Source organism: Aethalodelphis obliquidens, unplaced genomic scaffold, assembly GCF_003676395.1.
Source record: "Aethalodelphis obliquidens isolate GAN/ISIS:26980383/991018 unplaced genomic scaffold, ASM367639v1 scaffold15, whole genome shotgun sequence".
Lineage (NCBI taxonomy): Eukaryota > Metazoa > Chordata > Mammalia > Artiodactyla > Delphinidae > Aethalodelphis > Aethalodelphis obliquidens.
Window position 1 is genome coordinate 14,511,817 of NW_020837959.1, and position 288,358 is coordinate 14,800,174.

A 288,358-nucleotide genomic window follows, 5' to 3' on the forward strand; every position below is an offset into this window, starting at 1 on the left:
CCATCCTTTTGGGATTTTTAGTTAGGCTTCATTACTTAGGTGCAGTTGATTAAGCCATTGGGCGTTGGTGATTGAACTGTTTCCAGCCCTTCTCCCCTCCCTGGAGGTCGGGGGTGGGACTGAAAGTTCCAACCCTTGAATCTGCTGTTTGGCTTCCCTGAGAAACAGATTCATTCACTCAAACTCAGGTGTGGTTGAAAGGGGCTTGTTTTAAATGAGAAAAGAAACCTTATCTCTCTTGTCTTAGACCTCCTAAAGGTTTGAGGAGCTCTGAGCCAGGAACAGGGTGAAGATCGAATGTATATTTCTAATTATAAATCACAATAACACAGTCTTCAGTGTTCATGCGTGCTGCAGCCTGTGTCAGAATTTCCTTCCTTTTTAAGGCTGAAAGATACTCTATTGCATGTTTACCACATTTTGTTTATTCATCCCAGAAATAACACTTTTGAATGCATTTATTTTCTTCAAATAAATCTTGACATACAGGGAATTCCCTTGCCATCCAGTGGTTAGGACTCCGCACTTCCACCGCAGGGGGTACAGGTTCGATCCCTGGTCAGGGAACTAAGAGCCCTGGGTGGCACGGCCAAAAAATTAAAAAAAAAAAAAAAAAAATGAAAACTAGTGTCTCTTTAGGAAAAAAATCTTGACATACATATTCAGATGGGTTTCATATACGGACAAAAAGTCTGAAGTTATTTATTTCCCTCTTGTGCTGATATCCACTTTTTAGCTCATTTTTTTTTAAAAGCTGAAAATAGAACTAACAGGATTCTTTCTCCCTTCTCTCCTACAGATTAGTCTATGTTTTACCTGTAAAAGTAGTGAGTGGCTAGTAAATATTCAGCAAATACTGCTGAGAGATAGGTAAGAGCTGTTCTCATGTGAAGTGTGATTGAAGAATCTAATTCTGACCAAAAATTTATTCTACAATAGGTAATTATATAATCTGTGCCATTTCTAGGCTTTTAAGCTCATAAATACTTTAAAATTGTGTTTTCTTGGACTGGGCAATTAAAAAAAAAATCCATGTCTCTGCTGTACAAGCTGATTTTTCTGCTGTTGTGATCATACTGGTCCAGGGTTTGGGGAGCACGGCGTTCCAATCATTCTACCCAGCACGATTCTGGTGACACCACTTCACCTTGCTCTGAGGCAACCATTTGCTCCAGCAAACTGTCTTTATACACATCCAGGCTCCTGGTTCTAAATTGCATCAAGTACCTCAGAAATGTTGATGCAATGATTACTTCTTTACTTTCTGTTTGTGACTCTAAAATCATGTCTGAAGATGAAGAGAGAGGCAGCCCGAAGTGGCAGGAAGTTCATGGGCTTTGGGACCAATATCTGTGTTCAAATCTTGTTGTTTTTCCATTTTGGAAAATTCGCTTCACCTTTCTCTAAACTTTATTACCTGTAAGAAGATAATTATATATACCCTATCCCTATTGCAAGGATTTAGTGAGATGATAAAAGGGTACAGTTACACATTCAATGAAGGCTAGTTATTGTTAGTGAATGAAAAATACCACGTTTTGCCGAACAGTTGCCTTATATGACATAACCTTTGGTCAGAAGCATAATTACAGACTGATTATAAATTCCTTGGAAGGCTGGATTTTTGGTGTGTTTTTCATGTGAATATTGGTACGTAGTTCATTTGCTATGTGTTGCTGAGAAAGCTAACATCAGCGATGATTTTATTTAGTAACAGTTTTTGTTCTTTCAACACTGCCTTCTGAAATTTAGAAAACCTCTGTTAATCTGTATAATGTAATACAGCATTTATTTTATTTAATTATTTATTTACTTATTTTTTGGCCACGCAGCACTGCAGGCCAGATCTTAGTTCCCTGACCAGGGATCAGACGAGCACACCCCTGCCGTGGAAGAGCAGAGTCTTAACTGCTGGACCACCAGGGAAGTCACTACAGCATTTCTTTTAAAAAACCTTTTTCCCTCAGGAAAAATAAGGTTTGCCTTGGTTTTTAATTACCCATAATGTGACAATACAGAAATAAACAATTACTTGGAATATTTGGAATATTTTCATTTGGAATATTTTCTTCCAGTGTTTCTTGTTTCACGCATTCTTGTGCAAAATTGGTATAATGGCTTCATGTCATTATATGAATATTTTCTGTTGTATTAGTTTGGTCCCCTGAAACTAAACTGTAGGACAAGAATTTGAATGCAGTAGATTATTTTGGTAGTGGTCCCAGGAAACGCTGGTAATGGAGGGGGTAAGTGAGACAAGAAAGGGAATGAAGGCAGCAAAGGTTATATTATCAAGCATTTTCCCGGGATGGGCTACTGGAGCATAATCCTGCTGGGTAACTTTAGGAGACAGTGTGGAACACAAGCCTCATGGTTAACTTCTTTGAGGAGTGAGTGAGTTGGGGTATTTATACTCCTGTCTGTCTGTTGACTGAAGGCTGCTGGGGGAGGAGAGCAGAGACATTAAATTCCCTGGTGCTCTGGGCCTGCCTTGTACTTGAGCAGAGCTGACTGTGGTGGCAGACAAAGCCCTCAGGCAGAGTTGCAGGAAGTCAGGCTGGTGTGAAATGTAAGGGGCCAGGGCTTATGGGCAGGCACTGACATCATTGACTCGTCCATGTTATTAAACACTGGCTATAGAACAGTCTACAGCGTGGAGGAGTGCCTTCTCAAGGGTTGTACTCCTGTAGTTATTTCTTTTTCCATTTTCTGTTCCTCCTCACAGCAAAATTTCTCACAGGAGTTGTGCATAACCACTGTCTCCACACCTTCACACACTGTTCTCTGCTCAACACATTTTTATAGTGTTTCTATCTCTCTTTAAAATACTGCTTTTCCGAAGTCACCAAAACCCTCCACTTTGCCAAAAATCCAATTGTTACTCTTCAGTCTTCAACTTTCTAGCCTCTCACAAGCATAGGTTCCAGCTTTTCCTGCACTTCTGTGACCACATTTTCTCCCACTTCTGTCTCCTTTGGCTTCTCCCTCTCTCTCTCTTGCCCTTTGTTTCCATACATCTTAGTTCTTTAAGGAAAATTATAAGTAAATATAGGAAAGTCAGTATTTTATATAATCGGGGTTATATACACATTTAAAAAATAAAATTTGGCGATATTTTTAGCATTCTTAAAATACTTCACATTAAAAGAAGAGGGAAAATTTACTAACCATTTAGAGACACTTATAAACCATTAGCAAACCAAATCGCCTTGTGATAACATTCGCTTCTCCAGCTGTCATTCTTTAGTCAAGTTCAGTTTCACAGAAGACAACTGAGGCCAAAAGGCATATAAGTTGCCAAAATTATATGTACAAACTCATTATTCCTAGCAGAGAGCCTCAGATGCTTACTTTGAAGCCTGTTCAGTATTACTTTACAAGCCGGTTTAAAAGCATTTAAGGCGGGGGTGGGGGGCGCTTCCCTGGTGGCACAGTGGTTAAGAATCTGGCTGCCAATGCAGGAGACATGGGTTCGAGCCCTGGTCCTGGAAGATCCCACATGTCACGGAGCAACTAAGCCCGTCCGTACATCACAACTACTGAACCAGCGTTCTAGAGCCTGTGAGCCACAACTACTGAGCCCATGTGCCAACAACAAATGAAGCCTGCGTGCCTAGAGCCTGTGCTCCACAACAAGAGAAGCCACTGCGGTGAGAAGCCCGCGCACCGCAATGAAGAGTAGCCCCCACTTGTCACAGCTAGAGAAAGCCCATGCACAGCAATGAAGACCTAACGCAGCCAAAAAAAAAAAAAAAGGCATTTAAAAGTAAAATAGTATTAAAAAAAGTTAGAGAAGAAATAAGAATGTAGAAAAAATAGACGTGAATTTTTTAAAGTTTAAACTTTTTGTTTTTTTGTTGTTATTCAATATATATACATAGATCAGTAAACCCCTATACCTATGTTTCATTAGGCCCAAGAGTATTGCACCAAATGACACAATACCACATGCTGGTAACTGTAAGGTCGGATCTTAACAAACGGCACCACGAAACAGGAAAGCTTCAAGTGAGCTTTATTAGGGAGCGCTCCCGGGCGAGGTTCACCGGTCCGAGAGAAAGGGGGCCAGAGAAGTCGCACCCGGGCGAGGGTTGGGCAAGATTTTATAGGGGAAGAAGGGAAAGGGGTGTGATGAATCTGGGAGGGTGCAGGGTATTCCTTATTTGGTGGTCTTTTCGGGTATCCTGGGGGACCGTTAGTCCCGCCCCTCGAAAGGCGGGAAGGCTGGGCTGGGTTCAAAGTCCCCAGGTCAGTTCCTGGAACTGCGTGGTCCGGAATGTCTCCAGGGCAGTTTCTGGAACTGGGTGGTCCGGAGAATTTCGGTCTGATGCAACCTGTGAATCTGATTGTGTTCCCCTGCCTCGGGCCAGTTGGCCTTACAGTAATGATACTAAATAATTAATAACATTTGTCATTATGTTCTGCCCACTCTGAGAATGGAGGGCCATCAGCAATACATTTTAGAAAAATGCCCATCAAAAAAGTCAACATTTTTTGTTTTAATATTGAAACATCATGGAATTTATTTCCATTATTTCCATTACAATAAAAGCCTTCACTCAAAGGTGTGTCTCTGAGGATGGAAATTGCTAAATTGTAAGCTCTGTGAGGGTATGAAACTTACATTTCATTTAGATGCAATTTGCTACTTCTATACCTACAGCTTCCCTGAGAGTTCATATCTAAAAGGAATGAAGGGGGGGACTTCCCTAGGACTCTGAGCTCCGAATGCAGGTGGCCTGGGTTCATCCCTGGTCAGGGAACTAGATCCCACACGCATGCCGCAACAAACATCCTGTTGCTGCAACTAAGACCCGGCACAGCTAAAATAAATACCTAAATATTAAAATAAATAAATAAGTAAAAGGAATGAAGGGAAGTCTTTTCAGAAAACCAAAAAGAAATTCTAAAGTTTTTAATGTTCAGGAAGAGTGCTTCAGCTTTTTAACCCCTGAATGTTATATATCTATGAGTATCTAAAACAGATTAAACAATATGCAATACAAATTAATTTTATAAATCTATTTCTTACCTCAAATTCTATTTCTCTTAGTTTAATATATAATAAAATCTTTTTTAATGAAGAAAAAAATGGACCCGATGATGGTAATTTGCAAGGGATGGAAAGGAAATTATTATGATAACTTTGGTAGTGTTTATACATTATTTCTAAAAATTGACAGGAGAAAAGCTAAGTCCACCCTTCTAATTTTCTTGAGTTGAAGAAAGCTGTATCTCTATCAGATGCTGTATAAGACTGAAATTCTCTAAGGGATCAATGGGGATATTTTATTAATACAGAATCGAATCTATAACTTAAAAAAAATCTATTTCCACTATTATAACATTTCACCTTTTGGATAAATAGTCTTCATCAGTGTCTTACCAGTGTTTCATAGATTTTTTCCCCTTTTCTTTCCTGCTTCCTACCTTCCTTTCCTTCTTTCTCTCTTTTTTTTTTGAGGGGCAAGTACAGAGATTTCTCATATCTGCCCTGTCCCCGCACTCCATAGCCTCCCCACTACCAACATTCCTCCACTAGCGTGATACATTTGCTACAATTGATAAATCCACACTTACACATCCTAGTCACCCAAAGTCCATAGTTTACATTAGGGTTCACTCTTGGTGGTGTGCATTCTATGGTTTTGGAAAAATATATAATGACATTTCCATCATTATGGTATCATACAGAGTATTTCCATTGTCCAAAAATCCTCTGTGCTCCACCAGTTCATCCCTCACTCCCACCTCCACCCTCTGGCAGCCACTGATTTTTTATTGACTCCATAGTTTTGCGTTTTGTCATGTAGTTAGCATTATACAGTATGCAGCCTTTTCAGGCTGGCTTCTTTCACTTAGTAGTAAGCATTAAGCTTCCTCCATGTCGTTTCATGGTTTGGTAGCTCATTTCTTTTTTGTGCTGAATAATATTCCATTGTCTGGATGGGTCAGTTTATCCATTCACCTACTGAAGGATGTCTTGGTTACTTCCAAATTTTGGCAGTTATGAATAAAGCTGCTATAGGCATTTCACAGATTCAAAAAATTCCTTTCCCTTCCTTCAAAATTGAACATAAAATCAACCAGCTTACTTCCAATATGCATCCAAACCAGACTGAAGAGGTGCCTCCTTTGGTCTACTTCATACTCTCTCCATATTTGCATTAATTGCTTTATTGAATTAGCATACTGTTTTCTCCATCTTCCATGTATTTATTTTAAACAATGCAGGAAAATGCAATAAAACACCCAAATGGATCGACAAGTGCCATTACAATACAGAGATGGTTGTTTAATGGAAACTGAAAAAATTGACTCATGGGCAGAGATGGTTCATGCTCAGAAACTGCAAACTCCCAGATGGTTTTGGGAAGACATTTTTATAGGCAAAATTTGGGGTGAGGGCTGCAGGGTGTGTGAATTTCTTCAGATTGGTTGCTGTGAGGTAACAGGGCATTCCGGTAATCCTGTGCTGAGCCTGAAGTTACCGTCCTCCACCTGGGCGGGGGCTTTATTTCCAGCAGAAGAACTCAAAGATATTTTTATGTATATTCCTTGAGGAGGAACCAGGATCCTGCTTTAATCACTGCACTATAGTTTGATTGTTCCTCCTTTGTTTCTGCAGTCTCTTACTTCCACGATTAGCAACTATTTGATCTGCTCTTTGCAACGGGGAGGTCTAGGAGGCTATTTATCCTGCAAATAAGAAAGGAGGGGACAAAGAGGCTTTTGCGCCCAGAAGGACCCCACAGGGTTGTGCTTAGTTACAGATTTATTCATCTTGCATAACTGACGCTAAAAGCCGTTGTTTTTTTTAAAATTGAAGCATAGTTGATTTACAACCTTGTGTTAAAAGCCATTATTAATAACACCATTTTAGCCAAGGTACATGGGAAATTATCAAAGTGATCTTGTTATAAGCACCAAGAACTTTTTTGTGTGTGTGTGTGTTTGTGTGTGGTACGCGGGCCTCTCACTGTTGTGGCCTCTCCCGTTGCGGAGCACAGGCTCCGGACGCGCAGGCTCAGCGGTTCAGCGGCCATGGCTCACGGGCCCAGCTGCTCCGCGGCATGTGGGATCCTCCCGGACCGGGGCACGAACCCGTGTCCCCTGCATTGGCAGGCGGACTCTCAACCACTGCGCCACCAGGGAAGCCCAGCACCAAGAACTTTGATCTTCCCTCATTTAGGGTAGAAGGGATGAGAAACTGCTGAGCTGGTAAGATGGCCACACAAATAACTAAACATTTATGAGTGGGAGCCCAAGATTTTGTTCATTCAGTCCTACAGTCATTCATTCACTCAAGGTGCATTCTAGGTACTTTCCACACACACTGTCCATCCACCAGACCATGCTGGACTCTCGCTTGAGTCCAAATCAGAATTCATCATTTATTGATTTTAAGACCTTGGTCAAGTTCTGTCCTTAAGCCTCATCTTTTTCATCTGTGAAATAGGGATAATAATGCCTTCTTAAATAGGGCATTGTTAGAGTTAAAAGTGAGATCCGGTCCCCAGAAATTCGAAAAACGGTGTTTTGTAAACATATGTCACTGTTCTTCCACTAGGATCTGAGCACATGACGAAAGAAATCAGAAGGCAGTCTCTCTCTCCCCATATTCCCCTTTCCTCATCTAAGAGGGCAGCAAAAAGCTCACAGAGGTCCCTCACACAGTGCAGCAATGTGAGATGCTAAAAGCCTGTCCCCAGTGGCAACATGCAGTCATCTTCCAAAATCATTTGAGTTCTAACCCTGTGTTACTTTTCTCTAGCTCTTGCAGCTCTACGAACATAATCTGTGCTAAGCCCTGCTGTTGTCTGTGGTCAAATGCTCGGCCGCAGGTAGGAGACCTTCCCCCAGGACTTCAGTTTGGTCAGGATGAGGGCAGGGGGCCCAGAGGGCCGACTGCTAACGCCTTCTGCCCGCTTTCTCCCGGCGTTTGGAAAGCGGCTGCCGAGGGGGCGTTTCTGAGCAGCAGGGGCGGGCAGATATGGCGCCTCCCCTCTCCACCTTCTGGGTGGGTGCCTGGGCTAGAAGCAAGAACTACGGCAGAGTTTGCAGCCAGGTGTTAGCACGTGGCCGCCTAGGCGCGGAGCCCGGTGTTCCCTGCGCTCGGCCTACCCGCCTCTATCCAAAGGCGCCGGCGGCCTTGCCTCACACCTTCGCCACGCTCCCTACTGCGTCCGCGCGGCCAACCTTTTGTGCCGCCGCCCCCGCACGCGGCCTGTAGCTCTAGGCTCCCAGGGATCCGGCAGCAGCGCATTGCCGGCTTCCTCCAGGCGGCCCCGGGAGGCGGCGCGGCCTGGGAGGCGGGGACCCGGAGGGCCACAAGCGCTCGGCTCCCGGAAGCGAGTGGTTCTCTGGCTCCCCGAGCGCGGATCCGCGCGGCAGCCTCAGGTCCAGCATCCCAGCCGACGCTTCCAGGAGCAGCGGGAGCGGCGCCCACGCCGGAGCAGCGCCACCCCGGCCAGCGCCCGTCCTGGCCCGCAAGATGCTGCCGGTGTACCCGGAGGTGAAGCCCAACCCGCTGCAGGACGCGAACCTCTGTTCCCGCGTGTTGTTCTGGTGAGCGCCCCGCCTGAGCCGTGACACCCCTTCCCGCCGCGGGCCGGCGCCTGGCGCCTTTCAGGGGCAGAGGGCTGCGGCGAGCAAGCGCTTTCCGCCGGCGCCCAGGCCGCTGGGCTTCTTGCTGCTGGCGGGGCCGCCCCGCACTAGCCTCCTGGTACCCGCCTGCGCGCGGCGGCGGAGGAGAGGGCCGGCGATTGGGACCTGGCGGCGGCGGCACCGGGTGTCCCTGCCTTTCCGCTCGCCGCCGCACCGGCTTCCAGTTCCCGGGAGCGGCGGGAGCAGGAGACGGGGAGGCTGAGACCCTAGGCTGCCCGCTGGGAACCGGCCGCCAGCGGGAGGAGGGACTGCACCCTCCCCAGCCCCCGACTCCACCTCTGAACTGCACCCTTGTTTCTTTTTTTCGTAAGCAAGCAGCTTATGGACAGCTTCCTTTATGTGACTAGTGCCCTGGACCAGTCGCCGTCTTCCAATTATGTCCCCACCTTTCACCATATTCCGTATGTCTTATGTGACAGCAGCGTTCCAACTCCTCCGGGCTCCCTCTGTGTCTGTGACCCTGTCTGCCTCCCTCCCTCTCTCCGTGTGCGTCTCTCAGTGTCCTGGTACGTAGTTAAGGCAAATTTCTAGTGGATTAAAAAACACTCTTAATTTGTATTTAATGAACGGGGACACTATTCGAGAACACGTTTTGCTTTTGCCTGGGACTCACAGCCACGACTGGAGTGTGTATTTGACCAGCCCTTTCCCTATTGGGAATCTTTCCACTTCCACCTTTGAGGACCACTCTGGGAGTGGGGTCCCTGAAGTCTGTGGGGTCTTACCCAGGTCTCTAGCCTTCAGAGAAGTGTTGTGTGGTCTTGGTGCAGGTGGTCTGCCCAGGAGTCCCATGGTTTTGAAACCACTGAAGAGTCCTTGAGTTGAGAGGAAACACCAGTGAAAAATGGTTCACAGAGAAGCTCTTTAACTGAAGTTTTCCAACTAGTAGCTGGGACTACTAACTTCAACCTTTGGGCTTTAGTCACACTTGCTTGATTGTTAGATCTTTTGTTTCAGGACCCTAACCCATTCATCTTTCCCATATATTCTATTTCCTGTTTTTAATGGGACAGCCTAGGGGATCCCCCGGGGATGGGAGCTGCTATGCTTGTTTTGATGGTGGTGTTTTCAGTTTGTGTAGCTACGTCTCTTGGACATTTGGTGGCCTTTCAGGATCAAGAGGGTCCTAGAAGAAGAAACATGGGTGTGGTTACAGTAACTTCAGGCTGGGCAAGGAACTCTCCAAGCCCATTCTGTTGGTGGACTTTGAAAATGTACGCGAATGGAAATGGGAAGGTGAGGACTTCTCATTGATTTTGGTAGGCACCCATTTCCAGTTTTCCTGCTGGAGGGCAAGGACCTATTATCTCTTATTTTACAGCTGAAGGCACCGAAGCAGAGAGTTTGAATAAGTTGTCTACCATCACACAGCTAGTAAGTGGTGGAGAGGGGCCGTTAACCAGGCAGTCTGGCTTCTGAGCCTGTGTTCCCTGTGTATGTAACTGCAGTTCTGAGCTGCTTCTGTTTGTATACTCGTTGGTAAACGCACAGAGAAGGCGATTGCAAACACATCTTTGTTCTTGTCGGCAGGAGTTTCTCAAGGGAAGTTCTTAGCAGCTGTTGGAGGTCATGGTATGTGATATATCTCTATAACCAAGCTAAAGGGCGGCTGTTCTCAAAGTATGGTTCTCAGCTTCCTCATCACCTGGGCATTTGTTAGAAATGCAAATTCCCCTGCACTCATTCTAGGCCAGTTCTGTAAAATTAGAAACTCTTGGGATGGGGTTTAAACAAGCACTCCAGGTGATTCTTTTTTTTTTAAACATCTCTATTGGGGTATAATTGCTTTACAATGGTGTGTTAGTTTCTGCTTTATAACAAAGTGAATCAGTTATACATATACATATGTTCCCATATCTCTTCCCTCTTGCGTAAGCACTCCAGGTGATTCTGAGGGAAGGTTGATGCTGGCTACAGCTTTAAGTCACTTCTCCCACTGGCATTGTTACTTAAGTATTAACTTTTAAAAAGGGGTCCAGGACTTCCCTGGCGGTCCAGTGGTTAAGACCCCGCTTTTCCACTGCAAGGGGCACGGGTTTGATCCCTGGTCCAGGAGCTAAGATCTCGTATGCCACGCGGCCAAAATAAGAAAGAAGGGGGGCGGGGTCCAGACTTTGCGAAGTTAGTTGTTGACCATGATTGCCATCCTGTATTCAAAGTCTGAGGTACCTTAGTGATTTCCTTGTGTCCCCAACTTGGCTGTCACGGGAAAGCTGAAATGGGCCCAGCCAGGAAGTTCCGCCCAGAGAGAAGGCCCACCTTGTAGAGGAAAGTCAAGTTTTCATCTTCTCATTGGGTATGTGCTCCCTAAATTTCATCTGGGGTTTAGTGTTGCCACAGCACGGGCTGCGCACATAGGATCTAAGGAGTCATACACTATGGCTATTGATAATTTTTGTGGATTTTAGGAAAGAATATGTATTTTTCTATTTCTGTAAGAAATTTAAAACTATAGAGCAAGACGAAAGGAATAAGGGTGTGTTTCTGTTAGCCAAGCACACTTGCTGATATTTGGTCGTTTCTTAGTCTTTCCCCTAGAAATCTTTATGCACACCTCGTGCCCACATTCGTCTTTTCTATAAAAGGAAATCGTTTTGAATCCTGAACCCTTAATTTTCTATGGTTAACATTTACTTACGGCATTAAGTAAGCACGGTATTAAAACATGGTATTTAATTGCAGTTTATGCAGTCTTTCACTTTTGTCCAGCACAGTTATATTGCTAATTATGATGTGATGTGTATCCACGACCTTGTATTTTGGTGGATCTTTCCTTTTTCTATGTTCTCAGAAGTAAAATAACCAGTGAAAGGCTACATTGTTTTCCATCAGGTTTGGGCCAATTTGCCCTCTTAATAGCTGTTTGTGAGCTCATTTCATTGTCAGCTTTGAGTACGTGAATTACATTTTTCTAGGTCTAAAGTTAAAAATAATATCAAACTCGTTTTTTTTTGTTTGTTTGTTTTGTTTTTTTGGGCTGCGCCACGAGGCATGCGGGATCTTAGTTCCCGGACCAGTGATGGAACCCGGGCCCCCTGCATTGGAAGCGCGGAGTGTTAACCACTGGACTGCCAGGGAAGTCCCCCAGTATCAAACAGTTTTAATTTGAATTTATTTGATTTGCAGAAATGGAACCTTTTTTTGGTGTCTATTGACCATTTATTTGTACTTTTTTGAATTGTGTATTAATAGATTTTTTCCTATGAGGTATTTATATTTTTGAAATAACTTGTAATAGTGCTTATAATTTTCCAGATTTTCATTTCTCTTAATTTAGCTTAGAGGTTTTAAATTATATATCATTAAGTATATCAAGCTTTTCTTTTTGGTTTCTCCTGTTGCTTTTGTAATACCTTTTCTAAATCCCAGCATCATCTAAATCTCTGTAAGCATTTTACGTTACTTCTTGTTTCATTTCTAACAATAAAGCCAGCTAGAATTTCTCTTAGTGTTAGATATAAGATAGGCCCCATTTTTTCTGAAACAGCCCATCTTCCTATCATGGTTTATTGAATAATTCTTGCTCATCCCCATTATTGGAAATAAGTGGCATAAATTATGAACCGTGTCCAGTCTGCTGAGACTCTTCCTGGTCATGTTCCCACTGTCCTGCACAGCAGGCCTCTGGGGTGTGCTCTGTACTTCTCTCCCACCCTCGTCCCAGAGGCCTGCAGTTTGGGGGTTAGTGTGGGACCTGTCCCCAGAGATGAGGGTTGAGTAGGGTCTTTGGCCAGATGCACTTGGCCCATCAGGGAGTGGTTAAATTGTAGCTCCCCCGACGCTGACCACGTCTCAGCTGGTGAACTGTCACCTTGCAAAGGGAGTGCTGTGGTGGAAACTGCCCCTGGTGTCCAGACAGACTCTGGAGACTCTTTGTCAGAGAAGCTGATGACATGAGGGGGGATGTGAACTGGCTGAGCGCTGAGATGTTTAGGGAGGTTGGTCCTGTCAGGCCCTCAGTAAATACTGATCGTGAATGCACAGAAATGTATAATTCCAAACTAAGATTCTTTGCACCATTTTCTCCAAATGCTGTAGATGCAGGCTGCGTGAGCTTCCCAGGGCTCTTTCTCCGGCTTTGGTTTGTTCCCCTTTCTTAGGTGTCTAGTTTGATTAGTTCTGGCAATTTTATACAATAACTCCAGCACCGTGGAAGATGAAGAACACCCTAAAGGTGTATTAAAATTTACTGCTAAGTCCTTACAGTGAAATGCACAGTGTAACAAATTTAAGTTTCCTTCCTATAGTATATTCTTGATTTTGGGGGTCTCTATAGTCCTCATCTGCTCAGCCTGAGAGGTATCAACTAGTGTCCATTCAGATGTGTCACGTGAATAATTTGCCTTTCTGAGTCTTCCAGGGGTCCCCCAATGTGTTGACTCCCTTCCCTTTGTTGATCTGAAACAGACTGTCAGGCATTTCTCCAGCAAATATGGGTTTATTTGGGATCAGCAGAGAGTTGCAATTCAGGGTCTGCAGCCATGGCGAGCCATGTGTACGTCTCCAAAGGGCAGGGGAAGGAGAACTCTTATAGAGGGGAAAAGAGAGTTGCGAGGGCTGTTGTCGTAAGCAGAGTCCATGGCTTTTCTTTCTCCTTTTTTAAAAAAATAAATTTATTTCTTTTGGCTGTGTTGGGTCTTTGTTGCTGTGCGCGGGCTTTCTCTAGTTGCGGTGAGCGGGGGCTACTCTTCATTGTGGCATGCGGGCTTCTCATTGCGGTGGCTTCCCTTGTTGCGGAGCACGGGCTCTAGGCGCGTGGGCTTCAGTGGTTGCAGCACGTGGGCTCAGTAGTTGTGGCTCGTGGGCTCTAGAGCACAGGTTCAGTAGTTGTGGCACACGGGCTTAGTTGCTCCACGGCCTGTGGGATCTTCTTGGACCAGGGCTCGAACCTGTGTCCCCTGTGTTGGCAGGCGGATTCTTAACCACTGTGCCACCAGGAAGCCCCATGGCTTTTCACTGGCTGAGTCCTTGGCAGGAAAGAAGAGGAGTCTGTCTGCTTGCCTTTGGGCTCTGATATTTTTGCAGGCGTGAGAGCTCCCCCTCCTGGTCTCCCAACTATTTAATTGAGGTTTCTGTTTGTTAATTTTTTTACCCTTCTCTGTCTGTCTCCCAGGCTATGTCTGCTATGTGGGGTGTGGAACACCTTCATCCTAAATCTTGCCTGTAACTTTTTGATGGATCCAGGGAACCCTGTCCCTCTTACCATGAGGCTGTTTCCATGGGTTTCCTCTTTGTGTGAGATAAGCCCTTGTAAGAGTTTTCTGTGTTCTGTGTCCACCATGGATAAAATGAAGGTGAATACCTGTAATGCAGTGGGAAGGTCTGGACTTAGGTTTGGATGGACTCAGGTCTTATCTTCGGCCCTGCAGTTCTATGTAGCTACGTGCAAGGGAATCTCAGCCTCCCCTGGCTTACAATTGGGAGGCTGGAGATAATCCTAGTGCAACTGACCCAGTCCAGAGTTATGGCCTCAGCTTGTTGGGGCCAGGGGATGCCTGAAGACAGGAAGGTAGCTTTTAGGTCCGTTCAAAGATTATTCCTTTAAAGATCTCTTTATGTTAGGTAAATACCTAGGGATAACTGAAAATGGCAGGGGGTAAACTGAATACTTCCTTCAGATGTTAAGTCATGTTTTCCCATTTTCAGCAGTATTTTCTGATGTGCTGTTAAAAATGCAGATGCAGGGCTCTTTCCCTCCCTGCCTCAAGGTATTCAGATTCGGGTAGGTGTGGAAGGGACCTGCATTTTAAGTTTATTCACAGCACTTACATGCAATTAGTCCTCAGAGATGGAACCATTTAGATAACAATACACATAACCACTAACACCTATTGAATGCTTCCTCTGGGTTCAGAATCTTACTCATTGTTTTTACTTTGTTCAAAATTTTATTTATTTATTTTTGGCTGCGTTGGGTCTTGTCGCTGCCCGCTGGCTTTCTCTAGTTGCGGTGGTTGCGGCGAGGTTGCGGCCAGCGGGGGCTGCTCTTCCTTTCAGTGTGTGGGCTTCTCATTGTGGTGGCTTCTCTTATTGCAGAGCCCGGGCTCTAGGCACATGAACTTCAGTAGCTGTGGCGCAGGCTCAGTAGTTGTGGCGCACGGGCTTAGTTGCACCGTGGCACGTGGCATCTTCCCGGACCAGGGATCGAACCTGCGTCCCCTGCATTGGCAGGTGGATTCTTAACCACCGTGCCACTAGGGCAGTCCCTGTTTTTAGTGTCTCATTTAACCCTCAGACATTCCTATGAGTCAGTGTGGCAGGCATCCTGTGAATGAGGAAATCTAGGTCCAGAGAGGAGCCTCATAGCTGGGAGGTCTGAAGGCCCCAGCTGGGACTCCACCCACATCCTCAGCACACCCAGGAGGCTGGCAGTACTCACTGTCCTGTCTGCCTGGCTTTAGCTCCCACAGGTTGGGTGAATAATAAATGAATATGCTGACAGTTAAAACTTATGTTAGTGACTGAATATGCTCTTTACATAGGCATGCATCTGGAGCATGTTTTCCTACGTTCTGTTTGTTATGCTGCTGCCCGAATTGCTGAGTGGGTTGTTGGCATCCTTATTCCTCCAGTTCTGAAGGCATCAACCTGTCAGTTCCCCTCGACTTCTTCAACCTCATCTGCTGACATCAGATCCTGTTGATTCAACTTTAGACATGCCTTTGGAGTCATTCGTTCATTCAGCAACTGTTTCCTGAGTGTAGATGTGTGGAATTCACAGGAAAGGGGACCACAAAGATGCCACCCTCCTGGAACTTGTGTCCCTCCCCGCCCCTGTTCCGTCCTCACCTAACAGTCTTGGCTTCACGTCTTCCCAACGGGTCTTCCTGCTACCATCCTTTCCCCTAAAACAAATCCATGCCGTCCCCCTGCTTAAAAATCTCTCCTTCCTCCTGCTCTCAAGAGTAATTCTTTAGCATGGCCTTCAAGGATCCTTCAGAATCTCCTTTCTGAGCCTCATCTTTCATCATTTCTTACACAGCTGGACTTGTCTGATGAGTTGAGGCCCATCTTATAGCTGTCCTGCCTTTGCAGGGCCATCAGAGCCAGGCCTGGGGTCCTGCCTGGTGAAAGGCAGCTGCCGCTGAGTGAGCCGTTGCGTTACCGGGGCTGTGGGAATAGATGCGGGATAGCAGGCCGATGCCCATGTTGTTTTCCCAGCACCATTGCCAGAGGCTCATTTATACAACACTGAGTCCTCATCCAGGTCAGGTACAGTGGAGCAATGCCCCATCTGAAGCCAGATTGCCTGGGTATAGATCTGACCTCTGCAACTTCCCTGACCATCCTACGCACCTCACAGGGTGTGGAGAGCATTAAATGAACCAAACACTGGTGAAACACTTAGAACAGTGTCGGGCAGATAGCGAGCGGTAAATACATATTAAAAGGTAGCCGTGCCACCTTCTTGTTAGCAGGTGTAAGCTAACGTTTTCGTTTGGAAATTGACATGGTCTATTTCCCAGATGGGTGTGTGCTGCAGGAGGGGATGAAGAAGGTGTGCACTGATTGATGCAGGGTTTTGAGGAGCGGTTGGACGGAGAAGAAGGGGACTCATCCCAGGCAGGAGACGGGCACACGCAGGACACAGAATTCTGCAGAAGGTAGTATGTCCTGAGAATAGAAAGAAGTGTGTGGATGCCCCTCTCTCCTGTCTGGCGGTGTTTGTGGTTCTTCAAGGCCACACCCCTCCCCTATTTCATCCCTGCTGGCTTGCAGACTTCTCTGATCCTTTCTCCTCGTCCTGTACTCCTGACGGACGTCTGTAGCCCGTCTGTGGTTTCTGACGTCAGTCCTCATTCCATTTCCTGGTTTCATGGCCACTTCTGTGCTGATCTCTTCATGTGGCTAGTCCCCACCTGGTCTTTTCCCAAAACCAGCTCCTGTCTGCCCTCCTTGCAGTGTTATGAGATCAGGGTTGGAAGGGAGAGAGCTTCTAGTCCATACTGGATACAGGAATCTCTTCCAGACATTGTGCAATGGGGAAATTTACTGCTCTTGTGTCTTCATATTAAAATGACAGAGTGTGGTCTATTGAGCCAGTTTTCTTTCTTTCTTTCTGTGTCTCCTTTTATGTTTTTTGGTCAACACAGGAATTTGACTCCCCATCTTCATATGGGGGCCTTCTGGTATTCAGAGATGGGCTTTACGGACCCATTAAATCTTTAAAGAGAACTGTCTCCAGTTTCCATGCTGCCTTTTTTTAAAAAATTAATTAATTTATTTTTGGCTGCGATGGGTCTACGTTGCCGCGCGCAGGCTTTCTCTAGTTGTGGCGAGTGGGGTCTACTCTTCGTTGCGGTGCGCGGGCTTCTCATTGTGGTGGCTTGTTGCGGAGCACGGGCTCTAGGCGTGCGGGCTTCAGTAGTTGTGGCTCGTGGGCTCCAGAGCGTAGGCTCAGTAGTTTTGGCGCATGGACTTAGTTGATCCGCAGCATGTGGGATCTTCCCGGACCAGGGCTCGAACCCATGTCTCCTGCATTGGCAGGCGCATTCTTAACCACTGTGCCACCAGGGAAGCCCCCAAAATTTTTTTTTTTTTTTCCATGCTGCCTTGTTAAGTGGCAAGGTTTTCAGGCCCTCTTCCATCTGGTTGAACTGAATGCTCTTTAGTAAGGTTTCTTTTAAAAATAAATTTATTTATTTATTTATTTATCTATCTTTGGCTGCACTGGGTCTTCGTTGCTGCGCGCAGGCTTTCTCTGGTTGCGGCGAGCGGGGGGCTGCTCTTTGTTGTGGTGCGCGGGCTTCTCATTGTGGTGGCATCTCTTGTTGTGGGGCATGGGCTCTAGGTGTGCGGGCTTCACTAGTTGTGGCACGTGGGCTCAGTAGTTGTGACTCATGGGCTCCAGAGTGCAGGCTCAGTAGTTGTGGCAAACGGGCTTAGTTGCTCCACTGCATGTGGGATCTTCCCAGACCAGGGCTCGAACCCGTGCCCCCTGCATTGGCAGACGGATTCTTAACCACTGAGCAACCAGGGAAGCCCCTGAATGCTCTTTAGTATCAACATCTTTATTCTCATGTGGCATCTGGAACTGGACAGGTTTGAACTGATCAGAGGTAGTGTTTTAACTAATTACTTAGACAATTTAACAAATAATTTGCGTGCTTGATGTGTTCCAGGTTATGTTCTAGACCACGTGTTGGCAAACTGTGACCCACAGGTCAAATCCAGCCTACTGTCTGCTTTTGTAAATGAAGTTTTATTGAAACACAGCTATGCTCATTCATGAGCATGAATGTTGCAACAGATGCGAAGTTGCAACAGAGACTGTGACCTGCAAAGCCTAAAATGTTTATGATCTAGCTCTTTACAGAAAATGTTTGCTGCCCTGTCCTAGATGTTTGGGATGTAGTAGTGAGCAAAAGAGGTAACAGTCCCTGCCTTCATGTAATTTAAGCTCTAGCAAAGGTGAATAAGTAACCTATAGTATGTTAGATGGTTATGAGTGCTGAGAAGAGAGAATAAGAAGACGGGGAAAGGAATCGGGAGTGTGTGTGGGGAAGGGAGGTGACAGTTTTAGGGGGGCCAGGGGGAACTTCACAGAGAAGAAAACACTCCAGAGAGATGACCTGGAGGAGGTGATGGAGTGAGCTGTGCACATTCAGGGGGAAGGACAAGTGTAAGACAAGAGATGATGGGGACTCTGTTGGCCATTGGAGGACTTGGGCTTCACTCTGAGTGGATGGAGTCTACTGAACAGTTTTGAGAAGAGGTGTGACATGATTTGCTCAGGATTTAGTACGATCACTTCTGGCAGCTGTACTGGAAGTCGACTAAAGAAAGTTATGGGCAGAAATGGGGACACTGGCAGGAGATTTCACAGTAGTTCAGGCCAGAGATGATAGTGGCTTTGACCAGGATGGAAGGAGTGGCAGTGGTGAGTAGCTGGGTTCAGGGAAGAGCTTATTTAAAGGTAGGGCTGTGGGAGAGGGGGTTGGCTTTGATGGTGGAACTTGAGAGGAAGTGACTTTCAAGGTTATCTCTGGATTTGGCCTGAGCACCTGCAAGGATGGAGTCACCATTAAATGAAATGCGGAAGCCTGCAAGAGGAATGGGTTGGAGAAGACCAGGAGTTTGGTCTTGACCGAGTTAAGTTTGAGATGCCTGGTACACGTGGGAGAGGTTGAGCAGGTCATGAGTCAAGGGCTCAGAGAAGTCTGAGCTGGAGATAAGATTTGGGCGTCATCAGCAACGCATACAGTTGAGATGTATTGGACCCATGGTCAACTGACTTCACAGTGCATCCCCATACAAACTTCTATTTTATCTGGTTTTAAGTTCATTTATTTTGTTGATATCAGAGTTCAGCGTCTCATTGTTGCCTGTAGAAAGTGCTTTGAAAACTCTTGTTGTCTTTACTTGAGAAAGGACAGATCCTGGGACTGTCCTCCAGGTTATGGCCAATCTGCTAATGAACACCGTGGGCAGTGGGTGAACTTGACACAGGTATCAGGAGAGGTCGGGAGTTCAGAGGTCTCTTATCTACGGGGTAGTTGTTCTGAAACCCTACAAAGAGAAGACTTGAGGCTAGTTTGACATGATTTCCTCTTAATGATTGCAGGCTGGCTCTTGGTGCTGCCTTTCCTGAATATACTTGGAAATTACCTTCTTCAAACAATTGTTGGCATGTATTATCTGTTAAACTTGCTAGCTCTTAATTTTATCTTAAGTTCCTGCTATTGAGTGTACCGCAGTTTCTCAGCCCTCAGTATGATTGAATCACCTGGGCAGCCCTAAAATTTGAATGCCTGGTCCCTCCCGTTAGGCCAATTTGAATCATCATCTCAGGGCATGGAACCCAGGTATCAATATTTTTAAAAGGTTCCCTACAAGTTTCTGATGGACAGTGAAGACCAAGAACCCCTGATTAAAAACAGTTTCCAAAGGTCAGACATTCTTCTGTGCAAATTTTCGTTTCTGTGGCTGGGGGTTCTGGTCTGCCCTCACCTGCACCCCCTTTTCTAAGTTCCTCTCAAAGCGGGAGAACAACTGGCTTGTTCATCCCCGTGGGGACTCAGCAGGGTGTTGTGGAGGAAGAGAGCTTCCTCTGTGTGGGGATCTTAGATAGACTTGGTCCTTGGGTCCTTGTAGTAAACGCTTGTTGAACCTGGTTTTGTCCTCATCTCACCAAAGCAGGACATTGAGGAGCTCAGAGTTGAGTCAGGATGACAAATTCCAGAGAGTGAGCTGTGGCATCTGTGTCGCTGTGTTTATTTCCTCACCCTGGGCAGACAGGAATGCCTGGGTTGATTGAGCCTACAAGGGTAATTGAGTGGAAATCTCACACTTGTCAGCAAAAAGCTCGTGAGCGTAAAATTGCTACCCAATAAATTGCTTTTATTTGCAGACCCTTATTGGTGTGTTTTGATGGTCAGGATGTGACTCAGATTAGATGATAAACCCAGCTGGCTACTTCTTTTAACTTCTATTGAAGGGATTCTTCAACTAGGCAGTGTGCACTCTTTTCTCTCTCTGTAAATATAGAAAGGTGTCTGTCCTGTTTTTTTTGGCTGCATTGGGTCTTCATTGCTGCGCGCAGGCTTTCTCTAGCTGCCGCGAGCGGGGGCTGCTCTTTGTTGTGGTGCCCGGGCTTCTCACTGTTGTGGATTCTCTTGTTGCGGAGCATGGGCTCTCGGCGCGTGGGCTTCAGTAGTTGTGGCACGTAGGTTCAGTAGTTGTGGCACGTGAGTTCAGTAGTTGTGGCACATGGGCTCAGTAGTTGTGGCTTGCGGGCTCTAGAGCACAGGCTCAGTAGTTGTGGCGCATGGGCTTAGTTGCTCCACGGCATGTGGGATCTTCCCCGGGCCTGGGTTCGAACCCGTGTCCCCTGCATTGGCAGGCAGATTCTTAACCACTGCATCACCAGAGAAGTCCTATCATGTCTTTTTATTGCTTTAAATGATCAAGTGTTATTTAAGTCTTTATTCATTTGTGACTTAAAAAAGAAAAAAACTATATTGTTAGCTCTTCAAGGGCAGAAACTAGTGTCTTTGGCATCTCTCAGTGCCTAGCTGAGCATCTTGCCCTTAATAGGTTTATTCAGTGATTGTAAATTACTTTAGTCTTAATCTGAGTTTTTCTAACTTGGAGTTGCTGACACCTCCGTCTTAGATGGGAGCAAGCTGAGTATAAGGAGAGGGCATCAGACTGGAGCCAGGGGTCCTAGTCTGGGATCTTACTAGCTGTGTGACCTTAGCAAAACACTTAACCACTCTGGGCTTTGGTACCCTCTTCTAGAAGCTGGCAGAATTAAACCTACTCACAATGTGTTCTAAAAATTAGATTTTAGATTTAGTACAATGAACGAATATAGTTCCATATACTTATTTTTCTCCCCCACTTCCAATCAGGCAGGGCAAGGCAGCAGGGAAGTAATGTGGGAAGTAGTGCAGTGTATAATATCCATCTCTGATGAGTGGAGAAGTGACCCGTTAGTAACTGTCCCACAGAAATTAAGATATATGAAAAAAAGCAACAAAGGGGAATGTAATTTATACTCAGAACTGGGCTGCTGTCTGTGGAAGCACTTTGAAAATTATAAGGTGGTGTTGCTACATCTGCCAGGAGTCTTCTGGAAAGCAGTTTCTCAGCAGAGCAGTGCGGCCAGGACTGCCCAAGTCAACTTCTGGCAGCTTCCCTCTTTCATTAACAGCGCCAGTGCCTTGATCTTGGACTTCTAGCTGGCAAAGCTGTGAGAGAATAAATTTCTCTTGTCTAAGTCACCCTGTGTGTGGTACTTTGGTAGCCTGAGCACATGAGCAACTCCCATTTCCCATGGAGGGCTTGGTTGGAATTAGTGCCACTGGTCATTGATCAGAGCTGCTTTGTATTGTGGTAGTTTGTCCCGTTAGACTGGACTCACCAAGGATTCTGACCTCACAAGCCTTACCCTCTATTCCATCTGCTTATTATAGACCTGCCCTCACATATTTTTTTGAGTTGAATTCAGGTATAATTCCTAAGCCTTCAAACATACATGTAGCTAATCTTCATAAACCCTTTGAGTGCTGTACTTGGGAGGGGAGAGTGCATTCTGCCCCTGGACAGGCAGGCTGGGCATTGCAAGTATAATTTATTGCTCTAGAAATTAGATTACTCATTGTTGCTGTTAGTTCCCCCAGCACGAGGTGGGGACATCTTTGGCATAAGGCTATCCAGTGTAAGCTCTTCTGTTCTTTTGGGCTATGAGGTAACTCAGACTCATGCTCTAAACTTTCTCTTTTTCATCTACATGAAAGTTTCCCCAATAATTTTGCTTTGGGGAAAACCCCATACAAGACCGTAGTGTATCTGATATTAATAGTCGAAAAAAGATGACTCTATTGTTCTCAGGCAAACTCAAAATCCTTTCTTCTCCCCCCTTAGAATATGATGTAGTCCTAGTTTTTCCTTCAACAAATATTTTAAAGAGTAGTCCCTTTGAGCAAGCCAAATTAGGATTCCTCTTCTCCCTCCCTCCTCCCTCCCTTCCTCTCTTGAGTGGATTTTGGTCATCTCTGCTAGGAGCCACTCAGAAAGTAAATTGAAGTCTTTTGAAGGGAAATTCCAGCCCCTTCATGGGGAGGGATTCCTATAAGGGGGAGACACATTTTCTAAGAAACCCTTTCCAGGAAGGATGAGGTGCAGCAGGAAGGAATCCCACAGAGCAGCCAACTCAAACACAGAAAGGGAATTAGCTGCCTTTGATTTCTGGGAACTGGCCGTTTTATTTAGGGCAGAGCAAAGTGAGTAACGAGCAGCTACCGCTGAATCCGAGTTGTGCAAAAGGTGGTCTATGCGGTGGGGGAGGGCTGTGTTGGAGAGATTGAACTCAGCCTGCAAACTGCAGGTGAACTCGAGGCCGGCTGAGCCAGCCGACCCTCTGGGAAAGTCTGATGACTCTGAGAAGCTGGTGACAGGCGAACAGGGGAGGCCCAGGCAGGTTGAAGAAAACGCTGCGCAGGGTCACGCAGACAGAGCCGCTGTGGTTTAAGCCACTGTGCGGTTTCCTCCGTCTCACATGTTTAGGCTAAGTTCCTGGCAAGGATTTCAAGGCCCTAAGAGGTGCACATGAGCACCGCTGCAGCGCCCCGTGTGCGTAAGGACCCGCGGCGCCGAGCGTGGTGGAGACCGTGGACCTGAGTGAGGCCGCTGAGTCCTGCCTTCCGGGGGGCAGGAAGCACGCAGTGCCGCCGCTGGCCTGAGGTCTTACTCCACGCTTCCGGACGCTTCTGTGCTCCCTCCCTCGGGCCTCTTTCTGCCTCCTGGTCCTGCCTTCTCCGGTGTTCTCTGCTTTATTTTTCTCTCTGCTCCCCTCCCCTCCGTCCTCAGAAAGTTGGCCCCGTCTACTGAGCTCCACGGAAATCCATGTGCAGTGACGCTGGGTGATCTTTGAAGGTGGGGACTGCGAGTTACCAGGAGACCTCGCCCCGCCCGCCTCCATCCCCCTCTCAGCTGCCCTCGCTCTCCGAAGCAAGAGGCAGTGTCTCCTCGCATCCTCTGCACAGGCACTCTGAGCGCTCCAGGACCCGCGGGGGCTTTGCGGAATACTTTCCAACCTTAAGCAAATTCCGGTAATGCCAGGTGCAATGCTACCGCAACCGTGGTTAACGTTTGTAAAAGCCCGGCCAAGGGTAGCCGCGTTCTTTGCCTCCAGATGAGGAAACCGAGGCGCGGAGAGGTTAAACAATTTTGTGCCCAAAGCAACACAACTTTGTAAAGGGGGAGGGGTTGGTATTGTCTCAGTTTCAGATGTTGCAAGTCCGGTGCTGGAGGTCCTTGGAAGGCAGAGGAGGAAGACTTACACTGAGCTTCGGGAGCTGCTGTGATCTCAGACTAGAACCAGGTGGTGCTTGGAAAACTACATTTTATCTCAGTTTGTGCAGAAATTCCCTTTTTTTAAATCCCTTAAGAAGTGCACCTCCAAAAGCATATCGCACTACAAATGATGGCTTCGTGGCTAGGTTTAGCAGTCTGGTGTTTATGTCCGAGTCCCATCTTTATTTCTGAAGTATCACCTGATTCCCGATGGACTTCAGCATTTGGCTTGATTGTAGACAAAACGGTTTGTGTTCTTCATATCCTGCTGTTCTGACAGGCCACGATCCTAGTGTTGTTGCGCTTGCATTTTTTATTTTGTTTTTAATTTTGTTTATTTATTTTATTTTTTTGGCCGGGCGACACAGCTTCTGGGATATTAGTTCCCTGACCAGGGATTGAACCCAGGCCCTCGGCAGTAAGAGTGCAGAGTCTTAACCACTGGACCGCCAGGGAATTCCTGCATCTTTTTATTTTGGAAGGGAATGATTTGGTCTAGAAGCCTCCCTCCTGCTCTTCCACCCAAAAAAGGGGAAATAAACATACCTTGATTTGATACGAAATCAGATTAATAGTAAAATTTTTGATTGCCTGGGGTTGTAGAGCTGTTCTAAGTTTTTTTTTTTTTTTTTTTTTTTTTGCGGTACGCGGGCCTGTCACTGTTGCGGCCTCTCCCGTTGCGGAGCACAGGCTTCGGACGCGCAGGCTCAGCGGCTATGGCTTATGGGCCTAGCTGCTCCGCGGCATGTGAGATCCTCCCGGACTGGGGCGCGAACCCCTGTCCCCTGCATCGGCAGGCGGGCTCTCAACCACTGCGCCACCAGGGAAGCCCTGTTCTAAGTATTTTTTTTGAATTTTATTTATTTATTTTATACAGCAGATTCTTATTAGTTACCTAATTTATACATAATAGTGTATATATGTCAATCCCAACCTCCCAATTTATCCTACCACCCCCGCTGCCCCACCCCACTTTCCCTTCTTGGTGTCCATACGTTTGTTTTCTACATCTGTGTCTCTAGTTCTGCCTTGCAAACCAGTTCATCTGTACCATTTTTCTAGATGCCACATATATGCGTTAATATACAATATTTGTTTTTCTCTTTCTGACTTAGTTCACTCTGTGTGACAGACTCTAGATCCATCCACGTCTCTACAAGTGACCCAATTTCGTTCATTTTTTATGACAGAGTACTATTCCATTGTATATATGTACCACAAATTCTTTATCTGTTCGTCTGTCGGTGGGCATTTAGGCTGCTTGCGTGACCTGGCTATTGTAAACAGTGCTTCAGTGAACATTGGGGTGCATGTGTCTTCTTGAATTGTGGTTTTCTCTGGGTATATGCCCAGTAGTGGGATTGCTGGGTCATATGGTAATTCTATTTTTAGTTTTTTAAGGAACCTCCATACTGTTCTCCATAGTGGCTGTATCAGTTTACATTCCCAAAAACAGTGCAGGAGGGTTCCCTTTTCTCCACACCCTCTCCAGCATTTGCTGTTTGTAGGTTTCCTGATGATGGCCATTCTGACTGGTGTGAGGTGATACCTCATTCTAGCTTTAGTTTGCATCTCTCTAATAATTAGAGATGTTGAGCAGCTTTTCATGTGCCTCTTGGCCATCTGTATGGCTTCTTTGGAGAAATGTCTATTTAGGTCTTCTACCCATTTTTGGATTGGGTTGTTTGTTTTTTTAATGTTGAGCTGCATGACCTGTTTATATATTTTGGAGATTAATCCTTTGTCCGTTGATTAGTTTGCAAATATTTTCTCCCATTCTGAGGGTTGTCTTTTCATCTTGTTTAGGGTTTCCTTTGCTGTGCAGAAGTCTTTAAGTTTCATTAGGTCCTGTTTGTTTTTGTTTTATTTCCATTACTCTGCGAGGTGGGTCAAAAAAGATCTTGCTGTGATTTATGTCAAAGGACGTTCTTCCTATGTTTCCCTCTAAGACTTTTTAAAGTGTCCAGTCTTACATTTAGGTCTTTAATCCATTTTGAGTTTATTTTTGTGTATGGTGTTAGGGAGTGTTCGAATTTCATTCTTTTGCATGTAGCTGTCCAGTTTTCCCAGCACCACTTATTGAAGAGACTGTGTTTTCTCCATTGTATATTCTTGCCTCCTTTGTCATAGATTAGTTGACCATAGGTGCGTGGGTTTATCTCTGAACTTTCTATCTTGTTCCATTGATCTATGTTTCTGTTTTTCTGCTAGTACCATATTGTCTTGATTACTGTATCTTGGTAGTATAGACTGAAGTCAGGGAGTCTGATTCCTCCAGCTCCGTTTTTTTCCCTGAAGACTGCTTTGGCTATTCTCAGGGTCTTTTGTGTCTCCATACAAATTTTAAGATTTTTTGTTCTAGTTCTGTAAAGAATGCCATTGGTAGTTTGATAGAGATTGCATTGAATCTGTAGATTGCTTTCGGTAGTGTAGTCATTTTCACAATGTTGATTCTTCCAATCCAAGAGCATGGTATATCTCTTCATCTGTTGGTATCATCTTTAATTTCTTTCATCAGTGTCTTATAGTTTTCTGCATACAGGTCTTTTGTCTCTTTAGGTAGGTGTATTCCTAGCTATTTTATTCTTTTTGTTGCAGTGGTAAATGGGAGTGTTTCCTTAATTTCTCTTTCAGATTTTTCATCATTAGTGTATAGGAATGCAAGAGATTTCTGTGCATTAATTTTGTATCCTGCAACTTTACCAAATTCATTGATTAACTCTGGTAGTTTTCTGGTGGCATCTTTAGGATTCTCTATGTATAGTACCATGTCATCTGAAAACAGTGACAGTTTTACTTCTTTTCCAAGTTGTATTCCTTTTACTTCTTTTGATTGTTGTGGCTAGGACTTTCAGAACTGTTGAATAATAGTGGTGAGAATGGACATCCTTGTCTTCTTTCTGATCTTAGAGGAAATGCTTTCAGCTTTCCACCATTGAGAATGATGTTGGTTGTGTGTTTGTCATATATGGCCTTTATTATGTTGAAGTAGGCTCCCTCTATGCCCACTTTCTGGAGAGTTTTATCATAAATGCGTGTTGAAGTTTGTCGAAAGCTTTTTCTGAATCTATTGAGATGATCATATGGTTTTTCTTCTTCATTTTAATATGGTGTATCACATTGATTGATTTGTGTGTATTGAAGAATCCTTGCATCCCTGGGATAAATCTCACTTGATCATGGTGTATGATTCTTTTAATGTGCTGTTGGATTCTGTTTGCTAGTATTTGGTTTACGATTTTTGCATCTATGTTCATCAGTGATATTGGCCTGTAGTTTTCTGTTTTTGTGACATCTTTGTCTGGTTTTGGTATCAGGGTGATGGTGGCCTCATAGAATGAGTTTGGGAGTGTTCCTTCTTCTGCAATTTTTTGGAAGAGTTGGAGAAGGATGGGTGTTAACTCTTCTCTAAATGTTTGATAGAATTCACTTGTGAAGCCATCTGGTCCTGGACTTTTGTTTGTTGGAAGATGTTTAATCACAGTTTCAATTTCATTACTTTTGATTGGTCTGTTCATATTTTCTATCTTTCTGGTTCAGTCTTGGAAGGTTATACCTTTCTAAGAATTTGCCCATTTCTTCCAGGTTGTCCATTTTATTGGCATAGAGTTGCTTGTGGTAGTCTCTTAGGATGCTTTGTATTTCTGCGGTGTCTATTGTAACTTCTCCTTTTTCATTTCTAATTTTATTGATTTGAGTCCTCTCCTTTTTCTTTGAGTCTGGCGAAAGGTTTATCAATTTGACTCTTCTCAAAGAGTCAGCTTTTAGTTTTATTGATCTTTACAATCATTTCCTTCATTTCTTTTTCATTTATTTCTGCTCTGATCTTTATGATTCTTTCCTTCTGCTAACTTTGGGTTTTGTTAGTTCTTCTTTCTTTAGTTCCTTTAGGTGTAAGTTTAGATTGTTTATTTGAGATTTTTCTTGTTTCTTGAGGTAGGCTTGTATCGATATAAACTTCCCTCTTAGAACTGCTTTTGCTGCATACCATAGGTTTTGGATCGTCGTGTTTTCATTGTCATTTGTCTCTAAGTATTTTTTGATTTCCTCTTTGATTTCTTCAGTGATCTCTTGGTTATTTAGTGACGTATTGTTTAGCCTCCATGTGTTTTTTACTTTTTTTCCTTGTAATTTTTTTCTAATCTTGAGGCGTTGTGGTTGGAAAAGATGCTTGATATGATTTCAATTTTCTTAAATTTACTGAGGCTTGATTTGTGACCCAAGATGTGATCTATCCTGGAGAATGTTCCATGTGCACTTGAGATGAAAGTGTAACCTGCTGTGTTTGGATGGAATGTCCTATAAATATCAATTAAATCTATCTGGTCTATTGTGTCATTTAAAGCTTCTGTTTCCTTATTTATTTTCATTTTGGATGATCTGTCCATTGGTGTAAGTGAAGTGTTAAAGTCCCCCACTATTATTGTATTACTGTCGATTTCCTCTTTTATAACTGTTAGCAGTTGCCTTATGTATTGAGGTGCTCGTATGTTGGGTGCATATATATTTATAATTGTTATATCTTCTTCTAGAATTGATTCCTTGATCATTATGTAGTGTCCTTCCTTGTTTCTTGTAACATTCTTTAGTTTAGAGTATATTTTATCTGAAATGAGTATTGCTATATCAGCTTTCTTTGGTTTTCCATTTGCATGGAATATCTTTTTCCATCCCCTCACTTTCAGTCTGTAAGTGTCCCTAGATCTGAAGTGGGTCTCTTGTAGAGAGCATATATATGGGTCTTGTTTTTGTATCCATTCAGTGAGCCTGTGCCTTTTGGTTGGAGCATTTAATCCATTCACATGTAAGGTAATTATTGATATTTTTGTTCATATTACCATTTTCTTAATTGTTTTGGGGTTGTTTTTGCAAGTCCTTTTCTTCTCTTGTGTTTCCCACTTAGAGAAGTTCCTTTAGCATTTGTTGTAAAGCTGGTTTGGTGGTACTGAATTCTGTTAGCTTTTGCTTGTCTGTAAAGCTTTTGATTTCTCTGTTGAATCTGAATGAGATCCTTGTCAGCTAGAGTAATCTTGGTTGTAGGTTCTTCCCTTTCATCACTTCAGCTATATCGTGCCACTCCCTTCTGGCTTGTAGAGTTTCTGCTGAGAAATCAGCTGTTAACTTTAAGGGAGTTTCCTTGTATGTTATTTGTCATTTTTCCCTTGCTGCTTTTAATAATTTTTCTTTGTCTTTAATTTTTGTCAATTTGATTACTGTGTGTCTCAGCGTGTTTCTCCTTGGGTTTATCCTGCCTGGGAGTGTCTGTGCTTCCTGGACTTGGGTGGCTATTTCCTTTCCCATGTTAGGGAAGTTTTCCACTATAATATCTTCAAATATTTTCTTGGATCCTTTCTGTTTTCTCCTTCTGGGACCTCTATAATGCGAATGTTGTTGCTTTTAATGTTGTCCCAGAGGTCTCTTAGGCTGCATTCATTTCTTTTCATTCTTTCTTCTTTATTCTGTTCTGTGGCAGTGAATTACACCATTCTCTCTTCCAGGTCACTTATCTGTTCTCCTGCCTCAGTTATCCTGCTACTGATTCCTTCTAGTATATTTTTCATTTCAGTTTTTGTATTGTTCATCTCTGTTTGTTTGTTCTTTAAGTCTTCTAGGTCTTTGTTAAACATTTCTTGCATCTTCTCGATCTTTGCCTCCATTCTTTTTCTGAGGTCCTGGATCATCTTCACTATCATTATTCTGAATTCTTTCTCTGGAAGGTTGCCTATCTCCACTTCGTTTAGTTGTTTTTCTGGAGTTTTATCTTGTTCCTTCATCTGGAACATAGTCCTCTGCCTTTCCATTTTGTCTATATTTCTGTGAATGTGGTTTTCATTCCACAGGCTGCAGGGTTGTAGTTCTTCTAGCGTCTGCTGTCTGCCCTGGTGGATGAGGCTATCTAAGAGTCTTGTGCAAGCTTCCTGATGGGAGGGACTGGTGGTGGGTAGAGCTGGGTGCTGGTCTGGTGGGCAGAGCTCAGGAAAACTTTAATCTGCTTGTCTGCTGATGGGTAGGGCTGGGTTCCCTCCCTATTGGTTGTTTGGCTTGAGGTGACCCAGCACTGGAGCCTACAGGCCCTTTTGTGGGGCTAATGGCGGACTCCAGCAGGGCTCACAGCTAGGAGTACTTCCCAGAACTTCTGCTGCCAGTGTCCTTGTCCACATGATGAGCCACAGCTGCCCCCTGCCTCTGCAGGAGACCCTCCAGCACGAGCACGTAGGTCTGGTCTCGTCTCCTGTGGGGTCACTGCTCCTTCCCCTTTGTCCTGATGCACACACGACTTTGTGTGTGCCCTCCAAGAGTGGAGTCTCTTTCCCCCAGACCTGTCGAAGTCCTGCAATCAAATCCCGCTAGCCTTCAAAGTCTGATTCTCTAGGAATTCCTCCTCCCGTTGCCGGAGCCCCAGGTTGGAAATCCTGACCTAGGGCTCAGAACCTTCACTCCAGTGGGTGTACTTCTGTGTTATAATGGTTCCTCAGTTTGTGATTTGATTTTATTGTGATTGCGCCCCTTCTGCCGTCTCATTGTAGCTTCTCCTTTGTCTTTGGATGTGGGGTATCTTTTTTGGTGAGTTCCAGTGCCTTCCTGTCGATGATTGTCCAGCAGTTAGTTGTGATTCCAGTGCTCTTGCAAGAGGGAGTGAGCACACATCCTTCTACTCTGCCATCTTGAACCAATCTGCCTCTAAGTCTGTTTTTTAAAAAAATTTTTCTTTTCGCCTGTATCGGGTGGCTCAACTCTTGGTTTTCCCAGGACGGTCCTGGTATACATCACTTATCGCATTGTAATTATTAACAGCACCCCGTTTCACTCCTAGGAGTATCTTAGGTTGGATGATAATATGATCACTCTAACGGAGCTAAGGTCATCTTCCTTAAAATGTGCCCCTCCCCCCTGCCGTGGAGTATGGGCAGGAACTGTGGACAGAGTAATGCTAATAAACTTTTTAGTATTTGCTAGACTTCTACCAAGAGTAATGATTAGTGAAAACCTATTACTATTATAATCCCCACTTGAGCGGGTATCCTCCTAAGATAACCCCTGACCTGTGATATGTACATGAGAATGATGGCTGTGAAAGCTACAGGGAGAGTATGTCCTCCAGGAGGTGGCATCTGGCAGGCTAGGTGGATGGGCGTCTGGGTTGCCCGGTCCCAGCCGGTGGTGGGACCTGGGGGAATGTTGACAGTCTTGGGACTGGAGAGACAGTACCTCAAGGGGTCTCTTGAAGGTGTGTGCTAGTCTAGCCAGCGAACGCGCTTAGCTCCAGCAGGAAGAGCCAGCTGAGTAGGAAGCCGAGGCATTAATTCGAATTAATGGTATAATCCCGGTTTCCCTATAGTCCTGTTGTTGAGATTCCTGGTGAAAAAAGTGAGTTTGTGTGTTGCATCCTTTTGTATTCATAAAGGGGTTACGCATGTGCTGTGGTTTGGGGGCTGCTGCCCTGGGGATCGAGGGAGGAAGATCGCATTTGTCTCTGGCCTCTTTGGAGGGAGAAAGAGGGAGCGGCCCTTCCTCTGCTCTTGGGTTACACAGCAGGGTCCTGGGGCCCTTTCACTGTTCTTAACCCTTTGTGGGGTGTGTGTGCGGTGGTCTCTCTTACCTCTGTGCCCCCATCCTTCTGATGAAGTGCAGGTGACCTCCATGAGGGGCGGGGAGTAGAGAGGCTTGTGAGAGGGAATCAGATTCCCTTGAAAAGGGCATTCAGATCACAGGGGCTGGTTTAGGGCTGCGGGGAAACGGCACAGGCCGGAGCCAAGGGGACAGGCCATCTTAAAGTGTCTCCTGCAAAGCATTCTCTTTGCTCACAAAGCCTGCTTGTGTTGTTTTCAGTTGCTTTTTTCCCACCTCTGCAAGCTTATAGGAAACTTTTTTTTTTTAAAGCAAATGGGAGAAGGTACCAAAATTATTAAGGAAGCTGTTTTAGCCTGTCCTAGGATTCGCTAGGGAGTTTCGTCTCTCACAACTTACTTCCTATCAAATAAGCCCTTTAACAGATCCCGTACAGAGGCTTTTCAGAAGATGTTTTTGTTCTTTCTGAATATGCAGCTATTCAAGCTGAGGGTTGGTATGTTCGTAATTGACCTAATGCTTCAAAGAATGAACTGGTTTAGCTGGAATTTTCCTAAAGTCTGTCCTAGTGACTTAGTATTGCCCAGATAGAAAGTGTATAATTTATAATTAGCTTTTCCCCCTTAACTCTGAGTAATAGGCAGAAAGCCTGTTACATTTTAAATTGGGTTGTCATGTTGGACAGCTCTTCTCAGTGTTATGTAAAGAACCCCACATTCCAGGTCTGGATTTTTGAGAGCTCAGAGCTCTAAACAGTTGCCTAGAAGAAAGATGGACAGAATAGTCATAAAGAAGGAGTGACTTGGTGCGGAAGAGTGGTTTTATGTTCAAAGCCAGCGTGGGCACTGGGGATTTTTCCATCACGCCTTCTGCCTCAGGGCTGTTGGGCCTTCTATGTTTTGTTTGTGGAGCTTAAGGAATCTCTCAGTTATTAGCTCATGGATAGTTACCAGAAATATGAACTCAAGGACTTCTCTGGTGGCGCAGTGGTTAAGAATCCGCCTGCCAATGCAGGGGACACGGGTGCAAGCCCTGGTCTGGGAAGATCCCACATGCCGCAGAGCAGCTAAGCCCGAGCACCACAACTACTGAGCCTGCGCTCTAGAGCCTGCAAGTTACAACTGCTGAGCCTGCGAGCCACAACTACTGAGTCCACGGCACCTAGAGCCCGTGCTCTGCAACAAGAGAAGCCACCTCAGTGAGAAGCCTGCACACTGCAATGAAGAGTAGCCCCTGCTCACTGCAACTAGAGAAAAGCCCGCGCGCAGCAACAAAGACCCAACACAGCCATAAATAAATAAATAAAAAGTGATGTGTGGTCTCTACGCACTTATTAAAAAAAAAAGAAATATGAACTCAAATCATTGCTTTTTTTTTTTAACCCTTTACCTTTTCTTCTAATCATGTAGGGTGGTGACATAAAAATGAAATGAAAAAATAGGCTCACCTACTTTATTAGTTTTTCTGTTTACTTGGAGTAAAATCATAGCTGTGTCATCAACTGCCCTTCCTCTTCAAACCTCATACCATTTGCCAAGAGATAATCGTGAATTGTAGGGCAACCTAGACCAGGGGTGGAAGTCTCTGTCAGAGTGTTCCTGCGGGGCCTTAAATATTTAAAAATTAGTCACCTTGCTGTGTGATGATATAGAAGAACCTGATGGCCAGGCCCGAGGAGAAAAAAGTTTGGGCAGAAACACGAAGAGCTGAAGCAGATTGTTAAGAAAATCCTGGAACCAGCTGCAAGAGGCATTGGAGAGAACAGGAGGGTCAGTGGTGCTGCACCAAAGTCTTAGGGTCCTCAGCTCGCTCAGTGGAACAGAAGGAAACGCGCCAAGTGCCGCCTCGTTGAACATCGTGAGTTTAATTTTAACTTTCTTTATTTTCGATGACATCCTCTGGGGAGTTGAAGGCACAACTGAGTCTGATCGGTGGGCCTGAAGAGTCATGACCCCAAGGGGAGGGACCAGGAAGAAAAGGAAGCAATAACAGAGGTCGCTCCTCAGGACGTCACACCTAGGCCAAGTTGACAGAGCTGCAGTGAGGCTGGGCAAGATGGAATTGCACCCTGAAATTCACATCAGCGTTGAAGGGAGCCCTAGACTGTCAATGCTGAAAGAATCATCCGAAAAAGAGAATGTCTAAACATTAGAACTGTGCTGTGTGGAGACTTCGGGAAAAAAAAGTCTGGAAGTTTTGGGGAGATTCCAAATAAATAGGAATCTTGTTCTGAATAAATTGTTTTTGAGTTAGAGATAAATGATTGCAATAGATGCATCTTCCTGATTTTTTTGGGTGGCAAAGTATCTGTTTTTCTTGTCCTTTTGGGGGACATAAAATAAATGGGGTCACAAATTAGGCATATGTGTGTTTTTGTGTTAAGTAGCAAGTATTTAGGTTTGCCCAGAACATACTTTGCATTATATATATTAGATGCTTTGGGGAAATGAAAACCGTAAAGACAGCCTGTGGCCTCGTGGGGCCACTGAAAGTAGAGGGGATTGATTTAGATTTCATGTTTGACTGTGAAATTTGTGGCAATTTCAGCAGTGCCAGGCTGTAAGGTGCTTTCTTCCCTGGCTGTGAAATGTTTTTCCTAAGTACATAAACATTATAACTTAGATGCCCTGAACTCTAGAATGTTTTTCCCAAGGAAGTTGTCTCGGGTCCCTGAGATTCAGCAGCCTGCGCCTCTTTTGAGTTCATCCAATAATTTAGATTTCTCATGAATTCCCCCTCAGATGGCTTTTTCTTAGAGTTAGTGGGCAGAGGCTTGCGATGGGAGTTCTTGGGGCGTGAGGGGGGAGGATCGGGGCTTCCTAGAGATGTTCAGCCTGTTTCCCAGGCTTTGGTTTCATGGTGATTGCAGGCTGAGGGAATCCTATTCCCCTCTTCCGGTTTCATGCAAAGCCATGTCACACTGTGTGCCCTGATACATTGTGTGCCAATGTCTGTTACGTGCATAGCAAAAGAACACGAAGTTAGGTAAACTTCTCCCTAAACCCAAGAAGGTTCCACTGCAAAACAGAGCGTCTCAAAGTATCACGGGGTTACTGCCAAGTTCTCATCTGCTTCTTGCAAATTTTGGACAAACACAGTGTACAAAAGGTTACAAAACCTTTATAAACACCGGACTGCTAGTATGTTGAGGGCTGAGGTGATGCAAATATTTGCCGAGATTTTATATAGACAAATAGTCTGTTAATGATAGCTGTGGTCTCAGGGAGTAAACAATTTCTACATGGACTTGTGCGTAAGAACAGGAGTTCTGGTGGGCCCTGTGTGTGAACCCAAGGCCCACGTGTGACCTTCTTGTCCTCTTGTCCTCTTCTGCCAGGCCAGCTGTCGCTGTTCGTGTGCTGTGGAGATCCCACTGTTGACAGCGCTGTCCTCTGACTCGGGGTGGCAGATACTGTTTTTAATAGAACCCAGGCAACTTGTATCACGTTACACATACTAAAGTAATCTGTCTGCAGCTGTCTCTGGATTCATTTGCCAGCTGCACTTTGAGACCGGAGTTAATCATAGGTCAGAGTTAAACTTTGTCATGGGTCAGGAGAGAAAGGCCAGCTGGCTATTCCTGGTCGGGTCTTTTTTGGTGTGTCTTCTGCTGCTCATCATTTGACTGCCATCTCTGAGTCATCAGAAATGAGAACCTCTTTGGTGGGTGTCTGCCTAGAGCCTCGCTGGTCTGCAGACCAGCAGTATTGCCATCACCTGGAGCTGGGGAGAAACATAGTCTCAGGTCCTGCCACAGACTTAGTGAATCAGAATTTGTATTTGACCAGGATCTCCAGGTGATTCGAATGCATGGGTCTAGGCCAGGCTCCTGTTGTCTTCTGCTTTGTCGAGGCTGGGTTGCTACCTCATCCAGGTTCTGATGGTGGAAGAGGAGAGCGTGGAGGAGGTGTGCTCATGGTTTTAAGGCCTGGATCCTGCGTGTGAGTGGCACACAGCCCTTCTCCTGTCTCCCGTGCCACACCATCTCCCCTAACTGCAGGGGGGCTAGGAAATAGTCTGAACATGTGCCAGGAATAAGAGAAGGAAGGATCAGCTCACGAATGGGCCAAGTGATGTATTAGGTGAGCTACGCTGTGGATGGAGTTCAGCTGTTAATATTATTCCCACCTTTCCTTTTGTTACTCCTTTATTCTTTTTCATTAATTAAAATATTTAAAAAGTATACTCATTGCTGATTAGAGAAAAAGATATTAATTTTATTTCTAACCACAGATAACACCAGTATTAATTGTTGGGTGACTCACTTTTATAGAGAAAATAACCCAACATCTAAGACCTATGTACAGATGTGGGTTTACCCTCAGTCTTCCTTTTCTCTCATGATGGAAAATGACAAGCATATACAAAAGTAGAAGGAGTTGCATGATGAACCCCTGAGCACTCATCTGTAAGTGTCAACAAGTGTACCACCTCATGGCTAATCTTGCCTCGACTCACTTCATGTGCTGGATGTGAAGTGTCCGTTTTTTTGCATGTCTGATGAGTGAAGAATGGTGTTATGGGCTGAATTGTGTCCCTGCAAAACTTACGTGTTGAAACCCCAGTGCCCAGTACATCAGAAAGTGACTGTATTTGGACATTGAGCCTTTAAAGAGTTGATTAAGCGAAAATTAAGACATTAGGGTGGGCCCTAACCCAATACGACTGGTGTCCTTGTAAGAAGAGAAAAATCGGACACTGAGAGAGACGCTGGGGATGCACATACACACAGAGGAAAAGGGCCTATGAGGAGACACAGAAGGTGGCCGGCCATCTGCAAGCCCAGGAGAGAGACCTCAGAGGAGACCAACCCTGCTGACACCTTGATCTTGGACTTTTAGCCTCCAGAAATGTGAGAAATTTCCGTTGTTTAAGCCACCCAGTCTGTGGCATTTTGTTGTAGCAGCCCTAGCAAACTAATACAAATAATATACCATTGCTCTTTCCTTTTTTTTTTAAAAGGAAGAGCAGCAAAACCCACTCTTCTTAATGTCACTGTATATATTTGTTATGTAATTTTCACAGGTCTTTGTAGGAAAGTGTCAGTATGATTATATATACACATACACACCTGTTAAATTATCTATTGAAATCACATTGTACATCTTCTCACTTCACAATTTTTTTACTCTTTGTGTCATACAGCAGGCACAGAATATTATATAAACAAAGGCATAGCTTTAGAGAACTATTGTAGAGTTAACGCCCTGTAACCACCATCCAGATTATGAAATAAGGTTCTGCCAGCTTCCCCATCCACCTTCAAGTATCCTGTCCCAGTCATAAGCCCTTCCCTTTCCTCAAAAAGAATGAAAGGTTTTAGAGGTCCAGCGGTTTTAGGATATTCTATGCTATCCTTTCTAAAGGAAAAGGATGGGACACTTTTCCACTTTCAGATATGGATAAAACACCATACTCTGCAGTATGAGATCTACCCTCCAAAGCAGCCACCAAGATGGTACAATAAAGAAGTATGGGGGCATTAGGGCCCCATGGGGTGAACCTTAACCAATGAAAAATGGGGACTCGTAAGGAGCTGGGCAGGTAAATTCTTCCCCCTTTCTCTAATGTAACCTCTCAGAAACATGATTTCTCTTTGCAGCACTGCCAGAGAAATACATGCTAAATAAAAAAGCCAGCTGAGAATGCTGTCCGTCTTTTTTATCCAGAGCTCATTGTGAAGCCGTAGCCAGTGCTACGATGCATCACACTGTGATGCACTGCATCTCCCCTGACCTCAGTTTTTCCTTTTCACTAATCCCTATGGTCCTGAACTGGCATCTTTTGAAAAAATTTTTAGCACCTCAAAAAAAAAAAAAAAAAAAAGAATTAAAGGTCAACTTCAAACTCTTCAGTGTCTATTTCTTTTAAATCTTCATCGGTATACCTGTATTGTATTCATTTTTTTAGAGTTTCAATTAGTCTGCATACTCTGATGGGTTCACATTCTGCTTCCTTTTTTTTTTTTTTGTGGTACACGGGCCTCTCACTGCTGTGGCCTCTCCCGTTGCGGAGCACAGGCTCAGTGGCCATGGCTCACGGGCCCAGCCGCTCCGCGGCATGTGGGATCCTCCCGGACCGGGGCACGAACCCGTGTCTCCTGCATTGGCAGGCAGACTCCCAACCACTGTGCCACCAGGGAAGCCCCTTGGCTACTTTTTTAAGGTAGTATTTTGAGTGTAATCATCATCTCTGGCCTGATTCTTTAATTCAGAGCCATGTAATCATTCATCCTTCTCTGCCCCAGGTACTGGACTACGCACTGGGGAGAGAAAGTGCTGGCCTTCTCTCCCAAGCTTTACAATTTAGCTCTATGGAGTACATTTCTTTTTTTTCTGGCTGCGCCGCACAGCATGGGGGTCTTAGTTCCCTGACTAGGGATCAAACCTGCACCCCCTGCAGAGGAAGCACAGAGTCTTCACCACTGGACCGCCAGGGAAGTCCCTGGAGTACATTTCTAAAAGTTAAATTTCTGAGGCAAAGGATACACTGGCTTTGTGTTAAACACATCTGGGGTTTTTTTTGTTGTTTTTTAAATTTTATTTATTTATTTTTTGGCTGCATTGGGTCTTCGTTGCGGTGCACGGGTTTCTCATTGCGGTGGCTTCTCTTGTGGAGCATGGGCTCTAGGCACGAGGGCTTCAATAGTTGTGGCTCGCAGGATCTAGAGCGCAGGCTCAGTAGTTGTGGTGCACGGGCTTAGTTGCTCCACAGCATGTGGATCTTCCCGGACCAGGGATCGAACCCACGTCCCCTGCATTGGCAGGCGGATTCTTAACCACTGCACCACCGGGGAAGTCCCTACATCTGGGTTGTTTTAAAGGAAAATTGGATCAATTTGAAATAAGCCAATCCTGTAATTGTGTCTGTGTTGACCTGGCCAAACTGGAAGGAAAAATGAAATTGGGTCTGGCATGGCACCTCTGTGTTTTTCTGATTCCCACCAAGGTTGATGTTTCCCCAGCACTGTTTACTGTTGGGTTTCCTGAACAGGTTGACTTTATCGCTAATGCCCTTACGTGTGAGGCAGGGCCAGGTTCTCTCCTCACAGGTGTCCCTGACTTGAGTCCTACCCTCTTCACACTGGCATGGCCCCAGGTGCTCGTAATCTGTCCACTGACAGCCCTTCTCCTACCTCGTTCCAGTTGCTGCTGTCAATTTCCACAGCTGCCTGGAGCCTCAGACCTGTTCCACTTCTGAGCCAGCGGTCAGTGGTGGCCGGAGTGGCGGGCGTGAGGGGACACCAGTGACAGGGGCCCGTGCATTCCCATTCAGTAGCTGGTCTGCTAGGCAGTATCCTAAATCCTTGCTTCCCCGTCCTTCCCTCAGGCATCCACCACAGCTAGATTCTAGGGGGAGGGAGGGATCTTTGACCTACCCTTTTGCAAGGTTCCTCAGGCCGGGTATCCCAAAGCCTGAGTTTTTGGTTCTAGTTCAATCATTTAACTGACCTTGCCATCTTAGGCCAGTTTCCCTCTCTGGGGCTCATGGGCTGTACTAGATTTTCCAAAGTGTGTTCTAGCTCTCATCCCCTATGATCCAACAATCATTTACCACCGCCAGTCTTTCCTGGAAGGGTAATTCTCCACGCAGTTCCAGACCAAATCCACGAGGAATGCTTGCTGAAAATGCAGATTCTTCGTCTCTGCCCCAGATTTGGGGAGTCAGAACCCTGGTGAGTGGGGTCTGTTTATTTTTAACGAGCTTCTCAGGTGATTTCATTACAGAATAAAATGTGAGAAGTCTGTCCTAGAGTTAGATAGAGCCCGTGCCCACTGGGCAAGAGGAGGGAGCTCTTAAAACATTCCTAGTCTCTTCTTTCCGTGTTGGCAGAAATGTTCATAGTGACAGCAATGGGCTGGTGGGCACTAGGTCTAGGACTGTAGTTGTGTATTAACTGCGGGGAGGACAGAGAGGCTGTGGGAGAAGGAGGTGGTCAGAGCAGAGGAGCCAGTTGGTGGGGGGACCTCTCGGCCAGCAGAAGCTAAGCATGTGTCGTCCTGAGATGTGAGCTGATGATGTGGAATCTTAAGCTCTAGGGCAGAGTTCTGCACTGAGTTCTGACACCAACTCCCAGGAGTTGACCCAGACCGCACAGGTGAAGGGCCTCGTCCTCCACAAGACTGCCCTCCCTCCCTTCAGACGCCAGCTCCCAGTCCGGGGCTCCCCAGGCCACCCTCACTTTTGACCCACTGGCTACAAATTAAAGGATTCGCACAACCCCCTCCCATTCAATAATTCATTAGAACAACACACAGAACACAATTGCTTATTATGGCAAACAGATTCAAATTGGAACCAGTCAAAGGGAGGGTCACACAGGGTGAGGTCTGAGAGGGTCCCAAACTCTAGGCTTCCTTCCTTGTCTTATCCCTGCGGAGGCAGGACATGTCACCCTTGCAGCACATCGGTGTGCGATGGTAGAGTATGGCCAACCAGGAAATCTCCCCCAAGCTTTGGTGTCCAGAGTTCCTATTGGGGTTTCATTATGTAGGCATCATGGATTGGACCATTGGCCATGTGACTGATCTCATCTTCAGACCCCCCTCTACAGAGGTCAGGCTGAAAGCATGGACTCACAGGCCCGACCTTCTAATCCCACGGTTAGTCTTCTGGTGTGGCTACTCCCCATCCTGAGTCCTCATTAGCATGACCTTTAGGAGCCAGCCATGAGTCACCTTGTCAGCATAAACAGTCAGAGCCCACACACTGTGACTTGGGAAATTCCATGGGTTTAGAGGAGTGTGGGTAAGTAGCAGCCAGTCTTTTTTTTTTTTCCTTCCCAGCTTTACTGAGGTCAGTCGACAAAACTGTAGGATATTTGGAGTTTACGATGCGATGAGTTGATATATGTATGCATTGTGGAAAGATTTCTCCCATCAAATTAAGTATACATCCATCATCTCACGGACACCTTTTTTTTGGGTGAAAACATTTAAGTTCTATCTTAGCAAATTTCAGTTGGACAATACAGTGTTATCAAATATAGTCACCATGTTTTATATTGGATTCTCAGACCTTATTCATCTTAGAGCTGAAAGTATGTACCCTTTTACCAACCTTTCCCTTTTTATCCCCAGGCTCCTGGCAACTACTTTTCTTTTGTTTCTATAAGTTTGACTTTAAAAAAAAAGATTCTGCATATAGGTGATATCATGCAGTATTTGTCTTTCTCTCTCTTTCACAAAGAAAGCACAAAGTTCACAAAGTTGTCACAAATGACAGGATTCCCTTCTTTTTTAAGGCTGAAGAATATTCCATTGTGTTATGTGTGTGTGTATGTATGTGTGTGTGTGTGTGTGTGTGTGTATACATATGCTTATGTACATATACATATCACAGTTTATTTATCCATTCATTTGTTGGACAGGTAGGTTGTTTCCTTACCTTGACTACTGTGAATAATGCTGCAGTGAACATGGGAGTACAGGTATCTCTTTGAGATAAAGATTTCATTTCCTTTGGATATATACCCAAAAGTAGAATTGCTAGACTGTGTGGTAGTTCTGTTTTTAACTTTTTGAGGAATCTCCGTACTGTTTTCCATAGTGGCTGCACCAACTTACCTTCCCACCTACTGTGTATGAGGGTTCCCTTTTCTTTACATCATCTCCGACACTTGTTATTTCTTGTCTTTTTGATGATAGCCATTCTAACTGATGTGAGGTGATACCTCAGTGTGGTTTTGATTTGTATTTCCCTAATGATTGGTGATGTTTAGCATCTTTTCATGTGTCTGTTGGCCATCTTTATGCCTTCTTTGGAAAAAATGTCCATTCCGATCTTCTGCTGTTTTTTAATCAGTTTTATTGTTTTATTTTTTTGTGAAGAGGTATGAGTCCTTTATATAGTTTGGATATTAGCCCCTTGTTGGATACGTGATTTGCAAATATCTTATATTCAGTAGGTTGCCTTTTCATTTTGGTGATGGGTTCCTTTGCTGTGCAGAAGCCTTCTAGTTCCATTTGTTTATTTTTGCTTTTGTTTCCCTTGCCTTTGGAGTCAGATCCACAAGAACATTGTTAAGACTGATGTCAGATAGGTTACTGTCTATATTTTCTTCTAGGAATTTTATGGTTTCAGATCTTACATTCAAGTCTTTAATCCATTTTGAGTTAACTTTAGTGTGTGTGGTGTAAGATAATGGTCTAGTTTCATTCTTTTTTTTTTTTATAAATTTATTTACTTATGGCTGTGTTGGGTGTTCGTTGCAGTGTACGGGCTTTCTCTAGTTGCGGTGAGCAGGGGCTACTCTTCATTGCGGTGCGCGGGCTTGTCATTGCTGTGGCTTTTCTTGTTGTGGAGCATGGGCTCTAGAGCGCAGGCTTCAGTAGTTGTGGCACACAGGCTTAGTTGCCCCGCGGCATGTGGGATCTTCCCGGACCAGGGCTCGAACCCGTGTCCCCTGCACTGGCAGGCGGATTCTTAACCACTGCGACACTAAGGAAGCCCAGGGTTGGGACTGTTGATGTAAATACAGACAAGGTGTGCCAAAGCATGCTCTATGGCAGGTTCTCAGGCTGCAGCCGGCGTCAGCATCGCCTGGAAGACTTGGTACAGTACAGCTTGCTGGGCCACACAGAGTATTTTTCATAGGGCAGGGTTGGGGCCGAGAATTTGCGTTTCTAATGAGTTGCAGGATGTTAATGTTGCTGCAATGGGGACCACAGTTTGAGAACCTGTGCTGTATCGAAGATGGGTAAGCTGGGGGATTGATCCCTTAGCCCTACTTCGTCCTACATTGACCTGCAAAAAAGCCAAGAAGCAGATCCTATGCATAGCTCACAACCACAGTTTCCACATCATATTGTAATTCTTTGTTAACATAGATCCCTTGCTCCCAGACGGAGCTGCTCAAGGACAATTGAACCAGCGAATACAGGAATGTGTTTCAACCATAACCCTTGACTCGGTGGCTAAGGACTGCTGCCAGTGTGCTGTGCTACTCTCTGGGGCCAACCTTTGAAGTAGAGTTCTGTGCCTTTTCCAGAAGGACAGATTAGGGCAGTGGTTCTGATCTAGGAGATTTTGCTACCAAAATGTCATTTTAGGTTGTCACAATTTAGGGTGAAGAGATGCTACTGGCATCTTGAGGAAGGAGTCCAGGGAGGCTGCACACTCTCCTACAAAGCACAGAAGAGCCACCTGTGACAAGGAAGCATGCAGCCTGAAATGTCAGCACCGCTGAGCTTAAGCAATCCTGCCAGGGCTTCCCTGGTGGCGCAGTGGTTGGGAGTCCGCCTGCCGATGTGGGGGACACGGGTTCGTACCCCGGTCTGGGAAGATCCCACGTGCCGCGGAGCGGCTGGGCCCGTGAGCCATGGCCGCTGAGCCTGCGCGTCCGGAGCCTGTGCTCCGCAACGGGAGAGGCCACAGCGGTGAGACGCCCCGCGTATGGCAAAACAAAAACAAACAAACAAAAAAGAAATCCTGCCATAGGGGAAAGTGTTCCAGTGCGGTAGGGTGGGTCTTACTGTGAGATCTGTCTGCGTGCCTCTTATTTGTCCCTCACCTCAGTCCCTGCTCTTGGACTTTCTGACCCAGGTCACCCTGCTTCCCTACACCCGCTGTGTCAGCAGCCCTGCCCAGGCTGGGTCATGGAAGCCTCCAGTAATCAGGGAGCACTAAACAATGATTAATAATTTGCCACAGCTAAAAGCGCTTTCAAATGCATTATTCTTTCAACAATAAATGACTTATTTGAGTGGGGTGAGGGCACTTGTTGAATGATTAACTGACCTCAGCTGACCTTTGCATTCCCCTTCTCCTAGAGAAATTTAGAGAGGGTTGTGTGAGTGTGTTCTTTGCAGCGGCTCCTCCACCAGCAAGTTGTTCATTTATTTATTCAGCAGAGTTTTGAGTGACTCACTCTGTGCCGGGCCCAGTGAACCACCACGGAAAGACTGGGTCCTACCTGCATGGAGCTCTTGCATGGAGGACGAAATAAATAAGTGGATTATTTTTTCTCTCAACAAATAGAATGTAGTAAATCGGTAAAGAAAGTTGGAAGGAGGAAGTAGAGAATCTGGGTTTGCTTTTTTAGACAAGGCAGTCCAGGCCTTTCTGTGGAGGCAACAATTAGCCTGAGACCTGGAAGAGAAAAGGTGTAATGATGGGGGAAAGTGAGCAAGTGGATCTGTCTGTTCCCAACAGAGGGAACAGCAGTCAGGAGCGGGGCAGGCTCGCGGAAGCACAGCACAGCAGCATGGCTGGAACGCTGAGCAGAGGTGCTGGACGGGAGATGGGGTGGTGAGCTGGGAGGGGCCCATCATGAGTTGCACTCGGTCAGGACCGTAGGTGTAATTCTAGTGCAGGAGGACAGCATGCTCTTGTACCTTTTTTTTTTTTTTTTTGCGGAGCACAGGCTCCGGACGCACAGGCTCAGCGGCCATGGCTCACGGGCCCAGCCGCTCCGCGGCATGTGGGATCCTCCCAGACTGGGGCACGAACCCGCGTCCCCTGCATCGGCAGGCGGACTCCCAACCACTGCGCCACCAGGGAAGCCCTGCTCTTGTACTTTGAAGACAGCATTCTGGCTTCTCTGTAGAAAGATCATAGGGAAACCAAGGGTGGAAGCAGGCAGTACAGTTTGCAGGCTCTTGCAGCTCAGAACCGATGGCGGCTTGGGGCTTCGGTCTCGGGACGATGGTGGTGGGAGGGTGACAAAAGATGCCAAGTGGTTGGGGCCAGGCTGCATTTTGGAGGAAGCAGCTGTGGGACTAGTTGGCGGGTTGGCTGCGGGGTGAGGGGAAGGGAGGAATCAAGGGTAGTGACCACCAGGTTTCTGGTTTGAGCAGTGCGTCTGTGAGGTTGACATTTACAGAGAGAATGGGAAGAGCAACTTTGGTGGGGAAGTCAGGAGTCCCATCTTGGACTCCTAAGTGGAGATGCCTGTTAGCCATCTACGAGGAGAGGACAAGAAGGCACTTAGCCACAGGGGTTTGGGGGAGTGGCCTCTGTCAGAGAGTGCAGGGAGCTGCTTTGGCTAACAGTTCGACACTTCTTAGTGTCTCCTTCAGCCTCTCCTTGGGGGCCTTGGGGAACAGAGCTGAAAAAGCAATGGCTTCATTCACAGATACACTTCCTCAACATCAAGTGGGTACAGCTTCCCAATAATGGAGCCTCAGTTCTGTTTTCTAGCCCCATCCCTGCCTACTGTAAACACTGCCCGACACCTATAGAGGCCATGACACGTCTTTGCCAGTTGTTCTCTTCATTCAGTGTTGAGTTTTTTTTTTTTTTAAGCATGCTCCACAGTTTAATAAAACTTGCCAGGAAGATGCGCCAGTGTTTCTGTGGCTTTGTGCACTCCCGGGGCATCCGTGAGCCCTCCTGGGAGTGTGGGGCTCCCTTGGTCCGGTCAGGCACATGGCTCCGTGGGGCATTGGCCTTTACAGCATAAGTACTTGTATTGTTTTGGTCGTTTTACATGTCACTTCCTTCTCACTTTATGCAAAACAAGTGACACAGGGTGGCAGCCAAGTGTGAGCTGGGGAAGGAGGAAGCCCTCCTCAGAAGGAGGTCATTTCCATGTGGCTCCGTGTTCACTGAGCTTCACTGTGTCCCAGGAACCGTGCGGGTCACGGAGTGTGCGAAGCGTCCGCGAGGCTGTCCTGCCCTTGAGGGAGCCCCAGTCTGTTGTGGAGATGACGGTGCTGAGGACTGTGTGTGCCCAGCGGACAGCTGTCTACACCAGTGTGGTTCAGATGTAAGATCGCAGCCCATTGGTGCAGCACGAAATCAACTTTGTGGATTTCGACTGGTGTTTCTTTCTTCTTCAAAATAAGTTTTAAAAATTGTGGTAAAATACACAACATATTTACCACCTTAACCATTTTAAAGTGTACACTTGAGTGGAATTAATGACATTACACTGCTGTGCAACCATCATCATGGTCCACAGGATCCTTTTCATCAGTAAAACAGAAACTCTGTACCCCTCCCCCTCCCCCTCCCCTCCCCCCCCCCCCCCCTCCCCCCTCCCCTGGTAGTCACCATTCTACTTTCTGTGTCTGTCATTTTTGATTCTTTGGATACTTCATATAAGTTGAATCATACGGTATTTGTCTCTGTGTGACTGGCTTATTTCACTTAGCATAATATCCTTAAGGTTCATCTATGTTATAGCCTGTGTCAGAATTTCCTTCTTTGAGACTCAGTAATATTCCAGTGTACATGTGTACCACACTTTGATTTTCCATTCATTCATCATTGCTTCCACCTTTTGGGTCCTGTGAATAATGCTCCTGTCATTATGGGTATATCATGACTGGCATTTCTTTTGCAATGAAGTAGGCTAGAATAGAAAATAGCAGGGGATGGGACTTCCCTGGTGGTCCAATGGGTAAGACTCCACACTCCCAATGCAGGGGGCCTGGGTTCTATCCCTGGTTGGGGAACTAGATCCCGCATGCATGCTGCAACTAAGAAGTCTGAATGCCGCAACTAAAGATCCCACACGCTGCAATGAAGATACGGTGTGCCGCAACTAAGACCTGGCGCAGCCTAAATAAATACTGAAAAAAAAAGAAAAGAAAAAGAAAATATCAGGTGTACATAGTGTGGGCAGACCCAGACTACTGATGAAGCATGAGGCACAGCTTTGCAAGCCGTATGAGATGCCATATATCCTAAGTTAACCTAGACGCATTGATGTTTATTTCCCATGCACCGATACACTGCGCACTCTGTGAAAGCATCAAGATAACTTAATAAATTCTATCAGTTCTTTAACCTTGAGTTAGACATCCTTGTTTTTGGCCACACCGCATGGCATGCGGGATCTTAGTTCCCCAACCAGGGATCGAACCCGCACCTCCTGCAGTGGAAGCACAGAGTCTTAACCACTGGACTGCCAGGGAAGTCCCCTAGGCATCCTTTTAATTAAGAAAATGTGAATTACTTGTTCACATGCATTTGATTCAGCTGCTGGAATGGTTCTTTGACCCAAGTAAGGTAGTTTCTTTCCTTTGCTCTGTGGTTTCACAAATCCCAATGAGTAGCATCAAAGGCTTGCTTGGGTAGGCAGTCATAGTCATACTCCTTACTCTCAGGAGGGATATCTGGAACTTGGAAGCAAGAGCTCTGTCATCCCTCATGGGGGAAGAAGTTTAATAGTTTGGAAGAAAGCGTTTGATTGGAACAGACACTAAAGGCCAGATATTCAGAGGTGAGTCAGTGCAGGCACTCACCGGCATAGAGGGATCTTGGTGACGAATTGAGTCCTGTATCTAGTGGTGGCCGTGTGTGCTGTGCTAGGTAGGTAAGGTGTCACCTGCTGGTTGTGAGGTCCCTTACTTGTTAGTTCCAACCAATACTGCTTCAATCCCTTCCGAACCTTAGGAGGTGGTCAGCATGAGCAATATTTCACTTGTGATTCCTTGTTTTATTCTCAGTGTTAACTGAATTGCATGCAAATGTGTCAAAAACATTTTTTTGGAGGGGAGGGATAAACTGGGAGACGGAGATTGACATATACACACTACTATATACAAAATAGATAAGTAATAAGAACCTACTGTAGAGCACACAGAACTGTGCTCAGTACTCTGTAATGACCTATATGGGAATAGAATCTAAAAAAGAGTGGATATATGTATATGTATAACTGATTCACTTTGCTGAACAGTAGAAACTAACACAACACTAAATCAACTCTACTCCAATAAAAGTTAATTAAAAAAATTATTTTTGAGGAGGCGATGAGGATGGTTACCCATGCACAGTACCTGTAGATTCTCAGTCTTGGTTGTAGCGTGGGAAAAAGTATTTGGAAGACGTGTGGTGATAAGACAAGGGACACTATGAAGAAGTGAAAGGAGGGGATTAGCGGGTGGGAGGAAAGGGAGATAAGAAGGCCAGGGGTGAACCAGAAAAGGCCTGGAAGCTCGGAGGCAGGAAGGCTCTGCAGTGCCCACAGCCTGGGAGGACTCTGGTGGACCCCAGCGTAGAGGGTATGGAGGGAGCTGGGGGCACACAGCTTGCATTGCTGCTTCACTTACAACAGGAAGTGGATAAAAAGAGCAGGGATGAGAAAATGGATTTTGAGCAAGTTTTAAGAAATGGGGGGAACTTCCCTGGTGGCGCAGTGGTTGAGAATCTGCCTGCCAATGCAGGGGACACGGGTTCGATCCCTGGTCCGGGAAGATCCCACATTCCACGGGGCGGCTAGGCCCGTGCGCCACGGCTGCTGAGCCTGCGCTCTAGAGCCCGCATGCCACAGCTACTGAAGCCCGTGCTCCACAATAAGAGAGGCCAAAGCAATAAGAAGCCCGCGCACCGCACCAAGGAGCGGCCCCCGCTCGCCGCAACTAGAGAGGGCCCATGGGCAGCGGTGAGGACCCAATGCAGCCAAAAAAATAAATTAATTTAAAAAAAAAAAGAAAAGAAATGGGGAAAGTTACAGAGGAAAGGAGAGAAGATTCTAGCTTGAACATTGCCACCCACGTCTAATTGGATTTGGCTGTGGGCCACTCCAGGAAAGCCAGGGTGGTGACCCGTTTCAAGATAGTTCATCAGCACTGTGGGTGTTCTGATGTCACGCTGGATAGGTTCCAGTGATATCTGTGCCAGGCACCGTGGCACGCGAGGCCCATGGAGATCCCACATAGCACATGAGTTGTCATTGCCTGGAGGGAGTTGTGGTCTCTGGTGGGACAGTTAGGAGGGAAGTGCTGCTGTGGATGAAGACTTGTGGGAGGGGGGGAGAAGAGACTATCATGGTGGCGAGGACGACTCTTGGGTTGGAACTGGGTTGAGGGATGGCTAGTTTGGCAGTGGTCTCAGTGCTGTCAGTGATAAATTGGGGTCAGGGTGCCAGTTGACTCAGGTCTCCATGTCTAACTGTCCAGGTGGCGACACATACTTTGGGCTCCCGGCAGTGAGCTTGCCATCTGATGGAAGTGCAAACCTTCGTGCCTTGATGGTACCCAGATTTGGGAAGTGAAGGGATTTGTGAGGGTCCTTAAGTCAAGAGCTATGGGGAAAGACATTTGCCTCATTGAGCAACTTCATCTGTTTTCTGCTGGGGCCCACATGGGATTCCTCAAGATCGCTGTCATGGTGGCCTCTGCTCTTTGTCTGATGGGACTCTGTAGTGTTCAGAGCAACACTGATCCTTTCAGTTGATGGCTCAGCAGCCCAGGGAGGTGTTATTATCTCCAGGTGTTCCCCCCGTTTGCTGGAGGCCAGTACTGAGAGGTCATGTGGCTAATTGAAGGTCACGCAGTCAGAAAGCAGCAAAGTATCATGACATTGTGCAAAACTGTGGTAAAATGCATGGAGAATAACATTTACCATCTGGACCATTTTTAAGCACGTGGTTCAGTAGTGTGAAGTACATTCACATCATTGTGCAACCAATTTCCAGAACTCTTTTCATCCTGCCTTAGTGTGTCATTAAACACTAACTCCCCACTCTCCTTCCTTCCCGCCCCTGGCAACCACAGCACTATTTTGTTTCTCTCTGAATTTGACTAAGTACTTCATTGAAGTGGAATCATACAGTATCTGTCCTTTGTGACTATACCATTTTACACTTCCAGCAGCAGTGTGCAAGAGTTCCAGTTTCTCTACATCCTTGCCATCACTTATTTCCCTCCCTGCCTCCCTTCCTTCCTTCCTGATAATAGCCATCCTAATATATGTGAGGTGGCATCTCATTGTGGTTTTCATTTGCATTGCCCTGACAATGAGTGATGTTGAGCGTCTTTTCCTGTGCAAGTAGACTTTTAAAGAGGGCCTTTCAGGGTAAATCCCAGTGTTAATTCCCTGAGCGTTTTCGGGAGGGAATGTGTAGGATAAATGGCAAAACATTTTTCAAACCTGTTTAGTGGTGATGCGCGCAGATTTATACTTTTACTCTGGAAGGAAATTGAGACCTAGAGATATTAAGGGTCATGGAGATGCTGAACTGGAGTGGAGAAGGAGATGGGGGGGGACAGTTGAGGCCCTGGGGCCTCAGTACCACTGAGGGACTAGAATCCAGTCTTCTGCCTCCTGGTCTGGGGATCTTTAGAGGTGCCAAGCTACCAGGGTTAGCAAAATCTGAAGCTCAGTCTCTCTTACTGCTTCTTTAATAATTCATAGACATTCATTTATTCAACAAAGAATTCTTTAGCATCTCCTTTCTACCTGTATTGTGCTAGGAATAACGCAATAAAAGAAGCGTGGGACTTCCCTGGTGACGTAGTGGTTGGGAATCCGCCTGCCAATGCAGGGTACACGGGTTTGATCCCTGGTCCAGGAAGATCCCATGTGCCATGGAGCAACTGAGCCCGTGCGCCACAACTGCAGAGCCTGCGCTCTAGAGCTCAAGAGCCACAGCTAGAGAAAGGCCGCGCGCAACAAGGAAAACCCGACACAGCCAAAAAAAAAAAAGAAGTGTGGTCTCTACTTTCATGGGTTATTATTGTCTGGCCTTGGAAATTTCCTTACTCTGGCAAAGTGAGTAGAATGGTGTTAACCTTTGGGCTGTCTCTGCGTATTAATCATTATTTAAATAATGCATAATGGATTTGGATAATGTTTTTTTTAGCCCTTTGTATAGTTACTGTTTTTTCCATTAGTAATAAGTAATTTGTAGAGAGGTAATTTGAGATTATGTAAATGTCATGGTTCACACAAGCTTTCATCCACGAGGTTTAACTTCCATTGATAATTTTCTGACTCCACTGTTCCTTCTATATTTGTTTGCAGTCTAGACTGCAACAGTTTTCCCTTCTCTGCTGTTCATGAAGCAATAAAGTCATGGATTCTTTTGTTATTTAATGGGTTATAATTCACTGACATTTATTTAATACCTAAAGTATCCCAGATTTGGCTAGCAAGAGCCCTTCAAGCCGGCTTCTCTGTCTTTTGCACACATCCTTGTGATTACTTTAGAGCTTCCTTATTTTAGGGTGCAAGATGTCCAGGCCCATCTTGTACTTTCTCTGCCGTTGGTCCTGGCCTGTCGATGGTGATGCTGTTGCTGGGAATGCCTGGGGCTCTACTCACCTGGACCTGGTCTAGTTATAGCAGCCCGCACAGAAATTTCCTCTTTTGGGGCCCATGTTGTGGCTGGACCGGCCCTTGTGGTTCTTAAGATTGTGAGACATGTCTCAGCAACAACCAAGAGGGAGTTCTGAAATGGCAAGATTTATCACTCACATGTCCTGAAGGGTACAAGGCACACCTGAGGTCACACAGCCCCAGAGAGAGAGGGAGAGGGAGGGAGGGAGAGCACATGCACGTGGTGAGCTTGTACCTGCACTTCTGCCTTGTTGGGGTCAAGGGCTGCGTGCATGTCAGGCAGGCACTTATGATGAAAAAAGCTAATTGTCAGGTGCTGACACACACTGAACCAACCTTGGAATCAGCCATTGCTTCAAGGAGCGCTGGTTCCTCTTAGGAAGGATATTAAAAAGCCGAGATCTGGGTGAAGGGGACCAAAAGGCACAAACTTCAGTTATAAAAGAAATAAGTCATGGAGATGTAATGTCCAGCATAGTGACTGTGGTTAATAATACTGTGTTATTTGAAAGCTGCTGAGAGTTGACCTTAAAAGTTTTCATTAGAAGAATAAAAAAAATGATTACTGTGTATGTTAAAAAAACAAAACACCAAGATCTGGAGACTTGAATGCTCCCTGCTACCAGTGTGTCACTTCTTCCAGGGCCTCTCAGCATATAGAGTTGAGAGAGAGGGCGAGAGAGAGAGAGAGAGAGAGAGAGAGAGAGAGAGAGAGAGAGAGAGAGAGAGTGTGTGTGTGTGTGTGTGTGTGTGTGTGTGAACACGCATCTAATTTTCTTCCCCCATATCTCTATATATTTAAAATGTAGACCTATTTCTGTAGGCCTCTTTTTTTAATTTTTAATTTTTTTAAAGACAAAGGCCGTCGATGTGGGATTCTAATTAGACAGATGTGTAGTTTGGATATATGTCACTCTCCTTTAATTTTTAACAGGTGGCTAAACCCCTTGTTTAAAATCGGTCACAAACGCAGATTAGAAGAAGATGACATGTACTCAGTGCTTCCGGAGGATCGCTCCAAGCACCTCGGGGAGGAGCTGCAGGGGTGAGTAGCAGGCGGTGAGGGGGAGGGGAAGGAGGGTGAGAGCTTCTGCGTGTGGCAGTGGTTTGGAGTGGGCTTTACCTTCCTCTGGGTTCTCCTGCAGCCTCCTCGCCCATGACATTGCACGCTCACCCGCCTGGGGCTGACCCTGGGCTTCGCCCACTTTGGAGGCCGGGGGGGCCCCCCGTGTTTCCTGTGCGTTTGTGGAAGGGGAGGGAGCCAGCAGCCAAGGCCCTGGATGCTGAGTCTGTCCCCGGAGGTGGTGTCCCTGGAGGAGGCTGTCTGCCCTCTTGAGCTACTCATGGTGCTGTGAATACAGCAAAGCTTGGAAGTAACTGGTTTCCGAGACTGTGACTGTTCCCCTCAGAGCCTGTTTTTCTGGTCCTTCAGGGTCTGCACCCTCCTCTTTCCGGAGCCCTGCAAGCAGTTAACCAGCACTGATGGGACAGCCACAGAGTGCCCTGGAGTGATGGCCTATCTTCCACTCTGCCACCTCCCCTGTTCTACCCGTGGCAGGGCTGTTCTTTACTGTGCTTGGTTTCTCATTGCAGGTACTGGGATCAAGAAGTGTTGAGAGCCGAGAAGGATACACGGGAGCCTTCTTTAACGAAAGCGATCATAAAGTGTTACTGGAAATCCTATTTAGTTTTGGGGATTTTTACGTTAATTGAGGTAAAAGCTGTTACATACAGCGCATTGCTTTTCGGTGTATGTGGCTCAGTAATGAGACGGATGCGACGGGTGGGGAGAGGCCAGTCGTTTAAGGTCCGAGGATAAACCTTGTCTAGGAAACGTGTAGCCCAGCGGTTGTATTTAGCTTTAGAATGGACAGGTCCTTAGAAGGAGTGGACCTCCAGGGGGTTACATAGTGTCGTGGAGGGATGGTGCTGAAAAGGAAAGACATACTATGTTAGGATGTTCTCGGTGCTCCGTATAACTGCTGAAAGTGATCCTTGACCAAAAGAAAATCCAGCAAAACCTCAAAGAAGATGTGCCCTGGGGTTTGGAGAAAGTAAACTTGGACCTGAGCCCACGACAACATAAGACATTTTACAGACGCTCAACAAATAACTGTTAACTTGACCAGGTCACATCTGATAAATGCTTTCCTAAGAAGGTATCTTCACCTTCCCCCTTCCAGCGGAACAGAACCCGTGGCCCTGCATCTGGGTTGGAGCTGCCCAGAGCTCGGAAGCTCGGAAGAGCACACCCTTCGCTGGGCTGGCCCTTCCCAGCGGGCCGGACACTGAGAGCCAAAGCCCCCCACGGGGAGGAGCTCCAGCTTCACCACGAGTTCTGTGCACCACACGTTCTGGTTTCGGTCCCTGGCTGTGGGAGTGGATTGCTGGTTGAAAGCAGAGCCTTGGTAGTTTGCAGAGGGTGTAGGAGGGGGATGTGCAGGGGAGAACCTAAGGCAGAAAGCTGTGAGGTCAGTGACCACCATGACCCAGAAGGTTCTGGGTTAAGATCCCCTAGTGAGACAGTTCTCCCTGGGGGCACAGTGCCAGTCGGCCTGCCTATTCCGGCTGCAGCCTGCTGGAGGTCTGCTGCAAATCCACTTGGGTGGCTCGTGCTCTCTGTGGTACCTTAGTGCTGCCGTAGGGACAGGGCCAGCCTGTGAGTGTGTGAGAGCAGGAGGGATAGAAGATGCAGTTGCTGTGAAAGAGTTGTTTTAGGTGGAGAAGGTGAGTTGTCATAAATATGTTTTTATTGGGGGTGAGATGGGTCTGCTAGGTGGTTTGTAGGTGGCAGGTGTGGCTCTTTTTAAAATTTTTATTGGAGTATAGTTTCTTTACAGTGCTGTGTTATTTCTTCTGTACAGCAAAGTGAATCAGTTAATGTATACATATATCCCCTCTTTTTTAGATTTCCTTCCCATTTAGGTCACCACGGAGCATTGAGTAGAGTTCCCTGTGCTGTACAGTAGTATCTCATTAGTTATCTCTTTTTTGCATAGTAGGGTGTATATGTCAGTCCCAATTTATCCTGCCTCCCCCCGCCCCCAATTCCCTCCTTGGTGTCAATAAGTTTGTTCTGTACCTTGTGTCTCAATTTCTGCTTTGCAAGTAAGTTCATCCGTACCATTTTTCTAGATTCCACATGTATGCAATATTATATATTTGTTTTTCTCTTTCTGACTTACTTCACTCTGTATGACGGGCTCTATGTCCATCCATCTCACTACAAATGACTCAATTTCGTTTCTTTTTATGGCTGAGTAATATTCCATTGTGTATATGTGCCACATCTTCTTTATCCATTCATCTGTCGATGGACACTTAAGTTGCTTCTATGTCCTGGCTATTGTGAATAGTGCTGTGATGAACATTGGGGTGCATGTATCTTTTGTAATTATGGTTTTCTGCGGGTATATGCCCAGGAGTGGGATTGCTGGGTCACATGGTAGCTCTATTTTTAGTTTTTTGAGGAACCTCCATACTGTTCTCCATAGTGACTGTACCAATTTACATTCCCACCAACAGTGCAAGAGGGTTCCCTTTCTCCACACCCTCTCCAGCATTTATTGTTTATAGGGTTTTTGAGGATGGCTTTTCTGACTGGTGTGAGGTGATAAATCTCACTGTAGTTTTGACTTGTGTTTCTGTAGTAATTAGTGATGTTGAGCCTTTTAAAATGTGTTTGTGGGCCATCTGTGTGTCTTCTTTGGAGGAGTGTGTACTTAGGTCTTCCGCCCATTTTTTTATCGTGTGGCTCTTGTTTGAAAGGCTTTGTTGTCCTGAAGGGCACTGCGGGCAGTGGGTAGTTGGGTAGGTGAAGCCTGCCCCACACAACTGGAGAAACCAGAGAATTCTGTCACCTCACAGGTGACTGGATGGTCCTGGGAGATTGAGTTCTCATTGATGACAAAGGTGGCTTGGCCATTGTGCCAGAGGGTGGGGACATCTATATGGGGCCGTGTTCCGTCTTTGAGAGAGCACTGACCACCTAGATACTGCCGTGGCCTTGTGAAGGGCAGGGTGGAGATGCAAACCCATGCGATTTCCTCAGGGGTTGGAGAGGGTGCAGGAGCCCCTCAGTCTGTCCCAGCCCTTCTTTGACCTGTGTACAGCTGTCCCAATGATGGTGTTTCTGCATAGTCACAGTAAGTCTCTGTTTGAAATACAGGCAGCAAGCTGGTGTGGACTGTGTGTGTAGGATTTCCTGACCTCACAGAGCAAGCGCTCATGAATTCTGCTTGTCCGGAAACCTTGGGGCGTCGGGGTGTGCCTGCAGCTCATGCCAGGTGCCTGGTTTGGGGTGAGCAGAGATGAGTGGCCTCAGGGTTTAGTGTTGGATCATATCCCGAAGCAGGTCTTTCTCTGCTGTCCCTGGTTCTCTAGTTTCTCTTTGGTACCAGATGCTGAAGAAGGTGAAGGCAGGTGGGTCTCAAAGCGTGGCCCATGTGGCTGGGTTTGCAGCGAGCTGCAGGTGTTTCATGCTGTCCTGCACTGTTGGTCCCTTGGGTGGGGTCACTAAACTTTAGATGGATCCCATCCTAATATGAGCTCCAGGTCTTTGCTGTGGCAGCTTATGGGAGAAGCAGACACAGAGGGAGAGGCCGCAGGAACTGGGGTTCTTCCTGAGAGGGAATCGGCCGCACTGGGGTGCTGGGAGCTTTGATTCCAAAGTTGTCCAGCCCCGGTAATACTTCCTGCTAGGGGTCCAGGAAAACCAGACCTGGGGGCTGCATAAGGTGCAACTGGTAGAGCACTGGCCCCTCTTTCAGGAGGTTGGTTGTTGGGCAGTCATGGCAGAAAAGGGGGGAGCAGAGGACCTGGCAAACGTGCGGGCTCGTCTCAGTAGTAGTACTAGAAGTACTAGTAGCAGTAACAGGGGCTCCTACTCAGTAGCACTGGTGGTGGCGGCTGCAGTACTATTAGTGTGGCAATAAAAATATTAAGTTCTTGAAAAAACCATGTACCAGAACTGCTGTAATCACTTTATATGTGATATTAGTATTATTTCTTTGTCTGAGTCAACAAAGTCATAGGTATTATATTACCCCCATTTTAGAGAAGAAGATACAGAGTGCTAAGTAGTTACACAGTGTGCCTGTGGTCACACGAAGCATAAAGGACGGACTGAGGTTCCATCTCGGACGCTCTGACTTCAGAGAATGTCCGTCTTAATGACTGAGCTTGTCCAGGGTCAGGAGGGCTTGTCTTGAGAGCTTTGTTTTCATGGTCTCAGACACATGCATCCTGAACTTGGTGTAAGGATAATAAATAGGTTGCTAAGGACTTCCTGGAGCAGGAAGCCAGATGGGAACATAAATGAGGGCGGAGTCAAGGCGACCACAGCTCCTGGGTGAAGAAGTTCCTAGGGCTTTGACGCTAGCAGCAGTGTCATGCTGTATTTAGATGGACCAGGAGAGGCCCTTTAGGAAACCACCTTTTACTCGTTACCGGCTGTAAGTGGATGAGGTTGTGACTGTTCTGGTGACCCAAGTTCTAAACAACCATCCACACTTTTTTTTTTTTTTTTTTTTTTATCATCTTTATTGGGGTATAATTGCTTTACAATGGTGTGTTAGTTTCTGCTTTATAACAAAGTGAATCAGTCATACAGCCATCCACACTTTCACGAAACCATTCCAGATGGGCGCCCTGAGATGGGCCGGGGGAAGGTAGTAGGTCTTGGATGGTGGCTACGGTGGGACATTGATAATCTGGGCACAGGTGGAGTGTTCCGTGCTGTTTTTTAGTAAGAGCGCTCAGTTGCTTGCTGAGAGCTCGCTGAGAACTTGCACCCCTGTGGATATGCGGTTGCATTTGCTCCGCGAGAATGAGGATCCCAGGTCGGTTACTGGGGTGCGGAGCAGTTCTCCTGTTCTGCTGTCTGAATACACTTTCCCACACACAGGTGTGCCCCAGGCCTGAGGTCCTAGGGTGACAGCTGGGTAGGAGCAGCTGGACTGGTGAGGATAATAAGTGGCGGAACTCGTGGTGGTTTACAGTATAACACTAGACAGTGGCCTCTCTTCCCTAGGTGAGTGTTGTGACTGGCGTACGGTGCTCATTCCAAATTTGTGTTCTTAGGATAATAACTTGCAGAACTCTTAGTTCTGATGCAGTGGAGTTCAGGGAGTTGAGGGCCATTAAAGCTCAAGGAGAAGTAAACATCGAATTTTACTGGCAGTCAAACGAAGCCTGAAATCCAACACAAATATTCCTGTTTTCCTAGACTTGCCGTTTGACATACTGCTGTTTTGGAGACGTTAAAAATCATTCCTTATGACAGAGCTAATAAGGATCTGTTCCATTTTAAAACTCATTTTCAGGTGCTGTTTTGGGTTTTCAGTGATTAAAGCTACTGAGTTAGATGCAATAAATGTTAGTTAAATAATTGATTTTATGAAGCAACTGCCCATTTTGTGATCATCTGTGCTGCTTGCTGGTCTTTGTATTTTATTTTATTTTAAAAAAATATTTATTTATTTATTTATTTGGTTGTGGCAGGTGAGCTCCTTAGTTGTGGCATGCGAACTCTTCCCCCCCACCCCCAACAAATTTATTTATTTATTTATTTATTTTTGGCTGCGTTGGGTCTTCATTGCTGCATGCGGGCTTTCTCTAGTTGCGGAGAGCGGGGGCTACTCTTTTGTTGTGGTGCGGGGGCCTCTCCTTGTCATGGCTTTTCTTGCGGAGCACAGCCTCTAGGTGCTCGGGCTTCAGTAGTTGTGGCACATGGACTCAGTAGTTGTGGCTCGTGGGCTGTAGAGCGCAGGTTCAGTAGTTGTGGCGCACGGGCTGAGTTGCTCCGTGGCCTGTGGGGATCTTCCCAGACCAGGGCTCGAACCCGAGTCCCCTGCACTGGCAGGTGGATTCTTAACCACTGGCATGCGAACTCTTTCTGGGGGCATGCATGTGGGATCTAGTTCCCTGACCAGAGATCGAACCTGGGCCCCCTGCATGGGGAACGCAGAGTCTTAACCACTGCGCCACCGGGGAAGTCCCTGGTCTTCGTATTTTAGATAGTGGAAGATGTATACTCAGTACTCCGTCCTGGATTCTCTAAAACGCAGATGTTTCTTCCTTTGTGACCTCCAGCCCTCTTTTAATTCCTCTGGTGCACAGAGTGCCTCGCGGATCATCCATGATTCCCATGGAGTGTGCTGTGACCACCCACAGTGCAGGCGGGGCCTCCCCTGGCACTACCGGCGGCACCAGCGGGAAGAGTCAGGTGATTCCAGCCCAGGGCGAGGCTTTCGGGATTAGGATTTTGAAGTATGAAAACCTCTGTCCTCTGATAATTGAGGAGTGATCATAACGCTTGGAGAAACAAGTACCAGACTGATGTTGAACATGGAGCTCTTGCAGGCCACCCCTAACTAGAACAGAACAACCAGCGAGTTCCCAGCACGCCTGGCTCCTGTGTGCACCTTCCTGGGGACCGCAGGTGGGGAGGACGGGTCTCTGCCTGCCCAGGGCCCTCAGGTGGGAGAGGAGGAGCCTGAAGCCTCTGCCTGGGCCAGAGACGCAGAGGCTGCCTCCCGAGGTCATCGGGGGCCTCCTCCCTGAGAGAGGAGGTCTCTGCCTGCTCGCTGCTGTGTGAGTGCGGTGACCTCAAAGAGCAAGTGTGGGTTGGCCCAGTCCCTTCCCCTGAGAGGGGAGGAGTGGCCTGAGGGGCTGTGTATTATTCCCGGGACCCTTAGAAATGGCCCCCACCTTACCCTTAGCAAGGCCTCATTTGGCCTTTTTCTGAGGCCACTTTTACTGATGGTCTCTGGTCCAGGTGGAGCCTGTAGGAAGGCACATGTTTGTTTAAACTTACTTTGGAACTCATCCGATGGATTGGAAGTAAGCAGAATCCTCCGCTTCCCTGAGAGCTGTACTGGGCCTTTGCATCTATTTCCCAACACTTCCTTCCACATGTCTCTCACGTCCACTCAACCCAGAAGACTGAGGATGGCTACTGGTGGTAAAGATGCTGTGGGCCATGAGCAGCCACTGAGGGCCACACAGCAAGGGAGAGGTAGAGGGAGCACTGAGCAAAGGATATGGGGGACCTGCAGAGCAGACCTGCTGTGTGCGCCCTGCTGGTTCTTGAGTGTATACATTAGCCATTAGATAGCAGTAATACCCACAGTGATGACCTTGAGTCATAAATGAGGGTGATGCTTTTCAATCAATTTTCTTTCCTTTTTTTTAAACACATGTAAGTTTTTATTATAACAATTAAAAGTTTAAAAAAAATGGGAGCATGATTGACTTACAATATTATATTCGTTTCAGGTATGCAACGTAGTGATTAAATATTTCTATACGTTACAGAATGATCACCCCCATAAGTCTAGTTACCCTCTGTCACCATAGAAACTTTTCCAATATTATTGACTATATTTCCTGTGCTCTACGTTACATTCTCTTGCCTTATTTATATTATAACTGTAAGACTGTACCTTTTAATCTCCTTCACCTATTTCACTCATCCCCCCACCCTTCTCAACCCGTCGTTTTTTAAGAAGTCAGGCAAGTATGTGACTCATTTTTACAAGACTGCATTTATAATGGTTCAAATTTTAAAAATCTGCTTAGAACCGAAACTTTTTATTACTTTCCAGAAAAGTTGGCTTTTATGAATGACTTCTCAGGAGTGCTTGTTCTGCTATGATCGCCTGTAAGAAGCAATGAGTTTTCCAACCCTTTGTGAAACCAGCCTCTGCCATTCAGAATAGAACAGGTCTCTTCCCAGAACTTCTGGATGATAAAGTGATCATAGCTTACACTTGTTTTTATGCTGGTTTCAGAGCACTTTGAGCTGTTTGTTGTATTGCATGTAGCTGTCCCAGGATTCCTCTGAGGTAGACAAGGCAAGTATTTCCACAGACAAGGCCCTGGAGGTGCAGGAGGGCACATGATGGGCTTAGGGGGTCATGTGACTTGCAGGTGGCAGACCTGGGTTCTGAAGCCCAGCGTTCTGATTCCTAGGCCAGTGTTCTTTGCATTCTGTCCTGAGGCTTCCTCTCCCACCACAGCTTCCAGTGAAGGCTCGCAGAGCCAAGACTTTATGAGAACAACTTTTTTTTTCTGAAAACAGCTCTGTGCTCCTCTTTCAGCTGCCTCCTGCAGTGTGTTTTTTTTGTCCCCCCCCCCCCCCCCCGAAGATTTTAAAGAACATTTTAAAAATAGAAAAACAGAATAATGTTGAAAGGTAGCAGAATGCACCACCCTAGAATGTGACTTTCTGGAGTGAAGATTATTTTGAGCTGACTGTATTTTGAGAAATAGACACAGGGACATTTACATTGATAACTCCATTTGTAAGGGCTTCTCCTTCTCTATACCTGGAAGAGAAGGTTGGCTCTAAATCACAAAAGAATCTTGTCAATGAAGATTGGGTTTGCATAAGGAATCCAACTCTACCTTTCTTAACTTGTTTACTCTGCTTTTCCTAGTAACCTCTCATAAGGCTCCCCCCTCCCCCCGTTTAGCTGGAACCTCAGGACTTGTGTTCATATAGGTTTTTCTTGGAAGTACAATATGTCTCATGGAATTCTGATTAAAACCCTTGGTGGTACTTGTAAGTCATTCAGAGCAGGTCTGTAGCCCCTCTAGACTCAGATGCCGTGGTGATGCAGGAGAGGAAGATAGCAGATGTTTACATGAGGTTAGTTTCTGCATCCAGAATCTTCCAGGGAGAGGGAATTTAAGGCTCCATCCCTCATCTGTTGAACCTAAACCAGTTCCTGGAGGCTGGGCCTCAGGCCTGTGAGGGCTCTTCACTGCTCGAGGTGATGCAGTCACAACGAAGGCCACTGTGGAAAAGAGGAGTCAAGACAGATACAGAATCCTGGTGGTGATTATTTCTCCCGATCCACTGCTTTTCCTCCTTAGCCTCTGTATCTTTCTCAACTCTAACTTGGTCACTTCTTCCCCAGTTTCTAAAAATTAACTGCCTATTCATTTCCCCCCAAGCTCACTCATTTGTTTCTTTGTGTGTTAGATGGTTTCTATTTCCTGTGATTTTTCTTTTTCCCCTCATGACTCAGAGATGATGGAGTTGGGCAAGAAATATTTAAAGTACATGGGGGAGGGACTTCCCTGCTGGTCCAGTGGCTAAGACTCTGTGCCCCCAGTGCGGGGGGGCCCCGGGTTCGATCCCTGGTCAGGGAACTAGGTCCCTCATGCCACAACTAAGACCCGGTGCAGCCGAATAAAATAAATAAATAAGGAAAGAAAGAAAGAAAAAGAAGGAAAGAAAGGAAGGAAGAAAGAGAAAGAAAGAACATGGGGAAACATGGAGGAGAAACTAGAAAGAAAGAACATGGGGAAACATGGAGGAGAAACTGTACCTACTGGGGAAGTTCTACCATCAAACTGTGTAAGAAATACCCCTAAGAAGTAAGAGGTGGGGTTAAATGTGAGGTGCTTTCAGGAGGCTGAATACGAAGGACTTCACCCAGAAATATTTGCCTGAGAGACTCTTGTGAAACGTCGAACATTGGGGCTTTGTCGTATTATATTGGGTTGTTTTAAAATTCCTTTATGGTTTTGCAGTTGTGAAGAATTCTTGCGAAGGAATAAGAACTGTATTCTCAGTTAGTTCGTGGAAAGAATATTCACTGGGTCATAAGTTGGTGCCAAAGATGAAGGGTTTATTGGAGCAATTTTTGACCTTGTTCCTGCTTATCCAGAAAGTTTTCACTTGGTTAGTTTCAGGTTTGATGATGAATATTGTTTCAGTTGTTTTATTTCTCACTAGTTGAGGGTTAGGCTCAGGAACAGACAGCAGTTTGGAAGCTTTGGGCCACGGACTGGCATTACTTTTTTTTTTTTTTAAAAAAGATTTATTTATTTAATTCATTTAATATTTTTGCTGCATCGGGTCTTAGTTGCGGCACGTGGGATCTTCGTTGTGGTGTGTGGGCTTCTCTCTAGTTGTGGCGTACGGGTTTTCTCTAGTTGTGGAGCACAGGCTCCAGGGTGCGTGGGCTTTGTAGTCGTGGCGTGCGGGTTCCAGAGCACACGGCCTCTAGTTGAGGTGCACGAGCTCAGTAGTTGTGGCACGTGGGCTTAGTTGCCCCGCGGCACGTGGGATCTTAGTTCCCTGGCCAGGGATTGAACCTGTGTCCCCTGCATTGTAAGGCGGATTCTTTACCACTGGACCACCAGGGAAGTCCCTGGCATTACTCCTTAATGAGACTGCTTGCTCAATTGAGTTATTAAAGACGGTCTCAGTGAAAAAATCATGACGCTTAGGCAGTAGTGACCTGCCTTTATTTTGTACTCTTTTTTGCTGAATTTGTTGCATCTGTCGGTATTCTCTTTGGTGGGTTTCCGACATTAGGCTCAAACGGAGAGCTGAGTAACAGGGAATGGTGATTCCCAAAGATAATTATAAGTTTTAGGCAAGTTTGGGACGGCAAGTGTTACCGCTGGGCGTCTGGTGGAGAGTCCCAGGTTCGTAGGTTGCAGCACCGGGCTGCCCGTGGCCGTACCCGGGCTGGGACTGCCCGTGTGTACAGTTTGACATTCTTGCTTCTCTGTGTAAGCCTCCAGATTTCCATCTCAGTAAATTCTAAACAGTGTGTTTTACCCTCTGCTGTATGAGGGACTCTTCCATGCACTCTTAGTGCCTCTAGGGGTGAATGAAGGGGCATGCTGAAAATGGAACAGTGAGCCTTTGTGTCCTTGGGAGCCGATTATCTTGTTCTGATCTGATGGTCTTACTCATCATGATTGTTCAACTAAACAGTGTTCCCTTACTTGTCTGTAGTAGATGAAACCTTCCATGACCTCATGGAAGGCGAGGCAGCTGGTGCAGCCTGTGAACATGTGTGTAGAGCAAGACAGGAGGGTTGGGGTTTGATGTCACACCGATTTGAGGGACGGGGACAGCTTTCTGTAAATATCCTGATTGGGTACTAGTTGGTTGAGCAAAAAATGCATGTTAGTTTTTTTTTTTTTTTTTGCGGTACGCGGGCCTCTCACTGCTGTGGCCTCTCCCGTTGCGGAGCACAGGCTCCGGACGCGCAGGCTCAGCGGCCATGGCTCACGGGCCCAGCCGCTCCGTGGCATGTGGGATCCTCCCGGACCGGGGCACGAACCCGCGTCCCCTGCATCGGCAGGCGGACTCTCAACCACTACGCCACCAGGGAAGCCCTGCATGTTAGTTTTGTTTCGCGTTTGGAGTTTTGGAGTCTCCATCCCTTCCTCTTGTGTGTGGGTTCTTCAGCTTCAGACGGACAGAAGAGAGCTATCAAATTCAACCTGTCATTTGTTTACCATGTCTGTGTCAGTAAGGAGGGATTGCCTGAAAGGAAAAGCCGAGTTCCAGAAAGATTTCCAAACTTTTGGCACTTGGTCTTTTGAGAAGTCTGTGGAGGAAAGGATGTGGAGGGTGGAGGTGTTTACTTTTGGTGACTTGGATTTGTGTTGAGTGTTTGGTTTTCCTTGATGGGGGAGAAGGGTAACTTTGGAGGGGTGAGTAGAGGGAGGAAGGAGGTTACCGGGTGGAGCGGCCATTTGGCAGGGTGGGCAAGTGTTGCTGTTGTGCCTTTAGTTTTGGGAAAAAAAATTGCTTTCACTAAGTCTTTCTCAGGAGGTAAGCATCAATGCCTCCGAACTCATTGGTTTTAGGATTTGAATTTTGGCCTTGGGGAATAGATGATTGGTAACATTTCTTCCAAACCAGCAACTGCAGTGTATGGCGGATGGAGAACCATGGATGACATCAGTTTTTAGCTTGGCTTCTGTCCTGTTTAATTTTTGACTCCAAGGAACATCCCAGCTTCTAGTGGGTAGAGACATATTCACACAGTGGCCCCTGGGGCTGAGAGCCGGCGAACCTCCCAAGCTTTGTTTCTTTGTGATGCTCCCTCAGAAGCTGGGCTCCATTTTCTTGATCTTTGGACATGTGGAGTTTGGGTTGGGAAAGAGTGGATGTGTTCATGCCAGTGTCTCATTTCATAAAGGCTCTTAAAACAGAAGGTGGTGGCAAGAGCATGTCTCCTGTACATGAACCATCTTGACTTTCTGTTGGGCTGGGACGTTGAGAGTACAGGGGGCAGGGGCAGGCTGCCAGCAGGGCTTGTTCATATGGAAGCAAATTTCTTACCCTTCCTCAGCTTATCTTCAGCTAAGACTTACTTGGTATTTTGCCAAATGTTTTCTAAAGCACCGGTTGTAATATTTACTGAGCATCCGCAGTGTACGAAGCACGATGTACTAAGGCTTTATTGTCTTTGTAAAATTTTTGCTTAAGGTTAAAACTGTTGTCTGCTTGTGTTATAGAAGATAGTGGATATGTGGGTTTTTCTTTTAGGTTAACCATGAATGTTGCGTTTTGTCAAAATACCTTTTTAACAAGTAATAATAAAAGTAAAGTTTGTGTTAAGAAAAACTGGTTTGGCTTGTATTTCTAATTAAGGCTTTTTTTCTTTACTTTTAGGAAAGCACCAGAGTAGTTCAGCCCATAATTTTGGGGAAAATTATTGGTTATTTTGAAAACTACAATCCCACTGATTCTGCTGCTTTGTACAAAGCCTACGGCTATGCCGGAGTGCTGAGTGCCTGCACACTCGTTCTGGCCATTCTGCACCACTTATACTTCTATCATGTTCAGTGTGCGGGGATGAGGTTAAGAGTAGCCATGTGCCATATGATTTACCGCAAGGTAAGTGTCACTCGGAACCAACGTGTGTACCTTTCCTGAACTATCAGAAGCCTTTTGGGAAAGTTCTCTGTCAAGTAAAAACTTTATAACTAGTCAAAATTGTGAATCACTACATTGTACACGTGTGACTTATATAATATTGCACATCAAGTATACTTCAGTAAAAAAAAGTAAGAAAAACACATTGTACCCGGGAAAAAAATTTTTTTCTTAATGACTGTCCTCATTTACACCATACTTCAGAGCTTGGTATTTGCATCAAGCCAATTTTGTTGTTTAAGCAAACCTTACAAAAATGTAATGAAAAGATTTCTCTCAGATCAGGGCTGCTTTTGATAACTTTCATTCACAGTCCACTGCATTATATGCAGTAAATTTGTAATGAAGTCTATAAGCAGCACCTGTGTTATCAAGTTGATTTTTTTTTTTTTTTTTTTTACTGTTTTCATGCCTAAATCGCATAGTGGTATTTATGGAGACTGTTGTTGTTCATGAAAACCTTTATTTACACAAAGTTGTATTTAATAGTAAGCTTCAGTGATTGGATCTATAAAGTTAAATCTAGGAGAAAAGAATGTATTTGAGAAAGAGAATGTTTATATTTTTAAGTGACCCATCTAATCATATTCATTATAATTATGTTAACTAAAGAAAAATGTAAATGGAGTCCATGCTACATACAGACTCACTCATTGTGTTGTAGAGTTGTGATTGTTCATAACAGTATTCAAGAAAATAGATGTTTGGGATAAAACTTGAAATTTTTCATTGTTTTTAGTAATTTTAGGGAGAATTTGTTACCGTTCATTCAAAGTCTTTTTCGTAATACATTTCCCTTTTTTCTTTAGTATGTATTATAGCAGTTTTAATAAGACCTGGTTTGATGTTTTCAGTGCTTTTGTATTGAGAAATGCCCATAGAATTATTCCATAGATTACCCTGGTCTTAACTAGTATAAAAGGAGTAAGGATTTCAGGTGTCTTTACGAAGGAATTGCCACAGATACACCAGTGTCAAGAGCTGAGGGGCTCTTTATAAACTTGATCCTGGATATCTCTTTTACCTATTTACTTTTTAAAGAATTTTCATTTGACTGTATTGTATACTTGAAATTTACTGAGACAGCAGATACACACACAAAGGACAACTACATAATGGACATGTTAAGTGGTTTTCCTACAGTAATTATTTCCCACTGTATATTTATATCAAAGCAACATGTTATACACCTTAAATGTATACACTTTCTATTAAAAAACAATTAAAATCATCCTTGAAAGCCAAAACCAAACAATTTAAATTGAAAATTTTCACTTCTTTTACCTGGTTGCTACTTATTTAGACCTTCTGTTTCTTGGCAGTACTTTTCTTGGCAAAATGGAAGATGTGTCATCATCTTTTCTTTTCTTTTTCTTTTCTTTTTTTTTTTTTTTTTTTGCGGTACGCGGGCCTCTCACTGTTATGGCCTCTCCCGTTGTGGAGCGCAGGCTCAGCGGCCACGGCTTATGGACCCAGCCGCTCTGTGGCATGTGGGATCTTCCCAGACCGGGGCACGAACCTGTGTCCCCTGCATCGGCAGGCAGACTCTCAACCACAGCGCCACCAGGAAAGCCCTTGTCATCTTTTCTTGAGCAGAGTCTTGTGAATCTCGGGGGCCTGTGAACCCAGGAACCTGGCATCTCACTGTCTGTGTTTGGCTACAGCATCTGAGCCGGTTTCCTCCTGGGTGACGTGGAAATGGCAGTGGTGCCCGTACACTCTAGTCAGGGGTCTTCCTTGTCGTTCATCATCATCTTTGTTATTCTGTTGCACCTTCTACTATTTAGGAGATGGGTACTCAGGTTCCCACAGATTAGCTAGATGCTTGTCTCTCCAGATCATGCTTAGCTCCCATAAATAAATAGGAAATTTCACCAGAAGTGCACTGTGAAAACCTTTCATTAGGTCTCATGGTTCAGTCAAACAGATCGCTCTTTGCTGCACAGGTGAGCCATTGTCTACCAGTTTTTCTTCCTCTTCCCACTAACACTTGGCGTTGCCGTTGGGAAATCTGATATAATCTGGCACATTTGCTTCGATGAATGTAAACATGTCCCAAAGCCATTAATTTGCTGGCTTGATTAGGGTAAGAGAATTGTTCTTTAGGAAGTCAGCTATTGTTGGGATTATACCATAGACGTGACCTGAAATTCCAGAAACGTGGGAAAGACCAGTCTCCTCAGGCACAGCCTTACATCTAGGATCCTTTTTAGGAGTAGAAATGCGACACTTCTTAGCAGGTTACAGGTGGGCTAGTTCCTTAGGGGAGAAGCTGGCACTGCACAGCAGCTCTGAAAAGCCCCTCTGATCTTTGGGGTTTATGCACCCCCCCCACCCCCGCTAATCCCTGGTCCTGGGGAGAAATCAGGTTGGGTGTTAGAAATGGAATGGCTGCTAAGTCACAGTTGTAACTTTGAATGATCTTGTGGGATGTATCATATGTAAGAATGACTTGTCGTTTATCTACCTTTCAACTGCTTTGGTAAAATTACTTTTGATCACTGCTTTTCAAAAAAATTGTAGTAACATATACACAACATCAAATTGTCCATTTTAACTCTTTAAGTGCACTGTTTAGTGACATTAGGCACGTTCACATTGTTGTGCAGCCATCGTCGCTATTCGTCTCCAGAACTTTTTCATCTTCCCAAACTGAACCTCTGCACCCTTTAAACACTAACTCCCCACCCCCTCTCCCCTCAGCCGTCACCGTTCTACTTCTCTCTATGAATTTGACTGCGCTAGGTGCCTCACAGAAGTGGAATCATAAATGTTTGTCACTTTGTGTCTGGCTTACGTCATGTAGCACAGTGTCTTCAAGGTTCATCCATGTTGTCGCAGGTGCCAGCATTTCATTCCTTTTCAAGACTGAGTAATGCTCCATTATAGGTGTTGTGTATCCATTCATCTGTCAGTGGACATTTGCGTTGTTTCTACCTTTTGGCTGTTGTGAATAATGCTGCTGTGAGCATGGGTGTTCAAATATGTGTTCAAGTCTGTGCTTTCAGTTCTTTTGAGTACATCCCCAGGAAGTTGACTTGCTGTATTATATGCTGATTTTATGTTTAGCATTCTGAGGAACGTCCTACTCTTCCGCTGTGGCTGCATCATTTTACATTCACACTTGATCACTGATTTTTCTGTCTAACTTGAGGACTAAATGAGAAGTTTCTATGAACTGTGACGCTTTGTTTGGATCAGTGGCTCCAGTTGTTGGTTTGTAGAAACAGCTCGTGATGGTCTCTTCAGGTTCCTCAAGTCTCTAGAGCATTTTTTCGAACTTCTTACTGAATAAAGGGATTGTGGAACACGGGCTCTGTTTTGTGTAAAGTCAGCAGACTGGCATTACAAACACAGGTTCCTCAAAGCAATAGTGTTTTAAACATTATATTCACTCATTTTGGGAAATCGCCCCCAGTCCCTGGTGATATTCCCAGCGTGAGTTGCTATCACCTTTACAGTGAGACCCGTGTCTTAATTCCTGTCTTTCTTTGTTCTTGGTTGGGACAGAGAAGAAGGAGAACTCATCCGGCTTCAGATCTCAAAGGGTAACTTCCCCAGCTCAGAGCATGGGAGGCGGGCCCGGGCTGGGGGAAGATGGTAACTTCAAGCCAGCTGAGCCTGGATTGAAGACAGCTGTTGATCTCCAACCCCAGTCAGTAGTGAGATTGTATCTCCCAGTTTCCAGTCCTGCCCTTGTCTTCGTGCCTGCATGTTACAGGTGTTCTGACCTGGGGCAGACAGCATGATAATCTCTCTAAGCAGGTTGATCTTGTCACATGGCACAGAGATTTTACGTATTATAAAATGCATAGGGCACAGATAGTTTTCCTTAAGAGGCTCCTTGATAGCCTAGTGGACTGTAGGTTTCCTGACTTTGTGTGCAGTTTGTAGAGCTGCGGCCGTTCCCCATGGTGGGTCCTGACGATGGATGGTTTGCTCTGAACGCCAGGTAAAGCCAGAGCAGATGGTCATTGAGCTCACTGAGTTCTCTGCTGCTTGTTTACCCAGTGCAGACTTTCTTGCAGAATCTAATTAGTTCGAGCAGATTTCTTATTGTGGCTGAAATCATCACTCTCTTTACTGTTACCCAAAGGATAGTTTGCAGGAGAGATTTGTCATTCTTTGTTTCAGCTTCTAAGATGAGTTGACTCCCTGCAAACACCCTAGTTTCCCTTTATCCTTTATTGTAGATCTGTCTTACAAGAATTTATGTACAGTTAATCCTGGATATTTGTAGATTTTGTGTTTGCGAATTCGCCTACTTGCTAAAATTTATTTGTAATTCTAAAAATCAATACTTGGGGCTCTTTCATGGTCTTCTGCGGGTGTGCACATAGTCTCTTAAAGTTTTTTGTCATCTGACATGCATATTCCCAGCTGGGGTGAAAACAATATGTGCCTGTTCTCATACTGTGGAACAGATGCCCTCTTTGTGGTCAACTTAGTGCCTTGCTTTCCACATTTTTGTATTTTTGGGGGGGTGATTTTGCAGTTTAAAATGGCCCCTAAAGAGGGCTGAAGTGCTCTCTGGTGTTCCTTAGCTGAGGAAGACTGTCATGTGTCTCATGGAGAAAATATGTCTGTAGGTGAGTAAGCTTGGTTCACGTATGTGTTACAGTGCTGCTGGCTGTGAGGCCAATGTTAATGAATTTACAACAGCGATTAAATAAGGTTAAGTAGAAACATACGTAAAACAAGGTTATGTAAGTATTGAGATGGTGAAGATGTTGTTACCAAAGGCTGCCAGAACCCTAGCCCTGTACTTCCCTCAGGAGCAGTGAATATTCCCTGGTTGACATTCGTAGTGACTGTAGAACATGGACATTGTCAGTAATGAGAATCGACTACTGACTCAAGGAGGTTGTTTCTGTAGATCAACATCCTGCCTAGAGAAATATTCTTACTTACCTTAGATCTGTTTTCAGTCATCTAAGTGATGTAGATCTATTTTCAGTTTGGGGGGACATACATGCTCGCTGTATCCACACTATTTCTATTTCATGGTTTCAGGTAACCATCATCTTTCTGAGTGAAGGACCCTTTCTCTTTCCTTTAATCCTGTCTCTTAAGACTCCCTCCTCCTCTCAACCATTTTATTTCTTTTTCAGACACTTCAGCTCAGTCATATATATATATACACAAATTTATTGATTTATTTTTATTTTTGACTGCGTTGGGGCTTCATTGCTGAGCGCGGGCTTTCTCTACTTGCGGTGAGGGGGTTTCTCACTGCGGTGGCTTCTCTTGTTGCGGAGCACGGGCCCTAGGCGCGGGGACTTCAGTAGTTGCGGCCTGCGGGCTCAATAGTTGTGGCTCGCGGGCTCTAGAGCACAGGCTCAGCAGTTGTGGCACATGGGCTTAGTTGCTCCGTGGCATGTGGGATCTTCCCGGACCAGGGCTTGAACCCATGTACCCTGCAGTGGCAGGTGGATTCTTAACCACTGCGCCACCAGGGAAGTCCCAGCTCAGTTACATTTTAAGATCAGTGGTCAGGACAGCAGGCATCCTTTCTCACAGAGCCTAAGCAGGAAGTAGAAGGAGGCCTTCCAGGGTGCAGGGAGTGACCAAGTTTGCAGACTCCTCCGAGCGATGTCTGCTGTCCTGTGCGTAAATGGAGCCTGACTTTAAAAAAATCTATGCACTGAGTGTGCTAAGTGTGAGCCGGGAAGGAAAGGTTCACCTCCTGCAGCACCTCCCTCTTCATCCCACCCTTCCAGTTTCATCTCCCTCTGAATTTGCTCCTTGGAGTGTGGAAAGCCGAGAGTAGAAAGCTTTGTCACTGCCTCAGCCATGTGATGTTGTGTTCATAGCTCTCAGAACTTTTGTTTTTATTTAAAGCTAATTCTGTTTCGGTACAGACAGTATATTGTTTTAAATTTAGACTGGACAATATGAAATGACAGATGTTCAACTGATTTGGGCTTATAAAGCAGCAATTTCGTAGGGTTCAATCTGATATCTTGCTTACTAGTCTGTGGTTGTATTGTATTTTCTTTCTGAAAATATTGAGGGACCAGCATCTCGAGTATTGTTAAAGTGAAACGGTGTGGTATTTATGGAAATAGAGGGACTCCCTTGAAGCATGTGACACTTTGGACTTTCTCTTCTAATGGTATTTTCTAACTTTCTGACAAAATTAGAATGAACTAGTAATGCTTCTTACACTGTTCCACACTTTTACAATATTTTAAACACACTTTTTTCCTTCTTTCTCTTTTATTTCTGAAATAAACTTGAATTGGATCTGTGCATTTTGTGAAGAGTTAATCTCTTCAGGGGGCAATGGCAGTTGTTCTGATTTGCTAGGGGAGAGCTAAGGGGAGCCGTTGGGTGAAGGTTTAATTTTCTGTGGGTGCTCCGAACAAAGCAGCTTAAGGAAGGAGAGGAGAGGCTGTTTGGTTTAGCTTTGTTCAAAGGGGATGTTTCTGCTGCTGGAGAGTAACGGGTGTCAGCTGTATTCTACCACCTGATAACTGTCTGCTGTGTGGGGTGCAGTGCAAGCTGGAAGGGAATGCTTAGCTCAGTGATTCCCAAACTGCTGCACGATGGGTTCATGAAAATTTAAAAACAACACTGATACCCAGGCCCTCTCCGCAGGCATTCCATTTTAATTGGTATGGGGGGGGATTTTATTTTATTTTATTTTTCGCATGCAGCATGTGGGATCTTAGTTCCCTGACCAGGGATCGAACCCGTGCCCCCTCAGTGGAAGCGCCGAGTATTAACCACTGGACCTCCAGGGAAGTCCTTTTTTTTTTTCTCTCTTTTTTTTTTTGTATGGGGGGAATTTAAAAAGATGCCAGGTAATAGCCATAGGCCTCAAAGGCATGTTCAGCTTAATTCTTTTTCTCATGTCTAATAACCAAGACCTTCCAGTACATAGGGTTATCAAGTGGGCTGCAAGTTTAACCTTTGTCAGTGGAGATACTCTTTCATAATTGCAGCTGTAGACCTGAAGGGTGGTGGCTGTTCTATAGGCCTCCTGTGTCTCAGATTCTGCGCTGGGAATCTCGTGTGCACCGAGCGATCAGGTGTTGAGCCAGGTGCACAGGTACTTTGTAGAAGACATGGTGGCAGGTCGGATAGGGGGGTAGAAGACTGTGAGTGTGGACTCTGAGAACAGCCAGGCCTGAGATCCAATCCTGACTTGGCTGTTTGCTAAACTGTGAGTGAACTCACTTCTCAGGGCCTCAGTTTCCTGAGTTGAAACGTTGGAGTAGAGAATATCTGCTTCATGGGGTTTTTTGAGCATTGGATAAAATAACTCCTGCAAAGCACTTTTTACAGAAGTCATTTATTAAATTTAGGAGGGTGGGCGTCATACGCATAACAAGACTCTGTAGTTTGACTGCTTTTGTAAGAAGCCCAGCTTTCCTCTTTGTAGATGTTTGCCTTAGGCAAACTGCTCTAAGCCTTAATTTCCTCGTTTGTAACAGTACCCATGGGTGTCCCTTTTCTCAAAGATCAGTCTTGTACTGCCAGTTATCCAGTGCCTACCAATGTGGTTGCAGTGGAAGTGGGGCTATTCCACTATCAGCTACTCAGCCATTCATCAGAGCAGCAGTCTCTCCACTGCATTTTTTTGTTTGTTTTTTTTTGTTTTGCGGTACGCGGGCCTCTCACTGCTGCGGCCTCTCCCATTGCGGAGCACAGGCTCCAGACACGCAGGCTCAGCGGCCATGGCTCACGGGCCCAGCTGCTCCACAGCATGTGGGATCTTCCCGGACCGGGCCACGAACCCGTGTCCCCTGCATCGGCAGGCGGACTCTCAACCACTGTGCCACCAGGGAAGCCCTGAGCATGCCTTTTTTGAGAAGATGGACTATAAATACTTTTTCTTTATTTTTTTTATTTTTTAGAAGTACGGAAACACGATACATTTTTTGAAAACGTTGATAGAAGTCTTTTTTTCCTCCACCCTTTTGGGGGGCCAGTTGATTTGTATTCTCACTAAGATTATCTTCTCTTGCCGAACCCTAAAATGTATATTTATGCATGTTCTTGGATCTCCTTTCTCTCCCTGTCATGGGGTTTCCAGCACTCTCCATGGTTTTCCTTCTTCCTGTTGCCCTACTAGCTCACCTTTGCCACAGCTGTGTGGTTCATCTTTTCTGTTCACTTCTCTTGCTTGGTAAACCAGTCATCGGGGCTTCTCTTTCAAACGGAGCAGTTGGTGGTGGAAGGGTCTAAGGGTAAAGGGTCTTTCAGCCAGTATCTTGGAATGTGACCTCACTCTGAACATACGTCTATGAATTTGCCTTATCTATTCCTTGCATTGATATCATAGACTTTATTAATTAAACTGTGGTCATTTTCCTAAAACAGTATATATTGACCACCATCTCACTCGTGTAAACACCTATTTTTAGTTCATTGTTTCAGATCTTCTGGGATGTTCTCAAGGACCTCGGGCACTTCCGGCCCCCCCACAGTGGGGAGTAGTATTTAGCATGCTGTGTGGTCACCAGCAAAGGGTCTGGCAGTCTTGGTGGCAAGACTTGTCATAATGGGGGCCTGGCCATATTCTGCTTGTCTTCACCCTGCCGGAGCTCTAGGGCTTGGGGGGATTCCCAGGGTGCTGCCTCAGGGACTCATCCCCCAGAGGGGATGAGGTCAGAGAATGTGAAGAAACTCCTGAGGAGTTCACGTCCTTAGCCTGACCTTGGGGTAGATATCACAGGCTCCCATCCCCCAGTGGTTCTCACGGTCCGCGTCGTGACTGTCTCGTTCAGAGGCTCACTTGTCAGCTCTGTATACGTGGCATTCTGGCGAATCCAGTAGGTTTTGTGGTATAATGGGAAAAGGTGCCCAGCAGAATTTAAACGACAGCTAACAGTTCCTCCAGGACAGGAGGTGAATGCCACATCCTTCAGAGCTTGCAGAGAGCTTCTGAGTAATTGTGTTGGCTCGCGTGCCAGCCGTGGAACATCAGGCCAACAACAGAAAAAGGCAGTGGAGTTGTCAGGTGAGAGAGCAGCATGTGGTTGACCTCGCACTGACTTTTTTTTCATTTCCTTCGGTAGGTTTTTTTCCTACAGAACCACAGAGGGAATGTGTTTAGTTTTATAGAGGTCAGTCGTGTTCATGGGGGTGGAAGATATTAGGCAGATTTTGGCTTCTCCCCTCAAAGCGGAGATTAATGGCTTTAGATTATGCAATCATGAAAGTAGGTGTGACAGCATTACTAAGCACCTCTGGGCAACAATATGGGAAAAATACAGCAATGTTCTGCTTTAGGTGAGCTAAACATATTCTCACCCTAGTTGCCTGTTGGAGTAATACCCAGTGTACCTAGAAACTGCATTGTCTGACAAGCTCAACTCTGGGGGGTAGGGCCGTGAACCAGGAAGTAAGCCAGAAGTGCAGAATAAGTGATGCAGTGCCTGTTTTCTGTTCTGAAAGTCCTTTAGGTTCTTACTCAGAGCCTGTTTACTCTGACTCACTTACAGTATTACGAAGCCATATCCTAGTTGAGAAACAGCAGTAGTTAACGGTGAGATAGTCTCTTGAAGGGATAGCCTGATGGCAAAGGGACAGGATAGAATGACAATGTATGAAAACCCCAAAAAGCATGGCTATTTGGGGGCACTTCGCAGGAGGGAGGAGCGTCTCCACACTGAGGATCATTGGCCTCGGAAGAGAGTCGTGTTAGTGATGGGGAATCTTCATCATGAGGATGATGAAGTACAGCTCCCATCTTCTGTTTTAAAGGACTATTGGAGAACGGTTTGGGGAGCGTTTCTATTAAAATGAAGATTGGATTCTTAAAGGGATAGTACTTTTCACCAGTCTGGAAAACTCAATTCTGTGGAAAGAACATACTTTTCTCCTCTGCTCCTTTGATGGTTATATTTATCTGCTCACACTTGGGTTTTGTGTTTCACGAAGTCTGCTGATGTAAAATAATTGAGGAAAGAAACACTGTTTATTTTTCAAATGAATGACTAATATTTCTTGCATTTCTTTTTTAAAAAGTTGAACAAAATCGATGTTTTGGCCTGGATTATAGAGTTCTCCTATGACCCCATATGTAATTTAGCACCCCCCACCTCCCATGCCATAGGAACCCACCATAAATGGATCCTTGCTTGGGTGGAATTCACACTTCACAATTCATAACATTGTTCTTAAAGGCCATGCGGATTCTAGTATAATCGGTAATTAGATATTCAGATTGTTTTCTAGTTTTTATGTATTAACAAACAGCAGTGCAATGGACCTGATTAAAGCTAAACCTTTGGAGACATCCTTAATTTCTCAGGGTGTATACATTGTAAGCCTTTTGATATGCCAGATTTCCTTCTAGAGTTAACTGTACGTTCTCTTTAGTGAAACGAGATGGCCCTACACCCTTGCCAAACGTGGATGTCACATTTTGAGTTTCTTTGAATTTGAGTATTTGCGAAGTTTCATTAGCCTTTTGTGTGTTTTGTAGTGAATTTCCTGTACATGTTCTTTGCCCTTTAAATAAATTGGTAGGCTTTTATAATATAATTCTTATCTATATTTAGTGTTCTTGATTTATTAAAGATTAACAGCTTACTAACTAATTTAGTGTCTGACATACATGGTGCAAATTTGATTCCAGTTTTTTGCCTTTTATTCTCATGGTGGAACTATTTTCTTTCACAAGGAAAACAGATTTAACCAAAAAGTATCCCCTTGTAAAATGTCAACTTAAAGGAAAATAGAACCAAAACATTAGCATTCATTTGTATGTTTTTCTCTACACTGGATGTGACGTGTTTTTAACTATAACATATACATTTTATTAGAACTGAACTTTAATTTTATACATTAATGAGGAGCAGTGTGTGGACTGAAAAAAAAAAAGCACAACCTAGCAGTTGAGAGTTATATTTTATTTAGCGGACTCTGTCAGGACCTCAAGCCCTGGAGACAGGATGCTCGCATCTCTCTGAGGGACTACTCTGAAGAGCAAGGGGGTGCAGGGGGCGAGGCAGGATACAAAGGGGTTTTTGCAACAAGGACTGGGTAGCCAGAACATCAAAAGACTACTGTTCATTAAAGAAAACCAGACATCTCAAGGTAATGAAATTAGCTTTTTTCTGTGTATAGCAAGATACAAGTCTGGGCTCATTGAAATCGTTCCTTTGATGTGCACCCCAGCTATCTGGGGCCAATATCCTGTGCTTTCTCATCCTTAGTCTCCTCAGGGTGCACGACAGGGGTGGCTGCAGCAGTTGACTGCCTCATGACCAACCAGCATTCTGTTTCCATCCCGAGTTCCCTCAGGGGACCGGCAGTAATGTGGCAGCTTGGTGGCTGCAACATCCTTTGTTTAATGACTTGGCAGGTAACATTTCTCTCCTTCAAAAGTTGTAACTTTGCTTCATTCAAAACAAAAACCAAAACCAAGTAACTGAGTGCCCATTCTTTGTCAGGTATGAATACTTTCAGTTTATTTTCTTATGTGCAAAATAGGAAAAAATTCTTACAAATAAGGTTGTTTTCTATTCAGTGTCTGGCTTGTAGTATGTGCTGAATAAATGGTAGCTGTTTTTATGATCATGATGACATAAATGACTATGATGTCTGTGCACTCAACTAGCTGATAGCTCTTGAGGGCAATAGACATGTAATTGATTACCCATATTATTTCCCTTGTGATATTTTATTTGTTTCCAATATTAACATTGGAAATATGTTAATTTCCAAATAGTTGGGCTTTTTAGATAAGGTATAAATTATTGATTTCTAACTTAATTCTTGTCATCAGAGAACATTCTGAGTACCATTTTTATATTTAGAAATTTATTGAGATTTATTTTATGGCCCCAGCATATGGTCTTGGTGAATTTACAATGTGTAGTTGAAAAAAACCTGTCCTATAATTGTTGGGTGTGGTGTTCCATAAATGTCAGTTAGATTAAGTTGGTTACTTGTTATTCAAATCCTCTGTATTGTTACTGATTTTTTGGGGGGGATGGTGTCTACTTGTTACATTTACTGAGAAGAAGGATGTTAAAAACTCCTGCTATGATTGTGGGGTTTTCTGATTTTTCTCCATAGTTCTGTTGCTGTCTCATATACGTTGCAGCTCGGTAATTAGATCCATACACATTTAGGAGTGGTGAATTGACTATCCTGTCATTATGAAATGTCCTTCTTAATCTCTGGTAGTTTAATTCCTTGACTCAAAAATCAATTTTGATAATAATATAACCTCACATGATTTCTTGCGCCTACTGTTTGCATGCCACATCTTTTTCCATCCTTTTACTTTAAAAAGTGTATCTCACATATACAACAAGCTGGATCTTTCTTTTATTAATCTATTGTGAGTGTGGCAGTCTCTGGCTTTTAACTGGAGTGTTGGTATGTTTGCTTTTAGTGTAAATATTGATGTGATGGGACTTAAGCCTTTTACTTACTGTTTATTTTCTATTTGTTTCATCTTCCTTTTTTTTGGGTGGCAGGGCTCCATTCCTGACTTATTTCAGTCGATCAGATATTTTTTAGTATTCCATTTTGATTCCTTTGTTGACTTTTTAGCAGTATCTCGTATTTTTAATCTTGCTTTAGTGATTAAAATAGGCATCTTGTTATTACAGTCTTTTTTTGCATGTTAGTATTGGATTACTTTACATAAAATGTAAGAAACATATAGGAGTAACATCCTATCCCTTGTACTATTGTTATCTATTTTACATCTACATACATGGTACGGTGTTACCATTATTTTGCTTTTAAGCAGCCGTTTGTTTCGCAAAGAAATGGAAAGGGATAACACAATCTCTTATATTTACCTGTATCTTTGTTTGTCATTTTGGTTTCTCTATTTTTCTACAACTGAATTTCCATCTGGTACTATTTCCCTTTAGCTTGAAGAATATCTGTTATAATTTCTTAAAGGTCAGGTTGGGTGGTGAGAAAGTCTCTGAGACTTTGTCTGAAAATGTCTCAATTTCACCCTCATCATTTGAAGGATATTTACTTTTGTTGGTTATAGAATTTGGGGTTGACAGTTATTCTTTTCTTTCAGCACTCTGTAAATTTTGTTCCACTATCTCCTCCTCCTTTTAAACTGAGGTATAATCGATATACAGCATATTAGTTTCAGATATTCAGCAAAATGATTCAGTATTTTTGTGTGTGAGTATATATATATATATATAGTGTATAGTATGTATGTGTATATGTGCGTGTGTGTATAGAAACGATCACCACAGTAAGCCTAGTTAACATCCATCACCATACATAGTTACAGAATTGAGTTTGTTAAGTCAGCTATTAGTTGTATTATTTTTCTTCTGTATGTAATGCAGTTGTTTTTCGTGGGCTGCTTTCAAGACTGTTACTTTCTGGTTTTCAGCATTTTGACTGTGATGTGCCCAAGCATAGGTCTCTTTGTTTTGATCCTTTCTGGGGTTTGCTAAGATTCTTAGGTATCTAAATTAATATTTTCTACCAAACTTGGAAAAATTTCAACCATTATTCCCTCAAATATTTTTTCTTCCCTATTTTGTCATCTTCTCCCAGGACTCCAATTACATGTGTGTTTCATTGCTTGTATGCTCCCATTGAACCCTTAGGCTTTCTTTTCTTCAATCAATCTTGCTCTCGTTCTCTGTTTTCTGTTTGTTCTTCAGGTTGTAAACTTAAAGAAAGGTTTAATGAATCTGGGCACAGAGCAATGGAAATTATCTGATATTAAAGTTATCTAGTGAATTTTTCATATTGTACTTTTTAGTTCTAGAATTTCTGTTTACTTCTTTTTGATAGTGTCCATCTCTCTTCTGAAATTACCTACCCAGAGAATTCCCTGGTTATCCAGTGGTTAAGACTCTGTGCTTCCACTGCCGGGGGCCTGGGTTTGATCCCTGATTGGGGAGCTAAGATCCCACAAGCTGTGTGGCGAGGCCAAAAACAAAAAAAAAACAAAAAAAATTACCTATCCATTCACTTGTTATAACCATATTTTCCTTTAATTCCTTGAACATAATTATAATAGTTGTTTAATAGTTCTTGTCTGCTAATTCCAAAATCTGGATCATCTCAGGGTCTATTTCTAATGCTTGTATTTTTTTCCTCTTGATTATGGGTCAAATGTTCTTGCTTCTTTGCAGGTCTAATAATTGTCTTATTATGTTGGGTGTTATGAAGTTTACATTATAGGAAGTCTGGATTAAAGGGTATTTGTTCTGATAGGGAATTCCTGGTAGATTGGTCTTGTTAGGATTGGCTTATTCATTCTTTCTATCTTTCTGTTTGTCTTGTCTGTCTATCTGGGGCAATTATTTTCATTTTGAACTTAGTCCAAGTGCATGGCTCTACAGCGTAAGGCATGGCCTTCCTGGCAGCTAAGTGAATGTCTGAGGCGCTTAAGAAGAACTCCTTCTTCTAGGTAGGCAGAAACTCTAGTCTCCTGGCATTGGCGTGACCTCACAGAGGCTTCATGGAGTCTGACCCTGCTCATGGACAGTGAAGTTCTGGCAAAGTCCCTTTGGTAAATCCCCACAAGATATTCTGGGTCTACCCTCTGCTATTCCTCCCAAATTCCAGCCATTTCTGCAACTTAGAACAGTCATCTCTTCCTCTTCAGTTCAGTGAAACTTTAGTTCTGCTTGGGCAGAAGATACCCCCAGGCAGAAAGGCAGGCCAGTAGTCCCAGGCTCTCTTCTCTAGGCTTACAGTTCAGCCCTGCTTGTCATTCAGTGCCTGAAAACAGCTGCTTCCTATATTTTGTCCACCTTTGCAGTTTTACAGTGGCGGGCGAGTCCAGCACCAATTATTCTTTCATGGTTGGAAACAGAAATCTGGTAGTTGGCTTGTAAGCTGTGTCTTCTCATTAATAATATTACTGTCACTTCATGTTCTGTTTTTTATCCTGTGTGGAATATGACTGATTTTCTTTTGACAGATCCTTGATTTCTCTGTTGGCTGCAGTGTTTTGTTTTTTTGTTTTGTTCGTTTGTTTGTTTTTAGAATTTAAAACATATTTTAGGGCTTCCCTGGTGGCGCAGTGGTTGAGAGTCCGCCTGCCGAGGCAGGGGGTGCGGGTTCGTGCCCCGGTCCGGGAAGATCCCACATGCCGCGGAGTGGCTCGGCCCGTGAGCCATGGCCGCTGAGCCTGCGCGTCCGGAGCCTGTGCTCCGCAACGGGAGAGGCCACAACAGTGAGAGGCCCGCGTACCGCAAAACAAACAAACAAACAAACAAAAAAACCGTATTTTAATGAGAACACTTTCTCACCATCTTTAAATAGAAATGACTTGCCCTTTTTACTCTGGAGCTGCGAGGCCATCAGGACTCGAGGGGCTCCACACCTTTTGTCACCGTTTGTAGTCTGCCTGGGGGCCTCTGAACTATTGAGCGCAAAATCCCTGCCATGAGTGTGGTGACTGTTCTCCTTTAGGGACAGCAGTTCCTAAATGTCTTTCGGCCTGAAGCTCCCCACTCAGGGGAGCCAGAGTAGAGAAAGGACTTGTTTTTTGTTTTTAAATTAATTAATTAATCAATTAATTTATTTTTGGCTGTGTTGGGTCTTCGTTGCTGCGCGCAGGCTTTCTCTAGTTGCGGCGAGCAGGGGCTACTCTTTGTTGCGGTTCGCGGGCTTCTCATTGTGGTGGCTTCTCTTATTGTGGATCACAGGCTGTAGGTGCGTGGACGTCAGTAGTTGTGGTGCACAGGCTCAGTAGTTGTGGCTCACGGGCTCTAGAGCGTAGGCTCAGTAGTTCTGGTGCACGGGCTTAGTTGCTCTGCGGCCTGTGGGATCTTTCCGGGCCAGGACTTGAACCGTCATCCCCTGCACTGGCAGGTGGATTCCTTACTGCAGCGCCACGAGGGAAGTCCCTGGCTGCAGTGTTATATTTGATTCATGTTAACTTTTGTTCCAGAACTAGCCTTTTGGTCCATCAATTCCAATTATGTGCAGTTGTCTTGATTTTTTTTGATGATCAGTTTAAACTCAGAGTTTGGTACACCATTCTGCCTACTTTTAGTTGTTCAAATTAGGGATAAACTAGCTACTTCTTTCAAATAAGTATTTTCTTCATGAGGGATTAACATGTATTTGTATGTAAAACAGGCTTTAAACCTATTTTCAAGAGAGCTTTCAGAAGTTAAGGCACAGTATGGTTTCTTTCTTTCCTGTAGTGGCATCTCCCTCCCTCCCTCCCTCCGTCGCTCATATCTGCAAAGCATTTTTTACCTTTCAGAGTGTTTTCAGTGGCCCTTTGCTACCATTCACACATCTCTACTGCACAGTCTGGTTACCTCTTGACTGTTTCACTGACCCCTAATTCTCCTTTCTTCCAAAAATCTCCTGGCCAATCGCTTCTTCAGTTTAATTTTCCTAAAGTTGAGTTTCTCTAATGTGAAAAAACATTGACCGTTCCATGTTGCCTTCCAAAGTCCTTAGCTATTTCCCAGACCACCTTCCTAGCCAGATTTTGCATTTTCCGTCCCTGGAGTCTCTGCATGGGTTCCTCTCACCCACAGTGCCCTTCCCTTCTCTCCATATACTTTATCCTTTTCGTCGTCCTAGCTCCTCCCTCACCACAGTGTCACTTGGTAGAAACCTTCACCAGTTCCCTGTGCCACTGTATTTACTGTTCACACCTGTATCACAGGTGTTGGCATATATCTTGTCCCATCTCCAAAGACAAGAAGGCATGACTATCAGTAAATGTATCTCCAGGAGCACCTGGTTTCCTCCACGTAGTAGATAACAAATCTGCCATTCACCTCTCATACGTCCCCTATGATCTTATGCTCGGTGAAGAGTTATTTCCGTTCAGAGAATGAGGAAACTGAGAATACAGTGTGGAAATGACGTCACACACAAAATGAATGATTGATTGCAGGCAGCTTCCCTGCTTTCATCTGATACGGCCTAAAATTCCTTTAGTTGGCTTCTAAGTATGAACCTACATCCCTTTATATTTGGGGCATGTCCAGGTTCATCAAAAAAAAAAGAAAAAAAAGGTGGGAGATTTTGCGTCGGCGTCTGTTTACTGTCCTTGTGGGCATGGCTGTCGCCACATTGAGGAGTCAAAGGGTAAACATGGGTTCCTAGAGCCCTGCTGTCAGGGGTCATGCTGCTCATCCTGACACCACTCAAGACCCCGTGAAAACGTGCTCTGTTTTGTTATGTTCTAAGAGTGACTTGGTATCACCGCAGGGATCCAATTCTCTGTTACCCTCTCTTGTTTCAGGCACTTTGCCTGAGTAACTTGGCCATGGGGAAGACCACCACAGGCCAGATAGTCAACCTGCTGTCCAACGATGTGAACAGGTTTGATCAGGTAAGCTGCCCCTGGGGGATCCTTTTCCATTCCCTGTCCTTACTGTGTTTAGCTTTTTGGGATGCCAGGTGGCCAGGATTCTTTTGAAGACATAAGACAAAGAGTTCTCTTTATTCAACTCTCATTTCTTCTGCGTGCCTATGAGATGTAACAATGTGTATTGTCCTTTAGATGAGAATTTAATTTTTCTAATAATAAATCGGCAGCAGTGTTCTTGCCCAGCGTGGTTAGCGTCTCTAAGGGTGCTCCTGGAGTGGCCCTGCTTGACAGGGGCGGACTGTGAGGAAGCCCTGAGCTCATTTGTGGGATGGACAAAACTGAACTCTTCCTGGCACTGCCGGTCCTCCTCTCCCTGGACGTCCCTGAGCATCACCTGGGGTGGATACTTGATTTCTGCTTTAGCAGGTTTAAAACCCACTATGATCATTTCTGTTTAGGTTTCTGTCTGTTCTTTGACAGAAGATTGTTTCTAAATTGTGTCCTCACTGGTCTGGTTTTTATACATTCCTAAGAAGGCTTTGTTTTTCTTCTTTTAAGGTAACGATATTCTTGCACTTTCTGTGGGCAGGGCCACTGCAGGCTATCATAGTGACCATCCTGCTCTGGATGGAAATAGGAATATCATGTCTTGCTGGGATGGCGGTTCTAATTATTCTTCTGCCTTTGCAAAGCTGCATTGGGAAGTTGTTTTCATCACTCCGGTAAGAGAAACACTGGTGTAAAAAAGTGTTAATATGCAACTGGTAACATCCACCATCTGCTTGATGCTTTTGTTCAAAAACAAAACAAAAATGCCTTCTTTGGTCTCTTTGCATGTGCTGTAGACCCTTTAGGCTTAGCCAGTAGATGCTCCAGCCTTAAGCTGAGGTTTGATCCTGAGGCGGGAAAGGTGACAGCATTCGCTGGCTCCTCCTGGCACCGTACCTGAGCAAGTAGCGTGTCCTTAAGCGGAATGTACATTGAACAGTGTTATTTAAGCATTATTAAATAGTAATGATCTTACAGGCTCAATTCCATATGCATCTATTTTTGTTATGCTTGTTTGTTAGAGCCATTTTCAGGTGTGTATATGTTTGCATCTTGTTTTTAATTCAATGTTTCCATTAAGCCCGAGGGCAAGATCGATCTTAAGTATGTCTGTATAAAGCCCCGCATTCCTAGCAGCCTGTGTGATAGAAAAGTGGCTGGTGACGAAGAGCCTCACGCTGCTTAGTTAGACGTGAAGCAGGTCCCAGAGGGTTGGTGGTTGGTCATTGTGCAGGTTGTCAGGTGATGGAGATGTTGTGCTGTTTGAAGCTCATTGAGTTCTTGTGTGTGTGTGTGTGTATCTTTCCGTGTTTTTTATTTTGTTTTGTTTTGTTTTGTTTTGTTTTGTTTTGTTTTTTTTGGCGATACGCGGGCCTCTCACTGTTGTGGCCTCTCCCGTTGCGGAGCACAGGCTCCAGACGCGCAGGTTCAGCGGCCATGGCTCACGGGCCCAGCCGCTCCGCGGCATGTGGGATCCTCCCGGACTGGGGCACGAACCCGCGTCCCCTGCATCAGCAGGTGGACTCCCAACCACTGCGCCACCAGGGAAGCCTCGTGTGGTATTTTTTTTTTTCTCTACTTGGAATTTCGTTTCCTCTTTTTGCTTTGGAGAGATGTTCCTTATCCTTTGAGGCCCTGTTCCGATGCTACCGGGTCTCTGAAGGCCGTCTTGTTCTCCTTTCCCAGTAGAATTTACAGCCCCATCTTTTCTGCTTCCCAGCACTTTACTCCTATTTTATTACAGCACAGCCACTGTCTTCCTGTTAGAGTCGGCTGTCTTTCTGCCTCCCCTACCTGACCGTGACATCCTTGGGCAGATGGTTTGTATCTGATTAATTCTGGGTCTTCATTAGCGGATACTGCAAGTTCTCCAAGTTACTTCTTGAATTGGGCTGAATGGTTGGCTTCCTAATTGAAGTCTTCTCCATTTCTACTTTGAGTAGGACCTGCCTGTCTGCGCAAAAGAGCTGTAGGGAATCATTTGATCCTTGGTCTCTGGCTGTGCCACTGTTGCTGCTGATAAGGAAAGTTGGGCTGTGGTCACTAAGGCTCATCTCTCACATCTGTCCCTTAGGAGTAAGACTGCAGCTTTCACAGACACCAGGATCAGGACCATGAATGAAGTGATAACTGGCATCAGAATAATAAAAATGTATGGCTGGGAAAAGTCCTTTGCAGACCTTATTACCAGTTTGAGAAGGTAAGTGTTTGTATATATACAGCATATTTTCATAATTTATCTCATATTTACTGAATGGTTTAGAAGTCTTACCAAGTTTTCACATTAAGATGAACTTAACTACTATCCACTCCACCCCCAACATGTGGCAGTGGGGTTAAGTAGAACAGTGGAGACGTCATTTTAACCTGATCCTCCATTTACCATCTTCTTAAAGGAAAAAAAATATATGCCTCTTACTTATACAGAAATTAAATTCCAAGCATTTCTGTCTTTAAAAAAATATTTATTTACTCATTCATTCATTCATTCATTTTTTTTTTTGGCTGCATTGGGTCTTTGTTGCTGCACGTGGGCTTTCTCTGGTTGCAGCCAGCGGGGGCTACTCTTCAGCGCGGGCTTCTCATTGCCGTGGCTTCTCTTGTTGCGGAGCACGGGCTCTCGGTGAGCAGGCTTCAGGAATTGTGGCACGTGGGCTCAGCAGTTGTGACGCGCGGGCTTAGTTCCTCCGCGGCATGTGGGATCTTCCGGGACCAGGGCTCGAACCCATGTTCCCTGCATTGGCAGGCGGATTCTTTTTTTTTTTTTTTTTTTTTTTTTTGCGGTACGTGGGCCTCTCACTGTTGTGGCCTCTCCCGTTGTGGAGCACAGGCTCCGGACGGGCAGGCTCAGCGGCCATGGCTCATGGGCCCAGCTGCTCCGCGGCGTGTGGGATCCACCCGGACCGGGGCATGAACCCGTGTCCCCTGCATCAGCAGGCGGACGGACTCTCAACCACTGCACCACCAGGGAAGCCCTGCAGACGGATTCTTAACCAGTGCGCCACCAGGGAAGCCCCCAAGTATTTCTTAATAGCACAGATTCCAAATAAACAATGATTTAAGATGTTGACGTCTAAAACGATATTTAAACTAAAAGTATAATTTATGTTAATGTAGCACAAATGGGGAGATTATATAAAGGTTGGGTACTTATATTGGGCCAAACTTTATGAGTCAGTATTATTCATTCCAAACAAAGCCATAAATATATTTTTTGCTTTGCTTTGTTTGTAGAGTTTTTTTCCATCTTTGACTTAAATATCTGATGAGTGCTTATACTCCAGCCCAGGGTACTTAGAATTCTCTGGCAGTACCGTGTCAGCTCTCACTTTGCACCTTTGTGGGTGCCCCTCCCTCTGCTGGGAATACACTCGTCTTACTTCTTCTCTGGCCTCCGCCAAGCCCGACTGACTCCAGCTCATCTTCTCAGGGTCCACGTGCGTGTGACTTGCCCGGCCTCTATTGCTCCGAGTTACACGCCTCTGCTCTGCGCTCCTGCGGGGGCCGTGCTGGCGCCTCTGTCTAATGTCTTGGTGTCTCATAATTTTGGGGTTGTTTTCTCTATTCTTTTATGAGTTTGTCAACTCCTGGAGGGGATGGGCTGTGTCTTTCTGTCATCAGTGAGGAGCCCGGCACAGGACTTCTGGTTATGAATGGATGTTGACTGAATGTTCAAACCCAGTCTGATTGACCCAGAATGTTTAAAATGAGACACTAAGCCTCTGTTTAGTTGGAAGAGTGAAGTGGTGATGGAGTGTGTGGTCTTTGTGTCGGGCAGGCCCCGGGTGTGCACTGTGTAGTGTCTCCGTGATGTGAGGGATGGTTTATCTTCATCTGTGTCCACTCCCTAGGAAGAGGCCACTCACACAGGGCACTTGAATTCATGTCTTGGATGTTGATGCTTCTTTTAAAATCTATTTCCCGCTCTTTTCCAGGAAGGAAATTTCCAAGATTCTGAGAAGTTCCTACCTTAGAGGAATGAATTTGGCATCGTTTTTTGTTGCAAGCAAAATCATTGTTTTTGTCACCTTCACCACGTATGTGCTGCTTGGCAATGTGATCACGGCGAGCCGTGTGTTTGTGGCGGTGACACTGTATGGGGCTGTGCGGTTGACAGTCACCCTCTTCTTCCCCTCGGCCGTCGAGAAGGTGTCAGAGGCGGTCGTCAGCATCCGAAGAATCAAGGTTTGCTGACAAATAACTTTATTCACTTGTAGGTGGATTTTACCTAAAATGCCTCCTTTTATTTGGTGTCACTGTGTGCCGGTTAGGTGAGATCTAACTCTCACTGCCTAAGCTGGTGGTTGTTCCAGAAAGTCTTTAGTACTCCCGTCTTCTGACATAGGGTGCGTTATAAATATCTTAAGAGCCTGCTCATCTATGGGCAGTAGTATAAGTACCAGCGGTACAGGGCTCTTGTCGAGTAATGACTGCAAGACGATTAAGTTGTCTGAAAGTAGGAGAAGCAAACAGATCTCATCTCCTATGCTAACTCCACTGACTAGTCCTGGGGTGAATAGGATTCCTCTCTGGGCCGGGAGGGAATGAACATGCTGAGAGGTCTCTGTTCCTTGGGTAGGAAGCATGGCCTCAGTCTCACTTCATTCTCTGTGTTTAAAAATGGGTTCTTTCCTCTGTAGATGGTTTGCTTGTTGATTTCTGAGTATGCCTTTTCGATCTGCCTTTTAGTCCCTGTTCTCTTGTCACTTACGTGTAATCCTATCTCTAGCTGCCCTCTTCCCTTCAAACTTGTGATTCCTACCATACCCACAGTCTCTCTCTTTTTAATCTGTCTGTAAATTGCCAGGGGTGAATAATTTACATCACCAAGATAAGAACTTGTAGATACTTAAGGAGTTGTGTGTTTATTAATTGGTGTAAAATGAAGATAAATTGGCTTTGTGAGCCGGCCTGGGCGTGAGCTTGAGTGTCTGGGCTTTACAACACATCTAATTTGTTTTGTTCCTACTTCTCAATAGTGATGGATGGCCAGTAATAGATCTCTTGTGAAGTTAGATAGCTTTGGCTGTGATTTTTATTTGATCATTCAGCCGTCATAAAAGGTTATGATGAAGTTTCTATAATATAAAAAGCTATTGCCCATAAAACAGATCAGTTATATGGGGTCAGTTCTGTTCCCCCTGAATTTCATTCTTTCTTTTCTTTTTTTTTTTCTTTAATTTTATGTATTTATTTATTTATTTTGGGCTGCGTTGGGTCTTCGTTCCTGCGCGTGGTCTTTCTCTAGTTGTGGCTAGCAGGGGCTGCTCTTCGTTGCGGTGCGCGGGCTGCTCAATGCGGTGGCTTCTCTTGTTGCAGAGCACGGGCTCTAGGTGCACGGGCTTCAGTAGTTGTGGCGCACGGGCTTAGTTGCTCCGCGGCACGTGGGATCTTCCAGGACCAGGGCTCAAACCTGTGTCCCCTGCATTGGCAGGCGGATTCTTAACCTCTGCGCCACCAGGGAAGCCCTAATCATTCTTTTTGATGGGGGCTTCTAGTGACACTGTTAAGGGATGGTCCATGCAGTTCAATAAAATTTCTTTTATGAAGCTTTCACATCTCGAAAGAGGACATTTAGGGATATCCTTGAACTGTAGTGACGCTCTTAGTGACACAGTAAGCTGTCCAGATGGAGGCTTCACACGTGTGTTGTGCTGCTGTGGTTTTGTTATTGCTGCTGCCTCAGCTGCTGTCTTCAATCGGTGCTGCCGCGGTTGCTGTGTGGTCCGTGCGCTCCTGAAGCCTTTGCATGTCATCCCATTTAATCCTGATAGCAACTGAATGGGATAAGCATTAGTGTCCCCACCTTACAGATAAGGAAACAGGTTCCTATAACAGGTGAAATAGCTCACCTATCCTTACATAGCTAGTAAATGACAAGTAGGATCCTGCCCAAAGCCTTTTTTTTGTTGTTTTTTTTGCGGTACGCGGGCCTCTCACTGCTGTGGCCTCTCCCGCTGCGGAGCACAGGTTCGGGACGCGCAGTCTCAGCGGCCATGACTCACGGGCCCAGCCGCTCTGCGGCATGTGGTATCCTCCCAAACCGGGGCCCGAACCTGCATCCTCTGCATCGGCAGATGGACTCCCAACCACTGCGCCACCAGGGAAGCCCAAGCCTGGTTTGTTAAACCATTGTTACATTGCCTTCTTAGTACCTTCTAGCATGTGGAATTTCTATTTAAGTGTTGTTTTCATCATCTGGTCTTAGTCCGAAGACCTTCAAAGTTTCCATGTTACTTGCAGAATCAAAATTTTAAACTCTACGCTCCATTGGCAGCTCTGTTTCACAGCGCACGACCCTCCACTCTGCTGGGGGAGGGGGGAAGACGGGTTGTCTGTGTGACCTGTCACATTCATCCCTGGTTTTGCCTCACTTTTTGGGCCTCCTGGGTTGCCTTCTTATCAGTCCTTGATTTAAGCAAATGCTGCTGAGCCTCCAGCAGCCCCATGTCCCTCTCCCAGCACTTTCGTTCGCGCTGATCTAGCGCTTCCATTTGTGTGCACGGCCAGCCCTGCACGGCCCAGCATCATGTCAAGTGGGGTGGTCGTGTTGTGACTCCCCAGGAGTATTCTAAGCCCCTTAACAGGAGAGATGGATTGTGGGCTGCTTTCAGTTTTGGGGCTGCAAAGTCACCTGGAATACTAAGGGGAGGAGAAGAGCAAGAATTTTTGTTCTTCCTTTTCCTGCTTCTCAGTTAGATGTGTTAATGCCTAATTAGAAGATGAGGACAGCAGCAAGAATGGAAGAAAACTAGGTGAGGTTTGACCATAGATGGGCTGGAGGCGTGGTGGGCACGTAGAGTTTAGAACAGAGTGTGGTTTAAGCCCTGCTGCCCCACTGCCTTCTGCAGCCTGGGACTCAGGAGACTGGATGGGCCATCTTCCAAGATTTCCACTCAGGTCATGTTTGGGGGTCCTAGGAAGAAAATCCACCACCCCTGGCTACCTTGGAGGTGGTGCGATGGTCCCCTTATTTTTCTCTTAGTAATGAAAGGGGACTGAAGGTCTTGGCATTGAGCTACTGCAATAGGATTAAAAATATCTTGTCTTAACTTAAACGCACTATAAGTCTTCAGTGACTTTTACATCCAGTAAAATGTGTCTCTGAGGTTATATTGTTCACAAAGCTGCTTAGGTTTTCCCCTACCAGCCCCTGGGAAGTCAGTCTTTTTGGCTGCAGTTCTGACGTTGATACTTTCCCTCATGATGTGTTCTGGGTCTGCACTTCATGGCTCTAATGGCAGTTTAATTTCACCTTTTTCATCAGCCTGAGTCCTGGGGAAAAATGCAATCAGCACTTCTTGCAACTTTACAAGCTGGTCATGTGTTGAATGGAGTCTCATTTAACCCCTGGAAGATTGTAACTTCTTTACCTTAGCAGACCTATTATTTGTAGACAAGCGCTCAATAGATTTAATTCCTCATTTAAGGCTTACTTTTTCTTTTTTTTTTTGAAAGTGGGGAATTTCTGTTCTACCATACATACACTGAATATTGAGGTTTTTATTTTTTACTTCTTTGCGGTACGCGGGCCTCTCACCGTTATGGCCTCTCCCGTTGCGGAGCACAGGCTCCGGACGCGCAGGCTCAGCGGCCACGGCTCACGGGCCCAGCCGCTCCGCGGCATGTGTGATCTTCCCGGACCGGGGCACGAACCCGTGTTCCCTGCATCGGCAGGCGGACTCTCAACCTCTGCGCCACCAGGGAAGCCCTGAATATTGAGGTTTTTTATCTTGGTAACACGCTTAAGGTAAAATTGGAATTTCTGTTTAGACAAGATGTATAACATACACGTATAACCTTTTGCTCGTTGCTCTGTTAGCTCAGACTATGTAAGGCTGTAGCCACGCAGTCACCGGTTGGACTGATTTGAACAGCCATGTAGTCTGTTCCTTCCCTTAGCCTGATACCCATGATGGGCCAACTCTGTGCAAGGCTTGGTCTCAGATGGAGTTGGGACTGTGTAAGTGCAGGAATCACCCAGTGTCTCCCCTCTTTATGACTTTATATCCCTATGAGGATTCAGAGGTCGGGAGGTCAGTGCCAGCCTGGATCCTCCTGAGCTGGTTCCCAGGAGGATTAGCATTTGAGATGGCCCAGAAGGATGGGTGGCGTCGGTACTCAGGGTGTCCAGGCAGAGGCCACTTGGGGATGTGGACATAGGTGCTGATGGCTCACTGGAGGGGTTGAAGCGTGCTGGACACTCTCAGAGGTGTTGTAAGGAGATCAGGAGGGAGTGGTGTTGGGGGAGGGTCGGTGGTGCTGGGGAGGCCTGGGGAAGGAACCAGCAAAAGAAAAGGCATATCAGTATTTGAAATGGTTAATAGAAGAGATTCTGAAATTATGTTGTTTCAAGAGGAAAGGAGAATTGGGAGAGGGATGAACTGTGGCAGAACAGGCGAGAGCTGGTACCTGGCTGACGATGGGAGAGGTGGTGTGGAGAGAGAACTCAGGCTGCAGTGGTTGAAAACCTGCAGAGGAGTCCTCAGACCACTGTCCATCCTGCCTCCTGCTGGACACGGGCTCGGGGCGGGTAGGAGCGGCCGTGCCCAGTGTTCCGGTTCTCAGTGAGCCTGGATGAGAGGAGGTGGGAACGAAAGGATAGCGTCTCCTGCCAGCTTGTCTTTGAGAGAAATGCAAGGATCTCGTCTTCCTTTTCCTTCACAGAAGCAGGTTTTTTTTGTTTGTTTGTTTTTTAAATAAATTTATTTATATATTTATTTATTTTTGGCTGCGTTGGGTCTTGTTGGTGCCCCTGGGCTTTCTCTAGTTGTGGTGCGTGGGCTTCTCACTGTGGTGGCGTCTCATGTTGCGGAGCATGGGCTCTAGGCACGGGGACTTCAGTAGTTGTGGCACACGGGCTCTTAAGCGCAGGCTCAGTAGTTGTGGCGCATGGGCTTAGTTGCTCCGCGGCATGTGGGATCGTCCCGGACCGGGGCTCGAACCCGCGTCCCTTGCATTGGCAGGCAGATTCTTAACTACTGCAGCACCAGGTAAGTCCTCATGTTCAGTTTCAAGGTGTCAGCAGGGTCACAATTCCTCTGAATTCTATAAGGGGGAATCCTTTCTTGTCTCTTCTAGCTATTGGTGGCTGGAGACAAACCTTGGTGTACCTTGGCTCCTAACAGCCATCACTCCAGCCTCCGTGTCCATTGTCACATGGCTGTTTTCTGCTTGTGTGTGTCTCTGCGTCTCTCTTCTGATAAGGACACCAATCATATTGCATTGAGGGCCCACCCTCGTCCAGTGTGATCTCACCTGAATTTATTGCATCTGCAGCAACCCTATTTCCAGATAAAGTCACGTTTTGAGGTATTTGCGGTTAGGACCTTAACATTTATTTATTTTCATCGGGGTGAGCAATTCTCCCTGTAACAAGTTCCATGGCTAGTATGATCCTCCAGGGTGTTAGGGACCCAGACTTCTCTCTTGTTACTCCTCTGCATGTGTGACCTTGACCCAGCTGGTAACCTCCGAGGCCCAGGCCGTGGGGTGGATGAAGGTCCTGGACATTGTCCCTTTCCACTGGCCTGGATGTAGTCACATGGCTACACCTATCTGCTCGGGAGGCTGGAGAGAGAGGGCCTCCTTCCAGGCTGCCAGGCGCCAGCTGAAACCTGGGGTTTGTTTCTTGTTGAATTATGTGCAGCATTTGCAGAGCAAGAGGGAGTTTTCCTGTATATGATTATGTTAGTTCAGTAGTGGTTCGCAGGACTTGGTTTTATTCAACTGAATTGCATTGAATAGCTGCTAAGGGGTGTGAAAATAGCAAGCAGTGGAGGATGTGGCCATTCCTGCTGTCGAGGAGAGAGGGCGTTGACTAAGGAGAAGAGACAAGTGATTGTGAATAGATGCTTGTAAACTATTTTTTAGGAGACAGAAACTTAATAAGAGCATTTCATTTTTAGAACAGTGACTTGAGTGATAGTTAATGACAAGCAGTGATTGATTTAACCTGCGTGAGGAGTAAAGCAGAGTGTACTTAAGTGCCCAGGGAAAGGTCGCGACCCAAAACAGGCAGAGCCAGGATTTTCCTAGGTCTTGTGTTCCCAGCCTGTCCAGTGCCACCTGATACCTGCAGGCCTGGGAATGGCCTTCCTCTCTGTGTTCCTAGCAGTGTTGCATCGTGCTTGGCACTTGGTGGGATTCAGTAAATGTTTACGGAATAATTCCCTACCAACTCTTCTGTTTATTGTTAGTAACACAAAAGTAAAACAATGGAAATATCAAGCTTTTAAATGTGTTGGAGTTTGCTGCCACAGTTTCTCCTTAGGGTGGAACCAGTACACTTGTTAAGAAAGTTACAAAGATAGCCTCAGGGCCAGGAACTCTTTATTTGTCATATATGTAATATATGTCATACTATACCGTACACTATCTGTAGACTTTATTGTATATTGTTATAATAGTATATAATATTCCGCATATTACCTAGTCTGTTCTGATGTGAACCTACACTTTAAGTACAGTTGGCAAAACGATATGTAGGCTGTATAAAGTTTTTTACTGCAAATTCCAAGAAAGCAGTTATTGTTGTTTATGCTTTTCTCCTGGAGTTTAAACAATCTGTGTTTTTCCTTTTTCTGTAGAACTTTCTGTTACTTGATGAGATAACACAGTGCAACCCTCAGCTGCCATCAGATGGTAAAATGATAGTGGACGTGCAAGATTTCACTGCTTCTTGGGATAAGGTAACACAGCCTGTGTACCAAGACTGTGACTGCTAAAAGACAACAGATTTATTGGAGAACTTTGAGGTTTTATACCTGGTGCAAAATGTGACCTGCTAATTTACTTGAAAGTATGTTATAAAAATTCTCAAAATCAGGAATAGGTTTGCAACTACTGGAGATTAAGTGTAAAATCAGCCTAAGACATTTGACATGTTGCTCTCTCTCTCGTTTTCAAGAGAGCTTTCAAAGTATTAGCACATTTTGACCTTAAAGTCCATATGTTTGTAATGTTAGAATTTATATTGATTGTGGAAAAAAAAAGCTGCAGTATGGAATGGGTTAACTGACAAATATACAACCAGTTGTTACAGACCAGAGGCTTTGGGGAATCAGTGTACCTTTTTTGCCTTGATGTTCTCAGATCATCTTATTACATACCGAGGCCATGATTTAGGACTTTGCTTTGGGGCAGGGTGGGGCTCCCCATCCTAAGCTTCTCGATGGTTCTGGCTACTTTGGTGGCACCCAGGGACGGGGAGGCGACAGCAGGAGGGCATAGTGAGCACCCGTGATTCCCAGTTGAAGGCTTGCACTGTGTGACAAGCTGACAGGGACAACTGGCAGTTCCGAACACTTGGTTTATTTATGACGTTCAGGCAAACAGGAAAAAGAGCAGGGTCGGCTCTCAAAACTGCACACCTAGTGCAGCCCCCTTTTCTGACGACTGAAACATTCCTGCCTCCCCGGTTCAGTGGTCCTCTGTGGATCACTCAGTGAAACAGAACCCATACCGCAGGAGAGGGCATTCCATGTGGGGAATACTTACGCAGAGGATGAAAGACGGGGGAAGAAAAAAGCAGAAAGGGCAAAATGAGATTAGCAGTGATTAGCAGTGGTGGGAAGCCGCTCCCACCCCCAGGGCTGGAAGGACTCAAACGAGGTGGTGCCTCTTCCAGAGGGTCCACCATCCGGTGCAGAGCCCAGGAGCTCGACTGCTGGTGGGAGTGGAGACCACAGTGCAAGTGTCCGGACTGTGCAGACTCCTCGTGTGTGTTCACGCCTGTCACACCAAGTGTGGTGCCACTTGCATCCTGTTCACCTACTTCTGATTCAGTACCTGCTTCCCCACCGACAAAACAGTAGTATGTTCCCAAGTAAACAAAAATATACCCTCTTAGCTTTCGCACATGGAAACTCTAACAAGGTACCGTGTCTGGCCTGATAGTTTCTCCTACCTTCATAGTGTGGATTTACCTCCTGCTTGGTATTTCTCATCATAATACACTCGAAGCATTTATGAAAAGCACCACTAGAATTCCATTACGATGGCAACTCTTTGTGAATGGTAACACATACTTTGTATGAAACATTAACAAAATCTCTTATACCAAACTACGCGGCATTATAAAATGAGCTGTTTTGTTCTTCTTGCGAGAACGTGATAACGTGCTCTCAGCCTTCTGTGTAACTTGCAGTGTAGTACAGAACACCCTATTCTGTTGTCCTGGCCTTGCCTATGGAAGGCTGTGCCCTGTGCTGGGTCATTCGTAATTAGGGCCTCTCAGGTTAGGTCATGGGTGAAACATCCCTCGGGGGTGGGGGAGTGGCACAGACCTTGGGGATTTTTGGAGAGAAGCAGAGTCTGAACGAATCCCCTGCTGGGTTGGGAGGCTGGAGATAGACATGGGCTTTCTAAGCTGCTCCGCTATACAGCCCCTTGGGCAGGTGGCAGAAGGTTTCAGGGACCCAGGTCTCATTCATGAAATGATGGGACTTGGTCTCAGTCTTTAAGGTTTAAAATAAATGGTCCTGTGGGAGCCTCCAAGGGACGGGGATTTCAAACTGTGTCTGGCAGCTGAGTGGGGCTCAGCTGATGATCCTGTGTAATCCGCATGCCCTGAGCCTGGATAACCAGGAGAGGACAGGCCTCAGTACCATGGGCTGTCGAGCGCTGCCCCCTTCTGGTCACGGCAGAGCAGTGCCCGATCCTGAAGCCTGAACAGGGAGGAACTCAGTGTCTGGTCCTGACACACTGAGGTGTGGTGACAGGGAGCTGATGTTTGTAAGTGGCCCACTATTTTGTCGTCTTAACTGAGTGAAAAGTGGTAAAATAAGAACCCTAAGTGTCAGAGAAGAAGTGGAGAAGCTTAAATGTTTCTCATGTATTAAAGTCTAGCTTCTTATTGATAGATTTGTAATTCCTATAACATCTGGGGCTAGTGTTTTGGTGATGAAGAGCCTCAAGCCTGAACAGGGAGGGAAGTCCATGTGTTTTGCCCTGACAAACTGCAGGGCTGCAGCAGGAAGCTGTGTTTGTAGGTGGCTCATTATCGTGCAGTCGCAACTGAGTGAAAAGTAGCAAAATAAGAATGCAGGTGTTAATCAAAAAGAAAGGAGTGGAGTAGCTTTAAGAAGATGTCTCGTGTTAAAATATGGGGCTAGTTATTTTGATGATTAAAAATAATTATTTTTTCAGTAGCTGCCTGTATCTATAATCAGTTCAGTTCTTTGCAGAGAAATTTTCCATTTAGAACATTATCCAGACTTCTTATCCAGACCCTGTGCTTTTATTAGTCTTTTGGGCATTTTACTTAATCATACGTAACCACTTTTTTTTTTTAACATTAGCAGTTAAGATGTTTTTTTAAACACTTAGTATATGTAAAGAAATACACATACCCCCAAGTCTCTTTATGATAGAATTTACAGTTTGTTCAAGAACATGACCTGTGATTGGCATGATGAGTACTTTATCCTTCTCCTTTGTGTTAGATTGTTTGCTGTGACATGTACCTCCATGGTTTGTTTTTGTTTTTTTTACGGTAGAAGTACTTTGTTGTCCCTATTTACCCAGAATAGGTAATGCATGTAAGGGGTACAAAACTGAGGCTTGATCACTCTAACCTACTGTGTTATACATAATCCCCCCGCCACCCCCATCCCCCCCCTTTTTTGGTGGTTAGTGTTAAATTGAATCTCTGGTGAAATTGGAGCCTTGACTGCCATTTATGTGACTTTATTTATCAAGAGCAACTTTATCATATAAAGCGCCCCGTTGCTTGCTGACCATTACTGAGATTCATTCTTTATCAAGTGAAAATAAAGAGATAAGTGGAGATGTCAAATTCTTAGTAGAGGACCAGGCATGATACGTACTTACGCTGCCACCCTGTGGAGAGGAGTGAAGTAAACAACACCAATGGCTCTAATGAAAACTTACAAATGATTAAAAACCTCCCATACTGGATATTCTATTAATTATATTATATTAATAAGCTAGTGTGCATCATGGAGTTTGCATTTCGAGGGCGGGCCGTGTCATTTCAACTACTTAAATCCTGTGGGTGTCTAGAGCTGTGTCCGTATGAAAATCTGGCAAAAGAAGTAGGCTTCCTAAAGGCAACTAAAGCTGTTTCAAAGGTGTTTTTTGATGAAGAGGCCCCCAGGACTCACTATCTTAAAATAGGAAGGACGAACCTGTGGGTTATATTAGCATATCAATGACTTACGTTATTTTCTCTACTTTCTGAAGTTCGCTTTTTTATTTTATTGAAATGAACCGTTTTGTAAACTTAAATTTGCAGGCATCAGAAACCCCAACTCTACGAGGCCTTTCCTTTACTGTCAGACCCGGTGAGCTGTTAGCTGTGGTCGGACCCGTGGGAGCAGGAAAGGTAAGTTACGATGCCTTTCGGCAGCTTGATGCAATGCCACAGCCCCTGTGAAATTCTCAGAGTTGAGCCCAGAGCTGTAGGTAACACAGTTTGAATTGGGTGTATCTCAAACAGCATTTCTCTGTTGCATGGAACATTGGTTTTGCAAGAAGGTTGCATGTCCAAATAAACGTGCATAAATGCCCATTTTGTCTTCCTTCCTGGTGCTTCCTGTTACACAGTTGGGAACTGCTTGTCGGGACTTTGGACGTCTCAGTGAAGGAAATGATTTATGGGACAGCTGTTCAGGACAGAATGAGACCGTGGGTACTTCTTTCTGTCACAGTGGGCCCTCCAGGAGGTCTGGAGGTTGTAATGGCTCTTCCGGGAAGCTCTGAGCATTTCCTCATGTGACTTGACGTGGTCCCGTCAGTGCACGTGTACTGAGTGTGCAGCCATGTGCTGGAGCTAAAGATACAGACGTGAGCAAGCCGCAGACGCCTCTGCCCTCCAGAGGCAGCCAGGTTCTGGGGCGAGACAGACACGCAGGCAGATCATTTCAGCCTAGTGTGGTGAGCGCTGTGATGCTGTGGACACAGACGCGCCACCCCTGTGTGTTGTTAAAGATTTGAAGGACATGTGCACGTGCGCTTGGTCTGAAACAACAAAATACAGGAACCTAAACGTGGGATGTGTACACGAGGGGGTGATGATTTAATCTATGATGGAGTTTTGCTCTTTGGACACGACTCACTTCAGAGTATTTTAAAAAATAATCATCTTACGATATATTATTCATAGAAAGCTTTATTTAAGAACAAGTGTTTGTCAAGTAAAGGATACCCAGATGCAGGAACAACTGCACTAAACATCAGATACACGAAACTACGCGTTCTGCTGGGCTGCTCTGCTAGTTACGGATGTTAATTTTCTAACTTGGTCTTTGCTGAGCAGAGCACTTCAGTTGCGGGAAACTCTTGGGCAGTTTAGATCGTCATAGTATTATATTAATATTCCTTATCAATCAATAGTGTACATTGACCAGTAGTGTTATTTTCAATTTTTTTGTCTCAACTGCCACAGCTGTACTTTATCCTCTTTTAAAGGAAAGGGTTCTATCGTTTATCAAGCGCCCAGGGTGGGGACAGTTGTTCTGCGGGGCGTGTCCGTCCCGAGTGCTGCCTGTTCACGCGTGTGTGTTGCCATCTGTTTCAGTCGTCACTGTTGAGTGCTGTGCTGGGGGAGCTGCCCCCGAGCCAGGGGCTGGTCAGCGTGCACGGGAGGATCGCGTATGTTTCTCAGCAGCCCTGGGTGTTTTCAGGAACTCTGAGGAGTAATATTCTATTTGGGAAGAAATATGAAAAAGAACGGTATGAAAAAGTAATAAAGGCTTGTGCTTTGAAAAAGGTGAGTCATGACTTTTGAGTTATATATACTCGAATTTCAAATGATGATAGTGTTGGTTTAAACTACAAGGTTTGTTAAAAGATCTTTTAATGTTGTTTAATGCTTTTAAGCTGGTCTTCTGGATGAACATGTACACACGTATGCTACTGTTTGAATTCTGATGCGGTAACGACGCTCACAGAATGCCTTTTTGGGGGAGGGGACTGTTTCACTTTGTGAAGTTTCATTCACTTTTACCTTCTTTTTTTAATGCACAATTACAAAAATTTGTGAAAATAGAGAGCACAGTTTAATGAACTCTCAGTTACCCACCCCCAGCTTCAGCCAGGATCGGCTCGTGGCCAGTCTTGCTGCATCTCTACCCCTGCCCACTGCCGGCCCCACTCCCACCCCAGATTATTCTGAAGCAGGTCCTAGGCCTCAGATTAGTTCATCTGTAAACATTTCACTAGTTTTCTCTAAAAGACCTTTGGAAAAAAATTACCCCATTATTACACCTGAAAAGTAACCTGAATTTCCTGAATATCATCAGTGTTCTCGTCAGTGTTTACATGTTGTTAATCATCTCACTGGGAAATTTCTTTAACCATTGGCTTGAGTCAGGCTCCACATAAGGTCTGCGCCCTGCACTTGGTTGATGCCTCCCTGGTCCCTTTCATTCTCTAGGTTTCTCTCTCCGCTTCACTTTTGACTTGTAATTTATTATTTAAAGAAAAAGTAATGCTTTAACATTTCTTCTTAATACAGCCTGTTTTCATTGGGGAAGAGATTGTTTTCAGAAATGACGTTGAATTTCATAGAAAATGGAAAATGAAACATTTCTCTGTACCTGGGGATTTAAATGAAATTAGTGAATCAGTTATGCAAACTGAACTTAGCTTGTAGGATAATATAATTTAGTGAAACAAAAGAAAAAATGTAAATACTGATAAATACTGTGTTATTCTCTTTGGTTATAAAAATCTGCATAATGGCGTTAAAGAGCTCTCCCCGGGGTCTGGTCAGAGCAGTCTGAGCTTCGTATTGTTCTTTTATACTGTGAGGAAAAGGCTGGGACAGGGTTTCAAAGGTGTGGTGTTAAAGGCCTGTGTGGAAATAGTTACTCTGCTTGAACAATGGCTTGAACATCATAGACTGTGTTAGATGAGTAGCATTGGATGACGTGCTGGGCACAACACAATTGTTTGCTTGTTTAATGGGCTTCTGTTTCCTTCTCGTGAGTTATGGTTAATGGGAGATTTCTCGTTTACAGAAGTGAAGTTGACAGTAATGAGGTAGAATTTTAAAAAAATGATATACGAAAAGGGGAAATGCAAATGTAAAACAGTAAGAAAAATAGCTCTCATTTATTCAGAGTCCATGTGGAAGTCATTTTTCTGTTTGTCACTCACATGCAAGCACACATAACAAGGTGTATGAGTTGTTAATCTTTTACAAGGCTCTTTGATGTTACCATCCTCATTTTATAGTTAGTAAAACTGAGGCTTGAGAGATGGAATGCCTCACCTCTACATTTGCAGCTCAGGTTTAAGACCCAAGGGGGTCAGTGCTTTGCCCCAGCCCCGTGGGGTGATGGGACCAGTAACTCGGGCCGTGTCCTGGGGCTTCACCCACCCTCGGGTGTCCCTGCGGCACAGACCCTGGTGGGAAGGGGCCCCTGCGGGATTGGGCTGCACAGCGATTCTTCTGTACGTGATGTGAGGTTTATAAATACGTACTGCCCTCCTGTTGTGCTGCGTGCTCGGGACATAGAATTGGGGCCCCTCGTGCCCATTCCCTCCTTGGCAGGAAGGGAGGCCCAGGGTGGAGAAGGAGCGGAGAGCAGAGTCCTGGCCCCGGCTTCGTCACTTGCCTGCTGTCACTTTGGACACGTCCTGTTTCCTGCCTGGGCCTCTGACGTTTCTGCAGCAAAATGAGGGCGTTGGGTCAGAGGGTTTCCAAGAGGTTTTGCTGCTGCTCTGAAATGGAATCTATGTGTCAATGAATGGTCATAAGACCGTTACAGGTAATATTGGTGTCGTGGAATTATTTTGACCTGTAGATACAGAGACTACGTGTGTAGTAGGAAAAAAAAGTGTGGTCTTTGGAGAGAAATGGTCCTGAGTAGTAATTTCAGGTGTTTCTCTGTTTCCTTTTTATAAAATGAGGGGGAGCTGTGGGTTTGTTGTAAAGAGAAAGGCAATGTTTGTAAAATGCAAACGTGCCAGGTTTTCAGTAAATACGTACATAGAAACAAAAATAATAAAGATTTCTTTTTATGGGTGGTTCCCGTAAAATAGGAAAAAGCAGCATTTCTTTTATTACATATCTTAATAACTAGATGCTTTACACTAGATCTAATTGAAGTACGTGTTTAACTTCACTGAGCCGAAAACGTATCTGTAGTTAAAATATAAAGTAATCACATTTGGCAACGTCGAATTAAGCTGATGCCATATTCAAAGTGACCCTATAGGGAGTTATACAACACAATGTAGGGAACCACCTAATAATGTTTGGCCTGCTGTAGGGATCATGTTTAAACTGCAAGGCTTAGGAGATAGAAGGTTCAGGGAATGAGTTTCAGTTTCTCTATTTAGTAGGGAAAAAATCATGTGATTTCAGCTGCTTTTCTGAACCTCACCTGGCCTCAGTTTCATCATCTTTAAAATGGAAATCATAGTGCTATCGGCCAAATGCATTTAAAGCTGTGATGAAAGGCAGTTTTACGCTGTTTGACTCTGGAACCCAGCGCTCCTCTGCCAGGGGCTCACGTCAGGTCCCCGTTAAATATTTTAACAGTCTGTTCCATGTTTGTACACGAAGTCTCCAGCATCCCTAAAGGGCCCTTGATGTGCTTCTGGACAGATGGCATCAAACCAGCGTCGCCATTTCCTAGTTTTCCCGTAGTTTGTGTGTCTGCTTTTCATTGAAAATTGGTGAAGAAGAATACCTTCCTGTCAGTGGGAGGAATTGTACTATATGATGAACTCAGGCTTTTCCCCTTTAACCTAATCAGAAAATGGTGGCTGGGAAATCAGCCTGACTTGGATTTTGCTTCAAATCGTCTAAAAAGTTTTCCCATTCGTGGCTGGTCCTTAAATAGGCTGCAGAGCTAAGAGCACACTGGAAGTCCTCCTACCAGACTTGCAGAGAGAGCCTGTTTCTTACGCCCTGACTGTGCTCGAGCGGATCTAAGTGCCTTTTCTAAAACACGGTTCGGGTTGCCGCACTACAGTGTGGTGCTGTTGTGAGAAGGAAACCAAAACAGCATAAAATGGAGGCGTAAAAGCTAAGCAGAACAGTTTGCAAGGACTGTCATCAGTGAAACAGAGGCCAAGTAAACTGTGTGTGTGTGTGTGTGGAAGGCTGGGAACGTATCTTAAAACGGCTTATTGTATCTCAGGAAAACCCAAAGCAAGAGATGGGAGTAAAGAATTAAGGTGAAAAAATGATGAATTTTCATGACAGAGCAATTGCTGCTTTTCATCTGATGCTCCGCATTTAAGCTTTGAGTGTACAGGGCACCTGTGTGTGTCTTTGTGGCTGTCAGGGAGGGTTATGACGGGGATGGTCTCTTTCTTTTCCTTGTGGTCATGTGCTTTGCGTGTCGTGATTCACACTGTGCGTGGGTTTTCACTGTTGGTGTGATGAGAAAATAGGCCTCAATCACCAATAGCAAGTTACAGTCCCTTCACGTCCTTATTCCGTTTATGGAGGGTGTTTGTACACTTGTTTTGATTCTCACAGGATCCTTGAGTTTAGTGATTGTTTCTGCAGCACATTTCTGTAGAAGTTGCAAATGAGACTTAGGGATTTCAAACGACTGGTTTATCATGGAGATCCCAGTGTGCCACTAGTTCTCTCCCCAGATTTGCTGAAGTAGAGACCGGGAAATGAGGGCTTTATTTGTAGAAAGGTAGTCTGTGTATCCTAGGTTGATGCCTGAGGGGTTTAGTAGAAAACAAACTCTCTGCAAACTCTGCTTGTCTATGCCAGGATCTGTCAGATGATAATTATATAGATATATATAATTATAATCTGTAAGATGATAATCTAAATCTAAGCCTGCTTCACCCTCCAACAGATCTACTCAAACCCCCTCTGAACTGAGCCCTTGTCGACCCCAGTAGTGACTCACTTTCCCTCCTCTACTCCCTATCCCCCTAAGCCGGCTTCCTTTTTCTTCTAGTCCTTAGTACTTGCACTCATGTTAATTTTCCATCTCCCATCACGGAAAGAAACTCTAGGGACTTTGTTTCCTCTTGGATGAATTCCTTGTGCCCAGAACACTGCCTGGTATATAGTTAATCCTCAATAAATGTGTGTCAAAATAGTCAACTGCATAAATGCTGTGAAAAACTACAGAATGAAAAAAAATGAAAAGCCCTGAGAGGTTTTTTTTAACGTTTAACGTTACAATTTAGTCACTATAAAATATACCCATTGCTGTTGATCAAATACTTGTATAAAGAACTGATGCTAGAAGGTTAGCATGATAAGAGGAGAACACATTTTATGTGGTTTTTTTGCGGTTCGCGGGCCTCTCACTGTTGTGGCCTCTCCCGTTGCGGAGCACAGGCTCCGGACGCGCAGGCTCAGCGGCCATGGCTCACGGGCCCAGCCACTATGCGGCATGTGGGATCCTCCCGGACCGGGGCACGAACCCGTGTCGCCTGCATCGGCAGGCGGACTCTTAACCACTGCGCCACCAGGGAAGCCCGAGAACACATTTGAAATCTTTCTCTTTTTCCCCTTTTCTGTCTCCATGTAGGATTTACAGCTTTTGGAGGATGGAGACCTAACTGTGATAGGAGACCGGGGAACCACGCTGAGTGGAGGCCAGAAAGCCCGGGTCAACCTCGCCAGGTAAATGGCGTTTCAGTTGCCTTCCTGCCCCTCCCTCCTCCATGGCTCCTAGTGGAAGCGAGCACGCAGACCCCGCTCGCCGGGTGGGCCCTGTGTGAAGCAGGGTCTTGGCCCTTTTCCATGGGCTCTTGGAATGAATAATGATTTGCTGGACACCATCTTGATTCAAAGATGGGACACAGGAAGCTTGAAGCGTCCTTCTCCTGACATCTCTCTACGTTTCCTAGAGCCGTGTATCAGGACGCAGACATCTACCTCCTGGACGATCCGCTCAGTGCAGTAGATGCAGAAGTGAGCAGGCACCTGTTCGAGCTGTGAGTTTGCTCCTGTTTTCTATCATTTCTGCTTTCCAGGAACCCCGTAGAGATCAGGGAAGAGAGCTCAGGAGGGCGTGTGTGCTTCAGGAGACTCGGCTCATTCTGCCCTGGTGTCCCTGTCCCCCCTCCCTTCCCTCCACAGAAGATCTGTCCTAGAGAACTTTTGCATGAGGATGAGGTCAAGATAGGAAAATGCAGAAGGAGCTTGCAGTGTGTGGAGGCCAGTGGAGTCCATGCTTTGGGGAGTAGAGGAACAGATGGCAGATTTCCCCTTGCTGCTTGTAGTTGACAACCACACATTGTGGGTGGATCCAGCCCCAGCAGTAAGAAAGACGACATACGTACGGTGTTTAAATCAGAGAGTGGGGCTCAGTAGCCTGGTACTTGGCTGCCGGTCCTTTTCCTCCATCAGTTGTTTAAGGCATGTTAGAATCGAAGTTCTCAGTAGTGACATAGGGCTTCCATGGAAAGGCCTAGCTGGTTTCTGCTTATTATTGTATCGGTTTGGAAATACTTCATGAAGTCTAGAATTTAAGAATGATTTTTCTTCCACCTCAGAGTATGACTTCAAATATTTAACATTGCTTCATGGACGCTTACTAGAATTAATACTTAGACCCACATTGTAGGGTTAAGTTGAATTTCAAACTCGGTATCTAATACCTGGCTGAAATGCTGACTTTCACTTTGAGTTTCTGGAATTTGTTGTCAGTGGCTCTTGTTTGGCCACAGAACCCCTGGAGCAGAACAGCTCTGATGCTTTTCTGTGTATCATGTGTCCTAACACACGCTGACTGAGGCCTCTGTGGAGTCTAGACTGGCCTCTTCGAAAGCCTCGTGAACTTGCTTTTTCTGAAACGCCACCCACATCTACCCCACGGTTAGTTACCTTGCTGTTCACCTTGTTAAAGCCAACGAGCCCTTCCAGCTGCACTTATTAAAGCCCTACTGTGTGCTCTGAGATCCATGCCCTTACAGATGTTGTTGCACAAAACCTCTCAGTTTACAGAGGAGAACAGTGAGCCAGGAGAGGGGAAGGACCCACACGGGGCAGAATAAGGGAGACTGAGACGTTCAGCTCTCATTTCTGCCTCTAAGGAATCTGTCTCTATGGAGCTTGTTAAGACAGATGCCTGGGAAAAGGTCAGCAGAGTCGCGGTTTAGAGGGTTTGGATATAGGATGGTAAATGCTAAGTGGAAGTAGAAGTGGGCAGCTGTAGGCTTTCAGGTGAAGTAGGAAAGCTCCCTGTGCACTGGCCTTAACGGGAAGTGCCCTGTGGGCCTGCAGGCTGGAAGGGTTTGTGGAGGCTGAGAATAGGATTCAGTTCCTTTTGCTAAATGGGAAGAAGCAAGGCTATGAGAACAACAGCAGGCACGTCCTCGCCTGGAGGATGCAGGTTGTACGGCAGAGAGAAGCAATTTGAAATTTTCGCCGTCAGTTCCTCTTAGTTTGCTAGGGCTCTGTCTGTCCAGGCTGCTCTCACAGGAGACCATAGACTGGGCAGCTAAGAAATAACAGAAATTTATCTCTCATAGTTCTGGAAGCTGGGAAAGCCCAAGGTTAAGGCACTGTCAGATTTGGTGTCTGGTGAGGGCCCGATTCCTGTGTCTTCACATGGCAGAAGGGGTGAGGGAACCGTTTGGGTTCCTTATATAGGGACACTGATGCCATTCATGCAGGCTCTGCCCTCATGACCTAATCACCTCCCTACGGCCCCATAACCAGTACCTTCACTATGGGGATTAGGTTTCAGCGTATGAATTTTGAGGAAAAAAACAGTCTGCAGCAGCCTGTTACATGGTGAAGGCTAGAAGGTCAAGATCAAGGTGTGGGCAGGTTTGGTTGCTGCGGAAACCTCTCTTCCTGACTTCGATGGCATCCTCCTCGCCGTGTCCTCTTGCTGTGTCCGCACGTGGTCTGTTCTCTGTCCATGTGCCCTGCTCTTAGGTTTTGGGGTCCTCTGTTTCTTTTTTTTTTCTTTTTTTTTTTTTTTGCGGTACGCGGGCCTCTCACTGCTGTGGCCTCTCCCGTTGCGGAGCACAGGCTCCGGACGCGCAGGCTCAGCGGCCGTGGCTCACGGGACCAGCCGCTCCGCGGCATGTGGGATCTTCCTGGACCGGGGCACGAACCCACGTCCCCTGCATCGGCAGGCGGACTCCCAACCACTGCGCCACCAGGGAAGCCCGGGCTCCTCTGTTTCTGAGGACCCCAGTCAGATTTCATTAGGCCCAGCGTAATTAAGGGTAACAATTATTTCTTTAAAGGCCCTGTCACCAGATACTAAGGTACTGGCGAATAATGTGTCAACATGAATTTTTGGGGGGAAAAACTTCATTCACAGCAAGTCCTAAGTAGCATAGTAAAGAGGCTTTCGCAGAGTCAGCAGTGTGAGAGAGAGACGGGTGAGGCAACCCTGAGCTCTGGGTACTGGGAGCTGGGATTCCACATCCACTAAGCAGGGGCCATTGGCGGGCTCCACCAAAGTCTGTGTGTAACTTGTGCTTCGCTTTGGGGTGGTGAGAGAGCTCTGGAGATCGATGGTGCTGATGGCTGACAACAGTCTGAATGTACTGAATGCTGCTGAGCTGTGTGCTTAAAAGTAGTTGAAATGGTAAATTTTACATTATGTATATTTTACCACAATAAAAAAAAAAGTGCCCAATTTGGCACTGAATCTTTCAGCACACAAGAGCAGGGCAGCCGACACGTGGCATGGCCTCCAGCTCTCTGGTCTGACCCCCTTTTCCCACCCTCTCCTGATCGTGACTTTATGAATTTTCCCTTAGGGAAGTGCCTTGTGGCTTGTCACGGGTTCAGTGAAAGGGCACTAATGCCGTGACAGAGGTTCCCCACCCCCCATCCTCCTGGCATCACGGGCAGTTCAGCCTCCCTGTTCCCAGGGTGCTTATTACCACAGAAGTTCTCCCAAGTTCTTCTAACAGAGGCAGTATTTATAGCTGTTGGGTTTAATGACCTTGGATGTACACTTGATAGAAGCAAGCTTGTTCAGACTGTTGTTTGCTAATCAGAACCACATTCTCTGGGGAAACTTAGGGCAGGGAGCACGAATGCAATTTAGGAAATCGCTCAGCAGCAACTGGAGAATGTTCTCAACGAGTTAGAAAATTGGATGGAACAGTGTGCTCTGAAAGATGGTGGTCGTGTCGAAGCTTAGTAATGGGGAGTGTTTTGTATTAAAAGTGAACGAAGTGCACTTCTACTTGCTGTTGACAGTTTCCTTCGGTCATGAATATATATTGAAGGTTGTTAAGGTTTGTGAATTTTCCAACTATACGTTGTAAGCCTTAAGTGGATTCTCTCACCTACAGAAGGTTAGAGCCTTAGGTGAACTGATGCAGTCTCACCTGTGTCCAGCTGTGGATCCCGTTTTGGTTCAGAGAGCCCCACGTCGCCAGAGCCCCCGGCTCCTGCGTCACCAGCTCTTCGGGCCTGTCCTGGTCAGATGCCCACGCTGCTGTCCACACAGTTCGCCCTCTCTGCTCCAGCCCCTCACAGACCCCGCTCATGTTCAGGCTGCAGATCCAGGTCCTCAGACGGAGAACGAGCTCCTTTGCCATCTGCCCCCATCAGCCTTTCCAGCTGGCCCTCACACCCACTCGGCCTTCCAGCCGTGCCGGCTTTGTGACGGGCCCTTTCTCACACCTGTCCGTCTGTAGATAGTGCTCCCTCTGTGCCAGAGCCCCTGCCTTTCCCTCCTGTTCCCTCAGGGGGAGCCTGTGCCCTTCTGTCTTCCCACAGCCCTCGGTGGGTTGCACTTGACCATTCATCAGTCCTCCCCACCGCTATAAGCTGTGAATGCATGAAGACGCCTTAGCAGGGCATGTTCTGTCCCAGGACCCTTGGACCTGCTGTGCCTTCTTCTAGGGACGTTTCCCCAGATAGGCTCCCGTGTCACCCCCATCTAAGGCAGCAGCCCCCCTTGCTTTTCCTTCAGAGCACACATCACGGCCCGACAGTGCATCTTCTATACTTGTTCAGTGTGTCCCTCTGTTCACGGTGCGGAGTAGTGTCCGCTTTCTTCACCTGTGGATGTATGCTCGACAGTTATGACTGTGCCTGGTATCTCACCAAAGCCTGTCGAATGAATGAATGTAGACAGGTGCTCTCTTTCATTCTTATTTGATTCACTCTGCTACGGGAGGTACCCCCTGTTAACACAGCCCTTATATAGGAATATATATAGTATTATAGGATTAACACAGCCCTTATATAGGAATAATGCTTAAAGAACTCATCCCTGAATCAATTATTTTTGTATGGTATGTCTTGGAAATCTTTACTCTTAAAAACTTGGAAGATAGATTATTTTCCTAGAGATTTGGATTAAAAGTCTTAATTAGGAATAAATTTGTAGCCATCAGCTGATCACTTTATTGTAATTATTTATATGACCTTTTCTGTGATGGAATTACAGGAAGAAAACGTTCTAGAACTTTTGGGTAGCTCTGTCCTGGACATGGCAGCCCATTAGATTCGATGACCATCTGCCTTCAGTGGCTATTGACAGATAATTCTGAACTTAGGAGAAACAATTCCATGAAAAGCTTTAGTGCTAAGTCTGAAAAGGTGTTTACTTGGTCAAGAAATTTAGTACAAAATCTGAACTAAGACATGTCAAAAGGTGAAAATAAGTCCGGTTCGACATAATGGAGCGATGGCGTATGTGTCTACGTCCTGAGCTCTCGCTTCTGATCGCAGACCCAGTGTCCAGCGTGTCCCCTTAGGACTTTTCTGTCCTGAGCCCAGAGCACATGACCGCTCGTGGGTTACGGGGAGTGCAGGCGGGGCTGACGTGTACTGAGCGGATTGGTGGTTTGATTTCTTAGAACAGGTGGGTGAGTTGTCATTGGCCTTGTTTTGAGATGAAGACACTGAGGTGTAGTAGCTTGTCCGACACTGTCGGGCTCGTGAGAGGGACTGAGCTGCAGTCTGCTGCCTCCAGACTCTGCACCTGGCTCACTCAGCAGGCTGAGCTGTGGCCCAGGTCCCTGAGGTTTGCTCTGCGAGGGTCTCAGGCACCCAGAGTACACGCCTGGAGCCCTGCCTGTGGTCACCGGGGCCCTGGATCCGGCTACTAGCTTCCCCAGAGGGGTTGTAGACCCCTCAGGGATGAGCCTGGGGCTGAGTCCCTAGGGGTCTGCATTTAAAATGTGGAGCAGTTTGAGGGGTTACTGTAAAAAAAACAACACTGAAGTTTGAATACTTGAGGGGGTTTGGCTAAGAGAATTGGCGTCGGTTGAGCCACTGGATGACTTCCACTGTGATGTGGACCATTTGGACTCTCATCTTTCATTTTCACATTCAGAAAGTTTTCAGTGCAAATGAAATAAGATTTACTTCCTGGATGAGACTGGGAGTGTTGTAGAGACTGCTCAAGGCCACGATAGCATTTGTTTTCAATCTAATGTTACTTGGGAAGAAATGTCTACAAAATGCAATCTGGCTAAGGTTACTGAGAAGCTATGACTTTTTTAGGGGGGTTAATATGTATGTCATAAACAATCACCTAGGAAACTGTCTACGAAAAGTGTGTCCATTTTCATATGACGTAGATCACTCTTCTCCCATTCTCAGCATAGGTGTAAAATAATTCGTATTTTAATTCAGTCAGCTTTTGGAGTCTCAGTTTTGCTCCATTGTTTTTCACTGTGAACTATGTAAATAATTGTTAAGATCCGTTTTAGGAAAAACAACTTAGCAGTTGGTGCATCTTTCGCTGGACTGCTTTTTAGCATTTTTTAGTGGAGCTAGATTCAAACTTGCTGCTGACTTGAGGACCTAGTTGAATTGATTGATGTATATTTGTATTTAATTTGTATTCATACTGGTATTTGAAGTAGAGGACTTTGACTGCTGTCTTGTCTTTTTCTCATTATGTTTTCAAATTCTCTGCTTCCAGTTTGGAGCACCTCCACTAACGTGCTTTTGCACGCTGTACCTTTTACATTTGTAGGTGTATTTGTCAAGCCTTGTATCAGAAGATCACAGTCCTAGTGACTCATCAGTTGCAGTACCTCAAAGCTGCAAGTCAGATTCTGATACTGAAAGATGTAAGTAATTTCTAAAAGTCTGTGGAAATTGCTAGCACTTAGTTGTGTTGAAGGCCAGCCCTCCCTGCAGGTCACTCTCCTTGGATTCTTCGTAAACGCCCTTTTCTGCCTCAGTTTTATGCCCCCCTTTTCTCAGAGCTGGTATCCATGGCTTTGAGGATGGATCCAAAGCCCTTAGAAATATCCCTGTTGCACTCTAAGCCACAGAAGCCCTCAACTGTATAAAAGTGCTGCTGCAGAGTTGCTGAATTATCAGTGTTGCTGTGAAAATTGTTAAGGATAATGATGCTATTTGATTTAGAACTTTTTATTTTCCCCTTCCACAACCTAAATCAAAGTGTATTATTTGGAAATTAGAGATACTGAGACATGTTTTTATCCACTTGTTTGTTATACAGTTTGCCTAAAGAGCATCTTTCATTAATCCCAAAATGGGTAACCGAGCACCCCCAGTTAGAGATGCCCACTCTGCTGGTTTACCCAGTTGCTTTGTCTCAGTGCTCAGATCTTTTTATGTGTCTGATACGTGTGAGATCGTGTGCAGCAGGAGGACAAAGCCCTGCCTTCCCAGGGCTCCCATTCTTATGGGGACAGATGTGATGAAAGAGGGGGTGGGGCTGATATCCTGGCTTCCTCCCTGAGGAGCTGGTGCCTCTCCGGCCTGAGGGACACGAAGGTGCGGGCCATCCAGGCACCTGGGGGAGGGGGGTCCTAAGGAAGGAGCTGAGCTGGCAGGTTGGAGGAATGGCAGGAAGGCTAGCGTGTCTGAGGAGAGGGAGCGGGGGGCCATGGAGGGCGCTGGTCTCTGAGCAGTGGGCGGCAGGCCAGGAAGTGGGATGGAAGCTACTGGACGGTCCAGAGCAGGTGAGTGATGTGGTCTGAGGTGGGATTTAAAAGATTCCTCCAATGTTCGCTGGACGGGCAACAGCAGAAACAGAAGTCTTGGTATTGTTGAGAAGATTCTAGAGCTGCCATAGCAAAGTACTGAAGACTAGGTGGCTTAAAGCAACAGAAATGTATCTTCTCACTGCTCTGGAGGCTGCAAGTCCCAAATCAAGGTGCTGGCAGGGCCGTGCGCTCCCTGAAGGCTCTAGGGAAGAATCCTCCCTTCCAGCTTCTGGGGTTCACCGGCCTTCCTTGGGGTTCCTTGGCTTACAGCTGCAGGACTGTAGTCTCTGCCTCTGATGTCACGTGGCCATTGTCCCCGTGTCTGTTTTAGGCTCTTCTCTTCTCATAAGGACATCAGTTGTATTGGATTTAAGGCATCCCTACTCCAGAATGACGCCGTCTTTCCTTCATTACGTGTGCAAAGAAGCTGTATCCAAATAAGGTCATGTTCAGAGGTGTCATGTTTAGGGCTTGAACATATCTTTTTTGGGGGCCACCATTCATTGAATGCACAACAACTCACGCGTTTGGGGGTTGAGTAGAGATTATTGAGAATTTTGCCGAGTTAGTGGTTGTTTTATGCTTCACTCCTTGTTTGCCTGTGTTCCTCAGCACTTCCATCGTGAACCCTTGTCTGTCCCAATAGGCCCTCACTTATGAAATGAATTTCTGCCATAAGAAAGAGTATTAAAATGCAGATCCTCTATTCCTCCCTAAATCGGGGCCTCAGATTCTTCCAACTTGAGGATAATGAATTTCATATGCAGAGACATGATGCTAGTGTGGTAAAGCTCCAGCATTAGCAGTATTAATGAGCACAGAATCGGTGATTGTCAGTAACCTGGGCGACCAGAATAACCAGTGTGTGGATGTGTCAGGGCCCCCTTATTGCGTGTTCTGAGGAGACCACCCTCAGCTTTAGTACTGTCAGAACAAGCAGTTATCCGCTGGTGAGCACCCTTGGGTGAGTTGGGGTCCATCCTTACTGTTTGCCTGGTCCCTCTCTCACAGTAGTGAGGGGGTGACTGCCTCCCCATCCCTTCAGAATTATCAACGTTTGGCTGCAGAGTAAAATTGCTTTCTGTGTACCACTAGTCATTTCCCTGTGCATCTTACAGATAACTAAGTAGAAAGTTGTAATTTCCTTAAAGAAGGTGTATGCATTTTGCTTCCCAAGTGGAGCAAGACACAATATATCCTGAATAATTTTCTAGTTCTGCAGTGTCAGGTGGTACCCAAAGGCTTCACTGGGTTTCTCCCAGTGGCCCGCCTCAGGGGATAGGGTGAGAAGGGGTATCAGCTGGGGTCCTGGCCCAGCTTCTTCCATCTGTCTTGCCTTCACCAGAGATGCCCTCCTTTGTTTAGTTTTTTTTTTATTCTCTCGTTTTAAAGTTAGTTTTATATATATATATATATATATATATGTATGTATAAACTTTTTATTTAATATTGGAGTATAGACAGTGAACAATGTTGTGATAGTTTCAGGCGCACAGCAGAGGGACTCAGCCATACTGCCTTAACCAGAGCTGCCCTCCTTTGTTTAGTTTTGCATCCTGGGATTTCCCATATTTTGTTTGCAACTGAATGAATCAGCTGTGTCTTTTTTTGTATGGTGAAAAAATAGAAAAAATCTTCTGCACATTATTTTATATAACTTTGTAAGTGAGGGAAACTACAATGATGTGTCACATGTGTTAAAAGAAAATGATTAGACTGGCTGTAGTTGAAGCAGTTGCCTGATTTGGGGAAGACTGGCTGCTTGTGATGGGTTGTTCGTTCCTAAGTTCTTTCTCAGACTAAAGTGCATTGGTTCTGGCTGAAGTTTTCGCTTGTGGCGTGGGGTACCAAGGCATTAGAGCCATCCCAGTCTTAGGGCCTCCTTGTTTAGCTACTTTATCAGGTGGAATATTGAATTTTCTAACTTCTGCGTTTGTGGGGAGGTTGTAAAGACCATGAAGACGCCGCAACGCCGCTCATGGGTTCTCTCAATTCCCATGTTGTCTAAACAGACTATATTGATACTCCCACCAACATCTGTGCTTTCTGCTTCCCTGAAGATGCCCATGATAGTTACGTCAGTGGCCTGCATTTTAAATTCATGATCACACATTTCTTTCATATCCCCCAGTACCTAACGCAGGGTGTGGCGGAGAACAGAATGCTCAGTTCGGTTGAACTGAACTGGATTTGTTAACCAGAGTTTCAGATCTAAGGATCATTTTTTTAACAAAAATCATACTTTAAGATTAATTTACTTCTCTTGACCAGTATTTACATTATATTAGTATTATCAAATGCAAATGCATTCCTTTCAAATTCTTTATTGTTCTTTTAGGGAGAAATGGTGCAAAAGGGGACGTACACTGAGTTCCTGAAATCTGGGATAGATTTTGCTTCCATTTTAAAGAAGGAGAATGAGGAGACTGAGCCATCTACAGTTCCAGGATCTCCAGCTCTGAGGAATCGCACCTTTTCCGAGTCCTCAGTTTGGTCTCAACAGTCTTCCAGACCCTCGTTGAAAGATGCAGCTCCAGAGGACCAAGATGTGAGTTTGTCATCCTGCAAATGCCCTGGTCTGTCTGCTCTCGGTGGACTCGTGGACCTTCAGTCTTCTCCACTCGTGACATCTTCGTTTGTCCCAAAGTAGATCCTAAGTTGCCTAGGCCTTATTCTGTGGAATTGGTAGAATTAAAAGGGCATGCAGGGAGCAAGCCTGATTAGGGTTCTTCTTTGGGTGTAGGGTCGAGAATCTTATGGACTCCAGTAGTGGGTCTACTGCTATGAATTCCAGGATGCATGTGATATTGACATTAGAACTCTTCATGTTACCATAGTTAAAATCGTACTTGCTCTGGTAGACCCTGGCTTCCCTTGTTCATCCAGAGGCTTAATTTGAAGAACCCCTCATACCCAGCCTGCTATGACTTACATTAAATCAGCTACGGTTCCTACATGTTGGAATGTTCTGGCAGTGCAGGTGACTGATGGTGGTATTTTTCCCCATTGTCAGATGGCCTGTGATAGGCCAAAGGTAGCATGTCCAAAGGACCTGACACATAGTAGACACTTTGGAGTTAGTTCTTGTCTGTCTTTCTTATCTTTCAAGACCGAGAACCACACCTTATCCACCTTGCATTTCCAGTGGCCAGCATAGAGCCCAGGACATCCATAGCCCATGTGACTCTATAATGTATTCTAAGTCCTCCAGACAGAAATGCAGAAATGCACTAGATCTCCCTTAGAAACATGCACAGGTGTTCCTCGATATCCAATCCCTCACTCTCCAAACCCGGGAGCCTGGATGATTCTGATAAGTATTCAGATTAGTCGCTCACATTCCAAACTCAGGAATCCCTCTCTGAAATTCAGGAACCAAACAGATTTGGATCATATGCTGCTCCCCTGCTATCCAAACTCACATGTCTCCAGCTCACAGTGTGAACTCAGTTTACTCTATTTAACTAATATTTTGAACCCACACTTTGTTTTATGTTTCTATAATTGAGTGACACAAATAAACTAGAGGGGTATTTTAGCTACATAACATTTTGTATAATTATTTTGGAAAAAGCTTCTGCATTTATAGTTTAATCAGTTATGTTGTAAGGGGGCTATCAATCATGGTGTTCTAATTTAAGCAAAGGTCCCCAAGAACATTGTGCAAATGGTATTCCTTATCTCTAATAGATTCCTAGAAGTAGCATGGTTGGGTAAATGCATACATGGTTTGGCTAGATACTTCCACACCTTTCTCTGTGGGAGGTGGACCGTCTTGCACGCTCCTATCAGCATATAAGTTGTGTCTCTTTCCCCACAGCTTTGCAGTGGAGGTCACTGTTGAATTCTAAAAATTGTAGGGTTCATTATTTATATTTTTGTCTCTCACTGCCTTTCCTTTCCAGACTGAGAATATACAGGTTACACTATCTGAGGAGAGCCGTTTGGAAGGAAAAGTTGGTTTTAAGGCCTACAAAAATTACTTCACAGCCGGTGCTCCCTGGCTTATCATCCTTTTCCTTATTCCAGTAAACATCGCAGCTCAGGTAAGTAAGGACATTTATTTTGTTTTGTGCCCTGAGGTTGATACTTATAATACTCTTTATACTGTATTATTTATTTTACTGTATTATTATTTTTAATATGTGTATTAAGGGATTTATTTCAGAAAACTGACTCCATGAGATTGTGGGATCTAGCTGGGTGAATCTGAAATCAGAAAGGCAGGTGTGCGGGCTGGAACCCCAGGCAGGAGCTGACCCTGCAGTTTTGAGGCAGAATTTCTTCCTTCTCCAGGAAGCATCAGGTCTTGCTCTTAAGGCCTTCGTTTGACTGGAGAAGGCCCATCACACTGTTCAGGGCAATGTTCTTTACTTAAGTTCTGACGATAGATGTGAACCACATCTACAAAATACCTTAACAGCAATATCTAGATGAGAGTTTCACTGAGTCACTGGAGACTGGGCTAGCCAAGCTGACACAGAAAACTGACCATCACAGTACCTGTCAAGCTTTTTTCCTTTGAAAAATCCTGACATTTATACAATTATTAACTATATTTTGCAGTCCACTGGGATTTGCGCTGAAAAGCGTTCATATGTGCGGAGCAAAATAAGTGAGACTTACTGGGTGTTGTGTGTCCGTGACAGAGAGATTCTAGGAAAAATATGAAGTCTTTTAAAGATTTTAAAATGTCACATGCCCTTCCCTGACCTGTGGTTCTCTGGGATGTGGGGCTTGCCCCGACCTGAGCTGGAAGGACCGTGTCCGTTCTCTGGAGCCTTTCCATCACCCATTCTAATGAGTGGGGTTTGGAGGGGGTCAGTCATGTCACTGTTTGAGTGATTGTTGTTTCCTGCTCCAGGTTGCCTACGTCCTTCAGGATTGGTGGCTTTCATACTGGTGAGTGATTCCTGCTCTGACCCAAAGTGCTGTGAAATCGACACGAGTTCTCAGTTTCCCACACAGTCATGGGGGCGGGGGGATGGGGCTTGTTTAGCCTCCTCTTCTGATCCGCACATAGTTTCCCTGAAGAAAAGTTAAAGTTCCTGCTGGTGGGTGTGACCCTCCCATGGTCTCTCCTGATGTCTGACCCTTAGCGGGTTCCTTACAGACAGTTTTGAGAACTGTAAGTCATGATTCAAATTGAATTTTTATAAGGTAGACAGACACAGGGCCTTGTGAGCTGGGAAACATTTTCCAGCATAAAACATGACCCCTAAATTGAGGTTCATTTCTTTTTGTATTTACCTAATTCCATCTATTGCATAACGTTTTTTCTTCCCTGTTCCATAGGGCGAATGAACAGAGTGCCCTGAATGTCACTGTTAATGGACAAGGAAATGTAACTGAAAAACTCGATTTATACCGGTACTTAGGAATTTACTCAGGTAAAATTGAATCATCTGGTCTATTATACGAGAGTCTGAGGTGCTTACTATGAGCCTGTGTGAGCAACTAGGGCTTCCAGGAGTAATTCAGTAATGTCTTAACAGATTAAGAGTCTGAGTCGCATTTATTCTGTGAATTAATTAGAATAATTATTTTTAAAATCTACTAGAAGAGAGAGGTTGAATGAAAACTCTTAATTTGCTCTGTACTGGATTTTGGAAGTTAAACCAGGATTGCACATTCAGAAAACCAGCCACTGGAAATATGTGGCTATTGTCTACTCTAATAGGTTGCTTTAGCTAAATCTTATATCATTATATGGATGGGCAAGAGGATTAGAAACGGATCCCCACCCTGTGGTTCGGATTGTTCCAATTCTTTCTGAATAAACCTTGGCTTTTATGGACCTTGGATGAAATCCTCTGGCAGCAAGGGCCCCCACATAAAAGCATTATTCCCTCGTAGGTATGCAAAACTCCCCTTCGCCACATTGCTCATCTCTTGGGCTTCACTAATTACTTAAGAGAGAAGCTAAGCAGGGAGAAATCCAGTGTCTGGGAATTAGGATTCCGAGTCTTTCTTACCTTGAGATCACAATGTTATCGTGTCCGCAACTGTGCGATTAATTTAACTTCTGGCTTGCCAGGCTAATATTAACATGGCTGTCTGTTTTCACAAGAGTGCCTAGAATATATGTAGCTTTTAAAAGGAAATCCTCATCTAAAATTTTAAATATTCCCACAGGGAAATACTCACACAGGCCTCCTGCAAAGATAGAGTGAGTTATCTTTGTAAGAACCTACTCACTGAAATTTTGTGTGTATTTCGTTGATCTCTTGCTAAGAAATCTAAGCCCATTAGCTGTTTACCTTCTCAGTTGGTGGACTATGAGGGCTTAAAGGAAGAAGGAAGGGATTTTGTTATACATTCATATAGGATGGTGGGCTAAGGAAAGTGCCTATTGATGGAATCCAGGAATTTGAGCGGTTTTCAGGGTTTAAATAAGTGTTGCGTCATCTAAAGGGAAAAAAGTACTTGGTGGAATATTTACTACAGAAGTTATTCTATTTAGCATTGTGAGTTCAAAAGATCTTAGGGGAGGGTATTTTAATTTTTAGGTGCATAGTAAGTACTCATATCACTAACAAAACGGAATTTAAATGATGATTATTTATAATTTGTATTTTTCTTACAATTCAGTTAGTTAGAAGTAGATTTTCTGCTTGAAAATTAATGTGGTATTGTCAGATTCTTTAAAGCTACTTGGGCTTTGTCTACAAGGAAATGGTAGTAAATCATTTCTCCTGTTACCTGTTAATTCACATGCTGTTACCAAAGCATATCACAATATTAGATTGAGACATGTTGTAATTAGTAAGATTTCAAATGCGAAGAAGGGACCATCAACTACTTTTTAAAATTATCTTTCTTCTGAGCTTTTAGTAGAATGTATAATTGAATTAGGAAATCCTTGAATGAAATGTTATTTTACACTTGATGTTTTTCCCCATGAGGTTTCTGTTTAATGAGAGGAATACCATGATTTTTATATTCTTCTTTTTAAATGTACCTTGTGAATGCATTAAACTCTTTTAGAACCCAGATGCTTAATGGAATAAAGTATTTACATAATATCTTTATAAGCTGCGTGGCATGGTTTAGCATCCTTGGAGAAAAGGCAGAGACCTTGTGCTGAGTGGTTTCTCTATTTCAGGGTTAACTGTATCTGCCGTCCTTTTTGGCATCGCCAGATCTCTGTTGGTTTTCTACGTCCTTGTTAGTTCCTCACAAACTTTGCACAACCAAATGTTCGAGTCCATTTTGAGAGCTCCAGTATTGTTCTTTGATAGAAACCCAACAGGTAAGTCAGACACCAAGTTTCTCAGTAAATATGTCTTGTTATCGTACTTAATGCCTGATTACGTTTGATATTTGAGATGCTTGGAAGAAAATCACTGCATGTTGATCCATTTTCTACAAAAAGCTTTGCTGCTATTTTTTGCCTACGAGAGGCTATCTGAATATAGAGGCATATAAGCTTTTATTCCAGTTTATGTGTGTGTGGAAAGATAAGCGTATGCTCACTTTGCAGAATGATTTAGGAACCGATTTGTTGTGTGGCAAATGAAACACCCTACATTTAATGCAAATATATTTAAATATTTTTGGCTAGTTGCTAAAATGTTGGCTGTGTTATATTCTGTTAAGGTAGGTTGTCTGCTAGAACCTTCTTATAATGAATCTCTACACGACAGGCTGTGTGTTTCTTTCTTTCCTTTCCCATCCGCTTGTGGAATCACAGAGCTCTGGCATGTGCTGTGACTATGAGGTTTACCTAGAATGGTAATGAAAAATTAATTAAAACCCAAGATTAGTGAAATGTAAACATCCTTTTCAATAAAATTAACTGTGTAATTTACATTGGGCTTTTGGTGACATGTAAGAGGCCTTGTGGTACACAGCAGGTGGGTTTTCAGTAGTAAGTTTCTGGATATGAGTGTCCCTGGAGGTTTTTCAGTGGTTGCTTCCTCCACACTCAGGCCTTTGACCCATCTTGCTCCTGACCCGGGCTCCTATGAAGAGTTAGTTCATCAGCATACATGCCCTCTCTGTTCACTTGGTTCGACTTGTGGTGAGGCCCAGGGTGGCTTTGTTTTTGCAGGCAATGATTGACAGTACCTTTCAAGGCAGGGATGGGGGCGGGAGGGAGGACAGGAGTAGCCTCGGCCTGGCCATCAACTAGCCATGTGACCAAGGCCAAAGCAGATACATACTGCTGAGCAGGCGAATCTCAAGGCAGGATGTTGTCTGCCTTGTAAACGTATGGACTCTGGAGCCAGCTGCCTGGGTTCAGTTCTGGTGCTAGTTACTAATAGTAATAGTCCGTTAACGTGATATCAATATTTATGTGTTGGTTATTTAATTTCTCTGTGTCTCAGTTTTATCTGTAAAATGGGGGTGCTGTTCACACACTCATTAATATATTGATACTGTTAGAATTAATTAGGTTAATACATTCACAGCGCTTAGCATACGGTCAGTGCCTAATGAACCTTAGTGACTATGAATACATGGTATCTGGGAACATCCCCTCCTGTGAAATGGGAACAACTGCTGCCCCTCCTGTTTCCCAAGACTGTCGTGAGGATTCAGGAAGACGGTGCAGGGCGGCGTGTTGTGCAGGTTTATTCAGCACACGTTGTTCAGTCCAGGCGCTGTGCAGAGCACAGGACGGTAAACGGCAGAGGCCCGCACAGATCTCGAGGATTATGTGCTATTATGGCTGTGAAGTTGCTTCAATTTGTCGGTTAATGTGAAAACTACAGCCATAAAGTTGGGAGCAGTAAGTGGGACTGGATGTCTGTTATCACAGCCTCTGAGTGCTGGTGAGCACAGTTAACCAGGCTCTTCATGTTCAAGACCTGTAGGCTTCTTCAGACGCTGGTTTATTTGTTATTCAAGGATTCGGGACCACGTTTAAATCTTTGAGGTCGCTCGTCTTAGAGCAGCCGGCACGCTCATGTTTACCTCGCTTCCCCCTCCTGTATGTATTAGCAGGACTTGATTCCTTCAAGAAAACAGAAGCCCAAATAAGTACTACAAACATAGGCCTAGTTTGCCCAAAAGGTTTAGGGACCAAGGATTATTTATTTACTCTTTTGGTGGTAGATGAAAACTTTTTTTAATTAAAAATTTTAAGTGATCGAATTTAATTTTCTGTTTGGATAAAAATTTTGTACTTTTTACAGTTGGAAAAAGTACAGATTCTTACATGGGTAAGAATTATGCCTCTTAGTTGACATTATTGATTGTGTATAGCCTAGTAATTATATGATACTTTTTAAAACTCCCCTCTACAGTAGAGAGATGGACATGCTTGACTTTTAAGTTGCATTAAATACCTGCATTTGATGCGTCCAAGTTCCCAGCATAAAGTTGTGGCCCCTGAGTTCCAGAGTATGTTCTCCAGGTAGCGTGGAGCGATCAGGAAGCATATCCTTCCATTGTCACAGCACACTCTCCGGGAGACCCCAGGGGTGAGTAAGTTTCCTGTGAGTTCAGGATCCTGACAGCCTCCCAGAGTTAGAAAAGGGAGGGAGAGGAAGGACTCTGGCCAGTGTGTAGAGTTGGCATGGTGACTGATGGAAGCTGGAAACTCCAGGCAGAGGCCCATCGGATCTGCCCCATACCCAGTCTGGCTGGGATTTGCAAGCAGTTCGCCAGAGTTCCCTTCTGCCCACTTGTGCCAGTAGATTCTCACTGACCCTGAACTGGATTGTCACTATGCCTTTTATACATTCATCCATTGGTGGGAATGCTCCAGATGTCCTGTCTCCCTTCTCGTGCTTCATCTCAGATCCTCGTGAACTTTGTTAGACACTCGGGTACTCTGCACTTATGCTAAGAACCAGGCCTCCAGGGGAAGTTCCTGAAACACGGGTTGTCCTACCAAAGTCCCAAGTTCACTTGTATTTTAAGAAGGAGGGCAGAGTCAGCCTGGCAAGTGTGCAGTTCTTCTGTATAGCATAGTTTCTCTGCCTGCAGTTGAACATTCCAGGAAGCTGATTTTAAAGAGGGTTCCATCCCTCTAAGCTCCAGTGGCTATGTTACTCTCCATTTTGAATCCTTGTATTGGGCGCATGAAGTTTACTTAGTTTGTTTATGTAATTTGATACCTTATTGCCTACTGGTCTTTCATAATCTGTTCCTTAGAATGGCGAAAGCAGTGTTTCTTTTTTCTCTTTTCTTCTTACCTTCCCATTAGCTCACCATCTCTCTGCTGTGCTTTCTTCCTTCGATGTATTTTAGTAATGGTACTGTGTGTGTTTATTAAAGTGCCACACATTTCCAGGGGCCCCGACATTTCTTACACGATCTGACTGCAGCTGGATTTGCATAGTATAGTGCCTTTGCAGATGTGGGCTGTGTCCCTGTGCTGTTTGCTGCGTCCACCTCTTCCTAGCCAATCTTTGTCTTTTATCACCAAAGCTGCATTTCACTTGTATCAGATCTTCATACCCAGGTAACGCAAATCTCAGGTCAACAGTAAATCAGTTAGAAATTTAGAGATCATTACTATTTTGAATCCAAATTGTGTTTCCGTTGAACAGGCAGAAGTTGTTTTATTTTCTACATCTGGCACAAGAGGGCAGCATGATCTACATTATTTCAGGGACATAATGTAAGGGGCACCTTATTGCAAAATCTGCTTTTTTTGTACTAAAGGTTTCTCGGAAATTCCATTTTTATGTCTTGAATCTTTGTATTTTGTAGTATTGATACAGAATTTTAAAAACACTGTTGTGGTTTATTATGTGTGAAACAGTAAACTCTAGTTGTCCTGAAATATCTAGCATTTCAAACAAGGTATTTAGATCTCTTTTTTTTTTTTTAATAACAAGTTTGGTTGTTGTTTTTTTTTTTGGCTGCGCAGGGCGGCATGCAGGATCTTAGTTCCCCTACCAGGGATCGAACCTGCCCTCCTAGCAGTGGAAGCACGGAGTCTTAACCACTGGACTGCCAGGGATTTCTTAGCTTATGTGTTGTACCCTAGTCACTGGAATGGACTGCTGTTGACTTTTTTTTTTTCTTGGCTGCTTTGGTTGCTGCGCGCCGGCTTTCTTTAGTTGCGGCGAGCAGGGGCTATCCTTAGTCGTGGTGCGCAGGCTTCTCATTGCGGTGCCTTCTCCTGTTGCGGAACATGGGCTCCGAGTGAGCCGGCTTCAGTAGTTGTGGCACGCAGGCTCTAGAGCGCAGGCCTAGTAGTTGTGGTGCACGGGCTTAGCTGCTCCGCGGCAGGTGGGATGGGATCTTCCCGGGCCAGGGATCGAACCCGCGTCGCCTGCATTGGCAGGTGGATTCTTAACCACTGCACCACCCGGGAAGCCCCGCTGCTGACGTCTTGACTGGATATATTTTAATTCCTGAAGGGTAAAATATGGTCAGTTGTAGGACCTGAGTCAAACGTGAGTTTTGTAAGAAATATGACCACACAGTTTCTTGCATTTTCATCCATGCCATCAGAGTCAGCAGAAATATTTTATTCTTATCAAGTGTCTAGAATTTCACCCTTTGTTTTGGAGAAAAGGTGAGAAGAGAGTTGTCCTGCTTTTTCATGCCTAATCCCTGTGACAGAACACTTGGCTGAGTGCTTGGAGTGCAATGGATTCCAGATAAATAATTGTTTATTTTCTGTCAGTTTGTTAATTTGGCTCTAAGAAACTGTGCCACCGGCGTTGCTAGATGTCGTATTTCTTCTCTTACGGAAACGCGAAGTTAATTGGATTGTGGCCAGTATGTTCATTTCACGCGACTTATTTTTCTGCAGTGTGCGCACACGTGTTAGTTCACTTATTTATGCATTCAGTGTAGAAAGAAAGGTACAAATGTATATCTTTAGTTTTTCTTTACAGATCAAGTTAAGTTAGAGCTAACGCATTATCAAAAGAGAAAAAGTACTAATTTCTTTTGTTCTTTTTATTCTTCTGGTAGCACTACAGTCTAATAGAAGACATATTCTCTTATCTTCTGTAATCAGAACTCTAGAATTGCCCTAAGGATTAATATTTCCAACTTGACTGAGTGGGAAATGAGGCTCTGCAGATTTCACGCATGTAAAATACCCCGAATTAGGATGTGCATCATGTAGGAATTGAGGGTTGGAGCAAGGAGGAGGGTAGTGGAGGTTTGAACTATTGCCGTTTCTTTAACCTGGAAAGGGAGTCCTTAGCCTCCACTACAAGTTGCTAATGAACTTGTGAAGAAGTGAAAAGTGATTTGAAAGCAACGTGGTGAGCTTTTTGTACTATCAGAATAACCCTCTTGCTCTAGTATTTATAAAATCGGTTGTCAACAGACCACTGCCTTGCTAGAAAAAAGAGTCATCCGTGGGGAAAAATAATAATTGCAGGGATACCTGTCTGTTTATTCAGTTCAAATGACCACTGAGGTTAGTGCTAAATGCATATTTTTAACAAGTATAATATTTCAGAACTGTCAAAATTACCTTGATAATAGGCCTGTTAAATTATAGCTCTATAAGTTAGGAGGTAAGACGGCTCTGCTTAGCACACAATAATCTATGCCTGTCCACACAAGTGATTCTGCTGAGCAGGTAGCATGTTAGAACAAGAAATACTGGTCCTGAAACCTCTGATTTATGGTAGGTGTTGTTTTGACACAGCATCATTCAGACGATTTACAAGGCAAGGCTTCGTGTTAAAATACTTCACCAGTGTCATCATTCGTCACCGACATAAATATTCAGTAGTGATGCTGGAAAATTGGTAATACGCCCATTCATGCCAAATCACTTGCTATGTTTCCTTTCAAGTGAGATCTGTTGTGGATATGGTTAAAAGAAACTATGATTTTTCTTCCTTGAGAGCAGATGAGCTGTAAGTAATTGAGAATAAGAATAACAACTATCCTGACAGCTTTCATGTACTCATCTTGCCTAGGTTGCTTTTAATTCTGGCTTAAGTCCTACAGCCTCACCTCACACCCCCCCCCCCCCGCCTTTGTTTTTCTTCCCTTTCTTTGCTTAGTGCACATTGTAGAGAACATATTTATATGTACATTAGTTAAAGAGGCTTTTTGTGTTCAAAGGAAGAAGTTAGTCATCATCTGAAAAGCTTTGTTGCAAAACTAAAACACACATTTCCCCTTTCATTTTTCCTTGTTAAAAATAACAAATGCAAGTGACTATAATGGGAATAACACAAAAGATTTCATCAATCATGATGATTCTCAGTGGCCACATAAATATTACTTTTTCAGGTTTCAATTAAACAGCTAATAGTTTGAAGTAGGTGTGGTAATTAAATCCTGTTGGGTTGTGACATATTAAAAATAATGTTTTTCCCATAACAATGGTTATATGTACTTAAAGTCTTATCAGGGTGATATTAAGTCACATTTTATGGGTGTTGCGCGTTTACTGCTAATAGTATCATAGAAGCCTTTGTTACGAGTTTAAATACTTACATATATTTGATTACCATTGTTATTTTGTCAGTAATCTCTATAAAGGTGATTATTATAGCACTTGTCTACACCTGGTAAATATTGCAACATTTTGGTGTACATTTTAAATCTATTAGAATGTTCTGATTACTCTTTATCCATTTTTTTTCTCTGTTAATAATCATACATGGAAATACGGACAATTTAGTAACAGAGAAAGCACTGTCGTTCTCCAATAAAATGTTAAAAAGATACGATTTGAGAAGCTTGTACCTTGTTCGATGTGCTAATGGTACTGTCCCCGGAAATTGTTAAGGATGACATTTTACTTGATTGCATTTAAAACTTTTCCAATATCATAGGATATAGACGTTCTCCACTTCATTTTAATATGTGTTGTCTCAACCTTCAGCTTAATTGGAGCCAGGCGGTCTTTGGTACCCAGGACTTCACTGCTGTATTCCAGTTTCTGGTCTTAGTGTGCTCAGTAATTTGGCATTATTTTATGGGATGTATGAATTATAGTACAGTTATCCCTTGGTATCCTCGGGTGGTTTGTTACAGGACCCCTGTAGATGCCAGAGTCTGAGTAAGCTCAGTGTCCCTAATGCAACCTATGCACATCCTCCCATATACTTTAAATCCCTGCTAGATTACTTACACTTTTACTTATATAAGCAAATTCAAGTTTTGCTTCTTGGAGCTTTCTGGGATTTTTTTCAAATATTTTTGATCCATGGTTGGTTGAATCCAAGGATGTGGAACCCATGGATGGGAAGGCCCAAGTGTAAGTGTAATTCAAATACTGTTATTTAACAACACCTGCCTCCCCAGACACACACACACAGACACACACACACACACAATTACTTCAACCTTGTAGCTGTTTGTGACAGTCAGAAAATACATCAAAGTAGTTTTATGACACAGTTCATTGCTTTTGTACAGCTATTTCAAGAGAAACTGGAATAGTTCTTCGAGGTCAGATTCAACAACAATAAACATTAAGTATATCAATTTCCTGGATTGAAAATTCCATATGGTTTTGCTTTACGGCCAAGTCTTTCCCCTCAAAGATTTGATTTCAAAGCTCTCCTATGACACCATGGGGCGAAGTTTGATTTTCATTTTCTAGCTGGAGCCTTCATCTTCTGTTACCATTTCTTCCCTGCCTCTCCTTTATATTAAACATTATTATTATTTTGCCATGAAGAGAATGGGAAAAAATCCAAATATTAATAACATTGAGCCAGCAATGTTTTATTTCACATGAAGTTATGTTTTAGTTAATTAATTGATTTATTTTAAAAATATTTATTTATTTGGCTGCGCCAGTGTTAGTTGCGGCGTGTGGGATCTTCTTTGCCGTGTGCGGGATCTTCGTTGAGGCGTGTGAGCTCTTAGGCCTCTTAGTTGTGGCATGTCGGGTCTAGTTCCCTGACCAGGGATCGAACCCGGGCCCCCTGCATTGGGAGCCTGGAGTCTTAGCCCCTGGACCGCCAGGGAAGTCCCCATAAAGTTATGTTTTTAATCTCTATAGTACTTTTCGCAAGTACAAGTAAATTATAATTTAGGTAATTATGTATTGACTGCCTGTCTCCTCTGTTAGCCTTGTGCTCTCTGCCCTCCTAGAGTATATCTGTGGTGTTACTGTGAAAGCCTCCAAGTCAGGATTGGGCAACTGTAGCTGCTTTGTAAGTATTTGTTGACTGGATAGAAGAAAGGGTGTTCGGGAGTGTATTTGAATCTCTCCATGCCCTGATCTCGAAGAACAATGGAAGTTTACAGTCTTGAAAGAACACTTGGTGTTTATATTAAATTGAATTCTTCCTTATAGTTTATTTTCCAAAGTAGAATTTGTAATAGATTATTTATGGTGGACTTTGTTTTTGGTGTTTGATGGCATGAAGAAAAAAACCACCCATATTGGTTCTTTGGAAGCTGCGGCTGATAGAACCAGACTATGCAAGGTTCCAAGTTCTCCTAGTGCCAGTCAGTCACGGAAATGAAACTGTCGAACACCTAATACGTTCCCCTGTGGTTTAGTTGTGCATTGAAGACGAGTCTTGGCACTTAAGAGGGTTAAATATTTGATACCTGGTAGTTTTACCTTATAAACTACAGTCCCTTAAGAAGTAAAGAGGGGGAATTCAACCATTTTAAAATGTCAGTAGACATTAGTAAACTGTTATTAGACAGGGAGCTCAGATGTAGGTGGAGATGTTGCAGCGTTCCTGCTCCGCTAGAACAGAGCTTTGGAAGAACTGTCACTTCACTTTTAACTGGGGCTTTTTTACTCATCAAAATGACCATTTATTGGTCATTTACTGGTTGTCAGTTGTGGTCCCAAGCACTGGAGCAAAAAGTCCTGTCTTCAAGGCATTTGCAAATTAAAAAAATTGCCGACAGTGGATTATTTATTATTTTTTTTTTAGTCTAGTGTTAATATTCTACAATTCCATATAGAAAAGGTACAGATTCAGAGGCCTGTGGGCTCTTAGTTGTAGCATGTGGGATCATAGTTCCCCGATCAGGGATCGAACCCATGCCCCCTGCCTTGGGAGCATGCAGTCTTAACCACTGGACTGCCAGGGAAGTCCTCTTTGGGCTTTTTAGAAGTGTGTTACAAATGCTTTGACAGTAGGTAGAACATAAGCAATGACATTTTCTCCATAAGTAATGGTATCATGAAATCAACTATGATCTGTTGAGTGTTCTTTTCATTCTTGGTAACCACAATTATTCTGTGAAGAATTTCCCCCTCATATAGATAGAAAGTCCGTCTGACAAGCTTCAAAGTGCACTTTGAGTGGAAGTTTATTAAAATACTGTGGTTAAATGGAAAGATGTCATGAAATCAAGTTCTCTGTTCTGGAAATATTTTCCTTTCATTTCTTTTTTGCATCTGCATTTTAATAGATTGTATCACACGGGGAAATGTTTCAACCTCTTGAACACCTGGAAAGTCTATTTTAGACTTGTTATGTGTTTAAGAATCTTTATCCAGACATTATTCCAAATACAGTCATGCTCCTCATGATGGGGAATCCTGCCTCTGGGTCTGCTGCTGGGAGAAGGCAGTGCCACCGAGCAGCGTGTTGTTAACACGTCAGGAGAAACCAGAGTATCTGCCCTGGTTGATTTTCAGCCCAAGTTCCTGATTTTGGGATGTTTAAGTCAATATTAGTTAATGATTTCTCTCTGAACTTCAAGTGGATGTTTCTAGAAGTGATTTTTTTTTTTTTTTTTTTTTTTTTTTTTTTTTTTGCGATACGCGGGCCTCTCTCTGTTGTGGCCTCTCCCGTTGCGGAGCACAGGCTCCGGACGCGCAGGCTCAGTGGCCATGGCTCACGGGCGCAGCCGCTCCGCGGCATGTGGGATCCTCCCGGACCAGAGCACGAACCCGCGTCCCCCGCATCGGCAGGCGGACTCTCAACCACTGCGCCACCAGGCAAGCCCTGGAAGTGTTCTTTTGACTCAGTGACTGATCTTATTCTTTACGCTGCTTGAGGCATATAATGAAAATGTATAGAGACTTTTGAGGGTGTGGTAAGAAAAACAAAGCTTCCACCTCTTTCTGTTCTACACAAAGATATTTGAACAGATACCACAGTGCATGTGGATTTGTCCTTAAACATATTTTCTTACATAAATAATTCTGTTTATCTAGGTTAGTAGCAGTTCCTTGAGATGTAGTCAAGATCATGGATTAATTTTTTTTCATTACCTTCACATATTTAAACATAGAATAAGAAATGGTTGCTTTCTTACATGTAGTCATTATTTTTAGAATTTTTTTTATCTTTTCTGTTGGTGTCAGACTGGCCTGGGCTCATAAAATTTATTTCCTTTGGAACTATAAATTTATTATTTTTCCTTTTTGGAAAATAAAGTGGCAATAATATCCTAAAATTGTATCTCATGGTAATATAAATCTTAACTATATTTTCCTCTTAGCATAGAAATGAAAAGGTTGTCAAATATGGCTTAATGAGTTCCACCGATGGGTGATACTGTAGACAGAAATATTTTTTATTGGTGCCAAGTTTTAAATGTTAGTCTTGACATAATCCTGTAAATAGGAGGAAAATAAACACGTATTTCAAGATGATGAGTAATCAGTGTTGCTAGAAAATTGTTCTTCCTTGACTTCAAGATTAAATAAATCGTTGTTGACATAAATAGCCATGCTAATAAAAGGCAGCACCTGTGTAATCCAGACAGTCAGTGGTTTAGCCTTCAATCAGATAAGCTGCTGTGTTTGTAAACAAATTGTCAAGTCTTTAGACCAGGTGAGTATATTTCAGTCATACATTAGGGAATTTTAAAACTTGAATGAAGGAGGTTTAATTCCCCTTGATATCAAATTTTTTAACCACTCACATCTCCTTTCACAAAGTAGACACTATAAGAGTTTCATGCTTAATTGACCTGGCCTTCAGGTGTTTCATCTCTTAGTTGTTGTTATAACCAAGTTGCCAACTTTTTAACATAAGATTAAGGTTTGAAATTTTAGGTAACACAATGAGTACCTTACAGGTTTCGGATAAACATTGAGTATTTTTAAAAATATACCTCATCTTTTCTCTCCCCCTAATTCTTATGTCCTTTTTTTTTTTTTTTTTTTTTTTGCGGTACGCGGGCCTCTCACTGTTGCGGCCTCTCCCGCCGCGGAGCACAGGCTCCGGACGCGCAGGCGCAGCGGCCACAGCTCACGGGCCCAGCCGCTCCGCGGCATGTGGGATCCTCCCGGACCGGGGCCCGAACCCGCGTCCCCCGCATCGGCAGGCGGGCTCTCAACCACTGCGCCACCAGGGAAGCCCCCTCTTATGTCCATTTTTTATTTGATATCAGATAAGAGAACTTTGTCATCAGTAGACATTTTAAAGCTATTAGTGGAAATGGAGTTGGGATGTAGGTGGAGATATTGCGATGTCTTAGATCTGCTGGAACAGAGCTTTGGAAGAGCTGCGCCAGTCACTTCACTGGCGCGATCAAGACCCTCTTGACTGAAGCACAGTTATCTTAAGCAGCATTGATGTGGGCTGGTGGCGGTGGCGGTGGCGGTGGCGGCGGCGGCGGCGGCGGTGGCGGTGGCGGCGGTGCTGGTGGTGGCGGTGGCGGTGGCGGTGGCGGCGGCGGCGGCGGCGGTGGCGGTGCTGGTGGTGCTGGTGGTGCTGGTGGTGGTGTGTGTGTGTGTGTGTGAATGAGAGAGACTTCTTTTGAGTTAGATTGTCACACCAGAACAAGATTCGTATTATTAGATTCTATTAAAGAGATGTAAAATTTAAGGTTTGAATATTAACCAGACAATAAAGTGATCTTTGACTTTACCAACACCAAATTGAATGGTTTTCCTTTATTTTACAATAGTGGTTTTGACTACTGTAATTTGGTATCCACAGTGCCCAGTGGTAAAGAGAACAGACTTTGGAATCAACCTGCCTGAATGTGAATCCAGCTTGGCCAGTGACAGACCTTTGTCCAGTCATTTAAACTATCTGCCTCAACTTTATCTTTACAATGGGGATGATTGTATAATAATAGCACCAATGTTGTTTTATGTGTGTGAGAATTACTTTATGTAAAGCACGTAAAGCAATGCCCAAGAAATAACTGACATTGATTGAATTTTGACTAAGTGACATCATGAAATTTTAGCGATTTTCCTTTTTGTCTTTTCTTACCCCTACAAAATCCAGAGGAATATGTTAATTTTGATAAAAGGGTGGGAAAGGATGTGTGTATTTTCCCAGATGCAAGGAAAAATATGTAAATGATCAAGACTAACAACCTACAAAGCAAAATCAACGGCATGTTTTTTGTTTGTTTGCTTGTTTTGTTTTTGTTTTCTTCGGGGCTTAGCTTCGTTCCGAGTTCATTTTAATCTGGTTTCACAGCGGGAGCTCAGTTTTGCATGTAAGTACCAAACATCTGGTCTGTTTTGTTTGTTTGAAAATGATACGGCTGAAGTTTATTACAGAAGTCTATTGTGTAATTAAGTAAAGACAGTTTGAAATTTTATAATATAACTTCTATTTAAATGGAACATTGTAATTATTCCAGGGAACGGCTGTACTTCTTAGGAGCAGCAGGGACTTACTATTTTTTAAAGAAAACGCTGTAACTGGTCAAAATGTATTCACCTTTTCCAAAAAGCATGAAAAATGGCAGATTTCACAAGTGAAAGTTAAAGTTGACCTAAGGCAGTTTTAGACTGTCCAGCCTTCACATTTTATTCATGGGATGTTTTTAGAGAAATTGCGTGGTTTGTTCACTCAGGTTAATTCCAGGCAGTTTTCCTGCATTTCCGTCAGATGGGCATTCTGATACTTCAAAACTTCTTCTCGTGCAAAATAATGGTTAAAGCAGCTTGGGATGAAAATGAGATTCCCTGTTAGTTGTTATAAACCGTAGATTACATTTTTAATGCAGTTAAAGGCATACCAAATGCAACAGAACAAATACAGTTTTCCTATAAATATTTCTCAATTAGCATTAATAAACGAACCGTGTAAATGCCATAACTTACTGGCTGGGTAAAATGGCATTGAGGTCCCTGAAGAATACATCATTTTGGGTGGAGAGACCTAAGTGAAGACAGAGAGAGCACTTAACTTGGTTAACACCTGCCTGCCAGGTGGCTGTATTAGTTAGGCAGGGAGCCCCTACCTCGTCCCAAGTCTTGGCATTCAAGAACTCAGTTATGTTTGAGAGGCCTTAAGCTCTGAAATTCAATGATTTTATCATCCTGCAGAACTGGCTTAGAAATAATTTGATGAAGAAGAAAACCAAAAATAGGTTGTAAGGACTTAGAGGATTTTTGTGATAGTAGTTTCCGCACACGGTATAATGTTTCAGAGATCTGCTGCACGACAGGTTTCGTCTGTTGGCAGTTATAATGTAGTTCCCTATCATTGAACATCAGCCTGAAGTATGATAAATTTGGACTACTGCCCTATGTCTTGTCATTTCAGAGCAATGTTGGAAATGTATTTGACAATTTAAACTTGTTAAAATACTGTCTCTTCCATTGCTTCATTTCATCTTTAATACCATCGAAGCACAAGAAATTTTTTTGCAGTCTCTTCTGCCTCTGTCAGATGCATGGTCTTCTTTACCTTCTTGCCGAATCCTCTACTCACTGTCCCCATTGGTTTTTATTTGTAAACCATAGAGATATGGTGCCTCGAATTGAAAATAATGACCCAGTTTGCCCCAAATCATTAATCATCATACAGATTATATAACTCAATATTTAAGAAGCATCTGCATATGCCAGTGTGCTGGGAATTTTGCATAAGGTAACCAGATACTGTATTCTGAAATCTCCATGGCCATTTTCTAAAGATCCGGCACCCATTCCTACATATTATATATCGTTATACAATAATGGCAGCTCTTCAGGTAGAGGTGAAGTTATGTTTAGCATAGTATTTCCTATGAAATGAATGTGGACATTGTATGAATCAGAAATTGTTTCAGAAATTTCCATGACCTGGACAGTCTGCACGAAACAGGTATTTCAGTGTGTATGAAATGAATGGATATGTGTATCTGAGTGTGTGTGTATGAATTCTTTGATCTTCATCTTCCTCATTTTGTTTATCCAGCTTTTATATGAGCTTCTTGCTTTTATCAGTTCTCAGAAGGATTTAGCATTTGAAAATGAATTAGTTCCCGAATGGGGGTCGGAGATGGATCTTCCATCTACAAGGAAGATGACTGTTTCTGAAAACTAGATGATCATTTTTGGCTGTTCTCATGGCCCTATTTTTTAAGAGACTTTTGCTAGTGCCTTGTCATGACTTTTAAAAAAGGTATATTTGTGGTGCAACGTTGTATAAGTTTAAGGTGTACAACATATTGATTTGGTCTATTTATATTGCAGTATGATTGATATTGTGTTAGCTGACTAACACCTATGGCATCATATAATTATAATTTATTCTCATGTTGGGAATGATTAATATCTAGTCTCTTAGCAAATTTAATATCTATAGTACAGTTTTGTTGTCTGTCATCACTGTACTGTGTTTTAGGTCTCCAGGGCTGCTTTATCTATTAATTGCAAATATAGACCTTTAAACATCTCATTTTACTGTCTGGTTTTATGAGTTTGATTTTTTTTTTTTTTTTTTTTTAGATTTCATATATAAGAGATATCATACAGTATTTGTCTTTCCCTGTCTGACTTATCTCACTTCGCACAATTTCCTCAAAGTCCATCCGTGTTTTTGCAAAAAGAAAAAAGAATTTTCTTTTCTCCCATGGCTGAATAGTATTTCACTGTGTGTGTATGTATCTATGTATTTATCTATACACATAACATCTTCTTTGTCCATTCATCTGTTGATAGACTCTTTGGTTGTTTCTGTATCTTGGTTATTGTGAATAACACTGCAGTAAAAACAGGAGTGCATGTATCCTAAATCCTATTCCATTTCTGTCTTGACTTTCAGAATAAAATTTTTGTAATTTTATAACTGATCATAAGTTAGGAAAATGTTAGATCTGAAATTTATATTATTTGATATTATAAGAAAATATGTGGGATCTTGGTTTCTTTCATAGTGAGCTCATCTTTGGCATTTAAGTCACTCTTGGGAGTGAAAACAGCAAAGCGTGCGTGTGAGCGTTTTTTTCCCTAACTTAAGTGGGGAGGAGTCAGAGAGTAAGAGAGTTAGTTCTCAGATCCTGTCATATTAGAAATGCCGTTAAGCATCCCATGATGTCTTTAATAATTTGCATAAAGAGAAAACTACCCTTAGTAGGCTCTCTTGGAAATATAGTTTAATGTTTAATAGGGTTCATGTTGACTTTAAATGGGAGAATATTATGGTTAGAGGACTCGGAGTGGACAGAATGGAGATCTGAGAAGGTTCCTATTGGGGGAACCACAGCAAAACCATTCCCTGTATTATAGGAACCCCACCCAGCTCTTCGGTAGATCTAAAGATATGGCGGTGCTATAGAAGATTGGGTAAGTTCTCGCATTGGTTTAGTTTAGATAAACCCTGTTACTAACCAGGAGCTTAGAGTTGATAATGATGGCAGCCTGGAGCCATAGATGAATCAATCCAGGTGAAATCCCACTTAAAACCTCCTTTTCTCTTTCTTTTATTCAGGCTTTGGTACCTAGTTCGTTTTTCACTCCCCTACCCCATGCCCCTACTCCCCAAATTTATGGTGACTGGAAAGAGAAGAGATTCTTCAGTTGTCTGTTTTACTGTCTGTGTCATGATTTTTTTTGTAGTGACGTTAGTGTTTTGCTTTCTTACTTGTTTGTCTGATATAGAAGTAAAAAAATATATTTGTAAAGTTGCAGGAAAATAGTGCCTAGAATATCTTATTATTTAGTCTATAAGGCCCAATATTTTACAGTGAGACAGTTTTCTTTCTGCTCATTCAACTTTTGCTTATTCACCTTATCCCAATTAGTATAAGGATAGGATCTAATCCTAATTTTAGCCATCTTTTTGTTTTTTGTTGTAAACTTAGGTGTATAACCTGGAAGTATCACTGTTTTCTTGGTTCCTGGGAAAACCTGTTTCTAGTGTCATTTAAGTTCTGATAGAAATGCAGAAATAGGGTTTCTGAACCGTTGCGGGCTTGGCCGGCTCCCTGGATGATGACTGGACCAGCTTCTCCTTTGTTGGGCTAAAGTAACCCAGCGTCGTGGTCCTGGTCCCCAGTTGTCCGTCCTCCCCCCACGTGCCTCACTTCTCAGGTTCTTTTCAAATATTGGCTGAAACATATTAAGGTTTATTTATCAAAAGTGTCATTAATCCCCGGGCGCGTGACCCCCGCCCCCGCCCCCGCCCAGTATAATATGTAATTTAGTGAAAGATTGCGTGTGGGGCTTTCTGTTCATGTGATAGCCTGTGTTCTCCCTCTTCACGCTGCACTTCAGAGCAGTATTAAGTTCTTGGATTTTTGAAACTTTTTGTTTCCTTTGTTGAGGGCACAGGTTAGGCAGAAATAATTGGCTGATAAAGACTGCACCTGGACAAAAACAGAAACAAATGAGACCTAGGTGAAAAGTGAATTGACCTAAGAAATCCAAGGATAAGGAATAATGTGTTTTGATCGGAGAGAAGTAAAACGTTGTCTCGGACTCTCTTCTCCATGCACATTTTGACACATTTCATGGCATTTGCAGGCGAGAACCATTCAGCCTTGGGCCTCCTTGCAGCCTCCACGTTGTAACGTCTTGGTGAATTAAAGCTCTCTTACTCTTTTCTGATGAAAATATTAGCAATTTCGGAATTGTGACTAGTGGATCTGTTCGGCTCTGAGGAAACCTTTCGGTAATGGGACTTTTCATCTGAGGCCCGTGAGCCCACGACTGTCCAAGAGATTGGGGTCTGCCGTGATTTTGCTTCATTACGAGCCTACACCAACATTAGTTAATGCAACCGAGTTTCAAATGCTGCTAAGGAGCACGGTTAAGGTCATGGTCTTAAAGGACTTTTATGTCCTGCAGAAGCCTGATTTTCGCCTAATATGTAGAACAGCTTGTGCAGTATAGCTCTTGGGAGGTGAGTATTTGTTCGTGTAGGTTACAGTCGCCAACATACCCTGAGAGTGGTGGGAATGTCAGGCAGAATATGTATTTTGAGGAAAAAGAAGAACGAGTATGCAAAAATTAGTCATGGAAATCCATAAATACCAGGCCAAGAATATTCCTGCAGATGTGTCCTTTGGGTTTTACTAGGAATGATGGACAGATACATTTTCAGATTTTCCTAATAGAGAATTTTCTTAAAAGTTCAGCAAAATTATGTCTTTATAGGTTTTAAACCCTTTCCCCTTTATGTAGAGATTTCTCCTTTCCTCAGTTGCTAGAGTTTTCTGTTGAAAGAATGCACGAGAAGCCTTTTATTCTATGGATTTCTTTTTAACTGTCCCTTAAGAAATACATGCCAATTCTCGAGACTAGTACCCTGGTGCAGTCTCTGGTAGCCTGGATTACCGAGATGGTTTGCTCTTCATATTGTTTGCTCGTGCAACGAGAAATCAGGTTTTAACACCTGATGAATACCTGCAAATTCTTTGTTGAATCAGTATCTTGTCCTTAGACTAGCTTTGTTGCCTTTCCTTTGAGGCTGTGGAGTATCCATAGGCTGCCCTCCCCTCTGAGGGAGACAAGAGAATGGAGACACCCCCTTCCCACAGTTGAGGAAACGCACAGCCTGTGGGTGGTGTATCCACCCTGCGTGTTGGTGAGAGTGCGCTGGGCTGACTTCACGGGTGAGGAGAGGCTTTGAAGAAGGAGAGCCTGAGGCGAGGCTGCGGAAGCAGAACCGTTCTGAGTGGAATCAGGAGTGAGGGGGAGCGGGGATAATTGGGGCAGCACAGAATTCAATTCTGGTGGTGGGTAGTAGAACGGCTCAGAGTGAACGCTCGAGGCCAGGAGATCAGCGTGGAGTTGACAAAGTTTCCCACGTGGGTTGTTGCCAACTTCATGCCAGGGGATGCTGGGGCATTTACGGAGGCACACGGGCATGTAGATGTGATTAACCACTCAGACGTTTGGCGCCAAAATATTCCCCTTTTAGAACAGCTACCGAGATGGCGGGTTGTGCCGGCGTGAACCAAGTGGGGAATCACAGTTGAATAAAACACGGGCTCCTTAGATGTCTTGAAAGCTGCAAAGAGGGAACTTAGAATGACAAGCAAGATGAAATCTTATTTTCTTTGTTGAGTTTGGAGAATTTCCGTAGATCCTGCCTTCCTTGAGGTGGAGGCAGACAGAAATCATATACATGTGCACGTTGTTTCTGGGAGCACAGGGCCTCGTTCAGCATGGGCGGCTAGGGTGCGCCCAGGCCGGGGGTGGTGGTTCCCGGCGCTGGGGGAGGTCTCCCTCCCCGCCCCCGCCCCCGTCATGCTTTTGTCACAGGGCCAAGTTTCTGTCTGTGTTGTAGCTGCCACAGGAAGAAGCTGGAACATTCCTCTTGTTTTGAATTAGACCAGTGACTGGCCCCATTTACCGCCCGACACCCACCTCTGATGCCCTCTTTCATCCCTCCTTTGGGTGGTCAGTGCCAGCCTGTCTCCACATTGGCCTCAGAGGCTCATAATGAGGTTCCCATAATATCTCTTTTCTAAATAGTGCCGATCTGAAAGCACCACTTTCTAAACACATTTGTTCAGTCTTTTATCCTTCTTTTGTGATAATGGCTCCCGAAGTTTTTCTCGAGGCATGGTGTCATCCAAACCTGTGTGTCTTCTGCTGGACACCATGTTAGTAACCGTGGAAGTATGGCTGTGATTGGCCTTGTAGAGCCAAGGAGGCTCAGCTCAGGGAACTGGCCGCATGTGCAAGGGGACCTAAGCAGACGGGAGGAGCAGCTGCTGTCGTGGCACAGGTGGAACTGACCAGAGAATGAGTTGGGTTATCCAGGATGTGGGAGCGCCGATTGGGGTGACCCTGCCCTGGAAACCGGGGAAGGAAGGCTGCTTGCCTGGAGTGGCGCGAGTGTGGGCAGGATGGAGGGGGCTGAGCCAGGCCGGGGCCGGAAACACTTTGAACTCTATCCCGAGATCGGTAGGATCCGTTTGGTAAGATGCCTGATCACACACCTTTCTGTGCTTCCCAAAGCTCCGTCACATCGTGGATCCTCATACTAGGTGGAGTGGGAATTTGGGGGCATTTTCTCCTTTAAAACTTTTGTAATTGTCTGACTCCTAGTTCACACTTAGCCACATGCTTTGTGGCCATTTGATTCTTTGGTTTTAATTTCATCGTATCGGCCATAACTGGCAAATTCTGTCTTCTCACTGTTTATTATTGCTCAGAGTGCCTTACAAAGAGGAAAAAAACCAGCGTATTTTAGCATACCTTTAACACAGAAAATTACTGCATAATGAGAAACTGTAAAATCTGTGCAAACTTAATTTGAAACTCAGGACAGATTACTGGATTGCCTGGATTTATTTTTGTAGTTCTAAGTAATGACTACTATTTCATAGACACTCATCTACCCTAGTTATTAAAAAAGTGAATTGTGGTCCCATCTTGGTTCTGGGATAGCAGTGAAGTTGCCCCTTTGTGAGGAGGCAGCTACAGAACACCAGCAGCTCCTCCCTTTCCCTGGGACTCACAGACTTCAGCTTTCTAAAAGTTTTATTCATGTCAGAGGGGGTTTATTATATGAAAAGAGGAGGACATTTTTCCATAAAAATAAAAATGCTGTTCATGGGGGATTCTCCTCCGCTACCCACACCCCTCCTTTCCTGAAAAAAATGAAACTTTGGTGCTTAATCAGGGTTCCAGATGTTTGTGTGTATTTATTTATTTCGATATTTATAGTGTTTGCTGTCAAGCCGTTTGCCTCCCTGGGTGCATTCCAGAAATTTTAAAAACATACATGGCAAAGCCACAAAGATCAAAGACCTATGTCTTAGGAACTCTTTGTAGCACTTTAGGCCTGTCTCTGAAATGATTTATATGAAAGGAACCAAGTAAGAGCTCTTGCTGTCCACCTCTTGTCTTGAGGAATGTTCCAGATGGGGACCAAGCACCTGGTGAAGAACCCATCCTGGGTGGGGTTCTTCCTCTCTGCTCAGTGAGGGGTCTTCGCCTGAAACCCTCCTGCAGAACAAGACCTTCTGTTAGCTCGCTGGGACACCTCTGACCTCTTACCACATTTTATCATTGATGTTTTTATTTCTTCCTTTAAAACATAGGCAATAAGTATTTCTCCACCATCCCTGAATATTACTAAATTAACCACATAGAATTTTAAAGACAGCCCATTAGAAATAGGGGTGTCACTTTCTATATTAGTTTAAAAATAATACCATCTAAATGGAAAACGACGAGTTGTTGTAGTAACCATTACCGCCCCCGTGACTAATACCTCAGAACGAGGAAGCGCCCTCAATAGTTGAGGCCGCATAGAAGAATCAGCAGAGGCAGGAGCCGCAGAGCTTTCTTCTGCTACGAGAGCCTCAGACACAAAAGGCCTTCTTTGAAGTTCTTACCCGAATGTTTTAAAGATCATGCGTTTGGGTTATGGCATCATCGATCAACGTTGTAAAAGCAATCAGTAGATGTTTTCTTGCGTCAATTCCTTACCACAGATGTCTTCCGGGAGAGACTTGTGGTGGAAGGAGGAAAGTGACGAAAGGCGGGTAGTTGTGTGAAGTGACAGCCTTGAAAAGAAACCGTCTCTCGTGCCTTCATACCTACTCTGAACACAGTGTTCTCTACAGAGCAAATCAAGCGAGGTATAAACTTGATCTGCACCCTCGCCCAGCTCTGGGCTTTACCCATCCAGAAGTCTGTGGTGCTTTCCTCAGTAACCTGGGAACCTTCCTAGAAGAGCAGCACGGGAGTTGTTAGCCAGCCCAGTTGCTGGCAGTTCGGGCCTCATGCCTCCTCCGTGCTCTTGGGCACTCCCTGTGGCTCGTTACCTTTTCAAGTGCTTGATTCTCCCTTTCATCTCTCTCTCCAGCATATCAGCCACCCTTAGGTGAGAGAGTTGAAAGGAATTGTCTTTAAGCTTAGTGAATTTAGCCCAAAGGGCATGGAGTTCTCCATCTTCTACAGGTTGGCCTATTTGGAGAGGCACCATTTGGCTTCAGTCAGCTTGAGGCTGGATCTCCTTTGAGGGACCCAGCCTTGTCATCATTAGTGACTTCAAGAGTCTAACGTGGCTTAGGTTCTCGATGCTGCCAATTCATGCTGGGTGTGTCCTCAGCAACACCGGCTGTCTGCTCAGTCCAGTTACCTTGCCTTTTGGGTTTGTTTTTAATTTGAGAACTCTCCTGAGGATAAAAGCCTCGCCGTCCCTTAAATATTTATAAAATTATCAACTCATTTTTCCATTTAATGAGTTTTACATTGAATTGTGTTGGAAAAGTCACGATTTGCCCACATTTTAAAAAACCCACTGAGTTTCGATTTCGCTAAATGTATTTTAAAGCCCACGTTGACGTTTAGCTACAGGTGCTCTCATACCTAATGTCCTTTTACCCATTGGAACTGGTGGTTTTTTTAAATATAATTTTTATATTTTATATCTCTGAGATCAGTATTGGCTTCAGGTTGCTTTTTAGCATTAGATCTCTGCAACTGTACACAGTAGGTATAGGTAGTTTTTATGCCTAAGGAATGAAAATCTAAATCGAATACAATTGTCAAAATATTTTCTCCTTCTAATATTGGTGTTTTGAATGCTAGCAACCCCTTGATTTTTCCAGTGAGAATTATGCATGTTATTAGGATTTTACCTGATCCTGGGAAGAAAGTTTTGTGTTGAGTTTGTAAAACTATTTCCGTGCTCCTCATTTAATTTCCTTTGGGTCTGATAGTATTCTTCCCTTTTACTTTGCCTAAGGGTCTAAATTAAATATCATATGATACGAAACCCTTTAAAGTGGCGTCACGTTCAGAAGGATGCTGGTGTTTTCTGCTGGACGCTAAGTCGTCACTACTGAGTTCTACCAAGGCTAATTAAAGTTTTGGCTGTGTTGGGTCTTCGGCGCTACGCATGGCCTTTCTTTTAGTTGTGGCGAGCGAGGGCTACGCTTCGTTGCGGTGCGTGGGCTTCTCATTGCAGTGGGCTCTCTTGCTGCGGAGCACAGGCTCTAGGCGTGCAGGCTTCAGTAGTTGCGGCACTTGGGCTCAGTAGTTGTGGTTCGCAGGCTCTAGAGCGCAGGCTCAGTAGTTGTGGTGCTCGGGCTTAGTTGCTCCGTGGTATGTGGGATCTTCACGGACCAGGGCTCGAACCCGTGTCCCCTGCACTGGCAGGCGGATTCTTAACCACTGTGCCACCAGGGAAGTCCGTGTGACATGTATTCTGAAAGAGAGGCCCCAGGGCCCTAGGAGTAACCGCTGTGTGGCGTTGCCTTCAGCGTTTGGTGCTGCCACCTTCATCCCTCCCCCACCCTCCCCCAGGCGTTTGTTTGGTGGGTCTTTTATTCCTGCCCACCGAGCTTCAAGGCTCCTTTCCATCCTTTAAGTGGTTCTCAGGATCACCCTTCCCTTAATACATGTTCCTAGATACTCTTTTCTGGTGTACCTTGTGGTATTTTTCTTCTTTGAACTCAACGCTTGGCCCATCCTCACCTCACTTGATCTAATGATATATCTCTCTTTTCTTTTTATTCCGGGAGACACATGCCCTGGAAGGACAGAGAATGTATATACTCACTGTCGTCTTCTGTTTAGATCCAATTTAGATTTATTTTGGTGTTTTCCCCCTTTGCTTTCTAAGTTATGTCACTTCACAGAGGGCAGAGGCTGTCGGCACTTCTAAAAGGCTCTTGATCATGCTTCTGGGTGTAGATGACCAACTAGGTCCTGTCTATAGGGTTCTGCTGGGGTTGTCCTTGCCTTGAAATTATACAGATCGGGAGGCTTTCAGTGAATCCTGGTCGTGTTGATGTAGCCACGTCATCCAGTGGGGCTGGATTCCACTTGTGCTGATCTTCTGCATCTTTTTCAAAAAAACTTTATTGAAGTATAGTTGACTTATATCTTTTCCATCTTTTTTTTTTCTTCTTTCGCATCTTGAAAGGCTTTTCAAGGTCTTGGCGAGTTTATAAACGGGGTGGGGGAGTGCATCAAGAACGTTTATTGATTGTGTGAAATATTTTTGAAAAAGGTGAATTGCTACAGCGTTGTAGACATGTTTTGAAGACTAAAATGTTTACACATTCTGTTCTGTCTCCTTTTCTTCACTGTGTGGTGGGTGCATTTGTGTCTCTCTGGCACTCTCCTCTGCCACCAGCAGGCAGCCTTGCCCTTTGCTCATTTCCACCCTGGCAGATGTTCTTCATCTTCACTCTGTTCTCCTTAACCGACTGAGAGACAGTTCTTCTCTGTTGGTGTGCTGGATGGGGTCCCCGGAAGTGCACGAGCCTCTGTCTTCCTCACCAGGATGGTGACGGGGCTGGCTGCCCCGACAGGCACCTCCTCCTTGGCCCTGGCACCTCGGGTGTAAGTGTACATGTGGAGCTGACATTTCTAATAAGGTCAACAGGAGCAGATGGGCGAGACAGATGGAATGGATTCTGAGAGAAGGATCAGCTTGAATCTTTTCTTCTCTTTTTATTTAAAAAAAGTTATGGTAAAATACATAGAACATAAAATGTACTGTCTGATTCATTTTTACTTACGCTCAGTGGCATTAAGTACATTCCCATTGTTGTGCAACTTCCAGCACCATCCAACTTCAGAGTGTTTTCGTCTTCCCAAACTGAAACTCTGAACCCACGACTAACTCCCTGTGCCCACCCCCCTGCCAACCACCATTCTCCTTTCTGTCTATGAATTTGACTCTTCTAGGTACCTTATGCAAGTGGAATCTTTCAGTATTTGACATTCTGTGTCTGGCTTATTTTATTTTCACTTAGCATGTTGTCCTCCAGGTTCATCCATGCTGTGCATGTGTCAGAATTTCCATTCTTGAGGATGAATAATACTCTTCTGTGTGTATATACACCACATTTTGTTTTTCCATTCATCGATTGGCACTTAGGGTTGCTTCCACCTTTTGGTGATTGTGAACAATTCTGCTATGAGCACAGGTGGACAAGCATCTCTTCAAGACCCAGCTTTCAGTTCTCTTGGGTACCTCCCCAGAAGTGGAATTACTGGATCATGTGGTAATTCTGTGTTTCATTTTTTTTTTGAGGAACTGCCATACTTCTTCCATAGCAGCTGCACCATTTTAGATTCTCACTTAGGGTGAACAGAGTTCCAAATGTTCCACATCGTCACCAGCACTTGCTGTTTTTTTATTTGTTTTTGATGGTAGCTATTGTAACAGGTGCAAGGTGGTCGAATCCTTTATCTTCTTGAGTGAATCATAGGAGGTGGCTTTGGATGCCAGCCCTCTATGGCAGCAAAGGCTGCGTCCCCCAAACAGTTGGGCAACAGTTCCCTGAAGACAGGATGCCCGTGCGGATCTTGTGCTCTGAGTACAGGTTTCTTTCCTCTTGTTGCCTCTTTTTAATTCTACGCTTGAAAATTAGTTCAGATGCAAACCGCGTTTAGATTTATTTACAGTTTTGTAACTCCTCTCCTGTTTCCCTTTTAACAGGCTTGACTTAAGAAGTCTCTTTCAAGTAGTAAATTAATTTAGGTGGCAAGCACCCCACCCGACTTTCGTTATATGCTGGCGGTTTAGATAAATGGATATTATAATCTCAGCACATTTCTGCCCCGCGCTAGCGTGCCTATTTGCAAGAGCCTACAAAAGTGATGATAATATTTTGTCAGTTTGGGGCCTAGAATAAGAAGAAAAGTGACATATTTTCTTATTTGTATTTATGGGATGCCTGTAGGGAAGCTGAAAGTGCCGTCTGGCAGTTTACATGGCTAAATACAGATGAAGAAAGATAAGAAACCCAAAGACTTTTTTTCTAGGCGCAGGGGAGGAGACAAGGTCCAGATCAGTTACTGTCAGATGTGTTGGAGATGCATTCTCCATTGCAACCGAATATTTTTTCCCTTCAACTCACCATTTCGTTGAAGAATGGAGCCTATTCTTAATGACTTTATTGATTTGACGATTGGGTTACAGTGTACTTTATTTACTGCTGAAATGTTTTGCTCCTGTCAGCACTTAACGTGAATAAATCTACTTTTTGGCCTCACTTTGATAGGCTGTAAAACTGCTTATATTTGCAGGAAAACTTGCTTTTCCTATTTTTATGTACAGACACAGTGTGACTTTCCTTTTCAAAATCGTATGTCATAGTGTAGCTGAGAAATAAACACATGCACGGCGGTTATCCTTGTGTCCTGTTAGAGCAACATAAAACAAAATGTGGGTTTATGCCTGAGGGATCACAAAGACAGATTTAATATTTATAATTAAGGTCAATTTTTAAATGATTTATTCATTTACTTTTTTGTTACTGTGTTAAGACTTAGCAGTTTTGGACTCAGATTTTATATGTTTTTTTAAATTATAAATATACAGTATATCCTACATTCACTGTTATGGTTTGCATATGAATTTAATATTTTGTGTCCAGTGAGACCCAGTAAAAGTGCATCTTTTTTTTGTATCACCCAGTTTATGAGCAGAGTTAGAATACGTTGCGCTAATAAGTTTTTTTTTTTTTTTGCTAATAAGTTTTACATGAAGTTTCTAAACTTTCTTATGGAAAACAATGTCACATGTATTTATCTTTAATCAATTATAATAAATTCAGTTGGGGGGGTAAGATATATCAAAATTCAAAAATTTTCATGAGACACTTCTAAAAATATTTCCTAGTACATATTTTGTTATTAAAGAGAAATACAATTAATTTTATTCATTCACTTTCACAATTTTATTTTTAAGCGCATGATAAAACTAGTAACGCTACAGCATTTCATAAAGCTGCACTAGGAACCCCTCTCTAAATAGGCAAGTAGAATTTCAGCAGCACCTGTACTACAACACTATAAAACCCATTTTCAGCCAACTCTAAGATTTCTAATTCATATCTGAGTCCACAATGAAGGGTAGAAATCATGCACTTGAAAAGTAACAGCATTAGTGAAACTATGGAAGTGCTTATAGTGCTAGTGTGCGGGGTGGGGTGGGGCGGGTGGGAAACCCCAGCAAATAGAGACAAATGTCGTTTTCCTTGATACTTCACCCTTAGGAAGAAATGAACTTGCAGGAAAGTAGTAGTTCATGTAAGAAACTTGAGGAACAGTCTCTGGGAATTATTAACTGAACTTAAAATGGCCCTCTTTGTTTTCTTTTTTTAAGATTAATTTTTATTGGAGCATAGTTGATTTACAGTGTTGTGTTAGTCCTCTGCGTTTTCTTGGGGAGTTGTGTTCTGAAGGGACGAGTAATTTAAAGGAAGCAAATTGATTAGGTAGGTGCAGGAAACCACAAGTGTTTGAACAGGTTTTTGCTGGACAACAGTTGTGTGGATCAAGGGCTTTTATGGCGGCTAATTATCTGCCCTGGGAGAAGTGACCATAGCTTGCCTTTCCTTCAGGTGGAAGGTAGGTTCCCTGTCTCTTATTATTTTCCCTGCTCAGAGTGAATAAATATTTCAAGTATGTGGTCAACTGTACAGCTCTTTACTTTTCCTTTAGGAAGAAGAGAGTTGCTTAGGTATGGTATTGAGAATAGAACTCAGGAGGACTTGCATATGCCCTCCTGCCCAGGACTAGCCCAGCACATCCTGAAACATGCAAATTGAGCTGCCTGCTAAGAGGGGAAGGAAGGAATATGATGCACAGGCATTTGATGTCGTTTTATGGGGGAACAAAAGAGTTTTGATTTTTTTCACTTGGAGTTCAGCCTGGCTATTGTGTGGTAGAGGAGGCTTAATGAATCATTGTTTAACTAAGATCCTGCCAAGTATTTGACCATTAAATAGCCTCCATGTGTATAGAGTTCTTCTCTGACAGACTCTTATTTGATTGTGATTAATTGGCATTGAATTGGTGTTTAATTACCTCCCACGGAATCTGAGAACAGTTTGTGTTTTGATTAAGTTATATGATGTAAAACCCGCCCTGGCGCTGGGGAAGTCCGCTCTGTCCTTGCTGTACCTGCCTTAGTTCCGACAGGCCGACCTCTGTGGTTGCTCAAAGCTCAGAGACTGTCTCAAAGTACCAAAAACCCATACAAATTGGGATTTCAGTTTTTCTTTTAATATACAAAAGTTTTAGGAATCAAAATTCAGCATAAGTCTGGAAAGGTTTTCTTTTTATGTTGAAATTCTTTTTAAGATATTCATTGGGCTATGTTAAACATTTTATACAAATGGATCCGCTTCCTCATTTCTTTTTTTTTTTTTTTTGCGGTACGCGGGCCTCCCACTGTTGTGGCCTCTCCCATTGCGTAGCACAGGCTCCGGACGCGCAGGCTCAGCGGCCTTGGCTCACGGGCCCAGCCGCTCCGCGGCATGTGGGATCTTCCTGGACTGGGGCACGAACCCATGTCCCCTGCATCGGCAGGCGGACTCTCAACCACTGCGCCACCAGGGAAGCCCCCCCATTTCATAATGTGTCACCGTGTACGCGCACGTGAGACGTCCAGGGGGAGAGATCCACCAGCTAGACACACTGACGATGAAGGGACAGTGGGGCCGGTCTGGTTTGGGTGTCACAGCCCTTAGAGAATAGATGACAGCAGAAGAGGTAGGAGATGATCATTGTGGGGATAGAGTTCCAAATACGGGGTGGGGGGCAGGGGGAGTTGCATTTTGGCAACAAGCCAGGTCGCAGGAATGACGAGAGATGTTCAAAGAAAAAACCATTGTATCCCAGAAACCAGCATACAGGACTGTTTCAAAAAGAAGGTCGTTAGAATTGTTATCTGCTACAGAAAAAGTCAGGACGAGTGAGGGTGGAAGCAAAGCTGGCTGTTGGTTTTAGAAACTAGATGACGGGTGTAGAGAGGGCAGAAGATGGACGGGAAGGGATTTGTGGGGTTTCTGAATAGGTCATGACTCCATCGTTTGGCTAAGAGATAATGTGTCTCCTAAGCTTTTTATAACTGACAATAGAATACATACAATTATAACTCTTAGAGCAATATTTCCACTTAGCACTTTTATCAAATTTTTGAAAGAAGGAGTATAGTAGTTGAAAATGATTTTTTCCCCTCCTTTTTTTTTCTTTTAAAAAAATCATTGAAGTATAGTTGACATACAGCGTTGTATTAGTTTTAGGTGTACTGCAAAGCGATTCAGTTATTTGTATATACATATCTGTCTATCTATGTGTCTATCTTTTTTGAGGTTCTTTTCCATTGTAGGTTATTATAAGATATTGAGCGCAGTTCCCTGTGCTACACAGTAGGTCTTTACTGTTTTTTGTTTTGTGTTTAGTCGTGTGTATCTGTTAATCTCAAAGTCCTAGTCCTACTTTATCCCCCTGTCCTTTCGGTAACCATAAGATTGTTTCCTATGTCTGTGATTAGTTTCCTATTTGTATAAATTTTTTCATTCCCTCCTTTGTAATGGTGTTCTTACTTTGCAGTTTTTTTCCCCCCAACAAAGGTCCACACACATACACTTAATACAACCCAACCACATTTGTGTAACATCTATTGGTGGTCCCCACATATTCACACGATGCGCTGGAGATCAACTGAGATCAGATTTGGGTGTTGGTGGACCCCACTCCAGCTCACCTTTCAGTCACTTTACACTGGGTGGGTAGCGGGCGGGACGATTGTCTTAAAGTTTAGCCACGTTCTCACACCAAATGTTTTGCTGTCCTGTTTCTGAGCATTACATGTCCTTGTACGTGTATTAGAGATGGGACGGGTTGATTTCGCATGTTGAATGGTAACTTCCTGATGTGTGCCTTTGTGGAGGTGGGACTTCTCTGCTTAGATGAAAGCTTTATTAATAGGTGGTTTTGCCTGCATCTCTGTGGGAACACGTTCCCCAGGTGAGACTGCTACATGTTCTCCCCACCCCCCACCCAAACCCCCTCCGATCCCCATTGTTTGGAAGATATGAGATAGAGACTGCGCATTTTGCCTTAAAAGGTGGTCAGGGTGCACTGGGCCAGGAAACAAAGACCTTGGAGACAGAGTGGTGCATTCCTGTGGCGGGAGGAGCCCCGTGATAGGTGGTGTCCTGTTCCCTCAGAATTGGCAGTTCTCACCTGGCCCACGTCTCTCGTGGCCACCCCACTTCCTGTGGTTCATGGTTTAGGTATCTCCTGAAATCACGCAGCCAGTGCACATGGGCATTTTCCAGTGGACATGCTCTGTAGGTTTCATTCAACGTGCAGTGTTTCAGAGCCGCTGTCTTAGAGATTTTTCTGCCTATTGCTGTCCATTCCTGACCTTATATGAGCCGTGAGCCAGACTCCTGCATGACATATGCACGAGATCCAGCGGTAAAGGAACTAGCCTGGTCTAGCTTCCCAACCCCTTTCCCCCCCAATGCTTAGGAGATGTAAAATATCATGGCGGTTGCAGCAGCATGGTTTTGTGTGTCAATTTGTGGGGTGTATCCGCTCCTTCAAGGTCAGTCCCTTTCCAGACTTAGCAGAGAGGGATGTGACTTGCCCTATGTCACAGGACAGGGTAAGGCCTGGAATGAGGTGGCTCTCAAGCCCTGGACTTTGCTTCTGTCCTCATTCATTCTTTTTCAGTCACTTCTTCACTTGTTAATCTATCTATTCATTCCATCTTGAATAACTTCTATAATTTAATTTTGAGGTGGGGTTATTTTAAATGTTTTGCTTTAATTATGGTTAGCCAAGAGAGAATTCCTGGAACTCTTCTAACTCTTCTAATACTCAAAGCATTCAGTATCTAGTGGATGCTGTGGTTGCTAATGGATTCAACATTAGCCAATCGGAAGGGGCTGGGCTGTCAAAGGCCAGTTTGACGATCACCGTTCATACCAGCTGAACACCAGCCCTGCCTATGATTTTATTGTCTCATCCTTATTAGTACATTTTTAATAGAGTTTTCAGATGCGTCTAGTAAAATATCTCTGTGTCATAGATGTAATGACGTAAATTTTCTTCGTCTCTGTAACCCTGGGTGCAAGTCCCCAACCTGGCTACTTTACAGCCGAGTGTCATTGAATTAATTTCCTCCTGCCTCTAAGCTTAAGCTGCCTCTTCTGTAAAATGGGGACAACATCTCGCTCATAGTTTTGAGCTGATGCGTACATAGTTTCTGGCACTTACTTGGTGCTCATGTGGTGTTGGGAGTGTTCTAGAAACCAAGCAGAGCGACCACAAGAAAAAAATCCCACCACATCTCTGGTGTGTAGCACAGGCAGCCTGGTGAAGCTGCACAGGGTTTGTCCGTGGGCACAGAGGCCAAGACAGAACTGGTCCTCGGCTGCCGGCCGGGGGCTCTCAGACTGTCTGGCCTGGGTCGGATGTGTAAGATGCATGCTCACTCCACTAGGCCCCCCCTCAGGACTTCCACCTCGCAACCATGGCTTTGACAAGAGAAGTCAGACCTCTTTGTGACTCTAGGGAATTTTCAGCAGAGGCCCCTTAACGCTACACTCTTCTCCTCGCCCGTTCACACACAGGTTCTCTCCTATCTTAGCTCTCCAACTAGGCAAATATTTGTCCTCCCACCTGAACAAACTCCACTCTCCGTCAGTCCATCCTCTGGCCTCCTTCTAAGTGCTCAGGCTGTGTTTCCTCCATGAGAACCCATTAGCCTGACCCTGCCTAAGCCTGCAAGTCAGTGACACTGTCTGGTGTCACCCACTGCTGCCGTGGCCGCGTCTTCGCTCTGTGCCACCAGCATCTTGGATCACGGTGCCTGGCCCAGCGTCTCTGCACGCGGGCCGCCAAGCTGAGGTGTCGGCACGGCCATTTCGCACCAGGGCCTCTGGTCTGAAGGGCCGGGTGCAGGGCCGGCCACCTGCACGAGGCAATGTGTGAGCAAGTGAAACTTGATTAAGCACAAAGGAAAAGAAGAAAGGTTGGACTTGGTTTTATGACCCAGATTCTATTTTTATTTCCCCGGAGTTGTTAATGGCCTTTGCTGGTGTGAGTATGCCAAACCAGACACTTCGTATTTCCCCATGCATTTCCCCAGAAGAGAGTGCGTGAAATATCAATAGATGTTGAGATTTGGAAACAAGCCATTTATTTATAGAAAGGCTCGTTGTATAGATTCATACAGAATACACTCAAGCACCCTCTATATGTGAGGCATTGGTCCAGGCACTGGGGTAACAGCAGTGAATGAAACGGGTAGAACTCCTGCCTTAATAATGTCTATATTATAATTCAGTTTCTGTGACTAAAATGGAGACAAGTGGTTATTAGCTTCTGGAAGCAAAGAATGGAGTTTAAAGGGGCCGTGAGAATTCCCTGTCAATCCAGTAGTTAGGGCTCTGCGATTTCATTGCCCAGGGCCCGGGTCCAATCCCTGGGGAGCCACTTGGCCAAAATAAATAAAGGGGACATAATTATACATGTTGATAAAACCAGATTAAGGGTTCTTGAGAGAGAACATCATCAGAAATGTTCAGGTTGTTCCTTGTTACTCAAAGTGTGGTCCTTTGAGCAGCCGGCATCCACTTACCCCGGGAGTTCTTGGAAATCAGGAATCCAGACCTCACCCAGACAGAGCTCTTGAGAAGTTACATTTTAATCCAGGGGCCTTGGAGATTTTCATACAGATTATAGCTTAGAAGCATTGCTTTGTGAGTCTTGGGGTCTTTGTGATCAAACTTCACTTGGGTGCCCGGGAGCCTTCAAGGTTCTGGAACGTTCACCCACGTGCTTATAAACCAACCCCGACTAGAGCGCTGGGGGACTCCATAGGGATCAGAGTTAGTCTTTCCAGCTGTGCCCCCGATTGACACGTACAAGATGGTCACTACGTGGGTTCCAGGTCTTACTGTATATCTCCCTTCAGGATGAGCCCCTTTTGAAATAATTCATTTCATAGATTTGTTTTAGGTTTTTGTGTAAGAGTGGATCTGCACAGAAGGGTTCCTATTTTAAAAAAGAAGGTTGGAAAGCCAGTACCTTGTGGTGTTTTATTAGTGAACCCCACCTTCTGCCTTGCCCAGCACTTTGCATTTTGTTACAGATTGCGTGAGAAATGTGGTCCATGTTTACAAAGGGTGTATAATCTAGATGTAAACTCAAGACTAATATACATGAAAAGTAGTCAAACCACTAAATAGATTATACTATGATATGTTCTGAGAATATACCCAGACCCCAGGTGGAATCTGGAAGCTCGCTGAAACAGTCCCTCACCGAACAATGTGTCAGAAAAATCTATGCCTTTAAACATGAGAATCACTTAGGTCTTTGCTGAGAGTGTGTGGAGTCTTCTTTTTGGCTCTACTTGGATGTAGGGTCTCCTCAGTCCTCAGCTCTAAAAGGAAAAATGGAAGTTGGTGGCAAGCTCTGGGCAATAGCATAATGTATCAGCTGAAAGCACAGTGTTATAAAAAGATTTTTTTTAAAAAAGTAGTTGGGTGCCGGAGCCTGTGCTCCGCAACGGGAGAGGCCACAACAGTGAGAGGCCCGCATGCCGCAAAAAAAAAAAAAAAAAAAGTAGTTGGGTGGAGGTTGGAGTGCAACTTGACTAGCCTTAAGCAGCCCCAAAGGCTATTGCCATGTTTAAAAACAGTTTAACTATTAATGGTCAAAATAAAAAAGGTTAGTTTTGTTACTTAAAAGGGTAATTAGTAATTCGAAAATTTAACTGTGCAATTCCCCCAACTAATTTTAGAAAGCAAGTCTCTTGTTGGACATGTGGCGCTTGTTCTAGTCTAGGCTTTTGGGTTGCTAGGGGCAGAATCTACACAAGTTAGTTCAGATGAGGAGACCTTGATTGAAAGGAAATGGACATCTGGAGCTGGAACGATGCTGAGTTTCCTGTAACTGAAGCTGGGAACTGGGGTCCTCGTGGGAGCTGGGGCCACTGTCACAGGGCTCGTGCCCAAAGCCACTTTGCCTCTGATCTTTGCTGGGTATGGTGAGGCTGGTCCACTTTCCTGGCTTCTCTCCTGGCCTTGTATTGCTTGAGGCGGGGAAATCGGAATGACTAGGTGGCTAGTCAGTGAGTTGGCTTCCCCTGGGGAGAGAAAAAATTAAAATTGCGCGTAATACATTATAGACTTGTTCAAGTTGTTTTCTACTTCTGACTTGCCAAGTGTGCCACACTGGATATCTTTGATGTACTCATTAACTCCTGGGTATATGTTCCTAGAAATGGAATTTCTGGGTCAGAAGAGGTACACTCTTAGAGTTTATACATACTGCTCGTTGGTCCCCAGGATCTTCCTGTGTAGTACAGATGGGAGCGATGTGCATATTCATTATACCCACATCTAAAATGTGACCTGGCCACCAGAATTTATCGTGATTGTTGGCTCTGTGATTGGATATGCAAGATGGGAGAGGTGGTGGTACTACTTTACCCTAAGGTAATCAAGCAGTACCTGGGGTATTAATTTTAACTGGGCGCAAGGCATTAACTGAGACTGGCCATCTGAGTCTGGACAAGAGGCAGCGGCCAAGATAGGACACCAAGCCTTATGAGGGATCATTGAGGCACCCAGGAGTAGTTGCTGGAGAGGATATGATTCACTTCATTCAAGTATTTGAAAGGCTGTCATATCAAGAGAAATTAGGTTCCCTTTGTGTGGTTATAAGGGCAGAAGAAGCGGCAGAGGTGGGATGTTCTAGGAAGGCAAGATTCGGTTTGATGTGAGAAAGCCGTCTAACAGAACTGTCTGAAAACGCATTGGGTTCCCCATGTTCACGTGAACTGCCCTTCCCTCCACCTCCCTAGAGATAACTCCAGCAGGGGCCACGTGTCATGTGGGTGAAGAGTCATGGCATGTGGGTGAAGTGAATTCATCATTAGGATTTCATTTGGAGAGTTTTGAGAAAAGTTTAGTACTATGAGGCCATGAACTTGGAATCACACCTCTGGTTACAACAGCCTATTTCAGAGCCAGGTGAAATATTCTGCAAACACCATTCGTTCTCTTAATATTTCTTAGTGCAAAGAAGTAACTGTTGAGGACTTCCCTGGTGGTGCGGTGGTTAAGAATCCACATGCCAATGTAGGAGACATGGGTTCGATCCCTGGTTTGGGAAGATTCCACATGCCGTGGAGCAACTGAGCCCATGTGCCACAACTACTGAGCCTGCGTGCTGCAAGTACTGAAGCCCGCGCGCCTAGAGGCTTTGCTCCGCAAGAAGATAAGCCACTGCAAAGAGAAGCCCCCGCATCACAACGAAGAGTAGCCCCCGCTCACCGCAACTAGAGAAAGCCCGCGCGCAGCAATGAAGACCCAAGGCAGCAAACCGCCCCCCCCCGCCCCCGCCAAATAAATCAAGAAGAAGAAGAAGTAGTAGTAACTATCGAACTTTTTGATCTCACATTTTCTATACCTAGCTCATTGGTGAATAAGAGTTTAGTTTTTTGGTGATCTCTGACATTCTGTTCAGTTTCTGTAGTTGCTATGAGGGGAGATGGGTTTTTCTCATTGTTTTTGCTTTGCTTGTATTTTATACTCTTTGCCAACCCTGGGTCTCTCAGACCTTAGGACTCCCACATCTGGTGAATGGTAAAGGGGAGGTTGACACATACTGCTCATCCCTGAGTAGCCAATATCTCTTTTAACACTTTCTAAGACAAATTGTACTTGTTTCCAAATTCTGCCTACGTTAAAAAGTTGTATTTTTCCATTGAAGAAGTCACAAGAATTTAAAGTATGTCTTTAACATTTTTTGTCGTGTATATTCCTTATTTGGGCATTGCTGCTTTGAGAAGGTAAAAAATAACTAAATGGGCCACAATATGCATAAGAATATGTGGGGAAATTGCACATCTGATTTTAATGTTCCTAAAGCAGAATTGATTAAATGATTCCCATCTTCTTGCCCCTCGAAGTGTGATCTGGGAAATAGCTTAAAGGGGGGGGTCACCTGACAGCTGGGAAGAAATGCAGACTCTCTAGCTCCCCCAGCACTCCTGAATCAGCAAGTGCATTTTAACAGGTGGACGTTGCTACAGTGTCTGGTGGACTTTCGGAGGTGACGTGATGCTGCAGAACCTGGGGGGAATAGTCAGTACCTCACCTTGGTGGTTGAGCACCTGTTAACTCACTGGGCATTGTGACTGGGTTCTTCACCTGCATGAGCCCATTTAATCCTGAGAATCACCTTCTAAAGCAAGCATTCCTAGAGGCTCCGAAAATTTGTCCCTGGTCCTCCCAACGTGTCACTAAAAGACGGTTTCTGGAGTCTGTATTTCCTAAGCCTGAGACAGGAGAATTGAGGCCCAGCCTGCAACGGCCTGGCCTGGCTGAGGGCGAAAGCCTCCAATGTCTGCAGCCCCCGGCTTGGGCGCACCTTGTGCTTCCGGTGAGCCAGGCGCCCCGCGGAGGACAGCAGAGCTGGCTCATCCCGGCAGCGGAAACTCAGCGCCCAGCCTCTGCTCATTCAGTGTCCAGCTGTGGCTTGGTGTGAAGGGCCTCGGGAGAAAGTCACCTCTGACAGAGGTCAGGAAGAGCACCTAGAGGCCCCACATCTCACCTGCAGGCTGGCTTCCTGGAGCCTCAGTTATGAAAGAAGTTCAGGGGCCTAGATAACACATTTCTCAGGAGCTGCTACACCAGAATAGGCTGTGTGCGTGCCTGCGTGTGTTGTTACTTCAGTGCCTTTGAATTTAATCATTAAGAAGACCAGATATTTATTACAAATTAGTTCTCATCTTCCAGTCCTGCAGCCTTCAGAGTATACTGTTTTGGTGAATTTTGAGAAGGGAAATAAAAGCAATAAGAAATGATCTTTTAGTCGTCAAGTAATATTTGTTTTCCTGCTTCCATCCCTCTGGTCTTGTTGGATGCTTAAGCGTGAGTCGTGTGTTCTTCATTCTTCACACTTGCTGCGCCTCTGAAAACAACAACTTATTACCCTGGTAGTAAACGCACAACTTGGAAATTGGAAGAATCCCAAATTTCCCAAGATGGAAGGTGCTATGCGCCATCCTGGGGATTCAAAAATCGCAGACAGGTTGTAATTAGTTTTCTTTTTTTTTAAAGTATCACTTAGCAACATTAATTCTGATAAATCAAAGTTAGTGTAACAATTAGGAGTAATTGATGAATTTTAAATTGTTTACCGCCTCTAGCACTTGAAGTCTTAAGTAGGATGGATGTAAAAGGACAGAACATTCTAAAATCCACCAGCCCTTCCTGATACTTCCACAAGACCCGCTTCTCCCCTCCCCACCCCCGTTTAAAAATAAGGGCCAAAAATTTCAACTGCCCGCTCACTGCCATTGGTATTTTAATATCTCTTTAGGTAACGTCTATTTTTTTCTTTACCACTGACATTGGCTTATTTCATATGAATCTATAATATATTAAATACATATGCATTTAAAATATTGTTTTAATTTGTTCATGAATTGTTTCTCTTAAAGGGCCTGTCTGGGGAAATGAGTAATTTCTCATATCCTGTTCTTGCAGGAAGAATTTTGAATCGTTTCTCCAAAGACATTGGGCATATGGATGACTTGCTGCCCCTGACATTTCTTGATTTCATCCAGGTAACTAACAGTCATGTCAGAGTTCTCACAGCGCAAAGCAAAGTGCCTGTTTTTCAAGGCCTTTTCACAGGGGCTGAGATGGGCCTTTCAGCCTGACTGTGTTATCTTAATTAAGTAAAAGGCTATGTTTGTAAGAGAAAGGTGTGGTTGTGATCGGGAGGCTGAGTTAACATGAGTGACACCTGCTGTAGGAGTGGCTACACAGTCACGGTCAAGGTTGGTTCGAAGCAGTGACGTGCTTGGTAAGTGGTTCTCCCGCTGCCGTTCAGCTGTCTGGCGTGGATTCCCTTTACTGTGAGCACATTTCAAAACAGAGAATCACCTCTCCTGGTAGCCTAGATTAACTAAATTATGCATCGGATTACCACAAAAGACAAATATTTACTGCACTTTTTTTTGTGTGTAAAGCCAGGTGTGGTTACTTACAAAGAAAAGATTAGTAATAATAAGGTGAAAATAATCCTTTAACAAGGACAATAGTGAGCAGTTATGGAAGATACAAAGCCTTTAAAAGCAAGTACCTTTAAGCCAATAATTTGAGTAAGGGATCAAAGTCATCTCAGAAAATGTCTTTTTTGTTTCTGTAGACAGCTTTTCTTTTAACACATTGATTGCTGTGTCTTAAGGTGTCTTTAAAAAAACAAACCTTCAATCCCACAGAAATACCTTCTACACAGCCTTTGTTTTGTCTGTGGACTTGGAAGTTCTAAAGAATGATGTTAGGTCATCTGAGCTCTAATCTCATTTAGTATTGTGCGTTTGGGATGTTTTTTTCTGTTGTTTAATTCTGTCTACTTTGAAGTGATTCAGGCTGAGGGGACTTTCTGTTTCATTTCCAAGTGTTTTGGACATCAAAAACATTTATCAGGGCTTCCCTGGTGGCGCAGTGGTTGGGAGTCCGCCTGCCGATGCAGGGGACACGGGTTCGTGCCCCGGTCCGGGAGGATCCCACATGCCGCGGAGCGGCTGGGCCCGTGAGCCATGGCCGCTGAGCCTGTGCGTCCGGAGCCTGTGCTCCATGGCGGGAGGGGCCACAGCGGTGAGAGGCCCGCCTACCAAAAAACCAACCAACCAACCAACCAACCAAAAAAACCACATTTATCAAAAGGTGTACATTTTCTAAAATCCCAGCTGCTGCTGCTAATATTGATACTTCCTAAGTTGGAAGCCTTTTCACATTCCCTAAGTGCCAGTTAACACGAGCCCATTTTAAGACCAGGAAGGAGGAATGCTGCAGTTAGGGTGTGCAGTCATGGCTTGATACTGATGCTCCCCATACCCCCATTTTTTATTTCAAGGCTCAAGTGCTCTTTAAGTCAAAACTTAGGGTCTCTCCTGGAGCCTTTTTTTTTTTTTTTTTTTGTACGCGGGCCTGGCACTGTTGTGGCCTCTCCCACTGCGGAGCACAGGCTCCGGACGCGCAGGCTCAGCGGCCATGGCTCACGGGCCCAGCCGCTCTGCGGCATGTGGGATCTTCCCGGAGCGGGGCACGAACCCGCGTCCCCAGCATCGGCAGGCGGACTCTCAACCACTGCGCCACCAGGGAAGCCCCCTGGAGCCATTTTTATAAAAGGAGCCACAAATACTTAATTTGGAAAATTAACTATGTCAGAAATATCAATAATAGGCCTGAGATTATTCTAGCCATTCCTGTTAGTCACAAAGAAATGTGCCAATGAATGTAGCCTATGGGCAGAGGCCTCCACTGTTTACCAATGTGAAGTAAGCTGTGATTTAGAGGCAGGGTCTTACTGTTCTTTTTAACCTGAGGGACAAGGGTCTAACTTAATCTTGGTGAAACGTAAATACCAGTAGTTCCAATTAGCTGATTTCTTGAATCTAATTGCAATAGTAAATCTCAATATTATTGTCTTCAAGAAAGGAGTTTTTTTATAAAGGATGACTCAGTTATCAATTATGATAAAGATCCATTGTCACTTGTTTTGTTTGCAGGTGTCTCTAAGAAGGCTCCCATAATCCCTTCCGGAAGAAATATTTTCTCCTTTATAAGATGGTATTAGTTAAATATAAAAGCCCTGATCCCTGCCATTGTTGTTGATTCTTTAAGAGACATTTCCCAACATTCATTGTTTAAATGGTTATCCAGAGGAATCAGGTGAAACTTAATAAACAAAGCAGTAACTGATTCATCTTTGTGTGCAGAAGCCTTTCTCCAGAGGATTTGCATTCAATGAGTGGGGTTTTGACGAGGTATCACTGGGATCATTTTGAAGTATTTGGACCTGTTGCTCTATTAGCAAGCAAAGATTTTTATTAAAGCCACAAAAATGAAGTTGAACTGCCCTCAAAGAAAGGCCAACAAAAATCAAAATGTAAATTGATTTTTTTTTTTCTCTTTTTTTGAATTTGGATAGGACACTGTAAAGATGAAAAGAACCCAGTGGTGATCTGGGACTCTTAATGGAATCATGTAAACTTAAAATAAACACTATTATGGTAAGCACATAGAATGAAAACTAATTTTCCAAATCAAATACATTATATTCAATTCATTTTCCCCAATCAACCAAATGTTTAAAACCTGTTAGTTATAACAGCAATCTTCTGGAAATTAATTAGAAGCCTATTAGCTCTGCCAGCTGAGCTGAACCGAATGAAGAGGGTTGCTCGTTACATTTCTAAATAGGCTCCCGAGTTAAAGCAAAGGAAGGTGAAAATGACAATCAGCTTGACTCACCTTATGGCTTTGCTTAAGACGTGGATCTATTTTTTTTTTTTTAAGGAGTTAATTTTTTTTTAAGGAAATTTTATCCACTTGGACTCAATCCTCTAACTTAAAAAGTCAGGATAAAAGGTATCCTGAATATTATCTTTGTTAACAGTAACACCCTCACAAGTGCATAGGAATCTGAAATGGAAGTGACTTTTAGGTCTCTTGTCTGGCCCATCAGCTTCTCTGAAGAGTTTTGTCATCCCCTTTCAGAACTGAGATAGAAAATTTCTTGTGTGCCTTTGATTTTAACGTCATTAGCAAAACGGGCCGCTGACATCAGGAGAACCTGGGTTTTAATGTCTCTCATCTGATTCTTAGGGTCAGAATCCTAATGACTAGCAGGTCTTCCTCTGCTCAGGGAAGTTCGCAGAACGTGAGTCCTTCTAAACCCAACAGCTGACTTTAGAAAGGGTTGGGAAATTCCGTATCAAGAAGTTAACCTTGGTTTGATCTTGTGGTCCTTCCTGATCTACATGTCATCTCTTATTCTTGAGCCAGAAAGAACTTGGCAGGATTTATAGTAACAAATAGAATACAAATCAAAATTCAAAGCTTAGATATCTTTCCACTTTTCAGAGTATTAAAACCAACACTGACATGTTTAATGTTTGTTTCCTACTGAAGATAAGCATGTGATAATACTTTTCAGGAGAATTAAAATCAAGCAGGTACAGAAGTAATGTAATTACACTAATCTATGGTAACTTTTTAATCCGTAGCATGCATGTTTCATTACTTTATCTGTAAGAAAGACAATGATAATTTTGTTGGTTTTGTAAGTAAGAGTTCAGAAATATGGACCATTAGCCTAGAACATAATTGTGTCTCCAGTTAAGTCTGATGCTGATGAATTGAAGAAAGGGAACTGAGACAGAGCCCTCATAATGGGGGAGGGGGCATACTCCCATGAAGGCAGTCAGAAGTCAGATTTTATTATTCCAGTAACACAGTGACTGAGATGAGAAAATTCTGTTTAAAATGTGAGCAAGTTTGCTGGCCACATGGAAGGTATTTACTTAACTTTGTCCCTTGGACTTCAACAAATGATTCGTATTTGTGTGAACATTTGTGGGGTTTTGTTTGCTTTTTGTTTTGTTTTTGGTTTCATTTAGTGCTTCATATCCATGCTGATGGGAAACAGTGACACAGCTCATTTTGAAATGAGTGTAATTTACTATTGTGCAACATTCCAGTGAGAATTCCAGAGGAACAGTGGGGTTAATGTGTGGGATATGGGAACCTGAGCTGACACAGGCATGGAACACGAGTGAATGAAGAGAGACCAATTTTTGACTGACGAGGCATTTTGGAAGGGTAGGCCAGAAATGGGGGAAGTTTTTTAAATACAGGAAATAAATATTTTATACAAAATAACAACAGTCTGCAGGTTATCTCAGCGTTGCCTTGGGCTTTTTAGATAAGTTAGCCAGTGGCTGGCAGTGCACATCTGGCTTATTAAAGTGCTGTTCAGACACATTTTGTTTGTTTGCTTTTTCAAAAATCATAACAGCTTTGAGTATTAATAATGTTTTAAAAACCAAGTCATCTATCAATCCCGAACATGGTTCTTCACTCATGAAAACTAAATATCTTTATGAAAATACGGATTGAAATACAAAGTATAAAGGCCATATAAACCTCGTATGTGAGAAATCAATGAGGGAGAATTCTTTGAATAGGACTTTGGCCTTCAAAACATAATGTATTTGAATAAACATAAACAAACAAACAAAATGTGGTCACTTAAAATTCACATTCTTAAGTGTATGACTTGACTTCCTAATGCCACAGCATAAATAACAACAACATAAATATAGCCTCTCACTTTCTTAAAACAGTGATTGATTTAATTAATAATGGTACCATACATACATAATATTTATGTTTCAGTAGTATTTAAATTTAATTTTATTAAGGATTAAATTAATTCTTAATGATCATTTTAATAATGCAGTAAATTTGTAATATTTGATGGCCAGTTGTATGGTTTTGTGAATGTATTTGCAACTAGAAATATAATGGGAAATCTTGAAGTTTCTCTCAAACGAATTATTTCCATTGCATATTTGTGGTGTGTGGATTTGTAATTCGTTCAATATTTCTCTTTCCCACAACATGTCTTCATTTTTGCATTGTTTGCAGCAGTGTTTTATCGAGCTTCTATTATGTGCTAGGGATGTGGGGATGAAAAAGGTAAACCCTTTGTCTTCGTTCATTGGACAAGCATTCATTTGAGTGTGTCGTGTGTGCTAGGCACCATGCAGGGCTTGGGGATGTGGAGTTGAATGAAATCTAATTCCCATCTTCCTTGAGGCACACTCTCCTGGGAGAGACAGATCGAAAGTCAGCAAGTACTGTGCTGTGTGGTAAGTTACAACAGGAGTATACTGGATAGGAGACTGGATAAGGCTTTAGTGTGAGACAAATCTGATTTCCACACCCAGATCTTCCTTGACATTTTTCAACCTCCAGATGGAAGCATCCTGTACTTAATTGGAAGTAAGAGTCTGGTGTTTGAAAGAGAGACCTGCTGGGCTTCCCTGGTGGCGCAGTGGTTGGGAGTCCACCTGCCGATGCAGGGGACGCGGGTTCGTGCCCCGGTCCGGGAGGATCCCACATGCCGCGGAGCGGCTGGGCCCGTGAGCCATGGCCGCGGAGCCTGCGCGTCCGGAGCCTGTGCTCCGCAACGGGAGAGGCCACAGCAGTGAGAGGCCCGCGTACCGCAAAAAAAAACCAAAAAACAACAAACAAAAAAAGAGAGACCTGGGATGAGTGTGGCACCTGTGTATTCTTTACTGAATCTGTGAAAATGAATAAGACTGCCCAGAGAGAGAGTGAAGCATTTCAGGAGCAAAGATCCTTATGGAAGCCTTTATATTCGGAGGGAAAGCAGAGAGAGAAGGGAAGCAGAGGAGACACACAATGAAGAGATGAGGAAATAGGTTGGGGGACCGAGGAAGGACAAGTCTGTTAAGTGCAAAGGAGAAGGTAAGTCCCTGGAAAGTTGTCAGTTGATTTAGAAATCAGGAGGCTTCTGGTGACCTAAGAAGCAGGTTTCAGATGGGCGGGGCCAGACTGCAAAGGGCTGCAAATTCAGGAGGCGTGGAGGAAGCTGAAGTGAAGGCAGGCTACTCCTGGAAGGAGTCTGAGTAAAACCAGAGAGAGGCCCATCCGGAATGTAGGGTCTACGGAGGAGTTGCTGGTTGGGTGTTTAGTTTTGGGGTTGGGGGTGTGTGGTGGGTAATATTTTCCTCTGCCCCTCCTTCCCCTCAACAAACAGGGATCGGCGTTGACGCCCTGAAGTATGGGGGTGGGTCAGGCAGGAATCCTCCCCTCCAGGCCTCCAAGGGGAGGGAGACACACCGAGATCCACCCCTTGCCGCCTTTGGAATCCTAACTGTGGCAGCGCCCTGGGGGAAGTCCTGGAAGGCAAACTGGGTGTGTGGCTGGACGTAGTAAGGGAGCCTGGTCCAGGAGGTGGGCGTGGCTTCTAGAAAGCGACCTTTGATCCCAGATGAGAGGAAAAGGCCTTTGTGGATGGTGGGACAGGAGGGGCTGCTGGAAGCCTAGTTCCCAATGGGCAACAGTCTGTCTGTCTGTCGCCAGCTGAGAGTGGTGTTGGCAAGGGCCTTGAAGTGGGTTTTTCAGTTCGGTTTTGTTTTAAAGGATGTAGGTAGTGCCAAGTGTGTTCAAACTCATTTTTTAAAAAAATTAATTAATTTAGGCTGCTCCGGATCTAAGTTGTGGCACGCGGGATCTTCGCTGCGGCATGCAGGCTCTTAGTTGGGGCATGTGAACTCTTAGTTGTGACATGCATGCGGGATCTAGTTCCCTGACCAGGGATTGAACCCAGGCCCCCTGCATTGGGAGCGCAGAGTCTTACCCACTGGACCACCAGGGAAGTCCCACAAACTCATTTGTGATGATTCTGCTCATCCTTGGGTATATTTGATAAACCTTGAAATATAGTTGATCGTTTTCATTCTAAAGTGTTTGTTCCATATACTTTTTCTCATCTAATTTCTTTCTCGTTCCCTAAAATGAAATCTCAGGTAATTCATTTAATGTTTTGTAATTATACAAAACACCTGCTTTGTATTATTTCTGTGTTTCTTCTGTCTTTTCCTTATGAATACTGTGTTACATAGTTTAGCCTGCCTGCGATCCTCTAAGATCAGATACCTTTATTATTTTTGCTTCCAATGCCCAAATAATTTCAGAAGTTAAGTTTGCTTTTTCACTGAAATGCAGACTAATATATCATAAAAGGGTGAGACCCTTGAAGGGATCATCGGATCCCAGGATCCTCAGAGACTGGCCGTTCATCACCCCTGACACTGGAGTAGGACTCTTTTCCCACGGTGCAGTACCATCTCGGAATACACATCTACATAGATTTGTTTCTCTTTCTTTGCCAGTGATTTATGTCATGAAGGAGCCCAGGCTTAGAGAGTAAAATTGAAATTTCCTAGTCCCTAAATCTAATCTCCCTACAGTTCCTGGAAAGAAACTTTACATGTCTGATGGACTGGCTGTTGATCTACTGGTTTGTGTGTGTGTGTGTGTGTGTGTGTGTTTGCGTGTTTGCGTTTGCACATCTTTTTTTTTTTTTTCTTTTTGGCCGCGCGGTGCAGCATGCAGGATTTTGTTCCCCGATCAGGGATTGAACCCACGCCCCTCTCAGTGGAAGCGCGGAGTCTTAACCACCAGACCGCCGGGGAAGTCTGCGTTTGCACATCTTTAGCCCATTCTCAAATGGAGCCTCTCAGTGCTTCAGTATTTAAGGACCAGAAAAAGTCTCTCTTCCACATTAATGAAGCTTTTCTTGACCACTCTATTCTGCAATAAAACAATGTCCATACCTTACAGAAAAGAAGAGACCCTGAAACAGGAGGCTGATTGCCTCTAGATGGGACGGCAGATTCAGCAACTGCTCTTTTTCGGTTAATCCGTTTCTTCATTTTCACCTCCTCCTGCGTCACATCATCTCTCCATTTCCTCTGTAAAATATGCTTCCGGTGGCTGCCTCCAGGGTGCCTACACTCTGCTCCAGTCCTCAACCTCGTTATCTTTGTTCTGAATCCATTGTGACTCTTCCTGAACTTGTTCACGCTACTTGCCCTTGTTGTATTGTCTTAACTGTAAATCTCTGGATTCCAAATGGAAGAGTTGTTTGGCAAGTTGGATACTTTGGAAGGAATTAATAAAGGTGTCACTTAAATAAAAAAGGTGTCGATGAGACAACAGATGAGTGGGGGGGGAGGGATGAATTGGAGAAATATAGGAGAATTCTGTGCTGAGAGTTTCAGAAGTGTTTTAGAAACTGTAGCTGATGCACTACAGATGTGATTTACACAAGAGAAACTCGTGACATGATACCTATTTCTGCTGTTAAATTATACCAAAACATGAAGATTTTGTATTATTCTAGAATTGACTAGCTATTCAGATTGTAGCAGTTAAGGGGGCATCTTCTGTAGCCCTGCCCGGAGAGAGTGGGGATGGCTTCCCATTGATTCCTGAACCTCCTGTAGAGATGGAGGATGCACAAATGGCCAGGAGCCCAGGAGAGTGCAGGATGGAGGCGGGGGCCAGCATACTGTAAATAGCTGGATCGTGAAGCCTGGGGGTCAGTCATCGAAGGAGATAAAGATGGAGAGGCCGAGTGGGACAGATCACAGGGTAACTTGTGTCTCAAGCACAGGAATTCGGTTTGGAGTGTTGGATGGAAGGCTACAGAGAGGAAGAAGAGACCACCAGAAGGATAGGATTTTGCGAACATAGGGAAGACAGGACGAGGCACTGACTTGTCCAGGTTTATCTTTGGGACATCCAAGTAGCAATGCCTTGTGTTTGTAATGAAAACCCTGGATTCTTAATAGGGGTTCCACACTGCAGGACAGTCCGTCCCCTCAGGTGATGGCATTATTATCCCCATATCCTAACGGGGGAATTACGAGTTTGTACACCATTAGTTTGACTCTTGTAGTTACCAGATATGTTGCGTGTCCAGTTGAATTATAGTTATTGGCCAAATTGGAGCTGTTCATCATTCTAAAGGAAGAAGGAGGTCAACATTAAAAAAAGCCACTTGATGTGGTATATTTAGTGTGATTCTGCCTGAGGATGTAAGAGCCCTGAAAATGGTTTTTTCCAGTGTTCTTTGTTCTCTAGGAAAAACTTGATGTTTTAGTGGTGTGATTGTGCTATTGTATTATATACTGATTATATGTTAAGGGATAATCGTCTGTGACGTCAGTAGCTTTAAGGAGTGCTGGAGTGGGGAGCCCCGCAGTCTCCCTTCCCAAGCTTGAGTCCTAGCTCTCTCCCTCTCTCCCACAAAGCTACACTTTCCTTCTCTGTAAAATAGAGAAAATATTACCAACTTCATAAAGTTTGTTGGGAAGACATAATGAAGTCAATAAAATTCTAACTACATGTTAAGCGCTAAATAATGGCTAGTTATTTTTGAAATAACACATATATTTTTCATTAGGAAAAATAGTCCAGTAACAGCATTATGTTACAATAAAGTAATTGTTGCAGACAGTTTCCAGGTCCATCTGTATCACCACACGAGTGTGTGTGCCACAAAGATTCTAGGTTTGTAATCCTGAAGAATTTAATGGACATTTTCCAATGTAGACCCTACGGGGGGGGGGGTGGGTGGGAAAAACAGTTGTTTTCTGAATAGACCATTGAGTACTAAATATTTCCATACAATTTCGGAAACTTCAAGATCCCTGATAACATTGAGTAAGGAGTCACAATTATTCCAGAATTCTTTCCATTAAAATGCCCACTTTCAAGAAGTCTCCCAATAGAAAAATGAGTGCGTGACAGTGGCCAGTAAGATTCGGAAGGTTGGGTTTAGGCATATTAATTAATAAAATTTGGGAACTGCTCTGAGCATGCAAACTTGCATACTGCAAAGTGATGTAGTTTATTGAGGAAAACGGAATTGCAAAACCTTTCCTCCTCACACACCCCTAATCCACCCCAAAACAAAACAAAACAAAACACAGCAGCTTGGCTGAGCTAAAATAACTGACTTTTCATATCCTTTCACGGACACAAAGGGCTAATCCTGAGGCTGCTTGAGCCACCAATGCTGGCAGCGGCGGGGACCACCATGGAACGTGTCATTCCCTCCTCACCACACACAAAACACATTGACTGCAGCTTTATGAAGTGAAAATGCCCAAGAAAAAGAAAATGTGAAGGAGGTGTTCTCAGTCATTTCTTTCCAGAGGGGGGAGCGCAAAAGAACAAGCTGCTGCATCTGGATATTGGGAACAAAGCCAGCCTGAGACCAGGGCATAATAGGGTTGGGTCACTTGCTTTTATAGAAGCAAAGAGTGGAACTGCCTTTGCTTGTCTCAGTACCACTGACCCTTGCATTTCATTGTGTAGAGATGTCAGGGAAAGTGTGTAGAAAGCATTCCAGCCTCTTTCACTGAACAATGACTTTGTCATTTTGAGATTTCTGTGGTGTGTTGACCCTTTCCCCACCCCCTCCCTCAAATCCCCATTGGACAAAAGTGATTGTTAGTTAGGCTGCCTTGCCCTGTTTGAAAGATCTCTGTGTTTTGGACCCTTTAAAAGTAAACTCATCCATTTTAACTGAATCACAGCATTTTCCCGCTTTTGAAATCAACAGAAGCGTTTTAGTTTGGAATTTGCAGGGATGGGATATTCCCCGAAAATGCTAGTCCCAGAGCTAAAGATTCATGCACACTGCCAAGTTAAAGTGGGTTTCCTTTTTAATAGAAAGGAGAATTGATGATATTGGTTACTGGAAATATTTACAAACACTTGACCCTCAGGTTTCAGAGATTAAGGTGATATGCTTCACGCAAGCCCACTCGTATGCTCCGTTTACCTTTCTTTTTAATGAAAGATCAGACGGCGGGTGGGTTTTTCCAGCTTGGTCGTTAGCACACTTAGAAATCAGCACTGCCAGCATCAGCCTGGTGACAGTTAATCAGTGGGGACCTTCCTAGGCTGGCAACCAAGTGTTCCATTTTGTCTGTCCCACCATGTGTGGTCCAATGATAACGTTTATAGTTTAACAAGAAGCTAATTAAGACCTAAAGAAAAAACAATAAGCACCCCATTTTTATCAAGCCTTGTGGTGCTATTCAGAGCATAGAAATTTACATTGTAACATTATTGGACGATGTCCATTACAAAACTATAGTGGCCATTCACAGTGCTTTCTCTCCCTGCCATCTTGTATCTTTAGGAATGATCAAATGGACTGTTGTTCCTAGGGAGGGGAAAATGGCAAAACATTTACTCATGGTGAGGACCTTTAGGGTCTCTATGTGCTCTTCTTGAGTATATTTCTTCAATTCTATCTACCAATGTATTTTCTTGATAAAATTAAGAAGAATGGGTGAGCTGGAGAACTTCCTTCATTTTTATGGAAACCTCGTCCTTGCTACTTTATGCATGGATATATGTCTTCAGTCTGATGTGGAACGTGATGAATTATAATCTATTTGTCTTGTGGTTGCTCTCTGCTTGTGAGTTTTGTTTCTTGCAACTCTTTCTCTGGGTCTTTTGATTTCGTTTTCCCTGATTGTTATCTGCATCCAGTTAGGAAGCAGATAGGACAGCTCTAGCATTGAAGCCAAGGGCAGCATCCTGTAGGAGATATGTCAAATGGGGCTCAGGCACCCCGCTGGTTACCGTTATTTCCAACATGTGTCCCCCAGCCTTTTCCCAGCGCACCCAAGGTAATCAATACATGAAACTATGAGTGTGTATTTTACACATTGCCAACACCTGCCTGAGCATAACCTAAGGTATGGGAATTGGATTCTGGTGTCATCATGGCTGTCGTTGCTGTGTTTTTCTTTTTCTTCTTGTTGTTGTTTGTCTTTTTGTTCTGTTTTGTTTTATGATTTGGCTGCTCTGTGGGGCTTGCAGCATCTTAGTTCCCCCACCAGGGATCGAACCCATACCCAAGCAGTGAAAGCACCGAGTCCTAACCATTGGGCCGTCTTTTAATCTATTTTTTAAAACGTGTTTATTGATTTTTTGAGGTATACTTTATGTACGATGAAACAAGCAATATTTCATCTTTTTGGTTAATGAGTTTTGATAATTGTTTACATCCCTTTGATTACCACACAAAACAAAATGTAGAGCATTCCCATGACCTCAGAAAAATCTCTCTTGCCCCTTTGCAGTCAGTTTCCACACCCCCGCAGTTATCCGAGATTTCTGTCGACATAAATCAGTTTTCCTGTTCTTGGGCTCCGTATATAAAGAATCAACGTAGTGCAGGTTTTGCTGTGCTGCCTTGTTTTGCTTAACGTGTTTTCAAGATTTTCAAGATCCGTCCATGTTGCTACTTGTTTCAGTGGTTCTTTTCTTTCTTTTTACTTTCTGAGTCATTCCATTATGTGAAGATACCACGATTAATTTATCCATTCTCCAGTTGATGGATACTTGTGTCGTTCATAGCTTTTAGCAATGAACCTTCTTGGAGAAGTGTTTATACGGACACAAGTTATCATTCTTCTCAGCTCTATTTTAGAGGAATGATACAAGCTCCATGTACAAGTGGAACTGTTGGGTCATAAGGTAGGCGTTTGTGAACCATAAAAAAAATTACCATAAAGTTTTTCAAGATAGTTGCACCACTTTACACACCCGCCAGCAACATATGGGAGTTCTGGCTGTTCCACACCTTAGCAATTTTTGCAGCACTTAGTATTATCAGTCTTTGTGATTCAAGTCTTTCTGTGCATGACTACTCTCATTGTGGTGTCAGTTTGCATTTTCCTAATGATTAATGATATTGAGCTCTTTTTCATGCATGCTTACTGACTATTTTTTCCAGTTATTCTAGCCACATTTGTTTAAAAGACTTTTATGGATTGAATTGGCACCTTGGTTAAAAATCATCTGACTGTATGTTAATAAGTCTGAGTTTGTATACTTTATTTTGTTCGATTGATCTGTTTATCCTTGTACCAGTACTGCAGTCTTAGTTACTGTTCGTTTTAGTAAGACTTGAAATCCTCTGGTTTAAGTCCTCTAACTTCGTACTTCTTCCTTAAGATTGTTTTGATCATTCTAGATCATTTACTTTTCTGTACAAATTTTAGAAGCCTTTTAATTTGTTTTCAATGAAAGCCTGCTGGAATTTTGATTAATATTTTCTTTTAGCTATAGATCCATTTGAGGAGAGTCTGAGTTTAACACTATTGAATCTGTCAGTTATGTATGTGGTACATCTCTCTACTTATTTAGGTCACGTTGAATTTTAGAAGTGTTACGTAGTTGTTACAGAAATCTTATATAATCTTTTGGTTAAATTCATTCCTGAATATTGGATGTCTTTTGATTGTATTTATGGGATTGTTTTTAATATCACTTTCCAATTGCTTGTTGCTGATGTATAGAAATACAATTGATTTATTTGTGAATCCACTTTGCATTTCCTGGGCATGGTTTTTCTTTTTTAATTTTGTAGAATTTTCTATATCCATGGTCATGTTAGCTGCCAATATTAACAATTTTACTTCTTCATTTCCAATATTTATTAGTTTTATTTCCTTGCTGTGGCTAGAGGTTTGAGTACAATGTTGAAAAAAGGTGATAATACATGCTTGTACTCTTAAGATAAAACTTTAATATTTTTCCATCAAGAATGATGTTAACTGCAATTTTTTTAGGTAGATTGAATGTTTCCTTTAATTCCTAAATTCCTGAGAATTTTACTGTTTTTAAAATCAAGAATAGGTGTTAAAATTTGACCAGTATTTTTCTACATTTCTTCAGATAATTATATTATTATTCACCATTAATCTTTTAATGTGGTATATTATACCGATTGATATTTGCAGGTTAAATTAACCTTATATTCCTAGAATAAACTCCACTTGGTCCTAATGTGTACCATATATATATATTTTTACGTATCATTGTATGCAATTTGTTAATGTTTTGTCAAGAATATTTGTGTGTGTTGTTCATGAGGCATCTTGGTTCATAATTTGCTTTTCTTTAAATGTTTTGCCAGGTTTTGTGGTATCAGAGTTATGCAGTCCTCATAAAAAGACATGGGAAATGGATATTTTTGTTATGGTCTTTTTTTTTTTTTTTTTTTTTTTAGCTGCACCTTGCGGCTTGTGGTATCTCAGTTCCCCAACCAGGGATTGAGCCCGGGCCAGGGCAGTGCAAGCCCGAAATCCTAAACACTAGGCCACCAGGGCACTCCCATGGTCAGTTTTATGTGTCAATTTGACCAGGCTGCATTCCAGTTATTCAGTCACAAAGTAGTCTAGGTGTTACTGTGCAGATATTTTATAAATATGATTAATCAGTTGACTTTAAGGAATGCTATCTTAAATAGTCTTGGTGGGCCTGGTTCAGTCTGTTGAAAGGACTTAAGAGTTAAGGCTTCCCTGAATAGAAAGAAGTTCTGCCTGTGGATAACAGCATTGGCTCCTGCCCAAGAGTTCCAGCCTATCGTTTGTAACAGCTGGCCCTGTGGATTTCTGACTTGCCTAGCCAAGTTTGATTGTGAAATACTACTTTTTTTATGTTGTTAGATTCAGTTTATTGGTATGTTGTTTAGTGTTCCTAAGACAGTTTGGATTGTAGCTTTTTTCTTTTAATGTGTTTGTGTGGTTTTTATATCATGATAATGCTGGAGTCAGATTCCCTGGAAGAATTTGGTAAAACTTTTTTCACAATCTACTTGTGAAGCCCTATAGACCTAAAGTCTTTTTTTGGTGGGAAATTTTCATATTATGGAGTCAGATTCTTAAATTGATATGGAAGTATTCAGATCTTCTGTTTCATATTCTGTCAGTCTTTGTATGTGGTTTTTCAAGAAATTTGTTGTTTGCATTGTATTTTTAAGTTTATGAGCACAATGCTCATTATATCCCGTCGTTAGTGCCTGTGATATCTCTTGTGTTATTCTATTTTAATTCACGTTAATGGTAATCCCCCCCCCCCTTTTTTATTTTACGTGGGCCTCTCACTGTTGTGGCCTCTCCCGTTGCGGAGTGCAGGCTCAGCGGCCATGGCTCACGGGCCCAGCCACTCTGCGGCATGTGGGATCTTCCCGGACCGGGGCACGAACCCGTGTCCCCTGCATCGGCAGGCGGACTCTCAACCACTGCGCCACCAGGGAAGCCCGACCCTTGACTTTTATACTTTCTTTTTGTTTTTTTAAATAAGACTTTTTTTTGGTTACAGCAGTTTTTAGTTCACAGTGAAATTAAGAGGAAGATTCAGAGATTTCCCATGTACACTCTGTGGCCTTTAAAAAAAATGTTTAAAGGTATAAATTTACCTCTAAGCACCTTAGTTGCAGCCTTCAAATTTTAATATTTGTAGATATTCATTTTCTTTTATGCCAAAATTCTTTGTAATTTTATTGTAATTTTGAATTAGATGATACCTTGAAATGTGTTATTGAACTTCCAAATATTTAGTGACATACTAGTTGCCTTTTTGTTATTGATTTCTTGTTAAATCTGCTTAGGTCAGAATATATTCTGTACAATTTCTGTCCCTTGAAGTTTGTTGATACTTGCTTTATAGTATAGGATATATGCAATTGAAAAGAATGTCTTAGGTAATCACTGACTGCCGTGTTGTATAGTTCCTAATTAGGTCAAATATATTAATGACATTTTTAAAATCTTTTCTATCTCCGTTGACTTTTATCTGCTTTTTCTATCAGTCTCTGAGATGGGTGGGTTTCAATCTCCCACTATGGGTATGGTATTGTCTGTTTCTACTGAGTTCTGTCAGATTTTGCTTTATACATTAGTGAGCTGTGTTATTAGGATTATGTAAGTTTGGATTTTTTAAAATATCTTTTAGATAACATTGACCCTTTATTCTTATGAAATGTTTTCCTTTATTTCTAGGAATCCTTCCTCACTTCATGTTAGATAGATACTCCAGCTTTCTTTTGGTTAGTTTTTATGTGGGGTACATTGTTCAACATTTTATTTCCACTTTTATTTGGTGTTATTTCTAAGCTGTGCTTTTCAAACATAGGAAATAGAGGCACTGTAGTCTTGAATTTCATAATAAGCTCAAACACTGAAAAAGGTGAGTAAGGAAGCTATTGATCGTTGAGATTTGCTGAACACAAAGGAAGGGAGGAGTGCACTCTGTTTCCCTAATCATTTCTCTTGTGTTGGTTAAGAAACTGTAAACCAAACCCCACCATTCACTCTTTAGTGGAGTTAACTGTGACTCAGGATTAGGGGCTACCTGAAGGAATACACAGGTTCCACAGCTAGTGTGGATCTGAAAAGATCTAAGGCAGTCAACTGAGGGATGAAAAGCATGATTAGTGAATCCTAAGGAAAGGACAGGTTTAGAAAAGCTTTATTAATATTAGAGTGTGTATGGATCTCATCATAGAGATAAGATACACCACTTTTTATCATTTTCTTATATAAAAGAGTTAATTGGGTTGGGTGAGGTCAAAAGAAATGTGATAAAGGAGGGGTCTGGAACCAGAGCTGCTCTGTAGACTCCCTTAGACATGCAAGGTACCATATCACCTTACACCTGCAGACTCAACATTAACTCTAGGGTTAGTATTAAGTTTAGGAGCTTGCACTGATTTCCCTTTGCTTCTGTTTATCCTGTGATTGAAGGGTAAGGAGTATTGTTTCATAGAAATTACATTATATTGCTTTGTGTTTTTAAAAACTATTTATTTATGTCTTTATTTGGCTGTGTCAACTCTTCGTTGCAGCACGTGGGCTCTGCGTTGTTGCATGTGGGCTTCTCTTTAGTCGTGGCGCCCGGGCTCCAGAGCTCGCGGGCTTAGTTGCCCCACAGCATGTGAGATCTCAGTTCCTGGACAAGGGGTCGAACCCACGTCCCTCGCCTTGGAAGGCAGATTCTTAACCCCCCTGGACCAGCAGGGAAGTCCCAGAAATTACATTCTATTTCTTAATACTTAGAGAGCTTCGTGTAGGCGTTCAGGATTTTACTGCCTCTACCAGAATCTTGGGTGAGCTAGCAGTACAATTGATGAGATAGTCATTTCATTGAAAGGCTTTTTTTTTTCATCTGATATGTTTCCAGAATAAATAGGTAGAAGAATCTTTCCCACACCCACATCAATAAACAGCTTACTGATCAAAAACTGGGCATTTTTTAATCTCCCTAAATCAGAAGAAAATCTTGCTGTATTTTCTTGCCAAGAAGTGAATCTTGCTTTGTTTATTGCACTTGAGTCATATTTTCTGCAAAAATCAGTAATAGTTTAAGGCAATCTGGACGATTTGTACTTATCACAACTTGGAATATAATTCTTAGGAGTCTGACTGACAGCAAAACTCAAAGATTTGCAATTCTCTTGGGGTGTTAACAATCTTAATGATCCTCATTTTATTTTTAATTCTGTAAACAGATAATAAAAGTCCTGTCTACTTATTAAGTGACTTTATGATTAAATACATATTTCACGTTGTGCCCAATATAGGAGTGAGTGAGAGAGTTCACATAAGAATGGGGTGAGCCAGAAGTATGGATGGCATATTTGTTTGCATAAAGTAAGAAGAATACATTTTTACTGGTGTTTATAGAAAGCATGTTCTTTGGCACAAGCTTCACAGAGACTGGCAGGAACAGAATCCCATGGAATTAAGTTTAAAGTGACATGTGGGTAGAGATACCTAGGAATTCCTACAGGACTGTAAGCAATTTGGTCTTTAAATGCCAAACAGGCAAACAGGCCCTCGTATTTCACACTGTGCTTGTGAAAGGAATATGTTAAAGTCTGCCATATTAGAATATAGTGTTAATTCTAGACTTAGAGACTTCCTGGGGGAACTTTAATCCAAGTGTATACATTGAATTTATAAAATCCTCAACCTCATGTGTGTGTTCTTGGGGTTTATGTATTTATTAAAATTAAGTCATGTTGTATTTTATGCTTTCTTATGAAACTTTAAAAAAAATTTAAACAGTGATTATTAAAACATGTTAGTGTATTCTATGAGCAATCATTTTTAAGACCTTTTAATGATCAGTCTGCTGTATGAGCTGATCAGGCTCTAGTTAGCTAGGAAACTAGAACTGGCCCCTGCATGGGAGAGAATGCAAATAAATGGGGAAAATTATAAAAGGGGAGTATATTTAGATCTTAATTTTTTTATTATGAATTTTATCTGTATATGGGATGCTGTATCAGGCAGAAATTAAAAGAACAGGCTCGGGAACAAAATGAGTAAATTCTCTGACTTCGAGCAAACTCCCAAACCTCTCTGAGCTTTGTAAACAGAAAGCATAATCTCTCCTACTCAGATGTGATAGGAGAATGAAATTAGTGATGCTTGTGAAATACTAGAGAGGTGGGACCCATGGCGAGCCTCATGAAATGTCATCCATTATTGGTAATTTGGAGGGTGCGGTAATAACCACCATTTATTTGGTTGTCAACCAGATCTAGAGACTTGTGGAATTTCTTCAGTATCATGAAAAAATTTGCCATGGGCACTAGCAATACAGCAGTTATCTTAGTTTTCACATTGTTTGAATGGGGAGGTTTTTAAACAAAACCATTAACATTTTCCAGAAAGCATTATTATTATTTTTTTTTTCCTTTACTGTTTTTCTATACTCGATTAACAATTCACTTAGCTTATAGTGTGGTTTGTCAGAAAGAGCTGCTCACAGGACAACATCATTTCTGAGGATGGGAGGTGCTCATTAGACCTCCCTTCCGCAGGTGGTGGTGACAGTGCCCTCTGCCTGAGTCATCCCGACATCCTAACAAGGCTGCTTTGTTCCACCAAGAAGGGTGACCTCGGGTGGACACAGTTAAATTTCCTGGGATTCACTAGTTTACAAAATGTAGCTTTTGTACTTTCATTGATATGAACTCACCAATTCATGGTGCATGAAAGAGGAAATGTCAAATTGATCTTCTGTTTGGAATATACGTCTTCATCAGGTTTGCTTTGGTGCTTCAGAGGTCTACCATTTTTTCCCCTTAGTCTCCAAGAAATGCTCAGCAATTTCAGAGCAGTAAGTTTCCACTAATAAGAAGCAAAGTTTGAAATAAAGACAGGATATAGAATAGGAAACATCTCAAAAAATGGTGACTTGCCTCCATTCTCCTAAGGTTTGGAAGGCCTAGAGTTGGGAAGAAAATACAGAGGGGACAGAAATTGTAGTACGGATGAGGTTTATTGTTCATATTATTTAAAAAGTGTGTCTTCAAACAGAATAGACCTCACATTCAAGTTTTCTCTGTGGCCAGAGAAAAGCCATAGTCACTTTGGTACAGGTGACATCATTACCACGCCTAGGAAAAATAGCACCTGCTCCGCTATGTCCTTGGTTGGTACTAAGCTGCTCCAGTCGTTAGAATGAACTGACAGGGTCCAACCTCATGGGATTCTTAAGATTCTTTGGGTCCATAAATCTGTGAATACACCATCCCATCTCTCCTGGCTCCTTGAATCTAGAACACAATTAAGGGAGTTAGACTTTATATTTGTTATATATGAACTGCTAAGCACTTTATATACAGTATCTCATTTAATTCCCATCACCATCCTTTCATGTTGTTGGTATATCCCAGTTTTTGCTTAGATTAAGAGTGTTTGTCAGACTTCCCTGGTGGCACAATGGTTAAGGATCCACCTGCCAATGCACGGGACATGGGTCTGAGCCCTGGTCTGGGAAGATCCCACATGAAGCAGAACAACTAAGCCCTTGCGCCACAACTACTGAGCCTGCGCTTTAAAGCCCACGAGCCGCAACTACTGAAGCCCGAGCAAGCACCTAGAGCCTGTGCTCCTCAACAAGAGAAGCCACTGCAATGAGAAGCCTGCGCACCACAACGAAGAGTAGCCCCTGCTCGCCGCAGCTAGAGAAAGCCGTGCACAGCAACAAGGACCCAACGCAGCCAAAAACACATAAATAAACAAACAAATAAATAAATAAATATTTTTCAGAAAAACTTTGTCACATGGTAAGCGTGCAATAAATATCATGAGCAACACCTATAATTTTCTTCTTTCTTTCTTTCTTTTTTTCTCACTGTTGTGGCCTCTCCCGTTGCGGAGCACAGGCTCTGGACGCACGGGCTCAGCGGCCATGGCTCACGGGCCCAGCCGCTCCGCAGCATGTGGGATCTTCCCAGACCGGGGTACAAACCCATGTCCCCTGCATCAGCAGGCGGACTCTCAACCACTGCGCCACGAGGGAAGCCCCTCTTCTTTCTTTGGTTGGGAAAGCATTCCTTACCATTCCAACATGTTCTTCGAAGAAAGGAGTTTAATCCTAACAAAACAACCCATTAAAGGTTATTTTTGAAGAGAATGCTGGGTAAAGAGGCCACTGTATCTGTTTTCACTCTTCCAGACATTTCTACAAGTGATTGGTGTGGTGGGTGTGGCGGTTTCGGTGATTCCTTGGATTGCGATACCCCTGGTTCCCCTTGGCATCATTTTCTTTGTTCTCCGGAGATATTTCTTACAGACGTCAAGGGATGTGAAACGCCTGGAATCTACGAGTGAGTACCCGGGGCTCTCAGGTTGGGATGGCAACTCAGCCTGGCTTCCATTTGTGCTGTAATGGACCAGACCCCTGAAATTCTGCAGACTCTGTCTTCTGGAATTTCTCACTAAGTTAACATTAGGTAATTAGATATTATGGCCGCTGTGAGTCCATGTGGCCCTTAAGGCAAATGGAGCTGGTGGCGGGTCAGCTGCAGCTTTGCATTTTAGCAAATGCGAGCACCGTGAGGACAGGGGACTGTTTCTGTCTTGTTCATGACATGCTTCCTCACACAGAGCATCTACTCCATACATACTTTTCTTAAAAATACAATATTTCATCATGCTGGAATTAATGTCTTTTCTAGGAGATGCACAGGTAACAAAGCGATGTCAGTATTTCCTGCTGATAAAGCACAAGTTATCACTCATCCCAGAAAGGTCACAGGCTCAGAATCTGCCCACAAAGAAAGCAAGTTGCCTCATTCACGGCGGGGAATGAAAACCAAAAGGGGTCCTCCCTGCCCAGCAACCTATGACCCACCTGTTCCCTGATGTGCGGGAGCCAGACCGTGGTGCTCGTGTTCAGTGTGCTCTTAGAGAAGATGCCAGGAAACAAATGGCTGGTCATGTGACACGAGGCCCCACACCAATACATAGTCACTAAAAAGAGAATGGCTGCTGTCAGATTCTAAAAGAGTGACATCAGTGTCACATACCACAGTGGCCTCCAAATGCCTCAAGTATCCAGTAGGGCAGCTATAAAAACATCCATCAGGTTCCCAGAGCGGAAGTCGAAACTATTCAAAGACCCCTTGACTGCATGAGTCCTCTGGGCACAAGGGCCGTGTGACGCCCAGGTGCTCCGTGGCACACAAAGAGACTCTTGGCATAGGTGCAGGAAAATTCCCAGGATGGAAGGAGATGGCAGACTATCCGTTCGCCTTACTTATCTCGCCTCTGTCCTTGTGCCAGCCCTTAAGTTTCTAACCTTAGGTGGAGACAACACACAGATAGTTCATCAAAATTCAGCGTGGTGAGGGACTCTGATGGAGAATTAAATTTTAAAATGATACTGAACCAAAAATTAGTGAACAGGTAATTACCTCCAGGTAATTTCTACCTGGAGGGATGTCAGGGAAGAATTTGGAATGTGGCCCTGTTTGAGGAGGACCTTGATGATTGAGTTAGTATGGAGGTTCATTATCTAAATCTAGGTCAGATCTTTCATGTCCAGGTCATAAAAGTGAAGCTTAGTGTGAGCAAGAGTTGGAGGGTCACATGGAGGATCTTCTCCCGAAGAGGGGCGTCATCCCCCTTCCTCCAGGAAGCCCTCCAGGAAGCCCTTGGGTGTTGCCCCTTGGAAGGCGGTGGATTTCTTTGCATCGAGTCTCCCTGACTTTCTCTGTCGTTTGTCTGTCTCTGCTTCCCCAGCTCGGAGCCCAGTATTTTCCCACTTATCATCATCTCTCCAAGGACTCTGGACCATACGGGCGTACAAAGCCGAAGAGAGGTTTCAGGAACTGTTTGATGCGCACCAGGACTTGCATTCAGGTCTGTAAGTTTCTGGACATGATTTCAGAGGATGGGAGGTGCTGCCTTCTGAGGCTTGAGTCCTTGTCAGGTGGCCTTGCCGGCCCACACTGCTCTCTGCGCCTCCCCAGCCCTTCCTCTCAGCCTCCCCTCTGTGCTCTCCTCTTCCCCATCACACCCCTGCTTTTCTCCCTTCACTGGCTTGCATTGTCCTTCCGTCAAGGTGCCCCGTGGCCTTCTGTCCATTTAGGGAGGGTGTCAACAGATTTTATTTTTTTTAAGCAAAGAGCCACACGGTCTCTGTTGCAACTACTCAGCTTTGCTATTTATTTATTTTAATAATTGAATTGTCAAAAAATTTATTTATTTATTTATTTGTTCATTTTTGGCTGCATTGGGTGTTCCTTGCTGCACATGGGCTTTCTCTAGTTGCAGTGAGCGAGGGCTACACTTTGTTGCCACGTGCAGGCTTCTTATTGTGGTGGCTTCTCTCATTGTGGAGCACAGGCTCTAGGATCATGGGCTCAGTAGTTGTGGCGCACAGGCTCAGCTGCTCCGTGGCATGTGGGATCTCCCCGGACCAGGGCTCGAACCCGTGTTCCCTGCATTGGCAGGCGGATTCTTAACCACTGCGCCACCAGGGAATTCCAGCTTTGCTGTTTATTACCGCACTAAAGCTGACAAAAATAATACGTCAGCAAATGGCTGTGTTCCAGTAAAGCTTTATTTACAAAAGCAGGTTGTGGCCATTCTTGGCCCTCAGGCTGTAATTTGCTGACTCTTTTTTTTTTTTTTTTTTTTGTGGTACGCGGGCCCCTCACTGCTGTGGCCTCTCCCGTTGCGGAGCGCAGGCTCAGCGGCCATGGCTCACGGGCCCAGCCGCTCCGCGGCATGTGGGATCCTCCCGGCCCCGGGGCACGAACCCGTGTCCCCTGCATCGGCAGGCGGACTCTCAACCACTGCGCCACCAGGGAAGCCCCTGCTGACTCTTTTCAGAGCATACAGGGTGGCAGACCTGAAGAAGGAAAATAATTTCTCTCTTATCAGATTTGCCACCCAGAATTCCCTCTAAGTCAATTAAATCCTGGCCCAACTTTCCAATCTTTATTGTATTTTGAAGATAAAATGGTATTTTGAAAGCCACATGCAGATCCTGTTAGCTGATGGTCGTTTGAATACTGGCTCCTAAGAATAAACATTGTGCAGGGCCCTGTAGTAAGTGCAGAAGGTGCTGGAAACAGTGTGAGCTGCGCTCTCTGCCAGCAGAGAACTAGGAGCAGTCAGCCCTGTGAGAGGATGAGCCTCGTGTTGGGGCCCAGAACTGTAAGAAACACACCAACGAGACCACTTTTCTACGTTCATGATTATGATCGTAGTTCTGTTTATAACCTGTGGGTTGAAGATTTTAGTACATTCTTCCCACAAAGCCCCTGGACTGATATCTGTGTATACCATACGTTGTCTTGTGTCAGAACCTGGCTTTTCGTGATCTCTAGGTTGCTTGAGTACGTAACTTTGCTGTCCTACCTTGCGTAAAAATCTGTTGTAGCTCAACTGCGCAAAGTACTCTCCCTCATTAGAAGCAGCCTCCATGATACTTCTGCTTATTCATTATGCTTCTTATACTTCACAAATCCAGAGGCTTGGTTCTTGTTTCTGACTACGTCTCGATGGTTCGCTGTGCGTCTGGATGCCATCTGTGCCATCTTTGTCATTGTTGTTGCCTTTGGGTCCCTGATTCTGGCAAAAAGTAAGTACAGATGTGAATAACTATTTGTATTATGATTACAATGTATAGCTTCGTTTGCAGTTATTAATTTAAACTCTTGGCTCATTGTCTAATCCCATAGACCATTTGGTTCTAATGAATTGTATTAAAGTGTTTGCAGCGTGTGGTTTTCCAGTGTGGCCCTTGTAGCGGAGTCATTTGGGTCTTGATGAGGCCTTTAATGAGACGTCTTTTTTGTGTGTGTGCGGTACGCGGGCCTCTCACTGCTGCGGCCTCTCCCTTTGCGGAGCACAGGCTCCGGACGCGCAGGCTCAGCGGCCACGGCTCACGGGCCCAGCCGCTCCGCGGCATGTGGGATCTTCCCGGACTGGGGTACGAACCCGTGTCCCCTGCACTGGCAGGCGGACTCTCAACCACTGTGCCACCAGGGAAGCCCTAATGAGATGTCTTGATGAGGGCTTTGATCCTTTTATATTTCTTAAATGGGTTGAAGGCTATACAACTGTAGCAACTGACCTTCTGAACATTCCTGATAGCGTCATAGTGTTAGGAGGAGAGAACCAAGTTTGCTGTTAAGCTTTTTGTCAAGCCTATGGCATTCAGGCTCCTCGGATCTCTTGGTTGTAGCTTCCTGGTGTACTGAGGTGAGAAATATTCTCTGTAGGAAAGAACAGTATCCTCTGCTGTGAGGGAACCAGATGAGCAGGTAATGGTGTGTGTGGCGTGAATTCACCATCCCGAACTATTCCATAGTAACAACACTGAATCATAGTGTTTAATGATGGAACAATGAGAGCAGTATTTTAGATTTAAAAGTACTGGCTCTCAGAACCTATTGACTTGTTTTTCGTGGTTTCCAACTGTGGCTGCGTTGGGCATACAAAGTGAAATTACATGATGGTCCTTGAAACCATAATGACGAAAGCCTGAATGATGACATGATTCCTCGCCTGTATAATACTGTCAAGTGTATGTCAATCCTGTCGGGATTAATAAACTTATTTAATAGTTTTCTGAGTTCATAGTTTTTTTTCTTTGTTTGTTTTTTCTTTTTTCTTTTCGTTGTATCATGGTCTCAATCAACAGGTAGTAAAAATATAAGTAATGCTGTTGTTATGTGCAAGTGTTTTAAATATTATAAAGAAGTCTTGGTACAGAGACAGTAGGATCCCAACTCAGGGTTCAGAATGGAACTAAGTTATTCCCCTTCTTCTTCCTCATTTAGCTTTGGATGCCGGCCAGGTTGGCCTGGCGCTGTCCTACGCCCTCACGCTCATGGGGATGTTCCAGTGGTGCGTAAGGCAAAGTGCCGAAGTTGAAAATATGGTAACATTTACCTTTTAGCCTATTCAGGTCTCCTTGTCGTTACATCACATAAAGGCAATTCTTATGTAAAAAAAAAATCTTAAAACTTTTCTTTTCTTTTCTTTTTTTTTTTACATCATAGCTAACAGGGTTTGTTAGATCCTTCCTCCATCTGTTTACAATTTATTTAAAATAAAATATATACATCTTTTTCTCAGTCTTATGTATGCCATGTCAGCAGGTTTTATATTCATCACAAGCTGTCTTCAAATATAATAAATGTCTCTGTAGGAGGGAGGTTCTGAAATCCTGGAGAAGATATAAGCTAGGGTAATTCCTCATTCCTGGTGAAAGGAGAATTTAGTATTTTGAGGTTGATTTGTTTAATTCGTTTAATTTAATTATTGCCCACCCTCCCCATTTGAGAATTTTACCTTGTATGTGTTGAACACCTGAATCTATTGGTGCCCCTTCTCTCTGGATGTACTATCAAGTTATGGTTGTTTAGAAGGGCTTAGTCAATATGTAAATTCTCTGCTGTTTCGAATATTTTCAATTTTTCCTAAAGGGAGAAAAATGATGAAAATGAAACTTTTCTATTTCGCTCTCTAACAGAGAAGAAAGTAACTAATTATTAAAATGAGGTGTACTGACTATGCATTTCTATTCATCTATAACAGATGACCCTTCTGTAGCAAAATGCTACTGGTGGGCGTCCATACATATTCTTTTCATTGACAAAATTCTCTGTTTTTTAAAATTCATATGCAAAAATTAGATCAGTGAAATCATAGTATTCATTTCTCTAGTTCTTTTTGTTTTAATATAATGTTGAAGAAAGTAGCCATAATAAAAGTGTTACAAGACAATGAACAAGTTTACAAATCATCAGTATCCTCATCAAACTACTACTTCTGTCTTTTGGGGGTGTTAAGACCTGAGATATTCTTCATTATATAAAAGCAGATATTATGATATAAATGCAGAGCATCTCATTCACAGTCTTTGAACATCCATAAACAAGACCCTCCGTTCCTAACTCATGTGATGTCATATCTTTCAGATGATTTCAGTAGAAAGGGTGATTGAATATACAGATCTGGAAAAAGAAGCACCCTGGGAATACCAGAAACGCCCACCACCGTCCTGGCCCCAGGAAGGAGTGGTCATCTTTGACAATGTGAACTTCTCGTACAGCTTAGATGGGCCTCTGGTATTGAAGCACCTGACAGCCCTCATTAAATCGAGAGAAAAGGTTTGTTTCAGCCACTTGCCTCTTTTTTTGTTGCTGTGTGCATGCTGATGAGATCAGTCCCTCGGGCGGGACCAGGGCAAGCTCTTGAAAAAGAGGCTAAATGAGAACAGACATGGTGGCAGGAAGCTCCCCACACCTGCCCCTCCAGCTTCAAGTCCTGATGTACATACACCCCCTGCACTCGGGTCGTGTGTAGGTTCTCCCAGTGTATCACGTCCTCCCTGCTTCCAGTGCGCACGCTGCCCCTCGACCTCAGAGACCCTTCCCTTCCGTCATGTGGCTGGTGAAAGTCACCTCGTTTTCTGAGTCAAGTCTCATTCGTCTGCTTCTCTGAGACCCTCTATTCTTCCTCAGTGTCTTTTACGTAATGAAAGTAACAGATGAATGGGTAAACAAATGTGCTATATCCTTAACAATGCAATATTATTCAGCCTTAGAAAGGAGTAAAATTCCAGTCTATGGATAAACCTTGAGGACATCAGGTTAAATGAAATAAGTCAGACATAAAGGGAACAAATACTGTATGATTCCACTTATATGAGGTTCCTAGAGTAGTCAAATCCATGAAGGCAGGAAGTAGGATGGTGGTCACCGGAGACTGGGTAAGGGGAATTGGGTGTTGTTGTTTAATGGGTACAGAGTTTCTTTGTTACAAGGGAGAAAATATTCTGGTGGGACAAGAATATGAATGTACTTACCACTAAACTGTCCACTTAAACATGGTTCAGTTGGTAAATTTTATGTTATCTGTATTTGACCACAGTTAACTGGTGGCATCCGTGGCATGCTTTGTATTGGTGGGTCTGTATCTCACAGAACCCTGAGGATCCTTAAGATCGCAGAGCATCTTGTTTTCATCTCTTGTTCCCCCCTGTAGAATTGGCACTCTACAGGGCACAGATAGGGTGCTGAGGAGCTGCTGGCTGGGAGAGTGAGTGAGTAACATGTACAGGTGTGAGCAGCCAGTAACCAGAATACACACACGAGACAACTGCGTAAACGACTGATTACCTAGAGTGTTAAATACTTTAAGAACTGCTCTTTAAAGCTCTTTCCACCACAGACCCATCTAGCGGGCTATAGCCATAATTTAATGAATGATACCCTTGTGATGGGAAAGAATATTCAACTTAATGCCCAAATGATACCCAGGGAGCAGCTTCAGTTAGTCACACAGCAAAAGCTGGCTTCTAATTATTTCCAGTTTCACCGTAGCTTGGGAAGGAAGTGAGGATTGCTGTATCGAGAAAACATTCACTGAAGCTCTTGATGCAATCCTGTCCCTGAGAACTCTGTAGGCGATGTTTGCTTACTCACCGACAATGTGTCCGTCATATTTCCTGTCTGATACATAATTCTGTTAATTTGCACATGTCTTAATTCATATTTTCTGGCTTTGGGGGAAATTTATCTAAGAAACTCTGCAGTAGAACTTAGGAACATAACATATGTGTATTCTTCTATCTTAAAATCCCCAAGTCATAGGATTAGCTGAGCTTGAAAATGTTTGTGGGAAAATTGAATCTGGAGACTGAATTAATAACTGTAGTAACATGACTTTTTATTTATGTCTTGATCCATTCACAGTATCACCGTTAGCTCCATTTCTGTGTTTGGAGATTATACCTGGGTAGAATAGTCATGAAGCCATTTCACTCCGTCTGTGTACATCCCAGGTTTCCTCTCCTGCACACCTGCCCCAGCCCCTGTTGCTCTGGGACACCCCTTTGGTGTTGGATTTGACTGAGAGAGGCTGCTGCAGGGGAGGCTGTGGGAGTGAACCGGGCCAGCAGAAGTGGAGCTTTATTCTCCTTCCATCCTTCCTCTGCTGTCCCCATATCTGGAAGTTCGAGTAAATGGGAAAAATTAATAGGCACTATGCAGGTTTCTAATTCATGGAAGAAATAGCAAGTCAAAATAAAGGCCCAAAATGAGGTAAATAGCACCCTAGGCTTCCTGGTTAGATTCTGAACACTGGCTGCATTTTTCATTTAGATGATTTTGTGGTTGATTTGATCATTTTAGAGAGTACTGGGCCATTTTCAAGCCTTTTCCAGCTCTAGAGGTGGATTGATTTTGGTTTGTTATTTTTATTTTCTTGCTCAGAGCTATTACTTGAATAATACATCCTTACAGATGCTTACTAGACCTTGCTATAATGTGCAAAAATATCAGTTTGCTACATTTTCTCCTCTTTTACATAATATTTCCTCGGCAACCCCTCCCCTCACTCCCAGATTGTCCCACTTCCCCCTGCAGGCTTCCTAATTCCTTGTGACTCAGACTGTGGTGCCTGGGCCAGCAGCACCTGCATCGCCTGGAGCAGCTTAGAAATGCAGAATCTCAGGCCCACCCAGACCTACTGATTCAGCATCGCTTTTGAGGGAGACCTCCCAGTAAAGATTTTCTCCAAGTGTCTTTCCCTTTAGGAATGTAAACTTAACTGGTAATGGTGACACTCTCCTCAGGCAATTGGTAACACCCTTTGGTGACCTGGAAAAGACTTTCAGGTTATAGTTTTGATAACTGAATGGTAGCAATAGCCTAGGCCGGGTTTTCTTTGAGTTGCTTTTTTCTTACTCTGCTCACTGGAGTGTTGTACTTCCATTCCTGTGGCCGTAAGCAGCCTTCGGTGCCGCTGCCTATCTCCGCCGTTTACCAGGAGTCTACAAACGTTCCAGTTTGCATAATGGATCAGTTTCAGTACAGCTAGTAGCATAGGAATATATACACATTCTCACAGACACAGTTCTCACCTTTGTTCTGATGTGTGCTGATTTACATATGAGAACACCCAGAAACACAGACATACCGCTGTTTCTTTGGGGGTTTTTTTGAGTGTGTGTGTGTGTGTTTTTTTTTTTCTTTAAATAACAAGTTGAACATTTGTTGCAACCCTGCATTGAGCATGTCCATCAGCACCATTTTTCCTACAACATTTGCTCACTCCGTGTCTCTTGGTCACAGTTTGGTAATTCTTGCAATATTTTAAACCTTTTCATTATAATTATATTTGTTATGGTAAGCTGTGATCAGTGTTCTTAAGCTTACTACAACCCAGTGAAGGCCCAGATGATGGTTAGCCTTTTTTAGCAGTAAAGTATTTGACATTAAGTATGTACATTCTTCTTTAGACATAATTCTGTTGTACATTTAGTATGCTACAGTATAGTGTAAACATAACTTTTGCATGCACAGAGGAAGAAAAATATTCACATGACTTGCTTTATTTTGCGATGTTCCCATTTTTGTGGTGGTCTGGAACCAAATCCATAGTGTGTTCAAAACCTGCATGTACACAGAACAAATGACCCATATGTATATATACCCTCCAGGACCTGCTTATATGCAGAAAGTGGCCCATCTATATTATATAAATTAGGATTTACCATATCATACAAAATGGCTACAAATGGAAATCAACTAAAGCCACTTTTCTTTCAGTTAATCTCTATAAAGGTAAATTTTTTTTTGAAATTCGATTATTGTTTTTACAGACTAACTAAGATTCGAAACTTTGGAGGTATTTAATGAGAAAATATGTCAAGTTACCGTTGTATAATCAGTGCTCAGAGGGGTTTAGTTCTTCTCTCTTTAAAGCCATGAGTTTTTACAATTTACTGAATTAATTTACAAATGATTGAAAGCATATCTTAGGCCCCCATCTGTATTTAGATTTATAAATAGAGATGAAATCACCTCTTGGGAAGCTCCCACCAGGGAATTTGTAGTTGGGAAGCTCATTGGTAAAAAAAGGCCAGTTTCTGCATACATGTTTGAATTCAGACAGTTAAAATCCAGTTTTTATAATACAGTTTCATTCCTGACCAGCATTTTACCTGCATTATATTGATTCTTTGATCTTATTGTTAATGCACTTAATTTCTCTCTGCTTTGATTTTAATAACTTGACCGATACATGACATGTATCTTTCCAAGGTTTAATTAGAAGTATTAATTGGTTTGTAAAATGCCTTTTGAAGTGCTCAGATGAAAGGTCCCATATAAATAGCAAATGTTATTTGTGTTGTTGTTGATCTCATTATGTGTACTTTGCCTACTGGGTACTGCCTTTTAAGACACTGAGACCTGCATTTTACAATTTTAAGGTGTTTCCTTTCAAGATAGAGCGTTATTAAGGTATTTCTTATCAGGAAGTGATTTTGTTTGTCTGCCAAAGAGTACTTCCTCTTAAATGATAGAATCTGGGATCCTGAATTCTTGTTTGTGTATAATCCTTCTTACTGGACTTGTTGACATCTCTGTAAAATTACTCACATAATTCTCAATGTTCAGAATAGCCAGACACTAGGAATACAACTCATTTAAAAGCTGACTGCTAATTGAACACATGGGAAACTGCTGTTGTTTCACTGCCAGTAGACTGATTCTGTTATTTTTAATTCTTCCTTGACCAGGGGGTCTTAACCGGGGACATTTGTATGTGTCTGACATTTTTGGTTGCCGCAATCTCGGGGGTGCTCCTGGTATCTGGTGGGCAGAATCCAGGGGTACTGCTGAATATCCTAGAATACACAGGACATCCCCCGTTCCCCAACGAAGAATTATCTTTCCCAAAACTTCAACAGTGCCACAGCTGAGAAACTTACAGACTACACTCTGCTCAGAACTTTTAAAATTCATCTTCAACAACCAAGTGTTTTCCTAGGTTTGTTGCATGTTGTGAATTCTTAATCCCTCCTGTATCTCTTTACAGGTTGGCATTGTGGGAAGAACAGGAGCTGGAAAAAGTTCCCTCGTCGCTGCCCTTTTTAGACTGTCAGAACCTGAAGGTAAAATTTGGATTGATAAGATCTTGACAACCGAAATTGGACTTCACGATTTAAGGAAGAAAATGTCAATCATACCTCAGGTATGCACTTCAGAGCATTGACACATATTCTTTTAATATGGCACCTAAGTTTAATGTCTTTCAATTTGATTGTTTTTTTAAAATTGGTTGAAAGGGTTGATCCTTTTTCCCCCAACAGAGCATATTTTTTACTTCAGGGATTTTCAACAGATATTTTCATCAGATACCTGGTTTGGTTTGTTTGTTTGTTTTTGAGTGCCTGTGATTTAATAACTTACCCAGATAGATTTCTGGATTCAGACTTTCTCAGGTACCACAATTTTATCCACTGATAACCACATAATTCTGAAGAAAAATAAGTGGTTTGTTTAGCATGTGAGCGGTTTGTGTAGGGAAACATGAATTTTAAGTGTCTTAATGATGGAATCATGCTATAGGAAATAAGCTACCTTTTCAAAGGTGATTATCTCCCTGGAGTACTTTCTGGGAAACTGTGGGGCTTTGAGAATTACAGCATGTATATATGCTTTAGAGAGACTTTTATAATTCAGCCATAAGTAAGTGATTTTAATTAGGCAGGCAGTAAGGAATAGTGAGGAAGAACACAGGACATGGAATTCCATCTCTGTGCACCTCGGTTTTCTCTCTCTTTCGAGGCAGCTAACAGGAACAACTCATCAAACTGTTGTGAGGACTAAATAGGTCAGCGTGTGTGGAGTGCTTCCTGTAGACCCCATACGTGGTTTCTGTGATGGTGGAGCGTTGAATTGGGCTCTGATTCTGTTATCTTTTTTTTTTTGACTTCTTAAATAAGTATGGTTTTCAGGGAGTGTTTGATTATTTGCACAATAGAAGCTCCTGTCATTCCTTATGTTTCATCCACACAAAATAATTCAGAGAACTTTTATTGAGCAATTACTATCCTCCAGATATACACCCAAGGGCAACATAGGCCCTGTGCCTTCATCTTCTATCCTGCTTTCTGCTTTGATAAACTTGCTGAGTTTTTTTTTTTTTTTTTTTTTTTTTACTTTCGGGTTTTTTTGGTTTGTCTTTTCCTTCAATTTTTGAATTTTATTTATTTTTTTATACAGCAGGTTCTTATTAGTCATCAGTTTTATACACATCAGTGTATATACGGCAATCCCAGTCGCTCAATTCATCCCACCACCACCCCCACCCCCTGCCGCTTTCCCCCCTTGGTTTGTTCTCTACATGTTTGTTCTCTACATCTGTGTCTCAATTTCTGCCTTGCAAACCGGTTCATCTGTACCATTTTTCTAGGTTCCACATATATGCGTTAATATACGATACTTGTTTTTCTCTTTCTGACTTACTTCACTCTGTATGACAGTCTCTAGATCCATCCACGTCTCCACAAACAACCCAATTTCGTTCCTTTTTATGGCTGAGTAATATTCCATTGTATATATGTACCACATCTTCTTTATCCATTCGTCCGTCGATGGGCATTTAGGTTGCTTCCATGTCCTGGCTATTGTAAATAGTGCTGCAATGAACATTGGACTGCATGTGTCATTTTGGATTGTGGTTTTCTCTGGGTATATGCCCAGTAGTGGGATTGCTGGGTCATATGGTAATTCTATGTTTAATTTTTTTAAGGAACCTCCATACTGTTCTCCATAGTGGCTGTTTCAATTTACACAACAGTGCAACAGGGTTCCCTTTTCTCCACACCCTCTCCAGCATTTGTTGTTTGTAGATTTTCCGATGATGCCCATTCTAACTGGTGTGAGGTGTTACCACATTGTAGTTTTAATTTGCATTTCTCTAATAATTAGTGATGTTGAGCAGGTTTTCATGTGCTTCTTGGCCATCTGTATATCTTCTTTGGAGAAATGTCTATTTAAGTCTTCTGCCCATTTTTGGATTGGGTTGTTTTTTTAATATTGAGCTGCATGAGCTGTTTATATATTTTGGAGATTAATCCTTTGTCCGTTGATTCATTTGCAAATATTTCTCCCATTCTCAGGGTTGTCTTCTCATCTTGTTTATGGTTTCCTTTGCCGTGCAAAAGTTTTGAAGTTTCATTAGGTCCCATGTGTTTATTTTTGTTTTTATTTCCTTTACTCTAGGAGGTGGATCAAAAAAGATCTTGCTGTGATTTATGTCAAAGAGTCTTCTTCCTATGTTTTCCTCTAAGAGTTTCATAGTGTCTGGTCTTTTTAGGTCTCAAATCCATGTTGAGTTTATTTTTCTGTATGGTGTTAGGGAGTGTTCTAATTTCATTCTTTTGCATGTAGCTGTCCAGTTTTCCCTGCACCACTTATTGAAGAGGCTGTGTTTTCTCCATTGTATAACCTTGCCTCCTTTGTCATAGATTAGTTGACTGTAGGTGCGTGCATTTATCTCTGGGCTTTCTGTCTTGTTCCATTGATCTGTGTTTCTGTTTTTGTGCCAGTACCATATTGTCTTGATTACTGTAGCTTTGTAGTATAGTCCGAAGTGAGGGAATCTGATTCCTCCAGCTCCATTTGTTTCCCTCAAGACTGCTTTGGCTAACTAGGGTCTTTTGTGTATCCATACAAATTTTAACATTTTTTGTTCTAGTTCCGTAAAAAATGCCATTGTAATTTGATAGGGATTGCACTGAATCTGTAGATTGCTTTGGGTAGTATAGTCATTTTCACAATATTGATTCTTCCAATCCAAGAACATGTTATATCTCTCCATCTGTTGGTATCATCTTTAATTTCTTTCATCAGTGTCTTATAGTTTTCTGCATGCAGGTCTTTTGTCTCCCTAGGTAGGTTTATTCCTAGGTATTTTATTCTTTCTGTGGCAGTGGTAAATGCCACTGAATAATGGCATTAGATTTTTCATTATTAGTGTATAGGAATGCAAGAGATTTCTGTGCATTAATTTTATATCCTACAACTTTACCAAATTCATTGATTACCTCTAGTAGTTTTCTGGTGGCATCTTTAGGATTCTCTGTGTATACTATCATGTTATCTGCAAACAGTGACCGTTTTACTTCTTCTTTTCCAATTTGTATTCTTTTTTTTTTTTGGTGGTATGCGGGCCTCTTACTGTTGTGGCCTCTCCTGTTGCGGAGCACAGGCTCCGGACGCGCAGGCTCAGCGGCCATGGCTCACGGGCCCAGCCGCTCCGCGGCATGTGGAATCTTCCCGGACTGGGTCACGAACCCGTGTCCCCTGCATCGGCAGGTGGACTCTCAACCACTGCGCCACTGGGGAAGCCCGCGATTTGTATTCCTTTTCTTTCTTTTTCTTCTCTGATTGCTGTGGCAGGACTTCCAAGACTATGTTGAATAATAGTGGCGAGAGTGGACATCCTTGTCTTCTTTCTTAGAGGAAATGCTTTCAGTTTTTCACCATTGAGAATGATGTTTGCTGTGGGTTTGTCATAGATGGCCTTTATTATGTTGAGGTAGGTTCCCTCTATGCCCACTTTCTGGAGAGTTTTTAACATAAATGGGTGTTGAATTTTGTCAAAAGCTTTTTCTGCATCTATTGAGATAATCATATGGTTTTCATTCTTCAATTTGTTAATATGGTGTATCACATTGATTGATTTGTGTATATTGAAGAATCCTTGCATCCCTGGGATAAATCCCACTTGATCATGGTGTATGATCCTTTTAATGTGTTGTTGGATTCTGTTTGCTAGTATTTTGTTGAGGATTTTTGCATCTATATTGATCAGTGATATTGGTCTGTAATTTTCTTTTTTTGTAATATCTTTGTCTGGTTTTGGTATCAGGGTGATGGTGGCCTCATAGAATCAGTTTGGGAATGTTCCTTCCTCTGCAATTTTTTGGAAGAGTTGGAGAAGGATGGGTGTTAGCTCTTCTCTAAATGTTTGATAGAATTCACCTGGGAAGCCATCTGGTCCTGGACTTTTGTTTGTTGGAAGATTTTTAATCACAGTTTCAATTTCATTACTTGTGATTGGTCTGTTCATATTTTCTGTTTCTTCCTGGTTCAGTCTTGGAAGGTTATACCTTTCTAAGAATTTGTCCATTTCTTCCAGGTTGTCCATTTTATTGGCATACAGTTGCTTGTACTAGTCTCTTAGGATGCTTTGTATTTCTGCGGTGTCTGTTGTAACTTCTCTTTTTTCATTTCTAATTTTATTGATTTGAGTCCTCTCCCTCTTTTTCTTAATGCGTCTGGGTAGTGGTTTATCAGTTTTGTTTATCTTCTCAAAGAACCACCTTTTAGTTTTATTGATCTTTGCTCTTGTTTTCTTTTTTTCTGTTGCATTTATTTCTGCTCTGATCTTTATGAATTCTTCTGGTAACTTTGGGTTTTGTTTTTTCTTCTTACTCTAGTTCCTTTAAGTGTAAGGTTAGATTGTTTGAGATTTTTCTTGTTTCTTGAGCTGGGCTTGTATCCTATAAACTTCCCTCTTAGAACTGCTTTTGCAGCATCCCATAGGTTTTGGATTGTCGTGTTTTCATTGTCATTTGTCTCTAGATATTTTTTAATTTCCTGTTTGATTTCTTCAGTGATATCTTGGTTATTTAGTAAACGTATTGTTTAGCCTCCACGTGTTTGTGTTTTTTACGTTTTTTCCCTTGTAATTCATTTCTAATCTCATAGCGTTGTGGTCAGAAAAAGATGCTTAATATGATTTCAATTTTCTTAAATTTACTGAGGCTTGATTTGTGACCCAAGATGTGATCTATCCTGGAGAATGTTCTGTTCGCACTTGAGAAGAAAGTGTAACCTGCTGTGTTTGGATGGAATGTCCTATAAATATCAATTAACTCTATCTGGTCTATTGTGTCATTTAAAGCTTCTGTTTCCTTATTTATTTTCATTTTGGATGATCTGTCCATTGGTGTAAGTGAGGTGTTAAAGTCCCCCGCTATTATTGTGTTACTGTCGATTTCCTCTTTTATAGCTGTTAGCAGTTGCCTTATATATTGAGGTGCTCGTATGTTGGGTGCATATATATTTATAATTGTTTTATCTTCTTGGATTGATCCCTTGATCATAATGTAGTGTCCTTCCTTGTGTCTTGTAACATTCTTTATTTTAAAGTCTATTCTATCTGATATGAGTATTGCTCCTGCAGCTTTCTTTTGATTTCCATTTGCATGGAATATCTTTTTCCATCCCCTCACTTCCAATCTGTATGTGTCCCTAAGTTTGAAGTGGGTCTCTTGTAGACAACATATATATGGGTCTTGTTTTTGTATCCATTCAGCAAACCTGTGTCTTTTGGTTGGAGAATTTAATCCCTTCTCGTTTAAGGTAATTATAGATATGTATGTTCCTATGACCATTTTCTTAATTGTTTTGGGTTTGTTTTTGTAGGGCTGTTTCTTCTCTTGTGTTTCCCACTTAGAGAAGTTCCTTTAGCATTTGCTGTAGAGCTGGTTTTGTGGTGCTTAATTCTATTAGCTTTTGCTTGTCTGTAAAGCTTTTGATTTCTCCATCAAATCTGAATGGGATCTTTGCCGGGTAGAGTAATCTTGGTTGTAGGTTCTTCCCTGTCATCACTTAAAGTATATCATGCCACTCCCTTATGGCTTGTAGAGTTTCTGCTGAGAAATCAGCTGTTAACCTTATGGGAGTTTCCTTGTATGTTATTTGTCGTTTTTCCCTTGCCGCTTTCAATAATTTTTCTTTGTCTTTGATTTTTCCCAATTTGATTACTTATGTGTCTCGGTGTGTTTCTCCTTGGGTTTATCCTGTATGGGACTCTCTGTGCTTCCTGGACTTGAGTGGCTATTTCCTTGCCCATGTTAGGGAAGTTTTCGACTATAATCTCTTCAAATATTTTCTCAGGTCCTTTCTCTCTCTCTTGTCCTTCTGGGACCCCTATAATGTGAATGTTGTTGCGTTTAATGTTTTCCCAGAGGTCTCTTAGGCTGTCTTCATTTCTTTTCATTCTTTTTTCTTTAGTCTCTTCCACAGCAGTGAGTTCCACCATTCTATCTTCCAAGTCGCTTATCCGTTCTTCTGCCTCAGTTATTCTGCTATCGATTCCTTCTAGTGTATTTTTCATTTCAGTTATTGTTTTGTTCATCTCTGTTTGTTTGTTCTTTAATTCTTCTAGGTCTTTGTTAAACATTTCTTGCATCTTCTCGATCTTTGCCTCCATTCTTTTTCTGAGGTCCTGGATCATCTTCACTATCATTATTCTGAATTCTTTTTCTGGAAGGTTGCCTATCTCCACTTCATTTAGTTGGTTTTCTGGGGTTTTATCTTGTTCCTTCATCTGGTACATAGCCCTCTGCCTTTTCATCTTGTCTATATTTCTGTGAATGTGGTTTTTGTTCCACAGGTTGCAGGATTGTCTTTCTTCTTGCTTCTGCTGTCTGCCCTCTGGTGGATGAGGCTATCTAAGAGGCTTGTGCAAGTTTCCTGATGGGAGGGACTGGTGGTGGGTAGAGCTGACTGTTGCTCTGATGGGCAGAGCTCAGTAAATCTTTAATCCGTTTGACTGCTGATGGGTGGGGCTGGGTACCCTCCCTGTTGGTTGTTTGGCCTGAGGCAACCCAGCACTGGAGCCTACCTGGCTCTTTGGTGGGGCTAATGACAGACTCTGGGAGGGCTCATGCCAAGGAGTACTTCCCAGAACTTCTGCTGCCAGTGTCCTTGTCCCCACAGTGAGCCACAGCCACCCCCCGCCTCTGCAGGAGACCCTCCAACCCTAGCAGGTAGGTCTGGTTCAGTCTCCTATGGGGTCACTGCTCCTTCCCCTGGGTCCCGATGCACACACTACTTTGTGTGTGCCCTCCCAGTGTGGAGTCTCTGTTTCCCCCAGTCCTGTCAAAGTCTTGCAGTCAAACCCCACTAGGCTTCAAAGTCTGATTCTCTAGGAATTCCTCCTCCTGTTGCCGGACCCCCAGGTTGGGAAGCCCGACGTGGGGCTCAGAACCTTCACTCCAGTGGGTAGATTTCTGGGGTATAAGTGATCTCCAGTCTGTGAATCACCCACCCAGCAGTTATGGGATTTGATTTTCCTGTGATTGTGCCCTTCCTACTTTCTCATTGTGGCTTCTCCTTTGTCTTTGGATGTGGGGTACTTTTTTGGTGAGTTCCAGTGTCTTCCTGTCGATGATTCTCCAGCAGCTAGTTGTGATTCTAGTGTTCTCAGAAGAGGGAGGGAGAACACGTCCTTCTACTCCGCCATCTTGGTTCAAGGCTGGGTTTTTTGTTTTTTTTAATACTCTACAATCATCAGGCCACCAAGGGAAGCTGACTAAAACATATACCTTCTTGAGGTGAGAACCACAGAGAAGAGACACGATTAAAGAGCCAGGCAAATGTACTTCCTGGAATGTGGGTATAATGAGCTCTGAAATGCCTGGTTAGTAGGAAGCATATAGAACACGGCACCCAAAGGAAGTAGAATGTGAACTTGTGTCTTACGACTGAGTTCAGGTGTTGCTACCTACCGCTGGCCTCCAAAATACCTGGAATTACTCTAAGTACTTTTGAAATGAAGACAATCCTGTTAGATCACAATGACATGCCGTCTCACACCCTTTATGATGGCTGCTGTTTAAGGAAAATTAAAAACAAAAGAATAAGTGTTGGTGAGGATGTGGAAAAATGGGAATCCTTGTGCACAGCTGGTAGAATGCAGAATGATACAGTGACTGGAAAACACTGTGCAGGTTCCTGAAAAAAGTTAAACATAGAATTATTATATGATCCAACAATTCTAATTTACGGTATAAACCCAAAAGAATTGAGAAGGGAATGTTACAGAGATATCTGTACATGCATGTTCATACCAGGATTATTCACATCAGCAAAGAGGTGGAAGCACCCCATGGTCCATTGACAGATGGATGGATAAACAGATGTGGTATGTATACAACGGAACGTTATTTGGCCTTAAAAAGAAAGCAGATTCTGACACATGCTACAGCACCTTGATGACATTATGCTCAGTGAAATGAGCTATTCACAAAGGACAAATGCTACTTACATGAAGTACATACAGTGGTCAGTTCATGGGGACAAGAGGTAGAATGGTGGTTGCCAGGAGCTGCCAGGACAGGAGAGTGGGGGGAGTGGGGAGTTGTGGGTTTTTTGTTTGTTATTCTATTTTTTAACATCTTTATTGGAGGAGTTGTGGTTTAATGGGTACAGAGTTTCAGGTTTGCAAGATGAAAGGAGTTCTGTAGCTGGATGGTGGTGATGGCTTCAACAATGTGAAGGTATTTAATACCACTGAACTGTACACTGAAAAATGGTTAAAGTGGTAAATTTTATATGTATTTTACTGCAGTAAAAGAATTATATAATGATATATATGTTTTATTATATATCATTTATTATGTATATAACGGTTTCCCTTTTAGAAAAAATGGAAAGAAATTTTCAGCATGTAGAATCCCTGCATTTGAAGATTCCCTCTGGCTGTTAGATTGGTGGCTTAGTGATAAATGTAGAAAATAAATGATTTTAGATTCCCAACTTTTAAATTTTGATTGTACCCATCTCTGAAATGGGCCAAATTCGATTAGTTTGCAGAAATAATGAGCATGTCTGTAAAGTGCTTTTATGTTCTTGGATGAAAGGAATGTGAAACGTGCCCTGCATTACTTCTAATGCTTCTTAATAAGAAAAGTTGTATGCTTGTGTACATAAAAGAACTCTGTAAATAAAGAAATAACATTAGATGATTCTTGGCTCTGCTGGTAATGTTTTGGAAGCACATCTGAGCAAAGACTATAAACATACCTTGACATCACCAGGTTTTGGTTCTGTTCCATCGGTTTCCACCCTACTTTTCTGAGTATGCTCTATGTATACACTCCAGAGAGTGTGCTTACAAAACAGTGCTAAGCTTTGTGTCCATGTAGGTAAACATCACCAACCATTGTAAACACAGAACCCTTTTTTTTTCCACTTTATATCCCTTTGTCTCTGAGGTGCAATGCTAGTTGATTAAAGAGAGAGTGTTTGTGTAACGGGTCCCAGGAAATCATTCGGGAGGCAGCCAGGGACAGAATGTTTAAGAGTGTAGACTGAGTGTCAACATGACCCACATTTTTATTCCTGCTTTGCCTCATACGAACGTGGGGACTTGATGTAGTCACTCGGCTTCCGAGTTTCAGTGTCCTCGCCCTTAAACTAGGTCTAGGAATTAATGTCACATGGATTTGTTGTGAAGATGTGACTGGATGAGAAAGTATTTGTGGGCCATACCTGGGTTTTGGGAACGCTCAGTCAATGGTAACTATAAATATTCTGAAGGACTGTGGCAGTGGCCTTTTAGGTATTATTTCTATAAGATGTAACACATTATGGAAAGGCTTTGTTCTTTTCTGTTTAATGTTTTTGTTCTTTAATTTCTGTTTATGTTTTTGCAGTCCTTGGTGATTTTCGTTACATTTATTTACTGCTTATAACATAAACCATGTTATTTATATACATTTAAAGAGTGAAGCAAAAGAAAAAAAATCAACACAGTAGCAGTTTTAGGGGAAAAGCACAGCCGCGAAAAACCTACATAATGTGTTTTTTCCAAGGAATAAGAGGAAAGAATATTACTTTCTTGTTTCTTTTGATTTCTGGCTTCCCTCCCACCAGGTTCTTTCCTGACTACCACTCTCTACCCCACTCATACTTTCCAGTCCTCCACCAAGACCTCCGGCATTTTTTCTCAGTCCTCCCCACGTTCTTGACTGTTTTCTTCCTCTCCTTGAGGACAGGGCCTGTGTCTCTCATTTCTGCTGCTCTAGTGCTTGTTGCAGGCCTTGACAAGTTGCACAAGTTTTAATAAGAATTCCTAACATTTGTGGAATCCTTAACACGTTTTAGCCTCTTTCTCTACTATCTCCCACTTAGTCCTCACAATTTTCTAGTTATCCTCATCTGACAGATTTAAAAACTGAGGCACTGAGCTTAACCCACTTATCAAGTAAGCGGCAGAGTCTGTATTCAAATTTATTTTAGGGAGTTTCTCAACTCCAGACCCTGAGCAGCTAACCACTCTGCTGGCGACTTCAACATGCTGTTGACTGCAGTCACAGTAGAGCTGCTTCGTATCATGATTTCATGCACACACACACACACACACACAGGGGAATAAAAATTTCAAAAAGTATTATTTCTCTTGTGCTCTGCACTCTAATATTTTCTATTATATCCCTTCTATTCTAGTTAATATGAATGATACAATGATGGTCACAAGGCACACAGTGGACTTCCTGATCCATTGGGTGCACCTGCAGTTTGACAAACACCACCCCTCGCTGTCCCCCTGTTGGGCTGGGCTCCTGGTCATTGTTAGCACTACGCCAGGCGCTTCACTGTCGTTCCAGATTCTCACAGGAGCCCCGCAGCGTTATCCCCATTTTACAGGAAGGGAACTGAGTCTTGGGAAGATTAATAACTTACCCTGAGTCTAATTGCTAATAAGCAGTAGAATCAGAACTGTCTGACTGCAAATACATATATGTATATTTCAATATGTTTCTTGTACTGAATGATGTTTTCATTTGAGATTTTACCCATTTTTTTACTAGCACCCCACTAAAAAGGATTCCCAAAACCATCACAAAAGTTAACAAGTGCAGAATAGAGCTGAAAGATACTTCTCCTTGTGCTATGTCCCGCTTTTGGACAGTATCAATTTAGAAACACATTTATTCATTTATATGTCATGGGGTAATATGTGTCAGGAGACGATACTCTAAACCTTAACTGCAAAAAGCTTGCATCCCTTTTCTCCTAAAATGCATAGGAAGAAGTGTTGCTTATGTCTGAACACCGTAATTTAGGGAACGTTAGAAACTGCCATCAGATTCTGCAGATTCAGGGAGCCCAGGGAGCCCAGTCCTGCTTCTTTGAGTTGTTCCGCTGTGGTGGGCCAGGACCACATCCTCTCCCCTGGCTCCCTGCTCTCTGTGATCCTGGGTGCGGCAGCGGGCTTCTGGGGTGATCTCTCTCTCCCAGGCTCATCCCCATTACTGTTGACCTCACTGTGAACAGGTTAGAATTGGAGGAGATGTGATAGTACCAAGACCTGCATAGGAATCACAGGCAGGGGAGTGGTGACATAGACAATCAATCCTTGCCTCCTGGATGGAACTTTCAAAAACAAATACTATACTCTTAATAAGGCACTCCTCAATCCGTGTTCACAGTTTCAGGAATAAGCAAAAAATGAAAGCACTTCCGAAATAATTTCCTTAAACAGAACAGGTAGCGGAAATGTACATGGCATTTGTGCTCACGACATGAAGTAGTTAAATTTATTGGAGAGGACAAGATGAGATTATATTCGGGGAGCAGATTGCTTCTCTGAAAGGATCTGGAAAAATGGACTTCAAAACCTCTTTGGACGATCTCTACACCTAGAGCCCTTTATCCTATTGGGGCAAAGAAAATGTTTTCAGTTGAAGAGGGCTTCCATGCAAATTCAGTATTTATGATCGCAGCCCAAGGGTTGGCACAGATCAGCAGCCATCATCGTTATCATGATTAAACAGATTCATGTTTTATATTTAAAAGTTTTCTTTTCTCAATCAAGTCAACAGCTAGGTATTTTTTAATACAGTCCAGTCTGCTTTTTTGGTATTTCTGTTCCCTGAGCTTTCTTCAATAGGTTGAAGATCGTGAACCAGAGCTGTCTCTCAGACTTCTTGCTGATTACCTGGTTTTCTTTCCCTTTTTTTCTTGTTGAGAACAAAACTGAAAGAGAGAAGAGGTGGCTATGCTGTTACTAGTAAAGAAATACAACTGGATTCTAGCCTAATGCAGTCGGCCCTTTGTCTCTGACACTGAAGTCTTCATTAAATCCCTTGGAACTGCTCCCTGGAGCCCCTGAAAGAGGACTTTACAGGACTTAAATTCTCTTTCCTTTGTTGGAGAACAATGTCCTTTTCTCCTGAATGTGGATGATGATCAGTTCATTCAGAGGCTACAGGATTTAGGGGGGAAAAAAAAAAAGGAACCAAAATGTAAAGTGACTTCAGGTGATTCTCTTATCCTTGAAACAGGGAGATGAGCTTCCCCTTAAGAAGAGTCCTCAGATGAGAAATGAGAACATAGCTTTAGGACTGGAGGAAACAGCAGCAGTAGCTACTTCTTTTTTTTTTTTTTCTTTTAAATCAAAGTATGGTTGATTTACAGTGTTGCATTAGTTTCAGGTGTACAGCAAAGCATACATTCAGTTTTACGTATATATATTTAGCAGGAGCTACTCTACATATACTTCAGTAGAGGACAGTTTCCTGGTTTGGGACTGAAATGATTAGGGGAAGGATTGTGCTTTATCCTCCCATGTTTGTAACCACTTGTACAGTTTTTGTCTTGGTCCCAGGGCATTTTAACCCTCTGAAGGTTAGTGAGTAGGATTTCTCCGTAAGATAATGAGAGGCTCGTCTTCCAGCGGCGTATACAAAAGGTCCGGTAAGACTGCAGTTTTCAGTCTTACAGATGTGTCGAGGGATTATCAATTTACTATATTAAATACTCTGATTCAGAGTGGCCAATTTGGGGTTACACGCCTAATATGAACTCGTGTTATGTTAGTAACAAGGAAAAAATTACTACTGAATATGGCACAAAGGGTTACATGTAAAAAGTATCAACTTTAAACCTTGATGAAAAACAGGTTTGAAACTAATGCTTCATTTAAAATACTACGTTAAACAAGAGCATGTGTTTTTGAGTGTACTGTGCCACCTCTTATTAAGTGAGGTTTAGTTGTGTCCTTTCAGAAAAAAATATTCTTAGGCTAATAAATTTAGTGTATATTTACATGAAGTTTGTATATCCTGCCATAAATCTCTACACTGAAGTGTTCTGCATGCAAACATTTTTACAACACTTACTCATACAATTAGTTTATTAACTTCATTGCTTCGAGGTGGGTACTTTAAATAGTAGTATCTATCAGAAATGATCATTAATTTGACCCTTATCTGCCCTTGCAGTATGTGTCTACAGTGAGCATTTTATTACCTTTTGTAGATAATATAATGTTTTCTCATTTGGCAAGTGGATGAAAGAAGAATGAGTAGAAACCAAAATGAACGCCATGCATAAAACACACTGACATATTACAACAGACCTTGTTCACAAATCGCCTGCTGGCTTTAAAGAAAAGTGTCGCTTCAATCAGTTAATGTTTTAGTAAATCATCCTTTTCATTCAACAAGTTTTGATTGAAATTTTACGGATTTTGAAATATATATTGGGCATGTCCTAACAAAGAGAAATATTCTTGTATAGAAAACAATTTTCTTCCATCTAGTGCTGCTAAATAAAGAAGTGAAATTTCCAAATATATCCTTTTAGACTGACAGTACAGACTTAAGTGGGCGCCCCCTCGGCCCTTAAGGCCTACAGAGTGTCTGAGGACTCTGTTTAAAGGTTAGCGTCATCCAAGTTCAGGCGTTGGTCAGGGGTTCAGAAATGAGGGACTCCTCTTCTGCACAGAATCCCGTTTTAGTCCCCTAGTCTTTGGAGAGACTCATGCCCTTCAAAGAGTTTCCTAAAGAGAAGAAGGTGAGGGAAGTGACAATAGAGAGAGGCCCTGATTATGAAATAGGTGATTGAACTTTATTTATTTTTAAATTTATTTTATTTATTTTATTTTTGGCTGTGTTGGGTTTTGGTTGCTGCGCACGGACTTTCTCTAGTTGGGGCGAGCGGGGGCTACTCTTCGTTGTGGTGCGCAGGCTTCTCATTGCGGTGGCTTCTCTTGTTGTGGAGCACAGGCTCTAGGTGCTCGGGCTTCAGTAGTTGTGGCTTGCGGGCTCTACAGTTGCAGGCTCAGTAGTCGTGGCGCATGGCGCACGGGCTTAGTTGCTCTGCGGCATGTGGGATCTTCCCGGACCAGGGATCAAACCTGTGTCGCCTGCATTGGCAGGCGGATTCTTAACCACTGCACCACCAGGGAAGCCTGTGATTAAACTTTAAATGAGGTCCCCGTGACTGCTCTCCTGAACCTCCAAAACCGCACTTCACAAACGTGCTAGTACCGTGAGCCCTTTGATTGTTCAAGGAAGGAAGAAAGGTCTGTCTTTTAAAAAGAGGGCAATTTATTTTACAGATTAGCTTAAGTGATGACTCTGGAGTGTACTAAGAAAACCAGGTAGGCACTTCATCAGAAACTCAGACCTCTTACCGCATGTGAATTTGGTCTATGAGAAGAACCTGAAGGAAAAAATGTTCAGGTTGTACAAGCCCTGTTGGCCAAAGAAATGGTCCCATTGTTACTACAAGCAGATACCCTGTCTCACTTCTCCCAGTTGGGCTCAATCCAATTAATTCCTAAACCTGGCCTCTTTCAGCCCCTTTATCTCCTCAAACACCAGTCCTTGAAGAGTCCCTCATTTGGGGCCTCAGAGTAGCATCCTGCCCATGGTTTAGAGCCTTAAGTGGTGAATGTGGAGAAGAGTCAAGGGAGAGGGTGGCATACTGGGGACCGGCCTCCCCTCTTCTGGCCACATCGTTAGTGTAAACCTCATGGTCACAGATAAAAGAAGAAAAATCGCCTGGCTTATTAGAATCTTAGAGTTGATAATTACAAAGAATAAAAAACTTTTTTTATAAAACTCTGAAGTAGAATGATAGTAATTCCCCTGATGAGGAACTTGGGTCTTGGGTTTTTCAGTTCACTTCAGTAATCATTTTGAAACATCGTATGACCAGTGATTTCAGTGCTTTTGGAGTGTATCAGCCACTTGATCAACCTTGTGCAAAGAAAGCTGCCTTTCTAATGTCTTCAGTTTTGGATTTTGCTTAGGCATGCATCTTTTCCGTGGCACACCCTGTGTTTTCACGCATTTCTCTCTCACCAGACTTAAAACTAAGACAATAGGGAAAGAACGGACTGGAGGCTCTCTGAGTGTCATTCTTCTTGGCTAGGGAGAAGAAATGTCTGTCTTCTTTCTTCTCAGGCTTCTGTGAAGTGAGGAGGAATAGTCCAGCCCCAAGACCATTGGGCTCTTCTCTGTTGCCAATGATCTTGTGCCCTGGCTTACTAGAGCCTTCCAGAAGAAAACTTAAATGGCCTACATGAGTTTACATACAAGATTCTCTCTTGAAACCCAGCAAGAGGCGTATATTTGCAGAGTAATTTCCTTGTGGTTCCTCCTGAAGCAGATGAATAGGAAGAGCTATTTAAATCAAAATAGTTTCATTATGACACAGGTCACAGTGGGTTTCAGGTCCTCCTGGCCTTGCAGTTAATAGTGAGGTTCTGTGAGCACGTAATCCTGATGCACTGGTGAGAGAACATGGGGATCAGCTGATGCCGAATCAGAGGCCAAATCCTCATGAACCAGAGGTGCCACGGGCCCCAGTAGCTGACATTCTCTTTGCACATATGGAGATGTTCCATTCACACATGTGGAGAGATTCCCTATCCCTGAAGGCTGTTTTAGGAATGAAGAAAATATTCCAGTTCAAACGTGCAAATATTTAGCAATTCTGCTTTGAGCCACAAACTTCAACTAATCATGCTCTTGGCATTTTCCAGTATCCTACCAGGATTGGCAGTTAACTTATATAGCTCTTGATGTAACCTTCCTCAAATAATTATATCCTCTTTCCTTTTCGTTTGTTTCTGTTTAAGTAGCTATTACCAGGAAGGCATTTTTTAAAAAAACTCAAACCTTTCTTTCTCTTCTTCCGTTTCTTCTTCGGGTGATACACTTCAACACTTTCTTCTGTTATTAGTGTTCAGTGGTCTGGAAGATATTTTGGAGCACATTTTATAAAATGGAAAGTTAATAGAGATAAAATTTTGTAAACAGGCATTTGCAACCTTGTTACTAAGATTATAGTGAATTTTTCTTTTGTATTTTAATTATTTTCTGTAAGCATTCGTGTAAAATGAAAATAAGTTACAGTAATAACATTCCCTATTTTGTGGCATTTAGGAACCTGTTTTATTCACTGGAACAATGAGGAAAAATCTGGATCCCTTTAATGAGCATACGGATGAGGAACTGTGGAATGCCTTAGAAGAGGTAATTTATAAAATGTAATTAATTTGTTAACATCAGTATATATGGATGGGCATTTATAGCATTGCAGGTAATTAAGGGGAGCTTATAGTTTTAACTGACTTTGTTTACCTCCTAGGAGAATACTGGTGACGTGGTGCAGTTACAATGTGTGTACTGATGATGATGATGAAAACCGACAACACAATGCGTCATGCTTTTTAGCTTTTGCCCTAGAACCCAAAGCAACTAGAGAGATTATTTTGTCCTTAGCAGAGCACTAAACTAGAAGTTAAAATTATGGGTTTTAATTCTAATAGTGACCTAGTGAATTAATCACCCTAATTACCCTGCAACATTCATCTTATTCCTCTGGTCTTAGGGAACATCTACTAAGTGGATACAATGATAGTTTTTCATTATTAACTGAAAGATAATTGAAATCATACTATAATAACATGCTGTGAAGTTTTAGAAAAAAAATTGTGTAAAGGTGAATTCTACATTTGGAATGTGATAATGATTATTAATTGGCAATCATGTCATTTTAATGCGGCAGCATGAATGCAGGTAACAGAACGCTGGCCCTTTCGCTCAGTTTTTATATGGATACGTTCATTTCTAGAGGATTTTCTCTCATTTGTGTAGTGTTTCACTTTGGACCACTTCTTTGAATTTCCTTACTCTTGCATGAAAAGGATTTTGAATGATAGGGTGCTGATGGTTTGTATATTTTAATACTAATTATTCTGTGCATGTGCCCTCGTTCTGAAAATTGATTCTCAGCTACTGATGGCAGAAACTACATCTAGGCTTCTAAACCATACACGGGTTTTTAATTCCTCATACAACCTAGCGCAGTGTTTTGCTTTTAGAAAGTAAACACTTAATAAACAGTTACTGAATATTTGCTTGATCTCTTCAGAGAAGTGTGGCTTGTTTATTTTTTTAAAAATTGCATTTTTATTGTTGTTGTTTTTGTGTAAATCCCAGTGGCCAATTGCTCACATTGTTGTTGTTTTGAATTTGTACGTTTTGTCACTTAGTGTCACCTCTCCAAGGTTAGCTGTGAAATCTGCAGTTTACGTGGATGAGCTTGGACTCTGAGCGAGCTGATTCGGCCCTACAGTTTTTCCTGCCAGTAATTCTGGTTTCTGAAGGCAGATTATCTTTGGCAGTTAAAAGTTTTTTGTTTTTTTTTTTTTAAATCTTGTAGTACAGTTTAATCTTATAACAATCCACTGCTTTAAACACCATCTATACCCATAGTCTGGGGGAAACAAAACTTTATGTTGTGTCCTGTTTTTCATGAGTTTTCATTCACTATGAAACATTAATGAAATTGAAGCAAACACCCTTGACTGGTCTAGCAGTATGGTGTTCAACTTGGGAAAGAAGCATCCCCCAATAGGCTCAAGGTTTACTGTGGTACAGTTTGTCATAGTTTGAATTTTTTTTTTTTTTTTAAACCTTTAGACCTTCCAGCATGGTAAAGTGCTGATGAGATTATGTCTCTAGAAAACTATACTTCCCACAATAATTTAAAAAAATGTTTTTTCCCTGTAGTGTACTGACTCCTATCAGCCCTAAAGATCCTGTTTAGATCACATTGGGAGAAATAGCTTTATTTTTTGAGAGACTTCCTTAACTAATCCCGAGGTGGGGTTTCTGGTGGCTGTCATGTGGCGGTGATGGGGGACAATGAGATCTTTCTCTCCTGAGTTGACTCTACCACCTTTCTCAGTGAACGCTACTTGGAAGGAGCTCTTCCCATCACCTGGCTGTGCATGTAAGATACCTAAGAAGTCCTGAGGACTTCAAAGCTCTAACGTCTAAAAGGCTTGTCTCCTTCATTAGTAGTTCATTTAGGAAAATGTCATTCTTCTTTCTGTATCCACAGGTACAACTTAAAGAAGCCATCGAAGATCTTCCTGGTAAAATGGATACTGAATTAGCAGAATCAGGATCGAACTTTAGTGTTGGACAGAGACAGTTGGTGTGCCTAGCCAGGGCTATTCTCAGGAAAAATCGTATACTGATTATTGATGAAGCCACAGCAAATGTGGATCCAAGGTATGGAGTTGAGGTCCATGAAACTTGGAATCTGAATTTTAAATGTGGTAAATGGAAAACATTTAATGTCGCTGAGAAATGTTCTAAGCGTTCTGTTTTCCCCACAGATATCTCTTGATAACATTAATTGCAGAAAACAAAGGAAGAAATCAAAACCTGTTATGTGGTGTTAATGTTACTAGGCATCCTAAGAGAGCTAGATTCCTAAATCCAGCTTCTGATAGTTTCAAGTCATTTCAAGGGAAGACTATCTTACATTGTTTTATGAAAAATCTTCTAAGGAGACTTTTTATACTCAGTTTTTGAAGAACAATATTATGTCTTAAAGTATTGATTTTTTAAAACATTATAAAAATATGTGATTTTTTTTTTTTAAGTCTTAAGTCTGCTATTTCTGTCTTTACTGAACTAAATTCAACTTCTTTGTTTCCAGAACTGATGAGTTAATACAAAAAAAAATCCGTGAGAAATTTGCCCAGTGCACTGTGCTAACCATTGCACACAGATTGAACACCATTATTGACAGCGACAGGATAATGGTAAGACCCTCACCTGTGGAATATCAGTCATTCCCATTTATGTTCAGTTTTGTCAATGTATCCTTCCATAGAAAACGTGATAGGAACCTCCAATAAGTTAATTTTCTCTTAAGTTTTCCTCTCATTCCTGACAGTAACTCAAGTACTTACCTACACTTTCAGAATATGCTATTAAATAATATATCCAGTAATTTCATATTTTCATATTAAAAGTTTATTTGAAATGTTATTTTTCATTAAGATGGCCAACCACGAAAATACTCCAAATCCAAGACCCAGCTTCATATTTTAGTGTTCTAGAACACAGTCATTTTTCCTTTGTCAGTTATTTTTTCAGATTTTTAGATTCCCTTAATCAAAAAATTAGCCTTTCATTTAGACTGCCAAGAGGTTGTTGGGTAAGGTTGCAGAATTTCTCAGCTGTTGGGACTTTCACAAGATTTCCTGTCAGAGGGGAGTCTGTGAGAAGAAAGGCCTAGTGAGAAAAAGAAAGTATTTCAACAGAACGGATTTAATTTAGGAAATTTTACTACATAGGAATTGGAGGCATGGGAAAATGAAAGTGAACACTGTGTAAGTAATGTTAGGAAGCAGCTATCTAGGGCAGATCTGCAGACCTAAGTAGCAAGTCTCTTTCACAATAGGTCTGGGCACTGCACACACAGCCGACTCCAGGCTTTGGTCTCTGTGTATTTGTCTCCTATCTTCCTTCCAGATTTGATTGGCTCTGTCTTTCTTAGTAACTTAATGTTTATTTATTTCGCTGTATTTCCTTCCTTCCTCCCTCTTTTACTTTTCTCTCTCTTTGTCCTTTCCCTCTCTTGCTTGTTGAGTGTCAATATATCTTAGGGTGTGGCTTTATAAAATGATAAGATAATCATCCCTCAAAGGAAAAACCTTTGACTGCAAATAAGCCCAAAAGAATGCAAGTTATTTGGCAGGCTAACCCCCAGCCTGTGGCAATGAGCTGGTTCTACTCATCTTACAGATGATAACTGTTGTCACAAGGTACCACCATATCCAGTGATGCTGATTAGTGATGAAGTAAATAGATAAAGAAAAGCCTGCACAAGTCCTAAGAGGCAACAGATGCAGTTAACTAGTGATTTTGATGGTCCGTACTAAGATAGTAATATACAATCAGTAATGCCCAAAGTCCCTTGTGTCCATTGATAATGGAGGTGTCCCTTTTGACTTCTTGGGCAGTTTCTGGAATGTCACCTCCCACCCTACTTCATGTGCATTGTCAGGTGGGATCCTCAGTGGGGGAACTGACCAGTCTGTCAGCACTGAAGCAGCGCCGTTAGCCTCACTCCCCCGAGCTGGACGTGCACAGGAGTGAGCTCTGGGGAGGCAGACGACAGGAGTGGGGCATCCCCAACCAAAGGGATGCTCTGGGCTCCAAGCAGTGTGTCTGGTCATCTGGACTAGCACATCACAGTAGGAAGCAGGCCCCACCAGCAGTCTTCTGTGCGGGACCAGGTGACATTCCAAGATTGCAGGACAGTGACACTTAGAAACCAGGAACGTTGTTTAGCGTGGATCAGCCTTAGTCCCTCATTTTGTGTTCTTGAATGCCAACCGGAAAAGTATCCTTTTATTTCTGTTCTTTACTTTTCGATTTGTTGGTCTCGTGTCTCAGCATTGTATTTTCCAGACCGTCCCTCAAAGCACCTTTCTTCCACAAGAAATGAATGATGCTGTGTAGTTTACCTATTTCAAGCCCTTTGTCAGTATTTCGAGGCAGCAGCAGAATGGTGGCTTGATCTCCATCCAGGGGATCCACTGAATTTAATCATCACTCCTAAATGTAACCTGGAGATCAATTTTTGGTTTTTGATATTACAGCATTTATGGTAGCTGGTTTCTTTTATTGTCTAATTATTAGAAATACTGTCACCGTGGAATATAAGATGGGTTAAAGAAACAGTGAGAAGGGACAGAATTTGCAGACATGTCAGCTGGTCACTCCTAAATCTTATCCATCAGCACTTGATCCACAGGTGTGAACATCTGTATCACCTTAGCCAATCAGCTTTGTTGCCGTTATCAAAATATGTCCATTCGTTTAATGCTTTATGTACCAGTATATTCTGGTAAATTTCTAGAGTCTCAAATTTTTCTCTCAGTTTTTCTGAACAAATCCTTACCATGGTTTTACAAAGTGGTTTACAGCTCAGCCCCTCCCCACCTTTCTAGTTTTGTCTCACTGCGCTCTTTCCTTTAGAGCTAAAACCACACTGATGGTCTTTCAGTTCTCCAAATGCGTTTTTCGCTCTCTCTTATAGTTTTGCCCTCTCTTTTAATATTGGTGGCTTAGACTAAGGTGCTAGCAGTGGAAATGGTGAGATGGTTGGATTTGTGGTAGACGAAAAAACGGAGCCAAGTGAACTGTGTGATGGATCGAACGTGGGATCCGAGGGAAGAGAGAGGAGTCGATGCTGGTTTCTGGCCTGATCATCTGAGTGAATGGGGAAGAAGGAGTCCATTGGGAGAAGGGAAGTGCAAGGGTTCTCATCGGAACCTGTCACCTTCTTGATGACCAACATTGTTTTCTGTGGTGGACTTTGCCCTTCACCGTGGAGCTGCCCTTCGCACGCCTGTGTTGGGAGACCTTCAGTTTAGGGCTCCCTGGTCAGGGTCGTCGGTGATGTTACAGGGAGGTCCCACCAGGAAATGTAAACATGGCCACTTGTTTACATCTTGGTCCAAGCTGGTTGCGCGGTTGCTGACTCCTTAGACCTCAGGGGACCCAAGAGACGTGCATCCCCTAGCTTCAGAGCTGGGGAATTGTCCTCTGTGGTCCCATCCACCCTAGGCGTAAACCTTTTATGTTGTTCTGGAGCTCCTGATTACCAGTTGGCTTTCACTTTTGCAAAAATCTCATAAATGATGTTCTTTCCCACACCTTTGATTTTTGTGGCAATTTTTTTTTTTGCTTGCTTGATTTAGAAATATGGGCATACCTTGTTTAATTGTGCTTCTCAGATGTTGCATTTTTTACAACATCTGTGAAGCACATGGTCTGTGGCAACCCTAAGGCAAGAAAGTCTATCGGCGCCATTTTTCCAACACATGTGCTCACTCCATGTCTCTGTGTCACATTTTGGTAATTCTCAGCACTATTTCACATTCACTATTTTCACTGTCATTACATTTGTTTTGGTGATCTGTGATCAGTGATCTCTGGTGTTAACTACTACGCCTTGCTGAAGGCTCAGATGATGGTTAGCGTTTTTTAGCAATAAAGCATTTTTAAATGAAGGTGTGTATACTGTTTTCTCGGTCATAATGCTATTGTACACTTGATAGGCTACCATGTAGTGTAAACATAACTTCTGTATGCCCTGGGAAACCAGAAAATTATGTGAACCAATTTATTGTGATATTCATATCTTTGTGGTGTTCAGGAACGGAACCCCCAAAATCTGCGAGGGATGCCTCTTCCTGTTTGCTTTTCAGAAAGCCAGTGATTGTCTGTTCCTAGAGCTTTAAGGGCATAAAGGCAAGTCAATCTGCTGCATATCCTGATGTTCCAGAGGGTGGGCGGCCAGCCTTGGGGGAGCGGCTGGGGAAGTGACAGATGCTAATGAAGGGCCTAACCAACAGAGTTATCACCATAAAGTCACGTCATTACAAGTGCTTAAGGTGTAATAATTACATTTTGTTGCACTGGTGAATACTTCTGCACAAAGTCGGATGGATATGGTTTTGTTTACTGTAAGTAAATTAAGCAAAAGGCTTGTTGGGAAACAACTGTGACCTAATTAATAGCTGTGTTTATGTGTTGGCTCTCCAAATGGATTTACCCAGTTTGGGTTCATTAAGCACCATTAATGTGTCAGGCTAAAAATTCTATTTTGCAAAGATGTTCTCTCAAGTTTAAGTTTATTCAACATGATGGAGTCATAATGACAGCTAATGGAATCTTCCTTACTTTCTCTGTTGCCACAAAACAGTGGAGCAAGACAGACAAATCAGAAATCCTCTTCCTCCTAAGACTCAACAACTATCTCTACATGAAAGGCTTCTTCCTGTAGTTTTTAGGATTAGCTGGTTGCTTGTGACCTGTTTTCTCTTCAGCCAGTAGCACAGCTTTTCCCTCCAGTCCCTGCACACTCCAGTCTTCATATCACTGTGGATTCTACCCAGAAGTGTGAGCAAAGGAAGCATGTGAAAATCTGCAATTGCTCGAACAGTATTGTTGCCTGTGTTCAACATTTTCACTGTCTGCAGTTAGAGAATTCTTTGGAAATGGTTGATGAAGAACCAACACCAGGGCCAGGAAACTTGGATTCCACCTCTTCTGTTTATAGACAGTCTTACGGTTTAATATTCTTTGCCTTTCTTCCTCAACTCAGACCACTTTTTAGTAATGTTTTCCCAGATGAATGAAAACCAGAAACTATTTATCACCCCCGACAAAAAAAATTTGAAAACTGTCCTTATGCGTAGTTATTACGTTGCTTATGCTGATAAGGGTCAAAATAGATCTTTCTGCCATTTACATTGTTGATCCTATTGTTTTTTGAGAGTGTTAATGTTTTTCTGCCTTTGCCTTTCTTAGATATTAGTCAATCCTGAGAACTACTCATCTCAGTGGAATCATGTATTTTAGACAATATGAAAGGAAATGAAAAGATTTGCTATTCATTCAAATTTTAGTAAATAAACTAGAAAGTTGGACAAGGACAAAATATTAACAATACTTCCCCTAAAAAATATATAAAGTCTTTATAGTCAGAGAACTCATTTCCACCAACTCTGAAGTGGTGGTTTTTAAAAGTTGTTGCTTTTGAAGAATGGAAAATTCTTTGTTGTGTGAAGTAATTTGATATAATTATTTACTTTGTCTTTGGCATGAGAGAGACCTATGTTTTAAAATTGCATTTTTTTCTTCTTCACCATCAGGAGGAATGGTTATGCTCTATAATGCTACGCATAAGTAAAATTACACATTCAGGGCATCTAAATTGGCATGCCAAATTATACGACATTTTAGTAATTACGTGGATGTAACAGATTCAGTTATTCTTAAACTCTTTTGAGAGACCCGCTGTTAGCAGTGATTCTTAGCAGTAAAAGTTTAACAGGGAAATGGCCTTTATGAGAGTTAATAAATGTTTCCGATTGAATACCCTGGGACCAAATTAACTGTTAATACCTAGATGTGGAAGAACAACCTGTGTCCTGCTTAGAGTTTCATCGTATTCTCTTACGATACATTTACTCTAAATATGATCTAAATGAAGAACTAAGTACCACTTAACATCAAAACTGTTTTCCTAGGTATGTCATTTGGGCCAATTATTTCGGATTCTTTTTTTTCCCTCTGAAACCATTAACCAAAGCCACTAATAAGTAGAAAGGCAGAGTTAAGAGCCCTTTCCTCTTCCTTTCAGTTTCCAATTAGTGGACATATTAATGAGCAATAAAATGGGTGAAAGGAAGGCAGCTGAAGAAAGAACAAGAAGCAAGGAAAGATAATTTGTGGAAACAGATTCAGATCCTTGGTAATTCAGATTGGGCTGCCCCCGTGTGCTGTGCAGGCCGTGATCACTGGAATTTGGAGCTCAGTTTCTTAATTGCTTCTTTAGACTTATCCAAAGAGAAAATTGGATTTCTGGAGATTTTCTTCTGTGCAGAGCAATCCTGCTAAAGCTGTTTAGGTAGCCACTCTTATTGCCAGCTTTTCACTCTCAGGAGGATAAGCTACTACCAAAGCTAACTTCAAGAAGCACCTTAACCTCTCTGGCAAGAGATTCTATCCCCACTTAGCTGAAATATTCCAGGGCCCTAAGGAAATTCCGGAAGCATTTACTTTGTGTCCCCAAAATTGCTCAGATTCTGTGAAACCAACTCGGGAGTTCATTTGCTCTCCGCCATCAGTTTCTATGACATCACCCTAATTTTTTGCTAAATTGAGTTTGATTTCCTTGAATCAAGAAATTTCCCAGCTCTGTGTATCTGTATAAATAGCCCTCAAAGCTCAAGAGTCTGAGAGCTAAAAGCACTAACTAATGATAACAACCGCAAATGCCCTGGGCAGAATATAAAATGCCACGTACTGCTGCGTGCCCCTAATCATAGTCGAAAACTTTCATTTTCTTCCTATAACATTATAATAATAAAAGGTCGGGTGAGGCCTTTGTCTGCCTGGTAAAACAGGGTAATCAAACCATTTAAACACCAGCCAGGCCTACCACCCAAATAGATTCTATTCTCGCTGTCTTACCCCTTTCGGAAATATTATCTGAGTTATAATATGTTACTGCAAAACATTGTGTGCTAATGGGCTTCTTTCTGCTGATTAACAGGTTTTGGATTCAGGGAGACTGAAAGAATATGATGAGCCATATGTTTTGCTACAAAATAGAGACGGCCTATTTTACAAGATGGTGCAACAACTGGGCAAGGCCGAGGCCGCTGCCGTCACTGAAACAGCAAAACAGGTGAGCCCGCTGCAGGGAGTTGTAATTAAGGTTCGTCTCCAGGGTTCGCTCCTCAGGATCTGGCACCAGGGGTCTGGTAACAAGCACTCTGTGCCCTTTTCAATTATAAGCCTCCAGAGACAAAGCTTCATGACTGCACCTTAAGAGTACATTGCAGGGGGAGGACACGTCTGCTGAGAATCTGCAGAACTGGTGGGGGCAGGATGCAGGACGTGTGTGCGCCCACGTGTGCGCCCACGTGCGCACGAGAGAGAGATTTCGGATTGGAGCTTCCACATGTTTGGCCTCCGGGGTCAGATCTCACAGCACAGACGCTCGTTTTGCGGACGCTTCACATTCTTACAATTGGTGCTTAGCGTATTTATGATGCAAATGCTGTCAGGGAACATGCAGGAGGTTTGAGAGTTTGAGAAGAAGAATTGGAGTGGAATATTATGAATTGGGTCTAGAAAGATCTACCAGGGAAAGGTGTAAGTCTCTTCTGGCTTCTAACTGTAAAGAAAACTCCTACGTGATACTGTCACTTTCTCCCTAATTCTTCGTTGTTTAGAAGTAGGTCTGGTTGCCTCCCTATGCTTCCTCTTCTTTCTAGAAGATGAAATTGTCATCAGGATAAATTAAGAATTCACAGTAACCCTAACACTGTAGTCTGAATGGCGCTTGAAGGTTTACAAAGCGTTTTCACAGATGAGGTGTGTGGAAGCCCTAAGCACTGTACATGGTGTGAGAAAGGTGCTTGATGAGTAGCATTCAGGTCACGTGGTATCTGTCTAACAAAGGTGAGGTGGTAGTATCTCATAGTACAAATGTGGTAACTGAAGTCTGGTAAGGGACTTAGCCACTGTCATGCAGCCAGCTGTAATTCTCTCTGGAATAAGATAGGAGTGGGATGGATGGAAGGATAGAGGGCGAGAAGAAAGGTCTGCTGTTCTTGCCCTTTTTGATGGGTGGGTTGGGGTGGGCTGAGGCCTCGGAAAGTATGTCGTGAGGCTTTCCGTCAAAAGTTTACCTCTGGGTGTTAAATTATGGGTGCATTTTTCCTTCTTTATACTTTTCTGCATTTCCCAGATTTTCACTTGTAAGTTGAATAAAAGTACTCTTTCAGTATTTAAAATATCTCTTAAAGAAAACGTCCCGTAATGTTATCAACAAGAGATAGAATTAGAAATTTGTATGCTCCCATTGTAAGACTTCAAAATAGTAAAATAGCTTATTTTTTAAAAAGAAGGGCAAAAATGGATAAAGCCGCAAGGAGAAATAGGAAAATCCACAATCAGTGGGAGGCATGAAAACAACTTTCTATCAGATTAATGGAGCAGGAAGAAAACTAGGTCAGGATACAGAGGATCTGAATAGTCAGTTAACCAATTGGACATCATAGGCATATACAGAATACTGTATTCAACAGTTGCCGGTTGCAGCACTTCCCTGGTGGTCCAGTGGGTAAGACTCTGCGTTCCCAATGCAGGGGCCCCGGGAACGGCCTGCAGGGGCCGACCAGGTTTGATCCCTGGTTGGGGAACTAGATCCCACACGCATGCTGCAACTAAGGAGTCCGAATGCCACAACTAAGAAGCCTAGGATGCCGCAACTAAGAGTCTGCATGCCACAACGAAGATCCCATGTGCCACAACCTAAACAAGCAAACAAACAAACAAAACAAAACCAAAAAAACGGGAAAAGAAAACATGTCCCAGTATCTAAGTAATTCTATATGAAACATTTATCTGAAATGTGGCCTGAATTCTCTGTCATTGTTTTATCTCATTCCTCCTCCTTAGAAATGAAGAGCGGTACCTTCCACTGTTCATAATGTAGGCAATTGTGCTGGGTCACAGAGCTGGCTGAAGAGTTTAGGGATCAGGGAAGATTGTATTCTGAACTTTTCATAAGTACTTACATTGTATGTAAATAGAGAGCAGTTGCATTTGGAGCCCTATATTTTTTAATGCATGAAATTCACAGAGCGCTTTCATCCTCTAGAGTGTCTCCCAGTCAGAGCTTCCCTCCTAACATCCAGTAATTATTTGGGATTCCCTATATAACCTAAGTCACAGAACAGCCAGGAATCTCACAAACCCTTTTTTTCTTTGACCTTAGGCGTTTCACATCAGACACATGTCCTCACGTATGAGTCAAAAGTCTCCACTTAAAAAATAGGTAATGATTTTATATTATCAAACATTGAGCAGTGAGAAATAGATCACAGCATTTAGGTAGGTACATAAGTTCAACACCTTCATTTTACAGGTAAGGAAGCTAAAGCCCCCCTTAGAAGGAAGTGTCCATATATATACAAGTAGTGATGATGCTACCGTGCAGCAGACACAGGATTAGAAATCTTTTCTTCCAGTAAATGTTTTAAATCAAGTGTAACATACATAGAAAAATAGACATAGGTCATAGAATTAGATATCTTTTGATTCATGGTCTAGTAATCCTGCATGTACTTAAACAATATCAGTGGTAAGTTACATTTGTGTAGTTCTTTATAATTTATTTTACATACTTCTCACATGTATGATTGCACTTAATCCTCATCACGGTCCTTTTTTATCCCCCGTCATGGATGAGCAGACTGGGTCCAGGGCTCACCTAAGGTCACAGAACTGGTCCAGGGAGCGCAGGGGGTGAATTGGTGGGGGAGGCTGAGTTCCGCCCTAGGTACTCTGCTCTGTGTCGAGCCTGAGAACGCTGCTCCTTTCATGTGGTAGCCAAGGCGGGGCCAGTCACCCAAGTTCACAAGGAGACAGAACATCACTCTTAGATTTCAGTCCTGCCACTGGCTCAGGTCACTTCTTCGGAAAGACATAACAAAATAACCTATCCTGATTCTCATCTCAGTTGAGTATCTTCTTGACGTTATTTCTACATATGCTTGATCCTCTTAGGAGAACAAGCTGTCAGGTTGTCAAATTTTTAAATGTGCAAGCATCAGATACCGTTCAGAGCATCGTTCAGAGCTGTGACACTGGGAGGATTAGCCTAAGTCAACAAGCTTTTCACTCTTAACAGAACGGAATTCATTCATTTGAAAAGAAAACTCAACATCTGGGAAAACGTGCATCCAAGTCATGTTTTCCTGACTACGTAGTTGATTCTCTGAAAATGGTGCGCGCAAGCTGAGTCACTGTCTGACTGACCCTTTTAGATGATCCAGGAAATAGAGAAAGTACCTTTCAGATACATAAAGCTGACGGGTACATTAGTTTGCTAGGGCTGCCATACAAAGTACCACAGAGTAGGCACCTTAACAGAAACTGATTTTCTCACAGCCCTGGAGACTGGAGGTCTGAGGTCAAGGTATAGGCAGGATTGATTTCCTCTGAGGCCTCTCTCCTTGGCTTGTAGATGCCATTTTTTTCTCTTTGAAAGAGAAAAAAGAAAGAAACATGATCTTTCGTCTGTGTGTGCCTGTGTCCTAATCGCCTCTTCTTATAAGGACTCCAGTCATATTAGATTAGGGGCCACTTATATGACTTCATTTTAACTGAATCGCCTTTATAAAGACCCTATCTCCAAATATAGTCACATTCTGAACAACTGGTGGGTTTAGGACTTGAACATATAAAATTGGAGGGGGAGCTTCCCTGGTGGCGCCGTGGTTAAGAATCCACCTGCCAATGCAGGGGACACGTGTTCGAGCCCTGGTCCAGGAAGATCCCACATGCCGCAGAGCAACTAAGCCCGTGTGCCACAACTGCTGAGCCCTCGTGCCACAGCTACTGAAGCCGGAATGCCTAGGGCCCGTGCTCCGCAACAAGAGAAGCCACCGCAATGAGAAGCCCGTGCACCACAACTAAGAGTAGCCCCCACTAGCCGCAACTAGAGAAGGCCCGCGTGCAGCAACAAAGACCCAACACAGACCAAAAAAAAAAAAATTGGAGGGGACACAATTCATCCCATAACAAAGGATAAATGCCTATCATTCATTTTCTTCTGTGATGAAGCACACCTGATTGAGGCTTTTGTGAAGTTTCTTTGTTGCCAGTGTGTAACAGAGGTTTCATTTTATCTATTCGTTTTATCACCAGATACAACCCCAAAATTATGAAATCCTAATATCCTAGATCTAGGACCCTGGACTGGTTTGAATAGTGCAGGAGGCACTTAGCAACCTCGTGACCTCTTATGTTGCCCAAGGTCTCTGAGCCTCAGGGTCCTCACCTGTATGTAGTGCAGGGATTACAGCACTGCCCGGCTCCTTCGCACTTATTACAAGAATCAGATGAGAGAGCGCTTTGTGAATATTGAGCATTTTATAAGATAAAAGTCGCATCATTTTTTTCTTCAGGCTATAGATTCAACCCTTATCTCCCAATAAGAAAATGTACCCACAGTTCTTCTAAGTAGCATTAGAGACTCTAAATAATTAAATTTTATTTTAATGATCAGTTCTTAAAGAAATGATGTGTCTAATGCTACAAAATTCAAAAACTTTACTGTTTTAGAATAGGTTTTAAAATTTTATAAATGAAATTTAAGTCACTTTACCATTCCTGTCATTACACAGCTCCTCCCCCGGGTTGGAGCTCCAGCACCATCTTTGACTATTCCCTTGACATGTCCTGTGCTTCAGTAATAATTTGTGCCGATGTGGCCTTCCTGTTTTTAAGCACAAACGATAGCTCTTCCTTACTTTTTTCGTTGGATATTATATCTATGTGCATAGTTATCTCATTCTGTTTAATGGCTACATAGTATTTATGCTTTCTCCATTCCCTACTCCTCATTTTCCCTTCTAATTAATTGTTACAGTTTTATGTTTATTTCCCCACAAGAGGAGCTCTAGTCCACTTACTATTTGTATTCTTCTTTATAATTTATCACCTTCTATTATCTTTCTTTCTTTGGTTTATTTTATTGTTGCTTACTTCCTGAATGCATTTGTTTTTATTTTTTCTTATTTATTAATATAAATATTTCAAGGCTGTGAACTTTTCTCTGAATACTGTTTTAGATATATCCTACAGGTTCTGGTGTGTAGTGCTTTCATCATAGTTAGGTTTTTTGTATAGATTCTGCGATTCTGGTTTTCTTTTCCTCTTTGGTCCACAAATTATTTGAGAAGGGTATCTTGAAAACTTCCTGGGGGTTGGAGTTTTTTCATGTTTATTTGTTTCTATTTTCCTCATCAGTCTCAGTACCTTATGATCAAAAAATGTTGTTTGTCCTGTTTCCCCCAAGAAACAATATTTCTTAATACTTTTTCTGTGTTCTGGTAAATAGGCAATTTTTGTGAGTGTTCTGTGGGTATTTCAAAAGATGGGCTATCGTCTGTTTAAGTTATAGAGCTTCATTTTTAATTAGATCTATTTAATTACATTATTTCGTTCTTCTCTATCCTTATTTATTTTGGTCCGTTTAATGTAACTTGGACTAGGTGAATTAGTCTCATGCTACCAAGTTTCACTTTGTACTTCCTGCTTTCTTTGGTTGTTATAATTTTGATGATATGATTTTTTTCAGTGCACAAATATATTCTTGACTTTTGTTATCAGTATGAATTATATTTTCTACTATTTTAAAGTGCCTTTCATTGATTCATTTAATGGTCTTGGCCCTAAATCCAATACGGTTCATAATTAAATTGAGTTCCCCTTTTCACGTTGTTTTCATTTGCCTGGTATGTCTTTGACTGTTTTTGTTTTTGTTTTTGTTTTGGCCATGCTGTGGGGCATGTGGGATCTTAGTTCCCTGACCAAGGATTAAATCCACTCCCCCAGCAGTGGAAGCACAGAGTCTTAACCTCCTCTGGACCACTAGGGAAGTCCCAGTCTTTGATAGTCTTTTTTTTTTTTTTTTTTTTTTAAATATTTATTTATTTATTGGCTACGTTGGGTGTTAGTTGTGGCATGCGGGATCTTTCACTGTGACACGTGAGCTCTTCACTTCATTGTGGTGTGTGTGCAGGCTTCTCTCTAGTTGTGACGTGTGGGCTCCAGAGTGCATGGGCTCTGTAGTTGTGGTGCATGGGCTCTGTAGTTGTGGCGCACAGGCTTAGTTGTGTGACCAGGGATCGAACTGGTGTCCCCTGCATTGCAAGATGGATTCTCTACCACTGGACCACCAGGGGATTCCTCTGATTATCTTTTAATAGCAGATTACAGATTCGTCTCTTGCAATGGCATGTAGTTAGATTTAGCTCTGAGGTTTAATCTTAGGACGTGAGGCACCCCCCCCCCCAAATATATGAGTTTAGGCCATTTACATTTATTGAGATTATAGTTACGTTTTATCTTAGTTCAGTCGTGTTATACTGTCCGTTTTTAGTGCTCTTTTTTTTTAAAAAAATTTTTAGCCTGTAATTTGTGTTTCTTTGCTCACTGTTTTATGTATGTTCCTTTCATTTCCTCTGAGAATACTTTATTTCTTATTTTTGGCTCCCCATTATGAACAATGATGTCATATCTTCCCTCTCCCCCTTCTCCCATCAGATTTTAATTGTTTTTCTTCTACTGTTTATCTTCATATCTTTAAAAATCCTTAAACCTCTATTATTTTACTTACTTGTATTAAATGATACTTTTTCCATCTCTTAGTTGGCTAAAATTTGTCCTCTGGTATTGTGTTTTTACACCTTAGGGGTTTGATTGACTAGTGGGGCTGAGAAATCCGTTTAATCAGTCATGACCAGCATGCTTTAAGAAATGAAATAGGAAAGAATGGAATAGAAGAAAAGGAGCAATGTATCTTTCATAGTAATAGTAAATATTTCATGAAACTCCTTTCAGGATACATAAATATAGATACAGATTGTGAATCTGTACTGAGACTCAAAGTAAAGTTAAGCGTATTTACTATTGTGTGTGGCAGTACAAATGAAAGGTTGAAAACAAATCTCTATACCATCATAAAGGAGGGTCATTGGAGTTAAGAATCCCCGACTTACTGTCTATAGAGTTGACCCTTGAACAACAGGGATTTGAATTGGAGGAGTCCACTTATGTTTTTTTTCCAGTAAATATGTACTATAATACTGCATGATCTGCAGTTGGTTGAATGCATGATGTGAAACTGTGAATATGAAGGAGCAACTGTAAAGTTATACTTGTTTCGACTATGTGGAGGGTCCCTAACCCCTACGTTGCTCAAGGGTCACCTATATGAAATATTTTTATGCTACATCACCAGTTTATATTTCTGGTTATAATATTCTTGGATCACACGTCCTTTCACTTACTGTGTTGTAATCGTTGCTATAAGGTCTTCCAGCGTTGTTTATTCACGTGTAGGAGTCTAAGGCCACATTGGACATAACTTGATCTTTCCTGGATACTCAGAGGATTCTTTTTCTGTTTTGAAAGTCATTTGTTTTTCCTAGAACATCACAGACTCTTGGTCACTAGCTTCTAGTCTTTTATTTTAGGGAGCTTATGTGAATTATACCTTTGAATTTGTTTTAGTTGATTGGATTCTCTTTACAGATATCTATAATGTATATATTGTCCTTTGTTTCTTAAAGCTATTATTTCCTTAATCTTTTTTAAATTTTTATTAATTTATAATTATTAGACTTGCTTTCTCAGTTCTATCCTCCATGTCTCATATTGTTTGTTCAGTAGTGACTGATCTTTGTGCAGCCTTCAGAACTGTCATTTCTTTGATGTTTTCATTTTTATCTTCCTTTTCACTTTGGTGTCTGTCAATTCATGTTTCATCTTTTGTTGCTGTGCCATGTTTTCCTGTACTCTCAGATCTCTGCCTCCACGGGTTGATTATTCTACTACATTTTCTTTAAATATGTAATATTATTTTTTTCATAATTTTCATCTGTTCAGTGATTACTTCTTTCATCCATCATGTGCTTATCCTGTTACTTTTCCTAAATTTTTGTTTGTGTGTTTTACAAATTCTGTATTACTTTTTTATTTATTATTATTCCTACTACTCACTTTTTAATTTCGTTTTTTTAAGACCATATATTTGCTAGATAGTTGTGGCTAGCACATCATTTCAGCCTAAAGGGTATTCCCTCTGCTTAACATAGAAGCATTCCCCATGATCCAGAGAAAGAGAGTGAGTGAGTGAGTGAGTGTGAGAGAGAAATTGATAATACATATTCATTTAGCCTGTACTCCTCCCTAGCCTTCAGAGATGGGCAGTTACAATGCTGCTTGCATTTCAGAATCTCTCGTGTCCTAGGACCTTACCAGTGTTCATGCTTTAGGCAAAGATGGTGATTCTATAGGATTCCTCATGGACACCTTAGAATTTGCCAGTTAGTTGGAGAACTGTGCTCTCCCATGATTGCTGAGATCTGCTCTCTTTAGGTACTTTCTCTCTGTCTTGCTAGAGCCCATTGGATCCAGTTGCATAAGGCAGTCCTTCTAGATATTTTGTCAGTTGTGATTTCAAATGATTCCTGATTTCATCAAATATTGGGCTTGCTTGGGTTTTTTTGTTTTTGTTTTTGTTTTTGTGGTACATGGGCCTCTCACTGTTGTGGCCTCTCCCGTTGCGGAGCACAGGCTCCGGACGCACAGGCTCAGCAGCCACGGCTCACGGGCCCAGCCCCTCTGCGGCATGTGGGATCTTCCCGGACCGGGGCACGAACCCGTGTCCCCTGCATCGGCAGGCGGACTCTCAACCACTGCGCCACCAGGGAAGCCCTGGGCTTACTTTTTAATCTCCCACTATCCTTGCTGTTGAGAGTGATTTCTGAGAGGATAAGGGGAGAAAAAAATCCAATATTCCGTTAAGTTAAAAGGAGAAATCGTCTCTAACTCTCCAGCACTCTTTAACTTTGATAATATATCTGTCAGTATGTCCACAAAGTTAGACCTGCTTTAAAGATGAGGAGTTTGAGGGTTACTGGCCTTGAACTAGGGCCGTGCAGTTCAGGGAGGATGAATGGACAGGTTCTTGAACATTGAACCATTGGTTGCTGCCCTTTATCCGTGCAGGGGAGCATTTATTGCTCTGTTGCTTTTACTAAGATCTAATTCCATGATGGTGGCTTTGTTTACAAGTTGGAGTTTAAATACTAAACTTAGTTTCAACCTACACTGGAGGAACTATAATGAACTAAACCCAAAGAAGGACAGGAAAAGGCTCAAACCCAACACTCACTGGTCTTATGTTCTGCTTGGCCAGAATTTGAACTTTTTTGGCATTGTCTCTTTTAATCCTCATTAAAGCCATTCTGAGATGGTAGTATTATCCCTCAGATCGAGAAACTGAGGCAGAAGGGGCTAAGGAACTTCTCAAAGTCACAGGTTAGAAAGTGTTAGTAATCTTTTAACTATTTTCTGCCTCCCGGGTTACTATATTTACTGAATAAAATGTGTAGTAACCACGACCCTGCGCTTCTATAAAGATAAAAATCAAAAGATTCACAAAAGGGCCTCCTAGATGTTTTGTTTTCATCATTTAAGCTGGGTGATGCTGCTGCTTTCTGTGGACTTAAGGGACCACGTCTCTTGAGCAGCATCATAATCACACCCAGCACTTAGCTCAGCGTGTTTTCAACCTGCAGTTTGTAGCCATCAATTAGTTCCTATGAGGTAAGTCATTGTCTCGTTTCACAAATGAGGCAGCTGGTGCAGAGAGAGCTTAAGTGATTTTTCCAAGGTCAGCAGTGGTCCCAGGAGAGAGAGGTGAGTTTGGGCCTCTCCATCCCAGGCTCAACCCATCCACGAGGACTCTGCTATCAAGCGTTCAGTCATCTCAACTCCCTTCATAACCCGCCCCGTGAAAAAGATGGCTTCTCTCACTTGTGCTGTTGGCCAGAGTGCAGTCTACACCACGGCAACAGATGAGGAAAAGAGAGGTCAAATCAGGGATTTTATACATAGGAAGCTCCTTTTCATTATTCAGTTCCAAGTATTTCAGACCATGAAATGAAGACCATTTTGGTTAAAAATTGCTAATAATAAAAAACTTTTAATAAAAAATTACATTGAGAAAGGGGTATGGAGAAAGGACCCAGGTCGATGGGGGAGGGGTGGCTGTCAGGCAGTAGGAAATGAAATTAAGTCCCTTCTGTTCTTCTGGCTGTTTTTACTTTCACTAACAGAGTATATAAATACTAACCACACAAGTATGGCTATTTAAAAAAAAAATTGACGAGGGGGATGAAATGCAATTAGCCCCCCCCAAAAGCTTTATTTTTAAATCCTTGCATTATAATGGAAATAGCCTCGAATTTCATCCAGTCGGATCCAAGCATTCTTGGAGAAATTCTTATTTTTCTCCTTTTAAGTGACATTTTAATATACAGCATTTCATATGTAGTGCTGTTTTGGGGGTAGCAAGTATGCAAGCAATAAGAGAAGAAGAAAGCACACATAATATGAAGGCGGGTGTCTCAGTGCTTTTCCGTTTCCTATGTGACGTCCACTATCTCTCATGACAACTTTGTTGACAGCACCCACAAATGTACTTGGAGTCAGGTTTTGTAAAATAGATCTGAACTCATATGACTAAGCACCTCAGCACGTGACACGAGCAGGCCTCCAATGGATGGTACGTTTTCTGTTTTAAAGACTCAAACAAAACTTTTCACATTCTTCTTTGGAGGAAAAAAAATTACTTTTGAAGTCCTTTTTCACCCAAACACATTTAGAGATAAGAGCTCACAAGACTTGACATTGTTTCATTTTGTTCTGTGCATCTGTCAAGGAACTGAGATACGATACAGCTACTAAAAACCGATGATTGTGGAACAGACAATCTTGACAGCATTTCATTTCCATTGTGTTCTGATTATACATTTATCAGAAAACCTGTATCTCTTCCAGTTCAGCTAGAAATTGGTAGAATTCAAGAACTCAAAGGCTTGGCAAAGACCTGTCCTATTATTTGGTATCGTCTTCCATTTTAGAGAAGTTGCTTGGTTGAGTCATTGTTAAAGCTTTTGATGCTCTTTTCATTCTTATATCCCACTATCCACAGATCACATTTCTATAGGCCCTATAACTGCTTTGCCGCACAAATTAAACGCCAGGATATTTCATACATAGACGCCAGCGTTTCAATGCTTGTCATCAGAGTTTATAAAATATAGGGATTGCAACCTGATATTAACATCCATATCTATTGTGCTCATTTTGTGTGTGAAAATGAGAAACCCTCATGCAGACGCTAGATTTCCCAGCCTCTTTGTCACCCTGTTTTTAATTTATCGCCAGGCTTTGAGTCAGTAAAATGATTTCACTTATCAATTTAATGTAGTGATAAAGCATATCTGTGAATCAGAATGATCAGAACTCAAGTGGATCTATAGGTTGTTTGGCATTAGGCCCAGCCCCACTGAGGGTTTTAATGGGGCTACTTCCTCCACAGAATAAATACGTCCCTGGTTTTTTCAGTTGTTCCTCCACTAGTGATGGGATTGCTTCACATGAAAAGTGGACATAGAAATGTGCTGCTTGGGGCTTCCCCGGCGGCGCAGTGGTTAAGAATCCTCCTGGCAATCCAGGGGACAGGGGTTCAAGCCCTGGTCCGGGAAGATCCCGCATGCCACGGAGCAACTAAGCCTGTGTGCCACAACTACTGAGCCTGTGCTCTAGAGCCCACAAGCCACAACTACTGAGCCCAAGGCCACAACTACTGAAGCCCGTGCACCTAGAGCCTGTGCTCCGCAACAAGAGAAGCCACCACAGTGAGAAGCCCGCGCACCGCAACAAAGAGTAGCCCCCGCTCGCCGCAGCTAGAGAAAGTCCGCGCACAGCAATGAAGACCCAGTGCAGCCAAAAATAAATTAATTAAATAAATAAATTTAAAAAACAAGAAAAGAAATGAGCTGCTTTAGGGAGGAGGACTTTAAAACTTTTAAACATGTTTTTATACCTGTCTTTTTTTTTTCAGGTGTACTTCAAAAGGAATTATCCAGAAATTACTCACAATGGGCATGTGGTTATGAATGCTTCCAATGGACAGCCCCCAGCCTTAACAATTTTTGAGACAGCACTGTGATTCTACCATGAGGTCAAGTCTATTCCAAAGACATTTTTCCAATAGTCTTTGCACTGTGTAAACTACACTTTACTTTTTTTTTTTACACCAGCAACAAATATTTACATACAAGTTGTTCGTCTATTTGGATTTTTTTTCTCCGCTTCACCCAATGATTTCAAGCTCTAACAAAATGATTTATTATTGTTATTTATACGTTATAGTATTTTTTGTCTTATCTAAATCAGAGGTACAGGCCACCAATAAAAGCTGTTTACCAGGTTTTGTGCCTTAAAGAGACTCCAGAGCCAAAGCACATTTTCTAAGGTATAAGACAAAGTTGTCATAGATGTTTTTTACTGCCCCCAAATTACATATTACTTTCCAGTTATATCAGGGATTCTATTTACTTGAAGACTGTGGAAGTTATCATTTTGCCTTACCACTTTCTTTAACATAAGTAGGATCCACTATTCCCTGCCCAAAACCTCTGGCTAAACTAGTACAGAAAAAACTAATAGGAAAAACAAAAAATACACTTTAGTTTAAGTGGCATTATAGTAGGAGAGGCCCCCCCGCAAAAAAAAGATAAATGATTAAAATACAGAAGGTCAGTATTTAATTATATTTTCTAAAAGAGATGGAAGAGAAAATGCTTTCAGAAAATAGGGGCCCTTCTAGGGGATTTGATAATGATAGACACGTGTTATCATTAATCGTCTTCTAGATTTCGTGGCTCCTACATGATATCTTGCAGTTTTAGACTCAGCTTGACGATATTTTCAAAAAGGCCGTGCTGCTAACTGTAATTGACCGTCAATTGACCGTCAATTGACGGTTGACCCTCTGCTGACATAAGGCTTTTGCTTTGCCCGTCATTGAAATCCTTTCTAAATCACATGCATGGGCTCTCCTGACTTGGTGAGAAAAACAGAAAGATGTTGCATACATTGACTGTATTTATGCAGTATGTTCTCAGGAGGCATCAAGAAGGTTCACTTTCATGAGCCTGCCTAGGTTACTTTACTTCTGACCACTAACTGTACTTTGTTTAGCTCTTTCTGATCAGTAGATCAACAAGCCACAGTACCTCCTAGGGCCTGCCGTACTTTGTTTGAACCATGGGTCCTTAGCTTTCCTTGATGGTGGTGGCTATGATATGGTGTGTCCAAGTTACTAAAGGTTTTACTGTCCTGGTTTTACGTGTGCTCTCAGAATAAGGCATAACCGCCCTCAAATGGAATATATTTGTATATATTATACACACACACACACGTATATGCCTTCTGATAGCCGGTTTTGGGATTCTGTAACAGAGAGAAACAGATGTCTCATAGAATTAAGCCTTAAAAACCACATACTCAGAAACCTACCAAAATACATTGAGTGCAGTTGGTATTTAGAAATAATATGGTTAATGTTTAGTCCAGTAAATTGTGTAATAGTCATGGTTCTTATTTCAGGAGACTGACATGACAACAAGGATAATATTGAGGTTTGTTAAAACAGTGGAAATATTTGAAATGTATATGTGTTTATTTGGTCTTTAGAGGTTTATTTGGTCTTTAAAGGCAGTTAAATATGTTTCTATTTTATTTCTTTTTTAATGTCATTGTAGAGTTTTTTTAATGAAACAAAATTCAATTGAAATAAATGTTTTCATCTCCAGAGATCTGTATTTTTATTTTTAGAGGTATAACTGACTCATGTCCTTGCTGTTGAAAGCCAGTGAGGTTCCCCGAGATAATAAAATATCTATTATCAACTGGTTTCTTGGCTAAGTAGGTACACCAGATACTCTATGCAGAGAGGAGGGTGTCAGACAGATTTAAACAGTTGCTACTGAAGTAATCCCAGTTGTACCCCTTCCATAAAGGGAAAGTATTAACTTATGTCCCAAGCTTGAACCAAGTAGTCAATTGTTGAAGTTTTTGGTTTTTCTGTTTTTTGCCCTAAACTAACAAGAAACATCTGTTGCTGCTACATTTAAAACACCTGTAGGACGTGTATTGTCACAGTATGGTCACTAGGCTAGCAGTATCAGCATCACCTGGGAACTTGTTAGAAATGCACATTCTGTGTCTCACCCCATATCTACTGCATCAGAAACACTGGTGGTGGGGACCAGTAGTCTGTCTTAACAAGGCCAAAGGATGATTCTGATGCATTCTGAAGTCTGGGAACCAGTACCATAGAAAATAAAGAACTCCTAAAACTCATTAAGAAAAACACAGAGGGGCTTCCCTGGTGGCTCAGTGGTTGAGAGTCCACCTGCCGATGCAGGGGACACGGGTTCGTGTCCCGGTCCGGGAGGATCCCACATGCCGCGGAACCATGGCTGCTGAGCCTGTGCGTCCGCAGCGGGAGGGGCCACAACAGTGAGAGGCCCACGTAACGCAAAAAAAAAAGAAAAACACAGAAAGCCCAATTAGAGAAATGGACAAGAGACTCAAATAGGCACTTCAGAAAAGAGAATATCCAAATGGCCAATAACTGGAAAAGTGCTCAGTCTCATTAGTTACCAAGGAAATGCAAATTAAAACCACAACGAGATACCGCTAAACACCGGGTAGAACAGCTAAAATTAAAAAGGTTGAGACAAGGAACTGAGTGCTGATGGAGTAGTGGCAACTCTTGTGCACTACTCTGTGTGCGAAGAAAGTGTATATTGAAGAAAAGCCTTTGGAAAACAGTTGGACAGCATTTACTCAAAATGCACACCCTGTGATCTGTTCATCCTGCTCCGAACATATACACGTGCTCAAGGATGTTCCTAGAAACCTAATTCCTAGTGGCCGCAAACTGGACATAATCCAAATGCACATCAACTGCAGAAGGAAAGTGGAGTGTGATCTAATAGAATATCCCCCAGCAACGAAAGCAGTTGAACATCAACAACACAGGTGCATCACAAGCTTAAGCCTGACCCCAAAGAATATTTGATTCCCTTTATACTAAGTTTGAACATAGTTACGATCAAGTCAGAGTTCAGAGTCAGTACTTCACTTTGGGGAGTTAGAAGGTGTTGGTAATTGGGAAAAATAAAAGGGTAGCTTCTCAGGTGCTTACAATATTCTCTCGTTGGGGGGTTTGGGGAAGGTTAGATGGGCATTACTTGGGCTCTTCATTTATTTTCAGCACTTCTCTGTTGCACGTCATGCTTCACAGTTGAGTTAACTAAAAAGAAACTTCACAGCCTCAGTTTTATTTTAGAATCTCGTTCAAACGCAGTGGTCCAGTCATCTAAAGGAGAATAATCTGCATCTGGGGAGTTATTTCTGCTGAGTTCTTAAAATATGAGGCTGTGCTAGGTCTTCTGGCCCATCACAAATGGCCTCATATGAAGCTCTTGGTACACGAGAGCTCAAGGTCTATATTTTCTTTAAACAATCAAAATAAATCCTACTTCCTCTCTCCAATTCTCTCCAAATGATTTTTTCTTTAACCACTTTATTGAAGTATGCTTGATGTTTCAAAAGCTGTACATATTTAATGTAAACAACTTGAAGTGTTGGAGATAAGTATACGCTCATGAAATCAACCCCACAATCTATGCCATGAACATATCCATCACCTCCAAAAGTTTCCTCCCACCCTCGCTTTTAATCTCCATTCGTAGGAAAGATACAAGCAAATCAATCTAATACTAACTGCTTTGATAACACCGTAAATGTGTTTTGTGAAGAAACAACTGAAGTTAATTCCATAAGGCAGTGATTTAGGTAATTTTGACAATTTGGTGAGTTAACTGTTAATCAGCTGATAACTTTGACCCTATGTTAACTTTGACCCTGTTAATCAGCCATTTAACTTTGTTAATTAGCCGGTTAACTTTGACCCTATGTAAATCGATGAAAATCTGGGGTTTTCTTTCAGATAGTTTGACTGGAGATATTAGAAGCCCCTCTTCTCAAACCTGAGTCCTTGTTTCATATCTAATTCTGAAAAGTTTAATGATGTTCAGAACCTTATGACCTGAGTGTGGTAGATTTAGCATCTGAATATGTAATTCACTTTCACAACTGATTCTGTTTCGGAGTGTTTTCAAGATAACATCTTTACCTAGAAAACTGCATGATATTCTGGATACCACATCTCAAGAAAAAACTTCCTTTTAATTTCACTAATGTATTTAAACATAAAAACTGAAAGCATTTCCTCTAAGATCAGGAACAAGACAAGGATGTCCACTCTTGCCATTGAAACTATTTCAGTACTTGAAACTATTATTCCACATTGTTCTGGAAGTCCTAGCCACGGCAATCAGAGAAGAAAAAGAAATAAAAGGAATACAAATTGGAAAAGAAGAAGTAAAACTGTCTTTGTTTGCAGATCACATGATACTATACATAGATAATCCTATAGATGCCACCAGAAAACTACTAGAGCTAATCAATGAATTTAGTAAAGTTGCAAGATACAAAATTAATGCACAGAAATCTCTTGCATTCCTATACACTAATAATGAAAGATCAGAAAGAGAAATTAAGGAAACAATCCCATTCACCATTGCAACAAAAAGAATAAAATACCTAGGAATAAACCTACCTAAGGAGGTAAAAGACCTGTACTCAGAAAAGTATAAGACACTGATGAAAGAAATCAAAGATGACACAAACAGATGGAGAGATATACCATGTTCTTGGATTGGAAGAATCAATATTGTGAAAATGACTATACTACCCAAAGCAATCTACAGATTCAATGCAATCCTTATCAAATTACCAACGGCATCTTTTACAGAACCAGAGCAAAGAATCTTAAAATTTGTATGGAGACCCAAAAGACCCCGAATAGCCAAAGCAGTCTTGAAGGAAAAAAACGGAGCTGGAGGAATTAGACTCCCTGACTTCAGACTATACTACAAAACTACAGTAATCAAGACAATATGGTACTGGCACAAAAACAGAAATATAGATCAATGGAACAGGATAGAAAGCCCAGAGATAAACCCACACACCTGTGGTCAACTAATCTATGACAAAGGAGGCAAGTATATGCAATGGAGAAAAGACAGTCTCTTCAATAAGTGGTGCTGGGAAAACTGGACAGCTACATGTAAAAGAATGAAATCAGGACACTCCCTAACACCATACACAAAAATAAACTCAAAATGGATTAAAGACCTAAATGTAAGACCAGACACTATAAAACTCTTTGAGGAAAACATAGGAAGAACACTCTTTAACATAAATCACAGCAAGATCTTTTTTAATCCACCTCCTAGAGTAATGGAAATAAAATAAAAAATAAATGGGACCTAATGAAACTTAAAAGCTTTTGCACAGCAAAGGAAACTATAAACAAGATGAAAAGACAACCCTCAGAATGGGAGAAAATATTTGCAAACGAATCAATGGTCAAAGGATTAATCTCCAAAATATATAAACAGCTCATGCAGTTCAATATTGAAAAAACAAATAACCCAATCAAAAAATGGGCAGAAGACCTAAACAGACATTTCTCCAAAGAAGACATACAGATGGCCAAGAGGCACATGAAAGCTGCTCAACATCACTAATTATTAGAGAAATGCAAACCAAAACTACAATGGGGTATCACCTCACACCATTTAGAATGGGCATCATCAGAACATCTACAAACAACAAATGCTGGAGAGGGTGTGGAGAAAAGGGAACCCTCTTGCACTGTTGGTAAGAATGTAAATTGATACAGCCTCTATGGAGGACAGTATGGAGGTTCCTTAAAAAACTAAACAGAATTACCATATGACCCAGCAATCCCACTACTGGGCATATACCCAGAGAAAACCATAATTCAAAAAGACACATGCACCCCAATGTTCATTGCAGCACTCTTTACAATAGCCACGTCATGGAAACAACCTAAATGCCCATAAACAGACGAATGGATAAGGAAGATGTGGTTCATATATACAATGGAATATTACTCAGCCATAAAAAGGAACAAAATTGTGTCATTTGTAGAGATGTGGATGGACCTAGAGACTGTCATACAGAGTGAAGTAAGTCAGAAAGAGAAAAACAAATATCGTATATTAACACATACATGTGGAATGTAGAAAATGGTACATTTTCATTTCATCTGAACTGGTTTGCAGGGTGGAAATAGAGACACAGATGTAGAGAACAAACCTATGGACACCAAGGGTGGAAAGCGGCGGGAGCGTGGGGTGGTGGTGGGATGAATTGGGAGATTGGGATTGACATGTATACACTAATATGTATGAAATAGATAACTAATAAGAACCTGCTATATAACAAAAAATGATAAAATTTTTAAAAAGAAGAAAATAAAGTTAAAAAAAGTTAATTATTTCTGACTGGTTTATCACTGATTTTTATTTTCATAGGTTTTCTGAATTTTCCAAATTACCTACAAAGAGCATGGGTTAATTTTAAGGTCCAGAAAATATATAAAGAGAAGACACAGTGCCTCTTTCAGTTAGGATAGACTGGGGAGTTTATATTTTATTTATGAACAGTATCTTATCCACCTCACAGAAGCTCCTAGCTTCAATATCCCCACACTGTGAGGACACTCTTAGGATAGATAATCATTCATTTCTAAAACTTCAAAAATTCATTTAATAAATACATAAGTATCACTGTGAAAGAGTTAAGAAAACCACGTTAACAGTGATGAACACAACGTACTTTGTCAATGCAACTTCCAAGCAGCCACAATAATGGTCGGCCCTATATCAGATCTAGTTATCACTGAAATTTTGGCTTCTAGATTACACAGTGGGTCTAGATTTGCTGCGACATGTCTCTTGGGGAGGCACCTAAGATCAGTCATCAGGCAAAGAGAAATGTTAGGAAAAGTTCCCTGAGAAGCTTGGTGTTTCTGATTTACATGTGTAGGGGGTAAAAATGCAGATGACAATTAAGAACCTGAGACAATTACTTGTCTGGGGGGAATTTGGACTTCCAGGTCTTTCTGCAGCATCTGGGCTCCTGAGGTGAGGGCTGGTAGATAGACTGTATCAACAAGCCAGCCCAGCTGTGATGTCCGTGGCTGGACCTCAGCATGTCCAGCCCACAGAGGAGGACAGGTTAGCTATCTGTAGGTAGCTTTTAGTTCTCTTCCTTGCTTTCTCACCTTGGTTCCCTCTCCTTCTAATTAGAACATGACTCCAGCTTCGAGGATTTCCTGACCACTAGTCTCTGGGATGGAGACAGTCTAGCCTTTTTGAGAACGGGTTCTATATTAGACTCAGCAATAGTTATCCCTACCTGATAAAGATATCACTGTATTGATTTCATCAGTGTCAGGAGCCTCTCTTTAAGGCTAGTTTTTTGAGTAGGTAGACCAGGTAGCCACCCATGTATTGTGATTTAGGGAGCCCTGGGGAAATCCTCTACACAAGGTATGTTCTCCACTGGTGCTTGAAGGGCCATCATTGTTGATTCATTCATGTGGACACCTTGTGCTTTTTCCTTGAGGTCCTTTTAAAACTAAGATCCTGTATTTTAATGAAGGTGTAAAACATTAAGTCACTAACACTTTAACTCAAGTGAGTTTGCCATATTGCTTTCTCTCTCATAGAAGAAGCAGTGGATACCACACATAATTTGGGAGGGTGGGCATTTGTGATCCACCTGGAAGGGAAGAACTCATCCTCAGTAAACATGACAGGAAACGTCACCAGTAAAGATATTTCCACAACCAGGTTGCACAATAATATCAAATCACAACAAGGAAATTGCCAATATCCTGGATAACACATAAGCAATTGAATTTGGCTTCACTTTGTGCAGCCAGATGGACAAATTTGAGCATCACCCACCTGCCAGCCTTGCCTGTTAAATCAAATTATCACTCAGATTCACCCCGGACCAGAGTTCATTGAAGGATCTTGTAGGCTTTGGCTTGGAGTTCATCATTCTGGGAAGAAGGAAGTTGAAGAACCAGGCCTACTTAGTATGGAGAGGGTCAGGCGGCTTAGGTACCAAGGGAGTTTCTGAGGGCAGCCAGGTCTCTCTCATCAGAGCCTGGCTAAACATGGCATCGAGACCATAGAAGAATAGTCAGTGTTGGTGGAAAGAACAAATGGCTTTCCTACTGAGGGTTAGTTGAACAAGTCAATGCTTGTTTCAGGTGAACAACTGTCACCTACATCTCAACACCAAACAATTCAGATGTAGTTTAAACTTTGAGTCAACTGATTGGAGACAGTGTATTTATGTGGTAAGTGTGCTGTGTTAGATCAATTCTTTCTCTGTTGTTGTTTTCTGCTTTAATGTAGGAAGTATCTTATCAGCAGGGCGCACCCCTGATATTTTCTAGCCCAGGGCAAGAGCACAGATGGAGGCCTGCGTATCACGTGTCTAAACAGGTAGAGCTGTAAATCAAGCTAACAGAGTGTTCAATAAAATATGCGTTACCCTCCCAGCTTGATAATGCTTCCCAGCTACCCGGAAGGCCTGACTCTGATTTAGAATTCTTGGATTCTCAGAGTTCTTGCTGAACGGTGGAGATGTGGGGAGAACAGGCCCATGACCGCAGCCCACACCAGCAGGAGCCCCATTCACACGAGTAAAGACACCCCAGACGGCACAGGCAAGTTCGGTCCACCCCTCCCTATCCTTGCAAAGGGGCCCTCCCAGGCCCAGGACTACTCACGCCTGAGTTGTTGCCTGGTGCTATCGCCCTTGGGAGGATGGACTCAGGCAACAGGCCCCTGCATGTCCTTGAAGTGGGCTGGGACCTTCGGGCAGCCATTCCCGGATCCTGGGTACCCTGAGTGGTCTAGATCAGTGCTTCTGGATCTTTAAGGTGCAAGTAATCCACTTGGGGATCTTGTTAGAATGCAGACTCTTGTTAACATGGTATAGGTTAGAGGGCAGGGCTGAAAGCCTGCATTTCTAACCAGTGTCCGGGAGATGCTCGTGCTGCTGGTCTGTGGACCACACTTTGCCAACCGAGCGTCTGGAGAAATGGGCTCTGGTTAGTTGTGTCCCCTTGGTTCTCAGAGGCTTCACCCCATGGGGAATGGCGGGGTCAGTGGAGGGCTGGACTGGGGTCCCCTAAAGTGTGAGGCTCGGGGCAGAGGCCTCTTGCCCTGGTCTAAGGGCAGTCTGGTCCCTTCTTTGCCCACATCCTGATACATCAATGGGCTGTGTTCCCACACTGCGGGCTCTGGTCCTCCCCTTCCAGCTCTTCCACCGCAGCCCTTTGATCTCCCACCCACTCTCCCCAAGTCAAGTTTCTCTTGGCTCCTTTCCTGTGGCATTCCCCACTCCTTCCCCTGCTTTTCTCTTATGCCAGGAAACAAATGTAAAAATAGCATTTCAAAAATATTGAAAATTAATGCTGACGAAATCATGTTTTGTTTTCTCGGGATGTAAGAGGCGGTAACAGCAATCGGAGATGCAGCCTTTCCAGTGCCTAGCTGTTTTGTGAACAGAATCCTACCTGCTCACCCATTACCTGAAATCAGGATTTCCAAACATAAATGCTTGCTGGGTTAGAGCAGACTGGATTTTTCTCCTGTATTTTTATTTTGACAAGGCTGAGAAAGCTGCTGTCTGGCCATCTGATGGAATCAAATAGGCTGCTAAAAATAACTCCTGCAAGTTTGGGTTTCAAACGGGAAACACCTCTCCAGCTCCTTGCCTATTACTCTTGGTGAAGCTTAATCCTTCGACTTGTGTGCAAGTATTTGCACTGCTTTTGAGCTCTTTTCTTCTTTCCAAGGCTGTTTTTCACTATTTGCCTGAGTTATTTGAACAGGTGGCTTGCACCACCTATGCTAATGTGAGGCTTTTGTCTGCTTTGAATCTGCACAGGGAGGCATTTAAGGGAGAAATGTTTCTTTCTTGGTAAGCTATTCACACCTGTTCTGATAATCACCTGTGTGGCACTAAAATACCATTCCAGAGAGATCTTCCCCTAAGTGGACACACGCTCAGCAAGGCAGAGGCCCTGTGGACGGCGAGGAGGCACGAATCCACCTTCTCTTCTTTTCTGGCCCACGTGACAAGCAGCCCAGGGACCGAGTCCTGTGTCTCGGGGCTGGGTGCCCTCCGGGCTCTGTCTGGAAGCGAGTGGACGTTAGGGATCTCTGCAGAGCAGGTTTGGGGGATCCTCGCTGTATTTGGTCAGCGGCCGGTTGCAGGTGGGCGCGCGAGGCAGCAGACCACGGCCGCCAGCCTGAGCCCGGTTCCCGATTCCTTCGTCCTGGGCGCTTCCGGCGGGAGCTACGCTTGTGCGCTTGGCGGGCGATCACAAGTTGGCGCCCGGGACACTCCGCGCGCTCCCTGGCCGCACATCACAGGCGCCCGCCCTCCGCCTGGCGGCCCGGGACCCCGCCTGCTCCCTGGAACGCGATCACAGGCCGGGCCTCCGACTCCGGGGGCGAAGAGGGGCGCGCACGGGCCGCCGGGGACGGCGATCTCGGGCGCGTTCCCACGGGGACGTCCAGGGCTGAGCCAGGGCTTCTCCCGGCTTCCCGCGGCGTGTCCTCCTCCGGGGAGAAGGTGGCGCGGGGAAGGGAGGCGACTCCTTCCGGCTCGGGCGAAAGGGAGGCCGATGCTTAGTGGCCCAGGAGGGGCTGTGTAGACGCCGCAGTCAAGGCCACGCGGTAGTCACTGAGGATGGACTCCTGACCCGGGGCGCGCTGAGGATGGGCTTTTCTAGAACGTTTTTTTTTGGGGGGAGGGGGTAGTCTACACTCTATTAGTTCGCTGGTCACAAGAAAAGAAGAATGAAAAGCACATGGAATAGGCAAGATCGGCTTGGATACAGTTTAAAGGTGCCTGTGATGATGCCCAGTGGTTCCCACCCTGCCGCCACTCCTCACCCGCGCGCTGTAGGTGGGCTCCTGACCTGCCTTCCCTCCTGTTACCCGCAGGCACTCAGGGCAGCTGTGTGTGCGCGTGTGAGTGTGTCTGTGTACACACATGCACACACACACAATTACATGTAATCTTCTGAGACTCTGGGTATGGCAAGGAAGTGGGTGTGCCTAGCACTCTTCACCTCTATAGATGGCCCTGTACCTACCATGGCTGTCCAGTCCCTTATTATCTCTACCGGAGGCGGAGGAAACTGGCAGCTGGTGTGTGAATATAGGGGTTCCCATCCAGTGGACAGCGCATTAGAGGACTCTCATCCCCTGGCCACAGTGATTGTGTTGGAGACAAGCAGTGGCCCGAGGCCTAAGCCAATCAGCGTATGATGAGGTGAGCGGAAGGGAGGGCATATGGGAAACCAGAAAGAATCAAAGCAAAACCGCACTCGTATGAAATGCACTGTCTGTAAGAAACAATAAGACACTCTGAACCCAGAAACACAGAGTGTACCTTATGGAAGATGGTAGATGATGAGGTTGGAAGACAGGTTTAAGAGTGTATTATTAAGAGTCCTAACTGGCGCAGCATGTGAATTTATCTTATGGGTGGGGGGAAACAAAGGTAATTTTTAAACCTAAAATTTACATGATTAGATTTGGTTTTTAGGAAGGTAATTTTGGTGTCACTATGGAGAAGGGATCGAAATAGAGATGAGGGTTAGAAACTGATTAATAGGTGGATGTAGTGAGCTGGGGAAGAAATTCTGTAGGGCTGGGGAGCTACAGGCATTCTAGAAACTGAGAGGACTTCCATGTCACTTGGACAAGTGTGGTCTTGGGATAGAATTCATTTTACTTATCTTCTTTACAGTGGCTTTATAATGGCTTTACAGTGGCTTATAATGTATTCCAGGGAGGGGAAACAGAAGGAGGGAAGGAGGTTTCCAAGCTTTTCTTAAACCACAGAATAATGAAAAGTTATACCATTCGAAAGAATATTATCAGGACCCCAAAAATGTCTCAGATGAAATGCATGACATTATCAAAATTTGATAGATATGCTAGTTTACAAGTGGGTTTATCGAGGTATACTTTATGTAAAGGAAAATTCACCAATTTTAAGTGTACAGTTTGATGACTTTTGAAATGTGTGTAGTCATGTAACCAACACTGTAATCAATATGTGTAACATTTCCATCACCCCGCCCCCCACCCAATTCCCTTCTGTCCCTTTGCAGTCAATGGCCTTCTTCCACCTCCAGCCCTTGGCCACCACTGATAAGCTTTCTATCCCTATAGTGTTGCCTTTTCGGGTTTATCATACAAATGGCATCATATAGTTTGTAGTTTTCTTGAATCCGGCTTCTTTCACTTAGCAAAGTGCTTTTGAAATGCATCTATGTTGTTGCATTTATCAGTAGCTAGTTCTTTCTTATGGTCATGTGCTACTGCACTATATGGATGTATCATAATTTGTTTTCACGTTCACCCATTGATGGACATTTGGGTTTTGGGGTCGTGTAGTGGGCTGAAGATACATATGTATCCTGATCCCCAAAACCTGTGAAAATTACCTACTGTGGCAAAAGCTGTGATTAAGTTAAGGGTCTCCAGAGAGGGGGTTCAGCCTGGATTATCTGGGTAGGTCCTAAGTGCCATCACATGTATCCTTGTAAGAGAGGCTGAGAGATAGACGGGGGAGGAGAGGTGATGTGAAGATGGAGCAGAGAGAGATGCAGCCAGGAGCCAAGGAAAACCAATAGCTACCAGGAGCTGAAGAGCCTCCAGAGGGAGTGTGGTCCTGCCTGCACCCTGATTTCGGACTTCTAGCCTCCAGAACTGTGAGAGAATAAATTTCTTTTGTGTTAAGAAATGAATGAGAATCCTATCTTCCCCCCATCCTCACCAACATTTGTCATTGTCAGCCTTGTTAATCTTAGCCATTCTAGTGCATGTGTAGTGGTATTTCATTTTTGTTTGTTTGTTTGTTTTTTGCGGTATGCGGGTCTCTCACTGTTGTGGCCTCTCCCGTTGCGGAGCACAGGCTCTGGACGCGCAGGCTCAGTGGCCATGGCTCACGGGCCCAGCCGCTCCGCGGCATGTGGGATCTTCCCGGACCGGGGCACGAGCCCGTGTCCCCTGCATTGGCAGGCGGACTCTCAACCACTGCGCCACCAGGGAAGCCCAGAGCTGTGACTTTGATTAAAACTGTTTTCAACAAGGACGCACCTTTTTTTTTTTTTTTTTGGCCGCTCCGCGCAGCACATGGGATCGTAGTCCCCCAACCAGGTGTAAAACCTGGACCCATGGCAGTGAAAGCGCAGAGTCTTAACCAGTGGACCGCCAGGGAATTACCTGGACACACCTGTTTTGTATGGCGGTTATTTGAAAACTGTCATGGTAATGGAACCAGGATCCTTGGAGATACGGCTGATTCTAGGGTTGGGACAGAGGATGTACAAGATGAGCCTGGAGCATCTTGAAGTAAAGAAAGGAAGGCAGTGTTCAAAAACAAAACAATGGGGCCACAAAAATGGACACAAGAGCCAACCTGAAAGAGCTCTCAGTGGCCAGACCTGGAACAATTTGAGTGACAAAAATCAATGTTGGGCTATATCCAAAGTATAAAGTATAAACTAAATATCCATGGGTCCATATTGATAGAAATGAATGGTTAATAATAAGTAAATGGGAAGAAGGGACAAATATACTGCACAGAAGAATTCAAAATTGTTTATGTAGATATCCCCCCTAAAGGAGATGGAGCTTAACTCCCTACTCCTTGAGTGTGGGCCATGCTTAATGACCTCCTTCCAAAGAAATTATGGAAAGCGGAGTGAAGAAAAAGTGGCAAACACCACTTCTGCCGGGTGATCAAGATGAACATTATCAGTGATGTCATGTTGCTAGCATGTACTCTTGATCTGACGTGATGACAATGGCACTTCACCTCTGTGGTCTTCCTCCCCAAAACATATAATCCCAGCCTAACCAAAACAGCAACCAAACCAACATTGAGGAACACTCTATAAAGTACCTGACCAGTATTTCTCAAAATGGTCAAAGTCATCAAAAACAAGGAAGGTCTGAGAAAATCTTGTAGACCAAAGGAAGCTAGGGAAACGTGACTTCTAAATGTAACGTGGTATCCTGGATGGGTCCTGGAACAGAAAAGGGGAATTGGGAAAAAAAACTAGTGAAATTCAAATAAAGTATGGAGTTTACTTAATAATAATCTACAAATGTCCGTCCCTTAGTTGTAACTAGTGTAGCATAGTAAGGTAAGATGTTAACAACAGGGGAAACTGGATCTGTGCAATTTTTTCTGTAAATCTAAAACTACTGAAAAATAAATGTTTTATTAAAAAAAAATTGGTCATAAAAATGGATATGTTTATTATTATAGAGCCTGAGGCTATAAGAAACTACAGCTACTACGAAAAAAATGAAGCGATGGTCAATTAAATTTTAGCATCAATTAGATATAAAATAAAGATGATTTTTATTATCTTGTTATTAAAAGCTCTGTCATTTAAAAAACACAGTGCAATTAATTGTTTATTTTTAGTTCATAGAAATTTGTTAAACTTATCAGTAAATATTTACTAACTTTCACCTATATACATTACCCAATTTCTGGGTTTACCATTGTTCCCAGCCTCACTCCTTTATCCTGGCTGTATTTTTCTTCTGTAAAGTATTTTATTTACGTTCTTTTATTGAGGATAGAGGGATAGTGTTACAGACTGAATGTTTGTGTCCCCCCCACCCCAAATTCTTATGTTGTTGCCCTAACCCCCAATGTTGGGGGTCCTTTTAGAGGTGATTAGATCAGGAGGATGGGGTCCTCATGATGGGATAAATGCCCTTATAAGAAGAGATACCAGAGAGCCCTCTGTCTCTTTCTTTCTCTCCCTCTCTCTCCCTCAACCTGCCTTCTGAGGACACAGCAAGAAGACAGCCATCTGCAAGCCAGAAAGAGGGTCTTACCAGGAAGTGAATTGGCTGGCACCTTGATCTTAGATTTCCCAGACTTCAGAACTATGAGAAATAAATATTGCTTAAGCTACTTAGCCTGTGGTATTTTGTTATAGCATCCCCAGCAAACTTAGGTAGCAAACTTTCTTAGTTGTATATCTGGGGGAAAAACTATTTTTCCTATCCCCCCCACCCCACCCCATCATCATTACCACCACCAAAAGCAAAAACAACAACAATGCTGATGGTAGCTTAGCTGGGTATAGAAATCATATATGGCAATTATTTTCCCTCATCATTTAGGAGCTATTACTTCATTATTTTCTCCTGGCATCTACTCTTCTTGAGGAAAAGTCCACTTTAAGTTTAATTGTTTTTACTTTGTAAGTAATCTGTCTTTTATTCATGTTAGCTTTTATGATTCTTCTCTTTGATGATATACCATTATGTTATGATATATTAAGATGTGGATTCATTTTATTTGATCATGCTTAGCATTATGCTTCCTAAGTCTGGAAATTCATCTCTTTCATCAGTGCTGGAAAATATTCAACGACTATTCTTTTGAATATTGTTTTGCTCTGTCATTTTATTCTTTTTTTTTTTTTTTTTTGCCATACGCAGGCCTCTCACTGTTGTGGCCTCTTCCATTGCGGAGCACAGGCTCCAGACGCGCAGGCCCAGCAGCCATGGCTCACAGGCCCAGCCGCTCCGCGGCATGTGGGATCTTCCCGAACCGGGACACGAACCCACGTGCCCTGCATCGGCAGGCGGACTCTCAACCACTGCGCCACCAGGGGAGCCCTGCTCTGTCATTTTAGAGCGCATTCTCTATTTCTCTCACTCCTCTTAGGCCTATACTGAAGAATCTCAATTTATCTTGCTTATGTGTCTTCGGTGCTCTTTCGGTGACACATAAGGCAGAGTCCGCCTGCCGATAAAGGTCATCTCTTTATCTCTGTGCTACATTCTGGCTGATTCTTCCAATTAGTTGATTTAATTCAGCCTAGAGTTTAGTACAATTTTTAAAATTACATTGATTCTTTTTTATTTCCAATTTCTGTCTGATTTTTTCATAAGCTCTTTTGTTTTACTCCTGCCTGGGGATTTTGACACTTACTGAAAGTCATACTACAGTGGCTTAATATTAGGAATATGTGGCAAACGTAATAAGTATCTACTATGTGCCATCATTCTGCCTCCTGTTGTCATCTGTGAGACTCTCATCCCCTTCATCTGTCCATGACATCCAGCAGGTGGCCCCCTGAAGGCTGGGAGCACTGATGCTTTGCTTCCTTTGAGGACCCCCAGAGAAAGATATTCCTGCCTTACAGTTTGTTCTTTTTTTTTTAAATTGAAGTATAGTTCATTTACAATGTTGTGTTAGTTTCTAGTGTACAGCAAAGTTTTATATATATATATATATATATATATATATCTCACTATATATATACAGTGAAAAAGAGTATATATATAGTGTATATACTCTTTTTCATATTCTTTTCAATTACAGTTTATTTACAAGATATTGAATGTAGTTCCCTGTGCTATATATTAGAGCCTTGTTTATCTATTTTATACACTGTAGCTTGCACCTGCCAATCCCAGACTCCTAATTTATCCACCCTCCCTATTTTCCCCATTGGTAAACATGTTTGTTTTCTATGTCTGCAAGTCTATTTCTGTTTTGTAAATAAGTTAATTTGTATCATATTTTAGATTCCACATATAAGTGGTATCATATGATATTTGTCTTTCTTTGTCTGACTTACTCCAGTTAGTATGATAATCTCTAAGTCCATTCATGTTTCTGCAAATGGCATTATCGCATTTTGTTCTTTATTCGAGCTCCATTAATGAGCTAAGAGTGTGTTGTTTATAGAGACTGAAAAATCCCCTAAGGCAAAGGTCACATTTTATGAATATTCACTGCTCCCTGGAAGCATTGTGTTTCCCCAGAATAAGTGCTCAATAGATGTCGGCTAACACTTTTTGACAGTCAAATAAAGTGGAAAAATATGCATAGTTTGTGATCAATTATGAGTGTAACTATGCTAATTTGCCCAGTTGATCAGTGACTCTGAGCATTATGAGATCTGATGCCCTGACTGTCATTTAAACCCTCCCCAGACATTGATTTCGTCATAAGTTTGGCCGAAATCACTGATCTTTGAAATGGTAGTTTCCCTTGCTTTTGGCCCTCTTCATAACTAAAGTCAAATCTGTGCCATTTCCATCAGTTTGGCAGTGGCCCAAACAATCCAAAGCGGCTGACTGTGGAACTGTACTTACTATGATGCCTGAAAGGAAAATTATTATGAGTAAATTTTTTTTCCAGGCCACACCCTCTGCCCTTTGGGCATTTGAGGACAGGGTTACAATGAAGACTTTCTTGGCAAGCCTCCGTTCAAACTTTCTGGAGCTCATTTTCCTAACTGTTCAGGCAGGTGAGGACTACCCTCTCAGCACATTCAGAAGGGAAATTTTTAAAAGATTTCCTCCTGAGTCCTTTCTGGACAATATGAAGTTACGCAATTCTTTCAGAAAATAGTTCCCTAGGGAGCTACTCTTTCGGGGAACCTGCTCCAATTCCCTGGAGTTGCGCTAGAGGATGAGTTTGTATGAAACCATGCAGGATCCCTCAGCCCATTTTTCTGTGCATCCGGGCAGAGAATAGATCCATGACACATTCTTAACTTGGGGACTTTTTATATTCCACACAAGGGCCCTCTCAGGGACCCTTTCTTCCATTTGGCAGAACCTAAACTCAGGCATTTGATTTGATTAGGACTTATTATCAGCAAAAGAGACTTCGATTCGGAAGAAACTCAGAGATTACTCGGCAACCCTACCAAATTTCTCATCCTATGTCTTCCTAAAGAGCATAGATTACACAGAAAAAGAGTAAATCCAAGAACAGACTTGAGTAGCCCCTAGTTCTCTATGGAAAATATGCAGACAGACTCTAATGTAATACAATTAGTGAAACAATAAACGTTGCCCATTGTAAGTTCTTCACAGACAAACCTGAAAACTGGGAATTTCTTAGCCAAATTGTGCCATGTGGGAGAAATCATAGTGAAACATCAAATACAAGAAAGCCCAAAAGACTCATATTCAAAAGCAAATGGTTTGCGGGAAAGGCACTGATAAGTACAGAGCACTAAATAAGATATTCTAAAGGAACATTTGAAGTACATCAGCGTATGTATCTAAATTCCTTGATTACTGTGTTCAAAGGAGCAAATATTAAGGTGCCATTGCTGTCTCCCAAATATTTACTTTAGGGATAAATCTTTCCATGCTTGCTTTTAGCCCTTAGGCAGTTTTTAGAGAAAAAAAAAAATCATATGGAATCCATCCAGCCATGTCTAATTATGCAAAGGAAGGAAATAATATGCCTTTCTTAATACAAAGAAGAAAAATTACAATTGACTCCACATTCCTTTGATGAATATGATGTCTTTCATTTTGCCTGTGTGTGTGAAGTTTTTGGTGATGTATTTTTGATATGTAACTTTCTACAGATAAACGTCTAGAAGATCTCTTTCTTCAGTAAACTGCTGGGTGGTGATTGATCAAAAGAACCAGAGGGGCTTCCCTGGTGGCGCAGTGGTTGAGAGTCCGCCTGCCGATGCAGGGGACACGGGTTCGTGCCCTGGTCCGGGAAGATCCCACATGCCGCGGAGCAACTAAGCCTGTGTGCCGCAACTACTGAGCTTGCACTCTAGAGCCTGCAAGCCACAACTACTGAGCCCGCGTGCCACAACTACTGAGCCCGTGTGCTGCAATTACTGAAGCCTGCACACCTAGTGCATGATTCTACCAGATTCTACCTCTCACCGGCACCCGCTTCTTTAAGCCTATATTACCCCCAAATAGGAATAATACCTCACAGGATGTTTGTGAGGAAATCAGATGGTCAACACAGTGTTTAGCATTGTACCTAGTTCTTACCAAGTGTGGGACGTTGAAGAATGACCCCCCCTGCCAAAACATAGCCAAGGCACATCCCTGGAGTCTTTGAATGTTACCTTATCTAGAAAAGGGGTCTTTGCCGATGTTATTCAGGATCTTGAGATGAAGAGATCATCCTGGATTACCAAGGTGTACCCTAAATCCTATGACAATCGAGGCAGAGGGCGGGGGGCTGAGAGAGGACTTACAGAGGAGAAGATGTGCACAAAGGGGAATGCATGTGAAGACAGAGGCAGGATTGGAGTAAGGCAGCTCCAAGCGACAGCATGGAGCGGATTCCCCCTCAGAGCCTCCAGAAAGCCCACCCTGCCAGCACCTTCATTTTGGACTCTGACCTCCTGAACTGTGAGAGAATACATTTCTGTCATTTTAAGCCACCAAGTTTGTGGTAATTTTTTCCCAGCAGCCCTAGCAAATGAATACAGTAAGAATTCAGTGAATGCTGGCTTGTTTCATGGCCAGGACGGAATAGGAAGCTCTGGAAAGGAAGCAGTAGGGATCATTTTCAGGCAGAAGCAAAGCCCGTTGACGATGGGTCTAAAGATGTTTTGGAGCAGAATGAAGACTCAAGCACAGAGAAGAACAAACCATCCACTCAGAAAGTCGGAGTAGAGGGTGCTGGAAGTTCTCCTCCAAGCTTTCTTTCACAAGGAGACTGGGATGCGAGACAGAGACGTGATCCACGGTGAACTATCTGTCCATACCCACCAGAGTGGCTAAACGTGGAATATACTAAGTGATGGCAAGGATCTGGGGCTATTGGAACTCGCATACTGAAACTGCTGTGGGTACGTAAAATAGGAAAGAGTATTTTCTTAAAAAGGTAAACAGACATCCAACATGTAACCTAGCCATTCCACTCCTAGGTATTTACCCAAAAGAAATGAAAATATATGTTCACACAAAGACTTGTACTGAATTTTCATGGCAGCTTAATTGTACCCCTCAAATGGAAACAACCCCAATGTCTATCAACAAGTGAATAAACAAAATGTTGTCCATTCATACAATAAAATACTGATTATCAACAAAAAGAAAACATCTACTGATACCCTTAATAACTTGAATGTATATCAAAGTTGTTATGCTGAGTTAAATAGACCAGATTCAAAAGGGTATACACTGTATTCCATTTATACCATTTTTTTTTTTTTTTTTTTTTTTTTTTTGCGGTACGCGGGCCTCTCACTGTTGTGGCCTCTCCCGTTGCGGAGCACAGGCTCCGGACGCGCAGGCTCAGCAGCCATGGCTCACGGGCCCAGCCACTCCGCGGCATGTGGGATCTTCCCAGACCGGGGCACGAATGAACCCGTGTCCCCTGCATCGGCAGGCGGATTCTCAACCACTGCGCCACCAGGGAAGCCTCCATTTATATCAATTTTTAAAAAATGAAAACTAATCTATAATGACAGAAGGCAGATGGATGGTTGCCTGGGGATAGGTGGAGGGGTTTGGAGGGAACCAGGAGGGATCACATGCAAAGGGGCACAAAGAAACTTTGGGAGTGTTGGAAATGGTGTCTTATTAGTGGTTGTGATTTCCTGGTTGTATAAGTCTGTCAAAACTGTTCAAAATGCATATTTAAAAAAATGTGCAGTTCATTTCTTGTAAACTATGCCTCAAGAAAGTTGTTAAAAAAAAGAAATTTCAGGGACTTCCCTGGTGGTCCCGTGGTTAAGACTGCACTTCCACTGCAGAGGGCACGGGTTCGATCCCTGGTTGGGGAACTAAAGTTCTGTATGCTGCATACCACAGCCAAAAAAAAGAGAGAGAGAGAAAGAAAAATTTCAGCACCCACCTCTAGGAAAGCAAGTAAGCCAACTGGAAGGCCATTGGGAATCCAAAACTTGAGAGAATTTAGAATTGACTGAAAGGAGTGATGGAAGGAAAGGAGTTCTGGGCCAGTATCATCAGAGCAATAGTGAAAGTTGACATGTTTCATAATGTTTCACAGTAATGATCTGAATGAGTGACTGCAGTGCACTGAAGCACAGGATTTCCCCATTTCAATTAGGCTCTCATTTCTCAGATTAGGAGGCTTCCTGGGTATAGCTCAAGTCTGCTCTCTGGTGCTTGGAGAGGAACCTTGTTATTGATTTGTCTGATCTGGGAGATGCCCTCCGATGCTCCTGTTAATTGCTCCTGTCTTCCAGGGCTCAGGCTGAGTTCGGGGTGGGGAGAGCTCTCCCGACTCCCTGGCCTGGGTTCCCTGTGAAAGAAAGCTCGGAGGAGAGGGACCTGCACCCTCACACCAACTTCTTGAGTGGATGGCTTGCCCTTCTCTGTTTGAGGTATATTCTGCTCCAGAGACATCTTTAGACCCACTGCAGAAAGCCTTATCTATCTTTGAACATGGCAGAACAGTTGTTGTCACATTTTCACTTTAAAATGGGATATGCTTATAAGGAAAGTTAAAAAGTATTGGAAAATGGGAATAAAGGAAAACATTGCTTGCCATTGCCACCATTCAAATATACACACAAATAACTTTCATTTTTTCCCAATTTTTTCTATTTCAAGGTTTTTTTAAAAAACAATTGTCATGGGGCTTCCCTGGTGGTGCAGTGGTTGAGAGTCCGCCTGCCGATGCAGGGGACACGGGTTCGTTCGTGCCCTGGTCCGGGAGGATCCCACATGCCGCGGAGCAGCTGGGCCCTTGAGCCATGACCGCTGAGCCTGCGTGTCCGGAGCCTGTGCTCTGCAACGGGAGAGGCCACAGCAGTGGGAGGCCCACGTACAGCAAAAAAACCCAAAAAAAACAATTGTCATTATGCTACATACACAGCTTTACTTCCTGCTTCTTCCTTTATCATTACCTCTTCGTCACTTTTCCATGTTATTATTCAGGCATCATAAATATTATCTTTAATGGCTGAATAATATTTCACTGAGTGGATATGCCATTGTTAACCACGGTTGTATTAGCAGAGAGTTTGAAACAGTTAGATAATGATTTCACACAAGACAGACTTCACTCAGGATGTAAAAGGAGAAGGCCTGATGGGTGGACTGGAGCAGGTCTCAGACTTTGGTTCAAGCTGAGATCTTAGCTGGTGACCTTGAACATGTGTCATTACTTCACTATGGCCTCTTGCTTACTTACCCATAAGTCACACACCCATGCATCTGTTTAAGGTTTCTTCCAGCTCTAAGATTCTGGAATTCTATGATTCACTCTACTAAACCAAAATGCCTGACTTGGGCCATCCAGGCTCCTTACCAATCCATTCATTCTTCATATACCTGAAAGATAGTAGGTGTCCAATGAGTTATTTTATATTGATTTGAACTGTAGGGAATATTTTGTATTGAATTGAAGTCACCTGATTCAGCTGAGCTCAATAAACCTTCAACAGACTTATTTCAGGAGACCTCAATATGAGGAAAAACAATTTATTTTAACTCCTTCATTTATAGAAATAATTGTTTTGAAAGATCTGACTTGTTTCCTGTACACTGACTCAGGATAGTTCTAATTCATTTCAGGTCACATTGTTGAGAATGACCAAAGTCAACACGATGAGTCTCAATTTCAATAGTGACATAGAAACCAGGCAACATAAAAGACCAGGCGGACAAGGACACAGGCAAAAGTACACATCTTGTTAACATCTGCAATTAAAATAAATCTTCAGGCTTGAAAAGGCTCCACTGAATTACGTGGAGATTACTGGATTTGTTCCATACGTAACAACTTTAAATTTGCAAGATTGTACGCCTCCCAAAATAATAGGAGAGACTCCTACCTGGCTGTCTGGAGCCCGATAAACAACTCTATTAATTAAAAGGTGCAAGTCATTAGCATACGTTACTGCTATTACTCTGTACTTTAACGTAATTTACATTTGCTTTGCTATGCCAGGTTAAATGTTTTGCTTCTTCTGAGCCTTTCTTTCTTTTTTTAACCAGCAGTTTCTATTTTATGTTTACTGAATAGTATTATGAGTAGGGTTAATCTCTTTATTTCTATATGAGAACAACTCCGACCTTAATGATTTAATCACTACTTATAGAAATTTAACATGTAGAGTAAATAATACTTCAAAAGCAAAAACATTAGTATCTAGAAATATAAAATCAGTACACACAAAGTATTAACCAATACTCCCAAATGATGTTGCTATATAGTGCTTAAAAGCTTCATCTAGAATATCACATTACGCCTAGAACGATAACAACAAAAAAGAATATAAGAAAATATAACAGATACAAAATGATGGTATGTCCTTGGTGTTCCTCAACAGAAAAAAAAATGAGAGATGGGGGAAACAAAATAAAAATATATTTTCCCAAAATGTTTTATAATTTTTAATTCTAGTTTGCTAAATTAATTCTAGTTTGCTAAAATATTTTAGCAAATAGTTTTCCTAAAATGGAATTAAAGCTAGAATAAAAATATAACCACCTCATTTCCTTTTAGTCTTCAGTTTGTTTTTTATGAAAGGTAGAAGCTTTGGAAAATTGAAATCATTAAATTACTATGAAAGTCTATGCACTTTCTTTCAATCTTGGAAAAATTTTTTAAGTTAGCAGAATCTTAAGATTACCAATTTATATTTTATATAAGTTCACTGAGCTTTAAACAAGAGGCTTCTTAACTTTGCCAACTGAGTTCTAATTTATAAAGAAAACTACATTTGAGTTGATTTAAATGACCAGAAACAATATAAGTCTATTGATTTTTCAAGATGCTAAGAAAAACAGGGAATATTCCTGCCGCTCTGTGGATTTGTAAATGTCTTTATTTGCCACAAAATTGCATGCTATGTCTCATTCAAGTACTGAAGTTACCTTAGGGTAGGAATTCATTCAGTCAGGAGAGCCATTGATCAATAAGAAAGTGAGAACCCCATTCATTTAGTTCATTCATTCAACATACTATGGAGTGCTTTCTGTGTGCTGGCAGACAGAAGGGAAATACTTAATTATGAAATCTTAGATCACAATCAGATGCTCCTGAAAATCACCAGCTTTCCTGGACACACTCCCTCCTAGTTTGAGTTCTCAGAAATAATTCCAGCAATTGCTTTCACATGTGTAACATCTCTCTCCATATATGTCATCAATAATTGTTTACAGAGAGCCACTTATGGACAGACGATTCATAGATAAATAAGGTAAATTCCCTACCATCAAGTGTTCACACCTACTAGGAAAGGAGATAGTGTTACAAATACCAACAGTCCTGGGAGTAGAAGACCTAAGTGTGTAAAGGGCCTGCCAGAGCTCAGAGGGGGAAGAAATTACTTCTGTTTGGGGTCTGGCTCGCAATTGTTAGATTTTCTTTCTTCTCTGCTGCAGTGTAAGCTCTGTGAAATCAGGGCAGGGGTGTGTGTCTATCTTAGCTGAATCCTCAATAATGAATGCGTACCTGACAGATGCCAGGTACGCGAAAACATTTGTCTAATGAATGAATGACTTGGCATTTGACTTGGTTGAAGATCAGGAATTCCTTCCCACGGACCACGGGGGAGGTAGGGGCACTGCTGAGGAGGGAAGGTACTGAAGGGGAAGCCCAGGTGTAGCTCAGCTTCACGTTTCCAGGCTGAATTAGTCGGGGTAATGAACATGAGGTGCTGCCTTGGAAAAGTCCCTACATCTCAAAGGCTTAATAGGATAATGTTTTCTTTCTCTTTCCAGTCAGCACTTACGTGGGCTGGGCAGTCCTCCCTCCTCATTTTGTAGCTGCACCATTTGGAATACATGGCCTCCTAGGGGGTCCTAGCAGTGGAAAAAAGGGATGGAGGAGGCACCTGGGTCTTAATTGCCCTGGCTTTTGCACTCAGTCAATTAGGACTAATCATGTGATCAGTCAGTCTGGAAGAGAGGCTGGGAACGTGTAGAAAGAGTATTTGGTGAGCACTACCTCCTTGCCACTCGAGTCTATGTTTATTTGCCTAGTGTGTTTGTGTGTGTGTGTATATAATTTTCATTTGCCCCCATTTTTTCTAGCCTTTTCCAAATCGTAGGTCAAAACTCTCACCCCGTTTGTCACTCCCGTAAAGTAAAGGGAAGTGCTTTATCCTATCTCACTGCTTTAACAAATGCTGCTGATAATGAGGATTGCATTCCAATCTCAAACTCTGCATGTGAACAACCTGTATTTTATCCATAACTACAAGAGATAGATTCTCTAGTATCGTTTATTTGATAAAAATGTCTTTGAGTTGGAAATGTGACAACGGAATTTGCATTTGGAGGCACAACCAACAGAGAATTCTGACTGATGTTTTTATCCAATCAACCTTTCTGTGCCTGTTAACTCATCTGAGAAATGGGATTATGATATTTGTTTGTAAGATTCTTTGTTTTTTCAAATAATCCTAATGCTCTCATCAAGGTTGGACCATGTAATGACTAAATACTTTGATTTTTTATACTGTTAAAATTAAAAAGAGACCAGCCTTGAAAATTCCCTGGGCAGACAAAACCAGTTTAGCCGTGTAGATAAAGCTTCATTTAGCTTATTTAACTTGACCCGGGTCATTTTTTCCTTATGCCTCTGGAAATTATAAGCAAAACTTGAACTGTTTTCCAAGGTTGGTACGAGGTAAACACTGAAAATTCTAATATTAGAACCAATCACATTGAAGAATAAACAGTCCCTGCTTTCTCTCTCTATAAGCTGTTTTATTAACAACACAGCCCTGAACCTCATTCCCTGTTTTGGTTTGAGTGCTCTCCGGTTTGCAAACTGTCTTTTTGGTGTGTGCACAATAAACTTTTACTAATTACTACTCCGGTGTGTCACTGGTTTTACTTCAGCTCTTTCTGAACTTTTGATACTACATTATTCCTAAGCATGTAAAACAACTGGCAGGATGATAAGAAATTCATGGAAGAGCATAGATAAACGTAGCAGGTACTTACTGGTTTATGGGATGTATGTGGTCTTTGACAGTTTCCTCTGTTTTTTGTTTTTTGTTTCTGCGGTACACGGGCCTCTCACTGTTGCAGCCTCTCCCGTTGCGGAGCACAGGCTCTGGACGTGCAGGCTTAGCGGCCATGGCTCACGGGCCCAGCAGCTCCGCAGCATGTGGGATCTTCCCGGACCGGGTCACGAACCCGCGTCCCCTGCATCGGCAGGCGGACTCTCAACCACTGCACCACCACGGAAGCCCTCCTCTGTTTTTTAAAAATTGATTTTTTAAAATTTCCTCTGAGGATAAAAAATGAGTCGGATTAGTCAGAGGAGTAATGGGTGAATGTTTAACTGTCTGAGAAGAAAAAAGGATTAGGTAATGATTTCTCTGGAATTTAAACTCAAAAAATAGGAATTGGCCAAAATGAATTCCCTCCAGATTTGAATTAGGTATAATTAGCCGAGTATCAGAAAAAGTAGGTAAAAGTGAACAAAATCTCATATAAATTTTTAGAAAATCCTAAGGTCTCAGTTTGGGGGCACAGGGTTAGTATGCAGTTAATAAGAAATTTTGGTGGCAAAACATCTCCTATCAAGAGAAGCTATCAGAAAAGGTCCAGACAATTGAGAGAATTGCTTCCAGCTGCCCTGCATGGGAGTATTTGTCTCAGTCAGTAGTTCTCGCATGTCAGGATGAATCCGAATCACATAGTTTCAGGGTGGGTCGTGGGAGGGGTCCCAACCCCAGGGATTCTGACTCTGTAGGTCTGAGGTGGGACCTGAGAATTTGCGTTTCTAACACAAGTTGCTGATGCTGCTGGTCTGAGGACTAAACCTTGAGAACCAGTGTTTTAGATCCTTTCTGGCAAAGAGGACTTCCAAGTGTTCATGAGAAACTGCACACTGGATAAATATTTCTGGATGTCATACCCAGGGTGTACCTGTCCCTGATCACTCCCCTGGCTGTGGTAAGGTCCACTCAGCGTTTCTTGCTAATTTAATTTCTGCAACAAAATTGGGGGAAAGGTGAGGGTGGCAGTTTGGATTGCTTGTGGATAGAGTCAAATGAGGAGATCACTTCAGTTTCCAGGTATTTCATGGAATTTGGGGTCTGATAGGGATGTTAAAAAAAAGTATTTGAAGGAATATGTGGCTTTGGGAGGGATGCACCGTGAGAGAGACAACTGGGGCTCAGCTTAATCCATTCGGTTTATTAATAGGGAGAGAGAGAGAGCTGCTGATAATGTTTCTGCAGTAAACACAACATTTGCGCTGACCTGGTCAACCTTCTGTAGGACAATGATTTAAGAACAAGTTTTGTAAAACTTGTATACTCTTTTCATGTGTCCGAATCAAAACTTCCTGGTTTGGGAGGGACAGATTAATAACTGAGATAAGTTTGTCCAAAGAATTTTGTATCAATAAGTCACTTAGATAGCGAAACCAGAGAGACTAACCTCTAGCTTGCTAATTAAGTCATTACGCCTAGAGGAATCTCCCATCTTGTTTATGAGTCTCCTTTTACTATAAACAAATAGCACGACTTAGTAATTCTTATTAATAGAGTTTCTGTATATACAACAGCACTTTTAAGTTTGATAACGTATTACACAAGTGCATTGTAAAGTATGTAATAAATGCCCCAATTATAAGGAATGTGGAAATCCTAAGGCAGCCTTGAAAATCAGCATGAAAATAAATCAGGCCATAGAAAGTTTTAATCACCCTGCCACCCACTAGGAGGTTCACATATAATAAAATAATGAAAACTTTATTGTCTTCTACCTGCCTGACATTAGCTGTTACCCTCTAAAGGCTCAGTGGGCACGTGTTCAGAGGCAAGAGCACACCACAGATTCTTTTTTTTTTTCTCGGTACGCGAGCCTCTCATTGTTGTGGCCTCTCCCGTTGCGGAGCACAGGATCCGGACGCGCAGGCTCAGCAGCCATGGCTCATGGGCCCAGCCGCTCCGCGGCATGTGGGATCTTCCCGGACCGGGGCACGAACCCGTGTCCCCTGCATCGGCAGGTGGACTCTCAACCACTGCGCCACCAGGGAAGCCCACAGATTCTTTTTTTAGGGAGAAACTAAAGAGATGAGCACATGTCATTTCCCACCCAGAGCCACTCTGGATACTAACTGGCCTAAAAACCGTGCCTCTAAATTCCTTCTCTAGGCTGTAAGAGAAACCCCCTGCAAGGAGGATATTTCAATAGAGTCCTGAAAAATATTCAGGGCAAGATTCCAAACTCCACACATGGTTGGGCTTTTAAAAGTACCACTTATTGGTGACTTATTGGTCAATGCCTCTGACCTTCGGAAAAACGCAAACGAACTTTCTGGCCAACCCAATATCTTTGTTCTGATTTTCTGCATGTAATTAGAGGACACACACACACACATTCATTCACGGAATCTAGGCATATGTTTGAATTAGGCAAAGACTTCTTACTCTTAGTTTAAGGGATTCACAGTCCATAATTAATGAATGAATCTATGAGATTCCTGGCACCCGGCCCCTTGACAATACTTCCCACTTACTAAATTCCTTCCCCAGATCTGCTTCTAGGCTCCACTGGCTCTAAGAGTCTCACGGACTGGATTGAACTGCTGAATCCTGCCGTGCCTTGCTTTGAGCCCCGTAACCCTGTAATTCCTATTAAGTTTGGCAGCCATGCCCCACTTCTCAGCAAGACTTAATAACAGTGATCTTCAGTAAGGTCTCATAATACCAGGTCATCATTATTTGGATAATATATGCTATTAAAAATTATCATAAATAATTGAAACTAAACCACACTTGTAAAAATAAAGGAACGAAGTACATACTGTGGTATGACCATGCAGGAGGATGATCCTCCCAGACACGGGGTGAATTAGGAAAGGGCTATATGTGTATGATGAGAAACCAACGGTCAAGGACAGTTTTACTCACCTGGTGCTAGGACTTGTTTTGGTTTGTTGAACTTTGGTTTTTATTCACGGATACTTGAATATAATATTATGACATTCTGAATAGATGATATCTTAATAATCTGTACCCATATGCATCACATTCTTGCTAATAGACATTATCCAATTTCCTGAGAATAACAGAATTAAAGTGGATGGCGGTGGTGCATAAAGGCCATCTGGGTGATCATGAGAAAAAAATAGATTACTGGATTATAAACCAAGGAGCATGGGAACCCGGCCATGGGACCTCCAGTTTCCCCAATAATATATATTTATTTTTTTACATCTGTATTGGAGTCTAATTGCTTTACAATGGTGTGTTAGTTTCTGCTGTATAACAAAGTGAATCAGTTATACATATACATATGTTCCCATATCTCTTCCCTCTTGTGTCTCCCTTCTTCCAACCCTCCCTCAAAGATGAAGTAACTTTTTTTTTTTAACATCTTTATTGGAGTCTAATTGCTTTACAATGGTGTGTTAGTTTCTGCTGTATAACAAAGTGAATCAGTGACACGTATTCCCCAGGAATATTAATCACGGCTGCCATTCCTTGAGTGCTACTCAAGTGCAATTTGGTTCAGGTTCCCACTGTCCCCAAGGCTACATTTCAATAACTATTTACATGGAGCACAAGGCCTGGCCCTGTCAAGACTAGGAGAGAGACTCCGGGCCTGAGACAGTGCTCAACCAGATTTCTTTGGGGAGAGGCTCGCGGAGAAGAGGGAATAAGAATAACCTTGTATGTTCCCTCCAGCTCACCGAGTTCTCTGCCTGCTGCTGGGCAGGGTGGCAACACAAAGCAGATTCCATACACCAGGCTCGCGAGGGGAATGGGGGCGGGAGGACAGCACGGTATTACCACGGACCCTGGATGTTTCTCCTCTCTTCTTTTAAAGAAATGCAAAAAGTTAGGGAAGTAGAAAAATACTCTCAGGAGTGGTTTGGTCCTGCCCAATATTACCTGGTAAAGAGACATGGACTCACTCTGGCTGAGATAACCTCAAGAAATAAAGCATGCATGTCTCTCCAGGTGGATTTTGGGAATGCCCTGCCCTCCAGCACTGGTTGCTCCCCCTCCTTCATTTCTCAGATTCTAGGACATCTATGGACGTTTTACAGTTGGAGCTAATCCTAACTCAAGGGGGTTCTTTGTATTTTCCTACGAAATCCTCAGCACTTCCCACCCATTCGGTCCCCATCGGGAGTGCCCACTGCTCTCCTTGCCCTGACTTGTCATCAAGGTCTGCAGAATCATCTTTGCCCCTTTTATGAATTGACTCAGGCTTCTCCAGTCCCCTGTGTCCTTAAGTACCTTGTACTTCATTGCCAGCCTCTGCCATCAATTTTCCTAATTTGCCTATCCCTTTGATTGTGGTCCTGCCTTTGCAGAACCTGTTAAAAGGCTGTCATTTTCTACGCTCAGTAAATGACACTTCTGATCTCGGGCCCAGCTTCTGTTTTCTGTTTCACTCACCTTGATTATCATTTCTCACCCAACGTTCCCTCTTTCCACCCTATGAGTTAGTGCTTAGCACTCTGCCTTCATGAAATCCTATTCTTTACTTTAAAAACAGCTCAATAAGTAAATAAATGGGATAAGAGAAAGCTTTTCTTTATAGTCGAATTCTGATTAATACGTGTGGGAGGAATGACGGAAATAGAAAATTACCATTTGGCAAACATCACAGTAATAATTGTTATAGGCAAGAATCATGGGTGGATGATAAAATTAGTGGGCAAAATCACAATAAGAAACAGGACATTACAAAGCCTCGAAGCATATTCCTGTGCGAAATTCAATAATTACAAAAGGAAAAGAATAACTCTTTGTTGGAGAAACTTGTCAGATACCACCATAACCAAATGGTCAAAGCTAACACCACCTGTAACGAGACACGGTAACATTGTGAGCCTGACAAGGGCACAACAGTGATTTGTGGAATTCTTGCCAAAAAGACATAATCTAAATTTAATCGAGAGGATATATCAGGCAAATTCACATGGAGGGACATTCTGCAAAATAACTGGCCAGTGCTCTTCAAAAAGTGTCAAGGTCGTGAAAGACAAAGAAAGACTGTGGAAGGAACTGATTCAGATTAGAAGTAAGGAAACATGACAGCTGAATACAATGCCTGATCCTAGATTAAATCCTGGATCCTAGATCAGATAATGACCATTAGTAGGACAATGGGTGATATTTTCATAAGGTCCATAGAGCAGTTAACAATACTGCAACAATGTTAATTTGATAATTGCTCTGTGGTTGTGCAAGATGTTAACATTTGAAGAAGAGGAGTGCGGGGTATATAGGAATTCTCTTACTGTATTTGCAATTTTTTTAAAGTCAAATTATTTGAAAATTTAAGTTTAAAAAATTTGTTAAAGCTTACTTCAAAAACCAACTTAAGTCTTACCCCCCTAAAACCTACTATATAAACTTTACACAGTCAAATCACACACACCACCCACTTGCAGAGTGTGAGTTCAGGCTTGGAAGTGAGTGAATAACTATAAGCTTGACAAACTTTTATTGAGTACCTACTATGGCCCAGTAATTACGCTGGGACTTCATGGTTGGATGCTCTGCACGTATTTAGTCATACTTACATGCATACAAGCCACATGCTTATATGGAAAGCTCCTAGGAGACCAATTTAATATTTCTTTTACTTTTCCGCAGGATGCCTGGAACAATGCCATTTACACAGCAGCTCCTTGGTAAAAATCTATTCATTAATTGGATGAATATTTTCGTTATTCCCTTTCTGCGAGTAAACGTGGGTAGTTGGTTACCAGTCAATTCCATTGTCCCCTTGAGGCAGGCTTGACCTGGCCTCCCTGGCGGTTTCTCTGTATCAGAAGCCACGTCTCTTCCTTTTGCCCCTCCTGCTCCGTGGGAACGCATCCTTGTCCCTGCAAAGCGGGGCGCTGTGGAAACACTCAGATAAAAATAGAGGCTTCTCCATGACCGTTGACGCATCACTTGACCTCCTTGGGCCTCCTTTGCTCGGCCTGTAAAGTGGGAATCCTGATAATGATTTGTCAAAGGTTTTGTCATCCTTCTTTACCAAGTCCAAGTGCAAATTCTCCCTAATGAAGAGTGATGATAAGCAGAGCCACTTGAGTGAGTCTGCTCCTGGGGAAAGACGAGCCTGCTTCCACTGTTGAGTCAGAGAAAGCTTCTTGTGCTTAAGATGATTTTAGTCACACTTTCTCTTGGGTAAATCATAGTTGGCAAAACGCTCATTTGTTCCTAAAATCTTTATCTAGAAAGTAAACAAAATCGTACCTCAGATCCCTGGCTCATCAACTGCTCTCTTTCAAAGGATCGAAATCATCAGGATAAACAGAGTGGATTATACATACACCTTTAGCAATTTTATAGTAGTCTGAAAAACGTAAATAGGAGTAAAGAATAGTTCTTTTTGAACAACATTGGAATAAATGTATCACCTTACAGATTCAGTTGCAAAGAAAGGCTATGCCATGCTAGGGGCATTTTGGGCTAAGAGCAGGTACCCCTCCACTGCTGCCCTTCTTTTCAAATCCCGAGTTTGCCTCTGCGATGAAGTGTGCTGCTTACAGGGAAGCCAGTCTGCTTACTGCACACCTGCTGCACCTAAGCCATCATTCTCAGTGGCATTTTAGCACCGCTCTTATTGTCTATACTAAAGCACTCAGCGTGCAAATATAAATCTGCTACTTTGTGTGGGATGGTTTGCAGAACTGTCCCGATACTGGCGGTTAAGGAATAGTTAACTTGTGCCTTGACCAGGAGACTGGTACAGAAATGCACATCCAAAGCAAACAGGCAAGGATGTGGAATCAAGAAGAACACACATTTTCGAACAGCTTGTGAGCTGCTGTGCTTATGGAAACTGCAGTAAGAGATGCACTGGGACTAAAACCAGCCAGAAGACACAAGGCAGGCATGCATAACATAATCGCATTGTCATCGTGCGCCAGAATTCAAAGGCAGGGGCACGTTACTCTTGTGGGACAGCTTTCTGTAACCATTCTGAATACACATTCAAAGATGAGTATTTCAGGAGATGTAACAGAAAAGGGAAAAATCCAAAGATTTTGTTACTCAGGGGAGGGTACAGAGAGAGGAGGATTCCCTAAGGACGAGAAACTAAATAAAAATATGCATCCTGTGGCTGTCGATAATAGAGGCTCAGGCTGTGAGAGTGGGCTGGTCAGTTTAGAGATACAGTATTCAGCACATTCAGTGTGGGCGAGAGTGATAGAAAATTAATCTGGTTAACACCCTGGGTGTAGGCCGAGATGCTGCAGATGTGGCTGGATACAGGATCAGCAGTGTCCATCATCTTAGGGCAGGGATGTGGAATATCCTTCCAAAGTGTTAAATTGATGGAGACAGACCAGCTCAAGATGCATATTTAAGGGTAGGGAAAAAAGAGAATCTCCTTAAGTAACTAAAAAAAAAAAAAAGAAAAGAAATCAGCACCTAGCATCAGATACACATGCCTGGTAGAATGCAAGCTCTGAACATTTTGTTCATGTGAATGACTCCTTAAAATTCAGCTAAGCTGGCACTATTTTAGCATAATTCACTCTCCCCACTGACCAAGAGACCAATAGCTGGACTGCTAAGCAGCTTTTGAATATGAACCTGAAATAACCTATAGAGTAGAAGCAGGAGTTTAAGCTGACTGAAAATAAACATGTTTCCATCAAGCCCAGATTGTATATTATGCCATCTGGTCAGAAGTAAAAAATGATTTGAAGAATTAAAGATCACTTTAAAAGGTCTCGTGGGAAATGGAGAGTTGAACTTTCTCTCTTTCTGTTAATAAAGCTTGATAATGCTATCGTTTATATGTCCATGTAGGTCTTGAAACTTTTAAATGGGAAATTTGACAGCTCAATGGGGAACCCAAACTGGTTTCCACGCAGAAGTAACATGGTTCGTGGAAAGATTACTGGCGTTGGAAGGAGGAGGCCTGGTGCCAGCACTCCCTGGCTGTCTTACATGGAAGAGTTAGGGCATCTCTCTGTGTCCCAGGTGCCTCCTGTCTCGATTTGCAAATCGAAGAAAACGTCAGCAGCCTTTCCTAGCCCCCAATGGTGTTATGAAGACCAAAACAAGAGAACATTTGTGGAAGCCCTTTGTAAATTGCAAAACGCTGTACAAATGAAGGGCTTTCATGAAAAGATGCTATTAGGTTAACAGAAAACTCAGCTCCAGACAGATGTTGAAAAAGGAATACAGTGGTTTTGGAAGCGTCCACAGAACGAAGCTCAACAACAGTGATTAAGAACCAACCTACAAAGTAACCTTCACCGTGGACACAACTGCATGTAGGCACACAGGGAGGAAGTGGGACTGGCAAGAAAACTTTAGAGAAGGAAATAAACATTTTAACATTTATTGTTATGTCTTTATTGCCTTATAAACTTATGTGAATCATTCAATATTGCATCTTTCTTTCAAATTACCTATGAGATCTTGGATTCTCCTTAGCAAATGGTTCATCCCATATAATGGAATCACTACAGTTGACCCTTTCAATTTGGTTGATTCCAACCTCCTCAGAAAAAGGAAACAACGGACTAAGTTTTGCAGAGCTCAACGTTTATTTGGTTGAGCCTGTGATGTCACTGCCTGCTCCACCAATCAATGCTCTGAGAAACTTCCCGCATCAGTAGCATTTGCCCAGGTTCCAAAGATTCATTTGTATTTTTCCAGAGTGTGATCATTAAACTGCAAAGATCCCTTCTGTCCCAAGGATGCTCTTTGACATTCAGATGACCCTTAACTCTTCTGCGAATTACAGAAGGTGATTATAAAGAAAATTTACTTAATAGCTGTGGTGTTGTATAAAAAGTGCAATCCGTAAGTAGCTGGAAATGATTCTGATGTTTTCATGCTATTTGAGTTCTTTTTGGAGGAGTGCCTGAATTAGAAGAAACCCAGTCTTTAACATAGTAGAATAACACAACGGAGACTAGGTCAGAGGTATTAGCTTGAGCACACAAATTTTTTTTGGAACAAGCCATCTTGGGACAGGAACCATGTTATGATAGATATCTAAGCATAAAAAGATAAATTATTTTAAATCCATTTCTATATTAAAATTCAAGTGAAAAAAATCACATGAGAGGAAGATGCTTAGGAATAATTTCACTAACAATAATGAAATGATAGTCATGTCTTTTACTTCATGACTAGAAGAATTGCTATTTAAAAATAAACTCAGAATTAATGCCTAACAGAGGTTTCTTACTTACATGTATATAATATCTTGCAGTTTATAAGGTGACTCCATACAGCTCCACAGATTCTCATGCTGGAGGAGGACAGACTTTGGGAGGATCGATTTAGATTCAAAACATACTTCTCCCACTAAACAGCTGTGTGGCTTGAGTAAGAAATTTAACATCTCTGAGCCTCAGTTTCCTTACCTGTGAGAAGGTGATAATAACAATCTTGAGGTGTCACTTGTGGATTAAATGAGCTAATGTTTCTAACACTACCATCACAGGGGTAGGGGCTTGAAATGTACATTTTCCTCTATGAGAAAGCTGATGAGTCTGGACAGCCTTTGGGGACTGACTTTGAGTGAATCAATGGGCCAAACTCCATTTGGAATTTCTTTGGTTCTCTTGACCTGAGGGACACTACAGTCCTAAAGCAAAGCACAGAGTCAGCACCTCGTCATAAACTATGAATTGCTTTTTCTCTCTCAGCAATGCAACCAATAGGAGGCATTGATTTTAATGAATGCAATGTTAGCTCTATTCAGGAAGGGCTCGTATCTGCAAAGTTTGACCAGTGCCTGGAGCTAGTTGGTGCTCAATAAACATTTATTGAACAAATAAATGAATAAATGGCGCCCAAGTCCTGATATCTTTTCTCTTCCCTATCCTTTTCATCCAGTTTTAAGCATTCCTATAGTTTATACCCACACCTTTAAAATACTTTTTTTTTTTTTTTGCGGTACGTGGGCCTCTCACTGTTGTGGCCTCTCCCGTTGGGGAGCACAGGCTCCGGACGCGCAGGCTCAGCGGCCATGGCTCACGGGCCTAGCCGCTCCGTGGCATGTGGGATCTTCCCGGACTGGGGCACGAACCCATGTCCTCTGCATCGGCAGGCGGACTCTCAACCACTGCGCCACCAGGGAAGCCCAAAATACATTTTTTTAAAATGTATTTCCCTACCTCCTTGCAAAAGTTTGAGAGAACTCCCTCATCTAGACTAACAATGAACACGTTTGTCATTTATTTTCTGTACATGGTTCTCGGAGCAGAACATCTACTCTCTATGGATAAGCATTCAGCAAGCGGCTGGTCCCCTGTCCTGGGAGCTCAGATGTGTGGGATCCCCTCTGCAGAGTTTCTGGTTGGTCCTCATCTGCCCCAGATGGACGCCCCTGCTTTCTTTCTGGTCAGTGTCACTGACAGTCCTTCCCTGATGGAGATCCTAAGTGCTTCCTGGTTCTGGGGTTTGATGGTCAGATCAGCTTTTGATTTAGAAATGTTTCACCAGGAGAACCAGCAGGGCCTGTTTTCCAAATTAACTCTCACAGTTTTACTGGAAATGACAGCTCTTTTAATGCCACTTCTTATTTCCCAATGTTAGATTTTTAAAATCAAGAGAGGGGCTTCCCTGGTGGTGCAGTGGTTAAGAATCCGCCTGCCAATGCAGGGGACACGGGTTCGAGCCCTAGTCCAGGAAGATCCCACATGCCACAGAGCCGCTAAGCCCGTGCACCACAACTACTGAGCCTGAGCTCTAGAGCCCGCGAGCCACAACTACTGAGCCCATGTGCCACAACTACTGAAGCCCGCACGCCTAGAGCCCATGCTCCGCAACAAGAGAAGCCACTGCAGTGAGAAGCCCGCGCACTGCAATGAAGATACAACGCAGCCAAAAATTTGAAAAATAAATGAAGATAAAATAAAATAAAATAAAATCAAGGGAAAGTGATATTTGTATGTTAAAGGTACTCATGCGCATGGCCATTTTTAAAACGTACGTGAGGGACAGAGGAGGAAAAAACTCCACTAATAAAGGAATTAAGCCTTATCCCAACAGTAGCAACCTGATTATTGATTGTCTTAGTATGAGCATACCTTGGAGATATTGGGGGTTCAGTTCCAGACCACTGAAATAAAGCAAATATAGCAATACAGCAAGGCACACAAACGGTTTGGTTTCTCAGGGCTTATAAAAAGTTATATTGATACTGTAGTCTGTTGAATGTGCAATAGCATAATGTCTAAAAAAGCAATTTATATATCTTAATTAAAAAATACTTTATTGCTAAAAACTGCTAACCATCATCTAAGCCTTCAATGAGTGTAGTAGTAACATCAGAGACCACTGATCACAGATCACCGATCACAGATCACCATAACAAATGTAACAATAATGAAAGAGTTTGAAATATTGTGGGAATTACCAAAATGCAACACAGGGACATGAGGTGAGCAAATGCTGTTGGAAAAATGGTGCTGATAGAGGCTCAACACGGGGTTGCTGTAAACCTTCAATTTGTAAAAAACACAGTATCTGCGAAATGCAGTAAAGTGAAGCACAATAAAATGAAGTATGCCTGTATTCCTAACAACCTGTTCTCTGATTCCTGTCACCCAGTATCCAGACCAGAAGAAATGACCATTTTCACAGCAAAACATAATTTCAAAAAAAGATCAAGAAAATATAGGCTGATGGCAGGAAATCTTCAGTTTTTCAGTACTAATAGTGTATCTTCAGTATTATAAGACTTCAATACAATTCACTTGACGTCAGAGGAGAGAGACTGAAGAACAGAAACCTGCATTTTTATCGTATTATATGACACATGACAGACTATTAATATTTAAAGAGGTTTTGCATTTATTAAGTATTCCATCTACATACACTGTCATAGGTCCAAGTTTACAAATGCTGCTCCTTTGCATGTGTTTTCAGATTGAAAAAATGCAAACCTACTGGGCCCAGCTCCTTGACATTCCACCTCTCAGTGAAAGGGTTCCTTTAAAAATCAACAGCTAGGGCTTCCCTGGTGCCGCAGTGGTTGAGAATCTGCCTGCCAATGCAGGGAACATGGGTTCAGGCCCTGGTCTGGGAAGATCCCACATGCCGCGGAGCAACTGGGCCTGTGAGCCACAACTACTGAGCCTGCGTGTCTGGAGCCTGTGCTCCGCAACAAGAGAGGCCGCGACAGTGAGAGGCCCGTGCACCGCGATGAAGAGTGGCCCCCACTCGCCGCAACTAGAGAAAGCCCTCGCACAGAAATGAAGACCCAACACACCCAAAAATAAATAAATAAATAATAAAAATCAACAACTAAAAAATAAATTGGCTCCGGCAATTTTAGAGCAAAGATCAGAACAAATGTTGCTTTTTCTTTTCTTTTCCTTTTGAGGTTTGCATTTAATTCAATATTTAAAAATTGGAAAATGTGCTGTCTCATGGACATGCTGGCCTTTGGAAATTTTGGAAAAAGCAAATAAAACTTTTTCTTAAAATGTACGTGTGCAACATAAGGATGGATGTGTAGTCAAAATATGCGCTACATCAAAACCCATCAGAATTTCCAGCTTCGCATTCTATTAAGGGTTACAATTTTAAATACACTTAAAAAGTCGTAGCTCCAAGTTCAGAGCTGAGATCATCTTCAGGGCAGTACCTAGTAGTTGATAATTTGTATCATCCACAGTCTTTAAACCATCAATGACAGTATAATTCAGACGAGTTCTAAGGAAGCTATTATAGCCAGTTGGAGAAGTAATGCATGTATTTAAAATACATTAAGTATTCTTATGCAGCCGCTCATTGCTTTCAACAAAATAAAATGCTTTAAAAAACTGCCTGAACCGTGACCGGGTTCTGCCTAGCACCGTGTCTGATGCTCAGTAAATATCTAATGAATGAAGTAAGTCTTTGCTAATGTTGATTCAAAAAAAAAAAAAAAAATTAAAACCAAGCCTACAGAGTTGTTACACCCCCCGAGCAAGTGGAAATCCATAGGGCAAATTACAGGGTTTTGATCGGGGGCGCCCTGACCGTCCTGTAGTCTAAAGTGGTTTGTACTTTAAGGTTCAAGAGGCGAAACCCACCAAGGGAGGAGTTTGCCCTCCTACCTTCTCAGAACCATGGCTGACCTGAAATAACACCCACCAGCTCAAGTTCAGAATTTCAGAGCCAGGGCTGGGTGCAGGATAGAATTTCATTCTCCGTTTTTGGCCGGCACAACTGACTTTTGTACATTCCACCCCAGGACTCCTCCCGAGCCTCGAGCTTTGTGAAGGCTCCTCTTAAGTTACCCGGAGTTGCAGCCAAAGGGCAGCTCAGACGGAGCTGAAATGACTTCCTTGCTTAGGCCCTCGCGCTGGTCTTTCTTTTCTCCCTCTCTTCCGTCCTCCCCCGCCCCCCCTCCCCCCGGGGAAGGGAAAGGTTGAGCGGGAAGTGCCACGGTGACGATGTGGGCTCCTGAACGCAGACCCGCAGAGCCGGGGTTGGACGACTCCTGCATGCGGGCTGCGGAGTGCAGGGACGGGAAACCTCGCAAGCGTCTGGAGACCGTCCACGAAGCTGCCCCGGGGCGCACGGCGGCCGCCGCAGCCGGCGCTCTCTGTGGAGGCGGCGGCGCTGCGCATAAGCACAGCCCCTGCCTGCAGGTTGGGACACGAGCGAGCTGCGCGCACCCCGCGCCGGGTGTTGCTGGGTCTACGTCCCGGCGTTCCCTCGGGGTTCCCCCTTTCGCCCGGGGAGAGCACCACCTCGCCCCTCCTGGGACTGGAGGATGTCATCGCTGCCTGCTCTTTGCTTCGCTCTGCTCCCCGACAGCGGGCCCCCGTCTAGGCACCCCGCCCTGGTTTCCCTCTAAGTATCCCTCCTCCTCCCCGCCCGAGCGCGCAGAGCCCCTGTGAGAGGCCCCCGCGGAACTGGGCCGACGGCAGAAGGGGGAGCCGGGGACCGTGCCCCAAACCTGCGGAGGAACAGAAGTTGGAGGGGAAGATGGGGAAGCGAGGCCTGCCAGCGCCCCTGCCCCGCTGGAGCGTGGAAGCGCCCCAAAGAGAAGAGGGACGAAATGCCTGTCTGCCTTCGTTCCCAAACGTCGGGAGCGGCCCCGCTGGCAGCCGCGGTCGCCCGCAACGAGGCCGAGGGAGTGAGGGGAGCCCTGGCCTCGACCTCGCGGAGGCATGGTTGGGGGGGGCTGGGCTGCAGAGGCCCCAGACGCTGCCGGCCCCGGGTGCCACCCTCCACGGCCGTGCGGTGCCCCGTAGGCCGGGTAATTAGGACCCCCGCCACGTTGTCCCAGCAGCCCTACGCTTTGCGGGGCTCGCCATAGGGGAAGCGCAGAGTCATCAGTCTGCAGGGAGCTGCCGAATGACAGACCGCCGGGCCTCCCCGGCGCCCCGGTCTCGGCAGAGGTGCCACCCGCGCGGGCGATTGCCCGGTTCCGGCTCCGGCTACACCCGCGCGGATGGAAGCGGGAGGCCGAGACGGCCCAACACCCCACCCCCGCTCCGAGGGAGCCGTCGGGGTCTGGGATGAGCCGGGAAGAAAACCTGTTGAAAACTCTTAACGCCGTCTCGAAAGACAATCGGATCTCTGGAGCAAAACCCTCTCTCCAATTTGATGTTTTGAAATGTCATAAACGCTGCGTTGCAGTAAGATTGCTGCGCCCGTAAATGGGCCAATAATTTCCAGCCCTTTCCCACAAATTCCTCCAGCCTGGGATTTCTATGGAAAGCAATTCAAATAAGTAAAAACCACTTTATTGCTGTTCGAAAATTCGCATGCATTTATTCTGCTTAAAATTTGATATAGGACATTTTTTTTGTATTCGCATTTATCGCTTGCCAAGAAATAATTAAGAATAGGAGCGCGAAGATTAATTTTAAATAAAAAATCTTCTCAAATGAAAATGTCAGGTCATAAAAATTCCTTTTAAATCATAACAGCATATAAATCTTTGAAATTAACCATGTAATTACAATGTCTATCAACTTTTACCTTGAGCTTTGAGCCTCTCTTTTTAATCTTCCATTCTTTTTTAATGAATAGCTATTCTGAAATTAAAAAGTACTGTTCATTACACATGCCCCACTACAATAGGGTTTTTATCATATTTGCTCTATGTAAAAATACTTGCTACTTTGTAATTATTCACACGCCGATCCTTTCCTATATTGGGTAGAAAATAAAAAATGAAATAGAAGTCAAAGGTGCTTTAGAGCTGAATGATTTACACAATTCATTAAGGACGGTGATTTTTCAGTTAGCATCAGATTAAATGGTTACTTACTCTCAAATAGCCCTTGGGGAGTTGAATTGCTGGGTAGCAAACAGATTAAAGTTTGCATTGAAAGAAAAATTGAATTCAGAGGTAATCAATAGCATAATAGGGGCAGTGAGTGATGCCTGCTGCCTGAAATGAAATTACCATATTTTTAATCTTAATTTTCCACTCTGTTTATCTGACAGTGTGGATGTGCAATCCAAACAGATAATGAGAGAGTGGGATATTGACACTGCTGTCCTCTGGAGTGCTTGTTTTCAGTGATTAAATGCTGTGATCTGTGATTACTTTGTGCAAGGATGTCAGGGCTGCTGGCCAGAACCATGGGAGGGGCTCTCACTCCGCAGCTGCAACTCCGGGCTCTCCCAGGTCCTAATGTCTGAAATTCATTTTCCACCGGCAATGCTGAAAAATAAAGATTACCTATTTATGTATATACTTCGGCTGCACAAATTACAATAATTAATCCCATTGTTATTGTTGTCCTGATTCAAAAACGTTTAATTAGATCAATATGTAGTGAACCCTCTCTGTAAGTTTTCTATTAATGAGCCCACCAACTTGCTTCTTGTAAGAAGATGCAAGTTATAGGAAGCAACACGCTGGGAGACTTTGAAGGGGAAGTGGATTACCATTACAGAAGCGGGAGAGAGAAGAAAACTTGGGGCATTGTTGAAGGCCTCCAGCCCCAGTGGCTGCAATTATATAACAAGCTGTGATAATTTTCTAAAATGCAAATAGTCTTCTCTGGGTACTGAAAGTCCTTTGTATCTTTAATTAAATTAATACCTCTAGCCAAATAACAGAAATACCCAATCACAAAATTTTTAAGTTATGTAAGTCCCATATTCCCTAAATTCATTACCTTTTTTTTTTTTTAACATCTTCATTGGAGTATAATTGCTTTACATTGTTGTGTTAGTTTCTACTGTATAACAAAGTGAATCAGTTATACATATACATATATCCCCATATCCCCTCCCTCTTGCGTCTCCCTCCCACCCTCCCTATCCCACCCTTCTAGGTGGTCACAAAGCACCTAGTTGTTCTTCCTGTGCTATGCGGCTGCTTCCCACTAGCTATCTATTTTACATTTGGTAGTGTATATATGTCCATGCCACTCTCTCACTTCGTCCCAGCTTACCCTTCCCCCTCCCCGTGTCCTCAAGTCCATTCTCTACATTTGCATCTTTATTCCTGTCCTGCCTCTAGGTTCTTCAGAACCTTTTTTTTTTTTTTAGATTCCATATATATGTGTTAGCATATGGTATTTGTTTTTCTCTTTCTGACTTACTTCACTCTGTATGACAGACTCTAGGTCCATCCACCTCACTACAAATAACTCAATTTCGTTTCTTTTTATGGTTGAGTAATATTCCATTGTATATATGTGCCACATCTTCTTTATCCATTCATCTGTCGATGGACACTTAGGTTGCTTCCATATCCTGGCTATTGTAAATAGTGCTGCAATGAACATTGTGGTACATGAGTCTTTTTGTATTATATTACCTTTTGATATCTAAATGTACCTTGCTGTTAGTATAATTCTGACAAATAGCTTATATTTAAAGCATTATTCCATTTTTGCAATGAGGAATTTTACAGGACTTCACGTTGGCCAACATATTATGGGTGGATCATTTGAATTTGAATTCACTTAATCCCCCTGTGGGAATAGATTTACAATAGATGATGCCTATCTACCATCGACACCGCCAACTTGCAATGTACAGCCTACTTTTGCTTCCACTGGGTAAAGTCTGTGTGTGTTTGGAGAATTTGGCAATTATGCATAGTTCATTAATTTATCCTCCTTTAATCCATATGTGGACCCAAATAAAAAGACATGAAGAGAAAGAGTGATGGGCGGCACAGGCTGTGTGACAACAGATTATTACATAGCATTTATGTCTCCAAATTGGAGAGCGGTCACAAGATAAAGTGATAGTGCCGGCTCATTCAATCATTCCTTAGTCTGGGCTAGATGTATTGTCTTCAGTTCCTAATGCACAGGATAACTTTTTTCCTTTTTCAGTCATTTGTGATATGCACAATTGTCTGGTAGAGGAAAAGTAGTGCTAGGCTAAGTGCTTAGAAGTGAAGAGTGCAAAATAACTGTGAAAAAGGTGAATGAGTTCCCTGACCGGCTGTGAATTCGAGGCTGTTAATCCCCTGATCCTCGTCCCTCACGAAAATCCCCCACTTCTCTGAAAGTCAAGTGGTTGAAATTGGAAAATTTTAATAAATTAATATTTTAACCCTTGAGTAGCCACAGGCTACTCTGCTCTTAGAACACGTATTTACCAGTAAAGAAACTGGAGAGGTATATATGCTGATAAATATTGACCGATGACCATTGCTTAGTTTCATATTTTAAGTGTAGGCTAAAGAAATTCCCTCCTGTTATATAAACCCGCAATGAAAATTGCACATCTTGGTTTTACTGCTTGTTTTAGGTATGCTATACACTGTGTTATTTTGTAAATTGCTCTAAAGAAATGTGACATTAGATCTACACCATAAATGAATATAGCCAAGTCCCAATGAATCTATGTAGTTGTGCTGGAATAAGCTTAACATTTTTGCTTAGAGTCTTTTAAAAAAATCACAAAAAGATGTATCAGACAGATTAACAGTTTGGACTGATTCTTTCACATGGAGTTTCAGTACCCTTTTGACAATTTATTCGGTATTCAGAAAAATTCATAAACTTGAATATAAACTACGTACAGTCCTGTCTTCATTACAACAAACTCATCCAATTTTTTGATAACTGGTATTGTGCCCTTAAAACTTTTTTTATCAATACTTAAACATGCTGATTCTTATAGCAAGGGAATATGGCTGATATATATCCATTGACATGGAAAGTAGTCTTGACTTGCCTACCTCTATAATCCAACTGAAACCTAGGTTTTCTAAGGATACAAAAGCTTTCCTCTACCCCTATACCTGCAGTCACCATTCGAAGTTTATTGAGCTTTTGAGCACACAAAGAGAGTGAGAAAATCCAAACCAATCTCTTTCCTTTCACTTTCTAAATCCTGACATGGTCCATCACCTTTTAAAAATAGTGAGCTGGCCTTCCCCAAAAAGGAGAAAGGAAACAAAATCTAATGGAAAACAATGGGAGAAGGATAATCTAATCTTTAAATAAGAAGACATGTTTCTGAAAGCTTAAGAAGGGTGAGTTTCACACTGATGTCACCTTCTCCTGAAAAATGCCAGCCCTCCAGGAGGTGAAGAGGGAAATATTAATGCCATTAATCCATTGTCCCTCAATTCTCCCTAAATAGATGGGATTTGAGGGAAGGCTCTAGGTCACAGAAGTGGAAGTATTCATGGAAAACAAAGTGGTTTGCTCCTGATTGGCGTTTAGTTTGTTCAACCATTAACAAGCCAGTCCTGGGAAAACCTAAATATTCCAATGAACCACACACACAAACAAGTAGCTCTTACCTCTCATCAATGACCCAATCTTTCCTTCCAATACCAGTTTCTCGTGACCAGTGAAGGAAGAAAACATACTTAGCACAGACTATGGGAATGAAGTCCATTCTGGGGCATCACCAGGTTGACTAACGTCTCCTGTATATTGTGTGTTAAGGAAACAAACCCAAAAGGGCTTCCTCAAGGAATGGTGGCTCTAGAGGACCCAGCACAGCAGCACCAAATACTTTCACGCATTTTCTTTCACCTCCAGAAGACAGGGAGTTTTTGGTTAACTTTTGAAGTCTGTACTTCCTTGTAGCGTTTAGGCGTAATCTTGGCAGCAAGAAGTGGAAAATAAAGCTACCAATGATGAAAAAGAGGAGTGACAATTTCTGTGGAATGAAGGTGAGGAGTAAAACTGGGCTTCATAAAACCTACTTGGGGGCACATCTGCATTATTTATTCTCTATCATCAATCTCTAGCTCAGTGCCTGGCATGTGGTAGATATTAATCAGTTGCTTAGTGAGTGAATATACAGATACAGCAAAAGTTGGAGAATGGTCAGATTTGATTTTAATTATCATTAATAATCCAGGCCTCAAATGTTTAAGTTATAATGAAAGACCAATATTCTCAGGGCTCAGAGCATTCCCTAACTACACTCTATCTAAAAATTCATGACTCTAGCAAGTAACTTGGAAGACAGAAACAAGAGCTTAGCAAATGAAATAGCCTTGCAGACACTCAGCCTACGCTGCCCCTACTTACTCAGTCAATAAAGCATGACTGATCACCTTCCAGACACTGTTAGTTTCGATTGCTACCCGCTGTGTGCTTTCACTCCCCATGTTGTCTTGACATTACACTTCAAGACACTTGTCCTTCCCTCGCCCCTTTGAGAAGATGGGCTCTGTGAAGACAGGGACCAAGTCCTGTCTTTATTTCTCTTTTCCTCGGCACAGAGAGGCCTCCCTAAGGATCTATTAAATGAATTAAAATAAGCCTGTGCAATGTACTGACAAAATCTAATTCTGAGCTGTTCCTGGTTAAAAAATAACTATAATTATCATCTCTTCGAGAATTCCATTCCGAATTCTGCCTCCGTCTCAGTGTCCCCTTGGGAAGAGAGTTAATAATCAGGATTCCCCCTTTCGTCACCCATAACATGAAGGCATGGCTCCAGGTAGCTTCCAGCTTTAAAATGCTATGACTCAAAGTTATTTTTCTTGAAAATCTGGCTGCTGACTACATTTGTTCGCAAACTAAACATTTTTGGAGACGGTGGTGTGTATAGGTGAGAGTAGAGTTTTCTGAATCATCTTTTCTTTCATTCCACCTAGAAAAGCTGTAGAAAAAAACGTGTTTTCTTTACAGAAATGTAACTACAATATGTGTCTTCTTGAATGGCTTCGCATTTAAAAGCCTGTGAATAAATCTTGTCCTCTGAATTTAGTCTAACGAAGACTCTTCCCACAACGATGAGGCTGTTTCCTTTCAGCCAGAGAAAGCCCACAGCCTTAAAACAGAGAAGAGCCCATTCTGCTGTTAATTGATAGGAGGACTGTGGCAGCCAGGATGGCATGCAGTAACCTCCACTCCCACACTGTACCAGCACTGGCTGTGTGGTCAGTAGAATACAGAGAAGTGCTGACATGCCACCTCCTGGATTGGGTTATAAAAGACAGTGGCTTCAGTGGCTTCAGTGGCTTCAGTGCTGGGCTCATTCTCAGTCTTTCTTTCTCTCTTTTCACTGACTGGGGAAGCCAGTTGCTATATTGTCAGCTGTCCTTTGGAGAGGCTCACATGGCAAGAAACAGCAGCCCTCAGTCCAATACCAACAAGGAGAGGCCAGGTGCCATGTCATGAAGACATTCAGACAACCTATGGAGAGGCCCAGAAAGTGGAAAACTAAAAGCCCTGCTAACAACCAGTGAGGACCAGAGGCCCACCAGCAACTCCATGAGGGAGCTTGGAAGTGGATTGTCTCCCAGTCAAGGCTTCGGATGAGGCAGCAGCCCTGGTTGGCAGGTTATACCAAGAGAGGTGATTCTTGAGCTGGAATCTCCCAGCTAAGCTGCTCCCAGATTTCCGCCCATAGAAACTGTGAGATCAAATATTTGTTGTTTTAAGCTGCTAAATTTTGGTGCAGTTTGTTACACAAGACCAGGCATCAAAATACAGGGGTTTTGGGCTTCCCTGGTGGCGCAGTGGTTGGGAGTCCGCCTGCCAATGCAGGGGACACGGGTTTGGGCCCTGGTCTGGGAGGATCCCGCATGCCGCTGAGTGGCTAGGCCTGTGCGCCACAACTATTGAGCCTGCGCTCTAGAGCCCATGCTCCACAACGAGCGAGGCCACCACAGTGAGAAGCCCACGCACCGCATCGAAGAGTAGCCTCCACTCTCTACAACTAGAGAAAGCCTACGCACAGCAACGAAGACCCAACACAGTCAATAAGTAAATAAATGAATAAATAAAATTAAAATAAAAATACAGGGGTTTTACTTTAGCATCATGTGATATCAATTGCACACCTTCAGGAATCCTTTTTATTTTTGAAGAACCTTTTCTGCTGGCCTTAGTAGATGTAAGTTTAGGTATTCTAAGCTGTGGAACCTAAATGAATAGTGTCCTAAGATGTGGAGGCAACACAATTATTTATTTTTAAAGTTGGTGGCAAAAATGTCTTCTTGATATTATGTCTCTAGTGTTTAAGTTTGAGGACTGCTTTGCTGGGACCTATATTTATAAAATCTCATAGAGATTTGACCCAGATCAATAAGTATTTCTCTGGTTAGTTAAAAAATTATGCATGTATCCAATAGACTCACAGTTTGAATGGAGACAGGAAAAATGATAAGATATTCATAGACACGTGTTTATTCATTTCATTTTTCACAGTTTGAAAAAAATCAGTGTAATGACCCCGTAGGAGACCAGAGCAGGTGGTAAAAGCAAGACATGATTATGAAAGACTATTTTTTTCTTTTAGATTCTCCAAAAAGTTACAACATGACAAATGTTTACAAACAAATTAAAAACATGCAACTAGTTTGGGTTTTTTTTTTTTTTTCCGGTACGCGGGCCTCTCACTGCTGCGGCCTCTCCCGTTGCAGAGCACAGGCTCCGGACGCGCAGGCTCAGCGGCCATGGCTCACGGGCCCAGCCGCTCCGCGGCATGTGGGATCTTCCCGGACCGGGGCACGAACCCGTGTCCCCTGCATCGGCAGGCGGACTCTCAACCACTGCGCCACGAGGGAAGACCAAGTTTGGGGTTTTGATAGCACATTCGTTCAGAGTAAAGAACTAGAAGAAATTCTAGTTTGACTATGAGATATTTCCCTTATCATCTTAACTTGACTAGTAAATAATAGCTACAAATTTATGACAACAGTAATAGTGACTGTTTACTGAGAACTTATGTAATTTACACACACATTTTCACATCTAATTCAAACCTCCTTTTAGACTGAATTTGAACAATTGGCATTATTATCCCATTTTGTGGGAACAATATTGAGGCTGAGAAGATTTAAATAATTTGCCTACATCGAGTAGCTTGTAAAAATGGACCCGGGACTCCAAGCCAGGACTTTCTGAGTCCTAGTTTATGCTCTCAGTACTATGCTGTACTGCCTTTCTATGTTATTATTTATATTAGTTTTAGTAATGACAGTATATTAGCAACTGTTGAATTCTTTAGTACGGATTTATAGCAAATCCATATCCATCACTAACAACAAAAAACTCTCATGTTCAGAAAGATTTTTTATTAAGCTCAAGGTGAGGAAAGGAGCTTCCACTTACTGAGAAGATGCTCAGAAGGGAACAGGGAAAGGATGATGGTTTTTAGCTTCTGAACTCTCCCTACGTTTCTGATGAGAAAGACTTGTCAGCATTTTACGGATACCCTTTCATCACGTGCCTGCATTTTGTAACTGTCGCTGTCTCCCGAGTTTTAGAGTTGGCCTTCTGTCTCAGAATATCATTTCCCCTTTCAATTTTCCTATTGAGGGTAAATATGATTTTAATATATTTCTGAGTATTCAGTGCCAACCTTTAAAAAAATCTATACACATATAATTAGATTTTTTTTTCCAGGGGAGAAGGCCATTTATGTTATTCATCTTCCCCTGGAGTCTGAGCTGGAATCCTTTGGTTTTTCTAGTTAGGATTCAAATCAGGGAGCTTCATCAGAGAATTTCCGGGCAGAAGGCATATTGGCGCTGGGCTCTGTTTGTCGGTCGGACTTTGAGGGAATGCGTAAGAAGGAAGATGGCAAGGGCTGCTAGTCCTCTTGAGCATGTTAGCATCCTCAGGGCGCTGCTTTGTCTGTGGGCCCTGCCACTTACATCACCACTGCGGAAGATATCGAAGGAGAATGGGGAGAGAAGCAATACAGCTCATGTCATCACTCACAAAAAGGAAGATGCTGGCATTTATTCAAATACATATTAAATACAGGCAATCATCACCTCTGACTCATCAGTTCCAATAACAGCAACTTGTCTTTCAAAAATCAGAGGAAAACAGAATTAGACTCATAGACATAGAAAACAAACGTACGGTTACCAAAGGGGAAAAAAGGGGGAGGGATAAATTAGGAGTTTGGGATCAACAGATACACACTACTATGTATAAAATAGATAAACAGCAAGGACCTACAAAATAGCACAGGGAACTATATTCAGTTTCTTGTAATTACCTATAATGGAAAAGAATCTGAAAAAGAATGTGTGTGTGTGTGTGTAACTGTACACCTGAAAATAACACAACATTGTAAATCAACTGTATTTCAGTAAAAAAAAATCAGAGGAAAACCAACATCTAGCAGTTCAGTGCTTTGGTTTTTGATGTTACTCGTGTTCATGTGTGTGCATGTGATATTCATTAAGTAAGAAGTGCTGCAAATTCACTGAATAGTTAATGTGATTCTGAAATATTTCTTTTTCCTTCATATTGCAGTGAACTCCGTTTTGAGGATGACTTGCTAGGATATTACTGCCACTGCTGTATGTAAATATTGCTGGCGAATTGAGAGTATAAATATTTTTCAAACAATTGTACCTGGTTCACCTCTCCATAAGGGCTCTATCTCACTTCTTATGTTTATTTCCCTTATTTCCTAAGTTTTTGTTTTTGGTTGCTTTCTTCTTTTAAGTCAGATGTTTCTTTGTACCTTCATGCCACTGTCCCCATTTTAAAGATGGAGAAAGACATAAATCATTAGCACTTAATTCCTGATTGCAAAGAAAAATCCCATAGCATAGATTTGTAATATCCTGACTTATGAGCTGTGTACCTGGACGAAACACCTTCTGTGCCTGCTTTGAGCACCCGGCTCTAGAAAAGATAAAAGTGGTCCCTGAACAATCATCACCAACAATCTCTAAGAAAAAATATTATCTCGACTCAGGTAACTTTTAATGTTGTAATGTTAAAATAGAAAAGTTAAATCAATGATTTGTAATTTGATAAAATCAGTATTAGAATACACCTTTGATTATTTCTGTGTTTTGTAAGGAGATTAGTTAAACTTTGTCTCCATCTGTGTTATTTTGAAGAAGTTTAGACAAACTGTATCTATTTGACTTAGTTATTGAAACAGCTAATACAGCTTAAAACACATTAAAATGTATTCTTGATGTGTTTTTTTGTTGACATCATCTTAGACTACCTTGTGAAATGTCTCTGCTATGCTGTAGGACACTAATGTTCTACTTTCTTTACAGAAATTTGCAACTTAGATTAGTGAATTAATAGGTAATGAGCAGAGTTTAAAACGGAGGTCTCAAGACATATTTGATAGTGTATCTCTATAATTAAGGGAATCTGAGCATGTATCCCTAACCTATGCGTGTTTATTTATAAAGTATATACATGTACTACTTCATGTAATAAATATTAGTAGGGCTTAGTTCCTTTCTCATATTTTAGATTAAGAAATACCAGTAGGGGACTTCCCTGGTGGCGCAGTGGTTAAGAATCCGCCTGCCAATGCAGCAACGAAGACCCAACACAGCCAAAAATAAATAAAATAAAATAAATAAAATTAAAAAAAAGAAATACCAGTAGAAGTTACATTTTTATTCCTGTACCCCAAACATTATTTTGGGTGTATCTCACTTTGGAGACAACTGATGTAAACTGTTGTAGTTTCTACTTTTCAAGTGGAGATGTTTTTTCTTTACGTAACATATTTTTCTTAGTTGTTCATGTACTTAAATTACAGGTATAGCTTTTAAACTGTGATTTATGGTATTTCTATAGCTTTATTGCAATTTAAATGCAAATGAGTAGTACAACCTTAAAGACTAGAGTGTAATCCAGTCCCTGATCTGAAAATGAAGGGTAATACCATGTGTTATCAGAATGTCTGTTTATATGTGGGTGGTGTCAAGGCAGAGGAAGGAGGACACAAGTATTGTCAACTATCTGAAGGGCTTGTAAGAGAAAGAGTTTCCCCTTGTTCTGTACCTTTCTAGAAAGGCCATTTGGAACCCAGTGGAAGTTACTGGGAGGCAAACCTTGCACATTTTAATTTAGAGATTTATTGACAATCTAGGCTGCACTACAGCAGACCACTGTCCTGTGATGTAATGAATCCCTCATGTCCGGGACTGTGTAAGTAGGGGTTGAAGCTGTTGGAAATATGTAGATGGGTTTCTGCATAGCAGGGAAGTCAGAGCAGATCATCTCTAACATGGTTTCCAGTTCTTAAGTTCTGTGATTTTTATAATAATCAAAGAATAATTATCCGGAAGACTGGTAACTTGGAATCCCTTTGCCACAAAGAGACAAATTGACTGTGCTCAAAATTGCAAAGGTTGTGTAAGAGGCAGAGGTTGAAGGCAGGTTCCACTTGTCCAGAACTACACGAAAAATTCCAACTTCAACTGGGCACAGAAATTGTTGGGAGTATCCGTTGTGAACCATTGTCTGAAGTGAACTTGGGAAGGTTCTTCCCTTAGAGATCTTTGCAGAGGGAATAAAAAACTATCCCTTGGAAAGGTCTGAACTTAACTAAGTCAAGTGTAAGCTGATCTTACAGGATCTTTTCCATTACTGTGGTTCTATGCCTTATTATGACCATCTGCTATGGTTAATTAACTAGAACTATCACCTCCCCCCGCCAAAAAAAGAAAAGAAAATTTCCAGTAAAGAACAGAAGAGAAAGTGTCATTTTAATGCTTTCCTTCGACTTGCTTCTTCTGGTTGTGAGAAATTTGCTAGGAGTCAGTAGGCAGGAGCAGACATAATGCATCTTTTAAAAAAAATAATGAAATATTATGTTGCGTCATTTCTCATAGATCCAGAATTAAGGACTGGGTGTGGGTTTCTGGTCTCTGCAGGATGGGACAAAAACAAATACCCTGGAAAATAAAGATAAAATTCCATTACGTATAGGCATGGGAAGCAGAGAACCTATACCCTTCTTCCCGGGTGATAAGCAGGACAGCATTCCCAGTGAATGGTTCCACTTATTGAGGGTTTCTGGGAGCAGAAATCAATGCTGTTGCCCACGGGGCAGGTGCAGAACAAATAAAGCCCCTCAGTGCTGTCCCGGCTCAGGAAGGCATGAGATCATGCAGTTCGCACCAGCCGCAAGGAAGCTGCCAGCTCTGCCCATCTGGAGGCCGCTGTCATGATAAACTCCCCAAAGGAGAGAGTGCCCAGCTCTTCTGCCTCTTTCACTCAACATGGGCAGGGAGAAAGCAAACATCCTCTTTTTCAGGGCCGCTGGCTGTTAAAAGGCTCAGATAAAGGGGTACAAGTGCCAGTTTTACCGACTGGACAGTGTTAATTATATGATGCTATGACGATTTGTATCCAAAGCTGGGGTAATTTGATTACAGAATGAAAACCTATATGTCTCATGTATGCCACTCATGAGGATAAACTCATTCAAGACTTTGCACTCAATAATTATTTAAATACCAAGAACAAGTAATGATTTAAATCTTGGTTTCTGTAAAATATTGCCTGGAATATCTTATTAATCTTCTTTAATTTGCTATAAACCACGCATATTGTCTAAATTTGTGCATATATTTGGTTTCTGATTGTATTTAAAATAAATTCCTTATGTAATGTGACTATAATTATTTTAAGTTTATTGAGTTGATTTCAAAGTTTACGAGATTCGAGTTATTTTTGATTTAGAGTTTTAGTTGTCTCCCATATTACAGTCAGAACAAAAATATAGACAATAATAGTCAATTCTATTGTCTGTTATCTGTAATTTTGACAATTACTAAAATTCTGGGTAAAATCATGTGTTTTAAAGACTGAGTTTTATGTCAATAATTGAGAAATTATAATGACTTAAGCAAGAACTGAGCTAAAGGTTACCTTTGCATAGCCTATTAAAAAATATTTTTGACAAACCAAATGAATATTGCTAGGGGGCTCAGAGTTGGACAGTTACTGTAGGATTTAGCCATGGAAACCAAACTCATGAAAGACTGACCTATAAACCACAATTGATACGATTACAGCTTCAGATGTAGGGGTGCAATTGGGCCTCTGAGTCATATTTTCTTGTCTCTCAGTCTCCTTGGACAAGCCCATTGTCTCTTTTTTTTTTGCGGTACGCGGGCCTCTCACTGCTGTGGCCTCTCCCGCTGCGGAACACAGGCTCCGGACGCGCAGGCTCAGCGGCCATGGCTCACGGGCCCAGCCGCTCCGCGGCATGTGGGATCTTCCCGGACCGGGGCACGAACCCGCGTCCCCTGCAATGGCAGGTGGACTCCCAACCACTGCGCCACCAGGGAAACCCTGACTGCTTTTTTGGTTACAGCTATTCTATCTCTAATAGTCTTTTTAAAATAAATTTATTTATTTATTTTTGGCTGCGTCGGGTCTTCGTTGCTGCTCGCGGGCTTCCTCTAGTTGTGGAGAGCGGGGGCTACTCTTCATTGCGATGCCCGGGCTTCTCATTGCACTGGCTTCTCTTGTTGCGGAGCACAGGCTCTAGGCTCACGGGCTTCAGTAGTTGTGGCGCTCAGGCTCAGTAGTTGTGGCTAGCCGGCTCTAGAGTGCAGGCTCAGTAGTTGTGGTGCAAGGGTTTAGTTGCTCCACGGCATGTGGGATCTTCCTGGACCAGGGCTCGAACGCTGGTTGATTAACAAAATGAAAACCTATATGTCCCCTGCATTGGCAGGTGGATTCTTAACCACTGCGCCACCAGGGAAGTCCCTCTAATCGTCATTTGATGCTCCTGGTCTCATTTAACACATGGGCTAATTGGGGCTCTGGGACCATAAGCACTGGTTGCAGGAGATGAAGCTTGAAGAAAGCCGTTGGATTTCAGTGCTAAGACCAACAATGACCTTGCAAAGTTCAGTCTCAGTAATGAGTTGGGGAGAAAACAAATTGTCAGTGGCTACTAGAATTGGAGACAAGGGTCACAAACTACCCTTTGGAGAAACCTGTAAAGCACGGAAGATGGAAGAATAGTCGAGGTGTTAGCTGTCTCGAGGAAAGGTTGGGTTCCCCTTTCCTGTGAGCTTCTACAGCCTCGGGAAGGAAGGAAACTTGACTTTATTTGTAGATGAATTTGTGGGTTTAATTTCTGGATCTAAGAAAATAGGGCCCATGTGTCATACTCATCATCGCCCATTGTTGGTTGAAGGAAACAATACAGAGGCCGACGTGAGATCATCCTGAGTAATCAGCTCACCTGCTTCTACAGTTTCTCCTCTCTCATTTCCACACCTCCTGCCGCACACACTGTGACCCGGGTCTCCCTCTCCTTCAGCCCAGTAAGTGGCCAAAGCCATGTCTGCGACATCTTGCGCATCCTCTCTCCATTTGCACGGACAGACATTGCTCTCAGGATCGGCCCCGTTAGAATGGTCTCTCTGGCCAGTCTCTCTCCACTCTGGTCCCTTCCTGGGGCCGCCTCCCTAGAGGGGGTGAAGGCCCAGTTCTCAGCCTGGCACACAGGTTCGCTCTCCCTGCTGGCCCTGCCCCTGCCGCCTCTCCAGGCTCATGGTCTCCCTCCTCGCCCACACATTATCTGCTCCTGACAAAATGTCTTCAAACATTAACCCAAATACCCTCAGTGGGTGAGGGTCACAGAGGTGTCTCGGGTCGAGAACCCCTGTCTTATTATCAGTCCATGTACTGTCATTACAAAACTCATTACATTGAATTAACATAATCTCTGTCTAGCACTCTACCTGACAAGTAGCAGAGGCACAGAAAATATAAATTCAAATATGCAGAGACGTGAAGACTGGGAACTTTAGAATCAGACTGGGCTTCATTCTCGTCTCTAACACTTACCAGCTGTGTGACGCTGGAAAATTATTTGACCTCCCCCAGCCTCAGTGCCTTCATTGTAAATGGGATAATAATGGCATGAGGCTTACGCTGCAGATTAAAAGATGTCGTTATTCTAAAGGTCTTATGCACAGTTTGGGGCAGAGAAAATACTAACGAATCATCTTATGAAGAGGACTCTGCCTGTCTGGCTGCAGAGGCCCCATTTCATTCCCTTCCCATTATAAGGGCTCGCACAGTGCCCGGCCCAGAACGCTTGCTCAGCACGCCTTTTGGGATGGGGCTGAAGTGATGGAGCAAGGGCATCTGTACACGAAGCTGTCAGGAAGTGCAGCGGAGTCAAGCAAACATGAGCAGCGAAGGAGAAGTGGACCGGAAGAAACCTGCCAGCAGATGGCCTCTGCCTACTTTATCTTCTCTGCCCTGGCGTTTCTCCCATTATCTGATCCCTGTGTTACTTTATGTAACTTCAGGAGAAAGAGAGTAGAAATCAAGAGCTAAACTAGATACAAAACAACCTGGAGGAGATAAAGTGCCTTTTATTCAAATATAAGTGTGTGTTTGTTTTACTTTCCCTGCTAGATTACAGCCTGCCTGAGGGTTGAAGTACGGTGGCTTGTTTAGTTTAAATCTCCCTTTTCCAGAACCACAGTTCTTGACATGCATGCTCAGTAGATGAATCAATGAATGTCTGATGTTGACACACCTACCATTCAGTGGAGCATGTATTTAATGGAGCTGTTCCCACTGTGGAAGTATCGGACGATCTTTACGCTCTTCTCATAAGTCCCCTGTGCTCGCGTGGGCAAGGTGCTTGGCTAGAGTTAGATCTGGGGGCTTTGAGATGAAATAGGTTCAGCTCCAGCAGAACTAGCTTTGCTAGGTAACTTTTACTGGTATAAAAGAATCCTTCTCTTCATTAGCCTCACTGCTACCAAACCAAGTTAATTGGTAGCAGCTGACCCAGAGTACAAATAAGAAAATTAAACGGAGACCCAGTAGAAGGTGGAGGTGGGGAGGAAGGAAGGAATGGATGCTTTAAAGTAATTTTTCTCAAAGCGTGGCCTTTGGATAGCCTTCCTGAGAAGCCGTCTGGAGGGGAGGAAGTGCACATTTAGAAACCAGTTTCCTGGGCACCACACGATACCTATGGAATTGGAATGTGCTGGTGAAAGATCTCCCCACACTTCTTCTTTTTTCAAATTAAAATTTTTTTTAAGTTCACACTAAAATTTGAGAACCACCACTCTAAAGAAAGGAGAGTTTAATGTATAGGGTCAACTTATTTTTTTTAATACATTTCTTTCTTTCTTTTTGGCTACGTTGCTGCACGTGGGCTTTCTCTAGTTGTAGTGAGCAGGGGATACTCTTCATTGCGGTGCACGGGCTTCTCATTGCGGTGGCTTCTCTTGTGGAGCACGGGCTCTAGGCATGCAGGCTTCAGTAGTTGTGGCACGCGGGCTCAATAGTGGTGGCACACGGGCTCTAGAGCACAGGCTCAGTAGTTGTGGTGCATGGGCTTAGTTGCTCTGCGGCATGTGGGATCCTCCCGGACCGGGGCTCGAACCTGTGTCCCCTGCGTTGGCAGGCAGATTCTTAACCACTGCGCCACCAGGGAAGGCCCTATATAGTCAACTTATTCAACATGGTCTGTGACGTTGGGTGGTTTCACTGAGCTTACAGAGTATTTTTAAAGTCTTAAGAGACATCATAATAATGTTCGATAAAGAGCTCTGGTTTGCAGTTAGAAGACTCGAGAACTGGACCTGTAAGGTCATCAAAACCCTCTCTGCTGTTTAATAAATAAGCAGTAATAATAGCAAACATCTATATAGCATTTATTTGATGCCAGTTGCTTTACATAGATTAACTCATTCAATCTCTCTCAGCAACACTAGAAGTAGGCTGACCCCATTGTACAGACAGTAAAACAAACACAGAGAGCTTAGGCAATTGCTCAAGGTTAAGTAAACAACTGAAAAGTTTATTTCACACTAAAAATTATTTCTCTATTCAAAAAAGTTTCCGCATTCGAAATAGTAGGACAGGGAGTCAGGAGACCTGGGGTCTAACTTGAGCTGCTATTACTGGTTATGCAACTATGGCTGGTCACTTAACTCCCTGGTTCTCAAGCTGTCTCAGTAAAATGATATTCTAGAACATTCTAGGGTCCCTTCTAAAATCTTCTTGTGCTTTCCTCAGTGTATTTGGTACACCTGTTATGCTTTATTTTTTTAGAACTCAGTATGCATCAAAAATGATTATCATTATAGATTTGCTTCAAAATTAAAGTACTTTTGTTAAATTCCTACTTTAAAATGTCTGCATAAATTACTTTCTGTTAGACACAGGGATAACTATTTTAAAGACAGGTATTATATTTCCGTGGGTTTATTTAATTTTCTTTTTCTTTATGCCCCTAGTGAAAAATGAGGGCTGTCCTGCCCTGGACACCTCATGTACCGAAAAGAGGCTCCCAGCCATGGAGAGCACTTGACTAATCCAGCCGCAGTAAGCTCTTCCTGTTTGAAAATGAGACGAAAGCTTATACAACTATTCATTTTGCTGTGAAAATTTCATCTATTTTTATAGATGAGTTTTCCCAATGGGTGATACAGCATCCTATGCGTAAGCACACCCCAAATGTTTCCTTTTCATCATTATCTAAAGCACAGCCGAGCCTTGAAAAGACAATTGTATAGCTTCTTGTGTTGCTTCATGGACTTTAAGTGCCCACAAAGAGGATTCCTTATGCTTTAATTTCTCTTTATTTTTCTGACTGTAAAGACCCTTGGGGTAAATGCCAGCCCCACAATCCCGCCGTTATATGGTTACTGTCAGCTTGCTCCAATGATGCTTCCTGTTCACTAGGCCTCCTTTCATGGGACCACAATGTCCTGGCTTTGCTGCATTTCTTTGTCAACGCCCATCTCTTCAATAGCCTGTGAATAGTATTAAATGGTGTTTATGCTAGCTATTGTTGCCTTTTGTGTGGTTTGTCTAATTCACAGAGAAAAGTCTGCTTTTGTGGTCGAAGACCAGCTACGTCATGGCACACCATGTGCCTTCTGATGGGACCAGTCCTGCTGAGTGATAACATTGCAGGCCTGAGCTCCTTTGCAACACAATCCCGCATTCTTAGCCCAGTCAATACTCTCACAGGCAGACTGGTTTACTCTTTTTATGAAGAGGTAGGGGAAGATAAAGCACAAAAAATACCAGATCCTGAAACAAAATAGAAAAGCAGGGTAAGTTCAACTGATTTGCAACTTATTCAGCCAGCCAAGAAGTGAGAAGGCACGTGAAAAGAAAATCACAGATTTATTCTATTAGCGACCAGACGTGCCAGGTGTACCCACCGTGGCAGCAAATACTTCACATTTCAGGAATAAGATTGCATTATGGTTTCAAGGTATTGTTTGAAAGGACACCTAATACCAGAGTCACTACTCTGCTGGGCGTTTTCTAAAGTGCTCACGAAAGAGAAAGGACAGAGTATTGATGATTACACTATCCTCTGGTTCAAGAGTCCTTGCAGGGCAGGTATGTTGCTATGTCTTGAAAGGGCTTTTGATGTAAGAAGATCATTACGGGCTCAGTGGTAACTGATCCCTGGCAGCCCTGGCTTTTGGTGCTGTGGGTTATTTTATCCTGTTGCTCTGTGTAGTCTGTTTTCCAGCTATCTACAATCTTTTTTATACCCCTAATGGTGGCTTATATTTTAGGTTTTTTTTTTTTTTTTTTTTTTTCTTTGAGAAGTGCTTCTCAGACTAGAAGAGTCAGGTGCACAGGAAAGGAAAAAGTTTACTGTTAGCTGGTGGTACATGTCTTTTGGTTTAGAAAACATGTTTCTGAATTATGGATCCAGCCTGCTTTCCTTATATCTTTCTGCTCCTGATATAAAAACCAACCCAAACGTAAAACTGGACCCAGGCACAAAGAAGGAAAAAGAGACCAGGAACCATAGCTCAAAAGTGTCACACAGTCCAAGTTTTCTGGAAGAAAAGGTGTACAAACAATATTGTTACATTGAAAAATACTGACAAAATGAGATGATTTGTTTTTTTAAAAAATTTATTTTATATTGGAATAGAGTTGATTAACAATATTGTATTAGTTTCAGGTGTACAGTGAAGTGATTCAGTTATACATATACACGTATCTATTCTTTTTCAATTCTTTTCCCATTTAGGTTATTACAGAGTGTTGAGCTGAGTTCCCTGTGCTATACAGTAGGTCCTTGTTGGTTATCTATTTTAAATACAACAGTGTATACATGTCAATGCCAAATTCCCAATTTGTCCCTCCTCCCTACCTTTCCCCCCAGTAACCATAAATTCGTTCTCTAAGTCTGTGAGTCTGTTTCTGTTTTGTAAATAAGTTCGTTTGTATTATTTTTTCTAGCTTCTGCATATAAGCGATATCATGTGATATTTGTCTTTCTCTGCCTGACTTACTTCACTTAGTATGATAATCTCCAGATCCATCCATGTTGTGCACATGGCATTATTTCATTCTTTTTAATGGCTGAGTAATATTCCATCATACCACATCTTCTTTATCCATTCATCTGTTGATGGACATTTAGGTTGCTTCCATGTCTTGGCTATTGTAAAACAGCTTTGCAATGAACATTGGGGTGCATGTATCCTTTCAAACCATGTTTTTCTCTGGATATATACCCAGTAGTGGGATTTCTGGATCATATGGTAGCTCTATTTTTAGTTTCTTAAGGAACCTCCATAGTGTTCTCCATAGTGACTGTATCAATTTACATTTCCACCAACAGTGCAGGAGGGTTCCCTTTTCTCCACACCCTCTCCAGCATTTATTGTTTGTAGACTTTTTGATGATGGCCATTCTGACTGGTAATATGAGATGACTTGAATTCCTGTTCAAAATTCTGAAATTTTAGGGTTTTTTTTTTCCTTTAGTGAGAAAGTTAAAGTAGAAAGAATCCCACCTCATCTCCAATCCAAGAAAAGTGTGAGATCTGGAAGTTTTTTGTCTGAGTTGAGTCATGTCAAGCCATGAAAAGCCATCCCCTCCAACTTGAGCGACAAATATTAATTGGGTATGGGTCTAGCATGGAGCTAGTTGCTGTGGTAGTTTCCAAGAAGTCGAATTTGCTGTCTCTTGGGTGGAAAATAACATTATAACACTATAAAAATTGGGGATAATTAAGTTCTAGTGAGGCAGGGTGACGGTAATCCCAAGTCTGGCGGCAGAGTGGCTGGTATGTGCTGGAATAACAGAAGTCGGGGCTGTATCTCATTCGTCCTGGTGTCTTTAAGACTGAGGAAAAGGGGTGGCGCATGACAGGTGCTAGGTACGTGTTGGCTACATGTAGATAGGTCTCTGGCTGGAAGGATAAAAAAAAATTTAAATAGGGAAGGGAAGAAGGGTTGTTATAAGTAAGGAAATGGCAAAAGCAATGGCTGGGACAGGAATGAACTTCTGGGGATGGGACCTGGGCCTCGAGCAGGGGACTCCTGGAGACCGGACCGTGCCCTGAGCACCGTTCTCCTGTGGTTGGGAAAGTCGAGGGCAGTGTGGGCAGTGGGGCAGTGAGTGAGAAGGGGCGCCGCCAGCACGGATGGACAAAATCATCGAGAGCTGGTGATGCGGGTGAGGCAGTCATTCCATCCGAATCACTCCCTGTCTGACCACACTGACCACAGGAGAGAGGGAGTCTCAGGAAGGAAGGGAAGTAAGGCTTGGCAGGAGAGAAGGGACCAGATCATTGTAGGCATCCTGACTCAAGACTCAAGAAAATCAACCAGCACTTGAGGACATGGATTTTCATTCATCTATCCAGACACTTGTTCATTCATTTGAACAAATACATTAAACGCATCTTCATACTATTTACAAGGCAAAGCACTGGGCCAAGGACTCCAGAGGAAAATATGGGAACCCTTCTAATGGCATCCCTGACTCTCTACCCCAGAAATATTTCCATCCCCATAGTTGGGGCTACTCAGCTGTCACGTGAGGGCTCACTCCTCTTGCTGGAGAACTAAAGGAACAGAACATCTGCACCTATAGCCTGGGCTCAGCTGTGCTGCTGTTCCTTCACTCATTCACTCATTCATTTATTTATTCGTCAAATATCTACTGAGGCACAAAGATGTACTTTGCACAATTTAGACTCTGGAGACAGCAAAATCAATAGAGCATAATTCCTAGCTTTGAGGGGCTCATGGTCTAGCGAGAGAGTCAGACAGCTTAAGAATAACTATTTAATGAAATCTTTATGTGATGGGTGCTATTGGAACACAGAGGACCAAGTACCTACCCCTGTCTGGAGAGTCTGGGGAAGACTTCACAGAGGAGTTGATGTGTGAGCCGGGCTGGAGGAAAGACTGGTGGACCCCTGGTAGATAAGGAGGGAGTGGTGTTCCAGGCAGAGGGGACGGTATGTGCAATGAGAGGGCCCCACATGTTCAAGGAACTGCGTGCAATTGGGTGTTGACAGGGAGGGGGTGGGGATGACACTTGGAAAGCTTGGCAGGGTCAGGACCATGAGGGGTCTTGGTTTCATTGAACCCTGCTTCCAAAAGTTAGTCTCTTGCTTTCTTCCACATGACCAAACTCCACCTTCTATCTCTACCTTGGTTTGTTTGTTTACTAACCCAGTTCCCACCTTTCCCTCCTGAGAACGCATGTGGCCATATGCCTCCTCGCCTGATTCACCAGCGACTTCTTTCCCAAACCTCTGTCACTGTCTCCAGCTAGCTTCTCCTGACTGAAGCTACGCCAGCCTCCCCAGATGCAGCATCTTAGATTCTCAGAAATTGGAAAAAAGTTTAAGATTATCAGACCAGTGGGGTTTTTTTGTTGTTGTTTGTTTGTTTTTATCTTTTTGGGTTTTTTTTGCCTTAATAGACATGATGGATGATTTTCTCCTGCAAAACATACTTCCAAGGGTGCTTTCATATCATTGCCTGCAGCACAAATAAGAGAGGCTAAGACCCTGTTCCTCTTTCCAATTCAACTAATGCTTAATGGAATGCTAGTAATTACAAGTGACATTATTATAGGACTAACAGTGAAGCTGCAAACATTGGCCTTGTTTAAACCACACGTAACAAATTCCCTGTGGCTGATCTCATATATCTGATCTCAACCAAAGCTTGACTTCTCTTACAACACCCCTGCCCCTCGGCTTGAATACTCCAGATGATGTGAATCTCACTCTTTCATAAGGCAATCATTCAGTTCACGGACAGCTCCAAGCATTAGACAATTCTTTGTTAAACGGAAGTCTCCCTTTCTATGACATCATTTATCCCAGCCCCACTCCTTAGAGTCGCACAGGATAAATATAATCATGCCTCCACATAACGGTCCTTTAAATATGCAAAGATGATTATTTGAGTCCTAATAACTCAAGACTAGAAAAAGTTTTCTTTTTCTAGTTTAAATATTCCAATGGCATGGTTTTCATTCTTGGGGGAACCCCATTTTGTCAATGTATCTCTTAAGCTATGATACTCAGAGGTAAAACAGTTCTCTCCATGTAAGCATACCAGCAAAGCATACATCTGGGACAATTACTGTTTTCATCCTGGATGAAATATTTCTGTTAATGTAATTTAAGATCTCATTAGCTCTTCTGGCAATTTTGTCTATGGGCCAGTATTGCAATTTTCATTAAATTAAACCCCCTAAACAATTTTATTTGAATTGCCAATGGTTCAGGTGTCTCTCATCTTCTAATTGGCCAGGCATTTCTTTTTTTAATTAATTAATTAATTAATTTATGGCTGTGTTGGGTCTTCGTTGCTGCGTGTGGGCTTTCTCTAGTTGCTGCAAGCGGGGGCTACTCTTCGTTGCAATTCACGGGCTTCTCATTGTTGTGGCTTCTCTTGTTATGGAGCACGGGCTCTAGGCGCGCAGGCTTCAGTAGTTGTGGCACGTGGGCTCAGTAGTTGTGGCTTGCGGGCTGTAGAGCGCAGGCTCAGTAGCATGAGCTTAGTTGCTCCACGGCATGTGGGATCCTCCCGGACCAGGGCTCGAACCCGTGTCCCCTGCACTGGCAGGCGGATTCTTTTTTTTTTTTTTTTTTTTGCGATACGCGGGCCTCTCACTGTTGTGGCCTCTCCCGTTGCGGAGCACAGGCTCCGGACACGCAGGCTCAGCGGCCATGGCTCACGGGCCCAGCCGCTCCGCGGCATGTGGGATCTTCCAGGACCGGGGCAAGAACCCGTGTCCCCTGCATTGGCAGGCGGACTCTCAACCACTGCGCCACCAGGGAAGACCCTGGCAAGTGGATTCTTAACCACTGCGCCACCAGGGAAGCCCTGGCCAGGCATTTCTTAACCTCACTGCAGAACTTTTCACTTACCACTGTTAAATTTCATCTCATTTGTTTTGCCGATTATGCCAAGCTGTCAGAATAAATCTGAGTGCATCTGACGACTAGTATGTTAACCACCCTTCCAAGCTTGTGCCATTACTAAGTCTAGTAAGCATGCCTATTTTATTCTAATTCAAATATGTAATAAAATATCAAACAGGATGGAACTAAAAACAGAGACTAGTGGTTTGCCACTAGAGACCACCTTCTCCTTCTAGGTTGCATTCTTCTTAATTAATATTAATAGCATAAAACATTTTAACCAACTGTGAATTCCAGCAAAATGTAATGTCATCTATCCCACTTGGCCATAGATATATCATGAATGATATGTTTGAAATAATATTGTTTTGGACATCAGAATAGGCAACTCATTTGGAATAAAGTTGGTTTGGAAATGCAAATTAAGATTGCCATTTTAGTTCCACTCACCCTTATCCACAGAAAAGAAGGTCTTTGAAGTTCTCACTAAGGGAATCAGTAAGATCAGAAACTATGAAAGAAAAATGATCTATTTGTTATATGGTCACATAGGAAAAAAATCTTAAATGCAAAAGACAAGTAAAACCGAGGAAACTGTTTGGAACATATATGACAAACGACTAATTTTATTAATATACAAAGAGCTCATATGAGTTAATAAAAATAGATGAATAGCCCAAAGGAAAATGGGCAAGGGACATGAACAGACAGTTCACACACACACACACACACACACACACACACACACAGAATGGCCAATTAATTCAGGGAGAAATTTCAACCTCACTCAACGATTAAAGAGATGGAAATTAAAACACAGATAAAAAGAAAAACAACAACACAGATGAGATGCCATTCTTCATCCAGTAGCTTTGGTAAAGATTAGCACCGCCTCTGTGGAAGGCAACTTGAAATTATCAATCAAGATTCAAAACACATTTACTCTTCGATCCAACAATTTTACGTCTAGGATTTGATCTTACAAACATAGTTCCACAAAGTAAAGAGAAATAGAGAAGTTGTAGAGGATTGACTGGATCCATCACTGTCAGCTGTGTGATCTTTGGCAAGTTGCTTGACCCCTCTGTGCCGAGTGCCTTTATCCAAAAACTTGGGATAATAATAATATCTGCTCATTGGAATGTTGTGAGAAATAAATGAGTTCTTTAAAACAGTGCTGAGCAGGGACTTCCCTGGTGGTGCAGTGGTTAAGAATCCACCTGCCAATGCAGGGGACACGGGTTCAAGCCCTGGTCCGGGAAGATCCCACATGCTGTGGAGCAACTAAGCCTCTGTGCCACAACTACTGAGCTTGCGCACTAGAGCACGCAAAGCACAACTACTGATCCCGTGTGCTGTAACTACTGAAGCCTGAGTGCCTAGAGCCCGTGCTCTGCAACAAGAGAAGCCACCACAATGAGAGGCCCACACACCACAGTGAAGAGTAGCCCCCGCTCGCCGCAGCTAGAGAGAAAGCTCGCGCGCAGCAACGAAGACCCAACGCAGCCAAAAATCAAACAAACAAACTAAAAAACAGTGCTGAGCATATAGTAAGTGGTATATACATGTTTGCTATTTTTAATTTCAACCTTAAAAAAATGTTCATCAATAAGGGAAAGATTAATTAAATGATTGCATATGCATTCAATGTACTATTATACAACCATGACAAAGCATCAGGTTTTTGTAAATGTTGATTTGAAACAGTGTTCATATTGTAAAGACACTGAAGTAAGAGAAGAAGCCAGGCAGAACAGCATGTATAATATAGTCACATTTGTGTAAAAAATAGGATATAACACATATTTGTTGTATATGCATTATATTTATTTGTAAGAATAGACATTAACAGTGGTTATAGCTGAACTATGACACTAGGAAGTGAAAGAAAGGCCTTTAATTTTCATTTTCTATCCTTCTGTACGTTTATTTAAAAAATCATGTACATATAGTACTTTCATACTAAAAAAATTATACGGTGCAATCTAACTCTTGCAATCAAGCCAGCATGATTTTTTTCATGACGGAGGGCTAAGCATCGGAATATAACGTGCAGGAAAGGGGAAACCGATGCGGAAGGATTTTTTTGCGTGTCTTTAACACTCTCCGAGAGGGAATGGGGTCTTCCAGCACCTGGGAGGCATGGGGCACCCCACGTCTTCTCCATCTGTGAGTACTCTTGGCTCTCGTTTCAAACTATATTCAGAGTCCAACCACTTCTCAGCACCCATCCCAGCATCATAAAGTGAGCACGCCATGGCCTGCTGGGATTACTGGACTAACGACTGCAAGAGCTTCTCTCTGCCCTTCCTCCCAAAGTCTATTCTCAACTGGGCAGCCAGAGGAATTCTTCAGATGTAAGATCATGTCAGTCCTCTGCTCAGAAATGTCCAGCCTTTACATTTCACTCAGAGCAAAAGCTCCAGTTTTCAAAGTAGCCCGGAAGGACCCTGCTCCTTCACCGTACATCCAACCTCAGCCTCTAACAATCTCCTCCTCTTTCTCCTCCAGCCATAAGGGGCTCCTTGCTTGGTCTCCAGCATGCCTGGCCGGCTCCTGCCTGGGGCTTCTACACTTGCCATTCTTCAGCCCAGAGCGCTCTTCCCCAAATACCTGCATGGCCAATTTCTTCACCTCCTTTAAGTCTTTGCTCAAATCTCACCTCCACGACGCTTACTTGGACCACTCTTTCTACCCTCACAACCCACGTTCCTCCCTGCAGAATTGAACCACAATCTCTCCGTTGCTCCCTGCCCCTCTCCCAGCACAGACCACCCTCTAAAATAGTGTTGAGTTTGCTAGGGGCGACAGAACAAAGTACCACAGGCTGGGAAGCTTAAAACAATAGAAATTTATTCTCTCACAGTTCTGGAAGCCACAAGTCCCAAATCAAGGTGTCAGCAAGGCCATACTCCCTCTGAGACTCTGGAGGGAATCTTCCCCACCTCTTCCAGCTTCTGGGGGGGTGGGGCTGTCAATCCTTGGCATCCTTCGGCTTGCAGTCACATCACTCCAATCTCTGTCTCCATCGTCACAGGGCATCCTTCTGCTGCTATGCAGCTGTATTAGATTAAGGGCTTGTCCTACCTCAGTATGACCTCATCTTAACTACACCTGCAAAAATTCTATTTCCAAGTAAGGTCACATTCTGAGATCCTGGGGCTTAGGATTTCAACGTATCTTTTGGGGGACACAATTCAACCCATACACATATGTATAATTCACTTATTTTATCAGAATTACTGTTTTTAGTGTCTGTCTCTCTCCATAGAATATAAGCTCCACAAGGAATTTGCTTTCTGTCCTTTTTGTTCACAGATGTACTTGAGGGTTTGGAACAGTACTTGACAGCTGGTAGACTTGCAATAAACATTTCTTAACTGATACTGGCTCTCATCATACAATTACGCTGTTCATTAACATCAATCAGCTTCCTAGGTTCTAACCATCCAGCTATTAAGCATTCTTTGGTTCCTTTCTAAAGAAAACACTCAGCAGCTGGCGAAACATTCGAGTCACCTGGTGGTTACATTTTCCTTGAACACTTACTCTGACTTACAACTCAGCTGCATGAATTCGGTTGGTGTCACTGACCTTGGGTGAGCTCATAAAATCGAATATTCCTGTGGCTCTGATCCCAAACCCATGCTTCCCCTCAGACCTGAATGAGGAAAAGGACCGTGGAGACGTGGAGACCTAGCTGGTTGACCAGGGGAGCCATTCTGGGGAGCGTGAAGGGACGGGCTTGCTGGCGGCTGTGTTTCAGGATGCGCAGCCTGGCTGTGAGATGCAGTGTGTGGTACGAGATGGCTGGGGATGAGGAAACAGTGTGGAGGCTATGAAAGACTTGTCTGGAGGTAAGCGTTGAAGAAACGGAGAAATCAAATGACATTGCAAATGGAAAAAGTTAGGACAGAATTTAGGGTGTGGTCCTTGCACCATAAATAACAATAAGGGCATTTAATGAGATGGAATTGGGCTTAAAGAGAACAGGAAGTTAAGAAGGAAGACCTTGTCTTTAATGGGTTAACCTGGGATGTTAGCCTGTATTCCAGATGCCGCTGCTTCTGTCCTATTTCCTACATGCCTCTTCCAAATCCCCAAAGCTGATGGCAGCGGTGCAGGCGGTGGTGTTACAACATTTATACTTAGGCTGCATCTGAAAGGAGCAATCTAAGAGAACTTGTGATTGCGTTTCATGTTCTTCATGGGTAGCTCCAAGTTCAAAGAAGCCCTCCACAGCTCTGCAGGCCGGTTGAAACTAGAGACAAGTCTCCACGTCTGCAAACATCACAGCTCCACTGCACTGCCCGCCCGCGTCCGGCAGGGTGTCTCCAAATCTTTACAAGAACCCAACTGACACACGACAAAGTTAGGATGGGGCTGTAGTAGGGTCTCAGACTCTCTGAGCTCCCTACTGTAGAAGATGTGGTTTAAAGAATCAGAATTCTCCTGAAAGATGTTCATCTTGATTTGCAGAGTATTTGGACAATCACGAAAAGCTTCGGTAGGCAATAATTATACCTTCTGCTGGGATTTTACAATATAAAAATCAGACATTGGTGTCCACCCTATACAGCTCCCTCCCTCTGCGAACAACAATTGATTTCCAATGGTTGAAATTTACACAATAAAGGAAAACTTTGTTTTCAGTTCTACTGATAAAAGAGACAATATGTGCGAGTCCCTTATTGATTGACTTCTGTTTTCTTAGATTCAATTCTTGAGAGAATCATTAAACATAAGAGAAAATGATCTGTTTCCATTGATTGGATGATGTGCCCATCTGACACCCATAGTTTTTGTATTAAAGTTATTAATTATGTCATTAGTGTAATTTACAAAATTGAAGAAATCACTCAGGATCTGACTGTATTGCTGGTTATGTTCTTTTTTTTTTTTTTTTAAATAAATGAAAGCATTTGTAGAGGAAATAAATCTTGTGACAACAATAATAGATGAAAAGGCCACTGGCTCATTTTGTAAATCACCACAAGCTAAAAGGAAACTTCTTCTGATTACTTAAGTGGTGAGTGCTGGAAAGCTGGGTTTCTCAAAATGTATGATTTCGTATTGTGAAATTCCGGGGATCATTGCTAATGGCAAGTACTTGGGAAAGATGACTTCCCATTGTTCATTTAAATTCCGCTCTCATCCTCATAACCATTTCATTGTTTAAGGTTAATAAGTTATATAGAGCATGGTAAAGCCAGGCTTGATCTTGGTCTCCCCAAAGTCTCCCCTGAACTAACTGTTCATAGTGACTGGGGATATTGTGAGCTTGTCTAATTCTCAGAAACTTTTCTCTCCCCTGACGATGATTGCCAGGAAATTAATCAATCATGACAAGGAGGGAAGTAACTCCGCTCTGTAGCCTGGCTCTGGCTCACTGCAAAACTCAACCTCAAAGTGCACGTCTGGGTGG

The 288,358-nt window shown here is 43.0% G+C and overlaps 1 protein-coding gene across 3 annotated transcripts; it reads left to right on the plus strand.

Annotated features, from left to right (window-relative positions):
* Positions 1-8,086: 8,086 nt before the first annotated feature.
* Positions 8,087-221,702, plus strand: ABCC4 (ATP binding cassette subfamily C member 4 (PEL blood group)). Of its 3 annotated transcripts, XM_027115989.1 has the most exons (31): positions 8,087-8,568; positions 50,981-51,091; positions 51,640-51,760; positions 63,482-63,706; positions 80,928-81,017; positions 81,555-81,718; positions 83,119-83,244; positions 84,980-85,229; positions 91,634-91,735; positions 95,302-95,391; positions 96,586-96,777; positions 101,531-101,625; positions 101,853-101,939; positions 107,918-108,014; positions 111,241-111,450; positions 112,808-112,948; positions 113,767-113,804; positions 114,198-114,292; positions 116,008-116,154; positions 152,190-152,269; positions 172,380-172,530; positions 173,948-174,067; positions 175,686-175,796; positions 177,001-177,101; positions 178,144-178,335; positions 183,053-183,208; positions 199,005-199,094; positions 200,971-201,143; positions 201,577-201,682; positions 208,000-208,134; positions 219,946-221,702. In XM_027115989.1, exons 1-31 carry the CDS (start codon positions 8,495-8,497, stop codon positions 220,051-220,053), a joined length of 3,978 nt encoding a protein of 1,325 aa, XP_026971790.1. In that variant the 5' UTR covers positions 8,087-8,494; the 3' UTR covers positions 220,054-221,702. The 3 variants fall into 3 exon arrangements, with proteins under 3 accessions (XP_026971790.1, XP_026971791.1, XP_026971792.1); XM_027115990.1 differs by lacking the exons at positions 8,087-8,568; positions 50,981-51,091; positions 51,640-51,760 and adding an exon at positions 51,880-52,773; XM_027115991.1 differs by lacking the exons at positions 8,087-8,568; positions 50,981-51,091; positions 51,640-51,760 and adding an exon at positions 51,880-52,205.
* Positions 221,703-288,358: the final 66,656 nt, after the last annotated feature.

Bases quoted from the DNA above. Each gene is read 5' to 3' on its own strand.
- ABCC4 (XM_027115989.1), top strand. From the start codon at position 8,495: ATGCTGCCGGTGTACCCGGAGGTGAAGCCCAACCCGCTGCAGGACGCG. The intron at 116,155-152,189 runs GTAAGTCAGACA...CTGTTCTTGCAG, and splicing joins CTTTGATAGAAACCCAACAG to GAAGAATTTTGAATCGTTTC. The intron at 174,068-175,685 runs GTCTGTAAGTTT...TCACAAATCCAG, and splicing joins GCACCAGGACTTGCATTCAG to AGGCTTGGTTCTTGTTTCTG.